Raw genomic sequence first — 284,000 nt, 5'->3', positions numbered from 1 at the left:
TGGCCTCCTCTTCCGATGTGCACCATCCTAGTGTCCGGTGTCCATGTGGAAGTCTGCACTCCAAGGTCACCAGGTCACATTCCTCCAGCTCTTTGGCATTCTGCCTCAGGGTTCAAGTAGTGTGGAAGTGTGTGTGTGTGTGCATGTGCATGTGTGTGTGTGTGTGTGTGTGTGTGTGTGTGTATGTGCATTAGTTGTTTGTCTTTCAAGCCACACACACACACACACACACAAACACACACACACACACAAACACACACACACACACATACACACACACAAACACACACACACACACAGATTGTATTTGAAATATAGAGCTTCACAAGGACATGTTTTACAGGAGTGTGATTAATGGGTCTGTCTCCACACAAACTTTCAACCGTCCTGGTTGGCTGAGAGGTGAGTGCTTTGAGAAACTGCTGTTTGCTCGGGGGTGGACACTGATCCCCTAGGATCAATTACAGATAGGCATATTTTAAGTCTATCTGGGTGATTTAGAATTTTCATACTTGCCATTTGAGCACCCCGATAGAAATAGAGTCAGTACAGCATTAACAGTGTGATTCAACACAGTTTTGCAAAAAACAAAAATATAGTGAGACAGATCGAACAGCAGTGAAGACTAAATCAGCATACTTTAAGAAAGTCTAGGACTGATGCTTTGTTAACCAGTTTTAGAGATGATTTGATAAGATAAGCTTCTCATAATTGAGCTGAATGGAACCTGTCAATTTGCATTCTAATCACTGTTTATAGATTGTTAGTACTGTAAAAACCCCAGTGTGGCAAATTACAGTGCGGTGCCATACCTGACGGAAGACCAGGTTGTAACTTTTATACATTAAGCATTTTGGGATGCTTAAGACTCAAAGTATGAATAGTGTTAAACGAAAGACTGTGTCTGATAACATCCAACATTTCCCAAAGTTTACAGCATAACTTTTTCTGTGTATTTTTTGAGCAGACGCGTCTTATCTTAATGTGGACAGTTGCTGTTGAAGCCGCCTGTGACGCAGACTGGCAGAACAGCCTGGTAGCATTACTAAAAGTAGGTTTAAGTTTTTAATTGAGGTTAGCTCTCCTCATTAGTCAGAGAAGGTCACATGCATCTTTCTCTACAGGCTCTGACAAAGCATCAGTACTTGATGCAGAGCTAGCCTGATTACCACAAGTTGAATTATGTAGATTTAAGACAACCAGTAGTGAAAATATGGTTTATTTTGTTTTGTAGTTAACTCTCGATTGGCATGCTTGGTGAGCTGTTGCATATTAAAAATTCTGTGTCTGCAGAAATGTTAAGTTCATTACTCAATGCTCAATGTTAAATATTTTCAGGCTGATTGAAAACATCTTGTGAATCTAATTAGATATCAGTGTATTATTTACAGGAGGACAATGAAAGCAAGGCCATATTCCAGAACTTCCTGGAGCTCTGTTCCCTGAAATTCCAAGAGTTCTGCCGGAAATCCAACATGAAGCAACAGACCGCCCCCCTGAAAGGGTCGCAGAGTGTGAATAAGTCCACAGAGCGAACATGGCCATGGCTGACAGACGGACTGAGTCAGCGCCACATTCCAGTGGAGTCAACCATCCACTTTACCCTCAGCACACGCACCCCTCCACACACATAAAAGCATACACACAAACCACACGGGCACGTGCATCACCTCTTTACACTTTTTTGCACACAATATACTTTACAGGTGTTGCAGCTTTATACCAATCACTTTTCCTGACAGATTTTTCCCCCCTTTGTATTAAACAAAAGTATATACACACATATATGTAGACACACACACACACGCACACACACACAAACACATTGTTTGCACTTCACAGTTTTCTTTACTTTCTTAATCTTATTGAAACCAATCCAAATGTAAATATGTAAAGTTTGAGAGTTCCTCGTTTCTTTGTTCTATTGTAGCGTCCTGGTCTGTCTCTCCTGGTCTGTCCACTCAGCTAGAAACACTTTATACTAACACCCTCCCACACTGCTCAAGTGAGAGGTTAATGGCAAGTGCAAAAGAGCTGCCACATGATGAAATCCGGTGCTGAATAGCTGTGTAGTTTACACTGTGCTTTCCCTCTGCCTCACATACTGAGAAATACCAACCAAACAAGAACAGGCAGGAGCGGCTCAAGCAGAGGCCGGAGACCCGGCTCACAGTTAATGCACCTTTAAGTACAGTATGTTCCATGTAGCTGAAAATGAATGCCTGCACACTGGGCTCCAAAACCTGAGTCATCTGCTCACAGACCTAATGACAACATGACCTGTTTGTCCGATGGTGGAATAGTTTCTGAAAATGGCTGCATCCACAACTCTCATGGTGGATTAAACAGTAGGTGCCCCACAAATTCTGTAATATTCTAAACCCAAAAATGCAACTTTTATCACCACTTCATGCGATAATTACCCAGCTGGACAGAGATGAGACAGTCTCCACAATTCTAACCTTTTCATTCTCTTCCTTCATTCATTACAAAACTGTTACTCTCATGTGAACATCTGAATGTCACTATGAATGTTGTGTGGCTGTGGAGTTACTGTAGGAGGGTCAGGCCAGCGCCCTGCATGGCAGCTGCTATCACTGGTGTGCAAATTAGTGACTGTGAAGCCACTGTAAAATGCTTTGGGTACATTAGAAAAGCAGGCAATTTCCAGGAGAGTGTTTGTCCCATCTGAATGCTTTTGACATTCGACATGGACACACAACATATCACATAAACTACTTCAGTCCTCTGCTAACTCAGACCCATCACTTTAGAGTTGACTGCAGTTGTGTCAAAAGATGTTTTTTTTTAATACAAGTAATTTAATCCACACTAGAGAGTCTTATTTATGTGGATAGGAAACACATGTTCTATAAATGATCTATACTGACCACATAGAGACCTCTTCTTTCAGCTATGTTAGCTACGTATGTAAGCGATGGGCATGCGAGCAAATGAAAGTGTAAAGTAATCCTTTAATCACAGAGCCATTGTTGAGTTGAAGCAGAAAAAGATCTGCAACAAACTACAAATTTAGAGGTTAATGTTGTCAAAAACAGTGTAGCACAGAAAAATGTACACAATACACAGTACTCGAGTAAAAGTGCAAATGTCCTAAAAAAAAACTAGTATTAAGCATTAAGCAGATTATCTGCATTTTTACTTACAAAAGTAAAAGTTCTCCAATAGAACAGGGATGGGTTTTAAACAATACAGATTATGTTAATTATGTCAAAACATGTAGAGTAATTAAAAAATAATATTTAAAATTCACTGTTAGTTAAGGTGGAGGTTTTTAAGGTTAAGCTTTTTAACCACTACATGTGCTGACAGGTGGTTAACCCATAATGATCAACATCAACATCAGCACAGGTCATCATATTTTTAGAAAAACATATTTATATATTAATATTATATATTAAAATTACCATGTGGTATTAATGTTGTGGGTGATTGGTGTATACATAGGTGTGAATAAAATGTAAATAAATGTTTAAAAATCCGTTAAATTACCTCAGGGTCTTGGGGTGGCTGGAACCTATCCCAGCTGTCAGGTTGATAAGCAGGGCACACCCAGGACAGGTTGCTAGTCTATCTCAAAGAGAGACACACAAAGACAGGAAACTCACATTCACACTTACTGGCAATTGAGTCACCAATTAACTTAACATGCATGTCTGTGGACCGTGTAAGGAAACTCACGCAACCACAGGGAGAACATGCAAACTCCACAAAGAAAGGCCGAAGCCAGCAAGGATTTGAACCAGGGATTTGCTAGTTGTGAAGCCGCAGTTCTAGTCACACCACCATGGTGCTGCCCCTCTATAAAATTCAAGGACATTTAAAACTAAAGTGCCTTAAATAACTATATAAGACACTGGTTTGCTGCTAAAGAAAACATAAGAGAATTTTGTATGCAAAGTAGATTTATTTGTACAGCACCTCAGATCAAATCATATTTCATTCATTAATGATAAAAATGCAAATCAGTATGTGTCATTGTCATTGTTCGCTCCCATTTTCTTTAGCCACTGTCATTGTGAACCAGAGCAGGGCTGTTCTGCCTTGCTATAAAGGTGTGTGATTAACTGTGTGAGTCAGATACAGGTGTTTTGCAATTTAAAAGAAGCCTATAACACCACCCCCTTCCCCAGGTTTTTTTTTTCTTCTTTAGGTTTATAGTTGTGAGACAGCCTGCATCTTCACACGCAAGCCTGCTGTCAGTCAGTAGGAGCTGCAGCACACAGGTTATCAGTCATCACACTGGACCGAGTCGAAGGGTCTGCAGCTGGGTTGCCTGTGTTTACAAGTTGACAAATTTAGATGAGGCCTGGATATATGACTTATGTCTCCCATAGGGGGAGGGAAGCTGATAACAGACCCAGGTAGAGTTTGCACCTAAGTTAATATTGATAAAAGCTGCACCGCCGTAACAGAAAGAGTCTGAAGTAAATCTGGATCTCTCAGGTGAAATGTGAAGACTCTGAGGAACTTAAGAACTTCAAAGAAGACATTAGTCCTAATTTATGAGTGTTTAGGTAGGAGTCTGGGGTCTTCAGTCCAATCCAGTGCCCTTCCCTGTATCACAGGGTTAGGTTGTCACTAGGTCTATTACCAGTGCATGATAATGGTGATGACTGGTATTGTCACTTGCCTTGAGTAATGCAATGTGGATTTTCCTGTAAGGTCACCAGAGTGACGCAAAACCTATGTCTCAAGAGAACAAACTGAGTCATCTATCCAAATAAAATACAAAATACAGGACTGTCAGATGTCTTGTGCCTTGTTTTTGAAATAGAGCTGTGCCAAACCCAGTGTACAATACATATTATGGACAGCAGTCATCTTCTCCAGATTAGAGATGTTCTGTTTTACAGAAAAAAACCCTTAGTATCTTAGTAGAAGCTCAGTTCTGTCAGCTTACTCCAAGAAGGTCCTTCAAACCCACCTGGGTTTGACATTTATGTATAATGTTGCATGATCAACCCTTGAGGGGTCTCTGCAGCAGAACGTGTTCTGCACATTGATTTGTCATGAGTTTTAACAACATAATATAAAGGTTTGCATTTTCAGAGAAAAGTCTTCTGTTACTGTGCCTCTGCTACACATTAGAAACAATGTGAACGACTTTGTCCTTCAATTTGAAGAAAAATAAATAAATATATGAGATTGTCTTATTATCAAAGAACAAGGTTAGGAGTCACACTACAAAAGCACCTGTCATCATGGACAGAAGGAGCAGTTGCATCACCTTTTAAATGTACATATCAACATGTAAGTATTGTAAGACAGATTTGTAAAAAGCAGCCAGTGGTTATATGGCAGTGGATTCAATGTGGTATTAGGTAAACGGAGTCTGGTGTGTTGCACTGAGGATGTGCTCCATGAGGAGAGGAGGATTGTTGTCTGTTTTTTCTCAGTAGTGGTAAATGAGCCTAAACTTACTCAAAGGGTCATGTAGAGGTTACTACTGAAAAGACTGGTTAAGATGAAGCACTTTTTTTTTTTCCATCTTATCCCGTTACGATGAAGCACATGTGTAGGTTTTATTGTTTTTGTACTGTATTGCTTGACCAGGAGAGTGGAAACATGTGGGGTTTATTGTCTTTAGTGCCTGAGGCAACAAACACAGACAGGTGAAGGAGAAAAATTTGATGCTATAACATAGATTGTGTGTTTCCTCTGTATTAAGTGGGGCAACAACAGAGTGGGTCAGTATTAATGCAGTGTCTTAGAAAAAGGGTTGTGTTGTGGTGGTGTGGTTGTTGTTCTACAACAAGCAGTTTTTTTCATCGCTAAAGCCCTAAAACCCCATTGTACACTGGCCAGAATAATTGTCAGAAACTTGTATAGAAAGTATTTGGTAGGTGAAGTAAATGCTAATGTTCCTCTGTATCTGTTTAATGTGTCATTCGCAACAGTTTGTTTTCCATATAAGCTTAATATTAAGTTGATGACATAGTATGCAACTTTTTTGCCACTCGTGAAGCCCAGGCATGGTAGTTCAACTCATGTTCATCGTGATCACAACTTGTGAAATAAAGAAATATATGTCTGTGTGTTGATTGAGGACAAGATTATTGTTTAGAAAATGGCCAAAATTGTTCTTTAAAATATCTCTTCTAGTTCTAGTGGTGAATATTATGTCAGGAAGCGGTCTTTCCTCATCTGGTCACTCATACTACAGAGGTTGTAGTCTTGCTTGACCTGGTCCTCCCAGACTCCTCTGACATTTTTAGCTAGAAGTGAACTGATATTTTAAAATAGCATTTTAATTGCATTCACATTCCTTTCATGTACTTTCTAAACAGGAAACATAAAATACAACTTGAAAATCTGTAAAGTCAACCTTTAATCACCACTTCATTAGTCTAATGTAATTAAAGCAGTTTATATCATCAGTTTGAAACACTAAACATACCACCTAAAACTTTTATAATACCATAATTGCCTATGCTTTTCTATCCTTCTATCTGTCTCTCATTTCTCCCTCCACCCACTCTGCAACTGCCCTTGGGCTAGCAGCACTAAAAATAATTGAAATAGTGATAAACTGTCAAGCAGCCTTAATGAGCAGCAGAGGTAATGCAGTTGTAAATCATCTGCAACTTGTCAGTGATGGCTGGAAAATCTGGGCCAGTGATGCAGTGATAACAGTCTGGTCTAGTAAATGATGTTCAGAGTAGGCTGATTGGTTTACTAATGGGTAACTAACCAGCAGCCAGTGTTTCAGTTTATGTTACAAAATGGTGTAGGGTTTTCTTTAGATCGACAGAAGAGCTAGCACAAATCTCAACTAATATTTACACACATATATTGTTTTGATGAAACAAATGAAACAAATTTCAATGTGTGCATTTTGGTTTTGACACAAAACAAATTCACATCTATTGATGAAATTTCAACACTTTCTTGTTCACATTCATTGTGTCACTCCAGTGATAATACTCGTTTAACCAACAACAAAAAGGCAAAACTGATTTAAAACAATGGAAATGTATTGAGGAAACACACAAGCTATGCCTCATTAATTTATTGTCTGTATGTTTCCGGTGTGAAGCCTGGAAAAAGACTATGACTGGAGAGAGAGTCAGTTTCCCTGAAATGAGTGGGCATGTGGCTACACAGGGCAGCTCCTAACCTGTACTGAGGAGGACAGACACCCAGAGGGTAAAACTATGGCATCTGGTATGTTTCTAAAAACAGGCAACCCCCTTTCTCCTCCTCCTCTTTTCTTCACAGCAGATGCTGATCTATGTCTGTCCTCAGACGGAAGCAGCTATTGAGTCAGAAGGAAAGACGCACCTTCTTTTAATAAACCCACATCAAATCATCCGATGACTGACAGCATCAGAGCGTGACTCACATATTGGACGGAAACAGAGTGAAAAGGTTCAACAATGATAGAGAGAAAACGAGAAATTAGAGGTCTAAAGAGAGGCAGAGTCACGCAGTCAAGACAGAGCCTCAGGCAGCAGACATCCCGAACTTTTATCCCCCTTCATTTCTCTCCTCATAAACAGCATTTCCCTCCTCCACTCGAGCTGAGTAAGACGGCCACAAGACCTCCTGTTACTGCCTCTTCTGTCTTTCTAACTGCTCCCCTTTCTCTCCCTGCTTGTCTGACAGTGTGAATCTCATCGTCTGTCCCATGTCAGCTCAGTACGCTCAGCCTCTTACATAATTTTGACCTGGTAAAATTCCACAGTTCTTGCTCGCTCCCTGCTCCTCTAATTTCCAAGAGTTTTTCCCTGTGGCGACAACAATTCTTACTGTTCAAATCTAGCCGCCCACTCATAGGATGTTTTTCCAGCTGCTCTCAGACAAGCTACCTCACTTCAAATGAGGCTTGCACTGAAAGATAGGATTTACCTTTGAGAGAGTCCATCATCTGGAAGCACAGTGTGTCATTGTTGTGGGTTGTCTCGCCTCCTGTTCTGGAGCGTCTCCTGAAGACACTTTTGTGGGTTGGTGAAACTTTGGCCACCACTGATCCGAAGGACATGAAACAGTACTTTTCTTCTTACGGAATTTTATTGTGCACAAAGTAGACATCAGATGTTTTATTTACTGTGGCATGAATACTCGCTTTTACTTAGTTAAACACATTTAACTGGTCGTGTAGTTGCTGTACATTTTTTTGTTTTTTGTGTAAAAATGATAATTTTGAAATACAATATAAGCTGCACTAGTAAACATTTACACATCATCATCTTTTGAGCTGAAGGTGATAAACAGTTGCTCGTTTACACATCCAGCAGCTAAAGAGTAGCCACAGCATACATTTTTGTTTTCTGCTGTATGAATTCTGTGCTGTGACACACTGTGTTCACTGACAGGGGTTTTCAGTGGGTCTGTTATTGATGCAGTGCCACCTCAGTGCCTGAAGATCACAGCCATTCAATTCTGGTATTTGGCTTTGTCCATTTCCTTACAGAGATTTCTCCAGGTTCTCTGAGTGTTCATTATAAAATAATCTCCAAATTCTTTGCAATTTTACTTCGAGAAACATTATTCTCATGGTGTTAAGAATGTTTCCTTTTTAGCATTAGTGTTGCTGGCAACAAAAAAATAAAATTAAGGAAATATTAAAACAACAAGATCAATATCCCCCTTACAGGAATATACATGTTATTCTGTCAAAGCTCTGTCACTTTTCCTGGTGTTCAAGCAAAGAAAAGGAAAGTCTGACGGTCACTTCTGGTGGTTGTTAACTCCAGCTTCTTTCACATATGAACACCAGACGTTACCCAGAGTACTGTTTAACACATTTAACGCACAGCGGGAGACTGTACCGAGTCAGAAGCATCGTCATGGGAGAAAAGTTTGACTTCATTGAGGGGTCAGTGCATGCAGAAGGCACAACATGATAGAAAACAATTAGGCTGTGTTTGTTTACAGCACAATTGAAGCCGTGCATCTGAAACAAGAAAAGATACCACAGCAGTCAACTGATAGAAATGTTGTCAACACGCTCATTCAATCACTTTAAATCCTCCTGACCATTCGTGACAGAGCAGCAGGCCTCACGCGTCTAACTTGTACATAATGCAGGCGCTGTACTGGAGACTAGATAATCTCTGGAGTGTCGCAGTCTGACATATGTGTTCTGACATATACCACCTCCGGATAAAATCTGGAGAATTACAGTATTCCAATGCATGTGTGAAAGAAGCTTCTGACTCTGAGTCTCCCCTGTGTGCTCAGACCCTAATGCATCACACAACATAACCATTACTCCTTTATTCTTCTGGTGGCAGAGAAGAGGTGAAGTTACCCTTTGAGAAGAAATATGACCAGGTGTTTGGAGCTGTCTCACTGGTCTCCACCAACATCGGAGGCTTTTATAATGAAAATAAAATTGTTACAGAGGTAACAGTAAACCACAACAGCAAAGTTGTGGTCCAGACAGCAAACAACGAGCTAAAACTTATAATAGGGTCACACCAAGCCATGGATAGCAGCAGATTAAGGTGATCTCTTTAGGCTTATTACTATATGTGAACACTAACAGTAACTGCAATAAGGATTAAAGATGTATATTAACATTTTTAGTTCAACTCTGTTCAAATTCCACTACATTTCCTTTGTAACATTTGATTTCTATACAAGCTTTATTTAAGAAAACATCACCAGTTCTAGGTAAAAACATGAGCAGGTGGGCAGACAGAGATCACAGATAACTTGTCTGATGAGTCATGCACGGAGGATGACAGAGGCTTATTAGTTAACATTGGGATGTAACATGACACCACCACATCAGCATGAGTACGTTCGTGTGTGCGCGTACACACACACACACACACACACACACACACACACACACAGAAACACACAGTCAAACATGACATACTTCTATCCATTTGAAATCCATCTGTCCAAAGAGTGAAACATTAATAGAATGACTTACACGCATCCTGGCTGATGCAATTCACCACTGGAGGTCAAAAAAAATGAAAGTGCAGAGACATCTTCCAAACTTTATCATAGTTTTTTCTAAGCTTTCAAATCTGAAAACTCCTATCTGATCCTTTGCATATTGTGATCATAACAATGTTGATTAGCAAATGAGCAAAAAACTCCTGTGCTGCACCCTTGTGCAGGTCTGCCCTCAGCTAGACAACACAAACTGTCATTCACTACAGTTCATTTGCCCATAATGTCACAGAGTTTACACAGCTGCAACAGCCTGGTTGTTTAAACACGAACGACTATGAAATTGGTTATTAACGTGATGACACATTTCAAGATCTTTAGTCAATCTCCCACTCAGTCCCTCCTCCCACCTCCAACTTTCTGCTCTTACACATCAATTAAATCATGAAATATTTCCTGTGCCTAAAAGCCAGTTGTGTGACAACAGTGTAAGTAAGCTTTCTGCCGAACCCTTTTCATTTCATAACACAGAACGAGCTGCCAGCGTAAGTTAAAACATTTCTCTCTTCCTTACTCAGAGCAAGTTCATAAAAGTCCCACTGCTCCAACCTCATTGGCAGCTGTGAGTCAGTGCAGAGCAGAGCTGACTGGCACAGATGAAGCCAATGGCTCTTGTCAGTGATTTGAAATGGTAAACTACTTTTCAGAATCAAACACCTTTTTTCCCCCTGACCCTGCAGGTTAAGTAAATCCGGAGTGCAAACATCATTGTTCCGGTCCTTGGACAGTATTAGTACAGTTCTAAGAATCGAGTTAATTTGTAGATACTGTTTGTTGAATTTCATCAACGTTTTCTCACTGCTAAGGAGAGGAATGGTGCACTCATGGAGAAAACCTTCACAGAAAAGTGTGATAACTTTAAGCATTGGCCAATTTTAGGTACAGGTTCCCAAAGCTGACTGACAGTAAGTCCACAAGTGCAAAACAACATGGCACAATAATACTGTATTACCATTATTTATGTATCGCTGCACATGTGTACAGTATGTATATGGAACTACAGGTTGCAACACACTTGTGAGCCACATACACAGCCTGAAGATGCTAAGAAGAACAAGTTTTACTGCTGGAAGGGGGGGTGGGGGGGTTGAATCCTTTATTTAACCCTTTAAGGTGAAGCCAAAACACCTTCAAAGTATGCAGGCTGTGATAACAGGCACAAACCTTTACACATAATATTTTAAACTGAGTCATGTTACACCACCACAGCTGGTTCAATCCTGACCAGCCGGAAATTACTATCGTACAACACGACGACGTCATTCCCACATATCGTCCTGCATCTCTGTCACAAAGCTGATCGGGACAGATGGTCTCATGTCTAGCAGCTCACTTTAGTATTCTGCTGCCTGCCTGGCTGGCTGTCTTCACTGCACAGAGAGGCTGGCTAATAATTTGTCAGCCCCTGTGGGGTAGGAGTCCAGCATGTCAACAACAGGCCTAGTGTTTCTCAGGCCAGCGATGGAGATTAGAGAGCGAGGCTGATCCGGCCATTCTGCAAGCAAGGGGGGTGGTGGTGGGAGAGAAGGAGAGTAAAATAGAGAAAGAGCGGGTGGTATTCCTGGGTCTCTCTCTGTGTTTTGCAACAGTCACGGCTAACTGGGACAGAAAGAAATGGCATTAGTGGCATATTGTGTTTGCCAGCCACAGCACATTAATACTAGCACAAAAGCACAAAAGCACCCTAATGTGCAAGAGTGTGTATTTCTTCACTCCAGAACATGTATGGTGTTCTATGGTGCAAAGAACGTCCTAGTTTTCTCAATCTGAGGGGCATTGTGCAACAGTGTTGCCCTCTCTGCAGGTCATAAGGCTAAACCACGGAAATCTACAAACACAGGGAAAATTGTTTCAGCCTTGCAGGACATAACATGCTTCTTCAAATTCTAAATGAACCAAAACACCGGCCCCAAGAAAATAATTTCAGCATTCAATCAGGTCGACTCCCCTCTGTTATCAGTTGTTCAAACAGCCCTTTGCAACACAATGTACCTGCTGCTCACACAGCTGCAAGAAGCTCCACCTTCACTTCATCAGTGGCAATAATATAAATGCTGTGGGTTTTCTCACCCCAGCCCGGCAGCTCCTCATAAATATTCCCTATCTGCATGTCCTAAAGTACCAGGTTTAAACAGCCTTACAAGCAGGGCAGAGTGTGTGTTATAGTTGAGGCTGATAAAATGCACACATCTGACATCTAGTGGCTGAGGATTGTAAACTTTTATTTTGTTTTGTTTTTTAGAGCAGTTCAGGAAATACTTACAACTCTGTTGTCTGCTCCCCTTACAAAATTTAAAAATGGCATCTGTTTGCAGTTTGTCCACAGAGCACTGTAAAAAAATTCTGCGTGGCTTTTTTTTTTGGTACAACATTGATCTAGGCGACACGGTGGAGGGGTGGTTGGCTATCCTGCCTCAAAGCTAGAAGATCATGGGTTTGAACCTAGTGGCCAGCTTGTGGCTTTTCTACAGAGCCTGTATATTCTCCCTGTTCCTGTGTGGGTTTCCTCTGGGTACTCCGGTCTCCTACCACAGCCCAGAGACATGCTTTTTAGGCTAATTGGTGACCCTAAACTGCCCGTAGGTGTGAATGTGAATAGTTGTCTGGGCCAAGGTTTTATTTGATGCAGCATCACACCAACTAATATTAGTTATTAGGCGTATAAATATAATAGGTACGATATATAATAGATATGATATGACATTGTTCAATGTTAACATCCATGTCAAATTTTGCATTACTTCCCAGCTTGATATAACAACAAATCCTAATTATATAATTAGTTAAATTGGTACCTGGACTCAGATAAGTGACAGAAAAATGATAAATGGATAGTTTCTGAAAATCAAGTCCAGCTGAGGCTATGTGTTTTCTATCTGCTTATTTCAGTCGTAGTGCATGTTATAGGTCTGACAGAAACAAGAAAGGGTCAAACATCTTCCTGTACACACAACCTATTTGTTAAACAGTTTAGTTTACAAGTTAATGACAGCCTACATTGATTTACTTAATTTCAACTACTTTATTGATTCCTTCTGGGAAACTCAGGAGAAAAAACTGCAATCAATTTAGTGATTCTGCAAAGGAAACGACAGTTTTGTTGAAGAAAAAACGTAGAGACAGCTTTAATGCTGCTGGAATAAACCTGTACCTGATTTAGCTGCACATGCTGTGCATGATACCATTTAGGGTAATAAATTTACAAGTCAGGGAAGAACACTCTGCCAATTCGTAATTGCACCCTGTCCCTTTCTCATGGTGCTGTTTTGTAACTGCCACAGATGAGATTCTTGATTGTCAGACAGTCAGTCAGTGCCTGAAAGCTGTGATGTTTAAGACAAAGCCAGTGCCAATGCACTCTGGCACGGTGCCATGTGGATGTCAGGACCGCACGGATGACATGTACTAATGCAATTTTACAGTAAGAACAACGAACGGTGCCCGTTTAATGGCGTCTCTGTCGTCAAACTGCGTCTGCGGGAAAAGCAAACAAGCAACAAAAAATAAGACTTTAGCGCGGCGCACCCACTGGCCGACGGCGACCACCTACCACACCAATGCCACGTGCCGGTCCGGCGTTTACACAATGTAACGTGACAGGTTCAAACGTTTGCCTGTCGATGTCATATGATGACTAACTTAATGTAAACTGTAAGCACAGTGCAGTCCACAACCTCTGCTGCAGTTTTATATACAGCCAAGTCATCTGTTTTTTCAGCCAAGGTTCAACAAAGGGCCTGCTGAAGCTGTTCAAAACATATAGGTATAAAAAGTATTTACATAGTTACATTTTGTCTTTGTTTTTTCTAACTAAGCAGTGACTGACATGAAATCATGACTATGCCGGTCCTGCGTTTACACAAAGTAACGTGACAGTTTCAAATAACCAAATAACCAAAGGATAAGTCTTCAATATGCAGATACATGGATTATTATTATATTTTTATTAATTAAGTAATATGCATATTGTTGCATATGCATCAGTTTAGTAATGGAGGTGGTAAAGTGAATCTAAATGTCAAAGTGGTGCAAGGAAAAACAATTCATTCTACAGATAAGATGACGTAAACTTATTAAACAGAAATTATATTTCCAACACAGACCCAAAGACCATGCACAGCCTATCTGCGTGGCATTTCTGAAAAGAACCATTAATCTGAGGTTTAACAAGTGTTGATAATTTTTCAGAGTGAAGAACACCTATAAACCACCTAAAAACATTAGAACTTTTTAGTACAGTGTTGAGCTCCCAGTGTATTATTACTGATAATTATTCTTTATGTGCTCCAAGCCTTTGAGAAATAATTGAATACCTGAAACAAACTAGAATCTGTATTTACATGTGAGTGAAATGACAGCTTTTTTGTAGCTGCAGTGCACAATGGGGCAAGTGAAATCATGCTCCAGAAAGCTGCTTCAACATAAACAAGATGTTAATCTGAACCCGCTGTCTGCACACAACAATCATACGAAAGCTCCAGTCAGAGACGTGTAAGTGACTAAATGTTTCAGCAAATAAAGAGATCCTGACCATTCACGGGGCAGATAGAATCATGAATGCTGGCCTGTGATCAAAGAATGGGATGCGGGTGTATGTAGGGCAGACTAAAGAAAAACACAGAATTTCATCACCAGCCTTCTTACGTCAATATGACTAACAAGATAGGCAACAAAATACCGCCTAAGTGTCAGCGAACAGACTCTTCCTGTAACTGATATGTCTCCTAATTGAGAAAAAAGCTTGTGTGCATAACAAAAATTGAAATAGCATTATAAAAAACAGCATTCACATGCTATTAGACAAACCTGCAGTGATGCGTTCCAAAGGTTTGTGGATGTCATGCAGCACATAAAGGGATCTTTGAATCGCAAAATTATGTGGAGAAATGTGGACACTCAACATTGTCTTACAGTATATGATGCAAAAATCACCCATAACTCAAATAAAAATGTGTATTCAAATGCATTTTAAATGCATTCAAATGCAGAAATGCATAAATGTCGGGGTAGCATTTACACATATGAGCCATCACTTCAAAACTAATGTGAGGAAAAGTAGGAATTATTAAAACTACTTATATTAAATTGTTTCTACTAGCAAAGCTATTTGTGTATTAAAAATCTGATGATAGCAAATGTCCCTGTGGTCACAAACCAAACCATGGTTCTATCAACCTTAAACTGCTGATGAATGACACTTGTCATTGAGTTGTAAGGTGTGCATGACAATTACTTTGCTCTTTGGCTTTGCTCTGTCCGGTTTAGCAACAAATTCTTAACCTATTAATCAAACAAGACACTTGTGTTTTATAAGAACAATTATAAGAATGCCAGGCTGGGCACTCCCTCCATTGACTCTGTTTGGGACTGTGTGAGTCAAAAAAAAATAAAAAATCTTGAGAACCAACACTCACAAAACTCTTCCTTAATCTATGACCACTTTCCCTTTCATTTCTGTTTTTACTTTCAACACTTTTTCTGTGTTACAACAAAGAAGTGATCACTAGAATTGAATTTCCTGTTGTTAGTCTTTCTCTCTCGCTCTCTCTGTAATATACTGAAAAATCTGCAATATACATGTGAACTTAATTAGCCTCATACTTATTCATCACATCTTGTTTGAGAAAAGGGATTTCACCAAAAGTGAAAAGTGACTTGAGAATTTTCACACAGGTGAAATAATCACCAATAACACATCACAATTTCCAGACAAAGGTCATCCTAACCTATTTTGTGTAAACAATTTTTAGGTAAACCTACATGATTGAGCAGTCAGGCTCATTCTTTCCGACAGTGAGCATCCTGGTTTCTTTTGAAAACGGATGGCCTGTCTGATGACAGTAAGTCTGTGAATGAAGAGGAAAATGAAGATGATGATGATATTATACTATTATATTATAATAACTTCAAGTCGTATATCACAGAAAGCTTGTGCAAAAGTAGCAAAAATCTGGAGCGTAAGAGAGGTCGTCCCAGTTCCACAATTACAAGGGAGTATGAAGAAAAGAGGGGAAAAGGCCCCACTACACCCATTCTGGTCCCAGATGTGTGTCTCGACACCACAGCCCACAGGGACATGCAGGGTACCATAATGTAAATGTACACCTAAAGCCAAATGTCAAAAATATGACGTCCACCTCTGTTTCACACCCACCAGCAACTGCTTCCTGAGGTTCCATACAGAATAATACAGAGACTGTGCTTTGCAAAAAAGAGAAACACCAATTCAGTCAGTACTCCCCACAGGAAGACACATTCAGAAACACAAACACACACTGCAGCTAATCTCTAACCCACCAATTTTTTGTGGCTGATGTTTGTTGAAACAAAACTTCTTCTTATGTATTTATTGCTTGTTTGTTCCTCATTCCACCCATTATATAATATAGAAAACCATTTAAAAAACTGTTAGTACCCTCATTCTATCTTGTTGCCAGGAGGCAACAAGGCAAAATCTGGTGGGGAGGTCACTAAAAAGACTGTGGTGTAACGTTCTGGTTTTACTCAAGTGACTTGACTTGACTTTGATCATGTGACACCAACTGGCTGTGTGAAAAACTTGTTTGCAAACAAGGTGGTTCAGCTGTTATCACTATAGCTTCACTCTAATTGATTTCCAGTTAGAGTTTATATATTACCCTGATTTCTGGTTTTGTCTGGGCACCCAAGTTTCCTTCCACAGTCTAAGGTTTTGCAAGTCAGAAACTCTTGCACCTTCCAGATGGAACTATGAAAGCTTTAGTCCAAGTTATTGTGTTTCTCTGCCTCCATTCAAGCCTTTCAGTCTGCTAGTTTATATGCAAACACAATTTTACACAGCTTTATGGAACAAAAACAGCTCATTGTATACTTTTTACAGTTCTGTGACAAACAGAAGCTTTTGAAAACAAACAAATTTGTATTTCAAAGATTATATGTCTACTGTAGGTTTAAACAAATATCTTGGGAGGAAAATATGTCAATTTGCTTGTATGAATGAACAACATTGCATGTAAATGAAAATTCAAAACCAACACTGAGGTGAATGCAAAACACGATAACAAAGAATACAAAACATGCAATACAACTTATTTTAATGTATTTAATATATATACTATACATTAGTAACATTACCTCTATTATAGTGTATATTATTATATTATATATTATAATATTTTAGTGTCTCTCATAACTCCACAATAGCAGCAGTAATTAGTTAGACTTGTTTAAAAATTCATCATCGGTTAGTCATAAGCAGCCCACGAAAGCGTCTTCAAAACGATACATACGAGCCTTCTTTGTGAAAACAACTCAGACAAAGAGGAATGTCCTGACAGATAGTTACACTAAAGAGGATCAAAGTACAAACCACAAACAAATGTCAGGAAAATTCTCCGGAAACATGAACACCACCTGCACAACACTCCCACAAACACACACTTAAGGTGCAAAATTTGTCTTCCTCCCTCACCTGTGATATCTTAAAATCACAATAACACGGAAACTTACAACAGATATTTCTTCTAATTCAGTTCAACTTTATTTATATAGCGCCAATTCACAACAAAGTCATCTAAGGGCACTTTACAGAAAATTTTCTTCTAGAATAATACAAACTACAAACCAGTCATACTTTTAAAAATTCATTTAAAATGACTCTAAATAATAAATTTAAAATTTTAGTTGTTTTCACAAAATTTAATTTTACTTTTCAAATATATAAATACTAATTTTTAAAAACTGCAAACAAGATGCAAACAAGATGTTTTCAACTTTACTGTAATCTCACTAAGTGTGTGTCTCTGTGTATGTGTGTGTGTGTGTGTGTGTGTGTGTGTGTGTGTCAGGGTGAGTTACAAACCTCTCTCAGTTGCCTAATATACTTAGGATAGCTTCCAAAGTATTCGTGATGCCAAAAATCATACCTGTAGCTGCATGCCTTCACATTTTAAGGTAAGCTTCAGTGTTTCCTTGTAGAGACAAACTCTGCACACTTGCATTGTTCTGACCAGAAAAAAAGAGGATAACAAAGTAAATTAAGGTATAAAAACAACATGTTTTTCAGTGGAGGGAGACTTTAATCCTTAATTTAATTTGAGTCACACATTTAAATGTATCTTATGTAATGTAAGGCTCAATTCACAGGATTTGCAGTTACACATTCTGGTGGTCAGGGAAGGGATGAGCCAATTGCACCACCTCACTTTAAGGGTTACAAGCAAGTTTGCATACACCAATATTTCATGATGCACTGACACATATGCATCTATTCCCATTACTGTAGCTTCAGTCTCCAGCTTATCTGCATCATGGCTGCACCTTTCCTCCCTCTGATTCTGTGGTTCACAATTAGACTGAGCTGCAGTGTCCACGGTGCCCCTGAGTGGTTCCAGAACATTTCTACCAGCCTCTTCAATTTGTCTGGGGACATTATGCTCGGCGGGCTCTTTCCACTTAACCAGCTCTCCAGCAACCTCAGCGAGTGGACTGACCCTGACAGTGTCACCTGTGAAAGGTACTGTATTACGAACAATAATTACCCTATTATCTGCAGTTCTGCACAAATGTACAGTATGTGCTTAATCTGACTGACAAGACTCCTGTGTATTTGGTTTTTTTTTCCTCCGGGCTCCCACAGTTTAAATCAATATGGACTGGGCCTTGCTATAGTCATGAAATATGCAGTGGATGAGATCAATGCAAACCAAACTCTGCTCCCTGGCATCAAGTTGGGTTATAAAATTTATGACACGTGCAAACAATCTGCCATCATTGTGAAGCCTACTCTCTCCTTCCTCACGGCAAAAGCTAATCAAGTGCTGTCTGTGGAGTGTAACTACACCAACTATGAGACCAGCATATCAGCTGTGATTGGTCCTCAGAGCTCAGAAATGGTGTCAGTCATTGGAAAACTATTTGGATTCTTTCTTATGCCACAGGTATGGGGGGTTTCTCCGTGGGTCGGCATGAATTCTTTTCTTGAGCTGATTTCATTTTTTACAAAAATGTTTTCAGTGAAGAAGCCAAACATTTTCATTTACACTGATCTATAAGCACTTAATTGCTAAGGTTAGAGGGCAAAGCAAGTTTTTTTGGAGAAAAGTATGATTTATGCATTCATAACTGGCAGATTTGAGATAATTATAGAGAAAACTACTTGCTTGTAATGAAAATTGTACCATGATTGAGTAATATTATGTAGTAAAGATGTACAATTTTAATTCACATGTTATATATCATCTTTCTCCCTCCAGATTAGCTACGGTGCAACGAGTGATAGGTTCAGTGACAACATTTCCTACCCCTCATTCTTCCGCACGGTGCCTAGTGACATACGGCAAGTGCAGGCCATGACAAATTTACTGAGTTCATTAAATTGGACCTGGGTGGCAGTGGTGGGCAGTGATGAGGAGTATGGACAACAGGGTGTGCAGCAGTTCTCCAAATATGCAGAAGCTAGCTCCATCTGTGTGGCCTATCAGGGGCTGATTCCAGTATACTCTGACCCTCTACCAACAGTTGCAACCATTATTAATAACATCCAACTAAACAATGTTGGTGTGGTAATACTCTTTTCAATTGTTGATCCAGCAGTTGTCTTTTTTAAAGAGGTTAGTGAAGAAGATAATTATCAAATACAGAACATTATAGACATATTTAAATTAGTTGTAGTTTACTACCAATCATCCAACTCATTGTTTTCCAGGTTATCAGGAGGAATGTAACAGGTGTGTGGATTGCCAGCACAAGTTGGGCCATACATAACCGATTGACTTCTCTCCCAAATATGCAAAGTGTTGGTACAATTATTGGATTCATTGACAAGACACAGCCACTGGATCTGCTCACTGCCTACACACAGGAGCTCTTTATCAAAATGAGTGAAGAGAGGAAAACAGTGCCTCCTCCAGCAGCAGTGTCTGAAAATCCCACCAATCCCTGTCCACAATGTTGGAACTTGTCACTTGCTAATATTAGTTTGGTAACAGATCCTGCTGTGCAGCACACAGCTTTCAGTGTGTATGCTGCCACCTACGCAGCAGCACAGGCACTGCATAACCTGCTGGGGTGCAATTCAACTGCCTGTATGTGGGGATCAGACACCAAAATCTACCCCTGGAAGGTAATTTTTATGGTCTACTAATATGGGCGATTGAAGACAATTAAAAATTAACATAAGTTTTAATAAACAAACTCAATGTTAGAAAAAATTAGGACACTTTAGGACACAGATAATACAAAGACAAATAATTTCAAATCACATCTTCTTTTGCAGTTGTTGGGGACTTTAAGGAATACTTCTGTAGACATAGTGGGTACACATTTAGTGTTTGACAGTAGTGGCAACCCAAACACAGGATATAATTTGATTCAATGGATCTGGAAAAACTCAGGCGTCAACTTCAGTATTGTTGGAAGCTATGATGACCAACTGTTTGTCAACATGTCTCTCTTCAAATGGCAAACTAAAAACAGAGAGGTAATTCAAAGAACAACATCAACTGTAAAATTAAAGTCTGCTTCAAAAGGTTAGTGATTAAATTCCAGCTTATAATACCTTAATAACTTTCGCAGGTTCCCCAGTCCACCTGTTCAGCAGAATGTGCAATAGGTCAGGTCCGCAGAGTCAAAGGCTTCCATTCCTGCTGTTTTGATTGTATCGACTGTTTGCCAGGCACTTACCAGGCAAATATAGGTAATGTGTTTGTCTAAATATAATTTAAATTCTATTTTTAAAAAAAGGTCAGTAATATGGAAAATACACTTTTTTGCTTTCCTGCCGAGATGCAGTTAATATAAAGCTAAAGCCAGCAGTGGATTAGCTTAGCTTAACATAAAGAATGAAAACAGGGGGAAACATCAGGCCTGGTGTTGTTCAAATGGAAAACAGACCTGCTCGTTATTTGACGTCATATGTTGTTTAATCCACAGAGAATTGATAAACAAACCCCACAATAAACCTCTTAACATTCCAACTTGACATTTACAGATTTATTTATAGATTAAACTAATAAAATATAATGTGTTACAAAGTAAACTGTAGGTCCAGATTCATAAACACTATGAGTGTGATTTTGACCAGTCCATATACAAGCTATACAACAATAAAAGGATAATTTCGCAAAATGCCAAAGTTCGATTTGATGATTTAATCTGATGTTGTGTCAAACCAGAGTTCATGCTGTGCTTTTGTATGTAGATGACATCCAATGTACAGCATGTTCTCCACGCCAATGGTCCCTGCTTCGCAGCATTAATTGCACTGACCCCACCTTTGACGTTTTTTCTTGGGACACACCTGAGGCTCACAGACTGATGCTGTTTGAGGTGCTGGTGCTGCTGTGCTATGGGTCAGTGGGAGCTGTGTTCCTAAAGCACTGGGGTACCCCATTGGTAGAGGCCGCAGGGGGAGGCCAGGGTATTATTGCTCTTCTCAGCCTAATCGGAGCCTGCCTCAGTCTACTGCTCTTCCTGGGGCAGCCTGGAGACATAGTGTGTCGTGTCCAGCTGCCCCTCATCTCCATTTTTCAAACAGTCACCCTCTCCATTATCAAATCCATCTCACTACAGGTGATTATTGCCACGTAATATACATTGCTATATTATAGGTCAAAATAAAGGCAGCACATTTTAATGAGGCTGAATATTCCTCTTTTCTTACAGATATTATACGTGACAGAGTTCACAGAGAAGGCTGCCTCTCACATGCATTTATTAAGAGGCCCTGGGAGATGGCTGGTTGTCCTAGTCTGCTGTGCTGTTCAGAGTGGTCTCTGTGGCTGGTTTGTTGTGGAGGGGCCGTCACTGTCTCAATATGTGCAGGACATGCAAATAGACTTTGTGAGGTCCTTTCTGACGTGTCCAGTGTTACCTTTGATGGGACTTGCCTTAATGCAAGGTTTCAACACTGCAATGGCTCTTGTGTCGTTCATGTGCACCTTCATGGCACCAAGGCCTCTTCATCAGTATAATCTTTCCAGAGACATCACCTTTTCCTCTTTGATTTACTGTGTGCTGTGGGTGACCTTTATTCCAATCTACATAAGCTTAAATGACAAGAACAGGGCCACCGTCTATATTTCTTTCGTCCTGATAAGCAACTTGGGATTAGTGGTTGCCTATTACTTTCCAAAATGCTACTCCCTGTTAAAGGAACCTGACTTAAATAAACCAGAGCACTTCTGTACCTTCCTTGAGGGTGTCCCACCAACTCCAGCTGAAGATGAGCCTCAGCCACAATCCCAGTCCGATCAATAAACACTGATGGAGAGTATATAGAGGCTACTACAAAGCAATTTCATTCATAAATGTTTCCATAAAATTAAAAATCACATGCTTTCTTTGTGAACAAAGGATGATTGTGTATTGTTTTAGTTGAGGCCTAAATGGTATAAAACATAAAGATCTGTCACAATTGGATATTTAGGTTTTTCTATATGACTGAATAAATACAGTATGTCTGACATACAACATAAGACACTTAAACTACTACAAAGTAGTACAATACAATTGTAATGTATATTTTTTCTATAATAAATACTTTCCAAAAGGCAGATACTTTTAATTGGTTTAGAATAAAAATTAAATATTGCATTGTTTTTCACAACAATTCTCTTGTTTGTGTTGTTAATGTTGTTCATTCAGTGGTTATAAGTAAAGATGCAATGAAATTTACAATCAAATTTATTTTGAATTATTTGGCCAATCCTTTTATCCATACTTAACTTACAATTCAGGCACACACACACACACAAATATTGAATAAACATTTAATTTCTGTCAACAATAATCTTGATCTCAGATTTGTGATCAAGATTCATACCAACTGGGAAATGTAATAGTTAGAAAATCGACTTGTCAGTGCGCTCTGGTGGACAAACTATGGCAACTAAAAAACATCAAAACTAGATTGGCAATTATGTACTGTATAATAAACTATAACCTAATGAATTTGCTTAATGGATTTATTAATATACAAGAACACTGAAAACCAAAGGTGTGTATTTGTATTTCCTTTCCAAAAGACCGTTGAGCATTGCTGCCCATCTACAATAACTTACAAAAAAGGGGGGAGATTGTTTAGTAGTGCTGCCAAGTGCTCTGACAATTTCTGAATAAAACCGTTATTGTTAGAAACATTGGTACAGGATGATGCCATCATTTTTTTAAAAGGTCGTATAAAAAATACATTTACCACTTACTTACTTTACCACTACTGTGTTTCTTTAGACATGAACATCACATGCTGTAGCCTACAGACTGAATGCACATCGGTAAACAATGTTCTTGAGGGGGCAATCTACTTCATCTTTTCCTACTTTAGAAGAAGCCAACTTCCCCTCAGCCAGAATCTGCGCCTAACCAGTGGGATCTTATATATTCCTCGTCCTGGGACAAAAAGCTACACCCCTTCTCTTCCATCGAAGAACCAGTGCACGTGACCGCTGCCTGAGAGACGAATTTCGGGGATTGTATTTCCGAAGCTTGACAACGGTTGCTAACAACTCATGCTGCTGGATTCCTGCGTCCGTGTCCTGAGAGGTGCCGCTGAGCGTTTCCTTTTAGAACTTTCGTAGGTGAGCAAAATTAATTTATCTTGAACAGATAGATTACACATAACAAAAAGCTTAAACGAGTTACCCCAAATATAGTAGGTTTATAGAGATAACCCTCCGTTTCTGCCAAAGTTAAATAAGTTAGGTGGCCAAGAAGGTCACTAAAAAATTTATTTGAAGATAATTCTAGCTTCTAATGGTGTGTAGGTAAGATCAGCACAAATCGAAAACTGCTTCCAGGGAAATGCTGCAGTATAATTTGGACTGATGTAGTTTTCTATTCAGCCTTTCATCTTGGTTTGATTAAACTTAGTGAATAATAACAATAAAATGTCCCCTTGTCATTCAGAAAAGCCCACTGTAACTATGCCTCGAGGAAGATCTGGCGTAAGCGCCCGCTCAGAGAGCAGTGAGATGGATATTGACGGAACAGGTAATGGTGCTTATTAACGTTATTAATAATTAAATGTTGGTGCACTGCCAGTTGCACTAATAATAATGTTCTAATCTGCATATGATGTTTTTAAGCAGAATCAGAGATAGCCAAACTGCAGAGACAGTTTAGGATCATAGAGGGACATCGGCAGGCGTACAGCATCCAGGCCCGGGAGCAGATCCGCAAGCAACAGTGAATAAGCTTTTTACCTGCATCACATTAAGAGCAGCGTGGGTTTGTGTTTTTATTAATCCAATCAGCTGATTCTGTGTTGTGCGTGCAGGCAGGACATTGACAAACTGTTGAAGGAGCAGGAAGAGCTGCATCGAAACCTTGGTGTATGTAAGAGCTCCCGCCAACAGCAGGCCAATGAGGACACTCAGAGCTTTCGTGCTTTGCTAGAGCAGAGAGACATGGTAGAAGAGGAGCTAAGGAAAGAGATGCAGTGTCAAAAGGAACTAGAGAAAGAGGTTATTTGACCTCTGCTCTGTTTTTATGATATCAAGTCATTTTTCTCGTCATATTCATTGATATTTTTTGGTTACACAAGCCACAGTTTATGTCATACATGTATCATGGACAGATTTCAAGCTTGGAGATGAAGCTGATAGAACTGAGAAAAGGGCAGGGTAATACTCATGAGGCACACAGATCTGAAATGCAGCTGACTCAGAAGACCATACGCACTTTGGAATACAAACTTGACAGAGTGAGTTTTGAAACTTCACAAAATGCACAGAAGCCATGTGTGGTTTCTGCATGTTGGTAAATGTTTGTAAACTGGATCCTTTCCAGGCCCTGACTCACTTTAATGAGGAACTGACCAAAAACAGCCACCTGAGAGAGGAGTTGCAGACTCTTCATATTGAGCGTGTCCGTTTTCAGCAACTACGCAGCAGGCTTGAAAAGGTCAGAGATCAAACAGTAGATGATACATGGATAGATTTCCAAAATCTGACCCTATACAAGATTTTGTTGTTTGTTTCTTGTTTGCATGTTTGTTTGTTTGTTTAGTTTCCTTGTTATTTCTTTTCTTTTGTTACGTAAAAAGCACATTGTGTGTTCCAGGAACTGCAGGAGATCCGAAAAAAGATTGGAGAAACCATCAGCCTTTCTACTGCTGCTTATGATGCAAGGTGAGATTTCACATGTACTAAAAACTATGTGATATGCACTGTATGATGTTGATGTTGAATAGTAGACTCATAAATCTTTCTATTTTAAGGGTGGAAGCTCAGTCAAAGATGACCTTGCTGAAGGAGAAGGCAGTCAAGGACCTTGCCCAGCACAATATTGAGATGAAGGAAATGGAAAGGCTGATTGCACATGAGTGTAACCTGAAAGATTTTATGATCACCAAGTGCAGTGAGAGGACTGGACAAGATGACGAGCAGGAGACTGAGCAAAGACGATGTATGACATAAGCATTTTGGACGTGTAAACTTCATCAGTAATAAAACTGCTGGTCCTGATAATGATGGTGGTGACTGGTGCTTGTTTGTTCCAGTGTCAGTGCTAAAGGAGCAGAAGAGGACGGACTCAGGGGAAGAATCACTGGAAGCTCTAGAGGAGGTGCTTGAGAGGATTCATACAATTACAGGGGAGGACAACCTGGACTTGCTTGTCACCAGGTTTACCGAGGGTGAGTCAGCATAACCTGAATCATCCTTTCTGACATCATACTCCATATTCAGATAAGGACAGTCCTCTTTACTACTACATTTATTGCACATCTGTTTCAGTGTGTTTTAGTTTTAAAAAGTTCTTATTAAGATATGTTTATACACATTATTGGGACATTTAGATGAGTGAAATGTATCTTAATGCTGTAATTCTGTTTCACTGTGTAGGTGAAGACCGAAACTTTGCACTCTTCAATTTTGTCAATGAGCAAAACAATGATGCGGAAGCACTAAGAGATCAAATCACCGAGGTGAGTGAGTTTTTCTATTGGACTGTGCCCATGGACACACTTTTTATTAATTTTATACTCTTTTAACTTACTCAAAGTCAGTGCTGCCTTTTGTTCACATAGTTCGAAAGCAAATAAATTAAATTAAGAACGTCAAAGTCCGAGTTGTAGAGTTCTTATATAATACCATTTGGTTCTATAAACCTGAATAAAACCTAGGAGGACAGAGGCAATCTTTGAGAAAGTAAAGGGAAGATGTGGTCTTTGTTGAGGATACACTTAAGTTTATTCATTCATGTCCATTATTTGTTTATTTATCTGATCATACTTAAACCTGCAGATCCAAGGGGAGATGGAGCAGTTTAAAATAAAAAGCTCGCAGCAGGAACAAGATCATCGCTTTATGCTGAAAGAGATTGATGACCAACAAAAAGAAACTAAATCCCAAGCTGAGGATTATGAAAACCTAGTCAACATCATAAGCAAAATCCTGGACAAGATTAAAACAGGTTTGGAAGCAAATATTTTATGTTGTAATCTAGAAAGTGTGGTGCTTTTGAACAAAGCCCTAAACCCAACATGCTCTAGTGGAGCTGCTCAGTCAGACTGGTTGCAATGGGCAGCTTCTAGGTGTGAGTGTGATCAGTGAACCTTCCTGAAATTGAGAGGAGGCAGCCGAGCGAATATAACCTGACAGTTCTGGCTTCCTGCCATCCCACAGGTGTGATGAGCATCTTCTCTAAAATGGAGTGTGACTCCTCCGTAATAGAAGATATGCTAGGCTCCTCTACTGGAATCACTGAGAACAACATCATGTCCTATCTGGGCTTGGTAGAACAGAAGACCAACGAGTTGCTCACTATACAAGCTTTCCTCACGTTCAAAGTAACCTGTCCACCTGGTTATATTCAACACATTCAAAACACAGTACTTTTTTTGCAGAACTGTTTTTGTAAACAATGGCCTTGTTACTCTCACAGCATCTGGAAAAGGACTACAGTCCAAAAGATTTGGCCAAATTCCTTTTGGGTCAAAATCCAGAACTGCTGCAGCAGCAGAATGTTAGTGTCCAACCTGCACTCAAAAGGTTAGTCTTTTGTGAAGTCTTGATGTTGATCGCCATGTGTTTATGACTTGTAAATCAGAAGACTATACATGCGTTACAACACTCAGAGGACGATTGTGTGTGTGTGTGTTTGTGTGTGTGTGTGTGTTTGTTGGTTGGACTTCTCAGTATGGACTACGATGAAGAGGAGTCTCCTCTCACTGATGAAGAAGAACGGCCACTTTCACATAAGGAACTTTTCAAAAAAATAAGAAAAGGGGTTAGTGCAAAAAACAAGTCATACATTTGAATGATTATTTATAATTTATGTCATGATAATTTTTTTCTTACTTTGCTTATCTGTTTTCTGCATATGATTTATAGAGTCTGCAGAAATAGAGTTCAGTCTGACAGGCCACATCCAAAGCATCTAAGTCTACTTAGCAGGTTGACAGCAGACGACACTGCCTTGAAGATGTGGTAGCGTGATACTCGGATCTGACCAGGTGTACTTCATGTACAAATAATAATAAACTGGGTTCTTACCTGCATGTGATGAGGACACCTTAATTGTTGACCATAATATAGAATAATGGAGATCATGTCCACTGACGGAACCAGCTTGACGGGCCAGCATGAAATGTTGCAGCTTGTACATGTAAATATTTATAGCTTAATTATGTGCATGTCAACTTTTATGATGAATAATTGCAATGGCCTGCTATGTTATATCTTGGTGTGATTTGTTTAGTTGGAAGTAATTAGGTTTGGACATATAAAGATGCCTTTTTAGACTCTGGTAACCAGCTGTCCTTTTGATGTGTGATTTGCCATCTGGCTTTGACTATACAATCTGGTCTTAATACAGCCCTCCCTCACTGGCAGTGTCTCATTACATGACACTTGCTGCTATGCTCAAACAAAAAGGTTGGGGGCAGCAAAACCTTTTGTAATTCTAATTGGCATGCAGAGACCTTGATTCACCGTTTCCAAAAAGGAGGTGAGGAGCTTGTAGCGAGTCACTGTACACACTTTGTTGGTGAACTAATAATGACTGTTTTAAGATTTTGGTAAATAGAACTCACATATTCCATCTGTTACTCTGTCATACAAGTATTTTCACCTTTTTAAAAAATCCTTTAAAGCTTTACATTAAACTGGTTAACTTTTATCATAATGCAGTCCTTAACATCAGTATGGCAGATTTCGATTTTCTTTTTACTGTATGTGTACCAGTAACATCAGGAGCATCTGTGTTTTGGTTTTTTTCTTCTAAATCTGTCAGTTTGGTTTACAGTTTGCAAGAATGAAAAACTTCACTTTGAACTTCAGGAGCTTCAAATGTCATCTTATCCAAGCATCCAGCGAGTCTGTGTTGGGGCAAAGATGACATTCACTGCTGCAAAGCAACTTCCTCTGGTACTATCAGAGAAAAACCGGAATGGGGAGCTTATTTTAAGAAATTTATTTTTATCAACAGATCACTGAAACAATTAACAAAGCATGTTACTATATTTAGGTTTAGAAGGTCACACAAATGCCATACTTCTTTTCTCCTGGGCTGTGCAAGAGAGGAGGTGATTTAACACAAGTATACCTGCCTAAACAAGAAAGACACATTTAGGTCATTGTCTTTTTTAATCTTATTGAATTTTTTATTTTTTTTCCACTGAGGTTTGACAGAAACAACTTCAAGTGAAGCTGCTACTTTGCAAACATTTATGACTGATTGACCAATGACTTGCTTTGTTCAAGATAATCCAGCTTGAATTCCCAACTGTGTGGCGTATGAAAACAGATTATCAGAGATGAAAGGGCACTGTGGAAAAGCAGAGGGTGGCTGTGGTGGGAGATGAGATGGAGGAGGCTGCTTTTTCTTTGAAATTCTACTCTCACTTAGCCCCCTCCACTCCCAACAAATTCTCTGTGCACACGGCTCTCTGCATTGCCATAGAAACCTCCCTTTTAATCACAACAGAAACCTCATTTCCTGCTCCTGACAAAGAGTCCTCATTGCCTGTAAGACCGCCTGCATTGGCCATTTCTAAACCCCACCTCTTTCTGCAGGCTGTACCTACCAGCAGAAGCAAAGTCGTATTTACTCCTCCTCTCCTTATAAGCACATTTCCCACCTTTCTCCTTCCTGTAGCCTAACCTAATCTACCTCTTTTATAAGGGTATTTTCACTGCAACTCATAATCTCTTATCATCCTAGTACTTATTTTACTTTTGTATACACTAAAGGCATGTTTATTCTGTATTTATTTCAATTATTATTTGAATGAAAAAGTATTAATCCAAACACTACATTGGAAACAACTACACACAGAACATACATCCACAGGTAGTAGTGTTTCTCCGCTCTCTTATCTAGCAACTCCCTGCTTGTCTGTGGCTTATTCAACTGTTCCTCGTCAAACTTTAGTACCTTATCAACTACAACAGTTCATGTCCTGTTATGCCAATCATAGTTTTTGCAACAGTTCCACCCTGTTTCTGAGTTCATTTTGTTTCAAGTATAGTTCTTTTCAACTTTCATGTTACTATGAGCAAAGTTATCAGCAAATTGCTCTCTACTTCCTGCCCCCGCTGTGCTTCTGCTTTTGGGAACAAATTGTGTTCAGATGCCTTATATCCCTTAACTCCAACAACACTGTTTTCAGGACCCAGAAAATACCTCTATCCTCTGTCTCCTGCCCTGTTCTCCCCTCCTTCTTGCTCTTGTTTGTTTATTCGGGAATTTTGCCAGGTATTTCCCCAGTCAGTGTGCCTGCACCCACAATGCTCCCTCCCCTTTTAGAACGTCCCACCCCCCCACGAATGTTGCTAAGCAACCACCCACCATAAGAGTTGGTGCATTTTCCAGCCAATCAAATGACTGAACAAGATTTTGAATAGTGTTGAAGAAGGAAGGAGAATATTACTTTTTTTTCAGTCTAATACTTCTTCATTTTGTGGTTTACATTTTGCAAATCATTGTGGCTATTTCACCTCACTGTGCCTTACCGCTTTAGAGAGGTGGGATTGTGATAATTCACACTGCTGGTTCCCCATGTACTAACAGTCCACCACTGGGTGGCAGCACCATCAGTTTCTCAGTTACGACACAGGCTGCAAGACAACTGCTGTTGCTAAGCAATTCTGACTCGCGTGTCTTACCTGTGAAACATTTGTGATTTTTACAGATGTCCCTGACACCATTTTGTCTATTTTCACCATTTTGAAATGCATTATTTTCCACATTAAAGGAAATGTAAATATTGGTTGCACCATAAAATGTTTTCACATTCAAACTGCTAATCTTCTAAAGCTAGAGGTTCCCTTTATTAGGATCAATGCAGAGACAAAGCCTGTGTGTTTCAGAATGAGAGACCCATTATGTTTGAGATCCAGGTTTGGGTTAAATATTAGCCTTGAACAGCTACAGTTGACTTCATCTCATCATGCAGGAGGCAGGAAATGTGCTCTTGAGTGATTAGGCCAGCAGCTCTTCCACTTTGCCAGCAGCGGTAGAGATCAGTGTAGACTCTGGATTGATATGTTGTTCAGCTTCTTGTCTACCAGATGTTACCACTGACTGTTGTAATGTTTCGGACGCCTTGCACTTGATCAAGTCCCCTTAAATTGTTTCATTATCACTGATTTGTTTTCTCTTTGTCGCTCTCCAGGTTCCTGTGTCCCTCCCCCCCTCAGTCTCCCTGTGTGCACGTCCCTCATCTCAGCTTTGGTTGCAGTGCAGATGGCTCTTTGTTGGTGCTTCACAATGGGTCTAAGGTCAGTGTGCCTCATGCCATCCAGACGCTCACAAACTTCTCAACTCCAGCTGTCTAGTGGCTTTATTTTTAGTTTATCTAAAATGATATTCTATCAAACGTTGTCACAGCTCATGTACATATGCTTTGACCCCTGAATCTTAACTGTGCCATTTGTAGGAAAGCTTTGCAGCATATCTCTGAAAAAACACACACACACCAGAATATCAGATCAGCCAAAGAAATAGAAATGCAAATCTACCATCTGCTCTGTGATCCCAAACCAATCCTTGTTTATCATTCAAGAGCTAATGTAACAGTTACAGTTTGCTTAACGCTTATTATATATTTAAGGCTTAAAAATATAATAGTATTACTTTCAAAAATGGTTAAAAAAGAGAAAAGATAAGCTCAAGTTACATGTTGACAAGTTCTTTTAACTGCTAATCTGCCTGTTACCCAAATAAAACAGGGATTATACACTCCATTATTCAAAATCTTCATTGAAAGGATCATAGTCCTGTGACAATATACATGAGTTACGTTTATAGATTAATAACTATAAGATACATAAGAAAATGTTGTGCTTTGTCTGGCCATTTCCTTTTGCATAGTAAAAGTCACTGGGAAAAAGAAGGCTGAGCAGCAGAGGGCCGTGTGGTTTAACACCGATATGCAGCAAGAAAGAGCAGGTAGAGTGAAAGGCGGGAAACTAGAAGGAGGAGGAGCATTTCTTGCACAGCAGTAGGAATTACTGGAAATTTCCACTTTTCTCTGGCAAGACAGTTGCAAGGGTGGAGCTAAGAGGTGAAATAAATAAGGTGGTAGAGCTGAAGTTGTTAAGGAGTGCAGAAGAAAAACATTAACTTATCTATCATATACATCCTATTTGTTAGGCATTAGGTTAATGAAACATAAATGCATTTTATCAAGTAATGTGTCCTTATTTTACTTTATTCTACCTGGTTGCTGACAGCTGAGTTTCAATGATCTGTGTGTTAATTGACTTGTGTCCCTTTATACATGGTAAAATATTCTTGTATTTTCATGTTACCATAAATCCTTTTGAAACAATACTCATTAGACAACCATATAGTAATCACAGTGATGGGTGTTTGTCAAGTCAATGTGTGTAAACAAGTGTTTAAAAATAATCAGGTTATTTAACTTATAAACCAAAGTGAACATATCAGTACAAGATATTAAAGAAATATGAAAGTAATTAATTTGACGTATAAGAAAAATCAGAAAAAATATCCCTGACAGTACACTGATGCAGCAATGGCAATTGGAATGAATTTACAGATAGACAGATGAATAGATGGACAGACAGATAAATGTATTATGCATGTATAGTGCTGTTACCAATACCGTGTATGATGTATTATCTCTCAGCAAGGAAGGGCAAAGTGCTCATATGTTGCCCTACCTCACACTGTAATCAGACACTGTCTAGGGCTGAAGACTGAAGCATGTTTGCTTTTTCCTGTTGCTGTGTTTCAATGATAACTAAGATATAAATTACAAATTCAGAGCATATTTGATCACATGCCAACATTGTTTGACCTTTTTTTGGATTACGTTAAGAGTATTAAGTGTTAAGATAAGTTCCTTATCTGTTCTGTTAGACCAGAAAATGTACAGAACACATACTGTACATAGCCATAATTTAAATACCTGCAAGACATTTGCACAAGATATGTCATCCATTTGTTCATCTGTCCATACATCTATTTATTTAGTCATTCTCTAGCTTCTTTACAGCATCAGGTTCACTGTGGCAACAGAGCCAGTAAAGGACCCTCAAGTGACCTTTTCCCTTGCAATTTCATTCAACACCTCCACCAAGCACAAATATGCCAGCTGGGAGTTTTTAATCCCTACTGCCCTAGGTCTTCTCTGGAGTCTGTGTTTAGTCTTTATATCACGTATATACAGAGTGATAGGCAACCACACCAGTTGCCTATCAAGTTTTTATCTACTTGCATTCACATTATAATCTCTGGTCACGACTTATAGAAGGTCAGATTAAAAATGAAGTTTATGGTTTAGCACCATGGTCCAGTAAACTATGTAGATTACTGCAGCTGCTGCATTTTACCATCACTCCTCTCTCAATCATTTCTTCCCTTATACATTAATAATTAGCTTAATTTATCTAAACATGTCGACATAGTGTAGTGTCTTATTGGGCATCTTGTTGGGATAACACACCTTTACATAGAGAGAATTCCTTGGTGAAGTTAATCCTCATCCCAGTCACTTCAGACCCTAAAGCAGTTGGCTCCTGCATTAGAAATGGAGCCAGAAACAACAGTTCATAACTATGTGTTAACAAAACATTATCTAGACTTTGGCTGCACCCTGCCTGTGGTTATCATCAATAGGGAAGGAGACAATGCACATCCTTTAATAACACCCACTTGCTTGAGTTAATGGCAAACACTGCTTTAAAATATAATGTACTGAGACACAGAGGGTTTGCAGCAAACAAAAACAGCAGCAGTGGCACTTTTCAAATCCTTAAAACACCTACAGTCTAATCCACGCAACACTGAAGAGACATGCCAACCACAACAAAATCCAGAGCCGCAAGGATTTCAGGATTGTTTGGCACTGTGTGACAGATAAGCCTTGGTTTACATCATGTGGATAGTTATAGTAGTCTAACTTGATTGTTGCTGCTCTTTGTAGTTTTGCTACTATAAAACATCTCAAAACTATTTAATATTTGTAAGAATTTGTTATTGTTTATTAAAAATAGATCTAAGAGGTTATTTTTTGCATGACTGTGATAGTTTACAGAAAAGTAATGTATATGCATCCCTCGCTGTGCATTTAACTTAAGAGCTACAGCTTGGAGTCAACTTTATATTGTCCCAGATCTCTGCAGGATTTGGCTGAGGACCAGAAAAGCAAGGCAGACCATGTAGGACGTTGCTGTTTAAAAGAAAAGAGCTCACTTTGCCCCCACCAATTGCTCTAATTATCAGGACCCTTCCCCCGTCTAATCCTGACCTTTACACTTTGATGGGTCCCACTTTGCTCACCCCCCCTGACATTCCACAAGTCAGGTCAGTCCCCTGTCCCAAAGAAGTTAAGGTGAAATTTTGTTGCTGTACCTGTATCACCAGACCTGTCACCTCAGAGAGAACATTCAAATAAATTATTCCTCAGGCAGTACTAAAGCTATATTTTATTAAATTTTAAACATGTGTCATTATGAATACAAAGAGTCTTTTATTTTATACAGTATTGCTTTCGTGGTCACACAAAAGTTTCCAGTTCCTGCTTGTGGAAAATGTGGCAAATATTCCGTTTGTTTGGAATATAACCATTTAGAAGGCTCACTACATAACTTGTATTTCTAACATATAAATTACATTTCTTTTTCAACTTTTTCTTGACTGCCCTACATCATGTAGAAATTCCATTCACTTATTTACCTGCAGAATATCTTTTTTTCTACTTTGTAACATACGGAAACATGGTGAGATGGGCAAGTTAAAATAAAAGACAGGAAATGATCTCATAAGCAGCCCCCCACCCCTCTCCTTTCTTTGATTGCTCCCATTTTCCAGTTACAGAAAAAGAGTGAGTAGTGCTTTATGTTGCTTTTTAGTCTATCCCACCATTTCTATCCTGGATTTAAAGGCTCTGCACAGAATTAGGCCATTACTCACTGTGGATGTATGCTTCAATGCCCTCAAGTCCCCACATGGTCTTCATTGACCAAATCAAAAAGGGGAATACTTGATGCAATACCAAGAGGACTTCTTGTCTGCATTTGCAGTAACATGTTGAAAGTGTTTTATTGTTGCTTGTATTATTTTTGAACTACAGTTTTCTCTCAATGTGTTTACCTGATCTTTATTTCATTGGTCCTAACAAATATAGTTGACAGATAATTTGGTATATAGTCAAGTGAAAACTGGAAACACATTTAGGAGAAGTAGAAAATAAATCCGTGTACTAGTAGCAGACTAGTACACTGATACACAGCCCTTTGATCTCTGCATAATTACGGTCTTCATAATTATGTTTCAGCAGAATGTGAGATGAATGACTAAAAAGGGCCCAGAGGCTTCTTCAAAATCAGTGGATTGAATTCTGGCATGTCGTGGAGAAGATAACTCTGGCAGAACGGGATTAGGTCCTAGGTAGCCCTAAAATTAGAGGATGAAGAAATAGTTGTGTCAAAATATTCTGCTTGTGTGTGATGGAATAAGTTAAGGATACAAATATTTGTCTACAAACATTTAAAATCCATTCCAAGGTAATGTTATCTGTGCAGGATGTGGAAATATCTGTTTGTATATTGGATATATAGAAATGGAAATTGAAATGTTGCTATAAGAGCCATCTGATACTGTTTTATGAAAATGAATGACAGCTGTGTGTGGGCGGAAACAATGACAGGTGTGGCAAATTAGGTTGGTAAAAACTTAAGGAATTCATTTGGTTTACACAATATAAGTTAGGCAGATTATACCTGAAAATAAAATATCTGACTTCTTTTTAACTGACAGTAAGGCACTGACCAGATGCAGGTTTAAATTACAGAGCTCAGGCACCACAAAGTCATGTGTTGCCACTTCCTTTGGTTTAACAGTTGGATGAGCGAATGCAGAGATGGCAAAGAAATTTCATCTCAAAGAACTTCAGAGGGAGGAGAAAAAACAAACTTGCCTGGGATATTAGTTAAGACAACAGCAATCAACACGATCTAATGTTTTTTTTTTTTTTTACTGTGACAACATATCTCAAGAAATATTTAAAATACGAATATTATTATTAGATTAACCTGTGGTTGTGCGCATATCAGTAGCATCTGTCATCAAATACACCCAACCGCATAATATTTTATAGCATTATACATATGTTTTTGCATATATGTGTTAGTGCTTATAGCAATGTTAATTCTATTATGTGGAATTGACAGTTGCCCATAGATAGGCTAGATATTTTGGTAGAGCCCCTTATTAGCTTGTGAAAAGTGAACTTATTCAGGAAATATTTAAGCGCGACCTTTGACAGTGACATAAAAATAATGTAAGGTGTAAGGTTTTCAGACAGTTCTGTAAAAATACATGCACAGACACACACTTCCTGTAATACACATCACACACTGTTACATATTCTCTGATTGACTTATAATTCACAAAGTGTGACTATTGTGTGATTCCTGACGCATGATGATTTACCGTTTATGCAATGGGAAATTTCAGTGATTCTCAGTAACAACTAAAATAAGTTAATAAATATTGCATTTTTAAAATGTATGTCTAGGTTTCAGGCTATGCAGATGGTTGTATTTTGCCCTATCAAAGAATTAGAAACACCCCAATGTAATGCATAATTGATTAACACGTGCATTGTTCGTGTCTAATAAGAAGTGGAAAGGATACTTAAGCGAGAACACATTTCGTTAGAAGTGTTAAATATAGAAGGAGGAGTGGTTTGCACATCGTCACATAATTAGTCCTTTTCGCTGTAATTTGATATCCGATGTCTGCAGAGAAAGAGCGCTAAGACAAAAGACATCGTCCGCGGGCATATGTTTGAAAACTTTTACGATCCCTCTATTTAAAAACGCATCCGTTTTTAGTTTAATCTGGCGTTTCGTGGTATTGAAATGATTCCAAGCTCACTCGCTTTGTATAATTGTTTGGTGAAATACATCAAACGCAAACTGATGTAGTAGAAAGAAAGAACTCTGCTATCATAGTGCAGCGCTTTAAAAACACTGACCAATCAACGACAAAATAGCCAGTAGGCGGGAGCTCTTGTCATGTTTGACAAGACATTTCTCTAATCGAATACTCCATCCGTCGGCATTGTCCAATCGTGTTGGGGATCGACCCGCCGTGGCCAACAGGAGTAGATTTTCAACGGGGTTGAGAGAAAAGCGGAGACAGGCAGACATCATTTCTCACTCGGCGTCTTTGGACTATCCACACGACGGCAACGAGCTAGCAAATAATCCCCCCTTTCTAAACATTCATATAAATATATAAATTAATTCACAAAAATAGCTATGGCCGACACAGCTGTTGACACGACCGCAACTGCAGAGGTTACAGCAAAGGTGCGTTTTATTCAAGGTTTTTTCCCGTTGGAATCGTCGTGTTAAAAGATTTTGGGAAGTTTTCCTAGTTGTGTTATTTTTGTTAACAATTGGTTAACAAACTATCTTAGGTTTAATAATAGTGAGTTGCTCGGCAGTTGTAGCAAAGGATACAGTAAATGCTACTTAGTGTAAGTTCAAACAGCAATCGTGAGCGTGCTTTTCATAAATGACTGTTGAATCGCTTCTCGACGGCCAGACGTCATTAACGTGATTTAAATTGCGAGTTTTCAATGTTGACTACTAAATGTAGTGTAATATGAAGCGTATGTGATGTGCTTACCTGGAAATGTCTGTTGAGCAGACAAAAGCGGTAGCAACGCTACGGCTGGTGAAGCGGAGCTGCTGCTGCCGCTGTGGGCGGGAAGCCACAGTAACGTTAACGTTACATTACGCGCGGACGGAAAGAAAACGCTGTTGTTGTTTGTTATTGATTTTATCGCCTACATTGACTCGTGAAACAATTATTCCCACTTTGGTACATATTTATGTGTAATTTTAACCATGCGTGGCACTTAGAACGAACTCTTTGCTGAGCGTCTCATTGATTAAGGGTCATGCTTTTATTTTGTAGGAGCTGAAAGAGAAGAAAGAAGTGGAGGAAGAGAAGACCGACAACGAGGACGCACCTGCCAATGGCACAGTGAGTTGGGAGAGGAGGACCAGCCTCATGGCCTTTTGTCTTAACACCCTTCATCATGCAGGTGTCGCTGCAGCCGCCTCCCCCTTCTGTTCAGCTTCTCCTCCACAGTGTGCTTTGTTTGGGTTCTGGCACAGATGTTAGCTAGCAAGCCTTTGGATGTCTCCATCGGTCTTTAGTCCGAGGCCTCTCGGAGCTTGTTAGCTAATCCTCTGGGGAGGTAACAAGAGCTCTAAACATATAACGTTAAGTGTTCCCAAAGGAGCCTGTAGATATTAAACTCAGAGGATACTTCAACTATGCTTTAAATTTTTTTGTGTCCACTTTTTAAAATGGTATTCATAATCCTACAAAAGTGGTCATTAATAAAAGCCCCGATATCTTTCTCTTTATTCAGAATGGTGCCGATCACATTGACAAAGTCGAAGAGGCTGCAGAGGAGGAACACAAAAATGGAGATGGTACATTCATATAGATCAGTACCTTTTTTGTTTATAGAAATACGTTTGACATTCATCTTTCACAGGTTTCTCAAATTGTTTCTCTTCATCTCAGAAATTTTTCCCTTGCATGGCCCTAACTGACATCTGGCAGTGACTCTTGTTGTAGCTGCACAAAAAGTAAAGGATGTATTTTATGAAGTGACAAACTGTTCCTACAGAGAATGAAGAGGACGCACCCCCTGCTGAAGAGACTGATGCACAGCCTGTGAAGCGTGCAGCTGAGGAGGAGGAAGAAGAGGTTTGTATACAGTTTAGTCACTTGATATGTGTTGACTAATCTGCTGAACTTTGAATTATTGCTAATGCACAATTTGTTTTTATTAGGAAAAAGTGGAGACAAAAAAGCAGAAGACAGAGGAAAATGGAGATTCAAAAGAGGCGGAAGTGGAGGCTTAAGTCTCTGCCCTGCTACTTGTTTGCAGCACTGTCTTACCAGCCTGGTCAACATCATGTCGTAGAGCTTGTGCTATCTGTATCTTTGAGAGATATTTCTTTGTTTGCTCCCATGTTATCACATTGCACTGGAGTCCTGAAACATAGTGGCCCTGCATCCTTTTTTATGAAATGTTATTTATTGGTCTTTAAAATGAGCTTTGTTTTCTACTTGTACAAATTGGGCCACACCATGAGATCAGTTTTTCATTTCTTAAGGTTTTTATATCAGTATGTCAGAAGCACAATCTCTATTATGACAGTGCTGACCAGATGATTTCTACATATCAGGCAGCTGCTCACCACCTCCAAGGCTCATGTCGACCTCTCAGATTCACTTAAAGGACCAAAGACAAGTTTTAAGCAGGGGCTAATGGACAGTTGTTAACATTAGTTGAGGCATAATTTTTTTGTGTGTGTGTTGAGCTGCTTGTTAATTCTTGGCTTGACTGACCTGTTAACGGGTGATGCAAATGATTAAAGGGACTATGTCTCCATGGTAAGATTGCTTGACCCTGTTGAATGCAGGATTTTGCAATGTTAATTAACCCCTCTTAAACCTTAAAGCTTTGGTCATTTGTTCTGTATGCATTCCACGCAAGTTTGTACCATTTATACTTTTTTTTTTTTTTTTCCCCCAAGTTTTAAATAAGTTTTATGTTATGGCTGCGTAGCCCAGTTTTGTGTCCAAGACTGCCTTTTTCAAAACCAGAATGACATTCGGTTACATCAGCCACTGCTTTGTATATTCTGATTAAGAAATAAATTGTCTTTTTACTTAAGGGTGTCTATATTTGTGTTTGTTACCTGTTTTTGGTTTATCATTGCTGTTTAAAGCTATGGCTTGAAAAGTGGATGATGTCACTTGACCCACATTTTCTTAACATGGAAAATGGCTGACTTAGATGCAGGAAGGAGCAGGAATAATCTCTCACTTGGTAATGGAAAAGGGTACATAGAATCAATGGATTGCAGTTGTGTCCTGGCTCCACCATGTGGTGTTTTTTTAAGGTTGCAGATCACTTTAGCTCAAGCTCAATGGTGTTGACAACAGTGGTAACTGGGAATTTAATCATAACACAGGAGTCCAAAATGGCAAAATTATCATTTTAGTTTTAACTTAATCCTGAATAAAAGTAACACTGCCATAATTAAACAATAGGTGGTAACACAGAATGTGTGGATTTTTGTTTTTTAAAGCAAACTGCAACAGCATGATGCACACAGTTACTGTTTCCTCTGAAACATTAGCATGGCAGTCCCGGAGGCTTTTAATAGTAGGCAATTCTCACCGGCACCATATCGATGCTAGTTAATGAAACCATTACAATGAAAGGCTTAAAACAAGTTACATATAAAGTTCAACTTATGTTAAAGCCCTGAAATCAGACTTTGTGCCTGTGCTGAGGCTGAACAGACAAACCATACTGTTTACCATGGTGAAATAGCAGTAAAACATAAATATATGTACCATTTTGCTGTTGAGGATATTTTTTAGGATGGTGTAAGAAAAGACTTGAAGTTTGATGATTCCTGTGAGGAACTTAACAAATGTAACAACACCATGGTGGACATGGTGGAGAAGAAGCCTACTACCTGAAGCATGCACCCTAATGATGACAACAACCAGTAACTGTTTGCTCTATACACCCCAAGTCTTTCCTCTCACTGTTGTCCACCTTCAGGGTTACCCATAGTTCACATGAGTCTTCTGTCTGTTTGCTGTTCTTCTGTTTTGTTCGGTTTCCCAATGAATGCTGATTCACACCCCAGTTTCAACTTCTCCTCTTCCTGATAATGACAAGAATCACTGTCATTATTACAATGGCATGGCCAGGAGTAGGGTGACAGCTGACAGGCCTGCCCATAGCTCAGTGAGGGCCCAGTTAGAATTTGCCACCAGTACACATTTCTCTGTGTTTTTGAAAGTTTGTGTATAAGTGTATTTGTGTCATCCTATTAGTCATGGCTCTGTGTCAAGTGAGTTTTTAATTGGCATTGTACTCATACCTGGGACTTGATTAAAAGTCCCCCAGCACCAAACTGTGAAATACAATGACTGAATAGTGTGAAAAGTGTTTGTGTTTGCTGTTAAAATGTGGACAATGTGAAGCCCTTATAGACTATGTATTGGATTAAGCACTGTTCAGCTTCACATGAATATCAAGTATGTGTTTGCTAAATTATGCTAAAAGTGCTCTTGAATTAATGAAGAGGCATTAAATAGTGAGTGTGAGCAGTCACTGGCAGCACATTCAATAAGTCACAAAAATCCTGCCTATGGTGTGATACTAATATGCTAACTCAGAGAAACAGGCAGGTAGACATTCCCTTGGCCGTATGACCAAAATAAAACATTAACACAAGGCTTTGGGAAAGTACATTGCAGCTCATGCAAGCATTAGGCAACTGATAAAAGGAAGAAAAAGAGGGGAAAGCTGTTGTTAGCCTGTACTGTAGAAAGTGATCAACATTACTATAATTAACAACAACAAGCAAGAAAAGATAAGTCAAGATTTTACAGCAAAGAATCAGACAGGAGAATAGCTTAGGCATCTATATAATCAAAGAGGGCACTCACAGTCTCACACACACAAATCTATTTCACCCACACTGCATTCAAACAGGTCACACATTCGTTTGCGAAGGTTAGGGAAAAAAAGGCATGGGCACACACACTGTATGGACACACCGATCATGTATACACATATTAGAGAAGTGGCCAATGTCTGTCTGTCTGTCTAGCTCTGAGAAGAGCAGTGCTGATTAGTGTAAAACCATACATGGCATTGTGCTGTACAGTGTGTGTCAGGATGTACAGCACGTTTGTCCTATCAGTGCTGTGAAGGTGAACGTACCCAGACACTAAATGACAGTGTGAGAGCATGTGTCATTGACAGTATGTGTATGTGTGTGAGGTAAAAGTGGCCTTTCTAAATGTGCACTAATAGTGGCTGGGTCTCACTATCGGGGGGCTCACCCTCAGGGGGGGGCAGATGGTACACCACGCAGAGAGAGGAGTACAGGCAGCCCACGAATGACATCAGGCTTGAAAAGTACATCACTCCCTGGGCCCCACCCACCAGTGAGGTCAAAGGTCCCATCGCCACGGACACTAGGATCTGAGCCAAGAAATACTGGCAGCTGAGCAGAGAGATGTCCACTCCCATCCCTCTTCTGGTCCCTTCCTCTGATGAGCCACAAAACTGAAGGACATACATGAATAGTTTAGTTGTAAAGTAAATCTGATGATGCACCAATAATTTATTTAATAGCAACTTTACGTAGATAAAATATTTAATTTTAATGTCTGTCTAAATGTGACACAATCATTTGCAGCAGTTTGGCTCATGAAGACAGGAAATAGGGCTCAGTCAGGTAAAGGTGTGCTTACCAGAACACATAAATCTCAAGACATAGTTGACTACTTAACTCCCATAAACTAGTGTCAGTTTTAAATGGTTTTGTGCAACACAACAAATGGCATATACAATGTTTGTTAGTAAGCTGTAGATGGGGTAGTTGGATATTGTTACCCTCGGAAGGCAGCTAGTTGTTTCAATCTCTATGTTAAGCTAAATTCACATACAACAGACAAATCAGTATTATCAATCTTCCTATATAACTATTGTCCAGGCTTAAATAAAAATAATAATAACACTAAGCAACTGATGACCTAATGCTAGTTGTAAACATGTATCTAAAGACTGACCTGAGGGCTCTGGTAGTATTCACACAGCAGAGAATAAGGCAGCGTGCATAGAGACGAGAAGAGCACTCCATAGGTGACACAAAGAGAAAGTACCACGTACAGGTTGGTGGACAATGTGGCAAGGCCCGTGCCCAAACCAAATGCCAAGTAGGCAAAGAAATATAGAGTGCGAAGAGAGAAACGCTCCTCCAATTTCTCCAATATGGCTGGAAGTTAAAGAACCCCAGAGAGAAACAGAAAGAACAAATGCAAAGCTGTAATCAGGACAAATTATTGCACAAATGTAACCAGGAAAGAAATTACACGTCAAAACTGCTCTAACAATAAGAATGTTGCATTTGCAATTGTAACTTACCTGAGTAGAAAGCAGCACTGAATGCATAGATGCACATGCCCCAGCAGCCCATAGTAACACCAGCATTATAGCGTTGGTAAGCCTCAGAGTCATGGGGTGCTTTAGGGTCTCCTTCAAAGACAACCTCCCCCATGAAGTCAGTGTAAAAGAGCAGCATGCCTTCAAAGGATAGCCAGCCTATACAGGACAGAGAAAGCCAATAAGGTGTAACTTAATTCAAATACACACAGTTAAAGGTGTTCCAGTGTTTTCTGTTAAACTAAATTCTGTTAAACTCTCACCTAAAAAATGATTAGTGCATAAACTCCGCAGAGAGGGAGGCATCCTGTAGATGGCTATACACAGCAGCTTCATTGACATTTGGGATTCTCCTGTCTCCATATTCTCACTCAGATCGCTCTCATAGCGTACCCCATTCAGTAAAATGTTTGCCACCTGTTGAAAAATGACAAAAAAATGACACAGTTTAAAATGCTGTGAAAGCAACTGACAAAAGAACTTTTGCCATTTTCAAAACAAACAACTGACCTGTTGGCTGAAGGTCACTGTTCTTCTCCGTCCATTCTCCAGCCCAACAATCTGAGTTGCCATGGGCTCCTCCATCAGTGCAAGACTCTGGGGTCGCTTTAGGATACCAGCCGTGGACCCCTGATGTGACCCTGCTGTAGGCTGAGCTCCAGTTGTGACCTGAGATGCTCCATGAGACTGTGCCTCTCCCTCACGCCCAGGGGCTTCTGCATCCTGAGCATCCCCAGATGGATGAGACGCCACATCGGGCTGGATATGTCCCACAGAAGGACTCCCTGCCCCCTGCATGGCCTCATCAGGAGGAGAACCCCCAGGAAGCAGGGGCAGGGTGGTGGAGTTGGGGGCCAGGGTCTGTGGTGCCTGCTGACCTGTGTAGCAGTCTATGAGCACACTGTCTATATAGGAGGTTCCTAAAGAGGAGGCAAACTCATTGATGCCTGTGAGAGAACTGTCCCTACTTATAAAACTGCCATATTTTGGAGTGAGGGGGCTCAAGGGGGATATGGGGCTAGAGAGGCCAACACAGAGACGCGCATTGGCACTGCAAGAATGGGCCAGGGGCTCTGCATTACACAGGCGAGGCTTGTAACTGTAAAGACCTTCCTCATCTTCCTCCTCCAGTTCCAAAGCTGATCCTGGGGGAACAGGAGGAGAGGGAGGTAGCAGGAGGCTGGGGCTCTTCAGGTGGTTTTTGCTTGAGTTTTTGTTTGGTTGGCTCTTTGGTAGGGGCCGCTCAGGGATACTCATCAGAGTCATGGCTGTAGCGATCACCAGAGTGATGCTCGTAAACAGGTATATGACCCTCAGCTGACCTCCCATTGACCATCCGAATTGTGTCTGGTCCCAGTTGATGCCACCTACAACGTAGCCAAATCCACCTCCTAGCCCTGTAGAGTAATGTAAAGAATAAAGATAACTATATAATAGAAATAGGAGCATTTATTTTTAAATTGATTTCCTAAAGATCAATTTCTGCTGATTTCCTCAAAATGATCTTAAGAATAAGTTAAAGCTGCATTTTTCTATAAAAATCAAACAGTATCATGTGTTTGTAACCCTGTCAAGTGTTCTTCTACCTGCCAATAACGCATGGATGTTCAACCCCCGATCTTGATCCTCTGGGCTGCATACATCCATCATGTAAGCATGGCTAGGATTGTCAGCTGAATCAGCACTGAAGTCCATCAGAACCACACCGCACACTGTCAGGACAATTCCCCACTTGTGATTCGATGCTGTGTCAGCCAGCACACCTCCGATGTCGCGCCCATTAAGCACCAGGGTTAGACCGACTAAAGCCCCTGTGAAGGAGAAAAGTAGAAAGAAAGAAAATAATACTTTCGATATTAGTTCAGACTATATTAAAAAAGCTCTCTGCTTCTAACTGAAAAATGTCTCCAGATGACATCACCTGGAGGAACCTTTAGTTCAGATTATGTCATCTTGATGCTCACACTATGAGGTTTGTAATCAGGGTCAACCTGCTTTTCCAGAGCTCCCCCAGATGACATCATCTGTACTCCTAATAGTGAAAGAGTTTTTCAGCCAGAATGAGAAATATTTTAATAGAGGGAAGTCAAAGGGAAGTTTAAAAGCAGTAATGTATATTTACACCCTATAGTAAGCGATAGAAAGCAGGTGAAAATTGGTGAAGTTGCCATTTAAAGAATTTTGTCAAGTACAAGAAAGTTTAAGAAAGTGACACCAATGATGTATCTCGACCTAGGCTTAGAGGCTACTGAAAACAAAGCTAGGTAAATGCCTCGCATGAGTGAGAAAAGATGTCATCAGATGGCATAATGAGAAGATAAGAATGGTTATATATTGGACATCTTATTATGGGCTAAGAGCCACAACACCTTATCTCTGCTGTTTCTTGCAAATTATGGAAGTGAAGGATAAAATTACAGGAGTACCAACTTAACATGTCCGTACCTATAGCCAAAGCAAAGATAAAAGGTCTCCTTCTCCCGAAACGAGATGTGCAACGGTCACTCCATGCTCCTAACAGTGGCTGAACAAGGAATCCTTCAAACGAACAACAGAGGTCAGAGTTATAAACAATACAAGCTATGACATGTCAAAATACATCAGTTGGCCATCCTCCTTTGCTGTTCACTTACCCAGTATGGGGCTAATAAACCATACTAAGCTGTAGAACTGATCAGGCAGACCCATCTGTAAAAGCACAGGAGTTACATAAGCTGTTTCCATGGCATAGCTGAATTCAATACCAAACAGGATGCAGCCATTGAAGAGCAGCTCTTGGAAAGTACGTCTGGGGGGAAGCTCACTGAGGTCCAGCTGGTCCAGGGGACAGGGAGTGTTGGGGGGTGGAGGTGGAGAAGGTCTTATCAGCTTCCTGCGCTTTGGCTGTCTTTGGAAGTTGTTGGCTCTGTGACTGAGATGCCGAGTGGTGGAGGTTGGAAAGCTGGCTGTTTTGGGTAGTGAACTCCTCCATATACCTTCCTGAGCTGTGGATAACCTCCCTCCTGGACTGGCCAAGAGGGGGTCACTTGGTGTGCCCATGCCCGGAGATGACATCTCGCTCATGCAAGCTTACACTGCAGCATAAAAAATGTGATAAACATTTTGAGATAAACCACATACATGGTGAAAAGTTTTAATGGACTGTTCACACTAGAGGTCATTCAAGATCACTCCGATGTGGCTTGGTGAAAATGTGAGTAACTCGAAGCTGCTAATGGATGTGTAGTGTTACCAAAAGGACACTGCAGTGATCAGCAGACAGCAAGTATGGCACAGTAATAATGGGCACGACGCACTGCTTCCAATGCGCACGTTAGGGTTGTGCGCAAGCCCATGTGCTCGGCGTAGCTAGAATGCGGCACCGCTCTGATGGAGCCTGTTTCCATTTAAATTTTTCATGGAGGAAGCTCAAATGGGAAACAATGGAGCCGTTGACGGCTATATTAATAGCAAAACAATTACAGGGATAATGCATCATTATCGCTCGAACACAAATAAAATATTTCAGCAGTGTAGATCCATTTATTTCCATGTAGATCGATTTTTTATAGGCAAACGAGTTTAGGTATTTTTTTCTGGACTTGAAATTTGTGTTTAAAGGTGACGACCACAAAATCGAGTTAACAGTGTTATAAGATGAAGAAGGCGTGCAAATTGAAACGTGATATTTACCTTGTCGGGCCGGCTCGTCATTTATTGCAGCATACTTTGGAGGTAAAAAGCGATCATTGTGGTGTATACATAACGTAGGATCAATTACAGGAGTCATTATTGTTTTTTTGTGTTTCCTTTGATGCAGTCATCCCCCCGCTCTCTCCTCTGTCCCTTCTCCTTCCCCCTCTTCCCTCCTTGGCACCCCCTTCTCCTTTTTCCTCGCGGTCTCTCCTGTGACGTCACGCCCCTCCCTGCAACATCAGCACCCACGGTCCCCGCTGTAAAGAGCACGTCCATCAACACCCGTCTTGTGAATCAGTTTTGTCAATCTGTTTCCTCCTCATTTCCCCAGTATAGACCTACACTGCAGTTTCCTTGTGAGTATACATAGTCCCTCTGTTTTTATCTGCAACCTGAAATCTGAAAATTTTTTGCCTGCTCATTTGCTTTCAAACTCTTGCTTTTGTGATGGTTCTTATGTATCAGCCTGTTCAGCTTCTGCCCCCTTTGCCTCTTCTCCCTTCCTGTTTTATTTGCTTGGGCTCTGAAGTAAGTTTGTGTTGTCTCTTTGCTTGGTGTTTCCAACATGTTTTGTCACATTTCAGATATTTATGGCTCAAAGATATTTCCCCTCTAATCCTCTCAGATGTTTTTTTTTTTTTTTTATCACAACTTTGTTTTTCTTATCCTCTTCCATCAATTATCTTCCAACCGACTTTACTGCCTCTTCACATTTCTACATTAATATATTAACAATATAGAAGACAGAAAATAGGTGGATCTATCTGGTAGTTATAATTTTCTGAAAAGGGAAAAAGATGGAGATTGTCACTAACTAATGGTGACTACTTAACACTAACCATGACTGGCATCCAGAAGGTAAGGAAGAACAAATCACATAAAATCTGTCCCAGACCTGATTTGACATTGCCACAGCAACATCTCCACTTCCTACATTAACTGAAAAAGGTGAGGTCCACTCCACTGTTTCTCACTAGGAACAGAGGCAATGGGCAATGTAATGGGCACTAGCAGAACACAGGTGGTCATAATGTTATACCTGATTGGTGTATATAGTAAAATACTCAGGCTAAATTAAATGGGGTCTTTAATTACATTGTCTGCTTTTTCTATAATATGCAAATAATGCTAATACAAATATTTACATTTACATTTACATTGAGTCAAAGCAGACGCTTTTATCCAAAGCGAATTACAAGTTTTAAAATGAAATACATATATTCTGGCTTTAATAGGCAATTGGAAAATAACGAGAATTCATAAAAAGCTAAACTAAGTGAAGGTAGAGAACAAAGTGCAATAAAGTCCATTACCTTTGAGCTCACCTCCTAAAGCTTATGCAATGTGGTTATGAAGGGCTGAATAGTTTCAAATACTCTGAAAAGGGATTTAAAAATCAATTTTAGAAGCGTAATGAAAGAAAAGAGTAAAGACTAAGACTAAGACTAATTTTGATTTTTAAGTAACATTACGCATAGGACATGCACGTGTTAAAAGTTGCTCTTACTGAGCCCCACCCCCACTACGTAAAGCGTGCGCTGTAATTGGCTGATTGTTCAGCTGCAGCGTAATCGGATTGGAGGAAGGTGTTCCCTGGGCGTATGCGGATCAGTTGTTTTGCAACTGTTGTGTATTGTTACTACACGGAGATATACGATGTACTGTATATATCTTTCATCCTTGTGAAGCTTGTTCCTGGTTGTGGTCCTGTTGTAAAAAAAAATGGCAACTATCGACCTTGCTCATGTGGGAAAGAACTTGGTGAAGAGCGCTGACACTGGGGAGGTAAGTTAGCTATTAACGTGCGACTGTTTGAGACACTGTTTTGTGTCTAATTCGTCGACCTAGTTTTAATTTGGTAATGTCTTTAACCACACGTGCCAACGTAAAATGTGTCAGTAAGCCGACACTGTAGAAAGGGATCACACACCAAAACTGTTATGTCACGTGTTTAATTTTAAAAAGCCCATTGTATTGTGTTTTATGTTAAATTGTAGCCTGAAAGGTATCAAAGTGCAGCTGTCACTGTATGCGCATACACAAATAGCTCGAAAATGTTTACTCTACTGTACATCATTACAGCGGTTTTACAGCAATTTTACAGCAATTACAGCAGTGCTGTTTTTTATGATCCCCGCTGAGACCTGCATGATGATGATGACTCCACTGTCACATATTGTATCAATAAACTGATGAGACAACATGTGAATCATGATACTACACTGTTTAGCTCTATGATGTATTATTTCATCGATACCAGATATAATTAGAACCTTCTACATGACTTAATTCCCATAAGTTGGCTGTGAATCACCTGTTTTGGTGTTTCACTATTAGTGTTTTCTGTAGAATTTCTCTAAAGATGAATCGGTTGAATGACAGTAAGCAACTATTTTGATAATTAAGTCATTTGAATTATTTTGTAAAGTAAAAATGCCTCAATGCTGTGTCAGTTTCTCAAATATGAATAATTTCTGGTTTCTGTAGCCTTCCATAATAGTATACTGAATATGTTTGGATTTTTTATTGTTTATCAGACAAAACAAAAGTTTTCATAATGCCACAGAAGAGGTCTGGAAAATTGGGAAGGATGTTAATGTTGATGTCATAATATTATGGCACTCTATTACCAAGTGAAAAAATACTTTATTAAGAAATCATTATATCTAGCACAAATTTTATCCTCTTTGTGTTTCAGAGTGTAGAGCTCCGGTCTCTCTGGCAAGACCAGCCTGTGGTCTTATTCTTCCTGCGTAGATTTGGCTGTCAGATTTGTCGGTGGATGGCATCAGAGATCAGCAAACTGGAGCCGGACCTGCAAGCCAGTGGCGTAGCACTAGTGGGTATTGGACCTGAGGATGTCGGGCTGAAGGAGTTCATGGAAGGAGGGTTTTTTAAAGGATGTAAGTTGCAGTTAGTATTCATAAAAATAATACATTTGTTCTTGTTTTGTGGTTTAGCCTTAGCAAGGACAAAAATATATCTAGCAATTATAAATAACATACAGTGAGCAAATGCCAACACACGGGTGAAAAGGCTTGATTGGCAAACTTGGTCCACTAAAACAATTTGCAAATTACAGGCCTAATTAGTTCCTTTATTCTGAAGATTCATACATGTTTGAATGTATTTTAAATATTAAAGAGAATTCTATTTTTTGTGTGGTACAGCTGCAAAATCAAAAACACTAGTTCAAAATTTAGCATACCTGTTTTGGGCTACTACTTCAGTTTTTTAAATGGAATCGCGGCAAATACTTTTAAACAGTGTTTGTCCCATTGTGATTTTGTTAAACTACAAGATTCTGTCAAATAACATGTTTTATGCATAGTCTTAACCAAAGAAAAAACATAAACAGAAAACACTAAAATAAGTGACAATAATTCAATTATGCATCTAAATTTAAACCACATACTATAAATGTTGTTATTAGAAAGTAAGATTTGGGACGAGCTACCTAACTCTGAACACTCAGCAGCCTCATTCAGTCCATGTGCATTCATACTTATTTTTACTCTAGTCTCATAAAACTGAAAACATTATCTTTTTTGCTTCAATGTCTTGTCTGTGACTTAGGTTGTTTGCTGTAAGTGACTTCGGGTAATGCATCAGCCAAATGATTAAATGTAAATGTTTTCCTTTTTCTAGTAACTATGAAATAAGTAAATCTATTTCAAAAATTGAAGGGCAGCATAGCAACATTTCCATTGTCCTTCTTGCACAACCAGACTCATGTCAAAGTGGTAGTGTCACAACCATTTACTAATACATGCTTTTTGAGCCCATCACTTTCATCAGTCACTTCTATTAGGAATGGAAATCAATCATTATCCATTATCTTTCTTTTTAGCCATTTATGTGGATGAACCAAAGAAATGCTACAAAGATTTGGGCTTTAAAAGGTGAGTCCAAAAAAAAATATATGTTTGTACATGTTATGGAGGAGCTTTTTGTTTCATGTGCATTACAGTTTTGTTTGACTGCTTAGCTTGGAGTTATTATTACTATTAATTATTCTGTCATTATTTTCTCATTTATTTGTTTGTTCTTTATAACATCCAAGATTTGTAAAAGATTTCCCAGAGCCTAAGGTGACATTACCAAATCTCCTCTTTTCTCCAGTAAACAGTTCAAAAACATATTTTCAAGTCTTTTACAAAAGACAACAAAACCCAAACACATTCACATACAGTATGAGAAGCTGAAACCAGAGAATGTGGATGGATGTATCTATTTTGTACTCAACAAATTGTTGAGTACAAAATTGTTGCAGATGTTTTTCAATTAATTGTTGCTGCAGCTCTAGTCTTAGCCACAGTGACTAATCAGTTGGTGGATCAGTAGAAAATAAATTGGCAGCTAAATGCAAAAGTCTACATTTTTCTTTTCAAATGTAATGATTTGAGGATTTTCTTTATCCATTGTAGAGTGAAGTTATTTCTGAGGCACTAATAATTTGAACTCTAAAGTGACCACTCATGCTAATTTCTCATCTCTCCTTTGCGATGATCAGTGATAAAGTACCTGTGTCTTTTCCACTCAGGTACACAGCCTTAAGTGTGGTTCCTGCAGCACTGGGGAAGAAAGTGCGAGATGTAGCTGCAAAGGTAGACATCTTCACTGTTCATAATATCTATCAGGAGCAAGGGCAAAGTTGTAGCACACATGTTAACACACTGACTCTATGGCTTGCTGTCTCTGCTGCTTTCAGGCCAGCGCTGAAGGAATAAAAGGAAACTTTTCAGGGGATTTGCTCCAGAGTGGAGGCATCCTAATTGTGGCCAAAGGTATCATTAATATAGCTATAGTGTATATGTTAATATACAGAGGCAATGGAAGTGCAAAACACGGTGGAATTGTAACCAGTAAAAGACCATTGACAAGTTATATAAATGACGGGAAATAAATAGTTGGTGATGGCAACAGTTTTGCAATCTCTCCTCTAGAGGGCAGTGTTACATCAACGAAGCAGTGCTTCATTGTAGTGTGGTTGGAGCTTTTCAAATCATGTCTAGTACCACTGAGGTCCACAGGGGTTGATGCTTTCCATAAAAATTGTATTTCTTGTATCAAGTATAAACTATTATAGTCTGCAAGTGATACTACTGGATTGGGCTGGCAGTGTTTGTTTGTGCATATAGGAATTTCTAGTGTGGTGTAGTAGCAATTACCCTGGTAATTGCTGTATTTCTGGGAGAAAAGAGAGAATTGCCACCACAAAACAGGGAATAAGGACAGCGAGGTCTTAAAAGCCACATCCTTAAGAAGAAAAATGTAAGGAGTACAGGTCAGTCACCAAAAGTGTGGTAGCTCCCAGTGTTAGTGTGCTGAAACACTCTTTTATTGTGTGGAATGACAGCTTGACCCTATCAAAAGGACTATGGTGGAGGAACAGGTCACTCTGTCCTTAGGACTCCTTAATTTGAAAAAAACTTTATTGGAGAGATTAGATTAATGTTGAAAGTTCACTAACAGTATTTTATTGTGACTGTTATAGTCAACAATCTTTTTACTTGATATAACATTCTGAATGTTTTTGGTTCTGAAAGGTGGAGAAAAAATCCTACTGCACTTCATCCAAGACTCACCTGGAGATCATGTACCTTTGGAAGACATTTCCAAAGCTGTGGGGGTATCAGCCAAAGTCAAGTCAGGACAGAAGCCAGTGGTAAGATGCAGATAATTTCAATGTTACACTTTTTATTTGCTTTCACTATTTTCTTTATTCCCTCTTTTGAACCTCATTTTTAATGGTTTTTATTGACACAGAAACAGAATTACCAAAGACTGTTTTAAGTCAGTAGTGACACATGCATCAGAGTAGCCCCTTCACAGACAATTACACACTCATTACTATATTTTCATGGTTTGCCAGTGTCATAGGCCCCCAAAATCCTTTTAAACTTGAGGGATGATCTTAGTCTTTCAGGAAACACTTACTATATAAACCCATAACACAGAAAACAAATGCTTTAGATTTGTATTTATTTTTAAATTTGTATTTGTTTCACCATATGTATTTACCATCTGACCATTGTTTTACCTGTTGTTTTTAAATGTGCTCTATAAATAGGCTTGGCTTGACATGTAGCCCCTGCAGTTCTCTACAGAATTAAATGTCAAGCATATAATATAGAAATTATTAGGTGTAATAATGTCACTTATCTTGTTATTATTACTGTTGTTATTACTATGAAAAGTCACAGTAAAGAGCAAAGCTTTAAATGTTTGCAATTTTTGCGAAGCTAGCTGTAGCATTCAGTCCACTGTGCTATGCCGAGCTATCTCTCCCCGTGCTCCTCTACCTGGTGTTATTCAGGTATATATAATATATAAGAAAAAGGAAAATAAGTACTTTTGCAAAACAGAGACCACATTAGCGGGGTTTGATTTAGTCAAGGAGAAATGTTTTTATGAACATGGAATTGGCTCAATATGTGATTTCATGACCATGACATCCAACACATGGTCTTCAATACTCTTGCCCCCTGGCTATTTTGTTCACCTCCCACAACACCCACCATTCCAGAAGTATTGTGAAATGTACGGTAGCCCTTCCCATGAGCTGTCTCACAACTAAGCAAAACCATTCCTGCATCTCAGGAACAGAACTTACCGTGTTCTCTCTGATCTAGCCTTAGTTGTTTAGAAGTGCAGTAAAAATGTCAGGTAGGCAAAAGGTTACAGTCCTATACTTTCATTTTTGTCTATATGCTTTTATTTGTTTGTATTTGTTGTTTTTAACGCTTTGTATCTCCTGTGTTTTCCTTTCTGCTAAAATAAAGATTATAATATCAATACAGTAATACATATCAGCATGTAGGATATGGAATTTAAATTGTGGTTACACAAATGTATTTTAACCATATTTTTGAAAATACAAGGCCCAGTTGTGTCGCCCAGGATGTTTTGAGTTTAAGTGGCAGTATGTAAGTTGTTGTGTAGCTGGTTTGCTTGAGTTTAAACACTGACATGGCTGGAGTTCATAAAAAAAATACATAATAATTCACAGTTGACAGGCCGTTTGCCGTGGTGGATTTTGGCTACATGCAAAAGGGACTGATTAATTTTGTACTGTATGATGTTGAATCAGTGGCGGTAGCTGTATCTCAGTTGGTAAGGCAGTCATCCACCAACCACAGGGTCAGGGACTGACCCACAGACCACAGGTCGACTATATGTCGAAGTGTCTCTGGGCAAGGCACTGAACCCCCAACAGCTCATTCCCAAGCCTGGTAGAAATTGGGGAGGGTTACGTCAGGAAGGGCATCCGGTGTAAAAACTGTGCCAAATGAACATCCGGACAATGATCCACTGTGGCGACCCTGAAGTCACCGGATAAGCCGAAAGGACAATGAAAAAAAAAAACAACAGAAAGTGGTGTATGTGTAAAAAAAGAATTGTTATATTTAAAATGATGTCACAACAACCTACTCCAAGTTCTATCTCTTATAAACTCTTATAAAACCCCTGTGACATGAATCAAAACGTACTAATTTGAAACTGAGGAATAAAAACTGTCACACCAAAGAGCACATATGCAAATCCATGATTACTATGGTTAATAGCTGTCAACCGTTTAAAGTCATGCAAGCAGTTACCATAAAATCTGGAAAAGTATTAAGGTGAAAAATAGTGTTAAATATATGTTATGGCTGTTGAACAGAGTTCATTTCTGCAGGATGTCTAAAACAACGATTAAGGTTAAACATCTTTATTGATGTGAAGCTTTGAGTAGAGGTTTCTAAACTCATTTTATCTGAGCGATATTTGTGTCCACTTGCAGTGCAAGCTGGAAAATGTTATTGATTCACAATATTGATTACAACCTCTATCAGCCTACTGCAGATACATTATGACCATTTAGTGAAACTATTCAGTATTCAGACCTCTTCAGTTTTTGCAAACTTTAACATGTATATTTAATTTGGTATTGATAAAAGATTTGTCCACCAATGAAAAACTAATAACCAACCTTGTATTAGGTTTTTGCAAATGTATTAAAATCAGATACTAAATTTTCCCATTGACAAAATGATTCTGACTGTTTGCTGCAGCTTTAAATTGTGATTAGGTACATCCTGTTTTTCTTGATGTGTCAAATCGATAGTTCACCTCTAGTTGTGTTAATTGTGTTAATTGGACATGGTCTGTAAAGACATTGCAAATTTTCCACTCTTCCACTCCACAATGCATGTCAGCAACAAACTAACAAACAAACAAAACTCTAAACAAAAGAAACTCACTGATGTTGATAGTAAAATTGTTTCAATGGAACCATTGGTACAGTAGCTCTGTACAGCTTGGTATTAGCAGGGTAATAGCATTGTAATATCTTTAAAATAACAAGGTAACATGCAAGATCGTGCTCTGGTATTGAATATCAGCACGGCTGTGTTGTGGCTACTCACATTCAGTACAACGGCATGACCTTGAGTGTGATATTGCTTTTATACCACAGTTCTACAAAAACTATTTATTAGTTGACAGTAATAAGCAACATCAGACATTGTTTGTTTATTTATTATCAGTTATTTAGCTCTGCCAACACAAATACATCCAAAACTGTACCTGACTTGACTGTTGCTAAGCAACATAAATTACGAGCAGATTCCTCTACACTAGCTTAACTACACGTCAAGCCATGGCCAGCTGTTAAGATTCATGTAAATTTATAAGTATGGTTCCATTTATGGTGCAACCAGAGGAAAAAAAGTGTCTGTTGACAGTCACTTTGGTGGTACACTGCTCCACCCTTTTCTGCATCATTTTATGTCCCGCAATGGATTATATAAAATCGCTCTGTATGTGTTTGTATAAAGTATCTCACCTTCTATGAACTCACTCGCTTCAAATCCAGCATCAGACAATTTCCCTGCCTCTTTGCACATCCGGGGCAACATTTGTGACAGCTGCTTTACTACACCAAATACAGCCTGAGAGCTTCTTTCATTCTCTTTGTCCTCTCCTGACGGCCATTGGTAATTTAACTCAAATGGTTTTTCTGAAAAAGTTTTCTTTTCTGTATCTTTTTTATGTAGTTTACTACAGTGTAGCAGTAAGCTAATGAGCAACAGGGGGGGGGGGGGGGGGGGGGGGGGGGGGGGGGTTGTAGGTATTAATAATTGTGTATATGGGTCTGAATACTTTCCAAAGTCACTATAGATAAAAGTCATTTCCCTGGATGATTAACATCAATGTTTTCACATAATAATCTGTATTACAGTGTTAGGGTTAGGGGTTCTTGTATGTGACATTAATGGTAATCGCTCTTTATATCAATATGTTGGACCTAACGGTAACATGGGACGTGATCTTGACTAACTATAATAAAATTTACACCTATGGACAGTAAATGTATCATTCCAACTTACAATCTATGTTTAACCTCTGTACTTTCTCCATAGTGCAATGATGATGTCTGTACACGATGATGACAGCAACTGTACACCACTGTCGCTGAAAAACAAAAATGGAAATTTGAAAAATGAAGTGTAATTTAATTGGTAAAGCAGTTTAAAACTACTAACAATAATTCTAATTGACTGTAATTCACTTGTGACAGTTATAAATTTATATTATCTACAGTGACATGGATTTGACCTTATAATTGTAATAAATACAATTTAATTTTTTTACACTTTTAAGTTATACTTTCATACTTGTCACCCTCAATAATAACAATTAATTATTATTTAATAAACCTGAGTGTAATAAAAGTTTAAACTCTGTTTGTATTCTGAGTTATTCTAAGTGTAAATATCAAGAAAATAACCAAGAAAATAACCCTGTAAGAGGCTGGCTTCTAATGATCCAAAGAAAATCAACAATTAACTCCTTTAAGTAACACGAGCTGAAGCTTTGGAGCAGCCTGACAATGCCCTGATACCGGAAATTATTGAAAATCTGCGTAGAGGCATTATGGACATAACTGTCATAGCAATTTTAGGGCTTAGGGCCTAGGGATTTTGGTGCTCAGGGTTTAATTTGTTTGGGTTTTCAATGCAGGATAAAAATTATTAGATACACCTACTTAGATCCTTAATTCACTTGTGCTGAAAACTTGAAATGTCTGTTATTTTGCAAAGGCTAAGTCTTCCTAACTTCTTGTTAGCCATCTTAATTGATTACAGTTAGGCAACTTAAAAAAGTTTGTTTGATAGACCTCACTGAATTGACCAACACACAGTACAGTGAGAAAGTCCAAAGGACTTAATGTAGATCTGCCAAAGATCGTGATATATTTACAGAAGTGAGAAATGTTTATTGATTCGTAGCCATTTCTAAACAATGGAACATTACAACATCACCAGTTCATATAATTGAACATAACTAGAAGTTATTGAGGTTTAGCCACTTTTTAGCGTTTGGAAAAAACCCAGACTCCATCACTCAGCTGAGAGGATATCGGTTCAGATGGTCATGAAAAACCCAGAAACCAATTTGGCACAGGGCTGCAATGATCTGGTTACTGCTGGTATAGCCGTGTTTACAAACTGCTTCGTACGTTTGTCACCATGGAGTGATGGATTACTGCCAACAAAGATACCTCTACTCCAAAATTAATAAATTAAAGCTCTTTTAGCTGACCACATAGACAAGGTACAAACCTTCTGAAGGAAGTATTTATGGTAAGATGAGTCAAAGAATGAGTATTTAGCCACAAGGACCAGAGGTATGTTTGGAGGAGTAAAGGTGAAACATTCAACTGCAGTACACTGTATCTCCTGATTGTTTTGCTTGCTGTTGCCCTGGTAAATTGCACAGAGAGGATGGAACAATGAAGGAGGAGGATTACCAAAGAATGTTTTACCAGAACCTCAAACTTCCAGCTAGACTATTGAAACTTGGACATACTTGAATGTTCCAACAAAGACCCCAAACACACAATGGAGCTCGTTGAGGAATGAAGCAATCTTTTGAAATCCTGTCCAGACCTCAGTCTCTTCGAAAATATGTGAACCATGCTTAAAACTCAGGTCTGTCCCACAAACCAAAACATTTATCTGAGCTCCACAAATTCTGCTTAGAAGAGTGGTCAAATATCCAGCCAGAGTTTTGCCAGATGCTTGTTGATGGCTACCAACAGGATCTGCGAAAGGTCAAACGTGCTAAGGGACAATCAACCAAATGTTAGGTGTGCTGCATATGTAGTTTTTAACCTGTATGTATAATGTTATTTTGAGCCTCTGCTGATTTAAGGAAACCACAAATAAATTAAAGGCTGCGCACCAAATGTAGGGCCTTTTAGTTTAATAAACGTGGTGTGGTGTACAATTATTATACCAAAAACATGTTCAAAGAAATAATTCAAAACCCAATATTGCCATTACAGTTATGTCTACGATAAGTGTAAACTTCTGTTCTGTACTGCAATTTATACTGAACTGAAATGTCAAAAACCATTAAAAACAAGCAAAGACAAGATATTCTAATCCACTTGATAATGTCTTATTACTAAATGATTTTGTTAGGTTTTTATGAAGCTATATGAAATGAAAATTACACATTTAAAAGGAAAAGCTTGAGGTTGTACCATTTGAGACAGTCACTTTAATGACAATAATTACAGATCAGAGTCACAAAAATAGCAGTGAGTCTAGATAATTACATAGCAGCAGGAACATTCATAAAACATTTTTAATGTCTGAATTCTTGCAAAGCAACAATGTTATTCCATAAATATTCATGTAGATAAATAAACTCTGATGGGCTATGACATTAAATGGTCATAAACAGCAAACATTTTATTTCAGTCATTTCAAAATTACACAATTTCACCATGTAAGAACTGTTAAGGTGAAGCTAAACCTAATGTATTGCATGCTTTATTTCTTGCTCGGTTTGAATTCTTTCTCTGTAAATAACGCATAATAGAACATCCATGGAAGTATCCACAATAACACATTTTATCATATAAACATTTTGTGTTCAATTAACAATTGTGAACTGTTGTAAAACAGATAAAATATATGGGTCTTAGCTGTTACGTGTTATAATTTAGCCCTTATTTATTTGAGCAAGATATAATTAATATGCCTCATCTAAAGAGTAGTTTGATATTTTTTGGAAAATTTGCTTCTTTGTTTTCTGGCTGAGAATAAGAAGAGAAGATACCATTTTCATGACAAAACCTGGAAGGAGTTTTAGCTTACAGCCACCGAGCCGACCATAACAAGGCTCATTTGCCTTCCGGCAATGTTAGAAAGTTTTACATCTTGTTTGTTCATTATTTCCCTGTGCTTAGGCCTCATTTATTCTTTAACTCATCAGTGAGCCGCACCACTACAGCTGGGTAGATGTTATTCTTGGTCATATTATGAAAATTTTGGGGCCTTTAAAAACAAATAAGTGGCAACAAGTACCAACTGCTTCGTACAGCCCACCTGATTTCTAACACACATTTGCAAAGAAGGACTTTACTACTGTTTCTTATCACCTCCGCCAACCAACCCTAACCACACATGACAAAATTGGGTGTCTGGTATGAATTGAGTGCTATCAGATGTTGCTGTAAGAACTGTTATCCAAGGGTATATGTTGCATGAGAAGCTTGTAGCTGATGCCATGTATGCAACTTGTTGCAGTGATGTGATGGACAGGTTTGTTTGATTTGTGTTTTTCAATGCTTTCCAACAACAATGGAGGGCAAATGCACAGAGGAATAACTTAAAACAGGTTGTGGATTCAAAGACAATACAGTGAATACATGCATTGTTGGTTTTATATGGGAACTGTGGAACTTTTTGTGATTGCCCATTTTTTGTGCTCATTTTGGGTCTTTCAGACAAGAAATATAAACAGTAACTTCAGAAGTTCTGGTCCGTTAGACCCATTCAGTAATCAATCTATGGCCAAGGTAACTGTAACTTTGTGTAGTTTCATGATTAATGGACGAATTTAATATTACATTTTTAGCATCAATATTCATACCAGCAAGAAAAGATGCAAATTTCCCAAATTGTTTGCTTCTAGGTGGGATTACACTATCACCACTTACATTCAGACTCCATTCAGTAAAACAGTCTTCGATCAACATGACCACCCCTCACCAGTATTTTCCAATATGTGAAGACTGAGAGTAAAAATGGAGAATATAGATCTTAAATATGTACATTCAGTTCAGCAGCCTCTGTTGAGACCTAACAGTCGTGTTCAGTTTACCAAGTCATCCTGAGTGTGGCCAACAACAAACAAAACCGTCCCTGTGTTGTTTCTCTTCAGCACAAAAGCTGCAGCTTCCTGCAGCCAGTACATCCATCCTATCATATGAGTTCCACTCTGCTTTGATTTGCCTGTCATTACTTGTTAATAAAGGTACAAAATAACAGTCCTGTCCTTCAACATCTCTTTAATGACAAGCCACATTCTTCAGTGTGTCTGCCTGTGGGCTCATGGTTCAGCTACAGCGGCCACCACGCTTCAACACACTGAACTTCATCCTTTCATCTTACAAGACGCTGATCAATGTGAGATCAGACGGCGAGCCACTTCTGCTGCCTGTCCATGTGTGAGTGTATCACAGGGGTTTTTCTACTGCCTTACCCATTAGCATGCAACTGGCCCAGAGGCTAAAATTGTGTTCAAATCTGTGTGGTGAAGGAAAGGCCAGTTCTTCTATAAATCACTCACATTTTGGAGAGTTAAATATTGACTTACACATTTAATACAAATAGACATAATCACTGTGAATGAGTGTAGGAATGTGTCATGTAAAAAACATGCTTTTTTAATCTAAAAAATATGTAAAAGGTGAAATGTGTGGAAGCAGAAAGAAAGGGGGTGAAAGCTTCAAACACAAAACTGTGATTAGCAACGTACAGTGTACATAACCTTCATTTAATGTAAAAATAATGTAATAATAATGCAATAAAGTGAAACACATTGTTTTTCATTATTATCACGTCGCTTTACCTTCAACAGCTTGTTTTTTCTCACTAGTTAAAAAGCGGTAAGCCGCCAATATTTTTCAAAACAAAATGTGAAATATGGTTTCTGACAGCAAATGACATCCATCGAGCATTGAGCGACATTCATTTGCAGATGCAATAAAGAAATGTAAAACTGCAAAAAGTGCTGAATGGCTTTGTAAATGTGAAATATTTATCCACTCTGTAAATGCTGAAAGCTGCAGCTCCTACAGAATGTAAATTTAAGGTAAAAGCTGCAAAGATTTAACAGTCTTAAAGTCTTTAGGTAATTTGTTTCATGTAACACTGAATGACCAAACTCTCAGAGTGTGACTAATTCTACCATAGCTTTAGTTCAGCAAAGCCCAGAGCTTTCATTTATTTCATTATTCATTATTCACGCTTCAGTCAAAGTTAGATTTGTTCACTATTGTTCATTCTGAAATGGCACAATGTCTCGAAAACTATACATCAGAGGAAAGACACCAGTGCAACTCCGTGCCAGATATTAATAGATCAATCACAAAGATCTGAAAAAGAGATTTTTTTAAGGATTATTTCAGCAAAAGCTGGGAAAGCATTCAAAGCCAGACATAAGCTTTAACCTCTTATATTTTATACGCCACCTTGTCATCTGTGTACCAACTAGACATATGTCACGGGACATAGCAAAAACAAACAGGTGACCTGCTTAATCAGAGGCAACACTTCAAACTTAAGTAGACACTCAAGCAAATTTCTTTTTTTATAGTATATGATACACATCAACTTTTAAAACTAGGGTATTTCAGGATGCCCTTCTTTTTATAAACATGTGCAGTATATGAAAATATCTGTGTCACAACCCAAATTGACTAGAATAGGTCTTAAGCAGAATCTCAATGTGGGTTTAAAAAGTGTGACTTGCTCTTTTGCTTTGAGTTGCCCATGTCAAGAAATAAATACCTCATAAGAAAAACTTTCTACCAGACTCGACATTTCAACTCTGGGTTCATTGGCGTGCCTTTTTGGCACTGAAAAGCTTCCGAGAATGCTTCAAAATTCTGGAGAGATCCGAGCACCCTGAAAAGAAAAGAAATAAAACATTAAGGGTGATGAAAATATGATATGCATAGAGGAGCACTGCTGCACTGCAAATGGAAATTCCCTGATTCCAGAGGTTGAATAAATTATGATTACAATAATAATGATGATGATGATGATTATTATTATTAATATACCAGGGTACTTTTGTCAGTCTTATATTTACAGTGTGGTGAATCAGCTGCATTCAGCTGTGTATCTGCTGATTTTGGATGAAGAGTCTTTTAGTCCACAAACACAGAATAGAGTCAATTTAAATTAGGGATTAACATGCAAAATGAGCGATTGTTTAGGGAAAGACAATAATAAATCTACATAAATTGATCTTTTTTTAGTCACTTTGTGGTCAGCACAAAACAAGCTGAACTTCTGAGCTAGTAATTGATTATTTACATGTGCAGTCATGTAGAAACATTACAATTCTTGGAGTTTTGTTTCCACTCAAATGATAAATATAAGGGAAATTTTGCCTCACGTTTTATCTCGGCTTTTAGTCTTCCCAGTTCATGGCTCCTTCAGCTGCTCAATTCTCCTTTATAGAACCATTTATTGCTGAGCAGGTATAGTGAACAACAGAAAACTGAAAGCTGCTGCTTGCTAGGCTAGAGTGAACTTTGAATTTGTTCTGGAACAGCTTCCTTAAGATGAAGTGACCCGCAAGTAATAATTTTCCTTGGATTTATCACTAATCCAGTGTTAGCCAGGAAAAACAAACAAAACAAATGATCTTTTCTTGCACTCAATAAGTCAAATCTTATTTTGAAACTAAAGCACCTACACTCCTAATTAAACCCAGCAGGTAAAAAGTGAATTATTCTCATTCATGTTAATCCAGACTAAGTCAATTTAAAATGTTTAAAAGTAAAAATGTATTTATATGAGGGCAAAAATAGATTCCAGACCATAAAGAACTTATCAAGAGAGCGGCAGTTTAGAAAGTAATGAAATCCATCAATCTACCCATTCGGATATTTAAATTGATGCTGAAGTATGTGTCTCGTTACCTGTATTCTAAGGGACTGTGCGAATCGGTCTTGATGGACTGGCTGGCATACTCAGGCCGATAAGCACCACACCACACCTGAAAAAAGGAATATAAGATGGGTTCTGTTAAACACATTTGTGAATGTTTATAAATGACTAATATATTACACATAGCTTCTGATTAGATTATATACTTTATGGGAAATAACTTTACTGATCTCTGATTTTGTATGTACAGTTTTGGTGCAGGTTTTTACTAATGAACAATCTCGCTTGTAAAGTTCACTGTCTCATTTTGGAGCATTTGTGACTCCTAAGCAGATCTGTTACGGGCATTGGACCCATTTTTTTATCACTGACAGTTTACTGCTTGTACTTTACATTTTCTGGCACCACAATGCTCTCTACTTTGGCAGCTGAGATGGCTTCAGTGTCTGACCCCCTGACCGTCTTCTTTTGTTCCAGTGTTTGCTTTTTAGCACCAAACATCCACTGAAAATGCCCCCCCCCCTTAAGCTTTGGCTCTCAACTCCAGTTTGGGAAATAGTCATTTATCTACTGTCTGCAAAAATGATATATTTAGAAAGGACAGAAGTTTCCTCATGATTTTTACTCACTTGGGCAAAGTTAAGAAAGAAAAGTTGCTTGTGATCCATATCTAGACCAGGAAGACACTGCTCTTCACCCTGTATTTCTACCCACTTCAGATATGCCTGTAATCACATGCACACAAACTTAAAAACAGATTTCAGATGTGCAGAAAGTTAGTTGTAAACATGTTGGAGTTAGTCATTATTGCATAAATAGTAACATGATGTTCTGCTTTTGTAGCTGATACCCAACCTTGTATGCTTGACGAACCCCTCCATTGTCTGCAATGTTTTCTCCCAAAGTGCTGATTCCACTGACCTATGATCACATGAAGTAAACGAGGAAAACACAGCAACATGAAAACACTCATTCCAGCGGTCACTTAATACATGGCTTCCAAAGTCAGGTGTTACAGCAGAGACAAAACATCTGTTTTCATAAATGCCACTGGGTGCTTACGTTTTGTCCACCTGCTAGCTTCCAGTTGAAGTTGCCATACTGTTGCACCATGCACTGCGACTGCTCTTTAAAATGCTCAGCAGAGTAATTACTCCACCAGTTTAGCATATTACCGTCCTTGTCAAAATTACGCCCTGTGTGAAAACATCATGGATTAGGTAAAGCACTGTTTGCCAAACTTATTGACATGTGTATATCTGAAATGTGGGGACATATCATAGTGAACTGTTCACAATAACATATTTTAAATAAAATGTTATGATAAAGTGACAGCAAACGATAAACTGCATTTATTAATTGGGTTTTCCCAACAATTCCATGACAACAACCGTTGTCATCAAATCCGTGAGTGATCTCATGTCCAATAACCATTCCTATTCCACCGAAATTAAGGGCTTGGTGCTGATGTTTACTGAAGAAAGGTGGCTGCAGGATTCCCGCAGGAAACACTGGACAAACAACAGAAGTGAAGAAACATGAAATGCAGGCAACAACAGTGAAGAGAGTTATAATGAAAAAACCTCTCTTATTTGTCACACATGCTCCTGGTGGCCCCACTGATTCTTGTAAAGCTCTTACCTATCTGGTTTCTGTTGGGTGAATAAAAAGCATTTACCACAGCTGCACCAATGATCCACCTGAGAAATGAATGATTAAGAAATTATTAATACTAATAATCAGAATTTTTAGTTTGAGCTGCATATTCGCATGCACCATATTTTACACAATTTACCCTTCATGAAATTGTAATGTTTTATGTTTTTTGAAAGCTACTTGTGTCTTTCTCTTTTAATGATAAGTGACAAAATCCAAAAGGACATTGTATGCATTTTAAGTCATTTTATCAAATAATTTTTGGTATGGTTTAGAGATTGGACATTTAACATTGGTCCATCAGACCCTGTGTTTTCAAACTATATGATTCTTGTCATGCATGTTAACTTTGTGGCTTTATACAGATTTATCAAAAGCTTACAAATCTGGATCAACTGGTTCTCTGAGCTTCTTCAGACTCTTATGTGCTTCAGACTTCAGGTTCTCGAGGATGTTCTCAAAGTAGTGTTCTTCACTAAAGTTGAGCTAAAAAGAGAAACAGAACAAGTCAGTAATGAGTGCATTTTCAGTTATTTACAATGACACCCCAAAATATTTTTACCTACATGAGCATATTCCTGGTCCAGTTTCTGGTTGCTTTCTTGTAAAATGTGATCTGGATAACCAATATGTTCCTTGATTGCCAGCGCCTAAAAGGGATGCACAAGAAAATCTAGCAGCAAGACAATATGCACCTTTGTATGTCCAGACACAGAAGGCATAAAGGTACAGTTTGCAGCTTGACTATGAACTGTACCTTTTCTCTCGCTTTCTCTTTTGAGGGAGTGTCCATCCAGCTTAACTCCTCCAATGTTTCCACATATGCTTTCTGGATCTTACTGATGAGGTCACTGACCTGTGGACATATGACACAAAGATTATCATCACAAAATTCAATCCACATTTTAAAAAGTACACAAACGTTTAATAAATCCTTTAAATACACATCATTGTAATAATATGCAGATATAAGAACCTTTAATAATGTGCAATATTGATCATGTTGTATAACTTCTTGATTTTCTGGTATGTTTTATTAAAATGTCACTAGTTGATGGCCACAGGAGGAATTATAATTGCTTACAAATACACTAGTAAACATTTAATCTGCTTACACCTCCATTATAGTGTGTATATGAAACGTTATAAAGTGAAGTGTTAATGGTATTTTTACATTTACATGATTTTAGAATCGCTGCCGTGTCATTGCTACAAACCAATCTTGTTTTCCTGAAGATAAATCAGTTATTCATTTAATAACATATAAAAGTAACACTCTACATCTCAAGGTAAATTTTTTGCACATACATTTGTAGACACAGTGCACACTTTAGTTTTAGTTTGTACACTATATGATGTAAACCTCTGTTTTGGTAGTAACCAATTTCCATGCTTTAAGGAAGTATTTTTTCTCGTTTTTTTTTTTTTTTTTGTCATGGCACTTAAAAACAAATAGACTCACCATTTGTTTACTTTCTCCCGCAAATGTCTCACGCACATACAAAGCACCAACTGCATTCTCCATGCTGCTTTGGATGTAGCGGACACACTCTCGCCACCAAGCATCTTCCACAGTGGTCCCATAGAGTGTCTGTCCGTACAAATGTACACACACACACACACACACACACAGGATAATGTCTTTGACCTTGGTTAGGTAAAAATGTGCTACCGAAGTATATCATGCTCTTCTCACCTTCCTGTAACGGGCTCTGGCATCTTTGAAACGGCGGCTCAGGCTATTAACTCGGTCAATGATGAGTTGCCAGGTGAGGTAGTTCTGCATAGTTCTGCAAATATAATTTGTTGTTGTAGTTGTTTTAGAGTGAATTTATTCTAAAATAATGTAATCTTCACAGACTCTTGGGCTGACCTGACACTGTGTCTAGAGAGAACATCATTCATCTTCTCAAGGTAAGGAGAGCTGTACACCACCACCTCTTCCTCTGGCTTAACTTCTATGGACACACTCAACAGTACACCTTGAATAAATCGTGTCCAGTTAAAACCCTGGAAAACAAAAGAGAGCACATATTTTATAATGGGCTTAGTTTTACTAATATTGGTAAATGTTTTATGGTTGAATAGGAGTTGCAGAATTTTGGGGGCCTGGTGGCTCACTGGTAGAGCATTGGGTTGGGATGCAGAAGGCAGTGGGGTCGGATAAAATCTTGTTGCGTGACAATTAAAAGGACAATATAAAATCTATTCTATGTAATTTTGGTGAAGTCTATTCTGTCTGTTTCATGAAAATAATGTGTTGATCATTTGTTTAATGCATTCCAATATTGTTTAGTTAATTTTTAAAAAACATCTCTCAATATCAGGTTTTCAATATTCTTTTTTTTTTTTTTTGATGTCGGGGAAGATTCTCTTTTTTATCTTGATAAACGCTAGAGTTCGATGAAAACCTAAGTGACTGCAAAAAAGATTCTACTCCTGAAGAAGTTTAATATCTTTCATATTATAAATATTTTGCCAGCTAGGTGAAACAAACCAGTAGATCTAATTGTAACATTTTGTCTTTAATTCACTATACTACAACTTCTACTTGTACCTTGAATTACCTTGTGCAAGATGTAAACAATAACATGCAAAGTATCATTATGTACAAAAATGAGGCCAAGGCTAAGAAGACTTTTCATTCTGTGGTGTTTCCTCTGCAGAGTCCATCATTTTCCTTAACACTTCTGTATGATAAGCACAACACTTAGTACAGTATATAATTTTCCCTTACAGTACATAGGCAATCCTTGCTAACAAATAATACATTTGGGGTTCCTGTGATAAAGGAATGGTTTGACAAATCATTATTTACTTTCTTGACATGAGTCTGATAGGAAGTGACAGTAAATGTAAATTTACATCAGCCAGTTAGCCTTGCTTGGCAGAAAGAATGGAAACAGAAACATATAGCCTGCTCCTCATTGCCTCTGTCTTTCAGTCAGAAAATAGTATGGCATGTGGCCCCATTTTTGTGTGGATTATACAAGAAATATTATTTTAAATTGTGAGCTCTGAAGTTTCTTTGGGAGAAATGTTGGAGAGAAGTTAAATAACGGATTTTGTTTAGTGTACATACATAAGAGTGGCATCAATTTTATCATCTCTGCATGATAACCAACAAGACTTTTTCTTAAGAAGGATGTACTATTACTTTAGTGAAAGAGTTTGTTTTCCATTTATGTAGGTATTCCTTAAAAACAAAACCATTTACTGTGTTTTTTTTGCTAAAGGGGGCCTGATGTGTCAGTGGTAGAGCATTGGGTTGGGATGCAGAAGGTGTGGCCCCGCCCAGCTGGTCCCAAGTCCGGGCTAAATGAGAGGGTTGCTGCAGGAAGGGCGATTTTATATTTATATTATTATAAAAACTCATGCCAAATCAATGTGCAGAACAAGTTCCGTTGTGGTGACTTTCACATAAATACTTTTGTTATTTCTAACGATCCCTGACTTACATAAAACGTCACTCACAGACACATTAATAGTATTTGTTTAATAATAGGAAATGTAGAATCACAAAATTAGAATGAAACTCACATTGAAGCTGAAAGTGTTCTGTAGTTCAGCCAGTGTCAGCTTGTTGTACAGAACTGTAACATCTTGGCGCTCCTCTGCTGGTGATGTGGCCTGTCCGGAAATAGGAAGGAAAACGTAGACTATATACAGGCGCTTGGTAGTACAGTTATTTGCTCATCTTTTATTGGCAAAGTGTCATAAGTCATGTCGAAACAGGCACAAAAAAATAGAAAAAGTTAAAAGATTGGCTGCTGGCCTAGATCCACACTAAGTGTACCCTGCTTCTCTTATTTACCAAAAGCAGATCAGAGGTTCTCATATTTTAGCTTGTCATGATACATTTTTCTTAGCCCTCATCCCCCATTTCCATTTCGTGTTGTGGCTGGTACTTACATTGGCGATGTCGGTCTCCAGCTCCAGCACTTGCATCATTTCTTCCCACACACGGTCGTCATCCTGAGTCAGGTTCCTGTCCTCTCGGGTTATCCCCGCAATAGAAACCATGAAATGTAGGTAGGCCTCTCGAACCTGTGGCATCACTTAAGCTGTACACATCAACTCACTCGTAAGCAGCCACATTTTATCTATTACAACTAGTCTATTCTACGATTTATGCATTTTTAGTGTAATATACGTTTTTGTTTTAGGTTTTCTGTGTTAAACCAAAACTATTGAGGGGAAAACAATCTTATTGTTGCAGCTCAAATAACAGACAAATAACATCTAGAAACAAAACAATAAAGGTTCTTGCTTAAAGACCTTTTTTTAATATACAGTTTTTAAAATGAGAATTGTTCTTTTTTATGTACTTTAGACCTTACCTTTTTATAATTTCCATCATTAAAGTAATAATCTCTTGATGGCATTCCAAGTCCCGGCTGGTCAATCTAACCAGAATACAAGAATAAAAATTATACAGGATTTTACATTTATAATCTATCCATCCATCCATTATAGGTAACTGCGTATCCTGTTTAGGATCACCGGGGGCTGGAGCCAATCCCAGCTGTCAGTGAGTGAGAGGTGGTGTACACCCTGGACAGTTAACATTGATAGGTGGTTTATAAAATTTACATATTTACATAATTAAACTATGTCTCTGGTAATATTCATTCATTATCGTCAATATCCCACATGAAAAAGCCAAAATGGACACTAAACTGATCCTACTGTCAAGTATTTTTTGCATAGCAAATGCTCCACATACTGCAGCTTGTTTATCTGTGCTACAGCCCCCTGCTGTTGTCGAAAAAACAATTACAAAAACATTAATGAACCGTGATGTTGCACTGTTTGTTCCTTCATTACACTGAACGTGGGCACTCTTGTTCACATTGTGTCATTCCCCACAAACAGTCCTAAACCTCACAAGCACACCAAACGTGTATTAATCTATGTCTCATAGTCCCAAACCAATACACAATTTTATTAGGAGGTGGACTAACACACTGTTGTGTTTGGTCTTTTTTTTTAGGGATTTGTTGAGAGTAATACAAATATAAAATAACCAAATGCCACTGATCTTACATAAATTATATGCCGTAGTGAGTCCCGGTCATCTGTCCACACGTACATGTCCAGCAGGACCTTCTTGTGGAAACGAGAAGTTAGCGTGGCCAGTGTGTCCTCAAGGCTCCATGATTCCTCTGCACAACAATAAAATATTTAAACAACCATTTAATGTACCAGGCTGCAAGGATCAGGCCCACTCTCTGCCTCTACTGCTTATATTCACTGGCTACTCTGTGCAAATCTGTGTGTGCAGATATGCGTGGTTAATTCTGTTTGAGCCACCATCCATGATTACATTTAATTACAGTGGCAAGAGCCAGGAGCTTGGGGAACAGCAGTGTAGACTATTTAAAGCATCCTTTACAGTCCTGATTGAGGAGCTGCTCCTCTGCCCACACATCACGCTCCTCAACACCACACCTGACTGCTCAGCTGAAGAGCTTCGGCTGGCCTCTTGATCCCGCCAACAAAGCTCACACTCAGCAATTCAAAGTAGAGTACAAATATAGCCGCACAGCCTCTGTGTGAGCACATGTATTTGAATAGGAACACAAGTGCTTGTTTGTTTTGTTGTGTTGCATGTGCATGTTTGCCATTGTGTGCAGCACAGATAATAATAATCAGAGTGTGGTTTAGAGGTATTTAACCTGCAGTGGTGTTCCAGTCATCTGATGCCACAGGCCAGTCTCCGATGCTTTCAATGAGCTTTAGAAGTGGCAGGGAGTCACGCTGTTCTATAAGGCCTGCAAGTAAAATACCACAAATTATGACAAGTAACAAAAACACTGCAGTCTCTACTATTCATGAACACACCTTATTAAGATTGCAACTTCAATTTTGACCTTGTTGTTTACAATTTTACCACAATAGTTTACTTTTATTCTCATTATTATTATTTTATTTTATTTTAAGAACAAATTCGATATGTTAATGTAGTTTAAATTGTCATGTATGAAGGGCAAAATGGTGGTGGAATGGTTAATGCTGCTGCCTCACAGCTAGAAGGTCCCAGGATCCATCGGGTGCTTCCTCCGGGTACTACAGTCCAAAGACATGCATGTTAGGTTAATTGGTGACTCTAAATTGACTATTGGTGTGAGTGTGAGGGATTTTATGTCTGTTTGAATGTCCCTGTGTTGGTCCTAAGATAGACTGTGCCTGCCTCTTGCCCAAGCTTGAATAGGCTCCAGCCCCCCCCTCATAATTCTGAACAGGATGCATGGTTAAAGATAACAAATTGAAAAATGTCATAAACCTAAAAAAATTGTACAAATGTTTTATTTGTGCCTTTATTGTGCAAGAACAGTCTCGTGGCCGAATCTTACCACGGTTTCTGGCAACCTAATCCTAATGTCGGGAGGATGCTTCGAATTAGAGTTAGTCAGAAAGTCTACCTTTCTTGAAACTTCATCTGGTAGCCAATTTATATGCATATGCATTTATATATAATTTATATATAATTTATATGACTTAAATCAAAAGTCACGAATTTAGTCAGTGAGCTAACAATTAACTGGTTAATCCATACATTTATTTCATTCCACTTTATGCCACTGTATGCAGGTTTGCTCACTTAATTCAAGTTGTTAGAATTACTAAGATTAGAAAGTACTACAGCATGGTACGGTATGGTATGGTGTTGTATGGTCCTTAAAATGGTATTTGAATTTTATGTTGTATTACGAAAATGTATATACATGTAATTTGCTAAACCCTGATGAATCCCTGGCTGCAAAGCATCATCTGAAATGATCAGTTTTTATCAATTTGTCTTATGTTTTCTTTGGAAGGTGAATGACAATTTTTAAAGTGTAAAGAGGTTCCTTACTCTCATTCATGCAGGAACTGTATAGGATTTTGGCCTTCTTGATAGCATCCCTGTCCTGTTTATTATCTGTCTCAAGAACACCTGCAGCAACAAAACATATGCAAACATTTCAGCTCTGAATCAAACCCACATGTGGCGCTGAATACTGCAGGCCACCGACCAATAAAGAGTAAACCCACAATCCTGACGTAGAACTGTGCCAGCTGACCTTTGAGGACAATCTCCAGCTTGTCCCTCAGAATGTCAAAGACACTGTGACGGGAGCTGGTCTCTGGGATCACATGGCGCTCCAGCCAGCCCCCACAAGCGTACTGATAGAAATTATCACAAGGCTTCACAGACTTATCCATGTTCTGCAAGAGTCGAGCCGCTGTAAGGTGTAACAATGAGGGACAGAAAGAGACAGAATGGTGAAGATCCATATAGAAAGAAAACTGTTGTTTTGCAAGGATGTGAATTACTTAGCAAAATAAACCAGTAGTGAAGGAATAGTTCCTCTCACCTGCAGTAACACAATCTGCAGTTGTGCACACATTTTTGAAGTTGGAACGAAACATCTGCCCTGAAAAAGTCAGTGTCAGGACCGTGAGAAAGCATGCAGACTCTTTTTTCACCAAAACTAAGAAAAGGATCCATGTTGTTGTGTGAAGTACAGTATACAGATTATTTGAAGTAGCCTCGATCTACAGTCTGTGTGTGACAGGCAATGACTATGTCAGCAGTGACCCTGTTCTTTCACTTTTGTGTGGCACTGCTGATCAGGCAGAAAAGGGAATTACAATATTACAGAGACTGTCAGAGGTAGAGGTTTACACATGCATGATCTCTTGTCCCACAGTCTATCATGTGTTCAGATTACAAGATGGATATACTCACCTTCATCTGTTGGGCTCCTTGACACACTGTTTGATTGTTCTGAATTCAATGGGAAAAAAATAATTTAAATGAAAGCAGACACAGTTTATTCAATAACATCTTTAAAAAAACTGCAAAAAAGAGCCTAGAATTTAGGTTAGTCCAGTGTTAGGCCAGTGTGTGTGTGTGTGTGTGTGTGTGTGTGTGTCTGTGTGTGTGTCTGTGTGTGTGTGTAGTGTACATATGGTATTAGAAGCTAAAATTTGGTCAGTAATATTAACTTTTAAATTATCTCTGAAAGTGTACACATTGACATATGTGCATTAGTATTCCATAAAGCAGATCATGGTCACTGCTGGAGACCACGGCAGACCCTTTATTACTGCTGCCATCTGTAATATCTTGACCTTTCCACAGCCAGCCTGACAGAGCCATTACCTTTCACAACCGACGTGTAGAGGACTACCAGCCCAGCCAGGGCACAGCTGACCAACAGCAGCAACACGGACAGACCAATTTCTGCAACAGTCCAACGACGCTTCCCAGGTTTACTTGATTTCTCCATGATATCCATTTGGCTTTCGGATTTGCCCATATTCCTCCTGACTGCCGGCTCTGTGAAAAAGGCACAAGTGTGGGATGGTCCAGGCAGAGAGCTACCAGTGTGTGTGTGTGTGTGTGTGTGTGTGTGTGTGTGTGTGTGTGTGTGTGGGCTGTGTAACGATCCATCGGTAAACTGTGCCAGCTGACCTGCAGTGAGTGAGCTTCAACTGCTAAACACCTACAACAACTTCACTGACAGGAGTTGTGAAACTGTTGTTCTCGTTGCACAAAGCACTATATTTACACTCTTTAAGTGAATATTAAATATTTCTGCCGACATTTTACTATTATTGATGTTTTAATTCTTTTAAAATTGGCTTTTGGTTTGTTGAAAGCCTCAACACAATCTAACAGTGGGCCACAGTTCCGCCCCCAGATTTACTTATTTAGTGTTAAATTTAATTTTAATGTCAGAGGATTTTAAAATGAATGGGGAGGTTTAGTGGGAGAGATCAAAAAAGCACAAACAAAGGCATCACTAAATGATTGAATGATTTAGAAATTGAACAAACAACTACACTCATAATCCTACTTAATTTCAAATACTGAAGGTAAAAGTAGTCAAAAGTCAAAAGTAAGAGTACTTGGCCCCTGCAGTGTATTATATTACCAGATTATAAATATTATGCACTAGTGAAGCATTTAAATGTTGTAGCTGGCAAAGGTGCAGCTACAGTAGTTTTAACATTACTCAAATTAATTTTTCAACCGAAGATAAAAAGGTTGTAAATGTCATACAACAAAAATAACATTTTTTAATATGTTTTTGCCTTTTCTAATTGTTTGACTACTTTTTTTCTCAAACTGTTATTTAAATTACACCACATGAGAAGTTTATAGTTTATAGTCCTTGTGTAATTTGGATGTGACAGTTATGTCAGACACAATTTGGCGTGTAAATAGTGTAAATATTTCCAACTACAATGTTATTTTCAATTACCACTGTAGTTTGAAATATTTAGCCCCCACCTTACCTCCGCCACACATGCGCACACAAACACACACAAGGTTGTTACCTATAAGCTTACATCAATAGAGCTAATTTCCATGCACAATAATTATGTATGGATGAACGCAATATTGCAAATGAGCATTTGTGCAGGGGACAAAACAACAATCACCCGTGGCTTTCAGCAGCATTGCTTCGCATCTATTCACTCTGCAGCACCTGTTTCTCCATAACCAGCCCCATTGCCCTATCATTAGGCCTGACAGGAGGACGGGCTGTAAATCAGAGGTTCACGCTGCTGGGTCCCATTAGCACTTCTTGATGAATACTCACAGGCACATATCTGGCACCACAGTGATGAAGAGAAGACAGGGGTTTGTTAGAGTTTCACTGCCATCCTCAGCATAAGACTGCACAGAAAGACACTCTGAGTCCTAGTTTACTGCATTAAAGACAGGCTTCAGGGAAAGGAAAACTGTGTGATAATGTGTCTACTGTGTCATTACAAATTATTTACAGCTTTAAATATCCTCAGACAGCTGTGCTGCCTTTATGTTCATTACTCGCTTTTCCACTGACAGGACACAGACAGAACTCACCTTCAGTGAACGTTACAAAAACAAGGAACCTTTATTTTTTACAGAAAGTTGAAAAAGCCTTCCGTCGGTCAAAGGTATTTTAATTTGAAACAAATTTTTATACAGTAAAACTACGATTAGATGCCGTAAACAAAGTAAACATTTATTTTAATAAATTAGATGGTCTGATATATTAACACGCTACTTGACCTGAGTAGAGTTTGCAGATTGTCCTGCAAAGATGCACCACCCAGGTGGCTTGGACAAGCTCTATGTAGGCTGAAAGACAAAACCCAGGAAAAACCATGTCCAGAAGGACTTGATGCTGCTTACTGCTTTAAGGACAGAGTAACAGTTTACCCTAATAGTATATTTGCAGTTTTATTTACTGCAAAGTAAATAAATAAAGACAGCACAGGAAGAAAATGCAGTGACAAGAAATGTGCATGTCTTCCTACCTCAGCACACAAAACAACATTCTCCACCTTTTTGCATCTGCACCACACAGAGCAGGTCCCTGCAGGTGACGTGACCACCCAGCTAGAGGTGTTTAGTAAATGTACAACCAAATCATTAACACTTTTTCTTTCTATTTTCTTTTCTATTTCTTGGTTAAAAGCCTTTTAGGCTTAAGGACTGAAATGATTGTGATATGGGGACTTTGCTCTACATGCAGGTGGCTGCTGATCTTTCACTCTTACAAATGCAAACATTTGTAAGAGTTAGTTTTATACTGAAGACAATTTACTATGTGTGTATGTGCAATAAAAAAGGGGGAAGCAAGAGAATAAACTACATAGGGAGTGACATTCACAAATCCTTGCACTGAACAAAGCATTTCCACTATTACCTACTTTGCATTGATCACTAAGTAAGTAATTTAGTGATTCAAATAATTTATAATAATTTAATCTATATAGCACAACAATTGTTGACCACAGTAGCTTTTAGTAGCTTTACAGGCATATGACAATATTAGATAAAATAAACTAAGAAAAAGCATATTAAGTCTATTAAAAGAAAATAGTCAGGTCTAAAGGTGAGTTTTAAAAGTTCCAGTGGAGGCGATGAACTAACCAACTGTTCCACAATTTAGGCCCAACAATGTAAACTGCTTTATCACCTCTTGATTGGTGCATAAAGGGGAGAAAATTAATTTGTCGGCAGATGTGAGTCAAAGATTAATGGGAACTCGCAAATTAGCAAGTGACTACTACAGTGTTCAGAACACTGTGTAGTGTTTTGTTCAGGCTTCACAGATCAGTAACCGCCTAAGCACAGCAGAGTTCTTTTATCATGATTGTTTCTGGGGCTTTCAATATGTCAGTCACCTCTGAGCTGGCATTTCCATTTTTTAAATTTAAATTAGTAAAGACTGCTGAAAATTGCAATATGGGTCTGACCAAGTGATCAGCATTAAAACAAAAATTAAGACTATAGAAAAGACAGTTACTGTCCCGTAAAGATCCATTCATAGGTATGATATTTCAAAACCACCATAAAGGAAAATCAAAGCCTTTACAAAGATCATTGTTAAAAATTTCAGATGTCCTCCTAAAGACTTTGATCCAGGAGGAAGCTTTTATTTTATTTAAAAGCATTTTTTTCAGCTTTTTCCTAACTCGACCAACAGATAATGAGAACACAGGTCTTATTGGTGTTGATTTTCAGTAATATCCACACGGAAAAGGAGGAACGAATGCAAATAGACATTTAAACATAAAGTGTAACAGTGCGAGTGAGATGATAAAATTGATGGCAAAGATGTGTTCATCCATGTGCTGAATCCAATTAGAGCGAGTGACCTCCAGTGACAATTTTCGGAATTTGTGTCCTCAGCATCTCAAGGGTGAATTTGAAACAAAGTGTTCACATGCCACCGACGTGATTTAATGAAACCGGTCAGAGGTTCAGTGTGTCAAAAATAAAAGCCTTTCTCTGAAAGTGAGAGGTCTCCTTGTTTTAAGCACATTAAGATTAGGAGTGCCTGCGTTCACTGACTGGCACTGTTCTTCTCTAAACTTAGTGTTCCGAGCAAAACAATGATTAACTCACGGCTCAGTCAGTGCCAACAAGCTGCACACTTTCTCCAGCGCAGCGTTATTCACTACTTACCATATGCAAAAAGGTCCTTATAAAGTATACTCTGTTTCAAAACTGTCTTTTGACTGCTGACAATCTGACACGAGTGACACCTTTAAGCTACAGTTCCAGGTGACTAACTTTAGCCGTGTTCACTCTAGCGCTCGACTGCAAACAGTAAAAGGGATCCAGAGGCTTACCTTTGTGTGTGGATGGTAGAAGTTCCTGAGCCGCTCCCCCACAGCACGCTAATATCTCAAACACCCCTGCTGAGAATTCACTCAGAGCTGGTGTGTAGAGAAATGAGTCTGTGCTGCGAGTGGAAAGAGACGTTATCCAGTTGAGTGTGCTGCTCAGGGAATGAGTGAGGCAGCAGAGAAAGAGGAAGAGCAAGAGACAGAGAGGGAGGGAGGGAGGGAGAGAGAGAGAGAGAGAGAGAGAGAGAGAGAAAGAGAGAGAGAAAGAAAGAGAGAAAGGAGGCAGATGATATTGTTACATGTACATTGTTGCATGACTTTCAGAAGATTGGTCCTGATTTTGTGTCTGTGTGAGTCTAAAGGGTCAACAGGGTTTTGGATGTTTTACAGTGAGAATAAATTTCTTTTCTGAGCAGTGTCCCTATCTGCTGAACGGAAAGTGCAGAAAAATCTGGAAGCTCGTGGAGACATAAAGATATTCTTTAAGTACTGTGCAGACAGACAATCCAGTACAGAGCTTCTACACAGTTTTTAGCTGATTTTAGGAACCTCAATGGTGTCAAAACACAGTTGTCTGTCTCATCCCTCTGGTGTCCAGGAAGACTCACCTTCTGGGAGATTTCAAAAGCCCATGGTGTGCCTGATCTGAGCCTTAGCTTAGTGTCAGATTTAAATGGCCTAGTGCCCAGGCTCATTATCAGCCTAATTAACCACACTAATTAGCTGATAATAAAGAGAAAATAGGGGCCACAGTGTGTTTGGCTAATGGTCATAGATGCCTGGTTTCTCTAGTGCAGCAGCTGTCTGGGGAAAGATCAGAGGACACAAATGTAGTAGAGAGTGATTTCAATCGCACCCAAAATAGAACATGTATTTAAGATGCACTAATACGTGACACATTCTCTGTATTGATCACAATCTTAAACAACAATCAGTGTCCTCTCTAAGTGCATGAGTTCAGTTGATGTATTTCAATGTGAGTTTTAAATCTTTAATTAAATGTTCAGTGTCACAAATTCACAGTCTAGGAACAAAGGGCATATTGGCCTAAAAAGCATAATCACTACATGGTGCTCAACAAAAGGTCACAGAATAAATTTCTATTTTAATATTTCGTGGAAGCTTTCGCAATATAGCCTATAATAAAATTTAGTATATCTCATATTCCTCACTCACATAATTTAGATTTTTGTTAACTCTCAGGTTAGGCATATTGATCACTGTCTTCAGTTACTGCTCATAGTCTAGGAATAATGTTACTCCTGCAGGGAATGATATCTCAGTACTTATTCAAAGAAATTGGAAAGGCAAAAAATGACTTGTAATCAGAACGAAATTTTGTCCCTGTGAGTTATGAAGTCATCCACAAACAGTGGTAGTATAGGACAGTTGCAAAGAGCCATGAAATTAAATGAAAATGTATATTCTACCAAATATCATGAAAAACAGTTGCTTTATCTCACTCTCTATTTGCAAAAGAACATCTGTCCTAATTAATGCACTTTTACTTATTTGAGCTTTCATTCAAAGTAAATGAGCATCAATGCTTTTAAAGGGTTGGTTGCTTAGGTTGAGTCTTTCTTTCATTCCTTTTTTTTCTGTTCTTAATTATGCCTTGCTGGTAACAGTTTTTCTTACATTTGCAGGAGTCACCACCTTTTGCTTTCTGCCAGCTGTGTCTGCACTTTCAGCTTTTGTCGTGCAGCATTGCCAACTATTTTGCTGCTTGCTCCATTTTGTCATGATCATTACCCAACCTAGCAGTTTTTATCTTCCTTCATTTTCCAGTCTGGATACAGCATGTTGTATGCATGAGTTGAGTCCAGAATATGTCCAATTATGTTTAAGTAAGGAACCTCATATGAAATTATTTAACTTTTATTTACTATCAGCCAGTGTATGTTTTTTCTCACACAGGCCATGAGCAAATACTGAACTATCTCATTAGTGGCTCGGAAAAACAAGCTTGAAAGCTTTTTAATTATGCTATTGTTGATGAATGTTACTGTACGTATTAGATGAAGGCTGCTTTACTTGGCTAAAAGCCTCTGGCAGAAAATAAAGTGAGTACTTGGAAACTCTGAGAGTGAAAAATAGGGAGAATGTTGTTGGAGGATGACAGTCACCATATTTTGGCAAAAATCATCTCATATCTAAAAGTGATATTGATTTACACGTTGTGTAATGTGTACCAGAGGGTATTGTTCTTTTCTTTTCTTTCACCATGCAACCTCGATAAGAAAACAGCATGTTCTAAATTGAAAACTGTTGATTAATTTATCAATTTAGCTTTAATGTTTACTGTTTTTAGTTTTGCCTTAAATGACTAGTCTAGTCTAAACTAGTCTTAAACACTGCTTTACGTTCTCCTGCTTCTGTTAATTATGTCCTGTGTTAAACCGTGCTGGATTACACCAGGAGCCAGCACAAGATCAACCAACCCAGAATTTAACGTTTTTTAATTGCAATGCCTAAAACTATGCATTTTTAGCAACATGCTTATTTATTTTGGCTGTAGGGTGATATAATACTATATTTGTCTTTGCTTACAAACACAAACAATATTTTAGTCCTGGTTATGTAATGATTTATGAGAATGTTTTGCTGACGGTGGCAAAGACGGAATGAAATGGTGGTATTGATTCTTGTTAGACACAGGTGGCTGCTGAGGCAGTGTGTCTGCCTGACACCACGCTGTTAGTCGTCCTTGTGCTATGTCTGTCAGCTTCGTGGCATCCAGCAAGATTCATTGTCTTCCCTCGGCCTGAAACAAAGGCTGTGATTAACTGGTATGTTCCTCCTCTGTTGATTTGCTGCATGTGTTTAATAGGCCTCATAGAAGACACATAGACCATTAAGCACTGCAGTGCCATAAAAGCTCCAAAATGAGGTCCCACTGCTGACTAACTTACAGGAACTAAACCCTGCTCTGTTTCTCCATTCCATGAGGCTATATATGGGTGACTGGAACATTACTACTCAGGTCACTATAGGCATTTTCACAGGTATCTTCACTTATTGTTTCTCAGGCAAAACACAACCGTGGTCAAGTATAATTACAAGAACGTTTTCGTTATAATTACATGAAGTTTTTGAATATTATCTGTAGAGCTCGAGCAACAATAAAAATAAATTAAATTAAGTCTTTTTGCTGAAATTATTTTGTCAAACAGACACAAAACTGCACAGAATTGATCTGAATGTAATAGCAAAAAAGAAAAATCATATTCCCAGAATTTTATTTTTTCTGGTTTGGAAAAGAAAAAACTTTCTTGAAATAAAAACCTGAAAAACTGTTAGCATGGTTTTAGTCTATAGGGCATTACTTGTAAAACTTCATTACTTGTAAAAAGTCAGGCTGAAGAAGCTGCTTGGATAAGTAGCAAAACTTTTTTAACCAAGAACAAAGAAGTCCAGTTGACAGGATTCAATCTTTGGATAACCAAGCCTGAATGGCTGTGAATCCTCACCGACATATGTGTAATATATTTTTTACTAATTGCCATTGTATATACAAAATTTATGCTGACCTCTTAAAATGTTGTGCACTGTTACACATTGAACCAGCAGCAGTTAAATTAAGCTCCACGTGCTGCTTCACCACTTATGCTTCTGCAATAACATTGAAATGATACACTACAATATGTAATAAAGTGCACTGCTCTGAGTACACGTAGGTGAAGATTCTCAGTCATGCAGGCTTGGTTATACGAAAATGGAATCATGTCAATTGGATTTCTTTCTTCTTTGCACTGAATACACTGATTCTTCATTTGATCATGTAAAAGTTTGTTCTATGTACAAGTAACAAGGTTTGATGTTTGAAACAGAATTACTCCCACTGAAAAATACTGATTTGATTGCTTCTAAGTCTATTTTTATCTTATTAAATCATCAAATCGACGTGACATAATTAGTCTCTTTGGTCAGTGAAAGGCAAACAAGTTCTTCTGGGTGAGGTTTTTTTACTCTCCAGCTCTACCTCAGGTTGTAGCAGACAGCTCTGTGGCAGGTCTAATCCTCCTTATCTAAATGGCATCCACCTCTATCACAGCAGCAATGGGGACAATCGACCTTTCTTTATCAGCAGTATGCAGTTTGTTCACTAATCCAGCTGCCCCCTCTTCTGTCAGAGCCCCGCATCAGACTCTCCGATATTACCTCATCTCGCTGTGCTTTGTCACTGTCTCAACTAACTAGCATTTATTTTATAAATGCCTGGTTCCGGGAAAATATAATAAGTTGGTGGGAAACATTGCTGCACTTAAAAAGGACAAAGGGTCCATGTTTTCAACAGACCACCACACTCGCACACACAGAGCCCACAGAGTAGACGCATACCTTGGCTCTGAGTGATTTTCCTTTACCTTCTTCTATTCCCACTGTGACAATGGCCACTCTGCCAGAGAGGAGTCAAGAGAGACCTTTCATTTCAGATAGAAAAGCAGAGATAGCTGCAAGCAGCGGACCATGTGGTAATACTAAGTTTTCTTTTCAAAACATCACAAAGTGTGGTTTGTATAACCACAAACGCTAGTTTCCCAGGAAAATTGCTCAACTACAGATTAGTGTATAAGTAATGTTTTGACAAGCATACCTTTCAAAGGCAAGTAAAACTTTATTTTTATTGCAAATGTCCAGTGAAACCTAAAAACCCGGTTGACTTCCAGTAAAACAATAGCTCAACAATTCCACTTGTTTTTCAAAATTTGATTTGATACAAATCCCTTAACATTTACCAACCACAGATCATGTCATGTCGTCTTGTGTTCATGTCCGCGTGTAATTTAGTTTAATCTCCCAGTTATTTAGATCCATATTTCTGTGAGTGTATTTTCCAATATTGAAACAGTTTGTGAATTGACTGTATCAGATCACTGTATCAGATCAAATCAGACTAGGAAATACACAGAGAGAAATCACCAATAATAATTTTGTGGTCCACAAGAATCTCACATGTCTTTCTGAAATATGCACATATATCCTTTACACTCAAAAATATGTTCCACAGATTGTAATTTCTCTTCATTGATCTTTCTGCAGAATAAACTGCTTAAAGGAGAACATTTTTCTGTTCTCATGTGAAATCAGTTTCATATATTTACAGCTCTCATAGGCCAGGTTTTGAGAAAATAGTTCAGTATGTAACTTACCAAAGTGAGATGTGAACACTCCCAGTGCGCATAAACTGGGAATAAACTTGTTAGTGATGTGTCCAACAGTTGAAACAAAAGCGCATTCTGGGCAAAAGAGAGAGTGAGTAGACATGAGTTCAAGAATTGTAACCAGAGTTTAACCCTAACCCCTTCACCCTAATCCTGGAAAACATATCAAAAGTAAATATTGTTAAAAGTAAATATTTTTATGTAACTTAAAACATGTCTGTCGATGTAAGTCTACGCAACTGGTTTATACAAGATCCTCCAGATTAGGTTCTAACTGTTAAAAAGCTCTCTAACATGCATTTTTCCTTTGTGTATATGTTGGTTAGGTTTGTTTGATATCGTAAACCCATTTGTAACATTTTGCTAATTGATTGGAAGGAAAAGTTGTGTGTATTTTCAAATCATTGTACTACCTTTCTCATGCACACACCTTGGTTTCCTTAAGATTATGATATAAAAGACATTTTGATCTGTCATATTTTGTAACCTGTCAGAAATGTAAGTAATTCTTCTTTTTCCTCTGTTTTTGTTGTTGATGTGTCCGTTATCTGTGCCTAATGAATGATGAAGCGTTCTGGCGGCAGGCAGTAATTACTTGGAGCCCACCAGTGGGGTTGTAATTAGAGAGACAGGGAGCAGTATATGCCTTCATGACTGGCACCGTTTAATGATAATGGGGTGTAACTCTACACTACTGTGGTCAACTAATCATACTGGACTGGCCTGGACAGCTCTCAATGCAAACGAGCCGTGACTGGAATACTGAACAGCATCTCGCCCACACAGTTCCACACCATTCACTCTACGGGTGATCAGGCATATGATTATGGTTGTGACCCTGCAACAATGACATTACTGCCACCACGCATGGACAAGTTTAATGTTCATAAACATCAAGCTACAGCTGCCACTTTTACAAGCAAAGGTTGTCTTTCAAGACTGATACAGCGAGATGAAATCAACTCAGTGGTCCCCTCTGTCAAAATATCTTTAACAAACATCAGTGTATCTGATTAGTTCAATTTATTCTCAAGTTAAGACCTCATACATTCATGTTACTACTGGTTTTATAATTTTGCCCTACTCCTCTTCCAACTGTCTGTTCTGAACTTTATTCCTTCTTCCTACCTAATATGGTTTGGGGAGTATTTTGTCTTCGTTCTCTCTGGAGCTGTAGTGCTGTTTAGGCTCAACTAGGCTTTGAAGGCTTGTGTACTGTGCATCTTCAGCACATCTCGTTCTTTGTTGTGTTTACTAGAGTTTTAGTGTGATGTACATAAAATCTGTTTGCTTTACGTATCAGTCAGACTTAGTTGGGTTCAGTTTTGAGTCAGTGATTTGCGAATAGGAATGAATTTTTACTGATAGTAATATCAGTACATATTCACAGTTTTTAGCAGTGATATTGTTTAGCAGCATATTGCATTAATTTTTTTTAAACAACCCTAGTTTACTGTGCAGATTCACATTCTAATAAAAAATGCAATCAACATATACAATACAGTGCATAGTTATAGAATTAATGAAAAAGACTAACAATATATATATTGAATGTACATTTGAGCAACATTTGAATGCTGTTTGGGTTGGGATGCACAAGGCTGTGGGCTCGAATCCCACCCCACCAGACATGGCCACCCCAGTTTTTGTTGTGGCCTGGTACCTCAATAGGTAGAGAGTAGCAGGATCGGATGCAGAAGTCAGTGAGATCAAATCCCAGCCTAACCACCAGGTGTGTTAGACTCCCTGAGTGAGACACTCGGCACTAGCTCCCCAGTTAAGTTCCTTTTTTCCCCAAAAAACTTGATTAAAAGAACAAATCATTCATCACTTTAGTCTCTGTCTGAATATTTTGTAGCTTCCTCAGGCACTCAGCCCCGAGCTCATTTATTCCCATTCGCATATTCACATTTATTCCCCACAGTGTCTTTAAAAATGTGACATAAATGAGTAGCTCAGTTTTCAAAAGGCTAATGAATCTCCTAAAGCGGCTTGTTTCTTTGAAAACACTGTGGCCCAGAAGTAAAAACTTTTATTCCAATTCAAGAAGGGTTTTTATCTTTTCACTGAAGCAATAAGATAAGACTAATGTACACCTTTGCTCAAATCTTGCATTTATTAAAACTGACGGTGCTGTCATAAAAAAAGCACAAAATCCAAAACATGTTGCATGTACAGAATAGAGCAACACAGTAGATTTTTATGTAGGACAAGATAGACAAGATTACAGATAGATTTGGAAAACCTTTTCTTTCAATTTACACAGCATTAGGGTTCAGGATCTTCCTGCCTCTTGAACTTTGTTACGAATAAATCTGCATCAACTGTCGCTGACTCTGCCCAGCGTCTCTGATGAGTAAACAGCGCCCTCTGTTGCCCATTTTCTTTAGCTGAAATCAAATGTGTGTCTTTCGCTTTAAGAAAACCCCTTGGACAATTGCAAGGCATGACGGGTAGAACTTTCTCAGCCAATCAGATCATTGTTTCTAACGCGTTGTTATGGAGCCGTCGGAGTCGCTGTTTGTTTCACTATAAGCTTGATTTGAAGTTGAAATGTCTTTCAAAATGTCCTCTATAGAGCGACAGGACGTTTTACGGGAGCGTTGCAAGGATTTAATGAACGAGTTGAGGCAGCAGAGAGAGAACCTGGAGTGGCTGAGTGGGTTCGGTGAGAGCCGCAAGAGGGAGAGAGAGGACGAGGCAGAAGACAGACGACAGTCCGCAGACGTTGTGACCCTCACCGACGGAGACCGCGGTCCTGCCAGGGCTGCCCTCGCCAAACCTACCGTCAAATTTGCGGGTAAAGAAATTCTAGGAGCTGAAGACACAAGCCTGGAGATGTGAGCTGAATGATTTAGCTAGCGTTAACGTTACCAAACAAACAATGTGTTTGTACAAGGAGCCACCATTTACAGATTTTAAATATCTGCGCCAAACGGTGTGGGTAGAAATATGTTTTGACCTAACAGTTAACCCGCACACACCACATCATACCGAACACTCTATTTTTAGTTTTCACGTGTGCAAGAGGTTAATAAAGAAGTTCTAAATGATGAAATGTGTTTTTTTTCTCTCCATTAGATACACTTGAGAGACAAACAAGTGTCAGGCGGAGTAGTTCCACATCATCATTTGCTTTCAAAAACAGCACAGGAAATAATCAATATGCAAACACTGACAGACACCCTCGAGTTGAAGACAGACAGAAGGACACAAGGACACTTAGCACAAAGTCCTGTTTAAAAAAACATGTCAACGAACAGGTAGGCAAAGGAAACATGATCTACTCCTCTCTGTAAATATTAATGAAATGTTATACAGTAAAAGTTAACAGGTTGACTACAAGGAATAAATTATCCTAAATTAGCAACAGTCTCCACATTGTAGTTCAGTCTCAGCCATATTTTTGTTTTCAGTTGCCCATTCCCTTACAGTATTGTGTGTATTTAACCTATTACAAAGAAAAATTGTGTAATTCATTTTAGACACTTCCTCCAAAAACTTATATTACATGGCACTTTGTTTTACCAGGGACAGATGAAACTACAAGCCAAACACTGCATATTGTGCTACGTGTGGATCATGTGTAACTTATACTGTTTAAAGGCACATTTGCTAACGATGGTTGAAATGGAAAAAGCAGTTTGCTAATTTTAACATTTGTTTGATTATGTAGACAAAGGTGGCGAGTGGAGTCACAGTTCAGTCTGATGAATGTGAAGAGATACCTGCCTCAGATAGGAATCATTTGCAACCTTTACTTGGATATGACTGGATAGCAGGTATGCGTTATAGAGAATGTGAAGTTGACATAACCCTGAGTTAACTAAATGCTGGCAACATCTTGTAAATATCCCTTTTGCCTTTCTGTTGGTGAGTTTGAGGTCAGTTTTGGCCAGTGCAGCAGCCGTAGTACATCAGGATAAGAGTGCGACCTTGCTTTTTTAAATATTACTGGACTGTGGCGTTTTACCGGATTATGAAAGTTTTAGATTTTTCCAAATACTGTCTCCTGATATTGCAATTTAATTTATCCTGGTTGGGCCCCTTTTGTTCCTCTCAATCTCTTTCCAGGTATATTATCTAGGTCTAGATATATTTTCTATAAAATTTAAACAACTTAGTCCACGGAACACAGGGTCAGTGGTTCAATCCCCGGCCCTGTATATATGTCTATATATGCCTATTCCCCTCCCCTGCTGTGTAGTGCCGGTCCAAGCCCAGTAGAAATTGGAGAGGGTTGCGTCAGGAAGGGCATGCGGTGTAAAAACGGTGCCAAATCAACATGCGGACAATGATCCACTGTGGTGACCCTGAACTCACGGGATAAGCCGAATGGACAAAAAAGAAAAAACCTCAACGCATGCAGAAAACCCATTAACCACTATGGCTGTCACATATAGACAGCATACATCACAAGGTGGCGCTCGTGTCCCCCAACAGTTAAGTTGGTGTGATGTACAGTAACTTCGCATTCTTAACTGGACTGTCTGCCTGTTTTTTATACACAGAATCATCAAATGGAACACTATCAATTGATATGTGTTTTTTCTCCTCAAAGGAATCCTGGATGCTAAGAACTCCTTGACAGAGCGGTCCGATAAGTTCTTCAATGACCTTTGCATGTTTCGAGCACTAAACAAAGACAAGTGTATTCACAGCCCGCAACCCGAGTGAGTGCTTCTCGCTTGACTGCACCTGTGACTGATTATCTGAATCAACTTTACCTGTGATTGATGATGGCTTAATTTTATTATTATTTACTGGCCTTTGTCTATAGATTTTTTGAGGAAAACCTCATAGGGTCGGCACTTATAACAGAAGAGAGCAACCCAGGGGCCAACGAGGACACTCATCAATGTAAAGGGGTCATTTATTCAAACACTACTACTCTCATTTTTCTTTTTATAATAGCTGAAGTAACATTTGTGTTTGTGTGATCAATTTTTGTCTAGGTATATTCTCTTACAGGATTAACAGCAGACTGTTCCCGGTCCCGCTTCAGGCTCAGGGGTGCTGTCCCGTGTGCCAAAAGGACAAATCTTCCCACCCTCACACTATTGCTGATCCTGCCATCATTCGGTAATGATAACATGCATGTTCACTACATTTTCTTATGAATAACAAGCTATGTTTATGTACAGTATTGGAAGCAGCTGAAATTATATGATAGTTATAGGGTCAATGTGTTTTGTTTTTGAAAATTACTATGAGCCAATATTAGATTAGATTAAATGAAATAAGTGATTCAGTAGAGAAATCTCCTCTATTGCCTGAAATTTGCCTCTTGGACGGTCAATTTCATTTAACTGTTTGCTCATAAGAGGTTGTTGTCAAATCGAAAGTTGTTATTACAATCAAGTTTGTATTCTACAGTTTTCAGTTTAAAACAAACTTTTTTCTTATTACTAAGGGTCAGCATCCCTTGCTCCACCCTTATGCCACCTTACAAGTACAAAGCTCATCGGCGATGTAGCTTTGACCCTTCTGATAGTTTGGGCTTACCATCGGTAAGTAAGCGTTCAATTGATGAAGCCCACTGCTGTCGCTTGTAGCTTGTTCATTTTATTGGATCTTTTTGCTCCTTTGCAGCACTGTCTTTCAGGCTGGTTAAACACTGGACAGATCGCCCTGCCCCCATCCAGCACTCTTGATCTGCACAGCAGTCTGAATGTGAAAAGCTGCACATGGTCACAGAACAAGGAAGCAGAGGTGAGACACTGCTGACCTACTTCTGTATTTTAAACTATACAGTCTTGAAAAATTGACTGCAGTGTAATGTTACATTCTTCATATGATGGTTATATTATTTTTCAGGATCTCTTGGTGTCCAGCAATCAGATATCCAACCCCTTCTCAGATGTGTCACGTTTGCCTCGTCACAACTTCCAACACTTTTCTCAGAAAAGAAGACTGGGAAGCACATCTGACCCTGTGTGCTGACAAATCAATGTGTGTATTATCAAGTGATCACTGTGGTTCTTGTGAGCTCTTTGATGATGCCCAAGATGATTTCCCTTTTTATGTTTGTGGGTCCTTTTTTTTTGTCTTTTTATGTTTTGATTTTTAATTTACATGTTGTATGTACATATTCTTGTATCAAGGAAACAAGAGGTGGTTGTTATTGGGAACATTGTTTTGTGTAATGAGAAAAAAATGCCACATGTTTGGTGTTATTTAATTACATGTTTTATATATTCATACATTTTCTGAATTAAAGAATGCTAATTTAATAAAATGTGGGTATTTTACACAACATAGAAGCATATTACTTTTTTTTTTTTTTTCACCATTCAAGTTTGCATATATTTAGACTCCCCATGTGACTGTCAGTCTCGTGGACATGAAGCAAGAAATCATGTCATTACGCCACAGTGGAAAGAGAAGGCATTTAACACTTATGGACTGTTATAAAGGTTACATGACAAAGGTTAAGTTATTTTCTTGGGAACTGTAAGGAAGCCATTTAGAATCATATCTGCTGCTCACACACCAGTTAGTATTTCCCTTTCCAGCTGTTTGCTTTGACTGGCTCCCAATTTCAGGCATAGTTCTGTTTTCAACTTCCTTTCACACTATCTTACTGGTTGATTGTGACATTACAGAAGCAAACAAAGGAGCCAATGTACTGTACAGAAGTTGCAGTTCGCAGGAAACCACAACCTCCCATACTTGATGTCAAGTACTGTAAAAATCCCACCTATGACAGCTATTTTTTCCACTTGTTACATGTTAATGTATTTGAAGAAGTTAGATAGAAAAATTAATCATGGTATGTTCATTTAAATCAATAGAATTCTCTTACTTTTTTGTCACGTTCAACTGGCGTATTTTCTGAATTATTCTTGTGTGCCGAAACTGCAGTACTTTGATGTTAGTGTACACAAATAGCTCGTTCAAAGGAAAAGATGAAATGTGCATTGTTATCTGCAGGCAGATCGCTGATAGCTCGTGGCCACAGAGTAAAGTAAAACATCACATATGGTTTTTCATGATTTATTCATTTTCATGAGACAATTGTTATGACTCAATGTTACTTTTGTGCAACTTTCTGACACATCCTGTAATGGAACACTGAAGACTCACCCTTGATCAGAAAACAATATTTTTTTGAACATTTTTAAATAAATGGTATTTAGTTTATGAATAAGATCAACCTTTTTTTAAATCTCAACCAACTGTATAAAAATTGCAATGTATGATTTTCTTTACACACATTTTTTCTGTATAGGCATACTATTGTTTCCATGGAAGCAAATATTCATATTATATGATTACACAAGGCATTGGCACCCTTATGTAAAATGTCTGCACTGAATTACCATGAAACAAGGATGTAACTAAAAATAAAAATTGGATGAAACATTACAAAACAACCCATCGAATGAGTTTCATTTCCACCGGACATCCTTTATACTGTAGCAGCAAATCCATATTAACACTTAAGAACATTAAGTCACCTCAGCATAATATAATAATGAGATTTTAATAATACAGACAAATAGAATGGACAGCGAGGCTGCTACTGCTATACTTCACTACCAGGGAAGGATGTGGGAGGGGAAACTTTATTGTGAAATGTCAGTGTCTCACACAGGAACAAAAAGTAAAGTGAAGCATGGGGGCATTGAACTGGGCAAGACATCAGCGCACACAGTGTCTAACTTATGAAAAGACCACTATAAAGTGGGCTTTGTACAGTAACATTATTAGTAACATTTTAGCTGTGTGTCCACATGGTCGAAGTTCAAAGATGGAGATTTTGTAGACCTTTGGACATGACTTGCTTACTGACACTTTGGCAGCATAAGTTACAAAAATTCACTGAGAGTTTAAGCTGGGTGTCTGGTTGAATGGTGGTAACTTGTTTTAACAAGTGGGGAACAAAACAACCTTTAGTATTGTAAATAGGAGGAGCACTAATTAGGCCTCTTAAAACAGTCAATTAGGCTGACACCCTGATTTTAATCCGTGACAAAGGGAAGCAAGTAAAATCTTCTTATGTTGATGCTCCACGCCCAGCTGGGCTCTGTGTTTACTTCATTTGGACAAGACTGCGTATAAACAAGAGGAGATAATAAGTGAGCAATAAGAAATTCCACTTCTTGTTACTATTTGTGGAAACTTCTTCTTTTTTTTAACACAAAGTGTTAAAAGCAATTTATACAAAGAACTAACAAAAGAAGATGCAACACATGGGTTAAATTTTTCTATAGTCTCAACACTATTTAGTTAACATATAAATTACATATAAATATATATATATATATATATATATATATATATATATATATATATATATATATATATATATATATATATATATATATATATGAATTATATATTGAAATATGGATTATAATTATAATCACATGCAATTTTTACCTTTTTATTTCCAATAGTGGCACCCATTTATTAGCCTTGCAATAAATTTTTTTTTTTTATATTCTGTTTTTGGACCATTCACTTAAACCCCTTACTACACACTGGTGATCCCCATTTAATTAATGATGTGTGTCCTTTTAAACAGTGTGAATACTTATGCACTCATTTCTTTGATTTCCATTTTGTTCATTGTGAAGTTGTTTTTTACAGTGGATTTTCTATTGAGCTTTTTTAAATACATTCTGTCATTTAGGCGAAAACCATTTAGGCGCACTAGTACAGTTTATTTAAGGCACAGATCAATTAAAGCTAGGTTTTTTTTAGAATACATTTCAGCTGTCTATTATGTGGAGTTGTGCATCAGTTATTTTACCTCATCTAAAACTTCTGTAACCTCATTATGGTTATTCACATCAGCTCAATGAATGTGGGTTAAAGCCTGCCTGCTTGTTTCCTTCCTCACTCGACTCAGTTCAAGGAAATTGCTCCTGTTTGTACAGACCGCTGGCCCGCCTTTCTAAAATGAACAGCACAGTGCACACGCTGGTTTTTCACTTGCTTTAAAGAACAAAATGAAGGACACACTTGTACTGCTTGTTTTGCTGATTTCCAAGGTCACACAGGTAAGCTTTGTGTCTGTCTGTAAGTATGTTGTACATGTTTACAGTGTTTATCAGAGTCTGTGGACTGGTTGTTGATTTCTTGAGTTTATGTTTACTTGTACTACAGTATTAATTTATTAAACATGTTAAACAGTGTTTGTGTCATGACTATGAGATGTAAATCCATCTATCTTTTAAAAATGTCCCTGTAAAGTCCCAAAACCAACAAAGGAACATTTCTTAAAACGTCTTAACTGAATCAGTATCGGTGTTGTCTTAAGTGTGACAATGGTCGATTACATAGGAGATTAAACACATAGTTGTATTGTGGTGAACCTGTATGAATATTTGGTTTCGGTTGCTAGGCATCCGATGCAGTTACAGACCAAACATCTCATTCTTAAGACAGCCAGATCTGACATTATGCGGCAGCTCTTTCTGCTGCCTGTGACTTTCACTATTACTGTGCATTTCTGTAAAAGATGATGAGGTAGTTTAGGCATGCAGCCAGGAGAAAAGGGAAAAAACAGAATGTTTTCCTCGGTAAACTGTCAGCAAATAATAATACAAGGCTTCCCAGTAGTTTATCTTTATAATCACTCACTGTGCTAATGGTGGTCACATTACAAGAGAAGTTTGTGTTTTGAACCAAGGTCTTCTAGGTTGCCGCCTCCGTTTCCTGTAATACGAGAAAAACTTTGCTGCTGTCAGCATAATTCTTACTTTTGCGTGTCATAGGAGTGTACTGTGGTGAAACACAGGTGTGTGAACAGCTACTGTGTTAAGACTCAATTTAGCAAACAAATACTGTTTATTGTACAATATACAGTATAAATATATATTATTATATTTATAATATAAATATATTATATTTAAATGTACATGTGTTATACCTGACTAGCAACGCTCAAGGCCCAGACATTTTGGACAGCCCCACAGAAAACAGAGGTACTATAGAGGTGTAATACACCTCCTACAAATTCAGAACAGTGGCTGCTTGTTCTGCAGCTCAGCCCAGGAGCATTACCATAAGGGAAAAAGTGGGCGCACATGTAGGTAGTAAGGTACTACTCTAATCTCCTATTTAACATGGTGAAAAACTTAAGCAGTCAGAGGTCAACTTATCGTTTCTTCTATTTGCTGATGACTAAATTCTTGATTTTAAAATTATGGTCTAGTAGACACCTGGGTTGCAAATATTTTCCATTTCAGTAATGTAAACTTCTTTGCATTTACCTTGAAGAGCAAGGGCCTCTGGAGTCTTAGTGGAGGTCTGCATGTGTGTCAGTGGACTGTGTGAAAAGACGTTTTTGTTCGTTACTGCCCATATCAGATCAGTGTTGTGTTGTGTTTCACTCTCCTCTAGGTGTGCCTACAGCCATATAAGGCAGACTCACAGGGAAATTGTCACAACAATACCACAGAGTACCTGTTAGAGGATTCCAACCTTTGCTGCAAGAAATGCCAACCTGGTAAGCGCCCTTTTGTAAAAACAGGAAGAGCTGAAAGTTTTACAGGCTTGTCCAGTTAGGCATGTGCAGTGGCTTTATGAAGCACTCAAACCTTTTGCATATTAACTATAAGTTAGTTTTCAATTAATAGAAGTGTCATTCTCCCCCTTAGTCTACATTCAAAAACAGAAGTAACAAAGTTAAAACATATTTTTAGAATTTATGTTGAATTTTAAAGTCTGTTATCTTTGACCATTAGTTAAATGCTTTGTAGAATCCCTGTGACAGCAATTAGACTATAGCTTTAAGCTTTAAGCCCAAAAAAGACACCTTGATTTAGGCAGTAGGTCCCATTCTTACAGAGAGATCTTTATCAGATTAGATGGGAAATGTCTGTGAACCACCATCTTCAGGTCTCTCTACAGATGTTCTATAGGGTTTTAATTTGACTCTGACTTTGGTTGGACCACTTAAGGGCAGTAAGAGCCACCCCATTTGCATGTCATTGTCATGCTGAAGAGTAAACCATCGCCCCGGTTTTAGGTCAAACACAATGTATTTGTCTGCATTAGTCTTTACTCCCTCCCTGTCCCTGCACTGCTAAAAAGCCATCAACCATGATACTGCCACCACCATGCTACACTGTAGGAAGGGTGTTAGAAGGTGATGAGCACTGCCTGGTTATCAAAAGGATATGTAGTCATGCTCGGTATGAACCCTAATGGTTTAGATTTGCCTTATTAGAACAGAATTTTCTAAGCCTCAAGCTTTGGATTTTGTAGGTTTTATACCTATGTCCTGATCCACATCTCACCATAATCACCACGTCCTTGGACTTTATGAGATGTTGTTGAGCTGATATGTAATGCAAACTGTGACACCACAACTGAGTGCCTTTCTTACCTACCTTAAATAGATTTATTTTGCCACTGATGTGCTCCTGTTCAAAGCACTGGGCCAAATTAAAGCAAACATGATCATAATATGTGCTACAGCAAAGGGTCTCAATGAGAGATTTCCATTTTTTTTTTCCTAATTTGCTCATTTCTAGAAACATTGTTTTCACTTTTTAATGAGTTCATGTGTATAAACTAGTGGATAAAAAAGGATTTATCAATTTATAATTAAATCTGCACCAGTAGTGCAATAAGTGGTCTGAATACTTTCTCAAGCGACTGTCAATACGGTGCTAAAGAAAAAAACTACTGCTAAAATGAATAAAACATAGAAGTGACATTTAATGACCGCAGTTATTAAAACATTGGTGAATGTATGGGCGTGGAGGTGTGAAAGAAGATAAACAACTTTTACATTTTACAGGTAGTATTTCCTTCTTAAAGAAGACAAGAAATGTGAAGCAACTTAATAGTGGAAACTATTGACATGTAAAAAAAAAGTACAGCTAGAGTCATCAATCAGCGGCTTATTCCCTACAATATTAATATCTGTCTACAAGCAGATATTAAAAAAATCAGAAATGCCTAAACTGATTTCAGGAAGTTTACACAAACTGTTGATTATACATGGCCTAATTTGTCCATTAAAGACAACGAAAAGTTTGTTTTAACTGCGAAAAAGCCATTCATAGTGTCTTATCACTTTAGTCTAACTACTCTGCAAATTCTGCTTGTGAATGAGACAGATCATTTACAGACATTTTTCAAAACTGATTTACCACATTTTAAACAGAGAGATTTATAACTCGAAATTCATAGTGCTTTCAAAGACAGCTGAAATAGCTGAAATATTCTGTCTTTTATTTATTTATTTATATTTTAATGCACTTTGTTAACAAGATTTCTGGTAAAGGGTTCTGGACATAAAAGTTATTCATCCCCATTGGAACTTGTCACCTTTTATACCCCTTTTATTTATCTGTGTACTGTGGTGACTGCTATATTGACTGTATTGCTGCTATGGGTGTTTTTTGACACAACTTTATCATTGTGTTGCTCTGAGCCATTTTAACCGTTTCTCTAGTATTTTATCTTTGTGCTGGAGGACTTGTGTGCCTTAAATAACAGGTTTATTTTAGATTGATTTGTCTTTCTTTATGATTCCTGCACATCCAGTAGGTTCGTTGGGTCACCATACCATTACTCCAATCTGTGTGGTATAGTACTATATTAATTACGTGGCTGCTGTTGGTGCCTTCTGACATATGACACATGATTTTAGTCACCCTACCATTGTTGTTGTGAGTCACCTAACCCATCTCTCTATGGGGACATGTGTGTCTTTTTCTTACATACATATGGAAACAGAAATAATCTGGATTGTATCTTATTACTTTTTGGGCTTTGCTCTTCTCATTATTGCTTGTTTATTTACACACGTTTATTTTTTATTTATTATAGCACTGAATCATGGTAGATTTAATTTGGGTTATCATGTCAGAGTGAAAATTAGAAAATTTGTCACTGCAAAGTATATCAAAAGAATTTAAATGTAATACTGAAAATTTGTGATTGCATAAACCTCACCTCCTTTAAAGTGAAGAGTAAATGGGTTTAAAGCATTTTAGTATAAAAACACCTGTATCTGGAAGGTCCAAAAAGCTGTACACTTGAATTGGGGTGTGGACAGCAGTAGCGCAGGCTTAGAAGTTTAAGCTCCTGAAGGAACACATTCATATTGCCAAATTTCTCTAAAGCACATTAGTGTAGACATGAGATTAGTGTGTTTGTATTAGGGCTGTTCTTCAAAGCCCCTCCCAGTCTTCCTGTTAAGATTCGGGCTATAAAAATACGAAAAACTGCTGATGTGCTCAAGCAATAACTTCATCTCCTCTGACTGATAGCCTCACCTCTCTCACTCTTAGGAGACTTCATTGTTTTATATCCATCCACCCATTATCTTATCCTGTATAGGGGAGCCTATCCCAGCTATGATTGGGAAAGAGGTGGGACACACCCCGGACAGGCTGCCAGGCTATCTCAGGGCCAACAAAGAGAGACATACACAGACAGACAACAATTCACACTCACATTTACTCTAAAAGGGCAATTTAGAGTCACCAATTTAAATAACATACGTGTCTTTGGTCTGTGGGAGGAAACCGATGTATGCGTCAAAAATCCACACAAGCACAAGTAGAACATGCAAACACCCCAGAGAAAAACTACAGCCCCCAGGTGGTGTCAATGCTAACCACACCACTACTGTGCTGCCCTGGTTTTACATTTATATTTCTCTGCTATCACTTACTGTACTCACTGAAAGTGAATCAATGGTTAGCATGTGATGTTTATCTGAAACCCTTTTAACTATGTGTGTGTATTTTTATAGTCACGTACTGTGTGAAATCAATTCACACTTTGAATCACTTTATTAAATTAATACTGAAAAAACATCACATGAATCAAAACATTGACACACTGAATTGGCAAATACGTACCATTTTACTTTGGGCTGTGTACGTCTTTCAAATTAAACACAAGGGCTCCATTTTAAACCTTGAGGTAGAAAATTAAGTTAATCCAGGAAAGCCACATGATACTATGATGTACAATAAATATATATGTGGAATACAGTAAAATGCATCTATGTTATTACAGGACAGCGAATATTACATGAGTGCAATGAAAATAATGACACCGTATGCGAAGAATGTGAACCAGGGCTGTACATGGAGAACTGGAACTACGCTTCAGCATGTTTCTCCTGTAGAAAATGCTCATCAAGTTAGTATCTTTATTATAACATCTGTCCCTGTTTGAAATATTGCTGGTTTTATTATATGTTTTTCGATGTTATGTTTTGTTTTTCAACACAGCTAAAGGTCTGCAGTATGCGCAGATTTGCTCTGCTACTGTTAGGAGCAAGTGTATTTGCCAGCCTGGGATGTACTGCGATATCGGATTTGAAAACCCGTACTGCCAAAGCTGTAAAAAGTACAAACTATGCAAACCTGGTTATGGAGTGCAGGTGGAAGGTGCACCATCAGCCTTTTTTTATTAACTGACTGTTTTTTACCATACATATAAGTATTGCATATTATATTTAGAAATGTGTCTGAATTTGAAACAATCAATGTCATTTTCTTTTTTAAGGGAAACTAAACTCAAACGTGAAGTGTGAGCCATGCCCCAGTGGAACATTCTCTGACACAGAGTCCTACATGGACCGCTGCCAGATGCACACAAAGTGAGTAAAGAAGTGTCTCTATACACCTGTTAGAAATTTAAATTTTTGACTCCAATCATTCTTTGTTTCTCCACAGGTGTAGCGGAAGGACTGTTCGAGAAGGCAACACCACATCTGACACAGTGTGTGAACCTAGTGCTTTTATATCCAGCACACAGACTCAAACCCCAACAAAAGAACTCCGAACTGACAATGAGTCAATGAAAACAAGTTCAGTGATAGAAATGTATCCGACAGCTGAAAGGGGGCTTACAGAGTCCAGCACATCTGTGATAGAAACAGAGCCCACATCTGCACCTAACAACAGTAACCAAATTGTTTTTTTTAGCACTTTCATGAGAAAAGCAAAGTTTCAGAAGTGTTTTAACATTTCTCTCTTTTTTGTCTCTCCTGTGTTCTATCTGTGTTTACATCTCTCTTAGATGCAATCATTGCTGGAGTCACTGTTGGAATAATTTTGCTGTTGTGTATTGTCTTTCTGCTGTTCTTTTATAAATCAATATTTAAGAAAGGTAACTGTATCCTGTAAAATAACTTAAATAATCATGATCTTGTTTTGTGAAAAAACTATGACTGTATTAACATTATATTTATCTTCAGCATAAAATACAGAACGATAACAATCAATATTTCTCAACATCTTTATCTGAAATTTTTTTCATTGCCTTTTCACTACCAAACTATTTATTCTTGTATGTTTACACTGCCATTTTTCAGATGCAGTAGAACTTTATCCTAAAGTAGATGCTAATGGAAACTGTGAGAGAGGAGATGAAGTAAGTCTTCCTTGGCTTTTTCTTGAATGGCCTTGTTATACAGTATGTACTACTTTACAACCAAATGTAATTGAATATAATAGGTATTTTCTTAGTTTACCAAAATGTTCAGTTCAGTTGTCCTCAATTTGTAGGGACATTGTTAGAACTGAAATTGGTGTCACAGTCCACTATTTTGAGTGTTTATATTTTTGTCCTTCCTATTTTGATGCACACATACACACTAACTTCAATATATAATACAACACCACAACTAACATAGGTAATAAACATGTCATTTTATAAACACCTTTCTGAAAGGCATTGACTTAGACCTAATGGCAGAAGATTTGTGTTAGGCAGGTGTACGCCATAAAGTTTTGATGCAGTGTTGATTTGAAAATAAAATAGACAATTAAACTTTACATTTCTTTCTACTGCAGATTAATCAGGGTTACTTTGGAGAAACTCAGCTGACTTCACTCACAGTCTCCTCGACAGAACAACAGTGTATGCTGGAGAAGGGGGAGTCCAACAGGACAGACCACAGTCTGGGCAGTAACAATTTTGAAACTATAACCAGAACTGAAGGCTGTAGCGGCCATGAGTCTATTGGGCCTTTGCTATCCCATATAGATCAAAGTACTTTATCCTCTGCACTGTCGGAGCCCATGGCCTTAATTTCAAACACAGAGCCTGTCGCACCTCAGCCCAGCATCCACCCACAGTCCTCTTCTCAGCCTACCAGCCCGCAGATCATTAGCCCTGTGACCACTAGTCCACACGTCAACGTCAACATCACATTTCACATAGGAAACGGATCTTGTGGGGCACAGCCTGCCATTCCCACAGACTTGAGACACCCAGACTATCAGATCCCCCTTGGGGAGGAAGATGAGTCCTTTAGCATCCCGCAGCAGGAAGATGGAAAACAATCACTAATGTCAGTGCAGGAGAGTACAGGTTACAGTGTATGAAGAGTCACCTGCATAAAGGACTTATATTTTTTTTCTGTTATGATGTACAGTATTGTCAACAATCGCCTTGGCGTTTTTTTGTTCAAATATGCATTGTTTAACAGTTCTGATATTTCCATGTCAAAAACTTCTACTCTCACTATGTGTGTATATATGTATATACAAAATACTTTGAATAAACATGCAAATATTGTTATTATGTTAGTGGTGCAAATTAAACAGAGATACAAATTCTGACTTGTCATACCATCAAAAAGTACATAACAAGCATTAAAATCCAAATTTAGAAGAGTGTCACATATTTAATTGCAGCCACTTATGCCATACTGCTTCTATGACTTTATTTTTTCTTGAAACATGAAATATACAATTATTGAATATGGTAGCCAGAGGTGCGAAGAGTATTTACAGTTGCACATTATATATGTGTTAAATAACAATCTAACTTAAACTTCAGATCGATTATAGCAGTATTGTAAAAGTAAAAGTGTTAATGATAGAAATATCAGTGTTAAATGCTCAAGTTTTATTATAATAGGATTGCAATTGCCTAATTTAAGCAGCATTGTAATTGCTGTAGTTGATCACGGTGGCGCAAATATTAGTTGCTTTAGGTATAGTTTTGGATTGTTTTATTTATAAGAAATGCAGGGTATATTTAAGTAAAACATGTACTACTTCTAACTAATATTATTGTGTATGGCATATGGGAAAATGTATTTAAGATCAATGAAAAACTAAATTTAAGATGTTGTAACATCTTCTTAGGTCTCTAAGAACTAGTTTTCAAAAACTGCAGATAACCTTTGAGTTTAAAGTGTAGTCTCACCTTTTAGATTTATTTCAAAACAATGCACACACATACCCACCTCATCAGTGGCATTATTTCTCTTCACACTGGCTACAAAGTGATTGTACTATAAGTAAACAAAATCCACAATGCTCATTCCTTCCAGAATTTATAAAACTGAGCTGAAACTATTGAGCATAACACTAATTAAGACACTTGAATTTTTTAATTTGCAATGTTTTTTCAGTTCCATTGTCTCTTCCTTTGCTCAACCACAGGGCCAGTAACACAGCACTACACATAAATAACTCTTGATTAAACAAATATAGACTACTGAATGCTTACATTAAATCCTTTTTAATTTTACAATTATTTTTTACAAGAGCAAGGACAGTAAATGGACCACACAGGATACATTAATTGCTTTAGGAAGGGATTCCATTGTTTACGGACGGGAGAAACATTTATCGCCACCAAAAACGATATCAGTGCATAGCCACGTGAAAAAAATAAGTTTTTACAACAGACAAACAAACTATTAATTTATCCTAACATAGTTATCCCGTGATTGAGTTCTTAATCCTCCACCGCCTCCTCGCTGAGGACTGAAGAGTTTTCTGAAGGCGCTTCTGACATCTACTGGCGAACACCGGATACTACAGGGGCTAACACCATCTTTCCTATAAAACGTTTTAATTAAACAGTGACAGTCCATTTCAGGGGTCCTTAATATATGTATTTTTAAATCAAACAATTTTTTTTTGGCTTAGTTTAAGTTCGTGTTATTCGGTGGGTTTGTATCTTGAAATCCAGGTAGCGTTGCTAACCGGGGACGACTGAACCACTTGATTGTTACAGAGGGGGGGTAGTATTCTATTTTAGGCCTCACATTCACTCACAATTTCACTTATAAATGGCTCATTTCAAAATACACAAATTTTCTTAATTTTGCAACGCATTTACCTACAAGCACTGGCTACCTTGTAAACATTACGTTTCATAACCCCATATCGCTCAGCGTTAGTTGGTTCAGCCTGTTGCCGCTGTATGTTGCTCTCCTTCCTGAACGAGAGTTGAACTGGAGTCGCTGATGTCGGTGTGCAAGGGAAGGTGAGTCAAGGCTTTTTCTTCTATTTCTATTAATTTCTTCGCGTATGAATTGTCATGGTAAGATAACATAACCGCTCATAAGTCATTTCCGATTTCACCGTTTTAATATGTAGCTTGTTAAATAAGTGTTTGCACCTTTTTTTGCGCCTCTTTCTGTTCTCTTTCCGTGGTGGTTGATGGTGTCGTGGTCCTATTCGGTTGTGTTTACAGATCCAGCTATCAAGCAAGGTGGATCCAGGTAATTAAATAGTATCCGTGTAAAGTTACAGCACAGATATCAGCTTCACATTTTACGGGTAGCGGATTAGAAATTAAAATCTCAGTCCCGGTAGCTGAAATCCTCTTCAGCTGGGAATTTAAAAGGAATCATCCTAACACCGGGAAAGGAGGAAGACGGCAGCGGAGATATTAAGGCTGCAGGTGTTTCCCGGTTTGCCTTTGGTTAGTACGGACAGCTGTTGAAATTTAAAAAAAAAAAAAAAAAAAAAAAAAGAATTGACGAGAGGGGAATAGGATGAAGTAATGTGAAAAGGTATGCTGGTGTTTTTTTTTTTTATTCCTCCCAGGTAAGGAGGAAGCTACAGTAACAATGTGAAAATAAGCTGTATTGTTTTACACTTTTAGCCAAAAAATATAATATTGAAATTTGCTTTAACGTTATCGTTAAATTATTAAAGTTTTAAGAGCCCCATAGAAACCACAAAGATTTCCAATATAGTATTATGCATCAAAACCAGCAATGATCCACAACTGCAATCTCTGGATATTTAGCTTTTTTGGTTTCAATTGCTTCAAACTATTAATTTGTATTAAAGTTGTGTGTGAATATTTTGTCAGATTAAACAGTGACTAAAACTGTTAAAACTTTCAGCCTAGGTTTAGCCGCTGTTAGTGGTGTGAAGTGACCAACAGCTATAACAGCACACTAATTTGCATTAATAGACATTACAGCATAAGGTGCAATTTATTCTTTGTTTTAGTCTTTGTATGGGAGTTGTTGACTGGAACACAAATATATTAATATACTGGCCTTATTTTTTAAATAGACTCTTATTAAAGTCCATTTTGTTAATTTGTAACCAAAAGAATCTGCTCCTGTTAATGATTTCTCTGTTATAAATGTATTAGATCATGCACTAGGTGCCACAATTTTCTAATAGAAAATTAGTAAGATCTTATTGTTGTCATCATATTTCAACAGAAACGATAACACTGCAATCCCAAGATTCCTGGAGATCTGTCAGTAAACTCCCACATGGCAGTAAACCACTCAAGTACAGACTGAACCAAGTAAACTTTGTGCAAAAACCTTGCCCTCTTAGATGCCGCTCAGTCTTCGTCTTTGCAAATGGCTTGCTGTTTGAAGGACGAGCTTCTCTGTTCCATCTGCCTCAGCATCTACCAGGACCCCGTCAGCTTTGGTTGTGAGCACTACTTCTGCAGAAAGTGTATTACTGAGCACTGGAGCAGACAAGAGCCTCACGGAACGCGGGACTGTCCTGAGTGCCGGAGGACCTTCACAGATCCTCTCCTCTCGCCAAGTCTGAAGCTGTCCAACATTGTGGAGCGCTACTCAGCCTTCCCACTGGACGCCATCCTTAACGCTCAAAGGAGCCCTTATCCCTGCAAGGACCATGAAAAGGTCAAACTCTTCTGCCTCACTGACAAAAGTCTGGTGTGTTTCTTCTGCGACGAGCCAGCCCTACACCAGCAGCACCAAGTGACCACTATTGACGAGGCCTACGAAGAGATACAGGTCAGTTATGTCACACTGCATATGTGCTAAGTCATTACACAGGTGGGAGGCTGATATTTTCTTCCCCTATCAGCACTCCGCACCACATTCACGCATTGCATTTATTCATTGAATGGGATCTATCCAGACAGTTCAACCTCAGTCCTTTTCTGCCAAAGCACATCTCCATTGAAGCAGTCTGGGGAATATGTGCTTTGCTCGTCAGTGCAGTACAGTAGGTGCTGAGCAGTGAGACATATTGTAATTTTCCCACTCTGATCCTCACAACGCCTGGCTCAAAATCAGATTAAACGTCACCTTTACAAGTGTTTTATTTCCTCACATAAATACACATCAAACCTGCTTTTTTGCCTTTAATAGTTATTATAAAATTAAACATTCAAATTTTGAAACTATGAGAAACAACACAATAACTTACACAGGACGTTGATAGTAGAGCTGTATCCAAGTTTATTGCTGTTTTTAGAAGATTAATTAGAAAAATGCAACACCCGTAGGTCAAGCCTGGCAGGAGACCACCGTTGCATGTTAACTTCTTGTAGCTCATCCCCAGTTTCCCTTTATTTGTGTGCTTTCAATTTGCCTTCCAATTCAATTTGTTTCAGAGAAGAGACTTTGATTCAGTAAAGAATGAAATTAAAATGCACCAATGTTTGAAATGGTTTATTTCATGGCAGAAACAGATAACTATAAAATTGACTGAAAATATGCACTTCCTTACAAAGCTTATGATAATGTCTCATGTGTTTACACTGAGTCATATTTTCCACATTAACAGAAGGTTTATTTCTGGATAATTCCACTCCCACATAGCAAAAATCAATAACTGCCAAACAAATGTAATTCTATTCCTTCTTTTTTTGTGTCTGGAATGTGTGTAGAAACACATTCCAGTCTAACATTATGTAGTCTGTCTCATGTCTCAAAGCTATAATAAACAAGATTTGATACCTTTATTGATGCCTTCTACTTACCACTGACTTTTACGCCTCTGTCCTAAATACACTATTACAGTTCTGTCCTAAATACCGCACACTATGTGCCCTCATCATGGACAATGTACATATCTATTTGTTTACAAGATGAAACTGTTATTAAACTAGCAAAGAACATGCCAGAAGACAAAGAATGATTTTGACTGGCATTGCAAATAATAATTTTCATATTACAATATAATATTATAATATAGGATTTTATGCAATTTTGTTTATTTTCCCATAGATGACAATCACAATCAGCAAATTGATCGTGATGCTGTGATGTAATTTCTGTAAAAATTATGTTCAGTGTAATGTGCGTCCTAATGAAAACTCTATATCTTAAAGTTAATATGCATGCTCACACAGTTTTCTTCCCATGTGCCGATCAAAGTTTCCGAAAAAGGCATTGATTGTTAACATTTGCTCATGCCATTTTGATGGATTTATACTCCTCCATTGCAGCTTCGACAAACACTTGGTCGATGCTAGATGACACACTATCATAATCTGTGGTTAATTGATTGAAGTTTATTGTTGTTTTATTTTTATTCTTTAGTATCTGCATTTTTTAAATCCTCCAGACCCAGTATAGGTTTAAGTGTTTCACATCTTCCCAGAGTCTTTACTCATTGCCCAAAGTGTCAGTGTGGTGGCCTCAGCCTTTGACTATTCATTAGGCTGACCTCTTAAGGTCTCCTGAAAGTGTATCTTCCACTACAGCAAGCTCATCCTGCCCTTGCCACTCTGAATCAGTGAGCAGGTTTAGTATATGCAGACTGCTACTGAATTATAAACTCTATTTGATGGAGAAATATTGGGACAAATGGATCAATATAAGTCATTTATGGCATTAATTTGTGAATGACAATATGCAGTGCCAGCATTTACTCTTATTACAAACACTGACATCTAACCAGGGGCTCAGTCAAACATTAAGAAAAAAATTCTATGAGAATTAAAGATACTTTAATTTTGACTATAAAAACAATTTAAGTCATAGTTAAATCTGTATTAATGCTTCTGGATTCAAACAGAATTCACAGTAACTAGATTGGGCACAGATCTTAAAATTACTTCTGGTGTCTCATTGTTCAGCACTTAAATAGATCTTGTGTTAAGCTCATTTAAGTTTTTTCAAAAACAACAAAACACTATAATCAGGGATTTCTAAGATGACTAAAGAACAAGGGCATCAACTTCGTTATCCAGAAACAGAAAAAAATTGTTAAAAGAAAAATGGCGACAAAAATTGTGTTTCTTATATTTCTGACCACCAGCCACTATTACAGTTTTTACATCTATTGATATATGAAGTTTGTATGGCACGTGTTTGTTGGTGTGATAGGACAAAATAAACCCACTTTTGTTTTTTGAAAACAATGTGGACAATAATTAATCATTGTGTTCTATTAAGGTGTTTGTGGGTAGAGAATAAATAATTTAAACATGGAATATAAAATACAATTAATTCACAGCACTGTGAACATCAATACTGTCCTCCTTAATTTCCAATCAGGCTCTGTGCGGGAAGCTTGAGAAAGGTCAAAGCTGGGTAATCTTGGAGCAGAAGTAATTAGGCTCTGTACGAGATGTTTCTCTCTTCTTGGACACCAGCTTGTCCCTCTACTCTGAGCTCTTTTCAAGGCGACGATCTGGCATTTTGTATTCTGGCAAGAGCTTTGGAGTCTTCCCAGATCTACAATGCTGAAAGAGCGTATGAGTACACAGAGGCCCCTTTGGAGACAACCATGTCCCATGATGAGCTTGGCATGCTCGTCTTTTTAGATCTACAAGTGAAGAGGTTTGTTACGTAACATCTCACCAGACAAACACAAGCACGGGAAAGAGTCGGCAGATGGTTTTATAGCTATCACTTGTGTTTGAGATTATAAAGTATTTTAATTTTAATAGGAATGTGTCTTCTGTAACTGAATTCTTTGAATTTATTTGTTGTAGGGTAAAGATTATGTAAGTAAAACTCATTGATGTTAGTCATCTTACGTGTTTTCCTTATTATTTTGTTTTTCTTTCCAGTGAGCTGAGAGGAGCTGAGTTTCAGAAACAAATGTGTGAGCACTGTGCCTGCAGGCACAAACTTCACTTCTTGCATGAGGCTCGACTATGCTTAACTAAAGTGCCATAACAACATGCGAGGATGTGTTAAAGTGCAGCAACAATCAGCTCCACTGTTAGGACTGTGCCAGAGGGGCACATGTGCCAGCTTAGTAGCCTCATTTAAAATGAGCTTTAGAGTTTTTAGATGAGGGGGAAAGTATATGGTCGGTCAAGAGCCAAAGCTTGGTCTCTTTGTGTTGAATCATTTGACACTTTGGCAAGTGTGATTTGCTAGTGACTCGAGCTGTTTCTGGTGCTTTCTCTACTGATTGCTGTCTCCCATCGTTTTGTTGTTGCAAGCCCAGTTTTTCATTAGTGCGTTTCCTGATAAGGGGTACATCATTTTGTCACGTAAACCAAAAATTCCATGATTCAATTCAAATGTAAAAATTTCTTAAAATGAGCCACCGCACTGAATGTCAGATAAATTAAGGTCTAATCTGTTGTGCTGTATGGTGGCCAAATTGTCAGAATTCCTTTGGTTGAATGTGAACTATACATACATACATAATTTCACAACGTGTATGCCATCAAACTTAAGATGTATAACACATTTTAAAGCCTCAGATTTGATAATTTTACACAACCGAGATTCCCACAAGGTTTAGATATGCTGCAAACTTCTATTGTGTCATTTCACCACAGCCTCGTCAGTAAACACTGACGGGGGCAGCCTTTGGTTACTCTGTTGCAGGCTGTAATCTCCTTAGCCTGGCATGTCACTCCACTGACCTCAGGTCCTGAGTCTTGTTGCTGTGCTGATAGCTTTACCTCATGCTGATTTGCACCCTTTTCCATTGTAAACACACCTGTAGCCAAATCTGTAATGTCCCAAAACATCAGCACCTGACCTTTGAAAAGTGATGTGCACACATCTGGCAAACGTTCACCTGACACGTAATTGCTTGCTTGCGATTATTTCTCAAAATAAAGGGCATTAAGGTAGGATCACGGAGTATTTCTCTGCTCTGCCATTTTACTCCATGGAGCAGAAATTTCACAGTGAACTAATGCTTTCTGATTAGGAGGGGTTTTGTTCCACCAATCGTATTCAACAGCATTAAATACCAGACATAATGTAATGTGCAAGAGCATAAAATACTCTAAATGCAAATTATCTCAAACTTCTTGACTACTTAAACATTAAAGCTACAATCAGCACTAGAATCTCCAGCTTAATAATGCATATAATCTCATCATTTTTAATTATTGGTTTAATTGTGTTGGGGACTTCCTCAGTCAGGTTATAACCAAGAAGCCACACATTTTCATCTACCGAGCCAGTTCGGTCACCCTGGAAACTATGTGCTTTATGTTGTGGGAAATAATGTTTTTATTTTATGGAACATGGATAATGGTAACGAGTTTACACTTTCCTCATCTGTCATGCCACTCTTGTACCTCCAGTGCCATTTTTAATTAAGGTTGGCTGGTTTTCTGTACACCTTGGTGAAACTATGTACTTATATCACCTATGTGGCTTCATGTAGCAGTCAGCAGCCAGTGTGCCTTAATTTTGATTATTTAGGCGGTGAGTGGGCTGTGTGCAGCCACAGTAGTACAGGGCTACTTAGACTCTTCCTGCTGTCTGCTTGCCATAGGGACATCTCTACGCTCTACTTCACAGCAGTGTAAGATAAGACAAAAAAGGGTGTGATACCGAAGACCCTGGTTATCCATGCATATTTGGGCATCGAACTGTAGATCATGTGGTTATGTGTTACAAGAGAATAGTAGCAGGAAGCAGCCCAGTGATACTAGTTTGGGTTGAGCTGAAGACCACACAACTGTACAGTTACCCAAATCCTATAGTGTAGAATCATCCATGCAGACCTGCCACTCAGTATCTAGATGCAGCAGCATTCCTAGTTATGACTTCATCATTCAAGTACAAACAGGGACTTAATCATGAAAAAGTATAAGGATATTTCTCATTTGCCTCCCTACAATGCCATTTGAAGGATTCCTCCAGTGGTTTTAAGGCAGAGCTGTCTTTCACTCTCTGACTGTCAGAGCCCAACCGAGAGCTCTCTGTCAGCCCGCCATCACCACGCATGGCTGTGCTGCTGCAGTAATGAGTCAGGCAATTTCAAGGGCACCCACGGCTGCCATCTCCCCTGTGGCCTGCCTCAGTCTGCTCTCCTTTCCTGTAGCAAATCTATCTCTCTTTTTTTCCTGCGTCCGTATTTCTGAGGTATGTGCTTTATTAAATGCCTTGTTTAGTAACCAGCTCTTTTAAGGAATTTACTTCTTAGTCCTTCACCCTTCTGATTTCCCACCACTAATAAATGTGTTTGTCAACCTTGGGTGGTCAGTCAGTGTGGTGTGGCAGAGAGGCAACATTCATGTGGAAATGCCATGGGGAAAGAGTCATGTTCCGTTAGAGATGTACGGGCATGTAATCCTCATCCAGCGAGAGATTGTAGCTTGAACTGCACATTGCTGGAACCACTGATGATGCTTGAGGTAGGATACAGCCAGACTGCATGTTAACTTAAACCCGTGTGATTGGTAAGTGACCAGATACACAGCTACATTGACTGGAGAAAGCATGTAGCATCTATCACACAGAACATTTTGTTTTGTTTAGATGATTACTTTGGCTCAGTTGAATGAGTCAGATGTCTGTACAGCTGTGCATTAGAAATGTTAATGCAGGCCTTCTGCACAAATGAGTCGGATTTTCAATTTGCCATATGTTTTCAAGCACGTAAAAATGGCTTATAGATGTTTATAGAAACGTCTAAAGCCCACAGAGTGTAAGGTAAAAAGAGACCAGTACCCAGTTACCCACAAGTATCATAAATCTAATATAATTGTAAAACTCATCTTATAAACCCTCATAAGCTTGCCACATGTTTACCAAAAGCATTTGAGTCACTATTAAAAGTCATGATAGATCAAATAGCTTCTGTCTCACTGATTCATAAAAAGCCAAGATCATCTTATGGAGTTCTTGAGCCTGTAGGGTGAAACATGACATTCACTTAAGATTTATTATATTCCTTTATAAATCCTATCACGACAACTGATGTTCTCTGTTTAAAAAGGTAACACAAAAGCAGGTGATTTGCTCAATTGATTGGCCACATTCTGTCATTCTTTTCTGCAACGCTGTAAATGACACGTCAAAAATTTCCGATTTGAAAAGATGTGTTCTGCAGAAGTGTATTTCAGTTTCTGTAGGTATGCAAATCTTCCACTCACAACTGTGTGTTGATGATTCATTATAATCAAATGCATTGTACCACTTGTATGACATCAGTTGTTAGACATTTCCCAGCAAGTTAAACCTGCAGTTCTCAAGAATATACGTGCCATTTAACTGGTCTGGCATGCCTGAGAGGGGAAGGATCACTGGAGAGGACAGATTTACTGGTCATCTCAGTGAATGAAAGGGGAAGTGCTGTCGTTAAAGTTTTGCAGCTTAAATTGACGCTTAATCCTGAGCCCTGTCCTCGCTAACATGAGGCAGATTAGCAGGGAGAGGAGCATGCTCCCCAGTGATACTACTATAAACATCCCATTACATAAAATGACCAGGCAGTGGTGGGTGACTACAGAGCTGTCAATATTCAGTTTAGACTGCCTTTTACTTTGTTTTGTGTCTGTTTTGATATTTGTGTGGATGTGAACTGCTGTACAGCTGCTGCAACTATGAGACTGAGTCCCGTGCTGCTTAATTAACTGGGGAATTAAGACAGATTACAGACCATTGTTCTCAGGGGGTCTGTTCACTGCTGGACTGGGCCATAATCTCTTGTAATTCTCTGTCTGTGATTTATTGTAGATGATTTAATTAGACACACGGCTGATAGGAGTCCTCATTTACAGCTTCCAAACAAACACACCCAGCTCTGGACCCATTCCTCACCAGTTGCTGGGAGGCAGCGAGATATGAAGCCAGGAGATATTGCTATGTTAAAGATCTATTTTGTTTAAATTAGAGAGCCTAAGATGCAGTTTGGTTTATCTACACACCAGTTTAGATACAGAAGGACAGGAAGTGGATAATATTTAGCCAGATGCTGGGAAAACAGGCTCAGTTTTATTTCATCTGTGGGATTAAAGAAATTGTGTCATTCTTTCTACAGCATTTGTTTAAATATCAGAGTTGTAATTTAAAACACCGGTAAATAATATTGCTGATTGGAAAACACCAGATGAAATTCAATAAAAAGGAAAATCTGTAGCAAGGTTAGAACTACAGCTTTATAATTTTAGTTTAGCATGACTGCCTGGTTTGGTCTGTCTAATAATTAATATCCCCATTAGCAATTTTGAACACCATACCTTTTAAATTGCTTGTTACTAGTTGTGGAGCATGTTTGTTTCCCCAATGCAGTTTGCATGCATCTAGGGTCATGCTAACCAGTGGGGAGCAACCAAACGTCATCCCCCTCAGTCTGCACATTAACAGAAGTTTTTTGCTCTAACAGCTGTTTACAGTTTAGGCATTTAGCAGATGCTGTTATCCACTGTGAATCACAACAACCGCAGCTGTAAAACAGGTGAGCATTCTTCAAGTACTAAAACTGTAAACTGTCAGATAGTTTACAGGGCTGTGGTTATAGCCGGAATGAATGAGGACAATGTAAATAAAGACTTCTGTTCATAACAACTAATATCTGCATTCTATGCTATTAGAATCTTATTTCACCTTTCTAAACATATCTCCATGGTGGCTTTAATAATATGTGGTTTAATAATTAATAATACGTTGTTGTTAAAAGGATATTAAGAGCAGAACTTTGCTTTGCCCTCAGCTCACTGTATATTTTCATTCAGGTACTGTCATGAGGCAAAGGCATCACATCATAGTTATTTGCACCAGATTCCTGCGCGACAATCAAAGAATTGCAGCTTGCCTGATTAACAAGTACCTTTCATATTCTGGTATCAAATCACAATTTTTTTGAGCTTGTTCTGCTGTCTGACAGCAGAAGCGGAAAAAATAGTGTACAGTAGGTGATCACTGAGAACAGTATGAGACTGAAGAGAGCTCATCAAGCAAAATACCTTGGCTGTTTCTGTTTTATTAATGCCAAAATGTAAGCCCAGGGTTTTTTTTTGTTTTGTTTTGTTTTTTTGATTTTCAAAGCATAGACAGAAATTTCACTGTTTACTACTATCTGTTTAAAAATGTACTGACCGTTTTCGGCATTTTATTAGAGTCGGTGGAAAACCATGCAAAATTACATTGTATGTGAAAAAGGCACTAGATCTGTGTAATTTCATGAGTTTGTTTCGCTATACTGTGATTGTAACTGAAGTGTAATAATGAATAATTTACTTTGTTTTGCTTGCATAGTGTGTGAACTGTACTATAAGCCTTGACTTCAATATAATTAGGACTACAGAAGACGTAGTGTGTTCTTGAGAACGGATGTTAATCATACGTTTTGAAGGCCTGATAATGCACAGCTGTGTGGGTTGAAATTGGTCAACACTGAACAAACAAGACATGAAGTCATAAACAGATTTTTTTTTTTTTTCTCGCTCCATGCTAAAGCTGTTCCTGAAATTTGTTTTCTTACTATATTGTTCCAAGCGACTATATGTAGATTATTGGAAATTGTCAGGGGATTTAATGACATGCTCATTGTAGGTTATGCTTAAAATGCAAAGAACCGCACTCCCAGTGTCTGCAGAAAGTCTAGTATTTTACACTTTGACTTGACAAAGTGAGTGAAAGAGAAGCAGATGCACACTTTATTTGGTCAAACAGAGCTGCTGGCAAGCTGTAGCAATCAAGTCTGCACAGTGCATATACACATCGCTAAAAGACGAAGTTCAGGCAAACAAAACTGTTTGTTATTCCTTCCGTGTAGCACTGGCTGGCATGCAACCACATCACGTTTTATCACAAGGTGATTTTTGCGCATAACACATATGACATGGTTTTATATTGACAACATGCTGACTATTAGAGGGTTGACTAATCCTAAGAAGCTTTTTTTTAAATGACGATACAAGCTTGTATTTGGTTGTGGCGAAAATCTGCTGGCAGCCAGACATGCACAAATCATTTTCAGGATGTGTTTACCCAGTGTGTCCAAACAGTGAAGGCACTCTGCAAGGGGAAAGAGATTATAACACAGGATATTTAGTTCTTTAGAACAACATTGTTATTCGTGCATTGTAAAAGTAGAATTCATGGTGGAGCTTGTGTATTGGATTGCCTAAGATTGTACAGGTGTACCTAATAAAGTGCCCTGTATGAATGAATGAATGAATAAATAAATATTCGGGTGACATTTCAGAATGCACCTAAAATATAACCATATAATATACTTGCTGCTTAACCCTTTTACTAATGATCCCTCTTTGGAAGTAACTACATCTTACTGATTCATGGCATGTGCTGGTGGTTTGCCTTTGGAATTTATGTAATCTTACAGGCCTAAAAAGAATTACTTTTTATATGGAAATTTTTTTTTCTTATATCATTTGCCTGTTGAGATGATGTATAGCCCACTCCAAGATTAGCATCTTGCTTGTGACAGGGTTGATGGATAGCTCTTTAGAGAGATGTTGAAACTGGTTGCTGCAGTGAGGATATTCTAAAATTGCATTTAAGGCCTCTAAGCATTTAAACTGCCTGTCTGAATTTCCAATTTCAGCCGTGAAAATTGTGTATAGTCGTGTAGGAGCTAGTTCCGCTCAGCGGTCAGTAGAAAACGTGCAGTAGCAGCCGCGGGACTGAAGGTAAAGTACTGGGTAGCTTCTGGCAAGCTGGTGATTTTTATTTTTATTTTTTTACATGTAGCAGGACTGTTCTTATCGTTTGACACAGATTTCAACTCTAGTGCCAACAACAAACCCCCTGTTCCTCTTAAATGGCTTGTCCAGCACTGTGTAGATTATCAACATTGACGTTTCAGAGACCCTCTGACATCCACTTGTTATGGTGTCCTGATACTACGGCCCACTTTGTACTCACTACTCCCTCAGCAGAGTCTGTAAACCAAATTTAAACATCATGAATCTTTCATTTTAAAAGATACAAATATTAAAACTAACTTTAGGTGTTGTTGTGCTTATTTCTTTCTTTTTGTTTTTTTTTTTGTTCTTAGCTATCTGTGCTTAGAGCATTACATTTGCATACTCTGTGTCCTTCCTCAGTCCAGGAAGTGGAGCAGCAGCCTCTGAACATTCATCATTTACATGACTTGCCCTATATTCAGGGGGCTGAAGGAGGCTGCAAGCATCAGCGCTTCTCTGCTCATCTCCACTGGTTTAACAAATGTTTCCTGTCATTTCTGATATGTTGTCCAGTCCCAGGATCAGCATGATAATTTGCTGCTTTTTTTTTGGTCAGTATTATTATTGACAATATTTGCTGTTACTGAGTACTAAACATTTTTTGCTGGACAACAAATCCTCATCGCAGCAAATCCCACAAGTAAGAATATTCTCACACGTGGCGGCGACCAGTGTTATAAATGGACCACCTTTCACTAAAAAGAACAAAAAGAAAAAAAAGATGAACAAACCACAGATGTAGGATGAGAACACAGATGGAGAAGCGCAGGAAAACATGGACTGTAGAGTTGGCAGGGGAATATGAACATAATATAACTGTAAAACAAAGCAAACTTAAAATAACGTAGTTACTATAAATGTAACCCTCGTTGCCAGTGCCAACAAACTAATTTAAAATAAAATTGAGAAACATGATAACTGTTGGTAACCTTTGGCCTTGTTCCTTGCACGCAGATTCTTCCTGGTTCTCTGAATCTTTTGATGACATTATAGACTGTAGATGGTGGGATCTTCAAAGTCATCGCAATTTTATGTTTAGTAACATTTTTCTGAATTTGTTCCACAATTTTTTTTGGAACAGATTGGTGAACCTCTGCCCCCTTTACATTCGAGAGGCTCTTCCTCTCTGAAATGCTCCTTTTATTCCCAGTCATGTTACTGACCTGTTGCCAGTAACCTAATTAGTTTTCACATGCTCTTCAATTTGTTTTTGATTTGCGGAAATTCCTTTTCCAGCCTTTTGTTGCCCCTCTTCCAACGGTTTTGAGATGTGTTGCTGCTTCAAATTCAAAATGAGCTAAAATTTTCCATGAAATGGTAAAATGTCTCAGTTTCAACATCTGATATATTGTTTATGTTCTATTGGGGAAAAAAATATGAGTTGATGAGATTTGCAAATTGTTGTATTCTGTTTTTATTTACATTTTCACACCTTCCTATCTTTTTTGGAATTGGGGTTGTAGACTAACATATTATCGGGCCTAGTATTAAGGAAGTTTCATAAATACAAGTATACAAGGGGAAGTTCGGCAACATCCCTATTATGATTGGGGCTGTATTAGTGTTTACTTTCTTTGTTACTTTATGAAAAAATATTTGACAACTTTCCTGAGGACAAGTTTATTTTTGTTTGTTTGTTACTGAAGAAAAATGTCACATTTGAACAAGGGAGAGTTGAGCATGAAATAATAATTAATTTCTTTAAAAGTTTCACTAGACATTGGCATTAAATACGCCTGACTGGACTTTACAGGAATACGGACAGGCCAGATAGAACTAGTCCTGTGTTATAGATTTAAACACATACAGTCCGTTCTAGTCTCATACCTCCTCTCTCTCAGTGGGACAGATGTTGGAGGTGAATACAGTAGTGTATGTCCTCCAGCCATCTGAGCCAGTCCTGCACAGGCAGTTGGCCTCTGCATGGTCTGCTGGCATGGTCTGCTGGCAGATCTCAGGCTGCAGGGACAAACTGCAGGGTCCCTCTAGAGAGGCTTCAGACTCTGCTGATGCTGGACAAACAAGGCTTTAGGATGTAAGCTGTACTTGAGCTCAACTTGATGCACCAGCATCTGTAGCCTGAAACAGCATTTTTGTTTCTCTGCTTTTGCTCTCACAAGATCCTTGTTGCCACCCGAAAGGGTGACAGTCATCACATAAGACAGACAAGTGAAAGCGTTTTAGGATTTTCCTCAAATCCTTCTCATTGTGGATGATCTGGACATCATACATAAAGGAGCATCAAGAAAATGAGTGTGCTTTACAAATGTTGTAATGCTCTGCATTTTGACTGATTGGCACTTCTTCTACCGAAAGAGCCATGTGTCAGGACATAAATATCTAAACCTCTGCGCCTCACAACACAAAGCTCACATCACAGCAATTTGCTGTTTTTTTGGCGAGGTCTGCTGTTAGCTCTTTCCTTGCAGCCTGTGTCAGTGTCTCTGGGCTGCACTGTTGTTGGCATTGAGTGCTGTGAAAAGGTCCTCGTGCTGTAAAGACAGGACTTTGCACAGGCTAGTTGCTTGTCACCATGTTTCAACAAGACAACCTGCTGATGAGATGGCACGCACCATTAGGTGTATTTGTGTCTTTTTATTAATAAAAAGTTTTTTTAATCCATTCTATAATGACATGCGGAGAGATGTTACAATTTTAATCTTGTAGTTTCATTATTTATCCTCAAAACAGGAATCACAGAACGTCCATGTTGTCGAGCATGAATACATTTTTAAAAATGCATTAACTTCATTTGGTCTTGACTAGGTAAAAAAGAACAGTACATTGGTGCCTTTTGAGCACACTTTCACACTTAGGACTCATTACAAACTTTAACAAACTGCTAGCTTTAGGCAATAGCTTAACTAGCAAAGTTCACATGCCACTGACACCTAAAGTCCCTTAATCTTAACCTGATTGAAATCTTTCTTTATGTTACTCTATTGAACATTTTACAATAGAGTTTTGAATTTGGTAAATTAAATATCATGGATTGACAGCAAATCATGCAGTGCTTTATTGAAACTGATGTGTTTTATCTTCTCTGCAACAAAGTAATCTAATCAAGAGCATTATTAGTCAAACTGGATAATTACTGGTAGCTACATGTTACTCAGGTGTTTCATTGAAGAAATAATATATCAGAAAAAATCACTGAAGCCCATGATGACTAAATAAATATTGCAATTTTTATGATGAATCGTGCACAAATTCTTTACAAAATAATGCCCAGTCCAGTAAGATTGACAGCTTTGACATCAGTCTAAACAAAAACTCACATGTTGACCCTTTGATTCTATAAGCATTGGCTCCGTATGGGCCACATACTTCACACCTGGTCCTAAATTACAGCAAACCCATTAATCTAACTGGCTGACTGGAATATGTCCTCTGCTGTGTTACTGGCTGGCATCCTGTTTACCCGCCCTGTCTCCTACCTGACAGAATTACTCCCTCTGTGCCATGAAGGTTATGCCAAACTGTCCTTGGGAAAATCATTTATAGTACATTCATTTATTGTTGTCTCTGCTGGGGTTTGCATTCTCTGCCTAAAGATAAAAAGATAGAGATTCCAGCAAAGTTATAAGTCTGTGTAGCATATTGGCGCTGCGTTCAGTTCATCTTCCAGGAAGAAGATGAGTTGCAAGTTTTTGCTGTTTTTTTTTTTTTTTTTTAAATTGAAATTACTGGAAGCTACTCCTGTCAGTGTGAAAGTAAATTTTCCATCCTGTAGGCCTTTTGTTATTCATGCAGTAGCACTGCTGCACGTTGAGTTTCCCTCTTCATCGGCACTGGCAGTTTAAAGCCAATAACTCTCTTTAAATCCTGATGAGCTGCTGAATATAATCAAGCTTGCAGCTGTATGGAAAGCCTGAGGAATTATAAGCACCAGTTTTGATAACACATACATTGGTTGCTCATTATTTTGTTCATTTGTTTACTGTATGTATCTAGCTGACAGGAGAGGAACAAAGAAGAAAAGAATTGCAGCAAGATGAAATGAGTTTTAGATTTATGTCACCAGCCATGACCCCCATTTCCTGCAAATTGAAGTCCTGGGGAAATGTCATGTCAGACTTGTCTTGGCCAGATGCGATGGACAGGAAAGAGATGCCTCCACACACAACACAAAAACACACACACAAACAGACTTCCCTGTCAGAATCTCTACACACAATATCATTCATTTACCTGCAGTTTTTGTTTTTGTTCTCTCATTCACTAATAGTTTGCTCACCATTATGCACACTTAATCTATAGATGCCTGCAAATTACTTCCAGATCCATTTCCTTGTCCAAAAATACTAAGGGATACTGCATATGGTGTTTTACTACTAGAAATTTCATCACAGAAAATCTCTATTTGTAGGATACGCAAAGGGTTGGTTCTGCTTCCAGGAGGATTAAAGAGGATTATGTAATTGCACGTTATGGAGTAGGTTTAGGGGCTTAAATTGTATGAAGACGATTTCAACAAGGTTGATTTTTTGCTGTTTCTAAAATGCAGCTTTGCCTTCTTAAATTCAGCTTAAGTACGCATATTTTTCTGTGCATTAAATTTTAGAGACAGGCTCGTTTCATTAACAGAAACATGGGGGAAATGCACTCCAAGGCAAGGTGAAACTAAAATTTTGGTCATTTAAAAAACATTCTGCAGACAATTTAAGGCTCTCAGAGATTTTTAAGATCATGCAGATCCAATCATCTTTTGGCATGACAACAGCAACTGTGAAAATTGTCCTTCTCTAACCTGTCAGTGTGCAGCAGAAGAGTGGAGGAGCATGTTTTCTCTGCCAGTCTGTCAGTGTTGGTCAATCTTAATGTGTGTGGGAACAGCCTTTGACCTGCTGCAGACAAGCGTGTAGCAATGAGGCGAAGAGCCTGCTGAGCCTGCCGCACTCCTGTCATTAACATGGAGAGTCACACTCCCTCTCTGCACCAAGCATTGTTTTCCTCTGTTTCTGTCCTTGTAAAGAAACATGCTTCATCTTCAACTGCCCTTTCTTTCAAATTTTGCAGCTAAAAATAGAGGTCAAGGATAATTACAAATCAATGTGGCTTATTTTTTCCTCCCCCCTTGGACTTTAACCTTTTTTTCCTTGTAGATTTGAAGGTTAAATCATTACTCTCAGTTGAGCTCTGTTCTGCCTTTCATTTAAGCATGGTAGCTGAGTGCTGCTTGTTTTATTAGCCGCACTAAGCTAACTGTTCAGGGGACGTGACACTTTTTGGATCCCAGTGGAAGTGATGACTTTGAAATAAATGAGGCTTGTGTCAGGTTGTTTCCTCTTTCCCCTGGAATTACAGCAAATTAAATCATTTTCACTGCCACTCATATGCTGCCATTTGTATTTGTGAGGTGTTTATCCAGTGCACAGTTTCTGCCTAATTTGTAGCTGTGTTATGTATAATTGTGCTTAATTTAGGCTACTTTGGTTGTTTACATGTTTGGAAACTGACAAAAGTGGATATTATTTAAATGTGGCTATAAATGGCAGTACCGTTTTTGTTATACTCAGTACTAATGAGCAGATATCTACAGATTAAGATGTGTGTGTATAAACCTTGATGAACACATCAATACTCGGAATTTAATGAGCTATCTAGAGCAGACTATGGATAGCAACCACAATGCTAACCAAAAGAAGGCTTTGTGGATTTAGATGAACATATATAAAAATCCTGTATAAATATCTTCACAACCATTAAATGGTGAATTTCACACCTGGGACCAATAAAGTGTACTGTACAGTAATCAAGTAAATGTTTATAGTAACTTTATAGCACCGTGTATCTTGAAAATCTTTTGAAAATTAAATCTTTTCATTACTTTTGTTTATGATGAAATATTTGCAAGACTACTTCCATCAGCCATATTTGTTTGGTGCTACTTAGTAAATTCTTAACATGCTACATGCTAACCATTATACCTGTTTTTAAATAAAAACTTATTATTAGCATCATTATTCTGTGCATGTTATCAGTGGCTCAGTTAGTATAGTGGCCGATGATAAGGTCGGAGGTTCACGGCTGGCACTCCCTGACCACATGTTTAAGTGTTTGTTGGTGAGACACTGAACCCTGAACCGTCCATCCCCAGCCGTACAGTGCCGGTCCTAAGCCTGGTAAAATTAGGAAGGGTTGCGTCAAGAAGGGCATCCAGCAGAAAAAACGTGTTCCAAATCGTCTGTGACACTGAACTTACGTGATACAATTCTGAGCATGTTATGTGATTATTTAGCTCAAACCAACATTGTACCTAAACATAGTCACACACACACTGCGTGTTTGGCTGTAGATTGTAAACCTTGTTTATCTTTTTTATACCTCATTTTATTTTGAGTCAACATGAGTACCATCAACAGAGGCAGGAGTTTTGATTATGAAAACATCAGCTAAGCATTGATTAATAAAGCATGAACTTAAGCAAGTCCATCTGCTGAGGCACTTCTCTCCTAAAACCAAAATTTGAGTGCACTGGGGTTGGCACATGGGACCTGCATTAAAAACTGCACCATTCATGACAGCAGCCGTCCCTGTCAGCTCCCACAGAGCCTGCCCCATACCTTGGGGAGATTTGCAGGTGGCTGAGCAGTGCAGGTTCTGCCAGCATGTGCCTGACAAGAGATGAGACCCAGTTTTCTCTGACATCTTCTCCAGAGATTGTGTTTTATCTCTCTCTTAATTCGGTTTCCTCCTGCCTTGCTTTTGTTATAGCTGAGGCGTAAATCTTTGTGGCCTTTGCCCAAGCACGTAGAGCTGTTGTTAAATTTAAATTATTGTAAATTTTTTGTATTATTAATGTAGACTAAATAACCAAATCATTTTTAGACTAAATAATTTTTTGAGGCATTTAGTTTGCAAAACTAACGGTGTTTAAATGGAACAGAGAGCCATGAAATCATTCAGCTGTTGTTCTAGCGTTGTCATTCAATTCCGGTCATTAGTTTAGTTTCTGACCTGCTGTTTGTTGTTTTGTGCTGCAGAGAGAGATGAAGGAGCAGCTGGCAACACTGCAGGACAGTGAGAAGGGACACACTGAAGCTCTGCAGCTCCTGCAGAGACAACTTACTGAAACCAAGGTACTATAACATTCGTAACACACAAAAAATGGTCCGGCAGCTAACATTGTCCCCCGTATGTAACTAAACATAATTTTGTTTATTGATGGTTTATAAATAATACATAAATTAGTGAAAATATTAATCGTCATCTCAAAGGGTAAGAGGATGTCATGCCTTTTTCTGCCAGTAATGCAAAAAATCTATACCTGAATGAAATAAAACAAAAACACTTACATAAGAGAAGTCTGAACATGTTTGGCGTTTAACCTGGTAAATGGTAAATAGTCGCTTACAATGTTGATTCCCATTCACACACACACACACGCACCGATGGCGGAGGCTGCCATGCAAGGTGCTCACCTGACCATCCGGGAGCAACTTGGGGTTCAGTGTCTTGCCCAAGGACACTCCAACATGTAGCCAGGAGCAGGGATCGAACCACTGACCATGGTAGACTGCCTTACCAACTGAGCTACAGCCGCCACATGGTTAATGTATGAAAGCTGATTTAATGCAGCAATTCAGTTCAAATTGTCACTCAGGCCTAAACCTGAAGAAACTGATCTAACTGCGAAATAATTGCAGAAAATTAATCTGCAACTATTTTGATTATCAATGCTTTTAGTCATTTTCTATGAACAAAAATGCCAATTATTTCAATTATTTTCTAGCTTCTTAACAATGAACATATGAGCCTTTTTTTCTTTAATGGAAAGTGATCAGAATGTATGTAGAATGGCAGCAACAATTCTTTTAGTATTTGCACTTAATATATAATTAAATAATTCCTGTTTTATTAAATATTCAGTCAATAAAAAGTCAGGAAATAGTTGCCCAAATTAAGGTCTTCCTATTTTTCTGAGGTGGTTAAAAACAATTAACCAAAATATATGTATAAGAAATGATTATAATTTCCATTTTGATTTAACAAGTACTTCTACTCAAACAAACACCTTTGTAGATCTGTCATGACAGATGACAGTGTGTAGACATTTACAGAAGCTGTGTTTGTTTTTATCAGAATGGTGGTATTTTTGTAGTAAAAGAAGTTCATACTACACAACGTCTCAGTGAGCAGGAAATAAAGGACACTTTTTCACTGATTATCCATCTTTCTTCCTAACACTTGATGGTTAAATTGTGACATGTAAATTGGTGTATTGAGTGAATGATTAATCTTGACACCTTGTTTTAATCAGCGAACCATGAACGTCTAGTGAACATGTCAGTCCCTCAGTCCCTCACACACACACCTCTCTCCTGTAGTGACATTTCAGAGCTGTTTACCAGGTAAGGCTCTCTGGCAGAGACAGTGTTACAGCTGTCAGCATTTATTTGCCATTCAGGGAGCACATTTCTCTATCTCCTGTTTCCCTAACTGCTGTCCGATGTCACTGCGTCACTCATCTTCCTGTCCGAGCACTGCACTGCAGGACTCTGTGCTGCCAGAGATAGTCAGCTCCTGTCCATTTGAGCCTGTCCGTGGACTTTCTTGGAGTACTAAATGCAGGACTTTTGGCTGTCTCCACTCCTCATTGGAAATGAGCTGTTCTCATTAGATTTACATCCATTTTTACAGTGTGCTCTGTATGGACAAAAGCCACACTGGGACCACAGTGATCTATGATGTGTTAGATAGCTGATAATTAAATGTCTGAAAAAAAAATTATTCTACATCTCCTCTAGACTAGACTAGATTAACTGATGATGATGATCTGATTATTAAAAGTTATTTTGCAGGGCTGGTAACTGATCCTGGGAGAAATTTATTTTCTAATGATTGTCTATATAAAAATGTGCGTGCTAGGCCAAGTGTTCATCATATAATGAACTTGGATTCTGTAGCCAACAAAATTGACAAATTCCTGAAGGTTTAGTGCCTACATTACCCACAATACACTGACAGGAAGGAAGATGGGTGTATTATGCTAATAGCACCTAGACTCAAGTACAGGTGCAGAGTGGGCTTTCAAGGTTTAGTAACATAATTTGTTTCAAACTCTTGTATAAGTTGGAGCCAGAGTTTCCTCTGACCACAAAATTAGTTCTTCTTCTACTCAGATTGAGTAGGAAGCATTACAACAAACTGGCCTTCATTTTAACTGCGTGTGCCGTCCTTGCACTCAGTTTGAGTCCTTGGCTTTGTATGTGTGTGCCACATCTGAAGGAGAGACTTTGTGTCCTATTCACATGCCCACCAGGGATTCGCTTGATAATCACATGCTTCCCAGAGAGGTAGCTAGTGTCTTGTCTCCAAGGGCTGCAGACTCTCAATGCCATCACAGCCTGCTGGGTCCAAGCAGCAGACTCGTTACTGGGACTAATAGCTGAGCTGCTGCAGTCCTCCTCCTCCATACCATCAACTCTTAACTAGCCAGGACAGCTGTATTCAGCCCACCCTAATGTCATAGCTCTCATGCTTTCAGAGAAATAGTCATCTTAACAGGTTCCTGCAGGCAGAGGGAGAATACCTTCCCCTACTCTTTGAGAGGAGAGGATAAACAAGCATACAGTTTGAAGTAGATTGATTGCATTTTTAGTCAAGTATAATTAAACCTTAGATCAAAGTTTTTGAATCCAGCTCCTGCTAAAAAGATCAGAAGAGTGGATGCAATTTCCATCACAGGAAAAGGGGTTCATTCATCGAAGTTTCATCTCTCATTCTTGTCTAGATCAGTTTCTAATTTTCTTGTGCTCAGCTGCTCTTTGATCGGGAGATATTTGGAAGTTTTTTTTAGTAAAGTTGTAACGTAAAAGACAAGTACTGTATGAAGCCCAGGCTTTGCTTTCCTCAGAGGCATCAAACTGAAAGGCTCCTGCTCCTCTGTTTGCGATTTTTACAGGGCTTTCACGTCACACCCCTTTGTTCTGTCACTCTGACACTCAGATTGCTAACACTCAGATGAGTCATTCCCTTTGATGTCCAGCTTGCCATTTTTCCTCTTCAGCTACAAATCAGTTCTTCAGCTCCTAGTCTGCTGTCCCCTGCAAACTGCTCAGCTCCATCTGTTCAGCTTTTCTGCCCAACCATCAGTCGCTCGTCTTCACCCACAGGATAATCTTTGTAACCTCCTCCCGATCATCTTTTTACTATCTATAACAGCTTAAAAGCTACTTTATTTTTTTAACAAAGGTTGTACTCTCACAGTTCTCACAGCGTCTGTTTAAATCGATAAATGCACAAGCTGAATCAATGGATAAATGTTAATTAGACACAATTTAGAGCACTTTGTGAGCCATTGAATTACTGACCCTTGTCTAATTAAGAGTCAGGCTATTGTGACTGAAACACTCAACAAACCCACCTAACTACAGCACAAAGTCATGTTCACAGTCCTGTAATGACAGTTATAAATATCATAATTATTCCAGATGAGGTTGAGTGTTTTTTTTTTTTTTTTTTTTTTTTTTTAAATAATCTTTTGTCACTCTTTCAGTCGTCAGCCAAGAGTCTGCGTGCAACTATCGGCGATGCCTTTGAACGTCTTCACCGTTTTCTGCGTGAGCGTCAGAAGAGCATGCTGGAAGAGCTAGAGATGGAGACAGCCCGCAAGCTCGCAGACATTGAGCACAAGATCCAGCGCTACAGTCAGCAGTTGCGTGACGTCAAGGATGGCATCCAGATCCTACAAGAACGCCTCAACGAGACGGGACGACACGATTTCCTGGAGGGAGTAGCTGTTACATCTGACAGGTGCTTTGCTTGCGCTGAGTTTGCAAAAGCTGTAACAGCAGGAACACTGCAGTCCAAAAGGAAAACAAATGTGGTTGTAGCAATAGGGACTTTGGTTTATCAACTTTAGTTGTGTATTAACGGTTGAATTAACCTAGCTCGTACTGAAGACAAGGTTGATAAAAGGCTGGAGAAAGAAAAAAAAATTTGAGCAAAAGTGTCAGCTTATCCCTGAGCAGATTGAGTATTAGGCCAAAAATAAACCAGCTGCAGTGTTTAATCTGGGAGGGGTATTTGTTTGTGATTTTAATTAATTAGTTTAATATCCTGGAGCAGCATAATGAGGTTGGGTATAGTACCAGCAGGACAGACATATTCAAACATCATAATGACTTTAATTTAATAACAGTATTTATTTGAGACTTTGGAAAGAATATATTGTCTGGGATCAAATATTCTGTTGAGATTTCGTGGCCAAGTTTATTCATAGGTACTGTGAAGATAGACAGTTGTTACTAATAAGTACACAGTAAGTTTGCTGTACTTACCCTGTATGTTGTGGGTTGTAATCTAAAGCGGTACCGAATAACCACTGAACATTTCACTCAGCTACAACAGAAAGAGCAGATGCCTCAGTCCACGGTCACTGAATAGATTTATGTGTTAAAAAAATCATGTGCCTCATAGTTGAGGCTTTTTAATCAAATTAAAAGCCTATGAGAGATTTTCGACTTGATAGCCATCACTTTGCTTTACAGTACCTAAAGGTAAGATACAGAGGACAATGTGTCTTTAAGACATATTATTTATAGTACCAGACATAGGCGGAGAAGTGACAGCACACCCTCAGCCTACTGTACGAGCTGTATTTGAACAACAAATAAAATGTGTTTTATAGTCAAATGAAGCTAAGAAACTTAACAGGCATTAGAAACTTTCAGACTGTCAATGTTGAGTAAATTTTTTTTCTTTGACATTGACAATTCTGTTAAATACCACTATAATTTAAAGCATTGATTCAGTATTAGCGATGGAGCATATTTGGAGACATGGTGTCGGTCTATTCTGAAGACACCCATTGAGTCAATCAGTGACATTCAGTAGCACTGGAGCTCTTGCCCGTCCATAGCATACACTACATTTTTTGTTTTGTTTTGGGTTTTTTCCTTTTTTTCTTTTCCCATTTTAGGCAATAAACCATAAGTTGACTGATGTTACAGGATGTATATGTTCACTTTTTCTACATGCTGTACTGTTATGGTCAGGCTGTCGGTGTGATAAGCAACCCACTCATTGTCTTGCCTCATCTCTGGTTTACTGTACATGTAGGAGTGCACTGAGGGATTCATGTGGAGGTTCATATTGAGTCACATGAACCTACCCCTCCCTCTGCACCCCCCTCCCCAAATATATATTTATATCTGTTGCTGGAGCTTTATGATGCAGTTTGTCAGCGGGTGTTTAATGTCAATAATAACACATTTCAAAGGCACAAACCAGATTAATTACGGGAAGAATCGACATTGTGGGTTGAACAAGAGGCAGCATTATTTGGAAAAGGTAGCAAATTGGATTTAGACTGTTATTGATCTGTTTTTCTGTTGCAGGATTAAAGGGAAGATACATGAGACCAATCTGACGTATGAAGATTTCCCGACATCCAAGTACATGGGGCCCTTGCAGTATACAATATGGAAGTCGCTCTTCCAGGATATTTCACCGGGTATGTGAATTTCACTAGATTACATAACTCAGGCATTTGGGTTTATAAGTATACACTGTGGAATCTAAATTGTAATGCAAGTGTTACATTTTGGGAAATTTCCACATCTACTTTTTTGCACAAGAGGTAGGAGAGAACATTGATGCCACTCTCACACCAGTGGTTTCAGTAAAATGTAAGGTTACAGCCAGAAAACGTGCCTGAAAAGCTCACAAATATGTTATGTCTTGTTTGTCTAATCTGTACAAGAGGACAATGTCAAAATGACCCCTAGTGTTTTTGCTTGTGTTTGGGTACTGCAGGGTTTTTCAGTGTTTGCTCTAAGCTATCTCATGACACAGTGTGGTATCTATCTTCCCAAGTAATCATATTTTTCTAACTATTCTCTTAAAGGTTGTTTGATTATGTAATTTTCCCTCAGAAGCTGAAAGCTCAAGAGTTGACTTTGCAAACTTCATCCTGCCCTACGTTAATATTGCTTTCGAGCTTCTTGCCATCCTCGAATGAGAAAAGGTGGCTGGGCCTGTAGGGTGGTGATTTGATATTGCAGAGAGGAGCTCTACTCCCTCTGCCCTACAGCCATCACTCACTCACAGGAGATTATTTTAAATAATGTGTTGAGGAATTTTTTTACTCCCTCAATCAATTCTCCCATTTCAGTCAGCTGCTGACTGAGGGGGAGGCCAGGCAGTTTTTTGGCCTCCCTTGACTGGCTGCCACATGAAACAATTGGTTACCATCCATCACCAGTGGTTGCCAGAGACGTAACAAAGACATTCCTCCCATCATCCTTCATCCATTGCTCTCACTGATGGCTTAGCAAAATTAAGTATCTAACACTTCTTTTTTTTTTTTTTTACTCTGTCTCATGTTCAGCAGATAAAATGGTTTCTACACTGATTTCTATGCTTGCATGTTTCTCTGTATGACACAAAGAGACAATAAGGTTATGAACTTTTAATGACTTGATGGTAACAATTGCTGGAGATGTCATTGACTGAAGGCATTGTCCTGCCCGCTGGCTGACCGCCAGAGATTTCACCTCCATTTATTCCAGATGTCATAAATGCAGAGGAACTCAAAAGATACCTTTCCCACTCTTTCCTGTGTCTGTTCTATGTTAAAGAGGGAGGAGAACAAGCAGCTATTGTTCAGCCTAATATGGGTCTCTCATAACTGAAACTGTGCAGACTCTTATAACCACATAACTGCACCAAAGAAACAGCTCCTCCCAGTCTGGACCTTGTGGAGAAAGCTGCTCCTCCCTTCACTGTATTTACTGCTTCATCGTATTGTTTGCACTCTTTGCATGGTCTGATGTTGCTCGTATTAAGCTACTGTATCAGAGCGCTTTTTTAATGTATACAAATCATGCTCAGTCGTCTATTACCATGGGGCATGAATTTAATCTCCTCCTCAAACTCTGCCAGTAGTCATATACTTGTAAACACTGTCGTGTTTCCACCAAGGTGTTAGTTTTCAAGAGTCAGAGTCATTTCACTTCCATGTAGCGGTATTTTGACACTTAGATATTTTTTGTATAATTGTCCAGGTTATATCTGGTGTCTGTCTCTCAGATTTCTGTCTCTGCTATTATTCCTTGGTGCCGGATGAAGTTGTTTGTCAAACAAAAAAAAAAAAAGAAAACTAGAAAAGATGCTCGCTCAACTATAGTTTTGGTGGAGGTGGTTGCTGAGCCCTCAAAATTAAGCAAAAGGCAGGACTAGGACAGCATTTAAATTGCTTATTTCATGCACTGGGTGGATGTTGTTGACAGTTTCCATATTTCCATTAAAATCACACCACAGTGAGGTCTGTGGATCATCCAGAGTTACATGGACATCGTGTGACCTGGACACAAACACCTCCACAGAATACCTATAAAAGTCTTGAGCAGCAATTAAGTGCTTCATGTGCTGCCTCCATTTGGTCTGTCAGCTGTACAGCTCCTGAGGAGCTGCAAAGACTGCAGCCTTTACTTAACAATAATAGTTTTAGATGGTGTCTATGAGGAGACAGAAAACTGCATAATTTTATTTAATGACTCATTGATAATGTTTTAATCTGTAGGAAGTGAAATATTCAGTGAAACCAGAAACTGGGGCCTTAATAAGTCATTACAGATGCTAATAATAACAACATTATAACAATTCACAACATATAAACAGTTGAATGATTTAAACTGCTTACTATGGAGACTGTTATGTTACTATGGAGACCACACATAATAGGGAATAAAATCATAATTAAAACTTTAAAAGATGAAAGGTTTTGCTGTGAGGCCCATAACACAGTGTACATAGTTAGATTTGATATGTTTTTTGAGCATTAAATATCAAATATGGCGAGGCGGCTGTAGCACAGTTGGTAAGGCAGTCGTCCACGGACCACAGGGTCAGTGGCTCGATCCCCGGTTCCGTCTATATGTCGAAGTGTCTCTGGGTAAGACACATACCCCAACAGCCCAATCTCATCCCCAGCTGTGCAGTGCCAGTCCAATGGCCCAGTAGTAATTGGTGAGGGTTGCGAAGGGTTGGCTGTGAAGTGGCTGAGCAGCCTGGGTGTATTTGCCTCCCGCCTCAACAAAAAAGTGTTCACAAAGCATTTGCAATGATAAAGAGAAATGAGGCACTGAATGTGACACTACAGCCTTTGTGTTTCTCTTTGGCCAAGCTGAGTCATAACATATCGATGTGTTTGTTCTGTTTTTTTCTACTTACTTATCTCTGTATCCTGTCTCTCCATAGTGTTATGTGTAAAACTAAAGGCTCTTTTTAACACTGTCTTCTCCATCGTCTCCCTTTTCTTGTCCTGCCCAGTGCCAGCAGCATTGACCCTTGACCCCATCACAGCCCACCAAAGACTGATCCTCTCTGACGACTGTACCATTGTTGCCTACGGGAATCTCCATCCGCAGCCGCTGCAGGACTCCCCACGCCGCTTTGACGTGGAGGTGTCTGTTCTAGGCGCAGAGGGCTTTATGTCAGGTGTCCATTACTGGGAGGTGATGGTGTCGGAGAAGACCCAGTGGATGATCGGAGTGGCCAATGAGACAGTGAGTCGCAAGGGCAGCATCCAGATCCAACCCAGTCGTGGTTTCTACTGCATTGTTATGCATGACGGGAACCAGTACAGTGCCTGTACGGAGCCCTGGACCCGTCTCAATGTCAAGAGCAAGCTGGAGAAGGTGGGGGTGTACCTGGACTACCCAAAAGGCCTGCTCATCTTCTACAATGCAGATGACATGTCCTGGCTCTACACCTACCGAGAGAAATTCCCCACCAAAGTCTTCCCCTACTTCAGCCCTGGCCAGAGCCACGCTAACGGCAAGAACGTGCAGCCACTGCGAATCAACACTGTACGGCTTTAAGAGCCTCACATCATATATGCTCCCTGTTGTCCTGAAAGATGAATTTGTCGTAGGTGAATTCACAGGATTTGATTTAGGTTTTAAAATATATTAAAGAAATCCGTCTAAAATGTTTAATAGAGTGTTTGAAATGTTTTTTTTTCTTTAATTTCTGTGAATTGTGCTTGATGTTGCTCTTAAAACTTGCGCTAATATTTTTTGTGACTTGAATTGACCATACAATAACGGCCTGCACTTGGGCCTCATTCTCCTTCTTTAATTAAAAAGATGACACTAAATGGACACAGGCAGACCCCTGGGCTCCAGCAATGGAGGAAAAATAAAGTAATTCCTGGTCTTAAAGTGTTTCTCGCAGGCCGACCTTGCAGAGTCCCAGGGGACACTTCTCTCCTTATCAAACTGCAGGCTCATCATACTTAATGTTCTGTCTGTGTCCTGTCAAATGGACACTAAAGATGGTCACTTGTCTTTTCTGTGCTGTACATTTGGCTTAACTTTGTTTGTGGAATGTGATTGACAGCACTCTTTTCCTTTTTTGGCTTTTGTTTGGCCATTTTCCATCAGTTCACTGTGAACTTTTTACTTCTGTCTGAGACTGTGGTGTTGTTTCCCCCTGCAGCACCCATCCACATGTCTGCTAATATGCTGCTTTCGATGGAGTAAGAACTTGGATTTTTGTATATATCATTGTGATGCTGGCTCGTGTTTCTTTTCCAAAACAACATGTAGGCCATCTTTCAGCATAAGCTGTGTGTGATTCTTTTGTCACCCTCGGTAAGAAAATTTCTGCTTGCAGGTGTTTGCGGCCTTTGTCTTAGATTCCAAAATACGTCGCTTTACGTTCTTTAAGTAAATGACGAAATGAAGCAGAGACCTCAGAGATCAATTTCTCAGATCTGAAAAGTGAAAGATGACGTATTATAACGGAGACAAACTGTTCTGTGTATTTTAAATCATATCATTTATAGTATTAAGTCCGTCCGTATGTTTGAGTAGTGCTAATTATCAAGGATAATGGAGACATGTGGTTGGACTGCAGCACAACTTTGTGACATGGTACTACTTGCATTCCCACATTTCCTGTCTTGTTATATTATGAATGATAAACTCACTGATAATTCCTCTCAGACGCAATCATGTTTACTTTTTTTTACCCCACGTGCCTCAAGTGCTCTTGGTTATCATTAGTTGAGCACAAGTCCTGCAGATCCTGCTCTAAGAGGCTCTTGTCCTTCAGCAAAGTCCAGCATACTGAGAGATGTGTGTGTTTAAGAGTAGGCATGTGCAACTGTAACATCAAATCCTGATTTAGTTGTGCTTGATAAAGCCATCTGGCCCTCTGAGCATACCCATACCGTGGCCAAAAGTGTTAATTACAAAACACTTTGGGATCAGCAAGAGCTTCACAGAGCAGTCTTTGAGAAATTGGCAAAGGGAAAAAAAAAAAATATATAAACCCAAATTGCTTCATCCTTCTTTTGCCACTGTACATTTCTGCAGTAGTGTATGTGTTCTCTGTGTTGTCCATTTAAAAGAAAACTGGGGCAGTGCCCTTGTACTTGTAGGATGTGATTTAAGTATGTGCAGTATCATCCAAACTAGGGTCAAATTGTGAACATCTGCAAATTTTTCTTGGTGATTGTTTTAACTTGCACAGCTCTGCAGGAGCCTGTGAGTTGCTCAGGCTTTATCTGAAAAACAGTGCGGAGTAAAACCTGGAATGGCTCATTTTTAGCTAAAGTTACCCAAACAACCCTGTTACACTACGAGATTTATCTAATAATGTGTGTGGGCAATTAGTAACAGGTTGTTTAGACAATCAGGACAGTATTTGGTTATTTAATTTTATATATTTCTTTTGTTTTTAAACCGTCCCTAGAAACAGATCCCAACCAGCTGGTGTTTTTTGCAGGTCAAAACAGATTTGACCCCAGTTTGCAGTGTTGCAGATCTTTTGTGTGGTCAGCTTCATTAAAACTTTGTGTGTGGATATATTCATAAGAAGGAGCTTATGACGAGGTGGTGTTGGGTTGCTGGTGGTGTTAAGAATGCTAATGGTTAGAATGGTCCTGATGATTATAACTAAAACACATTTATTGAATATAATGATGATTGTGTCTTTTGATGATGGCCATTGTGCTATCTCATTGTATCAATACACTCTGTTGTGCTTAAGCTGCTGGAGGTTTGTGGGAAAATGTTTTAATGTACAATAAATGACTGTGAGAATCAGACAGTCTTCCTAACTTTGTATCGTGTGTGCGTCTGTGTGTGGGTGCATTCCTAGTTTAGAGCTCCAAGGAGTCACAAGCTGATAAATAATTTAAAAAAAAAAAAAACTGATTTGAAACATAAACTTTGATTTGTTTCTTAGCTATTTTCTTGTAAAACACTCGATGACCTTAGTTGATCTTGTTTATAATTCATTCGGAAAATCCTAATGTCTCTGTTGCAACTGTAACACATCAACAACACAGGACATTGCAATTTCAAAACATCTGACATCTGGCATCACAACACTGCCCTGAAACCTCATGAATTAATTAAAAAAAAGTTTTTGGCTCCTCAGGCCTATAAACCTGAGAACCTACAGATGTGCTTGCAGCTCTGCAAGGCTGTACTAGTTAAATGCTCATAACAATGGCAATGGATGAAAATGGCAACATGTTGTCAGATGCAATGTTTACCATGTTTTTTTTAGGTTTGCTGATGGCACTGTCATTTGTTTCAAGACGATCAACCAAAGAACTGGAAAAATGAGTTGTTTGACCTCCAGGTGGCGTTACATGTAAAGTCCAGAGGTCAGCAGAAATGGTCCTCTGGTGGTGACCATAAATGTGTGTATAAAACGTCAAGCTGATTCATCCAACAGTGTTTCTGATGTATCAGTCTGGACCAAAGTGCCACCTATACAAGCATGGCTAAAAATATCCTCAGAAGATACAATTCAGTGATAATAGTTTATGCAGTATATTGGCATGGATTATCTTCCTTCATTTAATAGGTTACATGTCAACATCTAATTTGGATGTGCTTTAATACTGTGATTGCTTTTATGGTTTAGCTTGTAATTGGAGATGGAACACGATCCATCTCATCACATTGAGAACCATAATTGCAACATAGTTGAAACCAAAACTCTGATATTTAAACACATCTGAGAGGCAAACAAATCGTGTAGGAAGGCGTTGCCTCTGCTTGTCAGTACCTGCTTTGGTTCATGCCAAACATTTTAGTTGAGATGTGCCAAACTCTCCACTCCGCTCAGCTATCCAGCAGGGAAGTGGGAGGTTATGCACTGTCTTTTATTACTGTTCCTTATTTTTGGCATGGGCCTCATGAGGCCCAGGCATGTGACATGGGGACTAAGATGTCTGCTGGAGTTCAGTGTTCCCTCTCTGCAGGTGAGCTGCTGCCTTCTGTGTGTCCTCCATATTTGCCATCTGTGACACATCTGAATGACTGTTTGTTAAAGTGCAGAGGAGAAGTTATCATACACAGAGTCAGAAGCCCAGAAAGTTGTGTTTTGTGTTTGTGTGTATGTGTATCTTTGTACCCTGATTTATCATTTCACACTCTAAAGCAATTGAGTCTTGTTGCATCATGATTACAAAGTGTGAGTAACAAACTGTGCACATCCGTTTATTCACAGCAGACCCTCAGGACAAGTGGCTTCATATCCTCAGCTTTGATTCAGGCCACTTTTCTCATCTCCCTCCTGTGATAGAGACATTTTTATCTGAGAAGAAGGTGCCCATCCTGTAATAGACATTTTTACCTGAGGGGAAAGTGTCCATTAAAAAGTCACTGAGCTCTCCCTTGAGAGCCCCGTGTCTGATGCCAGTCTGATGTGGCCCTCCCGAGGTGAAAGTGTAAGGTTTTTAATCTTGTAAGTGATGGGAAAAGCAGAAAGGAAGGCTCACTTTTGTGTTCACTTACTGTTTCTCCCCCCTTGCAGTTAAGTGCATGAGCTGCTGATGAATTGCTTGTGGCATGAACAGCTCTATCATCCCAATTACTGTGCGTGTTTCTGAGATTACTCTATGTATGTTAAGTTATCTGACTTCAGCAAAATGATAAGTAATAATGACAATTGTCTCCCTGCTGAAACGGATTTTGAATAATCCATCAGATATGGGACCGAAAATTGATCTCCAAACTGTCTAATAAATACTTGAATAAAAGTAAAAGTGATAGACATCCCCGTATACTCAAGGATTTGCATAAATGATATATTTTGAACTGTTGGACTCTCAGGAAATTCGGAATAAAATAAAAATTATCATTAGTCCCAGAAGGTGTTTTTTTTATGATGTTTAATGCATACTTGTCGTTACTTGTATACTTTTAAAAGCATAACCTTTAGAATAATAACATAAAATGACCTTATATATCAGTTCACAGTTGTTTTAATCTGTTGGCTTTTTGTTTTGAGCACAAGCTGAAACATTAAAGATCGTCTTAAATGCCTCTGGAAATCACATCTACTGCGATTTACAATAAACTTTATTTACAATTTTATATAGTTTACAATAAATTGAAAATGTTATTCATCCCACCTAAGTAGGACAGAGAAGTCAAACTCATGTTGTAGGTGAATTAGATTAATTATCAGAACGAAATGCTTTCATTTGTGAGTGTGTTGTTACAGCATTAAAATGTAAAGCCATTAAGAAGAAAATCATCTCAGCTCCATTTCTTGCTATTCATAGAGTTCCTCCACTGAATAGCAACAATTTCATGTCTGAGGAAACCTACAGCAAATTAGACATTTCCTCTTAATGTCGTCATGCCCCACATTAAAATAAATCCCTTTATAGTCACACACAAAAACCACAGCACTCATTAAACTTCTTTCTGTTCACACACTCTTCAGCAGAACATGTCAACTTACAGATATGAAGCAATAGTTTGCTTCTGGATGCATCAGACCCTTAAAATAGAGACAGTGTGTGCTGCAGTTTAAGTAATAATCTGCACAGGTTCTGCCTCTTGGAGAGAAGAGGTGTGCAGGCCTCTGGCTTCATTCAAGGTAAAAAGGTCTTCTTTTGTTTTCTAAATCCCCTTCATCCCTCTCCAGTTACATCCTAAAGCTCATTTATCAAAAATTGTAGGAGCCTTAAGGTCTTTGTGTCAGGCTCCCTGGGCTGTTGTTGTCGTTATACTGTAGTGCCCTCTAGTGGTTGACATTTGTCCCTGCTTGTCAGTCCAGGCTTGATCAGGGCAAAGTGGTGTTTTGTTTGTTTTCACTTTGTCCTGTTCAACTTAACCTAAACTCAAATAATCAGCACATTTACTTTGCTGCAAACAAAAATATCCTCATCAATACAGTACTTGAGTACAACAGACGTTCTTGTACTTTAGTATTTACTTAGTATTTGCAATATATATTATTTTTAATCTATTACATTTCAAAGGGAAATTATTTTACCTTTTAGGTTACTGTGTGTAACAGCTTTAGTAAGTGGTTATTTTTCACATACACATCCCTAATACAAAATATTAACTAAAAAATTATGAATCAATACAGAAATTCATTATCCATTAAGCCACCTTGCAGTAAACAAAGTAGTTTATTTGGCTCCACTCTAACCACTTAAACCAGCTAATAATAGATCAGTTATTATAATCCAAGAACATAATATGTATAATTCTAAAATCCTTTATTGTGCAAAATGAGTGCTTTGGGTTTTGCTACTTTAACTATATCTTACTGCTAATACTTTGGACTTGTACTTAAGGCCTGAGGATTATTTATAAGACCTGTCAAACAAATCTAAACTTGTACGTTCACATTTTTACCAACATGTAGGTATTAGTGTTAAATATTTCAACTTTTGGTTTAGTTTTTTTGACACATAGACTTTTATCAGTAAGTCAGTCAGATTATTGTCCAGAAATAATCATCGATTTCTCAGTGGATTGTACTTGGAGCATGAATTCCAATTTAGCTTAATAATTTGTAGTTGAGCTCTTTGTTAGGCAAGTACTTGGAAATTTACTTCCGTACTGTGTTTGTTTAGCTACTTCTTCCCAAACATGAAGCTACTTCCAGCATCCAGTTCGCTTAGCCTGGAGATGCTGTACAAAAGTAACTTAACAAATCTAAACCAGCACCTGCAAAGCTCACTAGGTGTCAAAACATCAGCTCCAAACTGTTGTTGAAAAAATATGTTGAATAATGGAGGTTTAAATGTCTATTAGAGCAGTATTCAGATGGTCTTGGTCCTCGGTTTACTTTTTGTAGTTGTTCTAGGTGGAGTCAGTTATTAGAGATGATTTCTCTGTGTCATAAGTTTTTATTTGTTTTAGAGGTGAACAGTCTTTTTAATTGACCTCATAAGCCTCTGTCACAAACCAAAGACTGAAACAACACAGACATTGTGTTTTATTAACACATCCTGTTTTTTGTGTAAAGATCTTTTCTCAAAAGTAATGATAAATATAATTAGGAAGAAAAATGCTACATTTTTACACTGTGAATGCAGTACTTGATGTTGTTGGGTAATTAATTACTTTCCACCTCTGATCAGCACAGTCCTTTATTACCAGCTAATTCAGGAACACACATACAACACTAAAAAAGAAGGAAAACAAAAATCTCTGGTTCACGCTTATGTCACTCGGTTTAAATATTGCTTTATGGAGCTTTCTGATACAGCATCAACACACATCATTACTTTCAAAACACAATTTGCCTCTGGATTAGTCGTATTTAAATTGCAGGGGCTCATCCTCTAACCCACTGTGCAACGACAAATAGCTGCAGATCTTACGAACAGTAAAAGAAAGCCTTCCAGCCATCTGTTTCATTCAGCTTTGGTGTCTCTCTACTGAGCACGCCTCAACCTGCCTCCTCAGCACCTTTCAGCAATTTCCACATATTATTCCTCACATGTGAATAGATGCTCAGAAATGCTTATTTACACTCCATTCAAACCAGTGTTGACAGGCAGACGTGCTGTCTGCACACATGCAATATTAATCCAGTGATCCTGTTGCAAATAGCCTCCAATCAGTGTCCATGTTTGCGTCTCAGCAGTCTGCAGGTTTTACACAAGTGTTTCATTGCGAAAGGCTGATATGTGTATTGTGTTTGATGCAGATGAAACTAAAGATTTGAGACATAACTCCATCAGTGTCTCTATAGTCCTGACCAGTAGAATATTCACGCTGAGGTTCAGAGGCAGCACAACGATCGAGAGCACACCCACAAACCCTATTATTACATTCACCCCCACACAGGGAAAACCCCACAGTCGCCAGCTGCACTGGCTCCTGGGCTGTGAGTCCACATGTTCCCTCATGATAAATATCAGAGGTGTACCTGTCTTTATCCTTTCGTGCTCCAGTCCTCCCCTCTCTGCCGACAAACACCCGGGGGAGGCAAGGACAAAGTCACCATGGTGATGTGCCGACATCTGCACGCTGTTCCAGAAATATGCTGTGTGAACATTGCAGCTGCTGTCTGTTTTCTCTGGGTCAACAGACTGTGCTGGCTCAGTCACAGACATCACAGGCCTGGATGCAGGATACAGCACTGGAAGTAGTTCTTTCCAGCAACTTCCACAATTATTGTTAACTTTACGTTTCTCTATGTGTGTCGTCTCCACCTGTGCAGGAACCCGGGGTCGTTGGTGCAAGCTTGTGGCCAGGAGGAGCAGGAGAAGAAGGAGAAAGGCCATGCTCCAGTAGGAATCCGCAGCACCAGGCATGAGGCTGAGCAGGCTGGGCAAACATCTGAGGAGGGAGTTGGTTGTGTGCAAACAGACAACCGACCACACTTCCTCCAGCTTCCATCTCCAGCTGACACTCAGAGCCACAGTGACCCACACTGACAGGCAGCACAGGTAACCGACAACATGACACAACCTCTTGTCCTTGTCTGGATTGTTGCTCTCTTCCTGTGTCTCCACAGGCACCTTCCCAGTGCAACAACTTGGTTCATCAGAGTCCACTGTTTGACTCACTGTCCTGTGAGTGACGTCAGAGAGAGGCCACAGCAGTCTGGACACAGTCTCCACAGCAATCAGAGGTGTGGTCAGGAGCAACACTGCACCGTACGTGTGGCTTAGAAAGAGCAGGAAGCGCAGGGCAATGACATCACCTAGTGTGGTCAGTTCGGTCAACCAGGACTCAAAGATGCAAAGGAAACTCAGAAACACTGTGGGATAAACAAAACCATTTGTCAGGTGACTCTGGTTAGTTTGGTTTGAAGCAGCAGTTCCTATTCAGGGGCATATGTTTATTTTGTGATCTTGTATACAAAAAGTAACATTTATTGCATAACCAGTACTCACTTTTACGCTTAGATAACAGTATACATACACATACTCAAGTATGAATGCAGAACCTAGCTCATCTGACCAGGCTGGCATACATAAGTTAAAAGAAACAAGAACGTTGGAAACCAGCGGACCAGAGCACTGAGTTGACCTGAGTGTGACCTGATACTCACCTGTGACCAGGAAGTCAGTGAAGATCAGGAGGCAGCAGCAGCAGAAGCTGACAGAGCTGTGGGAGGCAGCCAGCGAGGGCAGAAAGAGAAAACTGCAGGCCAGTTTACATATACACAAAACCGCTGCTCCTTGCAAAACACCGCCCATGGCTATGACAGAAACAACATATACACACGGGTCATGAAAAACTGAGATGAGTATTGAAAAACTGGTTTTCTCTTTGCCTCAGGATGAAACAGATCTGGAATGACAGACTCTCTGCAGACTGTAAAACTTCTATTTATTATAAATAAAGCTATTATTATTGTTATTATTATTATTATTATTATATTATTATTATTATTATTATTATTATTATTATTATTATTATTATTATTATTATTATTATTATTATAACAACGGTAGACATTTCTGTAGCTTTTCTAACAAGTGTTTTACATGACGACGACACCACTCTCAGTGAATTCTTCTGCCCTGGAGATCAATAATTTGTTGTGTACATTAGTAGTGAACCCTGGACTAGACTGATTACAGTTGAAACAAACTGATCAAAATACACATTTGTATTTATTTTAATATAATGATATTAAACAGCGGTGAATAGTGCTGCGAAACTTGTCAGCAATGTAACCACATATGCACATTACACCTACTGTACAGACTCTGTTGCTGTGACCTGACCATAAATGCTGACCGTAATACTGTACAAGAAGACTGGCTCAAACTGTGAAAAATATTCCTCTTTATGACGAGGTCACAGAAGACAATTCAAACACACATATGCCAGGAAAATGTGAACCTCAATTAGAAAACAACCACAAAGTCCTTTAGTTCCTACCTGTGCTCAGAGCAGCATGTCAGTGTGAGCTTCAAATGTTTTATCCGCTCTCTTCACCTCCCCCTTTGCTCCACCCTCTTGAAGGATAATGACCCCCGCCTCCCCCTCCTCCTGGGCTCCCTCCACCTGGCCTGTGTGGAGGTGAGAGAACGTGTCTGTGTCACAGGGTGTGCCACGGTGTGTGTCTGCAGGCAAGAAAACCAGTCTAGCAACTAACAGTGATAAATGAAAAGTGAGTATTACAGAGAGAGAGAGGAAGCGTGTGTGTCTGTGTGTGTGAGGTGTGCGTGTGTGAGGTGTGGGGGCCACACTTGAACAGCATATTAGAAAGAGCATATTTCATCTTCTGCAAGAATGTGCAAACATTTCTGTGCTACACTTGGTTAAACGACTGCATGTTATTTTAAAGGTTGCAGAAACAACACACATGCAGGATGTCTGACAAAGCAGGATGAGACTGTAGATCAAACAGCTGTGACAAAGATGATATCGCTGCTTGCTGGTGATACATGTGAATTTCAGTCAATATTAAAATGTTGTGTCTTATCATGCATGAAACTATAATGATGATTGCCTTCATTTTGCCATCAATAGACAGTGTAGAGAGTTTGACAGAAGTAAGTGGAATTGCATTATTTATCTATGAGGCTCTCCTTGGAAAACAGCCTCAATGGTTTTTCTCAACCATAGGTCTTAATATATGTGAGGACACATATTGACACAATGCATTCCCTCGCCCTTTGCACTTACCATCACAGCTGACTGCCTCAGTGTTACACTTACATTAACTCAACCAGATACATAATAGATCCTCAAATTTCTATTTCTCTGACTATTTTAGGGGCTTAGTCATAGATGGCTTAAAATTGAGACTAAAAGTTCATTCTTGATATGTGTAATATGAACTTTTAAAAATAAAAAGACGTTCTAAAAAGTATCAAATAACGATTTAACTGTTCTGCAGATGTTTTTTTAAAGCAGTCAGAAAGCACTTGAGACCAGTTATCACTACTTCAAAAACAGAAGCCTCATACACACTGGTTATACTGTATTTTCTATTGATAGAGAGAAAAGGTTCATGATCCACAAGTTCTTATAAAGTTTGATTCACTTTTGCAGCATTCAGTTTTCCACTGATTTGTCTCTGATTTGTCTCTTTCATCTTTTTTCCTGCCTTATCAATTCTTGGTGCGCATGTAGCCTCACGAGAAACTTACAACATTTGAATGCTTTTTGTATCCTCGGCCTGACTCATGTCAAACAAGAGATCAGGTCACGGAGTTTTGCATTTGCTATGGAAACGGACACGTTGATTTAAATGTCTGTCAGCAAGATACCAATCATCTGTGCGAGTTTTTATCAATATACATACGGATTTCACTTAAATTTTAGTTTTAAAAAAAGCAACTTACGATGTTTGCTGCTAAACTTGAACTAAAATTAAAACTTTGGTATTATGTCAAATCTAGATGATAAATGATAGAAAGTATGAAATTGAAGGATGAATGATGAGACCTTTAACTGCAGACTTCATTTATAATTTGATTTACTTTTTAAAAAAAAATAACTACAAACACCCGTCAAGGCATGTTTCACAGCGTGCAACCCTCAAACTTTATGACCTATGAAACATTACTAAATTATTTTTTGCACCCATTATCAGTCACTGCCAGTGACTAAACAGGGACACAAACCCCCACCTGTCAAACGACCATAAAGTAGAATAAACATCTCTAATATCATAATTAAGAACCCAATAAACAAATCTGCCACATTTGAGTAAAACGACTGGATTGAATAATACAAAATACATGCAAATTAGAATGCGTTTTATTTTATGCAGCGTATGTGGAGTTCATTCTATTTTTGTGACGTTTTCTTTTCACAAGTGAAGGGACAGAACTCGATAGTCTCCTTTACTCTCAGCTGAAGAAGCAGCGTGTTCTCTGGCTGAGCCTCTCAGCTGTGGCAGCAGTGCCATCTCCTGCTGAGCTCAGCACAGAGCATCTTAGCAGCTTGTCACGCTGCTGCTGAGAGGATTACGCGTCATATTTTCTGTACATGATCGCTGTGGCCTGGGCCAAACGGCTTTTATACATAGCTTGAATTACAAGACACCTGTAGCTTAGTGCAACAAATTAATCCACTCATGCACTAGCGCTTGGCATTTGTCTCCGTGGGGTCAAAGAAGTCACGACACTATTGTCGGTGATGATACACCAAAGGAAAGAAAAGAGCCTCACACATGCATACAGGCAAACCATGTTAACTATGACTCTCCCACGTGTACGCACACTTTGATCCGCCACCGCAGCGCAGAGTCTGCAAGAGAACAGCCAGCTTTCAAATTAGAAACCAGAAAATGGGTTAAAATCAGTTTCAGCTCGGTTTGTTTTCGCATTGAACAGCTCCTCGCCTGCAGCACCCAGAAGTGAACAGCAGGCGAACCGGAAGGCTTGAAGTCTGACTGAGAGCAAGCAGAAAGAAGACAAATCCTTTAAAAAATAAGTCTTCTGTCGCTGGTTCAGGTATGTTTGGCCGCTCGATGCGATTTCTTTGCCTCTGTTTGCTCTTTTCCTTCGTGCACACGTTGCTTCGCCACCCTTTCTATTAAAGTCATGCAAACTTACAATTAAAAAAAAGGCGATTTGCGGCGCAGATTTGATTTAGACGTTTGTTTCTTATTCTTTTTTTTTCTTTTTTTTTTGTGCCGTGCAAATAAAAGCTTTCATCACGCGTCACAGGGACGTGATAATTTATGGCTCAGCGGCTGCAGAGCTTTCAGCGAAGGCATGATGATTGTTGTAGGAAGTGCCAGGCTTTTTTTCCCTCCTCAAGCCGGGCTATTCAAACCTGCAAATCAAAGTAAACAATCATTCGTACGCTTAATGCAAATATGCCACATCCAGACGCGTCGCCAAAAGGGCTTAAATGCATCTGGAGAATTATCTGCTTAAATTGTTCGCATCTGCAGAATATGGCGTCCAGTGCTTATAAAAATAAGACAGGGCTGCCATTTTTGTTTTCCTTTTGTCTGAAATTTTTAATAAACTGTCTGAGAATGTGGGAGAGGCGGCGGACAGAGCGAGGCGCTGCGGATCGTTTCTGTGGAGGAGATGTTCGGACCCAAAGCTGCTCAGGCCGAGATTTCAAAGCTATGCGCCTATTTCGTTTGGCTTTTAACACGGCGTTAATTCATCGTAGGAGGCACAAAAAGGGGAAAAGTTAACACTAACTTTAGTGTTTCTGTCCAGAGGTGATGCTACATTACCAACGTGTTTTTTATTTGATGTGTTGGCATTGAAATGTAGATTGTGTGTGTGTGTGTGAGTGGATGGGCTGCCTGCACACCACTGTCATAAAACTATTACTGACATCTAACAGACCAGGGAGAAATTCATTCGTGTACATAATAAAAATTTGAAGAATTAAAAGCATGCCACCACTTTCTTATACTTTTTATGAGGGTTTGAAAATCGTCAATTCATTATTAGGAAATGTAACTTGGCAACAACCACTCAGTTGATTGAATTATGATACTTATATCCTATAAGTCATTTTAAAGTAAAAGTGCTAACTCCTGCCTCTCGCATGCAAGAATCTGCTATGTGTCTCTATCAACTGCTGGTCACATAAACTAACCCATCTAAAGGTTTTTCCCTTTGGCCTGGAAAATTATAATAAGCACTTTATGGAAAAAAATGTAAGTAATGAATAATAAGAGTAAACAAGAGCACTGTGTCAATCCACTTACATCAGGACGTACAGTGTAGGACATTTCCCAAACTGCCAGTAATGATTCCAATTGTAACAATGACATGGGGGCACAAATATTTAAACTTTATTGAAATATATTTTAAATCTGGGAAGCTTGTGACAGAGAAAATGAATACAATGATGTTAGACCTGATCATAGGTTGCACAAGTTAGGGTGCTGATTGCAAGAACACCATAGGAGAACACAGACAATCAACCCTGACTATGGTTGTACACCAGAACTGCAATTCATCTACATTCATTAACATTACCTCTCTGCTATAAAATATTTTCTCAGTAAAGTGTCATTTCATAAAGTGACAGGAAGATGTGCAGCAGCAGCACCAGCAGCCAAACATCTGAGTTTGCTGCCCCGAGGCCAAAAACCTCCAGGAAGTGAAACTGATCCCCTCTGGCATCATTAGAGAAATATTTAGTGGGGTTACTGTACTCTCGTAGCTCTGGATGTATCAATTTTGTTTGTCTTGGCTCGAGGATGTGGACTGTGTTATGCCTCTGCTAAGCCAAACAGACTCAGGAATGGTTGAGTGTGCCAATGAATGCAATGCAAAATGTTTAAAAAGTGTTCAAGAGAGAAGCTATGGAAAGAACATGTACAGCAAGCTGCTTCTTGTGCGGTGAAAAGCCGCTGGGTTTAAAATTGTGCTTAAAGGAAATATGTCATTCTCTTACGTTGCAGTTACAGATTTAGTTTCACAAATAGTTATGGTTTCTCTGCAGCATCTTCATTTAAGATGTTTTTCATCATATTTAAGTGGATTTACTGACCTCGCATCCTCTGAGCCTTGCTTCGTCATTCAGGTCTTGCTGTATAACATGTGCACCGTTTGTCCTGATACCCCTCAGACTTTTATTGTAGCAGCTGGGGGCCCATGTGTCACACAGAGAGCAGATTAGGATCTGAGCCTTCACTTTCAACACGCGTGTTTTCTCTGATCATCATGTAAAGAAAAAGCAGCCAGACACTGTACTCGCTCAAGTGTCTTTTTTCAGTCACCACAGAAACGTCCTCTGTGCCGTCTCTGACACTGGCCCTAAGAAAGTGTGAGGACACCAAGTGTCCTCTTACACTTGTAGTCAAAGGCGGAGAACTACCATAGAATTGCCTAAAAAAAAATAAGAAAAGAAAAAAAAACATATCACAAGACTGTGACAAGTTTTCTCAAATGATCTCAAACAGTCATCTGCTGCTCCATGGAGAGCTACTGCCACATGCTTGTAACCACTGTTTTCTACACTAACAATAGAGCCACACATACACTTACAGGAAATTATTTTTACAATTTTTTTTTTTACAACAGTGGTTTCCAACTGGGGATAAAACCCGAAGGGGCTGCAAGAATTAAAAATTGCTGGGAAAAGAAAACACTTTCAAAGAAAAAGTGAGAAGAAAATGAAGGCTCCATGCACCTGTGTGACCATTAATGATGCATAAGGAGTAAACATTGGAGTGAGAAGCCCAAAATGTCCTGTTCTCACCATATAAGATGGCAGTTTTTTTTTTAACCGATGAGCAGATGGAAGGGCTGAGTCATGCCCTCATTTTGTTAATGACCCTTGTGTCTTAATTTCAGGATGGCTGAACCTCGCTTTAACAATCCCTATTTCTGGCCTCCACCACCTGCGATGTCTGGACAGGTGAGTGATTCTGATTGTAAATTCTCTGTTTAAAGGTTTATTGTGCTTTCTAACTTTTAATCAAAGCAATCTTTGTACAGATAGTTGGATGTTTTTGGAAACATGCTAACTGGGACTCTATTAATCTAGCTAGACTTTGTTCTAAGATGTCAAAATCCATCCAGCAGCAGCTTTATAGCTCACTAACATGTCAGGTGTCACATCTATTAGGAGTTGATGTGCCAGACTTTGTCCAGGAGCAGTAGGAAAACTGCCAGTATTCAGACTCCTTCACTTATACTGCATTGTGAATTCTCTAGAAAAGCTATTTTTTCTATCAGTCAGTTCTACAAGCAATAGGTTATCACCCCAGTCTCAGTGTATTTGGTAGCTGGTGGCCTCCCTGACCGAGGTCCTTCTTTCCTAATTAGTCTGTGTGTGGGAGAATTTGTTATACACCCAGTGTATAATAATGTGAACACTTCTTGGAAAAGCTATACACACACACATACACACACACACACACACACACGCACATGCAATTGCAATCAGAAATATTCCAGCCCCCCAAAGATTTTAAGAATTTCTCAAGGGTTTTTCAAAGAGAAAGATTAGTTAAGGTTTGGATGATTTTACAGAATCTGGACATAAAATGCATGATGTAATATTTTTATGTAACAGTAAAGTATGTATCATAATTAAATATTATTTATTATATATATTGGACATAATAAATACTTATTTAGGAAGCTGATTTAATAATTGTAAATTACTTAGGAAGAAGTGGTGAGATTAAATAAGTTAAAGCTTCTTCTTACTCCTTTTCAAATGTGTTGAAAACTGATTTTGCTTCTGATGTTTGTCTTATTTTCTTTCATCCTTTTTTGGACTAACAGCATGTATTATAATTTTTTTTCTTTTGCTTTACATATTCGAAATAAATTTTAATTCATTTCATTTCAAGAATGGGCAAAGATTCCAATCGAGAGGTGTAAGAAGCTTGTCAGCACTTACTGAAAATGTTGGTTAGAATTTATAAAAGTTAAAGGAGGCTCCACAAAGTACTGAAGCTGAGGGTTGAATAATAATACACGTGGACATGTGTTAAAAGAGTTACATTTTCCATTTGAACGTCAAAGTTAAGCCAACTTCTACTAACCAGCTTCTACTCAAAATACATCATATATAAATATTTTTTGTCAATGTCATCCACATCAGTATAGTGTCTTTTTATGTGAGGGGTTTGAATATTTCTGATTCCAACTGTTTTTTAGTTTTTTTTTTTTAAATAATTAACTATTTTAACGATTTAGTATAACCCTAAAATAAGTGAAATAATAATCCACTTTCTCTGGTGTGTAGAAATCTTTCAAGTAAGGTAATACGCCTGATTCTTCCACTTTTTGTGGTTTCTAAAAATCCTCTAAATAGGATAAATGTAATAAAGAAAAATCTGATTCCAGTTCATGACCACGCTAAAGTCAAATGTAATACCAGGTCACAGAAAGTTATGTGGTTCATTTACAGAAGTCATAATCGAAAAAGCACTGGTGTAATTGTTCTGAACTTTGCTCAGAGACATTTAATGAAGTTTTTGATACAGTGTCAAGTATCAGCCATTAGAGGGAACCATCGGGTCATAAACTGACACTGACTGAACTGATGATGGTTGTTCTCTTGTCAAACACTTTCTGGCGTTCAGCTGGATAACTTAGTCTTGATCAATAAAATCAAGGAGCAGCTAATGGCGGAGAAGATCAGACCACCACATCTTCCCACTGCCTCAGCCCCTTCCCACCAGCCTTCACTGGCATCTCCCGTTCAGACGGAAAATGGGCAGTGTGGGGTGTCCAAAGCCCAGCAGATGCAAGTTCTCCACTGCCCGTCTCAGCCTGATATTGCCTTGCACGCCCGACCTGCTTCCAGCTCAGTCACAGGTACTTGACACCCAACAGTCCAGTTGACTTCACATTTACATGATGTGCCTGAATGTTGGCTTGAGTTTTAGATCAATCAGAAAGCTTTTTCTACATCTAAGTAAAATTAACATCCTACTGTGTCAGCATTTGAAAAAAATAAAAACTTGTTGATGACGATATCGATATTATTCACACAAACAAAAACAATGTATATACTGTGTATTTTTTGAGAATATAGATTTTTTGGCATCTTTACCAGGTCGTATTCTTGGGGATGTAAACTTGAATCTGGATGATAAGGCAGCTTTAAAAGCGCGAGGACTATGGGAGGACTGGCATCTACGTCAACTTATGGATCACCCTTCCAGGACAAACCATGTCTCAGGTACGCAACAGCTTTCAGCGGGACACTTTTTGTTGTTGTCTACATGCTGTGGGTGTCATTAGAACTGGAGAATTTGTTATACACCCAGTGTATAATAATGTGAATACTTCTTGGAAAAGCTCTGTTTTTAAAACCACTTGGCACAATGGAACCTCTGGTGCAATCCCATCTGGTGTTATTTTGCAAAGGCACACAAACTAAAAAGATCAGCAACAGTCACAGATTATAAAAAACTTTATTGTTATATGACCAACGTGTTTCGGCCTGTAGCCTTCATCACAGTCTGTTAAAAGCACAGAGTAAAAGGACAGTTAGGTAGAATTGGACGTGATAAATTAATACATCTAAATAACACTTCTGTCTGATTATCAGACATAAGTACAATATATGCACATGGAAACCCACTACTTGAAGTACTTATATATAAAAGTGTTTAATATAATATTCTTTTCTATAAGAATTTACAGTATTCTAAATGGTCAACTAAAAATGCACAATAAATTGCATTTAAATGCATGATTCTGACATTTTTCACATCAGAATATGTCTTTACTGAACTGCAAATACAGCATTATGCCCTTTATAATTTAAAGTATCCCCTTCATTTTGTTACTTTTTTCTGCTCTAACTAACAAGAAGCATTAGACTGTGTGATGTACTATTGCATTCTCATCCTCCTTTGCACCCATCAGGTGTGGCACTGGCATCCAGAACAGGCAACCTTAACACCTCAGAGGTCACCACTCCCACCACACTCACCTCAAGCAGCCACAGTCGCTTGGGCGGAGCTCCCACCACTCACCTCATCTCAGGGTTAGCAGCCAGCCATGGGATGGAGCCTGGGAAAAGCAACGGTGGTCTTGTGGGCCTCCTCGGGCCACCACCAAACGATGGCCGGGCCCATAAGAAGATCAAAGCTGAGAATGGGTCTTCCCTGTTTGTGGTGCCCTATCCGATTCTGGCTTCAGGCAATGAACAATCCTGTGTCACCATAACTGCCAAAGCAGGAAAAACCTACAGGTAAGAAATACATTTTAATATATATGCAGCTGGTCCCACTTGGCACTTAGAGAACAAATAAACAAACCATAAGCTCCCAGCTAATTTAATTATATTAGACAAAGTTATATTTTAACCCACGGACAAACAAATACATAACTCAGGTAAATCTACTCTATGATTGACAGTCAGTCTACCATCAGTGATGGCCAATCAGGACAGAGCTGGACTCACTGCCTGAGATGCCACTGATACGTACACTGATACATATATATAAATAATATGGTACATGAACAGATTATTGAAACATAAGTAAATACCAACTAGAAAATGGGCAAACATTTACCCACAACAGATCTAAAGAGATGTGATCAGTATATCATTAAATTGTATTAAAAAGTAACGTCAGTTTGCTCTTGCCACAGTGGCCTCTCCAGCTCCATCTATTTGATTCTTAGAAAGCAAAATTCAGCTACAATCTGATTGGTTGTACCGGATAGACTACAATTAATTCAGGTTAGTGTTAGTACATAAGCATGCTTGTTCCACTTTATGGTGCCTGTTTGATATTGCTTTTTAAAGATCTGTGCTAGGTCAAGAGTATTGATTGGAAAATGGAAAAAAAAAGAGGTTGGTTCACCTGAATGCAGAATGATCCCTCCCCGTTCTCTCTGTCCCTCTAATAACACATAAAAACTAAACTAAAGTCAACTGTAAATAGTGCAGACCTTAAATGTTAACTTAGGATCAGTAAAGGGAAGAAAATAGACACAGCCAAACATTGTTCCCAACCCTGTGTACAGACATGCAAACACAAACACTGGATAAAATTAGCCAGTTGCATGAAAAGGTTGTCAGTTTGAATGGTGTAAGAGACTGAAAATGGAGTGTGGCTGTTTTTGCTCAGCTCCTCTTCCCAGTACTTAGTCACCTGAAGAGCAGTGGGTGTGTCCCAGTCAGTCACAATCATAGTCAAGAGTATCACATTACGAGGGAGGGGGGGGGGGAGGTTAGGAAGCAGGTTCAGCAAACTGTCTTCAGCATGTGACTTTTTCAATGTTTAGTTTTTGTAAATTTTACCTGAAACGCTGTTAAAACAAGTTAAGTTTTCTGCAGCATTTATTAAAAAAGAAAAACATTTTGTTTACACTTTATTTTGCAACATACCATGTGAACTATGATATGAAGATCCATCAGTCCAACCAATTACAACATGAGAAATGACATTTTACAGATGAGTGAATCAAGTTTCTAAACCTTCACACGTGATTACAGCCAGCTGATGTCTGGTGAATGTTTCAGTGCAGGATAACTGACTTACAACCTGACAGTAAGTTGTCTTATTATCCACAGAGTGACAGCGTTAGAAAGACAGAGCTGAGAGGATAACACGCTGTGTAATGTATTTAAATGTGAGGAGTGGCTGATGTGTTACGCTGATAAAAAGAGTGATGACTGTAAAAACAGGTCTTCAAAAATTTATGTGCTCGAGTATGAACTTTATGAATGAGGACATAAACGAGAAATTAAATTTGGACCCGAAAGCAGGAAGAGACAGACGGAAATTCAGATTTTGTAGAAGAACCTGGCAGCGACCAGGTTAGTGTTACTAAGTTACTGCAGCAACTGAATAAAAATTTAACTGATCCCTGTTTCTTAAACTGAGATTTTCCCCCAACTCAGGGTGAACAAACTCAAAGGTTGCACTAAAACTGCTTCCTGAAATACCAGGTTGGACTCATAATTTAGAGACAGCCTAGAAAACAAATTCTATTTACTTTTATTGGTAATGATTACAAAAAACCATGGTCAGGGAGAAAATCAAGGGTTATTACAGGGGATTAGCAGCTGGTGTTCCAGGGAATGCTTGGCCATGATCAGTAGGATCCAGAGATGTTATTGGAGGGAAAGGCAACCGTGTGTGTGATTGAGTGACAAATCATATGCAATAAAAGCAATAAAATGAAAACAGTCAATAAACCAGTACTATAAATTGGTTTCCTTTACTGCTGTACCAGAACGGAGAAACACTGAGAACACTGCTGTCCCCAAATATCTCCCAATCATCTGAAGTCCAGAAATAAACAATAAACACTCATTACAGTTCTTTCAAAAGTAATGGAAGAGCAAGGCAAAATTAGGAAAATACATTTTGTATTTCGTAAAATGTGCTTCTTTGTATTCACATCACTCAAAGTTTAGTATAGTTTACATAAAATGTTTGATTTGCAAATCCCTTTGCAATTACTGCATCCAACATGCAATGACATCACCATATTATGATATTCTGCTTTTGATATCCAGATCTAGGCTTTACTAAAGCCTCCTTCAGTTGTTAGTTTTGATGAGATACAGATAACTGACTTACAACCTGACATTAAGTTGTCTTATTATTCACAGAGTGACAGCGTTAGAAAGACAGAGCTGAGAGGAAAACACGCTGTGTAATGTATTTAAATGTGAGGAGTGGCTGATGTCTTACGCTGATAAAAAGAGTGATGACTGTAAAAACAGGTCTTCAAAAATCGATGAGCTAAAGTATGAACTTTACGAATGAGGACATAAACTAGAAATTAAATTTGGACCCGAAAGCAGGAAGAGACAGACAGAAATTCAGATTTTGTTGAAGAACCGGGCAGCGACCAGGTTGGTGTTACTGAGTAAGTTCCTTTAGCAGGTAAAATGCATGTTCAGCTGGGTTTTGCTCTCTAATTAACAGAAACTTCCACCTTTTTCCTCTGAAGTCGTTTGACTGGGCAGTGGATTTTAAATCATTCTTCTGCTGCATGATGAAGCCGAACAAAATGTTTCTTGAAGCCTCTGAATTCATTCTGATGCAACCATCATGAATTGGTTAGGTTCATAAATATGTTATTTATTTATTTAGCCATTTGGCCTCTGTACACCACAACAAGCAATTTGAAATGAAACATACAAGATGTGAGCAAAGTCAAGACTTTCAGCTTTCATACAAGGAGCTTGACAAATGTGTAGCATTAACCTTTCAGGAATTACAACCATTTTCATACGCAGAAATAACGGAACAACCTACCATAATTATTGCCTTCAATACATGAAAATGAGAATGACTGCCAGAGTTGTGGAACACAATGAACATGACTTAATACTTTGCCAGGCCTGTACTGCCGCTGCCTCCAGCTGCTGCATGTTTGTTGGATTTTCCACCCTCAGTCTTGTCTTCAGTAAGTGAAGAGCTGCTCTACTGACTCGTGCCAAATAGACTGGTCTGGACCCAAATGCAGAGCATACATCTGTGCAGAATTCAGGTCAGGCAGGTTAGCAGGTATGCAGGTAAAAGTTCAAAAAGGTGTATTAAGAAAAACAAAGAAACCAAAGATAGATATGCTGCTTTTGTAAATAATGAAAAGGTTATTAGTCACATAATCATTTTCTTAACAGGACATTTGAGTTAGGTCAGGAAACTAATAGCAGAGTTCTCTAATAACGGTAAATATGTAGATGTTAACAATCCCACTCTGGTAAGTGTTTTCACAGGTAAACAGTTAAGTTTACAGCGTAGTTCTCTATATAACATGGATAACCTGAGGCAACAAGGAAATCTTTTGACAATTCGGAAGAATGACAAAAGTTACCACATTATTAAAAGGTGATTTATAAACATGGTCCTGTTGAGATCACTGCGTGGATGAGAGTGAGAGCATAATAAATAGTGAAAGGACTTATCAACAAAAATGGACTCCAGGTCAGGAGGGAAAACCAAGCAAAGTTAATGCAGGTAGGAGAAGGTGTGTATGTTTTTGTGTGTTGGGCCTTTATCAGGTGGGTAGGAATAGCTGAATGTGAGAGCTAGGAGGGAGTGGGTGTGTCAGAGTGTTTTAGTGATGAATGAGCTGTAGATGTGTGCAAACAGGACTGGGGACAAGGAGAGACAAAGGACCAAAATGAAAACAGTGAAGAATATCCCATTCTTTTGCCTTGATAAACTCCTGGATAGCTTTTGCTGTGTGTTTTGGGGTCATTATGCATCTGCAATATGAATATCAGTTTTGCAGCTTTTGGCTGAATCTGAGCAGAACGTATAGCCCTGCACACATCAGAAGTCATCCTGCAACTTTTATCAGCAGTCAGGTGTCAATAAACACCATTTTCCCGGTTCCATAGGTGGCCATACATGCCCATGCCATAACACTGCCTCCACCATGTCTGACAGATGAACTGAACAGACCTTTAAGTGTTTTTCCTGGCAAAGTCTAATCTGGCCTTCCCATGCTAGTTACTTCCTTCTTTTTAATAATGTTCCAAGCTATTAAGTTGCCCACCTCCAACATTTTTGCTATCTCTCTGTTTTATTTTCCCTTTGTTAGTTGTTTTTTCTTTTTTTTTTTTTTTTTTGCCTTCACTTGCATAGACACCTCTTTGAACATCATGTTCAGCGTTCCAGGCAACTGCCACCAGATGCAAATGTGACATTCAAAACCATTTGTGGGCTTTTTGTCTGTTTATCGAGTAGTATCTTATATAAAACTGCTCAGCCTGTTAGGAAGCAGCCATGCAAGTTTAAGCTACTGCATGACATGCTTCACAGTTAAGCTTCTATGATTTGGTTATTAGCAGATCTTTTCTTCCTGTGCATTTGTGCATGTTCTTATGTTTTTGGTTGTTCCATCTCGTTTGAGGCTCATCTCTGTACTTTTTTGCAAATTCAAAGCTTCCTTTCTGATGTTTGCTGCTAATGAGGGGTTTGCATTATGTTCTATGACCTGTATATGTTTGCTCATGAAGTTTTAAATCATCCTTGACAGCTACTGTATTCATTGTTTGAACAATAGTCACATGTTCCACTACATTTGCTCACATATGATTTGTATGATCTGATGCAAAAGGTGCTATATTTTAAATTTTTTGTATTTATCTAATGTATCTATTGATCCTAAACCTAAATTTAATCTGAAAGTGAACAGTTATGCAAAGAAGCAAATTCAATCTGATAACATCTTAGTGTTAGGAGAGTCAAACAATGGAAAGGGATTTGTGCCCAGTGTTCACTGTACGGGCAGAATATGTTCTCTGTATCTTTCTCATGCGTGTCTTTAATCTTTCTCATTATTTTCTTGACACAGGTGTAAAGTTTGTCCGCTGACTTTCTTCTCTAAGTCAGACATGCAGATTCACTCCAAAACACACACAGAAGCTAAGGCTCACAAGTGTCCTCACTGCACAAAGTCCTTTGCAAACGCATCCTACCTGGCCCAGCACCTGCGTATACACCTGGGTGTCAAGCCTTACCGCTGCTCCTACTGTGAAAAATGTTTTCGCCAGCTCTCGCACCTGCAGCAACACACCAGGTCTGACCTTTGAAAGAATTTTACTGTGATTCTTAGTTTTATGATTTTATTGCTTTCATATTAATTCATTAATTGATTAGCAATTCATTTATTTAATAGTTTTATATTGTTTTGTTATTGTGCCATAATCCACAGCTTAGTTCTATTTTTGTCATGATTATCTAATTCCATTCTTACAGCAAAGGCTCTGGTTATGCAATACACTTTTCATACAGTCACTTCCCTTTAGCAGAATCAGCAGGTCGAGCTTTCTCCACTGTGACAACACAACAAATCCCCGTTGAGCAAGACCTTGGCAACAGTGGAGAGGAAAAACTCCCGTTAATGGAAGAAACCTCTAGCAGAACCAGGCTCAGGGTGGGCGGCTATGCTGAGGGAGAGGAGGAAAGAAGCTCAGTTTTATTAAAGAGGAAGTTTTTAAGCCTAGACTTTAAAGTAGGGAAGGTATCTGCTTCCCGAATCTGAACTGGCAGCTGATTCCACAGAAGAGGAACTTGATAGTTAGGCCTCTTTCAGCATCTTCATTTGTATTTCTTCTTTTGAATATTCTTTCATGTTCTTTTTATCTCTTTCTTTCTTGTTTGCTCGCTCTCTTCCTCTATTTCTTCCCCTCAACCAATCGGTGTTTTAGACCTACTGTATTTCAAAGTAGCTACCTAATGTTTATCAATGTTCATGACTCAGAATCCACACAGGCGACCGCCCATATAAATGTGCCCATCCAGGATGTGAAAAAGCTTTTACTCAGCTGTCAAATCTGCAGGTAGACTATAATCACTTTCTCATTCAGTGCTCACCTGTTTAAGACAGTTAGTGACTTGCAGCATCTTTTATAATACTTGTAAAGATGACTCACTTTGTGAATGTGTGGTTGTTCTTGCTCAAGTCCCACCAGAGGCAGCACAACAAAGACAAGCCCTTTAAGTGTTCCAACTGTTATCGTGCCTATTCTGACTCCGCCTCGCTGCAGATCCACCTGTCTGCTCACGCCATCAAAAACACCAAGGCGTACTGCTGCAGCATGTGTGGCAGGGCATACACCTCAGTGAGTTGCAAATCTCAGTTGAATGAAATTCAGAAATCTGAATTTACTGCAGTAGTGAGTGTAACAGTGTTTTCTCTTTTTTTCCCCCCCAGGAAACTTATCTTATGAAGCACATGGTTAAACACACAGTGGCACAACATTTAGTGTCTCATCACTCTTCTCACCCTAGGACAGAGTCACCCACCCTCCCTATACGGATATCCCTCATCTGAGCTTCTCACCCATCTCCTTCCAGTGATATCGGCACTTCTCTGAGAAACTTTGAATCCTATACTGTTCCAGATTGTACTTATGTGAAGTACAATCATGAGTATGAGTATTTTCTCCTTTTCCTTCTTGCTGACCACATAGTATTATCGAGGACATCCAAAGATAATTTCTCAGCACTTTCAGGCCTGGAAATGACTGGCCTAAAATTTCATTTTCTGTGTGACTTCACAGAAGAAAAAAGTATTGCTCCAGGCAGCTACATGGAAAATTGCTTAGTACTTTGTCTTTTTTATGAAGTCTTTCTTTACTTAAGTGGTCTTTGCAAAAATATATATAGATAGTTTGAAATAGTCTTCCATTATCCAGTAAGACAGAAAAGATGAATGCTTCTATAATGTGTATTCATGTCCTGCCACTCCTTATTTTAGTGTTCCATCAATGTTCCATCAATCACGTGGCCAGAATACACACACGAATAATTGGTAACACTGGTAGTCTGGTAATGGTCACCTTGTTGCCTACATTACTCTGAACAGAATGTGTGATTCATATTTAAATGGAGGAAGTTTTTTTATAGATATTTTACAAAATGTGCTTGAGGGATACATAAATATGCAGTTTTTCAAATTACCAAGTTTTAAAAAGTGCTAAATTATAAGCAGATACAGAGTATCGAAGAAAATTGACAATAAAAAAAACTGAACTGAAATCCATTTGATGTAATGAATGTGAGCACTTCTGCCTTTGAGGAAGTGCAAAAGAGATGAATCAAATGTGTTTTTTGTACAATTTGAGCAAAGTCCCTTAAATATTTACCAATAAGCTTTCATCTTGCCAAATCACTACAATATTTAGGATTATTGTCTAAATATTGTATTGATGCACAGTATTTATGTCCATTTTGTATTTATTTTGGTGTGCAAAAATAACTCCAGTGGCAATACAAAAATGTTACACCCCATTTTGCTGCTGCCCCACAGACTGATGTGTTACTTCCTGGAGAACACTAATAAAGAAGTCTCCCTTTGGAGCTCTACCTATAATGTACATTGACCACAGCCTTTGAGTTAGTGAGTTTTCATTCCTCAATTGTTTTATGAATGTTATACCATTTTATTAACTTTTTAGCCTTAACTCTGTTATTAATTCTAGAATCCCCTTTATTTTATCACTTCACATTGCCTTTTATGTTATAGCATGATATATAGTGTAAATAAATTATATTAACTGTCAACCTGTTTTATAATAAATAAATCTATAATTAAAATAATGGGGATTTTTTTTTTCAGGATGCAAGTCAAAGCTTGCAAGGTATTAATTATGCCTCCAAAACAAACAAAAAAAATGTGTCACAAGATAAAATCATCTGAGTGAGCTGTACAACGAAACACAGTTTTAAAAAATGAATTAAATGTCACAAACTATTATTGTGACTCAGGTGTTAAGTTTCTGTTATCACTCCAGGTAAAAGTGCATAGTTACACAAGAAGATGTGTTGGTAGTTAAGGGTGATTCAGAGCTTGGCTGTTTTGTTTCTCAGCTTCTCAGCTATTGACCTCTGACCCAGATGAGGATAATGTTTCAGTGGGAGAACAATCCAATTTTTAGGGCTACGGTTAGAGGTTTAGAATTATGCTAGGGTTAGTGTAGCCATTGTGTAAATTAAGGTCTGGGAATAAAAACATGGGTCAGTTTAAACAGAAATGAGAAGGCAGAAAGTATCAGGCACCACAGATACTGCTAGTGTCCACCTGCTCAGCTCCAAAACAAAGCATCAAACACGTGAGTTTAAATCAGACAAAAGAGTTTCACTTAATACAGTTATTCAGTTGCTATGCATGTTGGGACAAGCCTCAGCAGAAATTGAAGTTGGTTTGGAGTTTTGTTTATGAAAAAGTTAAATGTCTGCATTAACTTGACTAAATCTGATCCAAACCTTCCTATTGTTCACACCGATCTCCTCTCTCAAAATCATACACAGATATGAATAATCCAGATATGTTCTATATCACATTGTTAATGCAGTTAAACAATGTGCATGTAAAGATATTAACTTACAGATTATATTATAGGCATGAGAGTACCTCCTCTCCAAGATGGCAGCATTACAAGTAGGCCTATCTAACAAGACAAACATCAAACATACAATACAGTTTAATACACACAAAAAATGAGTAGTGTCAGTAGTTAACAATGTTACAAGGGACCTGACATCAGTCTCTGGAACCAATTGGCTTAATTCTTTTAAATTCTCTGGAGCAGAGATAATGAGCCTTGCAGGAACAGACTAGTAACCATAACGACTGGGTGCTAGATGAGGAGAGTAATAATACAAGAAGCAATTAACCTAATATAACCTAATAATCTAATCTACATAAATTAACCTAATATATTAATCCAATAATGCCTCGGGCATAAATAAATTACTTAATCCCACTCCTTCCTTCTTCATAAATTACTTTTCCGCACGGAAGTAGGAGACTTGCCCGGAAGACGCCAAACAATCTGTGGACACAATTAATTGGTGAGGTGGTACAATGTAGTTAAAAGCTGCAGGTCCTGTTGTAGGAAAGATTATACAGTATGAGTCAGGCTGAAGAAAAGGACACCATATATGCTTTACTAGTAAGCTGAGCCCTCAGAGGAGCCACTCCCTTTCCATCGAGACTATTTAACCTGGATGCGCTAAGGCGGCACTTCAATCACATAACTTCTGTAAAGTCTGTTTTATCTAAACATTTAGATGTTAGATTTATTTCCCTGTGCATATTTTGGACGAGTTGTGGATGTTTAAGCGTGGCAGTGACACTAAGGTGGGTTATTCACACTTTTCTTTTTAAATCTAATTTCAACATTTTACAAGCTGTGCGTAATTTGCTGTAAGGCTTGTTGTAAAAATGTGTTCATTTACATTTCTGGGGAGGTCTCGGCTGTGTCTTTAAACGACTGTACATTTGCAAAAACAATTTGTCTTCTTTTGTGTCTCATATTACCAGGTTTAAATTGTAGACTTTTTCATAATGGATAAGCAGGGTTTTCGTCTCAGTAAATGCCAAATGCTTCCGCCAACAGAACATTTCACCCCCCTGGGCTTTATGTCAGATAGCGGGTTTTGTAAATGTGTTTACCCTTAAGGTAAATGTCTGTTTTTAAGTTTTATAAACATGTGTCAAACCTCTAATCTGCCCGCTGGCAGTTTTTAACTGTTATTTCCTTTTTTAAAGCGCAGCTCGCAGCGCACTGATGTTCAGACGCAGATCATCTGAATTTGTATTAACCGCATCAAAGATTAAATTTATTACATCTAAACATTTATTAAATGTTGAGCAAACATTGCAATTGTATTGAAATGTTTGCACTCTAACCTCGGTGCCTTTTCAATCACCTGTACATTGATGGTGAGTCAGACATTACAGTCAAAGGTGTATAAACCTGGGCAGATAAGGAGGAAATTGTTGGCCATTGTGAAACTACAGTAAAATTATGAATGTGCATATTATAAAAGTGGGGAAAAATATTTTTAGATTAAACTGAACATTTTACATGAACAACAAGATTTAAGGAACCTTACAGATAGTTTCATTTGTTGCATTATAAGTGATTATCTTTTCAAAGTACTTTGACTTTTATTTTTGTCAATTTGGTTATTTCAGGGAACATCGTTTATTAATTATGTTTTATCTTATGTAATCATTTAATCTGCAGCCATAGGATTTTAGCCGCTGTCAAGTTATATCTTAATAGTTTGGTCTTTGGATAAAGAACTACTCCATATAGAAGTCTACTAAATAATGACTGAATGAGGCTGATCATCTTTACCTTTCACTACTGTTGTGGCGTAAGGTAAAGATGATGAAGATGTTTTTTTTTCTCGTTACTTTTCTTATGGCAGGAAATGATTAGATTAATAAACTACAGCGATGACAATAATGAAATAAGCAAATCTATCAATGATTACATGAAGGCAAATCCAGAAATTATGGCCAAGTATTTTACTCAGATTTCATGGCTCTATGACGTTAATAAATACAATAACTGTAGTTGGGCCCCGTGTAATCTCTGTGTGAACATGAGAATAATTAACTCTCCAGGTGACTTGGCCATGATGGCCGATGTTGGCGATTAACCCTCGACAAAAAACCCTTTTCAGTGTTCAAATTACATACACATATTACAAGGGAGCCAGGCTGGCTTCATGTGTTTTATGCCCCTACAATACGTGATTACTCTTCATAGATTTGGTGTGAGATCAGCTGGAGCCCTCTGTCTCCTCCTGGAGCGGTGTCTCGCAGTCCAGTGATGGTTGGTGTTTTACTGTAAAAGATGTGTCGCCTACAAAAATGAACTCGTCTGTTCTAAACATGCAAGAGGCGTCAGTGCAGTGCTGAGACCTGAGAGAAACTGAGAAATTCTAACATTGTAAAAGTAGAATTCATGGCAGTGCTGCTGTATTGGATTGCATTAGATTGTGCAGGTGTACCTAATAAAGTGATCAGTTATTGTATTTTGGTCTTGCACACTGATTGTTTTGTGTTTTTAATATAGAATGTACCTACCCACGCACCTTAAGGGCGTGTTAGACCTGCTTCCTGAAATGCGCCGCCCCCAGACACAGAGACGACTCAGCCAATGTAACCGTGGTTACATTTAAATGCATCTAAAATATATGCTGTCGTTCAGAGGCATTTGTTGTGGGCCGTTCTCGTCAGTTACTTTACATACTGCTGGGTAGTTTGTGAATTTCACATCAGCTATTACCATTTATCACAAATAATCTATTTATCAATGGCCTACATTATTCTCTATTATTGTTGTGGTGAATATGAAAAGAAACTAACAGCCAGAGTTGCCAAATAAATGCAATGGAATTAAATGATATTGGCCTTATTTGAATGTTGGGAAGTCAAAGTAACGGAAATACTCGAGTAAAGTTGAAATTGTGTACTTCTTTTTTTTTTAAACTGTACTTATATACTAGGTAAATGGTGACTTTGCATCCTTGTGAAGACATATTAATAAGGGCTGTTATAAGAATGTTCGTCATCTTAAATTTAAAGTGCATAATTGCTATTTACATCAAGTGTACATTGTCTTACAATATTTCGCTCCATTAAACGTAGAAGTGATTGAAATAATGTTTAGTGTTTATAAAATGCAAGTGGTCATTGGATACCCTACACCTTATTGTTATACTGTGCTGCTTACATTTCTTTTTCATCCATTTTTGGATCACTAAACCTTGAAGCCATTTTTTCATATACACTTTTCAACAAATCCTTTTTACACAACAAGCCTGTTGTGTAATGTGCTGCCTAATTTAATGGGCTTCATTTTGTCCTCTAATAGTAAACAATTTTGTGTAAAGTGGAAGCGCAACCTGTTTACAATGGTGTAGATTTGAACTGGTATCTGCCTTTGGAAAAATAGAAAAAAACTGATGTGACACACTTCTTTTCTTAGCTCGTGTAACAAACTTTTTTTTTTTTTCTTATTTCAGAGTTGCCATTTTATGTGTGAGTCTACAGCTGTCATCATATTCTTTAGCAGGAGGTTTCCCTATCTACTGTTGCATGCCTGCATTATTCAGCAATGGGGTAATCTTGCATCAAAAACAATCGTGCCACTTAGAGCTTTGCATATCTCGCGCCCTCTTTATTATTGTACTGTCTTGTCTATTTTCCTGCAGGTTCCAACAAAGGACAAAAAATATTTTCAGATGTGTCCTTTTTTTCCCTATTGCACTGTGTGCCATCTACTTCGCATCTCCCTCCCTAAGGTGAGAGCTAAACCTTTTTTTTTTTTAATTGAAATTTAGAAGTCTCCTCTTACACTGCTTGAGACAAAAAACAACTGCTAATTTTGAGGCTGTAGTGTAGGTGCTGCTGGGTTTTATTGCAGTCTCTACATCTAAGTGTCCATTTGTATCAACAACACAATAAACATGCCTCTGTACCAGTTCATAAAGGTGGCATTGATTGCAGTAAAGTTGTATTACTTCAGCTAGAAAAGCGTAAAATTGTAAAAGCATTATTAAGCCTTGTAACAAACTTTTGGTTCTACTGTTTTCACAGCATGTTTTTGTTATCAGACTTTTCATAGGTTTAATACCTATGGACAAATGCCATTTGGAAAGTGGAGAGATGCTGGCTCTGGACGACTTTGTGGACGCTAGTCTCGACCTATTGTAAGACCATTTTCCTTTAAAAATGAGGCTGATGATTCTGTATATTCTTATTGTCAACCAATGGGGGGGAGGGGAGAGAGAGAGAGAGAGAGAGAGAGAGAGAGAGAGAGAGAGAGAGAGAGATCCAAAAACTACTTTAGCTTATTAATTTGTACTAAAGGGCTCTTTTACTGTGCAAAGTAATAAACAAATAATTCAAAAATGAATCCTCCATCTCCATAAGTTGTTCTCATTACATACTCTTAGTATCTGTTTTTGTTTTTAAGGTTGAATTATGAGGTATGAAAAACAAGCTCAGTTTCAGAACCTTTTAGACGTCTTAAAGATGTTGACACAAAATGTATTTAATGAACACAAACCAAATTCGACAAAATCCAGCCTGTTTTACGGCTTTGTTTTCAAAATTTCTAAATTTACATTAAACCACAGAGCATAGTGATTGAAATTTGCTACATCTACTTGAAAACTTTAATTCGTGTGTATGTGTTGTAGGGCTTTGTTTCTGGTTTATTGTTACTTGACCACAGTGACTCAAAAAGAGTGTATCTCTTTATTTTAAAGAGGGGGAGACAAACTCTTGATGGGGAAATAAGTTGATGCAGCGACGTTTAACTAGTGTTTTGGTTTTATTGGTGCATTCAGGGTGTGAACTGTTATGCTCAGACGTGTTAGTGAAGCGCAAACAAATAAATGTGCCTAATTACAAAAATGGCAGTCCCACAAAACAACTTTTTAAAACAACATAAAAACAGTGCCAATTAAGAAGTAACCGGGATCTCTTTAATGTAATATTAAAAAAACAGCATGACTGATATGAATTTTTTCAAATGTTATCGGTTACAGGTCCAGACATGATGTGCAAACTTGCACAACTTGGAATGCTCCAATAATCTGGGAAGGGATGTTTGACAAGGACTTGTACGACCGGACACACAAGCAGAAAGGATCTTCTGTTGCTCTAACTGTGTTTGCTGTGGGCAGGTTTGTTTTCATCAGTAACATGACAGTTTCATAACATGACAGATAAGGTGCTGTCATTCCTGACATGTTAAATTCTGGTCTGCCAAAGATGATTTGATTGAATGCATTTATTGTATGTACACTCACTGGCCACTTCATTGGATACACCAGGTCATACATACATTTATTTTCTTCATTCCTTTTTGAACAGAATGGCCAAAACAGCATAACCACCTCTTAATATAATGCACCACAGTACTACTCTACCACTCACTATGACCTCAATAATGAACACATGTATGTAAAACGATAACCTTTCTGCCAGTATTCACTTCAAATTTTAAGCTTGTAAGAGTAGAATCTACGGCAGAGCTTCATTAAATTGTACAGGTGTAGCTAATGAAGTAACTAGTCCCTGTATTCAGGGCAACTATAAGAATATAACCGTAAAGACTAAAACTTGTCTCCATGTAAATCGTAGATACATGGATGCTTACCTTAAGACCTTTCTGAACTCATCAGAGCATCACTTCATGTTGGGTTTGCCCGTGACATATTACGTGTTCACGGACTTGCCTGATAAGGTGCCAAAGATCAAGCTGGGTCCTGATCGAAGCCTAAAGGTGATCAAAGTGGAAAGACACTCCAGGTGGCAGGACATCTCCATGATGCGAATGAAGACGTTATCAGATGTCATAGAGACAGAAATTCGTCACCGCTGCACGCATGTATTCTGCTTTGATGTGGATCAAGTGTTTACTGGGAGATTTGGCCCAGAGGCTCTGGGGAATTTGGTGGCGCTGCTCCATGCCTACTACTACCACTTTCCAAAGATACTTTTCACCTATGACCAAAACCCAAAGTCCAAAGCGTACATGGAACCTGGGAATGGGGATTTCTACTACCATGCTGCTGTCTTTGGAGGCTCATGTGAAAGAGTAAAAGCTCTGACTGAAGCCTGCTACCAAGGCATCATGGAGGATAAGCAAAATAATGTGGAGGCTCTGTGGCATGATGAGAGTCATCTAAACAAGTATCTGTGGCTTCATAAACCAAGCAGGGTGCTGTCCCCAGAGTACTGCTGGGACAACAGCATCAGCTACAGGAAAGACATACAAGTCAGCCGGCTACTATGGGCACCAAAATATTATAATGAACTACGAAGATCCTAGTTTGTTTGGTTTGTTTTGTTTTTGCAGTTTTACATTGTAAAAAAATGGCTAAAATTTCACATGCCCATTTTAGGGATGACATGCTCTCTGGCTTGTAATTTTCATATTTGTAAGAATGTTTACCCAACAGATGACAAATTTTGAATGTCTTTTGAGATATTCAACTGCACAACTTTACTGGTTTATCAGTTTATTGAATTATCCTCTTTCCCAATTCCCCCCCTTCGACAAATGCTATCTATTCACTGTGAAGTTTAAGTTTTTCTGTTTTCATTTATTGATGCTGAATACTATGTAAAATAAGTTAATCTGATTTGCATTTAGGGTTGCAAGCTGTAAGCAAGGCAATAATGGTCAGTAGCTTTTTGAGTCTCAAATCCAGTGTTTGAGATAGTGTGCGGATGCCATTTTCTTCAAAAACATTGCAGCAGCTGGCAGTATCCTTTTCATTGCCACTTAAAATTACTTACTTAAACTAAAGAATGGAAAAAGATTAACACTGTATATGTAAGACACTGAAATTTAAGTAAACTGACGAACTCATTGACAAGTTATTTTTTTATAAAGATTTACCTCTTAGTGGGATCTGGAGTTTGTGAATTGTGTTCGCCAAATTACAGGAAAATTTGTTGTCTAGGTTTTAAAGCCTTAAAATATGTATCCGGTAAAGATTATAGACGTGAAATCCTTTCTATTATGAACAAAAATATTCCAACAATATATAACACACATAAATCAGTTAATAAAAACACAGAACGTGCGGGCGAATCACATTACAGACCAGGCATACACAGAGCTTTTTAAAGAGACCTGTGGGTGAAATGACAAGCAGTAGATTAAGAAATTACAAAAGTAGAACCTTGTTTAGGTGTCTTGTTAATTTTCACAATTATGTTTTTGAAATCAATTTAACTTAATTTAAATAGTTACAATTCACAACAGGATTGTTCTCAACATTTCACTTTAATTTTGTGAACTGTGAAGTAGCATACTTTGGGAAGTGGGCTAAAAGGTATCTCATCTTTAATAATGATAACATTACGTTACAGTAGTGAGGTTTTTACATAGATGTGAAGGTTGTGTGAGAACACCTCCTCTGGTAATGCTGGAGCACCTCACCAACACAAAACAATCAAAACTGAACTTTTAATGAAAATACATTGTTTTGGGACGAACAGAACATTTTTATTTTTTAATATAATTTACAAATAAAGATATTTTTGTACAGTAAAGTCTGTTACAGACAGAACACTTTAGGAACATGTACTTTATGAGCTGCTAAGGGGCAGCCAGAGAGGCTGAGGTCTCTAGGTGGCTCTGAGCAGAGGTCACGTTCAAGTAACCAACCTCTGCTGTTTGAGTAACAAAGAAGAGCAAGTGAAGTCGTGTCTGTGAGGACTATATACTTTCTTCAGTTCCTAATTAAAAAAAACAAACAAACAAAAAAAAAAACAAAACAGCTTACTATACAGTATAACTTTGTTAAAACACACACTCTAGAGCTGGCACTGGGAATGCTACCTCTCGCTCCTATAGTCCACCATCACTATGTGCCTTATATCAGCCACAATTATCCCATTAACTGAGAAATGCATGGTAAAATGCCTTTATCACTATCAACACTAAATGTTTTGATAGGGACAAACTGTAGTGATTTATCACACAACACACCTTTTCTCCACTTGTTCCAACCTGCTTTCACACGTTTCATCACCTCTCTATCACACTGTGTTGTTCTGAGCCGTTGACTCCAAGTACTTAAAGTCCTGCACCTTCTTCACCTCTGCTCCCTGTAACCTCACCGTTCCACCTGGGTCCCTCTCATTCACGCACATGTATTCTGTCTTAGTGCGGCTAACCTTCATTCCTCTGTTTTCCAGAGCAGACCTCCACCTCTCTAGATTTTCCTTCCCCTGCTCCCTGCTCACCACGGTCTTACAGTTGTCATATATGTCCTGCACCACTCTAGACGTCCTCATACAATACCACAGCTCCTATCTCATTACTGTCATACGCTCATTACCCTGTCATACTGAGTCCTCTCAGTGTCCCACTTCTTCTTAGCTATACACTCATCGACTTTCCTCTTTCCTGATGATACACCAAAGACCCTCCTACCCTTCTCCCTGATCACATTAGCTGTAGTTGTCTACTTATCTGGAAACACCACCCTCTAGGCCAACAATACCGTTGGGGGCCGTTGTTAACCTGAGTAGCAACTGATCTGGTATGAAATTCAGATTCGGTATGGAAGCCATGATTTGCATATTTGATTCAGCATGTGTTTTACGTCAGATGCCCTTCCTGACACAACCCACTGCATATATCCAGACAGACTTGGGACTGTGCTCCCTTGTGGTTGCATTTTATACTCACTCAGTATCCCCCTCATATATATCACCCTCACACATATTACTTAGCTGTCCTGATTATTTTATTCTGTATTAATGTATCATGTTATTTATGTTTTTTATTTTTATGTCTTATATTGTCCTACATGACTTTTTGAACACTGTCAATTCTAGATCCTGCACTCGAACAAAGAAGCTCTTAGATGACTCCCTTTATTGCTGTGTTCCTCCTCATTTAACTGTTGTAACAGCTTCCTCTTCTCAACAAGTAGTTTCTCATTTTCCAGACCAATACTTGCAACGAGATCTTTCTCCTAGAAACGAAAATATAAATAATTAGATCAAGATTCCACCAAAGCACATCCAATATTAAACCAACACTAATGTCTTGACATTTGTCTGTATGAAACAAACAAAACTGCAAACTTAACTTCGATAAGGAATGGGAGCACAGGGACAATTCTCGCTCAAGACTTTTTATCTTGTCATCACGCCACGTGGTTTCATTATTAAATTTCAGTTTTGATCGGCAAAGTTTGGCCTTGTGTTTTTCCTTCATCTCATGGTTTTTACTGTAAGCAGATGGATAAAAATAAAACAATTCATAAAATTATTCCTGGATATAAAATTCAGATATTATAATGGAAAGAAGCTACACTTTCCAAATTGAAAATTATGGGCCTGTTACCTCCGCTCTTTGTCAAGACATTTAAGGGTTTCACAGATTTCCTTCTTCAGTGTCTCACACTCATCTTGGGTGGAAAACAGAGTCCTGACTGCTTCTTGACATTCAGGACACTCCTGCATTTCAAAATGCAAACATGAGCTTTGAGATTCTGTTTCGAATGGTTAAAATTTTCACAATTTTTATTATGCAACTCTATTATGCAACTACGACTGGGTCAGTAACACATTTCTGGTGGTATGATGATAAATGTTTTTCCTCGGATGAAAATACTCCTTAATGCAACAGTTGCGACGTTTAAGTTTAATGAAAATTAGTTTAAATAAACTTAGTTTAACTTTCTTCTAAGCTTGGTTGACATGAACATGCACAGTCTGTAGTTGGTGCCAAACCTAATGCAGCTCTTGCAGGACTGACTCTGGCTGTTTCACCTCACCTTGGCTATAATGACAAATTGAGAGAAGTTTGTTTGAAATCTTTGCAAATGTATTAATAAAAAAATAAATAAAAAAAAATCACATATACATAAGTATTCACTGCTTTTGCCATGACACTTAAAATTGAGCTCTGGTGCATCCTGTTTCCACTGATGATCCTCGAGATGTTTCTACAACTTGATTGGAGTTCACCTGTGGGAAATTCAGTTGATTGGAAATGATTTGGAAAAGCATACACCTGTCTATACAAGGTCCCACAGTTAACTGTGCATGTCACAGCACAAACCGAGCCATGAAGTCCAAGGAATTGTCTGCAGACCTCTGAGACAGGGTTGTATCGTGGAACAAATCTGTGGAAGGATACAGGAAATTTTGCTGCAGAAGAACAGAAACAACTCTTTTTCTATACTTCTCCTGATAAGGAAGACAATCCGAAAAGAGACGCTCCTGGCAGGAAGCTGTAAAATCATCAAAACAGACTCTCTATATAAGATTGGGTCAAAAGAGAGATAGCTAGTCAGACTTCTGCCATGACACTCTCTGTTGTTGTTAGGGAAGAGAACTCTGACCCGGAGCTCCGTACATTTTGCATTTTTACCTTGTATTAATTAGATTATAGTATTAATTTTGTTATCATAGAATGAAGCATCTTAAAAGACAGTCGTAGTCCTCTCCTGATTTTGACCACGCTACAATTTGGTGACCCCAAAGTTTTCCCTGAAGGAGGAACAAAGCCTGATCTGATAACTTCCCTAGCTGGCCAGCAATACAAAAGGTAAGCAGGCACCTTTTTAACAAAAGTCTGCAACATTGAATAAACTAAATAAAAGGGAAGGAATTGGTTTATGCTTTGGAAAAATGGGACATTTTTACACAGAAAAGTGTCTAACTGTATGGAAACCTTACGGTGTCAACAAAAACAGTAAAAGACACAGAGTATCATTTTCTAAGGGCTGTTGCACGGGTGAATTCCATACAAATCGCCTGGCCTTTTGAACACAAAAAGAAGACAAAGAAGAGGAGCTGGAGATCACACAGAGGATAGGTGATACACATACACACACACACACACACACACACACACACACACGCTCACACATCCACATACACGCACCCACACACAGACATAGTAGGTGAGCATGGACGAGGAGTGCGCTAAAGAATGTGAGGAAGGCGGAGAGTATTTTTCGCTGGACGCACAGTGGACTGAGACAGTCAAGCAAATTATTAGTGGAATAGAGTGGGATAAAATTAAAAGTAAAAGAAAGCAATTAGATAATTATTATGCAGAATGGAAAAAATTAAAAGGGAAAACAGGCAAAGAAATAGAGAATTTAGGAAAACATATGGTAGCCTGGGAGGGGGAAATAAAAAAAAGACAAAAGTGAATATGAAGCCACAGAATGTAAGGGGCGGCTTGAGAAAAAGAAAAGATAGACGCATTAGAGACCCTGCGTCAACACAGACACCAGATGGCTGCAATGGCCTCTCTGGTGAGTAGGAGAGTTCAGGAGAAGAAAGAGAAAGGAGGGGCGAAAACAGGACTCTACCCAGTCCTATCTTCCGACCCTCCCCCATATCAGAAAGGGGGAGTTAGTATACAAACCCCATTAATGAAGGTTAAAGGGGGGATTGCTGGACATGGAGCCGGCACAGGGAGCAATAACACTGGAGGAGAATGCAGTATTGAGTAGTCAGCTTGAAGAAAAGAGTAGGGCAGTGCAGAGTCTTAGTAAATTGTTGTTGGAATGTGTTGGAGAAGAAACTAAAAAAGAGGCAGTCAGACAAAGGGAAGTACAGGCTCCAGTGCAGACTTTAGATGATTGCAACAAGGCAAGGAAGAAACAGCAAGCTGATGGAGGGAGTGTTAAGGTTGGTAGTGTTGAACAGATGTTTAATAAAAGGAGTCAGAGAAATGGTTATGAGGCAGAAGAGGAAGAAAAAGTTAGTGTTAATAGCGTTAGGAGTAGTGATAGCGAAGGAGAAGAGGTAGGTCTGGAAGATAGAAACCCTAAGAGGTTACAATTTTTGGGGAAATGATCACACATGGAACAAGCCCACCACATAGCACACCAAAAACATATGGGGGATATTATTTGAGATCTAAAACTGCTAAAGAAAAAGGGACACACATGCAAGCACCATTACTGCGTAGTTCAACCGGACAGATTATCTATAAACCGTGGTCTATGACAGACATGAATATGATGGTGGAAAAGATGCCTCCGCTGACCGATGGAGGAGCTAAATGGCTCTCTTTATGGGCCCAGCTAACTAATGGATTGACTGTAACGATGGGAGATTGGAGAGCTTTGGTGGGAAGACAAACTAATAGGTTTGATATGCAACAATTAGAAGCTCATGCACATGTGAAAGATGTTCCAGATGATAGAATATGTGCACCATATGCCACAGATATAGGGTTAGCTATGAGACAGAAATATCCGAGTTCTAAAGCACCCGTAATTACTAAATTTATTCCAAACCCAGGCGAATTCAGCATTTCTGGCCAGGGCACAGGGAGAGTGGCTGGATCACACAGGTATGCACCTGCATGTAGACCAAGTGCAAGAGACCATGTTTAGAGGAGCAGTGTTAGCAGGTGTACCCAAAACTGTAAAAGATGCTATGGAAGCCAATCCGGACATTGCAGGATGCAACACTGAGACATGGGAGCGCCACCTCCTCCATCACCTACAACGTTATGTGGATGAAGAAGAGCAAGCAAGTAAGGAAAAAGCAGATTTAGAGGTCTAACTTTTCAAATTACAGCTTTGGGAGGCTAGAAAGAAAATTAATGAAGAAAAGAAGGGTAAAAACACATGGTTCAGCAGGGAGCAGAAGCCCCGATTGAACCTAAATACCCCGACTTATACCCCACTCCTGAGTGGGGTCCCCATCCAATGTACAGTGGTTACGGTCATGCAGGGTATGACCCAGGACCACATAGAGGTGGGTTTTAATATTATGGTGGTAATCGGGGACGTGGGGCTCGCATGGGAAACAGAGGTGGAAGCTGGGGAGGGAATTGGGCCTGCTGTGGCCAACTTGGACATTTCCACAGAGATTGTCCTGTAAATCCATATCCTGGTCGACCGCTACAATGCCAGGGCCCTCCCATCCGCGGCAGAGGAGCACCTCATGGTCGAGGAACACACATGGCTCCCAACTCAGCCGTAGCTCCTTGTGGACAGTTCCCGGTGGGAACCTACGAGGAAGAACATGAGCTCTGAAGGTGCCCACAGGAACCCAGCCACATCGGAACGGCAGAACCCATGTTGGCAATGAAGGTGGACGGACAGAATCTGCCTTTTCTGGTCGACACAGGAGCCACATACTCCACACTTTGTGGCGATCTCTCTCCATCTCAACTCTCGACTAAAACAGTGACTGTTATGGGTTTTTCTGGGGTACCAACACAGCTGCCACTCACTAAGCCATGTCAAGTTAAAGTAGCGGGACAAATGCTGAAACATTCATTTCTGGTGTCCCCACAAACGCCAGTCAATATCTTGGGCAGGGACCTTTTGCTTCAAATGGGAGTGATGATCTTATGTGATGAAAAGGGCATTGCGCTCCGCTTTCCAAATGGACAACAGCACAGTTGCTCTGAAAATGCCCTCTTCAGTGGCACCCAGTGTTTGTTAGGGGCCATAGATGAGTCAGCAGAACAGCAAGACACATCTGACATATATTGGGGACTGATTCAACCTGAAAACCAAGCGGTCAGGCCAAGTGTGGGCCTATACTCCCTGTACCTGCAGTGGAAACCTTGGCTGAACATGCTGGCATCCTATGTTCCCCCACCTGACCCATTGCATTGCATATTTTGTAAAAACACCTGCGACTGACACTGCACTCCTGACACATCAAATCATCTCAAGATACCATGGTCGCCTTAGAACAGACCATGAACAGGCAACAGTCTTATTAGACTCATTACCTATGCAGCTGTGGTCCACGTCAGCAACTGACGTGGGGTTCTGCCCTGCTATACCACCAATTAGATGTCAACTGAAAACATACAATCCTATTTGGCAACCTCAGTACCCACACAAGCCAGCCGCTCGTGAGGGAATTAAATCAACCACAGAAGGTCTTATTGAAAGTGGTGTTTTAGAGCCTTCTAATTTTACATGGAACACACCCACCTTACCAGTAGAAAAACAAAACACAGGTAAATATCGGATGGCACATGATCTTAGGCGCATTAATAACATTACAGCGACACCCACACTCCCAGTGCCAAACCCTTTCACAGCTTTAGCAGCTGTTACTCCTGATCATCAGTGGTTTACATGTATTGACTTAGCTAACGCATTTTTCTGTTTGCCATTGGCCCAGGAGTGCAGGGACTGGTTTTCGTTCACGTATGAAGGTCAGCAACTGGGATATACTAGACTGCCACAGGGCTTTGCATTGTCTCCTGGATTGTTCAATCATGCATTGAAAATGTTGTTGAAGAACTGTCCTTTACCTGATGGAGCGGTTCTTGTACAATATGTTGATGATCTATTATTAGCAGCCACTACAGCAGATGTCTGTCTTACAGCCACCAAAGCTATCCTTCTCCAGCTTTTTCCGGCCGGATTTAAAGTCAGCCGCTCGAAATTGCAGTGCTGCTGAAAGGAGGTCATCTTTTTGGGAAGAATAGTAACCTCAATAGGCTCAGTTGTCTCTCCCACACATCGCACCGCCATTTTACACCACGCAAAGCCAGTGACAGTAAAAGATATGTTGTCATTTTTAGGTCTTACAGGTTTCAGTCGTCACGTCACTGATTACGTAGGATTGACATGCCCGTTGAGAGACTTAGCGCTCGAGTGCGGAGTTAGAAACCATTCAGCTTCATTAACATGGACTGAAACTGCAGAAAAAGCCTTTATTGACATCAAAACAGCCTTTTCCTCAGCTGCAGATTTAGCAGTCCCAGATCACAAACTGCCATTTCACTTAGATGTTTCTGTAACAGCACACACAGCCAAATGGTGTGCTGTTTCAGAAAAAAAGGGGCGCAAGAAAAGTACTTTTGTACTGCAGCATCCCTTTAGACAATATGGAGAGTAGACAACCAGGATGCACACGACACATAGCAGGAGTAGCAAAACTGATCCAGAAAATGACACATTGTGATGGGACATCAATTGATAGTGTTAACAACACATAGCATCATGGCATTTATAAATTCAGCGGCGTTCACGGCCGCACATGTGTGAAGACAGAGTGCAGATAGAGACAAAAGCTAGAGTGGATCTCCAAACAGAAATGCTAAAAGGCGAAGCAGAGATGCTGTTTACAGATGGATGTTGTTTCAGGCATAGCACAGAAGGATTAAAAGCAGGTTATGGAGTGGTCAGAAGGACTAAAGAAGGTCAGTATGAAGTTGTCAGTGCAGGGCTTGTCACAAAACAGCCATCAGCACAGACAGCTGAATTGGTAGCAATGATAGAAGCTTTGAAATGGGTAAAAGGAAAACGGGTTACCATTTACTCAGACTCAGCTTTTGTGGTAGGAGCAGCATTGGTGGAGCTACCACAGTGGCTAAGAGCAGGGTTTTTGACAGCAGGAGGAAAGCTTATAAGACACCAGGAACAGATGAGAGAACTGGCAGAGGCCATTTTGCTCCCAGCAGAGGTGGCCATTGTGAAATGTAGAGGACATGCAGGAGATCAAGGAGCAGTGGCGCAGGGAAATAACAGAGCAGATGAGGTAGCTAAACAAGCAGCAGGTTACAAGGATGGTGATAATCGTATGATGGTGTCACAGGAGGTAATTGATTTACTACCCGAATTCACAAAAGAAGTGATTGTGAAAGAACAGGAAAGAGTAGATCCTCAGGAGAAGTCATTGTGGAAGCAGAGAGGTGCAACACAGACAGAGGGATGGTGGAGGAGTGCAGATGGTATTGTGGTATTACCACAAGGAGAGTTGAGAAGAGCGGTGTTCAAGGAAGCACATGGATTAGGGCATATAGGAGTCAAACAGATGATGAGACAGATGGGTGGTTGGTGGCACCCATTTCTTGAAGACCTGATAAAACACCATGTGAAGAGTTGTGTTGGGTGTAATGAATTTAATCAAAAATCTACTGTAAAAGTAACAGCTGGAGTCTTCTCCATTAGAACATTTCCGGGGGAAGAAATTATTATTGACTTCACTGACATGATTGATAGAGTTGGAGGAAAGAGGTATCTTTTAGTGGCAGTGGACGCCTACAGAGGATGGCCAGAAGCCAGGCCTACAGGGAAAGAAGATGCTAAAGCGGTAATAAAGTGTTTGATAAATGATTACATTCCCAGACACGGGTTCCCCAAAGTTATCAGATCTGATAATGGTACACATTTCAAAAATAAGGATCTGGCTCAGGTAGAACAAGCACTAGGCCTCACACATCGTTATGGCACAGTGTATCACCCACAATCACAGGGAAAGTAAAAAGGATGAACCAAAATCTGAAAAACAAAATCAGTAAAATTTGTAGACAGACAAACATGACCTGGGTGGAGGCGCTGCCAATGGCGCTAATGACCATCAGAGGAGCAGTAAATAGAACCACAGAATTTACACCACATGAGTTGTTAACAGGAAGGCAGATGCCAGGGCCAGGGTCTCAATTGAGTCCAATAAGTGAAACAGTTGTTAGAATGCCTTATAAACCGTACTTTGAACAACTAAAATTGTTGGTATCTAGTTTCTCAAAACAGATTGCAGACAAACACCAGCAGCAGGGTACGGCTGACCCACGCACCGTGAAGTACGTGAGACTCAAGGTCATCAGAAGGAAGTGGTCAGAGCCAGGTTGGACAGGACCATTCGAAGTGGTGGAGAGAACATCGCATGCAGTGAGGCTCAAGGGCAAAGGAGACATTTGGTTTCACTGGAGTATGACAACGCCTGCTGAAAAGCCTCAGAGAAGTATTGAGTGAATTCAAAAAGACATTGTCTCTTTGGAAACAAAAGATATTCAGTGTTTAACAGTTATTTCGAAGGTTACCATGTCTTGAACATAAATTTGTGTATAAGACAAAGTGAATTAACCAACAGTGTCACAATGTTTTTCAGGGAGCCTTGGTCTAATCACGGTGGAAATGGTCCAAAATGGTGATCTCCTGGTACAGGAGATCAAAAGGGGGAATTGTGGGAAATATCATTTGAATATGCCTTATATTTTTGTTTTACCTATATAATGATGTAGTTTTATGTGTAACATGTGTTATTATAGCATAGAGAAGGGTATAGAGGTAACATGATTAGAATATTGTATGAATGATAATAAAACCAAGCATAGTGGATGGGGAGTATGAAAGATAAGGTGAGGAATGCATGGGAGTTGTCTTGCAGGTGGCTACCAGGGAGCTACGGAAGAACAGAAACAACTCTTCTTCTATACTTCTCCTGATAAGGAAGACAACCCGGAAAGAGACACTCCTGGCAGGAAGCTGTAAAATCATCAAAACAGACTTTTATATAAGATTGGGTCAAGGGAGAGATAGCTAGTCAGACTTCTGCCCTGACACTCTCTGTTGTTGTTAGGGAAGAGAACTCTGACCCGGAGCTCTGTACATTTTGCATTTGTACCTTGTATTAATTACATTATAGTATTAATTTTGTTATCATAGAATAAAGCATCTTAAAAGACAGTCGTAGTCCTCTCCTGATTTTGACCACGCTACAAAGGGAAGAACATTCCAGAAAAACAACCATCTCTGCAGCACTCCACCAATTAGGCCTGTATGCTATAGTGGCCAGACGGCGGGCACTGCGAGAGTAGTCAAGACCGAGGGGAAAATGAATGCAGCAATGTACAAAGACATCCTTAATGAAAACCTGTTTCAAACCTGTTCCCTAATTAAACAGCCAAGATAACAAAGGAATGGCTATAGGACAACTCTGTGAATGTCATTTAGTGGCCATGACAGAGCCAAGACTTGAACCCAATTGAACATCTGAAAATGTCTCTGCACTGATGTTCCCCATCCAACCTGATGGAGCTTAAGAGCTACTGCAAAGAAGAATGGGGGAAACTGCCCAAACATAGCTTTGCCAAGCTGGTAGCATCATACTCAAAAATACTTGGGGCTGTAATTGGTGCTAAAGGTGCTTCAACAAAGTATTAAGCAACGGCTCTGAATACTTTAGTACATGGGATTTATTTTTAATAAACTGCAAAGATTTCAAACAAACTTCTTTCTCATTGTCATTATGAGGTATTGTCTGTAGAATTTTGAGGAAATTAATTTACTCCATTTTGGAATAGGGCTGTAACATAACAAAATGTGAAAAAGGTTAATTGTGAATACTTTCTGGATGCAGTACAATCTGAGTAATATTACATAGATCAGTGTAGTTACCAGATGTCTGTCAGAGCACATAGGCAAAATTCTTAATGCATTTTATAAATGTGATGGAAAATCAAGTATTATTAAATGATGATTACACTTAATCCTTTGCATTTTACCTAGTTATAATAGCAACTTGTACTCAGTGTACATTTGAAGAATGTTTAAAAGATTGTATGTTGTTCAAACTTTGTCTCATATATATGTTTTGTCTTGAAGTGTATGCAGAACTGCTCCAAGGTCAGTTATTGTCTAACAGCAGACCATCCCACACTGGCTCTGACCCAAAGTTACTCCATTCTAACAGGTGCTTATCAAAGTACTGAAAAGGGAAAAGGTTTCCATAAAAGGAGAAAAGGGCTGGCAGCAGTAGCCTGAGGGTGGAGAATGTTCTGCCCAACAACAGAAAGTTATAAAACTAATGTTTAATGTATGAAGTTTAGAACTCCACAGGATGGAGAACTGAAACTCTGTCGATGTACTTGTAAACTCTTCCAAGATAATAAAACCCTAAAAGACATCTTGGATGTTGAAGCTTCTTTACTAATTATACTTGAGGTGTCTAAGACCAAATATGGTAATTTTTGCCATGAAACTAAATTAGCCACAGGGTGAGTGGTTCGATCCCCGGCCCTGGCTATATGTCAGGAAGGGTTCCGTCAGGAAGGGCATCCGGCGTAAAAACTGTGCCAAGTCAACATGCGGACGGTGATCCGCTGTGGCGACCCTGAACTCACGGGATAAGCCGAAAGGACAAAAAAAATAAATAAAAAATTAGCCACATTACATTTACAATTGCAATAATTCAGCAAATGCTTTTATCCAAAGCAGACAAGCAGACGTAGCAGACAATAGGGACAACTACGGGGTTCAGTGTCTTGCCCAGCAACACTTAAGCACGTTGCCAGGAGTACGAAGATGTATCTGACATTCGGTTGTTTTTATGATAAACTGCAATATTTTGTAATCTATTCCTATTTTTATGCACTCACTTTTTCTTCCTTTTCTGAAAAGCATCTTGTTTCAGTAGAAAGTTTCTCCTTGAACATTCTGCAGTTGGTGTTGCTCTGTGCTAGCTCTGCTGCCTTGGTCAACGAGAAACAAGAACATACAATTTTCAACAAGTAGATGTGGTTACTATTAAGGGTATGAATGAGATGTTGATTTCTGTCTACTGTATATCATTCTGTACAGGCATATCAAAAAATAAATAAATATGCAAATAAGAGTTTAGCTATCAGTAGTTTCAATTTAGCCAGTTGACTGACCTGACCATGCACAGCCTGGAGCTGCTGTAGTTCTGAATTTAGTTGTTCCACCTCTTCCTGCAGACAAACAACCTGAGAAGAAAATAAAAACACATATAATCAAATGAGAAAGAGTTCACGTTTATGAGACCTCACAAGATTTTTAAGACAAAGATGTTCCAGTCCTTTAATATTGCAACCCAAGTATCTATCCATCCATTATCTTAACTGCTTATCTTAATTGTGGGGGTGCTGGAGCTGATCCCAGCTTTCACTGGAGGAACAGCAGGGTACACCCTGGACAGGCCACCAGTCTGTATGTCTTGTCAGAGAGAAATAACCATTTATACTAAAATTCACACCCATAGGCAATTTAGTGTCACATACAAAGACAGGTATAAAAAAAAAGTGATATCTTTCTTTTTGAGTTTTTAAGATCAGCATACGCTTCTAAATGGCCAAGCGAACACATCTAATAAATTGATTCTGTTTTCACAGTTAATGAGTCTATGAGGCAACCCAGTAAACTGAACAGCAGCTTTGCCAAATAATCAGTCTCCACTGAAAAGGAATTTGCAGTTCATCTGTCCATTGCTTTGTTAATATAGACTGTGAAATAGATTATTACATTGTATGGCCTCACTATATATACACTGGTGGGTAGGAAGACTGCCCGTAAACTAATAGAACAGCGTAACAGTGCCCTCTGCTGACAGAACAGTCGACTGCTGGTCAATAACGCTCACATGCCAGTAAGGAGTGAGCGCTAACCACAGCGCGACGGAAAGAAGTTTGTTTGAACACCAATTTTGATTTTCCAGCTCGCACGTGGACTGTAGAAGCTTTTTCTTGATTTTGGTTATGCATAAGAAAATCTGTAACTTTTATTCATTTGAGTGTTGTTAGACATGTTTTCATTGTTGATTTGTTAAAATGTGATCTATGCTGATCACAATTGTAGTTGATCTTCTAGTTCACTTGTAGTGTTGCTTACTATGTGTAGCTCAGCCTAGTTCACGGTGCATAGTGTGTTAAGATGTCTGGTGGTTAGAATTTTAAAAAGGAGCCATGTATTGGCCATAAATGGGCTCGTGCACAGTGGAGAGAGGATATTGGTGCATCACTCTGCTGTGTTATGTTTGAAATGTGCTGCAGCACCACCTCCGGATGACAGTAGGAACTATATATAGTAGCAAAAGGAGCGTGTGACTTTTGTTATGCAAATGGTATAATATCAAATTATATATAGCTTTATAAGAATGTTTTCAGTCACTTACATTTGTAACGTGGACTTTAGTTTGAACTAACCATTTTCTTGTAATGTTTTGTTTTTATTCAGTATCCACACACCTAACAATGCTTACCTGTCAAATCTACCTGTGGCGGTAAAATAAAACGGTGCATCTCCTTGCTAAGTGGCCATCCTCTTGTCTCTAATCAAACAACTGCAGACCCACAGCCAGCTTTTACACTATTGTTTACTCATACAATTTATAATTTATAATGACTTACTGACTCATGACTTACTGACCATAAGTTCAAACTCTTTAGTTCAAAAAACAAAAAGCAAAGTTCTTGAATGTGGTGTTATCCCATCATAATCATCATAACTTACCATCTGCTGCAGAGATTTCTTCTCAGAATCAAGGGTGCGCACCCTGCTCCTCAAGGCTCTGATCTCAAGATCCAGACGATCGTTCAGCTCTTTGGCCTTTCGCAGTTCCACCATTTCTTTTAAAATAAAAGCAGACAATTCACTCATTAAATTACAAATAATGCATGTGGAGGGATTTTCTTGTTGTTGTGCACTCTTGTATGTGAAATATTGACCAATTTGAATTCATATGTTTATGTAAATACAAACTGATACTGATAATACCAAGATATATAATTTACATACAGTTTTGAACAATATTGATAGTTCTTTTATTCTTTAAGGGTACGTTCTAATAATCACATATAAACTATGTACAGTGAAACAGTTTTTTACTCTGTAGAGCAGTAGTAGTTGTAGTTGATTTCAAGTCTCATCCTAACACTATAGTTTAAGTTGCAAATTTTTGCTTAAAAGAACAAACTTAAAGTTAGCAAACAGGATAAATGTGTATACAGTACAAATCAGATTAACATTAGCACCACATATTATAAATTGTTTAAAAACTGTTTAAATAACACACACACACACACACACACTTCTCACCATACTTCTTCAGTTTTTCTACTTCTTGTCCTAGCTGCTCCACCTCCTGTTGTGCTGCCTGCAGCTCAGGCTCTAAAAACAAAAATACAAATCTGCCTGTCAGTGGGACTTTTATATGTTTCAGTAGTTAAAAGAAGTTTTAGTGTGTGAAAAGCACATGCGTTTGTTTGTAAACTACAACACTCTTTCAGGATTTGCTCAAGTATTTGTGATGTTTTTTGCGCTAGTCAGCAGTTTGAATTATCGATAAATCTGAAAGGAAACAAGGAAATATTGCAACAGTGACGACATCAGGCTACTGTATTATCACCACTAGAAATCTTTTAAGGACGACACAGTCTGTTTATCCAGTAGCTGCTTAAAATCTCTCACCATATGTTCTTTGGGTCAAGTGAGCAGACTCCAGCTCATCAGTTAAACGACGGATCTCGCTGTGGGCCATGGCCAGCCGGCGGGAGCCCTCCTCTAGGTCCCTCTCTAGACGAGAACGCTCCCTCTCCACAATGCTGGATTGGCCAGTCAAACATCTGACCTCAACCTTAAGAGAGAGAGGCAGACAACTCACCAAATGAACAGGTTACAATGACTGCTATACACTGAAGTAAACCACTGACTACAAACAAGTAAGTTCAGAAATACATGCAAGAGCAGCCATACATGCATTGCACTGGATTAAGATGCATCAGTGGTGCAGTATCTTGAATTTCTTCTGCCAAGCAAGGTGCTCTAAGTTGGGCTGGTTACAGAACTCATTAACACTGGAACAAACCAGGCTGCAGTTAATGTGGAATAGACAACATGCAAAAGAAGCTCACATTCTTATGTGCATCTCAGAATGCACAAGATAAAGTCAGTGTCATCTAAGTGCAGTGCTTCCTATCTGTTAGCATTTAATGGGAAGCAGGTGTATTGCTGTAGTTACCATATATGAACATACTGGAATATGTTTGCTTTGTGAAACTTTGTGAAGTCCGAAGAGTCTCTTCCATGGGCTCTGGCTGTGACGTGGTGCCCCTTTGTGGGCAGACTATGCAGTAATAATTAGATCACAGAATTACAATATTGACCTGACCTAAATCACTTTAACACAGAGAGAACTGCTCTTCTAACTACAACAAAAAACCTCTGGAACATATAAGAATAGGCAGTTTATTATAGTTTGAAATAGTCAATACAATAATTAACCCAACTAAATCTCTAAAACTTAATGGAAATTTTTTTTGTATATGGACAATTTGGAGAGCTTAATGTATTATGATATCAAAGTATCAAAGTTAAAATGTACCTCCTTTTAAATTGAACTTGAACTTTTCCAGTCTCTCTTAACTATTAATTATCCCATCAATTCATGTGCTTAATCTAACCTGCTGAGTATAAATGTTTGGCATTTCTGTCCCTGTCCCCAGTGGGCTGTTTGTGTTTCTGTCAGCAGTCAGCTTGTCAGGAGTTTCAATTATCTCAAGTAAGGAGGCCCTCTCCACAAGGAGGTATGCCACCTGCTCACTGGGGCTGCTTGGAATCAGTTCTGTGAGACCCTGCTGGTACAGCATTTTAGCCACTTCACTGGTCTGGGCATCTATTACAACAAAGATACAAAGAAGAGTGTGATGAAGAATTTGTAATAGTTTATTTTGTGTTAAAAATGTTTGGCGATTTCGTTTCAAGTTTGCATCTACTTTAAGTAAAATAAAGCCCACTAAAGGCTGTACTGTATTTTGATTTACCAATCTTAGCTGTCCTGTTGGCCAGTTGCTAATGAAATCTAAAATAACTGCTAACAAATAAGTAAATATAACTAAGTTTTGAATTATTATTATCCATCCATGGTCTTAGCGTTTTAGAGTCACCATTTAACCTATCAGGCATGTCTTTGGCTGTGGGAAGAAACAGAGTACTCTGAGGAAACCCACACACAGGGAAAACATGCAAACAACAAACTGAAAGGCCACAACATGCTGTTAGCCAACAGCAACTATTCCACCATCGTGCTCACGGACTGTTGGTATTATTATTAATATTTCTATTATGAAAGAGAAAGCCAAAAGTATTTCTACATTATTTGCTCTAAATCTTTAGAAATATGTTAATCTATGGGCAAATAGCAAAAAACAAAACATTGATATAGTGCTACTCTATACTGCTGAAGCCTGTGGATAATTCTTATTTCCGTGTGGCTTAACATCTCCAACCTTGAATGGACAGTAGGCCCTGGAGCCGGTCTTTGAGTAGATCATTTTCATCTTGTATCTTCTGAGCTAAAACATCTTTTTGATCTGTAAAAACACGAATCTGCTCCAAGGACTTGCGTACCTTACAAACGTAGACAAAAAGCCAATATCTTAGTCAGTAATGACACGGCCCTTTACTTCTTCTTGCTCTCATAGACAATTACTGTAAGACTGGTTAATTCAACAATGATAACTTACCTCTGCCATCTCAGCTAAGTGTTGTGACCGCTGGATGTCAAGATCTCTTGTCACACAGATTAAACGGCTTCTTGTGGCCTGGTGGGCACGCCACAGCACACACAGCTGGGCCTCCTTTGGGGAGTCTTGAGCAAGTCCCTCCTCGCTAAACCATGCAGACATCTGTTCGAGCTCCTCCTAAAAACACGAGTGACCTTTGGAAATGGTCACTGAGAACCACCTTATTTCATGCTTACAAAGGCATTACTCACTACCCCTTCTTGCATTTTCGAAGCAGAAATTCAACTCACTATATCAAGGTCAAGATTTTCCTGGATTTAAAAATTGCTTTCATGCTACATCTGACAGTGATTTTTTTGGGAATGTACCACACCTACTCTGAACTCAACTTGTAAGTTGTTTGCATATTTTGGAGAACATTTTACATGGACGCAGCTCGCACGGCCAGCGTTGTCCCTCTGATGGACTTCCTCTGTGGTGGTGTTAAACAAAACACACTATCGGCTGATTACATGCTCACAATGCTGAAACACCGCATTTGCATTTGATTTAGCCAAACAAACAAGAAAACAGCACAAAAAAACTGTAAAAAGCGACAGATGATAAGCTAATGAGTTCATTTCTGTTACATCTGCTCGTGGAGCTGCTGGAACAGATTCAAACTAGCTTTAAAAAAAACCCAACGAAGTTTGACGTTTTCAGTACCTGCAATTTATCCATTTGTGTTGCGTTAAGAAACGACTTTCGACCACGAATTACGTTACGCTCAGTTTCTAGCCTTCACTTTGCCGTTTTTTTCCGAAAAAGTCCGAAGGAGCGCTATTCTTGCTTTGTCGATGCTGTTTAGCGGTCAGAACGTAGCGTACGTAACGATGTGTGTACGTCGGTTTTTTTTTTTTCTTTTTCCAAGCAGCAGTGATAAACACAATCTCTTATTCCGACACCAGGGATTTAATAAACAGCTACCGGAAACCTACAAAACCAGGAAAAGACAGTTGCTAAAGAATTTATCACTTTCTGTAGCTCGGGCGAACAACGGGTCTTGCGCACTTTGATCGCGGGCTCTCCGTGGGTCCCTGAAGTAGTCTTGTGACACTTTTAACAGAATGGATAGTTTAAAGTCAGTGGTAATCGTCTGTAAAAAATTAGTGAAGAATCTGTTAATTTCTTCCTTGCTAGAGTTAATCCATGGGGCATCTTTGTTGTTGGAGGGAGCAGTGACAGTGACCCAGAAGACAATCATTTGACAATTCTAATTATATATGTGTATTTTACTTACAATTTAATGTATTGACGTTATACTTCTATACACATATCCAATATTGACATGAGACAGGTAACACGCTGTTTAACATTCATAAAATAATTATAATATATTGCAAAACCCTCACAGTGGCAATTTCCTTCAATCCAAACTTCACTTTTGGTCCCTCGGGTACATTTCCCTAGTAATACTTAGACGCATAAACTTGATTCATTTTTAGTGCTAGACCTTTAATTGTTCTAAAGTAGATTGTCTTGCAACTTTTACTTAGGTATGTATTAATGCACTAAAAGCCATATGCTGCTCCTGCAGCTGTCAGTAACTTGGTTACAATGTGTTCCTCTACAATAACATAAATAAACATTTGTATGGTGTGCAAATATGCTTTGTGAGTATTCATTTTTTTTAAATGTTGGTATTATTAATTTCTGCCACTGGGTTTATTATCTTATTGGTGAAACAAAGACGAATGTCATCCACTCAAGGAACATCAATCTTTATTATTTTCCTTTTTTTGTTTGTGTCTAATTGATATACTTCTTTGAAATCTGTCTTTGGTCTAGTGTGGTCTTTGATTTCCTGCACTTTTACAACAAAAAGTTGGCACATCCAGCACTATTATACAACAGTCACATGTCCACTTTATGATTTTATTTAGTATTTTCTTCAGTAGAGTCTAAGTAATTCATTTAGGCTTGCACAAATATATCATATTTTGGTCCACATTTCAGTGCAGATTGGTTGCAGTATAGCATTTGAGAAAGCGTTCTGAGCTTATGCAGAGGAATGTTATTTTGGTGCTGAGATGGGCCAGATGAGTGATTTGAGGGGGAGGGCAGGGAAACTTTAGAGGAAATGGGTGTTGAGAACTCCTCCTGTGTCGAACTTCATATTCCTCTTCTGTGCCCTTCTCTCTAAAATTTGGAGCTAATACATTTGTGAGATTCTCAGAGCAAAGAAGGACGATATCAGGAACAGAGAAACAGGATCACTTAAAAGTTCAGACTCCAGGGCATTGAAAGTAACAGGTAAAAGATTCATCATACATGTCTTTTGTATTATTATTTATTATATATTTATTAACTTTAACTGAAAAAAATCATCCTAATAAGATGTAGGTCAGATTCAAGATTCGGTTCTTCTGGAGTGATTACAATTTATATGGTTATTACCTTCCTTCTTTCTGTAGCCGGTATTTCAGTGTGTCACATTAACCAGTAAGTAACGAAACACACAAAACACAAAAAATAAAATATTTTTTCTATTAGTTTTTTTACTCTTGTTGAACCTTAGTTTGGTGACAGATTATCATCCCATATACAGATATATAGTTTGCATCCTCATTCATAAAAATAGTTTTCAGAATATACTTGTTTCCAAAGATCACAGGGTGGTGATGTTTTGATGTATTCCTCAGAGATTGGACCAGATCTGGCGATACACTGGAGCCCCCACTGCCCCACACTCCTTTGTCCAACATGCCAGTGGCCAGATAAATGAGCAGAGATTGTTGTGCAGATGTTTAGAGACATGATTAAAGTGCTCAGAGTTTCCTCATGAGGCAGACAGTGTTGCCTATTTCAAACCAATGCCTTTAGAAATCTGCTGGTTATTTTACATGACATGGAGGAAGGGGATGGTTCTTAGCAGTGTCAATTTGTTTATCTTCAGCTACAAAGCTTTTTGCTCCTATATGAAAACAAAAATATTAGCCAAAACTAATTTTATAGTCCATTAAAGAGTTGTTTGTTTGAAGGATACACACACACATCCCTCATCTCCAGGCAGCCATGGTTCTTCTCCTCATATCCCTAACTGTGCTACATCTGGTTACTTTGGCCGTGCTCCTCATTTCCACTCTGGAGAAGGTGAGACTGATGTAAATCAGTGTGGTAGCTCATTTAGTCCCTCTTTTAACCATTTTTTCACTGCTTATCGTTCTTTCTTGCAGTCCTGGTGGATATGGGCTGATTCAGAAATCACAGACCTCTGGTACAATTGCTTCCATGATAATGCCACAAACTCCCAGTTGTGTGCTGCAACCAATGACAATGGTAAATTTGGATTGTTTGTTAGTTGTTGTATTTCCTGTGTTTCAGGTTTGAATGTTTTGAATTCAATATGTTGAATTTTTTTCTTGTGAGTTAGTGTCTTACATTTATTCTCTGACCCGTTCTCCCAGAGTGGCTGCAGTCCGTTCAGGGCCTCATGATCCTCTCTGTAGTATTCTCCTCGACTTCATTCCTAGTCTTTATAGGCCAGCTTTTCACCATGTCTAAAGGAGGACTCTTCTACTTTACAGGCCTCTGCCAGGCCTTTGCAGGTGTCTTGAAAACTCCTACTTTAGTCCACATAAAACTGTTTAAATAAAAACCAGATGGCATTTTATGTTCTTATCCTTTCAAGGGCTTTTAAAGATCTAGTCATTTTATGTAACAAAATAAGGCAAAGGCCTTAATGCTGATAAACACACATGAAAATGATGATTTGTTTTAGGATAAGACTGGTATAACCAACTCAGTTTTACTTATGTAGCACCATTTATGAAGTGCTTCACACCAGCTTTAATCCATCAATATAATAAAATCTAATCAACTTAAATCAATATTGTGTAATGTCAAGATGACAGTGTCATGTGAAATAAATGTATAAATAAAAATGAATAAAAATGTCAACATGGATTTTATAAATGAAAACCTATATAATAATTTGAGTGTTGCTCTTGCAGGTCTCACTGACTTTGCAGCCTGCCTGATCTTCTCCTTCCACATAAAGGAGATCTTAAATGACTCCAAAGATTTGAGCAAAGGACGCTTTGGTTACTGTTTCATCCTGGCATGGCTGTGTGTCCCTCTCCTTCTGGTCAGCGGATTCCTTTATGTCCACCTGCGAAAGAAGCACTGAGCCAACAAACAGAGGCAATCATGTAGAAATAAGGCAACTGAGAATGAAATGTCTCTTTAAATGAAAGAGTTCTGTTTGTTTTCTGACTCGACATCCACCTTGCTGTAAGACACTATCTGAAACTAAACTCAGATAACACTCTCTTATCCTGTAAACTCACAGTAACATGTCACATGAAGGATTCTGACATCAAAGTATTAAGTAATGAATGCATCAGATGTTGAGTTTAATATATGATTGTGAACATGGTTGGAAAATATGAGCACAAATGACATGTTTTTGTATTTTTTACATATCTGTGTTTTACTTATCTCAATGATTTTAATTTTACAACTACAGTCACAAAAAAATTAATGATACTGTTTGCAATTTTCTGGTTTCTGTATAATTGATCATGAAATGTTATCTGATTGTCACAAATATCAACCAAAACAATATTTCTAAGTGACCGCTTATATAGCGCTTTTATCCAAAGCACTTTACTATGTTTCTTCAGACACACACACACACACACACACACACACACACACACACACACACACACACAAGCTCACACACTGATGATAATGGCTGCCATGCAAGGTGCTCACCTCGCCCACCAGAACCAACTTGGGCTTCAGTGTCTTGCCCAATGACACACATACCCAGGAATCGAACCTCTGACCCTGTTGCTGACTGCCTCACCAACTGAGCTCCAGCCGCCCTAAGCTGATAAAAAACAAACAGTCATGTTCTGTTATATCTTCATTGAAAACACCCATTAATCATACAATGGTGGAAAAACTAACAGCAACAGAGTTTTAATAACTGGTTGAACCACTGATTGAGCAGCAATAACCTGAAGAAAGTGCTTCCTGGGGCTGTGGATTAGAGCTCCACAATGTTCAGAAGGCATTTTGGACGATTCTTCTTTGCAGAAGCGCTTCATATCAGCCAAATTCTTAGGACAACTGGTGTAAATGGCTCTTTCAGAGCTTTTCTATAGGATGTGGGGCTCAACCGGGCCACAGCAAAAGGTGGATTTTGTTTCTCTGAAGCCATTCTGTAATAGAGTTACTTTGATGTTTAGGGTCAATGTTGTGCTGCATCATCCAGCTTCTTCTGAGCTTCAGCTTGCAGACAGCCACCTGACATTATCCTGTAGGATACCTTGATAAACATACAGTAGGAATTAATGTTTCCCTTCACAATGGCAGGAGGTCCAGGTGAGAAGGAAGCAAAGCCGGCCCAAATTTTTGGGCTGTCTCAACCTTACACCACTTTTGAGATCAAGTTTTCATGTTGGTAGGAAGTTATGCTTTTAGTCAATCTTTATTTCATATATCCGGACGAGATTTTCCCAGTAGTGTCGTGGAGTGTCGAGATGGTCTTTGGCAAATGTCAGGCTGTATTTACCATAACGTTTATGTTTAATGGGTGTGCTCAATAAAGACATAAAGGATCATAACTGTTTGTGTTTTATTAGCCCAGAAATATTGTGTATGATATTTGTGACCTTGGTGATGATCAGACCACATTTCTTGACCCATTTATGCAGAAACCAGGAAATATCAAACAGTAGTTTTCTTGTGACTGTATTCACCAAATGGCAAACACGTCAGCTTTACCAATGAGTGTTCCCGTGTTTGAAAGGCTGAATCTGTTTTTTTCTGTATTAAGTGCTTTATGTGTAACATAATGAAGAAGTAATCCTCTGCTATAACCCAGTGGTGGTGAAAAGGTGTGCCATCCTTGGATTGTAGTATCCAGTGTGTACTCTAAAGTATGCTCACGATTTCTACAGAACAGAAGAGGAACATGATAACTGATAACAAACCACTTCTGTGGTAACAGAATTTGAAAACAACCTTTCCAAATATATTTACAAATAACCAAAAAAGAAACTGATAGAACTGAACCTGACACCTTCAGATGGGAAGACAGATATATTACAAACCTACCTGTCAGGCTGGACCAGTATAAAACTGAAACTAAGCTAAACAGCAACCTCCTAAATAAATTATATAAGGCAATTTTATTCTTCACACACCTTGCACAGCTCTAAGAAGTATATGTATTATGTATAGACAAAGACAGGTGGAGTAGGGAGTAGTAGTCACTATGTGTGTGAGAATACAATCTCATCATAGAACAATGTCAGTGACAAGGAGTGGAAGTGTTGAGGGAAGATGACAAGCAGCCACAGAGCTTAAGAGAAACACTCGAGGCTGAGAGAGGACACATACTGTCACGGGAGCGAGTTTCACAGTGTTTTAACACAGTGGATTTTTAAGTTTTTTTTTTAGGCTGTTCAAACTGATGCTTTTAAAGCTTGAAGACACTGAGCTTTTCAACAACAAAGCTGAAGAACGTGATATGTGCACTGTATTGAACTCTTTAACCCTATCAAGGCCTTTTCTTACTAAGAAGCAAAGTGAAACTTGTCAAGATTTCTTGCCAACAAGGAAATAGTGGATTGTTTTGCCAAAGGGATGAATGAATTGAGTTGACTTTAAGGGTTGTCCAACTCAGCCGAAGCTAGCAGCACGTAGTGAAGGGTTAAAAGGAGTGCGCTGGCATTCAGAGGAGGAAGAGATGAAGGTCAAACTTACGTATTGATGTTAGGCTGCTGTCATGTCGAACTCCCAGGAGCAGAGCCTTAACGAGGATTTAGTGTTCCTACCAGTGGTCTATACTTCACCAGGATTCCTCCACTGTGAGAAGGAGCGCCAAGGGATTGAGACACTTTTAAGTGCAGGACCAGAGTCCTTCTACACCTCCATTGCCTTAGAGCACTCTGACAGCTTCATTTCTCCTGAGGAGGTCAACCAGATAGCAGGCTGGGCTCAGGACTATCATTTTAACCATCTACAGGGGCAGAGGGAGGAGAATGGAATGGAAGGGAGCTCAGAGATTATGGACTTTTGTTCAACCTATTTTCCTTGCCACACAGACCCACCAACCCCAAGCCTGGAGCTGGGCTGGCCTGAAAAAAGGACCTGCGTTCCGACTGGAAGCATTGCAGTCCACACCAGTCCTCCTGCAGCGGGAGAACCTTCTGTCAGAGAGATCATCAGATGGCATTTACAAACGGCCAGCCAAGTATGCATATATGATATGGATTCACTTCCATGTATTCAATTCATATGTACAGCTATGTATATATAATGATAGAACACATAAAACAGAGAAGTTATGTATTTGGCATTTCTTACACTAAATAACTATATATATATATATATATATATATATATATATATATATATATATATATATATATATATATATATATATATAGTAACTATAAATGTTGTGTTCCTAGTACATAAACTAAACTGCAATGCCTCAAGTTAAACTTCAGAAGTCATTCCTCAAGAGGGAAAATTAATACTGTATTTAAAATTTTATTTTTTGTCCATATGTCTGTTTCTGACTAAGTGACATTTTGTATACTGCACAGGTAATTGCTTTGGTTACTGACAGATTGACAGATCGTTCAATAATTGCTGATTTACACAAGACTGCCTCCCGAGGTGTCCCTATCTACATTATCCTGAACCAAAGGTCCACTGAGGAGAATTTCACACTCAGCCGGCTCATGCATCCAGTGAGTCACCTCCTGCAAATCAGCATGTTTGATGGAGCCATAATTAAAAGTATCATGAAAAGCGTTACTGCATACATTTTTCTGAGAGGTGTCCTTCCTCTGGGCACACTTATGTTAGGAATGTAACACCTGTACCTTTAGCGATACAGCAGAACTAGTTGAACAGCATTAAGTGTTGTCTGTGTTTGTGTATTTCATGTGGGGAAAATGTGCCTGTCGTTGAAAACAAAGTGAAAAAAAATTTGCATTTTACAGTGATCAACGCAGACTCAAGCTGCTACCAGATGCAGCCATCATAACTAAAGTTTTAACTTTCCCTGTGAAATACCTCAGCATGTACAAGATATATTAGCTACAATATTTAATGTGCCAAAACTTCTTGATAATTGGATGTGTTTTTGGTAAATGTGGAACACAACCACACAGCCTATATGGATATACAGTATCTTTTTTAATCTTCAAACTTTTCATCTAACTCCATCAGCATGTAATCATTTGAACATTTCTAATAGTTGTGTTATTATTAAAAACATACTAAACTGACTTTCCTATCAGCCCCAGCTGTACTGTCCTTAGAACCTATTAGCATGTTAGCGTACTCAACAGGCTCAACACTGGTAAACTTGTTAAACCACAACTTTTATTGTAATTCAGTCTTGACTTATTTAAGCTTTTGATCTGGCAGAACATCCGAGTCCGTGTTCTTCAAGGGAGAACCTTTTGTTCGAGGAGGGGAAGAATGGTGGTTGGGGAAATGAAAAACAAGTTCCTACTGGTGGATTTAGAGACAGTTATTCATGGCAGCTACAGGTGGGCAGCCCTGTTATTTCAACTAATTTTGTGTCTCACTTGAAAGTGATGTTACCAGCTGCCTTTGTACCCTGCAGCCTCACGTGGACAGATGCCCACCTGCACCGGCAGCTGATCACTGTATTACGTGGCCCAGTTGTTGACTCATTCGACAGAGAGTTCCGAATGCTTTTTGCTGCTTCGTTTCCTGTACCAGAGAAATGGAGGGCTACAGGCACCTCTCAAGAAATGATTCATCAGATTGAATCCATCTCAGATCCTTGGCTCAAAAACAAACTTTATTTGGAGTCTAAGGTTAACAAACCTCCATCCCCACCCGTTGATTCCTTCCTGGACTGGGAGGAGATGGGAGTTTTCCAGAGACACAGCAGCTTCCATCCTCTCAGTCAACATGAGGTTGTGGCCAATGAAATGCTTCTGCAGAACAACACGCTGTTTGATGAAAACACACTTATTATGGATAATTTTACTTACAATGGAAACCAATTTCTGGATATGAAAAGGTACATGTATCCTCTTGAAGTGAAGATGGAGTGTGTAACGTTTTGGAATATTTTCGTAGTAAAATTGGCTCCTGTGAGCCAGACTCAGTCAGTGATCATTGAACTTTTTGAGCACTGCTCAACATCACTATTCATTCGTAGCATGTTTAAAAAACATATTATTAAAAAAATTCATATTATAGCTTTAAGATGCTTAATATTTTATTTTAGACACATTAAATCCATTGAAACATCTCACATGTTTTTTAATTTTACCTAAAATGTCGCTGCTGTATGCTGCAATTTTTTTAAATAAGTAAGTTTTTGTTTTAAATGTATAATTAACCTCTTTTGACATTTAAACCAAAATGGTGAAATATTTAATCTATTGTTTTATTTTCAGTTTTTTGTTATTCTTTGAGCAATTTAAAATGTCCCTCTCGTTTTATTGTTTTTGCTGATTTGCTTGTGTATTTGAAAGGGAATGTGAAAACAGGTCCTCTGTGACAAGTGCACTAGATGACTCAACGTTCAAGTGAGTCCTGTTACAGCTAATTTCGACATTGGTTATAAATAATGTCATCTCCATGTTTTTTTTATTTTTATAAATTTTGATTATTTTCTTAGCAGCACTCTGCCCTTGCAATCAAACTCATTTATTGGATCATTTATTACTGAAACATCATATGTCAAAGTTATTTATTTCTATCTCTGCAGAGTGGAAGCCAGACAACTCTCCTCAGAGAGGAACAACAATTTAGATGACAGAACAACAATGAGACTTCATGGCAAGACAAAAGAGCCAACTCAGAGAAAACGGTCCTCAAAGAGAGAACCCATTTTGGAGGAGATCAACATAGATGAAACTAGTTCCCCAGTGGACAAAGCACCTTCAAAAGTAAGCAACTGACATTGTCAAAATATTTAACCCTGGAACAAAGCTACTGAGGAAGTTGAGATGATTTTCCCTCTTCACAGAGACCTATAATCCTGAGGGTGCCACAGTATGAGAACCTCAGTCCTTTGAGTGACATTATGAGGAAGGTTAATACTCAGCTGAGCCCTTCAGGTCTGTTCAACAGAGGATCAAAGGCTGCTCTGTCACAAATGAGTCAGTCCATGATGGAACTGAGTGTAGTCAATGCAGATACAAATCCTGGAGTCCCGGAACCAAGATTTAAGGCCACTGTAAGTTTGTCATAGTTCTCTGTGTTTATGAGGGAATGGGGAAAATGAAATGTCATGCAGATGGTTTTGGCTTTAATTGTCGAGGGTTTGACGGTCAACCTCTGCAAATGTTATGGAAAAAAAAACATTTATCAAAGCATATAACCCAGTTAAATGATACTACAATATTGACCGTTGCCCAACCCTAACAAGTGTTGTCAGTGTGTAAATATAACTATAAAAGGCTTAATATTGTTATATAGAGGCAGATATACATAGTATTTAAAAAGAAAATATGATTGTGAAAAACAAAGGAAACATGTTGCCAGTTAAATTTTGACTGATCGTTGTTTGGCTTATTTTATAGCCACACTACCTCAAAGGACAAAATACAGTCATCATTACTTTTCCTTCAGCATATCTGCACTTGCTAATTCAGTGTTAACAAAAGTGATTTCTAGGGCACAGGTTTACTTGAAATGAAGCAGGGTTTATTTCTGGCCCATAATCACAGACTGTGGCCTTTACAACAAGAGTTGGAAGTAGTTCAACCAAAAGGAAATTATCATTCTTTGTCAGACTGGTTAATGTTAAGCGATTTGAGATTGTGGAGGCCATGCAAATATTACCTATGGCAACAAATTAAATAACCCAGGTCGTCTGAATGGTCAAATGAAGTATAATTACTTGAAAATCATATAGCATTTGATTAATGTCAATTTCTTTTTCCTTGGCAGCCTTTTCGCCCAGGTCATATGACTCCTGCTTATGCCCTGATGAAAAATAGGAACGACGACATGAAATCAGTGTTGCACAGACCTCCAAAGACCTCTCTGATTAAAGAGGGTTTGACTCCCCCACATAACTGGAGGAAGCCACTGAAAGAGCGTGAAGTAAAGAAGTGAGAAGTGAGGATGAAAACTTCGGAGTAAAATCTTCTGTCACTGAGGACAGGCAGCTGCCAGCATTGGATAGTTGTGGCCTTTGCAGTGTTAACTAATACAGAATAGACTAAAAACAGACTGTGACTCTGATGAACATATTTTTGTTAATATGCAGGATGTATGCCAGTTTTATATAATAATGTGATATCTCATTGATTTTTTAAATATATTTGACAGTATTTTACATATAGTAACTTTATTTCAGATTATATTTACAGAAATAAAATAGATTGTTCATGTTGATTCAGTAAATAGTATCAGTTTCAGTTGTTGGTTACAAAGTCTGTTGCATGTGTGAAAAAAGGTATTATGTAACTAGACAAATAAATAAAAGGAAAAACCTATGACTGAAAATTGTATTGACTATTATTGTCTATTCTTTATGTAGTAAGAATAGACATTATCATTCCTGTGGTTGTATGTTTGGGAATACGTTAGAAAAATATAATAAGTGCTGAGATTCTTATAGCGCATGTTCTACTAGGAAGTAAAAGTTTTAAAGTACTAACGGGCCAAAGACACAGAGGTTATGTTAAGTTATTAGTGCATTTACACTTTACTTATACATTTTGCAGATAAAGAAACAAGTGTAAGTTGACGGAATCTCTGGCAGATAGACTGGTCAGAATGTTGTAAAATGTCCAAGAAAAAGCAAAAAATAAACAAATAAATAAATAAATAAAACACACTGAAAACAGGGGAAAAACAGAGGAGATTTATAGAAATCATTAGAAAATAAGAAGTCTAATTAATAATGAACTTAGTTAAAAATGCATCTTCCTCAAAGTCCTAGAAGCAAGTTACACAGAAGTTTGATTTTAACCTTTGCACCTAATTTATGCATTGCCTACTCCGGCTCAGCAGGTGGTGGTGCAGCTTTCGTGTCATTTTGTTAACCGCCGCGAAATCGAAAGAAGAAGAAGAAGAAGAAGAAGAAGAAGAAGAAGAAATCGCGGAAGCACATGGCATTTACAATCAGTGTGGAAATTTGCTAATCTACAATATAGTTTTTTTCATGCTGAAAAGTGTTGTTTGTTTCACATTGTAAATTTCCATTCATTTAATTTTGCGTGTAGCAGCCAAGTTTATTAATTTCCATCATGGTTCGAGCAAAAAGGTGAGTTCAGCTAAAGTTAGCTGTTTCAATGCGATTGTTTTAACCTAACGTTAACTTCTCTGCTGTTTAATTGTGTTCATTAGCACGTGTTAGAGCAATATGTATGTATTTAGCTCTCACCCAGGACCCATATGTTTCCCACTGGGGCCCAGAGGATCCTTCAGATGTGCATTTCTGTGAAAGACATAAACGTTATGAAATGTCTTTCATCTAGGAAAAATAACGTTGGAGTTAAATGATATAATCATCATATAAGTGTTAAGCGCTGCAGAGCAGAAATGTAAAAAGATCTGACCCCTTTGCTTTGCTGCTCAGAGGAAAATCGGTGCAAAGGCCAAAAAAGACACAACATTATGATGAAGATGATCCTGAAGCCTACAAGGAAATGCCTGTCCCAGACAAGGTAATAGGACTGCTGTTTCAGGGTATCTACAAGCTATAAAATATCTTCTTTTTTTTCTTTCTTTTTTTTACAGTGGTTTTAATCATTTTCTTCTTTTACACAAATGATGAGATGAAATTAATGAATGAAATGACGAACTTGTTGTAGTAATTTTAATGATGCATCTCATTATGATGTCAACCATATTTTGTAAAAGGGAGCTGTTAAATCATCATAAATTAAGTGTTAAAAAAAACATTCACCTTTTTATAATACATGTGCCCACTATCAGTTTCTCAGTTATTTATCTAAACATCTAGTTATGTGATATGATGGTTTGTTTGTTTTTTCTTTTAAATTAAATACATTTCTGATTTGCCAGAAGCTAAAGTTCTAAGTTGAAATCATAGCTTTGGATTCTAAGTTGCAATATAAGGTTGTTCATTGATTGATTTGTTGTGGGCCTTGCAGAAAACAAGAGAATTACAGTTGTGCTCCAAGTTTACATAGCCATGTGTACCATTCTTTAAAGAAAACATGAGTGATCAGGCAAAATACATTTATTTTAAATGGGATTTAAATTAAACTATGTGGCATATCAAAATAGCACCACTATTAAACAAAACATAACTTTAGAGAAAATACTGAGATTGTCCCTGTTTAAAATTTTGCATACCTTTAATTTTTAATACTGTGTGTTGCTCCTTTTAGCATCATTAACACCTTGTAATCTTTTTTGATAGTTGTAGATGAGGCACTTTATTTTCTAAGATGGTAAAGTTTCCATTCTTCTTGGCAAAAAGCCTTCAGGTCCTTTGGATTCTTGGGCCGTTTTGCATGAACTGCACGTTTGTGATCTCCCCAAAGTGGCTCAATTGTATTGAGGTCAAGAGAATGTGATGGCCAGCACCTTCACTTTTTTCTTTTGTAGCCAATACTGGATCAACTTGGTCTTTTGTTTTGGATCATTTTCATGTTGGAAATGTCCAAGTGCGTCCCATGTGCAGTTTCTGGGCTGATGATTGCAGACTGTCTTCCAGTATTTTCTGATAACATGCTGTATTCATTACCATCAATTTTGACTTACTTCCTTTGGATACTGTAGCTTACACACCCCCAAAATATTAAAGATCCACCTCCATGCTTCACAGTAGGGATGTACTTTTCATCATAAGCCTTTTTAACTCCTCTTCAAATATAACATTTATGGTTGTAACTATAAAGTTAAATTTTGGTCTCATCACTCCAAATGACATTTTCCCAGAAGGTTTAAGGCTTGTCCAGGTACCGTTTGCCATATTGTAAGTGTGCTGTTATGTAACATGGGCACAATAATTGCTGTCTTCTAGCAAGTCGACAGTGCAGCCCATTTTTCTTCATTTGCCTCTTTATTGTGCTTCTTGAAACAACCACACCACTTTTCTGTAGAGAAGCCTGTATGCCAGCTGAAGTTATTTATGGGTTTTTCTTTGCATCCTAAACAATTTTCCTGACAGTTGTAACTAAAATTTGTGTTAGTCTGCTTGAACGTGGCTTGGAGTCAACCGAACCTCTCATTTTTCAATTCTTGTACATAGTAGTTTGAACACTACTGACTGGCATTTCCAATTTTTTTTAAATCCTTTTTCCTGTTTAACCACCTTCTCTCACAGGTCCTTTTGACAGTTCAGTTGCTTTCCACATGGCTCAGAATTCAGCAAAGTCAGAGACTTGCTGACATTTTATACCTAGACCATAATTACAAGCAAACAATATTTCACAAATTTTACCAGGGTCTTTAAACTTATGAGCACAACTGTACCTTTGGTCGTACTTATTGAACTTGCCTGAATTAATTGCTTTGGTTGTTGCAAACAGAAAATTTAATTTAGAAATAACAGTATATACAGGGGCACCAAAAAACAAAAAGCGTGACTTTGTATTTGTAAAGTGAAATATTATAATATGTATCCATAGATCGACTCGGCTTTTCTCTCTCTATACCTGCCTTTCAGAAATCATTGCAGTACACAAAGGACAAAATTGACGAGTTTCACGATGAGAAGATTGCAGTAAGTGTTAAGTCATTAGTGGTTTTGTGGTGTTTGTTCTGTTTTAGATGTTCCCTCACTTTTCTTTTTCGGCGTAGAAACTTCTTGCCCGTGGCATTCAAATGGAGAGTGATTCAGAGGAAATAGATGATGAGGTAATGGACTTTTTAATTTGTCTATTTGTTTGGATTTACCCTCAGAATATGAATTTAGCCCAGGAGCAACTTCAAACACATCTGAATTTCACAGGAAGAAGTAATGGCCCTGGATGATTCTGAGTCAGAGCATGAGGAAGAAGATGATAATCATGATGAAGAGGGGACAGATATGGAAAGTGATCTAGAGGAGAAAAACGAGGAAGGTAAACATTAAAAACATCAGTCTGTGTTCAGTTTGGGTCTCACAAAACATTATTGTTTTAACTGTAATTTATGATGTTTTTCCTAGACCTTCCTAATGAACTGGCATGGGGCACCAAGAAGAAGATGTACTACGAGTCTGATTATGTAACCACCAGTAAGCATCTTTTCTAGCCACAATTATTATTTAGGGAAGTTACGTTTGTTGTATGTATGGCTAGTCTTTACTTGTGCAACATTTTTGCTACGTGATAATTGTGTTATGACAGAAGGGAAATCACAAGAGGAGTTGGAGGCAGAAGAACAAGAGGAAGAAGCAGAGGCTAAAACAATCCAAAAACGTTTAGCTGAAAATCTGAGTGAGGAGGATTACGACTTAAACTTTTTTCAGGTATTGTTTCAATTTTTCTTCTAAACCTGTAGTCAAGTCCACAAATCTTTTCTTGTTGATGTTTTTCAGTGTCTTTATAAATACAGGAATTTGCTGTCGAGGAGAAGGATGAAAAGAAGACTGCAGAAAATCAAGAGAGGATTGTAAAAGACCTGAAGCAGATGTCACAGAAGGAAAAAATGAAAATTTTAAAGAAGGAATCACCCGAGCTGCTTGAACTTACTCAGGACTTCAAAGCAAAGGTAAAACACACACAGAGACACACAATTCACTTGTATGTAAAACATCAGATTTTATGGGCCTTAGGTTTTATTCATAGTTAAAACAGACCAACGTTAAACAGATGTGAATTATTTCTGTTTCTGCATGCATGTGTGCAGCTTTCTGAACTGAAGAATGAGCTGCATCCTCTTGTACAGATGGTCAAGGATGGAAAGATCCCACCAGGCAAAGTGAGTACATTTAGCTTAATTTGTAGCTGTGAATAATTCAGCAGACATAAAATTTAGAAGATTTAAGAAGTACATAGCTCTTTGTCGTTATTAGGCCAATAATTGCTCTGCAATTAATACACATAACCAGTATTTAAATCACACGATTAAGACAAAAGGCTGCAGTGGGGTGAAGTTAAATGCATGGACAGTTCTACCATGTTGCCTTTGGTTTTGTTTTTTATAATACAAAAAAAAAAAAAAATTTTATATATATATATATATATATATTTTTTTTTTTTATTTTTTTTCTCTTCAGTTACCTAAAGCTACTATATACAACTTTTGGGAATCAATGTATAGCATGAGCAGTCAATATATTTGCTGTAAGGTCCTTCAGGTATTAGTTGTTAAGAAACTACATTAATTATGAAGATATGAAACACAAGATTATTGACCTTTTTCTTATAAGCAGGGTGAGTCTTATTCAGGAACATTTTGAAGTGAATATCATGCTGCTTCTGCTACTGTTGTTCAGAGTCTGGGTCACATTAGAGTTTGACAGTAGCTCTCTGTTACATTTACACTGGCAAAAAATCGCCTACACAGTTTTTATTATTTTTGTGGGTTTTATTCAGTCACAGGGTTGTAAATGAATCACAAAACAAAAAGTGAATAACACTGTATTTTAGGTATTTTTTGAGCACAGAATAATGTCTCAAATGAAACTTGCATTATAGACTTTAGTTTCATCAAAAATGCTGCGCATTATAGCATTACCTGCCCGACAAATCTGTGCCACTTTACTGACCAGTATTTCCAAAAAGTTAAGTGCAGATGCTCTTAAATTAATGCATCTCCCTCCCAGGTGTTCTTAACAACTTTAAAACAAGTTCATGTCTTGTCAATAGTATCAGTTTATATTTGGCCCTTCCTGAATAGGGAGAGTGACCGGTCATTTTCAGTGTAATTTCGAACTAAAAATGGCTAAATATGTGATTCTTTGTCTTGAGAAAAGAAGGTTATTCTCAACAAGACATAACCAAGAAACGGAAGATTTGTTTAAAAGGTCTAGTCACTAGTCACAAAAGACACAGGGCCAAAATCAGATGCTGTACTGCTGTTGAATTGGCTGCATTTTTGAATAAAACAAGAGAGAAATCAGTGTGAAAAAGATGACAGATGCCTGCCTAAAACCATTCTTGAAGCATGGAGGTGGAAATGTGATGATCAATCCCCAGATCTGAACCCCATATGGTAGAAAATGGACCTGGTAGAATTAGGCAACATTCCCCAACCAGGACCTTTGGGAAGTGCTGCAGAAGCCATGGTAGGAAATCACATCTGAATATCTGCAAAAACTGATCAGTAGAATGAAAGATGTGACACAATTGAATGAAACAGTTATTGCTGCAAAAGGAAGTTTTGTTAATGCAAGTAATGCTTAACATAGAAATTTCATTTGACTATTATTTTATCCAAAAATATGCTTAAAAATAATTGTTTTTTGATCCATTTACAACTATTTGAATAAAATTACCAAAAGATAGTAAAAACAGAGAACGTTGTAAACCTTTTTTATGCCACTGTATATATGTTTGGAATCCCATTTTTACAGCCAACAGTACATGGTGCAGATTCATCAACCATGATCATGATTAGGCTTTAAAATAACAATCATCACACCAATAATTTTTCTGTATTAGATTGTCACTGCTAATACTAGAATTATAAATGATCAGTTGTAGCATTTGTGATTCTATCTTTGGTCTTCTTCTTTTTCAAAGGGTGCTGACTACCTGAAGACAAAGCAGCAACTTTATCTTAAGTAAGTTGTAATGTAATTGTATGTACATGATCATGCCACTGTCTTTGTACTGAATAGAGACTAATGTTTGTTTCCTCACACAGTTACTGTACAAACATCAGTTTCTACTTGATACTGAAAGCAAAACGAATCCCAGCACATAATCATCCTGTGATTGAAAGACTGCTCACCTATAGAAATGTAAGTTAAGTTCAAATTGTTGTATTTGAAATCTTTTAACCAGCAGTCCAGAAAATTGTATATGCACCATTTTGATTGGACAGCATATGTCACACTTTTTGGCATTGGTTAATACTTGAGATAACCCGTCACACTAACATTATCATAGGACATATAGTATCGTAAAATATCCTCTTAATGACCATATCTACAATTCTCTATTCTACTGACTTTTAAAACATCTGCCTACAGCTCATCAATGAACTAGGAGCAGTGGATGCTCGGCTCGTTCCAGAGTTTCGCAGTTTACTTGCTGGTGATGAGAAAAACAAGGCTGTCAGAAAGCCAGCGGAGGGTCAGAAGAGCAGAGTTGCCAGTAAAAAGGAAAAAGTGAGAGGGTTTTTCAGAGAACCTGCATTTACAGACCCGAACAACATCCTCGATTTAATTTGTTGCAAATGTCTAACTTGGATTATGAAAACTAATGAGTGCATGCTGTTTGAAGGCTTCTGGAGAAACTATGGCAAAAGTTAAAGAGGATTCAGACTCTGAGCTGGACGAAGAGGCGGCTTTGCGTTTCTACAGAGACATGGAGGAGCGGTTGAAATTAAAAAGAAAGGGCAATAACTCCGAAGCTGAACAGTAAGTATAATTATTGTCTTTAAATTGGGATAAAACCAACATGGGTCTGATAAATTGTAAATGGGTTGCAGGTTGAAGGAGACTGAAAATGAGGAGGAAGAGCTGGATCCAGATGCCAAGAGAGGAATTACTTACCAGGTACTAATCTTGATTGGAGAAAGTGCTCCATATTCACTAATAACAGAGCACCATCAGATAGATCAAGATAGACATTTGTCAGGAATAAAATAAGAATCCTTGACCATGAAGAGAACAATGTACTGCAAGCCGCATTTTATACTAGTTTCACATTCCAGAACTGATCATTTTAAATGTATAACATTTAAACAGGCTTACATTTAGTCTTGTAACAGCACAGGCTTTCTCTATATGCGCATGTTGCCACATTTGGGAAGGCAAATTTCAAGAGTAAAATGTACACTTGACTATTTGTGACATGAGGGCACCACCTGTTGGATGGTCTCAGGAACGTGATATGATAAAACAAATGCCTCTATCACCACACCCATCTACTTGCTTGACTCATTCTTCATTATACTCTTAAGGAATTACATTTCATTTTAATATATGGTGCCCCTTATACAGTAATGTGTTTCATACCACTTGTCTACACTTACTGTAATTATGTTAACTCACCAATTTCACAGATGGCTAAGAACAAGGGTCTGACACCAAAGAGGAAGAAAATTGACCGTAATCCCAGAGTCAAGCACAGAGAGAAATTCAGACGAGCCAAAATCCGCAGGAAGGGCCAGGTTTGTATTTTAAATGTCATTTATTTATTTTTAGTACAATTAAGTTAGGAAAAAGCCTTTTAGAAGATGTATGTATGCTTAGTTTGACTCAAGCATTTAAGAAATGTGCATAATGAGACTGAGACTGTTTTTATTCACCAGGTGCGTGAGGTTCGACGGGAGGAGACCAGATACAGTGGAGAGTTATCTGGTATTCGTGCAGGGATCAAGAAGAGTATCAAACTTAAGTAACCAAGAGAATACAAAATATGCTGCCAAGTGTATTCTTTGAAATGGAAAAACAAAACACCAATGGAGTATACATATAATTGTTTATTATTTGATGACTTGTAGTAAATAATCACATTCAACTGTCAGTCATTGTTGTAGACCAGACATAAACAAGTCTGTCTTGAATTTCTTCACAATGTGAATAAAGATTTTAACTGTCAAACTGAGCATTGTCTGTGTACTGAAACAGCTTTTCAACTCTAGAGACCTACATTACATTAGTCATTTTGCAAATTCTTTTATCCATAGAAACTTACAAGTGAGAACACACATGGGGGGGGCAACATAGGATTCAGTGTCCAGCAAAAATACATGGCCAGGAGAAACTACACCTGCGCTTCGTGGATGATTGCAATTCCCCAATTTTTTGAACAGGTAAAGGGAGGAAATTAGGATAATACTAATAATATACAAAAAAGAAAAAACAGTAACTTGTCAATAGAACAGGCAAGTAATAATTAGACCAAACTCCTAATTGGATAAAAGCCCATATACAACTAAAACAAGCATCACTGACTAAAGTGCAGACAAAATTACTTACTGAGTTATAAACTTGTTGTGTGCCGATGTGAGGGTGCTCACTATCCTCTCTTCTATTTCTATGTCATTTCTCAAATCCTCCTCTGTGAGGGTAACTTCAGCTTGAGTCTCAGGGGTCACCACCACCACGTAACCCCGTCTAGACTCCAGAACGTTGGCTACGACCACCTGGTGCCTGTAGGTTTCCAGAGCCCGTCGAGCCTTTTCTAGCAGAATTGTTGCATCTGTCTCCAGCTTAAAAGATACAACAAATGCCTGAGGTGCCCAGTCCTTCACCAATGGGGACAGTATCTTAGGCACCATGTTCAAGCTGAGCTGAAAGAAGATCCATGTAATTAATAACTAAATGTCTACAGCTGCACACAGTGTTTTTGTGCTGGGGGGGTAGGGATTTAGAGCATATCCCAAGTGTCACTGGATGAAAGGAAAAATCACCAGTGTAACTTAGGGCCAACACAGAGAGAAATACAAAGGCAGACCATTCACTCTCACATTCACACCTACAGGCAATTTAAACTAACAAGAATGTCATTGGACTATGGGAGGAAACCTATGCATGTGTGGGGAGAACATGCAAATTCCACACAAGCCTCATCTGGCAGGTAGTCGAACCTGCCAAAAGCATAAGTGTAGGATAAAATTTGGAACGTGAAAAAGGCACTAAATCAAAAGTTAAGGGATACCCAAAGTCAAAGTCAAAAAAATCTATCTACTAATAGTGAGATATTTAATTAAACTGTGCCAATAGAAGAAATGTTAGGGGATCATCAGAGTAAGTGGAATTATTGGCTGGGGACACAAAATGTCTGTGCAAAATATGGCAGTACCTCCTGTAGTGGACATGTCTGCACCAAAGTGGTACACTGGCCCACAGGCTAGTATCTTTTTGTTGTGCAGCTGACTAAAATAAATAAATAAATATGTTGCACATATAGCAGTATTTGCTGGAATGATTAGTTCACTCACTTGCAGAGGTCCATCAGAAGACTGGATTTTGTGTTCAGGCATCTCAGATGATGGTATATAAAAATCAGACACAGCAGCAGCCAAGTAAAACATAGCCTTGGATCCTAAGTGCAAAATAAACATTTGAGGGCAAGATATGAACACATAGTTTGATAAAAGCCATAGCTTTAACCTGTAAGATTTAGTTAATCTGTACCTAGTGTGCTGAGTGCCTGTGCAGCTGTTTTGAGCAGATGCAGATACTCTGACAAAGTGTTGAACTCAATGGGCAGAAGAAGCTCGCTGTCTTTTACTTCCTGGTATCGCTTCAGCACCTTGGTAATGTTCGGAAGCACCTGCTGGTTAACCACTACATCACCAGTGCTCCCAGTGAACTGCAGGGCATCCAGCATGTTTATGGTTGAGAATGTACGAGTGTAAGGGTACAGAGAGCGATGCCTGTGTAAGAAGATGATGGCATAGCCGGCATCTAAGAAATACTCTGCTGAAGAGGCTCCTCGTCTGCCACTGCTGAAGTTATCGAGAAAGCGAACAGTGCGGGACTCCAGAGGTACTTTGGTACCTCCTGATGTGATGAGAACCACCCTGCGACCTGCTGCTGCATGACCAATGGCAAAAGCAGACATTTTCTCTCCAACCTCATTGATATGGGAGGGAATAGCAAATTCTTCAGCTAACTTCCCATCAATTGAAGATAGTCTAGGTTTAGCCATTACCTGATGGGAGAAAGGAAGATAAAACATTGGTAAAGAAGATGAAATTTAGTTGTATAGTGATGGAAAATATTAGTCAGAATGTCAGAACTGTGTTTAAAGGGGAACTTTTGCCTATCAACATCATCCTCTGTGGGTATGAAGGGAGACTATAGTCTAAGAAAGAAAGAACTTTCTTAATACTATAGTCTAAAAAATCTGAATCCCAGAGGTGTTTATTACCTTTTGAAATGGTTTATACTCATTACTCTGCAAATTCTAATGTTCAACCAAGGACATAACAACTCCTTTATGATGGGTGACACAGAGTGAATGACTACAGATTTGAAGGTGCAGATAAATCAGATCAAAAGGCATAATACTGAGAGGTCAATGTCAAGGTTCCTCACGGGATTATTAATAAAATACTAAATACTAATATGCTTGAATTAGAAGCATACAAGAAGTGCTGTGTATGACTTCAAGAAACCAAGCTGAGATATCAGGAAATCAATGAGGTGAACAATAAACCGAAATACACCACTCAGCCCCAAAATACTCCACTGTGAAAAGGCTTTAAGATACATGGACAAGATAAGTACACTTCAAAATCACAGTTACTTAAAATTACAATATTGCCTGGGTCTAATGCTAATCCTTACAAGTGCATGTCCTTAACAGCTGATCCTCGACCGTCACTTTTAGCGTAATAAAGCTTCATTTGTTGGAACTGATGTGCCCAGCAACAAAACACGAAGCGGACACTTTCTGAATGTATCCGCAAAAGCGTCGGCTCTCTTACAACGTAACACAACACAATGACAACATGGTTACTTTCGCTGTAATAATCCGCGAAACAGAAAGGGACACTTTTATTATAATAACACGCAGTATGAAAGTGTGAAATGCCCTACTTCATATTCTGGTGTTCTTCTTAGCTGGCAGCTTTTTAAGTACTTCAGCCCTTCCCGAAACCACTGAGCTGCATTCGTTGGTGTTTATCACTGTAGGAGAAGCCCGTCAGCGCCTCTCGTGGTCGTAAACGATCCTGCCACCGACACACTCTTGGAACCAGCAGTGCGTCATTGACTTTCTCACTTTCATATGAAGTGTCACATTTTGTGAAACATTAGCATCACCAGACGGAGTCACAGACGACACGGGGAATTTCACTGAAAAGGGATCTTTTGAACTGGACTGTCCCGCTGAATCAGCAAGTGACAAAAGCGACGCCTTCGAAAAGGTGGATGCTGATCTTCTGTCACGGTTCTGTCTTTATTTCTGTCACATACTTGTAAAAAGTTGGAATGACATTTATAGCTCGTCGGCTAAATCTGGGTGTGCACTTGGATGTGTAATTATTGGTGAGTTATTCTTTTGACACATTCTACTCTATGAAAAAAAGTTTATTTTGATCTCCCATGTAGCTAGAGATTATTAGCTAATATACTGAACAGATTTTTGAAATATTAGGACTTTGTGTTGTTTAATCTGGCTGGCGTGAATTCATTGATCATCATCTTTTGATTCGAATAAACAAATATTACCATAGGAAAACAAAACAGGCACTGTGGATCTTATTTTATAATCATTTTAATGGATATGCATCACTGAATTTGGAAAACCTGTACAGATGTCTGTGGAAAACGAGCTTTGCATATGATTTTGCAAACCGTTTTTACCCTAAAGAGTTTAATTTAAGTAGCGCTACTGTTGTTTTTATGAAAACAATCATGTATAAAATATGTTTCAATCTAAACGACTCACCGTAAAAACAAGGACAAGGCAACAATATAATACCGCAAAAGTTGTGATTTTAAATGATTGCTCATTTGGGTACCTATCCAGGATCAGTTACCCTCATCAACCCACAGGAGGAGCTGTGGTACTGTTGCATAGATTACCATAATACTTTTTTTTCTGTGATACGTTTGATTGACCTGATCAGTTTTCGCACATTTGTACTATATGTGTTACAAACAGCGGAAATAAAAAAACAAACAAACATTCAACTAAGATGCCACCAGTGAATATTAAAATTCGGTTCAGGTTTAAAAACGCCAGTATACCTGGATTCCTGTGTACTATCAGTTCATGAATTAAGCAAGTTTACTCGCTGAAAAGATTAAATGTAAAGTATACCCCATCAAAATATGCGAGAACTGTATAGGCTTACATTTCTCCCTTAAGACCCACAGTTTTACACAATGCTGCCCATTTTCTGATTGCCTATGTTATAGGCCTACGCTCTGAACATTTAGCTTTTTGAAAGGAGGGAAAAGCCTACCCTACAGTTAGTACTAAAATAACGAAGAAACTTTTTAGCAATATCATTTTTTTAAACGTATGCATTAGAATTCATAAAACAATAAACCAGCTTTAGTAATTTTTTGTATGTCATTCAAATAATAATGTATAGCTATAACTCAAATATGACACATAAAGACCACCAGTTTTATTACAAATGTTAAGGTCAACATGAACTTGCTGAGTTACTCAGTATCAGGGCTATAGATACCACTGAGGACATTTAGGTTATGCCATTGGTCATTTTTATCCTGTGAATTTAGAGCTCTGTGAACCTTATACAACAGAGAGGTCATATTGTGAGGGCTCTAGGTGTAACACAACCATTTTTTTAAAGATTCACTTCTTAAAAATGTGTCTATTTGTTTATTAACGAATCAGTGAATGACTGCATTATTTTGCCAATAGATTTTTGAAAAGCATTTAAAAAGTTTTAAGGAACATTTAATTCAGAATTAGAACTTGTGAAATGTGGTTATAGTGACCCAATCAATTTATGAATCACAAAAATAATTAACAGATAAGTTAGATAGGCTAATGAAAATAATAACTAGTTGAAGTTGTAAACATGAACAAGGGAAGAGGAAAGAAAAGGGGAAAACCCAGTTTATGAACAAGTAATACAAATTTAATAATATAAAAATTGTAGGCATTTGTTCTCGAGTACTTTTGCTTTCAGTATATAGTGGTCTATGTATCTTTTTATGATTATTTTTTATTTGACCCTATTAACACTTTGGATGCAAGAGATAGTAGCATTGCAACTTTTACTTAAAGGATCTGAATACTAAATGTATCAATGCAAGTACTAAAAAATGTGGCTTATCTGATAGTGGTGCCCACTATTAGCACTCTATTGTTTTTTCCCCAAGATGTCTTGCATTAGAAAGCATTTCAAACGGAGTGCTTTCATAATAACTTTTATATATTGATCAGGGGATTGATAAATTAATCTGCGGGTGCACCCACTGCTGTTTCCATTGCGGGCTTGTACCTTTGACCGCACTAGTTTCTGTGGCGGCAGGGATGGTAGGAGGGAAAAAAAAACTCCATGTGCGTCGTCATATGTGAAAGTAGTTCCGGGCACTTAACCCAAATGGGGGAGAGTCCCGGATGTTGGCTCGGCCACCGAGAGAAAGGCGAACAGGAGAAGGCGGAGAGAAGCTGAGGAGGGACGCCACGGCACCGCGGGTACACCGGCGAAGCTACAGCGGCTGTTTGCACAGGACGATAACGTCAAGAGAACAGGACACTCCTGGGGGGCTCTCGCTAGCCGAGGAAGAGGAGGTGGAAGGAAGGGGAGGGGGCAGTTACTCTGAAACTACCGTGAGGATTACAGTGAGACACCGTCACAGCAGCTTTCATCCAGAGTAAGTGAGCTACACGGGCATGGAAGTTAAACTAAGGCCCACGAAATGGACGACTTTAACGGGGAAGTGAGCTGCACTGAAGTTCTGGGGATTGAGCCCGGTGAACAGGCCCTGACACTAGGCTTTCCGCTCACCGTGGCGGGGACACCTTTTTCTCAGAGAGCCAGTTGGTGTTTTCCTGTGGTCAGCGTTAGTACACCCCGGTCGTGTTGCTCTAACTCTCCAAGTTGACAGCTCTTGCGTTAGCATGCTATCACTGCCGTGCAACCGGTGACAACTGACAGGGCAACTTTGACAGCTAGCTAGCCAGTTTTAGTAACCAGCTAACTTTAGCTGAGCACATAGGTGATTTCTCTTGGGCAAGCATTAGCCGTGTATGTGTTTTTCTCGCATTAGGTAGATATAATAACCTACCCAGCCCTCCAACAGCCATCGTTAGCTAGCTGTTTGGTATGTAAGACGCTGTGTCCAGCAAGAAGTGTGTGTGTGTGTGTGTGTGTGTGTGTGTGTGTGTGTGTGTGTGTGTGTGTGTGTGTGTAAGTGAGCCTAGTGTGAGTTAGCTTTCCTGCGTGCTCCGATGCTATTTGACTCACAGCTGTTGCAGTGTGTTTTCTCGTCTGTCAATCGTCCATTTTTCAGACAGCTAGTAAATTCCTTCGGAAAACAAAATAGACTTCGTATGTTCAACAGCATGACCTATGCAACAGGGCGCAGGCTTATCACGTGGCTTCACATTCAACAAGTGCAAAGCATGTTTCATGTGAATTTTTCTCCTCTTGTCTGCCCTGAGATGGCAACAGACAGTTTCGCAGTTGAACATTTGGTCCTGTCGCTGAAGGTTCTCTGTCATCCAGGTGAGGTTATCCGGAAGTTGAGTCATGCCGCCTGGACATCCTCTTTTATTTTTAAATGCTTCACCTTTATCAAAGTAGCTTTATTCGGTCTGAAAAATGTTGGTCAGGGAACCCCAAATTTATCCTCCAGGCTGAGTTCGATTATCACCTGACCTTAATTGACTCGTTAGGTGGAGAGTTTAGTCTTGTTTTTCTTTTTCTCTTAAGGTTTGCTCCTTTTGTTTTGATTTTTTTCCAGTCGTTGTGAGATCGCACAGGACAGACAGTGATTAGTAAATGCTACAGCTTTAAACAGCTGTGGCATTTGCGTGCAGCTTCATAAAAAAAGTGTAATTCAATTATCCTAGCGGCCCCTTTTAGACGATGGATGACTGGAGTCTTAATTTTCCCACTGTTAATTTTTTATTTAAGTTTTAGATAATTTGCTGATCACCATACACTTAAGTTTATTTTGCCAAAAGTCAGCATAAAATAGTTGGATTTATGACTAAACAAAACATTATAAATTCCCCCCAGCTCTGCCAGACCTTATGCTTCAACTAACAAAATGCCCATAGCGTTAGTCAGCACCCACAATCAAAGGTCAGACCTGGTTTGCTTCTTAATCACCCATCCTTTAAATAGCAGGCCCACAGCGAGCTGTCTGGATCGCTGCTATCTGTGCACGAAGCTGTAGAAGACACATGTTTTTTAAGTTTAAATTTTACTCCATCCAGGTAAGCAGGGCCTGAGTAGTTTCACAGTAGTTTAGCCCAGTGTATAAAAATAAGCATGATAATTTGCCACTCGGTTTACTCTGTGAGTTATGGAGCTGTTGGGTCTCAAATGGTAGTACATAGGTTTCATGTTCAGTTTAAGTGACAGCTTATTTTGGTGATGTAAGACTGTCCTCTCTAGTATTTTTAGTAACTCCTGTATTAGAACTACTTTGATTCGAAATTTAGCATTTTTAGAAAGAGTGTTGCTTTTTCATACAATAGGTTTTGTCAGTTAAAACAACTATGTGAACTGCAGCAGTGGAATAATTATCATAGATAACGGAAGTGGCATTTTGCTGCTGTTTGCTGGCTGATTGTAAATGAATAGGCCTAGTGTTCTCTTTACATATTGCATGGAGAAATATGAATCACAAACACACACAAAATTAATTTCTTGGAGAATTACTGTAGCATCTGTCAAAAGCTGTCAGTTCATATACAATGTGTTTATAAGTAAATATGTGTTGCAGACTCAAAGTTAAGCTTCCTTTATGCATGTTTTAAGGATAATAATAAAAGCAGACAGTCTTAGCCGTATGATAGAACTGTTTGCTTTTGTAACTTCAGGATTTTGAGGAAAGGGCTCTCTTGGGCTCTCTCTCTTCTTGTGAAGACTCGAGAAGACATTACATATGTTTATTCTCACAGTAACCATTTTTAAGTGTAAACCTCCTTAATAGTAGTTTTGGCATGCAGTGATCTTTGAAAAATCTGTTGGCTAATGATTTAAAAATACGACACCTACTTATCCAAGGTCTTCCGGTGTTCTGTGTGTGTTTGAGTCACTGGTAGCAGACTTTATCATCAATAAAAAATGTCTTTCTGCATAAGAAAAGGAATATAGAACAAATATGTGTAAGTAAATATTGCCATTTCATCATTCTGTAAAGAAAAAAGTTCATTTTGGCAGTTATAATATACAATTTAATATATTAAATATGAAATATTATAAGATATGGCCTTAATTTAGATAGATGTCAAGAGTCAACAAGCTACTATAGTAGAGTGTACTGGCTTGTACATTTTGAATACCACCACCTCATTTGGATTTCAGTATGTGGCCCTGTGCCTAGCCCCGTCTCTCTGAGAGACTTTTTTTTTTAATTTCTTCCCTTGTTGAAGTGATTATTCAAATGGCTGTCCGTGAGATGCGGTTATCAGACTGCCGGTGGTAGTTGAACCTGTAGCAACAGGAATGCCCATCACAGCCGTCCCTCACCACCAATGTGTGTTTGGACAGCACCCAACAGGTACCCTCTGTAGTAACCCCTATTAGACCCTTGCATCTTCCCCCTCAGGCTGAAAAGCTATTGTGTTATGCGATTGGCAGATGCAATTTATTCATGAACAGTGCTGATATATTTTTTGGCATGGTGTATTGGTGATGCTGTTGGCCAAAGGTCTCACTTTAGTATTTTTTACATTGACTTATTTTTGGTCTTACTTTATTGTGAATCCAGAGTGAACTCGTTTGAATTCATCTTTGCTATGGAATGTGAAGTTATTTTTGTTTGGAGTTTCTTTCGTTACCCTTCATTGCCCATGTCTTGCCTTTCAATTGGGTTTTTTTTATGTTTCTTATTTTTCTTCACATTGCATTTGAAAAAAATGCAATATAAAAAAACAGGACCTGTCCTTTCTTTTCAACAGTTGTTTACTAAGCATGAATGTAAGAATGCTCTGGCCAAATGACTGGACAGGTTTGTTTGAAATGTATCACCGTATTCTCCTTATATCAAGTGTAATGCCTTCCTCTCATAGAAGCTGTGTTTGTGAGAAGTGACTGGCTCAGTCTTCATTAGTGACGCTGTACATCACTAGAATGCAGATGAGCTATGAAGCCATTCATCCACTAGAAATGCCTCCCCGATTCCAATTTGAATCTTGTTTGCAGTCACATTGTGTGAGCCCACTTCTCTATGTTAAAGAAGTCTCTTTATGTGAGAGATCAGAGGGGGATAATTGCACTTAAGTGAACCTCATTTAGTGCTGGCCAGAGCAATTACTGTAACTGCAGTTCTAGGCATTTTTGGAGGCCTGGAGCAGCTGTCATTGAGTCTCTGTAGCTGAGATATCAAATAGTGAATAGAATGACATTGGCATGGCATCATGGGAATGGCAGATCCTCGGAAGGATTTTAATTAGTTTTTGCAGGTTTCTGCTTAGCTCTTTTTTTCAACCGAAGAAAATTGTAATTAAAAATGACAATTAGAAATGCATTATTTTAGTAATGATTTGAAAATAAATTATTCTCAAGGTGCACTAAGGTGAAAAAAAGCTAGCACTGTTTCTTCAGGCAAAACCCCCCTGGGCTTGAGGGAGATGTTTTATCATTAATGTTATTCAGGAGCCAAATTTTGAGTTTTGCTCAGCTGGGTGCTTTAATCTATTTTTGCTGTAAATTAATGAATTTTTAAAGAGCCCCTCGCTGGAAATGAGTGGATGTGGGAATGCAGCACTGGTTCAGTTTTCAAAAGCGCCTCTACTCCACCATCAACCCCACCCCTTCACCACCCACCCTTCTCATGGGATGGAGAGAGTGAATTTACTGAAGCACTACACTTTCATTTTTTATTCATCCAGCAATACACTGCCTCGTTCTCTCCATCCCACCTCTTCTCAACTATTGAGTTGAATCTGTCAGTGAACTAGTGCTATATGCTCAATTCATGCCCTGGGTTGGAGTTGGACGTGGACCTGAATCAGTGAGGGAAGCAAGTGATGTTTAATTCAACTGGTTCGTTGCGCAATATTATTGGCGCATTTGTTCAAATACATGTTTTATCTGAAAGTGTTTAGCCACTTATTTTCCCAGGTTTACTAATCAGGGCCCCTCTCTCTACAGGATGAGTTCTTGCTGGGTACGTTTAGAGGGTGTAGGAGAAAGGGGTGGTGTGGCTGTTGGTGGCTTGTGTAGTGCATGGTAGTGTCTGACTCATTCCAGCCTTGTGGCAGCAAAAATACTAATAACTTTTGTGGTAACTGTTGTATAAATGCTCAGTTTGATGTTATCTTGTTAGTGTTAGGTTAAAGACAAGAAACTTGATGTGGTGCATTCACAGACATGTTTAAATAAAAATAGATTATGTTTTAGGTGGTTGTAATGCACTACATGTGCAAATGAAATGCACATGCCTACAAATGAACATGAAAGAGGAGATGGTGTGGTGCTTAATGGGATGTATGTAGTAGCTGTGTCTTCTGAGATTTTACTTGCACGTACTAATGAATAGCCAGGTCATAAATGAACAGGACTGACTTGACTTTTCAATGCCTTGAAGAATTTAATAATTTATTATATTGTATGATCTGTCCTTGCATTTTGGAAGATCTTCAAGTGTATTTCTCATAAGATTTTTTTTTGTTCTTTACTCAGTAGAAGCAATTGATATGCTTCTATGATTCTCAATCTTAAAAGATTTTTGAGCTGTGTGCAGGGTGAACCTTTGCTAAATTGGAACAGTTTAAGTAATAAGAACAGGGCTTCTATGGCTCAAGTGGAAGATACAAAAATCACTTTATGGTAAAATGGCTAAATACTTGGTGGCAGTTTCAATATACAGGAGCGAAAACTGGCTAAACAGCACTGCTTTGCCTCCATACCAGAAGCCACAGAGCTGTCATATATGACAGATCATACAAATGTGGGCAACTCCAAAATCTCTTCAAGAAGAGACAATTTAATAATAGGATATTCCCAGATGTTACCGTCAGCTTCCTTCTGTAGATTGCATGCATGACATTGCAATTTAAAGATGATACCATGGCAATGAAAAATGTTTTTTCTACCATAAACCAGACTTGTTTGAAGAGGATAGTCTTACTGCTCTGTGAGGCAGAGATTGGTGCATACATGCAAGCATAGGAAAATGGTTCTTTTTTTGAAATAGTTGGTAACATTTGGGGGGGGTCTGTGCTGCAGCAGTGTTAATATCTGTAAGATAAGTGTTCAGTGGATGTCGCAATTGTGTCAGCCCTCATAGGTTTTATTGGCTTATTGCTGTGTGTTCTGTGTTCACTGTGCAGCAGTATAGTACCAGGGAAGCTTTTCTCATGTTGGAATGTCAGTCTGAAGAGTCTGAGTTTAATTAAGTCCGCAGTCCTAGCCTTGGTTGTATTATTAGATGGCCATGTTTTGAGGATGTGGTTTGCTGCCATATCACTAAAGTTCATCCTTTGCTGACAATAAAACTGATGTGGAACTGATCATTTGTCATCAAGTCACAAGACAGGCATTTTTCATCAGCCTTGCATTGGCTGATCAGAGCTAGTTTTGTGTAGCTTGTCTCGTTGTTTTGTAATTTCAGACTGTTAAATGTGGGCTGGTCCAGAAATAGCTTAATGTACTTTAGAACTTTGAGACTGTGTGTGTCGTGGTGTGTGAGGCTCATGATCTGTAGGAGCATATGCCAAAATTTGCAGATGTGGTCTTTGTGGGGAAGGAGCTGTGATGGATCTGTTGGACCTGATGATTTAACACATTTTTTTTCTTCATATCCCTTGCCTATGCCTCATTATCCTCTGCACACTCAGCAGAATTGCACATCAAAACCCTGCTCTGTTGTTGTAATTTCTTTCTTTTTCCTGTATGAAACCTGATGGATTTAGCCTTAGATGTAGCACTTGGATTCTCCATCCATGATTCAGAAAACCCCTAACAGATGCCAAGGATCCTCTCGGTGGACTTGGAGGAAATGTTGATCTGTGTGCACCAGGAAACCCACACAAGTGATGACTCGCTCTTGCCCCATCATTTCCACCCCATCCCTCTTATTTGGTCTCACACACAGCCTGACTCTTGATTATTACTTCATTTTATGAAATTGCTTTATTCTTTATCTATCGCTGCGCCATGCTCTCCTGTGCTCTTCACTTAGAAAACAACATGTCTGTAGAGAATTCAGAAGAATGCATCTTGTTACTAAGATGAGTCATACTTCCTCTGGCCTGCATGCCTCTCCCTTAGGGTGGATGAATGAGAGGGCGGAGAGGTTAGCTGGAGGAGGGGCTTAATGGTTGAGGCAAAGTTGTCAATGCCAGTTGCCTAATGTAATTAAAGTATCAGTGTCTTCGTCACAGGGCGTGAGACGTGCACATAAGCAACCACCAAATGTGGTTGTCCCTAGGTGGCTGTGTAAATGACAACTTTGACAAGGCTTAGTCACCACCTGAACAAAGTAGCTGTTTGGGAATATCAGGCATAGCTCTGACCCCAGATGTCAACCACTCTGCCAAGGTGTTGTGGCCCTGGGAGGAAATCCCGGCACCTTGGCTCTAGAGAGGAACGAGACTGCACCTGCAATCTCAGGAATCTGTCTGCCTTATTAATATTTACATGGTAGGATGAAAACACTGTAAAGGAGACAACATGCATTTACTATTCCCCTTCCAGAGGGAGACCACATTATTATTTTGTGTGTAAATTTATGATGCAGTTAAATATGTTACGCTCTAGTTTTTTGGTTTTAATTTCATAAATTTCTGCATCCAATTTTGCTGAATATCGCTTTGTACTATAAAATGCACAGTTATAAAAAAAAAACTTGATTATATTTATGATACTGTTGAAATTGTATCCGTATATCATTAGCCTCTCTCAGCTCAAACTCTTTCTATCCCATACCTTCTTTTTTTGGTCACCTGCCAAAGTCTATGACTCACAGGAGACTGAGTGACCTACTTTTTAAGTCCTCTAGGAGTGCCAGAAGATCTTTTTTATTTACAAGACAATACACTGGGTAAATGTAAGTCAATTAAAATGTACTTAATGCACTCTTATTTTTTTTTTTTTTGAATTTAAGCGCCTAAAGGCTGTGTCAGCATGGCAGCCACCTCAGAGGATTCCCTTCATTATCTCAAAGAAACAAGATATGTAGTAAACAGTTGAGCCTTTGATATCTCATAAGAACCAAACTGAGTTTAAGACCACATTGGCTCTCATCACGCCAGATTAATAATATAACTCATTTAAGTGCTTTCATAATCCTGCAATATCTGTGTGCTTTCATATTGCACATTTTCAGTTTATCCAGATAGTCAGAGATTATGGTCCTACATGTAGAAAAAACATTTACTGTATCTACATGAATCAGTGAAAGCCGCCTCAAGGCCTAGTCAGTTTGTTTTAGTAATGACAGAGTTTTGGCTGTACTTGTTGAAGTAAAGTTTGAACAATTGCTCCTAAATATTATTTGGATTAGGACAAGAGGTAAAAGCTTGGGTACAGAAACTGTTTCCCCAATGCCTGGTTTACAGTTTACCTACTTCCATAAAAGAAAGCAAGGGTTGGATCAAAGGGTATAGGAACCGTGAGATAGTTGGATGGGTTAAGCTGGTTTGTGATTTAGATACGTTGCTGGAAGGAATTTCCAGTTTAATCACTAATTGCCCCCCCACCCCTATTTTGTTTTTGTTTTTTTTTTGAGTTGGGTTGTCTCTCATTGAAGCAGAAACATGCTGTGTAGTTGAATGCAGTGTCTTGGCTGCTCTTTTCCCTTCTACAAGGCTTGGCTGCTTTGACATGTCAGTTTTGTTTTAGTTTGCCGTATTCGTCTTGACACGATTGGCCCCTCTTGAGCCGACCTCCTGGAAACCCCCCGGCATGCCCGCTCCAGGGTGTGTGTTCAGTCATTTATTCAGCTTCCTCTAAAAGACTGCCATGCCTTTACTTCCCTTCTAGTTTCCCTCCTCTTATTAAGATGCAGAAGGCAGAGTAGCATTTGGTCTGAAAAGCTGGTTGGTGCTAGGGGGGTTACTGGTATATACAGTGGGGGGTTAAGAAGGGCCTGCGAGCATGGGGGGTTTAATGACTTAATGTGCACTGTACAGGCCCAGCCACATTACAGTTAGGTTCTGCAGGCATTGCACACTGCTCTTATTTCTGTCTTTTTGTTTGAGTCCAATGAAAGAAAGTCGAAATGCTGCTCTGACAAAAGTGACTGTAATTTGAGAAAAATGAATTATCAAGTCTTTGGTTAATGCTATTTACTTAATTGGGTTTATGCCTGATAATCCCTATGTAGTGATTCAAAATGACTTCCTTTTTGAAACCTCAATCTAGTGTGTTCTGCTTTTGAATTTTGTCATTTTTGCTTCATTTCTAAGAGGTCCCAGTGGTAAACCACTTTGACCACTCTGTTATTTTGATTTCCTTTCTGTTTTATCAGACAATTTTTATTTAAGTGAAAGCCTCTTGGTTCCTTTTATAAAGCCAAAGCAAAAAAATTTTCCAATTCAGTAGCACACCCACATATTACCTATATACTATAGACTTTGCACAGACTTGTACATACATGCTTTGTTGTGTGATTTTTTTTATTAATCAGAATATTTTTTTGAACTACCTCTTTTATTAATCAAGATTTCTACCTGTAAATGCTATGCACATTATTTAACACAGAAGCAAATATATGCTTTTAAGTTATTTATTAGAATTTGGTAAAAACATAAATATGACACTTGTCACTTTTGTAGCTCAAGATTTGTCTGTTGTCTACTCAAGGCTTTGTATTAAAAGGACAGTATTCTATCTATCTTTGGCTTTTGGCTGTATGTACATATTATAAATAGTGTTCAACTAGAGCTGTGCCAAGCCATATCTAATGTCATGATAATTGCTGATTACAGATTAATACAGATTTTATGTAGAGAATAAAATGTTTTGTCTATTTTTCTCCCATATAACGAAATTTTAGCACTAACAATTAGGCAACTTTGACAATTTGTTTTTGGTGTGCAACACAACAAAAACAGGCAAAAATAGAGTTTAATCAAAAAGTGGTTACTCATTTCATTCAACAAACTGGTTCTTTTTTCTAGTAGTTTGTTGAATTTGATTAACTCGGCAAAGTTTGTAGTTAAATGATTTTTCTGATGGCTGCTTACTTATGTTTTCTAAAATGTAAAGTTTATTTGAATTTGAGAAGTTGTATGTTTGGTTGTAGGCTTGGTTGTTGTGGTGATGGTAGGATCTTAAGACGTCAATACCACGACAACCACCTTCGTCACCACCTTTTGATTTGAGACAGCGCAACCTCTGCCAAAAAAAAAAAAAAAAAAGCTTTCATGGTGAAACACTGAATAATCATTTCTGACAGTGAGTACGTTTTGTCATTTGTCTGCGCAACAGATTGTGGTTTCACAGTTGTCTTACAGCGCAGTAGAATAATCTGTGCTACTGTATGCTTCCTAAGGAGCTCCTGAACTTTGTAGGATGTTCTGCTGGAAAACGTCTTTGGGCAGATTTTGCTAAAATTATTTTATTTTCATTTATTTAAATTTAAAGAACAACAGTGCAACTGCTTGATGTTGTGCCCCTAAAAGAACAACAGGGCAACTGCTTGATGTTGTGCCCCTAAATAACCCTCATTATTATGCTCAAACCTATTAAATTTTTAAAAATGCTATAATAGAGTAGTTATAAACAGTAGTAATGTGTATTCTGTAGAATTATATCTATTCACATCCTAATAATGCAACTTTCTGAGAATATGGATCTGAAAGTCTTAAAAATAATGTCTAGTTCTCATTTTTAATTTCTCTTTATTTTATGTATCTGCTTAGTAAGCCCTATACTTGTGAGTCAGACTGAGGTCTGAGTAGAATTTTCCTTGTTGATGTGATGCAATAAAGACGTTAGAAAAGTCTGTAGGAACAGAGTGTTTTTATTTTATTCCCAAAAGATTTAGACGGGATGTAAAGAAATTAAATTTTTATGTTTACCGCTATTTTACTTACGTGAGGTTCATGGTCAGTGGGGAACAACACAGGTCAGGAATTTGCACATTATAGGTCTGTGTACCCTTCTCTTTCATAGTGACTCATGTCGCATGGCACATGATGCACCACTTTCACTAAGTGAGTCACCCTGAACAAAAGCACCTCATTCGAAGGTGACCAAAAATAAAACATGGCTTTTTTTTTTTTTTTTAGTTTGTGGGTTTCTATATTTTTAGTAAAGTAACATGTGCTCATTGTTGAACATGAAGTGTGCATACTAATGTAATTTATTCCTATTTATCTCATCTGTGTATCTTGACTGGTTAAACTCTTTAGTTTTATTTTTCAGCCATTTGGCATTTTCCACTAAAACCTATTTGCCCCTCTGTGAAGGTGGATTTAATGTAGGACTGTTTTATTGCACAGACTTAAGCTGCTTTCACACATGAACTTCTCTAGACTTTACCCAGGCGAGCTGCAATGTGGGAACACAAATGTCTGGATTAGATGGCCACAATACCTGGACATTATCCTTTGAGTCCTCTAGTACAACGTCTGGGTAATATGAGTGAGGATCTGTGTCGATAGAGCACAGTGCTCTGTTTTGAATTGTCGGCAGTATTTACAACAGTCAGCCAAAAAATTAATACCACATGGTTGATTTTATATTATAGAAAAATATTAGATGATTTTTATGAAAATATTATGACCTTATACATGCAGCTGTATTATTATTGAGTAACAACCTGTTAGCACATACAATTGCTAGAATCAACTTTACCTTTGCCAACAGTTTTTGTTTTTGTTTTGTTTTTATTTATTTAGGCCAATATCTTGTTTGTATTCTTTTACCACCTCTGCACGCAGTGTATCGCATGCTGTGAACAGGGCTATGTAGTCATAGATAGCTCAGACTGGGGATGCTGAACCTTGTCTCAATGACATTAAGACCATCAGTGTTAATGTTTTGGCCCATCAGTGTAAAGTGAGCAAATGGGAATATTTCTGATGCTTATTAATTTTTGACTAGAAAACCTTTTACTGTGCTGTAAACAAAGCACTGTGTTTCCCACAGCATATATTTTATGTTGTGTCTCCTGCATGCTCTGATCATCTACCATCTTACAGAGAAAACAAAGTGAGTTTCTCGCCATGTGAGAATGTTTCTGGCTTACAATATCCTACTGTGTTGCATATGTGAAATGATAACTTGGTGCAAGCTCCAGATCTGATTATCTGGACTTTATTGAGAGTTTCTAAGTGAAAAAGGCTTTAGTTTTAACTATATGTACCTAATTCACTAAGCACTGAGGGAAAATGTATTCATTTATTGCTTGTCATTATTTTTAAACAAAGTTTCCTGTAAAACCCAAATAATTTGCTTTTCAACAAATTTTTTATTTTGATTAAGACAATTCATGCTGTGAAGAGGCGCACCGTTGTCTCTTTTTCTTCCTGTTCTGTCAGTCTGAACAGACACATACAAACAGAAAACAACAAGAAATTTCAGGAAGCAGCATCATCCATCACTGTCCAGTTAAAATCAATGAGTCATACTTCCAAAATAAGTCTAAGGTAGAGCAGAAATCAGATTACTCTTCTGCTGCATGCATATAAAGAAATACAGTAACCAGGTTCTCATGTACACTAGTTCATCAATTACTCAAACTGCTTTTTCTGAGCAATCTGGATAATAAGATGCATGCAAACACAGTCAGAAACTTGTATACTCATGCTTCTAAGATGGAGAAGGAGAGAAGCAGTATGCTTAAAGATTTTCAGTTTATTTGCTATACACATATATATTTAAACTGAATATTGTGTAGTGTAAATTTTGTGTGAGCGATTATTTGTGTTTATTTAATTATTTTTCCCTTTTTATGTGTGCACATGCATGGCCCCTTTAAGAAACCTGCATTTGTTTGCTGGCTGTGTCTGGGGCCCAAAGTGGAGCTCTTTCTGTCAGATGAGTGAAGCTCTGCAGAGGCAGCCACTGGGAGTTCTGTTTCATCTCGTCTCATACTGCTCTGGAGCAGACATGCAAATCCGCTGTAATGAGCGCAGCCTTTGTGGTGGTGGTAGTGGGGAGTGAGGATGGGGGGGATGAACTCCAGAATTTAAAGTGGAGCAAGAGAAGGTGTAGGAAAAAGGTGAGAAACTGAAAGCTGAGCCAGATAGGGGAGCATGGGATTTTAAGAGGTTTAGGAGAGGGTTATGTCAGGAGCAATGAAAGTGACTGGAAATTTTCCCTCTTAAATCAAACATTCATTAGCCTGCTGTGGCTGCTGTCTTGCCTTTGCTGTTAAAACACAGGGGTAAAGATGCAAATGGTTTCACGTTAATTAGCCTTATCTTTTACACCAGCATGACGTGGTGTCAAAAAAAAACTGTATCATTCAAGCAAATGTAATGAGGGTTTTGTATTGATTAAAAAACGTTTGGCATCCCAAATGTTTGTCGCTGTAATCCCCAGATCTCAAAGTGTCTGGCATTTTGCTGTCTATTAAAGAAATGTAGCATATTAACTTATAACTGCAGCAAAACTATGAATGACAATTTGAGTACATTGTATTAGAATCACACCACTTAGTTCAAAATGAAAACTTAACACTTAATGGCTAATAACTTTATTATTTAATCTTTAAAATCTGTAAACTGGAAACTATATCTAATGATTTATGATTGTTTACTAAAGTGTGCGTGTTGACTGACATGCAGCAGGTATATTTCTCCTGCCATCTAGGCTTCAGTCTATTGGTGTGTCATAAACTCCATTAGTCTGTTGTGAGCTATCCGATAGCTGTGCGATTGTGATTTTATTAATTCATCAACAATTTAATTACAATCAATGTTGGTACGTTTGGCCTTTGTCTCTATTGAATAATGTAAAGCACTCAAGACTTTTGACGGGGCCTCAGTGGCTCAGTTGGTAGGGTCCCAGCAAAATAAACAGCAAAGGGACCCATAGGGTCAGAGGTTTGCGCCCAGCTCTGCCGAACCACATGTCCAAGTGGCATCCAGTGTAAAAACTGTGCCAAATCAACATGTGGACAAATGATCCGCTGTGGTGACCCTGAACTCATAGGATAAGCCAAAAGGCCAAGCTCTGCAGAGTTATAAGAGGTCAACAGGTCACATAAGCTGAAACTTATAATAGGTCACTGGGTCTATAACTATTCAGGAGACACAATAATGGGGCTTTTTGCCTAAGATGTAAAAGTAAAGGGTTATAAATCTTTATCTGAAATAACCATGGAGAGTTGTTGCGTTGCAATGAATGCACTGTTGCACTGGCATGTTAGAAAGGAGAGCCATAGAGGTGGAAGAGAGAGTACTAGAAATGCTAGGCATCCAGTTCCAAAATTTAGGGAAGCTACACATTTGTGTTTCATAATTATTCCACAACACGATGGTCTGAACTGGGCTATTGACACATCATGGTCAATATAACTTTTAAGATCAGTAAAGTTCTTCAGGTTGTGGCCACAGGTATGGCCTTAACTCACCACTGAATCACAGGTTGACTATTGCTCCTCCTTGCTTGACATCCATGCTCAGTGATTAACTGAAATCATAGTATAGGTTATACTTAAAATGCTTCTTTTATGGAGGGTCATTGCAACTTTTGTAAGAGGAAAGAAGAGAGATTTGTATATTGGGGGGGGAAAAAAAAATCTTAAATCTTTTTTTTTTTTTTTATTATTATAAATAAATTTAAGATGCGAAATCCAAGTGATCTTTTACCGTTACCAATTTAGTCTTACTGAACTCACACCACCCTCAGACCATCTCTTATGGGACACATCAGTGATATTTGAAGTGCACCACTTTACCTATGAGATAAGAAGTGATTGCTTTGTACTGTGTTAAAATCTAGAGTTGCAACAGTAAGTTTTTTTTTTTTTTTTTTTTTTTTTTTTCTCTCATCCACTTTTTGGATTTTGTAAACAACTTTTCCTTATTTTGTTTTTTTAAAAATGGTATTAAAGTTTATCTTGATTATTTAGGTTTATTTTTTATACACACAGTTTAGTAGCTTGAGGTATTTCTAATGTTTGCGTTTACTCGATTAAACTTCAGTCTGTACAACCATCTACAAGAAAAGGTTTTGATATATAGATATTTAGATATATAATATAAGAAAATAATTGGCATTTAATGATATATTTAAAAGAATTTAATTTGGATTTTTGAATTATAGATAGTATCAGTAATCAGAACCTACATTAAATCATTTTAAGTAATATTTAAAAATTTGCAGCTTTGCATGTGAGATTTTGCTGGTCTTCCTTGTTTTAAGGTTGTGTTAACAGGTCAACACAACATCTGCTCGAGGCACTTTTTTTTTTTTACTTTTTTTGGGGGGGTGGGTGAAAAATGGCAAATACATGACAAAGAGGAGAGTCAACAAGCATGGAGCTAGGCACAGTTTGTACTTCATTAGAGGAGGAGAAAGTGGGAAAACATGGCACACCCAGAGTACACGCTAAACACTATACCAACTAAAATACCAGTTTTATTTTTAAATTGGTATTCAGAACATTTGTTTGGATCAAACTTAACACTATCACTTCATGAAAGCTTTACATAACTTACAGCTTCAGACCTATATAAGCTAATGTGTTTGTAGCAATTAGACAACCATCCTATTGTAGTTAACACGACTACCAATGGTAGACTGCAAGCAGAGCTGAAATTATTGCTTTTCTTTACGTTTATTATTAACGAGTGCTTTAATAATTATCTTATTGGCTGTTACCTCGCAGAGCGTCTTTCTTGCCCGTAACTGGAAAAGCACTGATATTATCTAGTCAAATTGATGAGTTAGTTCCTCACTTATACTTGCTAAAGAAGATGCTGCCCCATAAGTATTTTTCCATATTCGCTAATCTGGTTTGTTTCCTGAAAAATGTATATCTTGTGAAGTCAGAACATAAATACGCTGTAAGGTAATTTTCTCTGTTGTCTCAAAATTGTCCCAGATTCTGAGTCTTTGTGTCACAGGTGTCATTTTTACTGTCCTTGGGACAACTAGATAACTTATTTCAAACCCCGGCTTGGTGTGTCATAGCCCCCTAAGGTTGATTTATTTTATGTGCATTGAATTCACAGAGACTTTACTGTAGACTATATAAAAAGTCTACTACATTGTGAGCACTTGCATGTTGTTCTGTGTGTGTGTCGTGCTGCTGGCAGTGGGGTTTCTGTGCCAAAGTGTTGGCTTTCTTTGCCACTGTGGTGCGTTTATTGTGTTCTGCAAAAAATGTCGACTATAGCTGAACAGATGTTGTAGAACAGTTACTTTACTCAAATTAGTGTAAGCAGAAAAAGGGCACAAGTGACTCAGGCAGACTGAGTCGATCACAGTTATTGTGTTTTTTTTAAAGTAATGACATTTCTGGGGGTCTGCATAGGACCTGGAAAACCGATGTGAGACCAACGGCTTAGGTTCCGTGCACAAGTTCTACGTTTTATGCTATAGTAAAGTGAACACATTTGGCTTTGGACCAGTGATCACACGCGAAGATTCAACAGTATCTTTGGGCTCTAGAAATGTAATGAGGTTAGTCACTTTTAAACCAAATCATGAATAGAAGTGGTATAACATTGTCTTCAGCATGCTAAACAATTTGCCCTAATAAAGAGTGACATTAGATAAACGTATTTCGAGACTTTGAATTGTTGTAATGGACACATTTTATCTTAAATAATGTTTTTATCTTTGTTGCTTTACTGTACTATACAGCTACATGTATTGTGGGACCACATAATCCTAGTGACAAATCCATAATTTTCTGATAAGCCTTTGTTTAAAGGCACCAGGCATTTAGTAATAACACTATTTTTGTGTTACCTGCAAATCTTATCTTGTCAAGTGGAAGCTAACAGCTTTTGTCTAGGCCTAACTCACGTGTCTGCTGTTTATTATTCTAAATCCTCAGGTTTTGCGATGACCTATTGTAGCTCTTGTAAGGCAGTAATCCAACACTGATGAATCCATTTTTTGTCAGGAGGTATTTTGTCTCCAGAGCTTAAACCAACAATGACTGCTGTTACCTCCCCAGATCATCCACACCCAGATAAATAGCAACATTGTCTCCAGGAAACCAAATTAATTGAAATTGTCTGGAACAGAGTAGGGTAAAGCGAACAGGTATAGACACTGACAACTGTCCATTCCATGTGAAAACAAATTCCTGTCTGTCATACTACATCACTGTCTCAGTTTTTTTTTTTTTTTACTCCACTGCACTCTCCCTAATCATCAGTAGATGAAAACCAAGCTGCCCCCAAATTATCATGGAAGTTATCTGGAGGATGCCCAAGGAATTTATAAGCTTGTATAAACACAGACAATTCTGACGTAAGTGACGTAAGACAGCGCCTGTTAAATGGAACAGCTGATTAGAGAACTTTCATACTTTATTGTTCAATACTGCTTAGGCTGTTTCTGTAGTACATCTTTTCTGCATGTCTCTTCAAATATGTATTGTATTTTGAGAAAGCAGGAGATTGATCACTTTAGCTATAGTCCATTTTGGTTAGTGTCTCTTCTTATGTGGGCCATTGATGTGTGTGTGCCCTGCAAATGATGTATTTGACAGAGTGAGTCTGGAGGTCAAAATGCCGACACAAAGAGTGCTTCCTCTTTGACCACAAAGTCTTCGTAAGTCAGAAAATGGAGCACCAAGAAAACCTGAAGCTACTGACCTGTGACTTTTAATCCCACTAATATGTTTTGTGCTGTGCTGTTGTGCAACATCCAGTGCAGGCTGTATTATCATTCCGGGGAAAGGGCATGGATTTATGGCAGGTGGTGACCGCCCAATATGCCTGGAAAACTTTGATCATAGATTGCTTTTGTTTCCTGTGATGCTTTTGCATTTATTAGACTTACATAAGCATATGTTACTTACATATTCACTTATGTAGTTCCCAGTGTTTCATGTTAAACGTCATGTCTCAGTAAGAGTGGGAGAGTATCCACACTGCATGTGTTATCAGTGGGCTGTGTTATTATCTGCAGGTACAGTATGACTCCAGAAGCATTTTAAAGAGCCTGTACGGAGGCGCAGTAAACCAGTGAGATGGGACATGAGGAGTCAAAGAGCAGCGCATCAACAGCTTAATGATGTAGAGGCATCCAGCTCTGTCAGGCAGTAAACTCTTTAATATGCTGTTAATTATTTCTGAGAGATTGAATATTGATTAAAAGGCAAAATGGTTTTAATTATAACCCCAGCTCTAGTGCCATCCTAAATGAAGATGATTTAGGCTTTGCGTGAGAGGAAAAGCTATTTCAACTCTGTTTGAGTTTTGTTTTTACTTTGTACTTTCTGGGTTTGAAGTGAATGTTGGGTCTCAGTATAACTGGTGTTGCAGCTCCTTCTCTCAGCTGCACCTTCAGAGCTGCCAATACTGATCCACTGTCAAATTTGAAATTCATGACCTGTTTCCAGCTCTGCGTATCGCTCTCAGAACATGCATCACCCACCCAGGTAGTTCTTTTAAATTACGTCTGGGTAATTTTCAATGAGCATGTGTTGCACTTTAAAATGGGGCTTGAAGAGAGGGAAGACATGTGAAGACATTTAATTATGTGGACACCCAATATGTGAGTTCTGTGAGATTACAAACATGCAACTTGCACTGTTGGATTTTTATTTTTTAACTTCAGGGAATCTTGCTAAACTGTATTTATGCATTTGGGTATGAACTAATTATTATACTACATTGTTGACATTTACCAAACAATAGAGATATTTTAGGTCTTGCCACTCAGGGTTTTGGCAAGGGCACAACTGACAAGTATTTATATTTTTTAACATTCCACAGAATATTTTTATAAAATCATTGCTTGGTCTATAAAATGGCATAACTAAAAAGAACAACATTTAATACTACCTACTGTATGTCCACATCTACATGAACCTTTATGTCAAAAATATATATGTTTTTCTAGTTTATTGTGATATAAGATGAATAACTTTGTCAAAGTACTTTTGGATTAATTTCCGTCAGCTAATCAATAGGGTTCTAATTGGCAATTAATATGGCATGGCTCTCCTATCCATTCCCGAATTAAGGATGGTAACAAATTGAGAGTTTTCTTTAAATCTCCTTGACTCTGTCTTTACTAGAGGAATGTAGACTCATTACATTACGCTTTCAGTCGCTTCTCACAGCACACTTCCAAAAGTGCTACACAATTGCCTTCCTGGCAGTCGGATTCAAGCTCTCCTCATGTCAGTGGTTGCCTCAGAGACTGGCCCAGTATTTAACATCGACATCGAACTGGATCAAATAACTGCAGATGAGGATATGCCCTCAAGACTGCCACCAAAATGCTTGGCCTTAAGTGGTCTCTTTGTGATTCAGCAGCAGGATCTTGCTGGCCGTCTGGTTGGCATGGAGTCAACCTCCCAGGGGGAGTGTGTTAATATGGGCCTTCAGGGCATGGGACCTGGGTAATTAGGTTTGCATGGTCAGTGTCAGGGTACCTCCGCCACCTCCAAAACAAAGACCACCTCCCAGGCAAGCTTTTAGAAACAGGGAGACAAACTCCTTCTGATTACTCCTGTGAGTCACATCAAGGTCTTATTCAATTACAGGATTGTTGTATGTGTGGTTTTTGTTTTGACCTTCAGATTGCACTGTTAGCTGAGAAGATTGTGATCCTTTCATTGCTTGGACCTCTCTTTCCGTATTGCTGTTCATTGTATCTGTATACTCTATATACATCCGTCCCACCAAACCCACATTAATATGGAAAGTGGTTGACTGGTGAAAGCATCTCCAATGTCTTACACTGGTGGAGCTATTCATATTTCTCTTTTGATTTGGTAGTGTCTGCATTCAGGGGTCACAAACACGATTGCTCACTTTGTGGCCTCTCCAGACAGCCTGAAGTGCCTCAGTTGATCTTGAGCCAATTCCCAAATCTTACAATACTGTGATCCTCGGTCCCTCTGTTTTGCCTGCTTGCCTGTCTTTCTGTAGCAGCCTGATGCTTTTTCTCTTTACCACATACTAAGAAGGCCTCCTTTTGTTTGGCACTGACTAATAAGACAAAGGTGCCTCTCATGCCTTTTTAAGGTTCAGTGGGTTTAAAGGAACTCAAGGTTTAGCTTTGCTTTGTTGACAACTCTCTCTCCTCAGCATTTAACTGGCCCATAGCCACAGTTGTGCTCCAGATTGATTGGCAGAATAATTATGGACTTGATTTTTTTCAACCACAGGCGAAGTGGGATTGAGGGAGTAGGGGAGCAGAAAGATCATGTACACCATTTTTCTTTTTTGAAATTGCAGCATAGAGGTCTGCTTGCCGGAATCTTAAAAACAACTTTATCACAACATAGTCCATTAATAACACCGGCACATATATTGCACTGTAAAACGTAGACACACTTGCACATTTTGTTAGCAACATGAACGCCCAGATTGGCCACCAGCTCTGCTGTAGGCTGCAATAAACTGAATAATGTGCTCAGCGGCATGAATCGTGAGGTGATAATTGACACATCCTAAAAATGCAAGTAAGGGCCGGGTTATTAATGCTTTCTTACTGGGGGTGGTTTCAACGGAACTATTAAGCCTTTAATTGAGAGGGAAGACTGACATTAAGAGCTGTTGCCTTGGCATTACTGTTACCTACTTTTTGTTTTTTAATGAAGATTAGGTTTAGCATGATTACAAAACTCACGTGCAGTCACAATACTTTCCACGCTGCTATTTTAGGTTGAGAGAGCTCAAAAATAACTCCTTAAGTCTTTTGCCTCAAGGACTGGAAAAAGTGAGGAGTCTCCCTTTGACTGAAGGACAGGTGAGCAGTATTCTGCCCCTCCCTGTTTATCCTCTGTGCAATCACTATGAAAACAAGGGCTTCTCCCACGCTGGATATAAAGCCGTTGATATGGAAGGTATGACCCGGGTTTCGGTCGAGAGTGAAGATGCCAAAGACTTGTTACCAGGTTACATCACTGTTGTTGTTGTGAGTGTATGTGCCAAATCTTCAGGCACAACAGAGGGAGCATGCTTAGCGATTCTCCTCCCTTTTGCCAAGTTACTACTACACCCCTCTCTCTCTCACTCACTACCTCTTAGACAATCATTGGTTCAAATACTTACTATGGCCAATTGGAATTGTAGTGATACTGTTCAGTGTACCCTTCAGCTCTTCTACAGCTCTAAGGTAGCATACAGTACAACAGTTATCACTATGGTTGTGCATGTATCAGACACATGGTGTTGGAGGGGTTATCCATGGTGAATGCATAACTGCAGTAAAAGTGGATTAATTGCGGAAATTGCAGATAAGTGCAGGACAGCACTGGTCTGGTGTATATATAAACCAGGTTTTTGGTGTGCAAGTGGGTGTGAAAATGCAAACTGAATAGCCCACTTTTTTCTCAAAGAGTAAATGATGACCGTGGTGTACAGGTATTTGAAAGGAAGTAGTTCTGGGTAGGGAGCCAGGTATTCTGGCTAGAAATTGTAAATCTAGTTACAATTAAATGTTTCTATAATAGAAAACATTTTTGTCTGATATGTACACCTGACATGAAGACTCATAAATGCATGATGTATTAAAAAAGAATAAATAGCACTGGAACAAATCATGATATTGATATTGAAGTGTAAAACGAATAACAGCAATATATAATAAATATTTTTAACATTCACAGACACAGTTGAGGTGAGTGTCTGACTATAATAGGGTTAGTAAACACATTAATACATCACTTGTTACTTTAAATTTTCTTCAATATCTGGTTCTTGAAAGTGTACCCTAAACCAGAAAAATTTCATTGTGTACAAAGTCTTCTTGAACGGAGTGTAGGTTTGGCAAAAGTTGTGACCAATATGGCCATGATAATTTAGAAATAACCACATTGTATAATTTGGTACCATTAAACATGCATTAAAATCCACATTATTTGTTGAAAAGGGATTGTTTTGAGGTTGTATTTAGGTCTGTCTCAAACCGTAAAAAGCATTTCTTTTCAGGATGCATTTTATTAGTATTACATGATTACTGTAACACAAGTTAACATTGCACTTTCCTTCCCCCAGACAGGCAAGATTAGATCTGGTTGGGACAAGAGAAATACAGCACTTGTCCCACCCTCATAAATACCACTGTGGCGCCCTTGAGCAAGGTCCTTAACCGTAATTTTGCCAGGTTTTAATGTAGATGTTTCTGTAAACGGAGTTAGTCTCTCAGTGAAACTACCATGATTAAAATAAAGCTAAAGAAATACATCGTTACACTGAATATGAGTGGGAACTAGAGCTCATAGTAATGCAGAACAAGCACTAATGTCTGTTGTATAAAAAAGCATTTTGTGTTGTTTCACACCGTGACCTTTCCTTTTCACAAGTTTGAACCTTGTCAGACCTGTGTAAAATGTTGGTCATGAACAGGGTCGTAGACCTGTGTCTAATAGGCCATATTTATTCATTCATACCAACAACAATCATTGATTTCTGCCCCCAGTACCCCCTCCACACTGAAGGCAATGCAGTTAGTTACATTGCATTTATCTCTGCATTTTAAGTGTCTCTGTATTAAACATGCAGATGAATTAATAGTAGTGAAGTATTTCATTAGTCAAATAGCGAACAATTGACTTTAGTTAGGTTAAATAAGCTAACTTTATATTGTAAAAACGATAGATTAAAAACAAGAAGCATGCATGCTGTCTGGTTTGGTTAGGCTACTTATCCTTGACTAAAATTGCTACTAATCCTTTCCTGTGGGGTGTCTGCTCCCTGCAGAGAATGCACTGCTGCCTGATTTTTGATCATGTTTTCCTTTTGATTGGGAAGAGTTGGGCTGTAACTAAAATAGTTAAGCTAGTCTAATTCACATTTGTATTTTTGTTTTGCCTACGTCCCTTCATTGTGGCTCTTGTACTACTTGTACTTATCTTGCATCTTTAAACCTGTGGTTTGAAATTGTCTTTTGGTAATCACCATTTGTTGCTTGTAATATGATGTATCTTGTAGAATTAACATTATGAAGCATATTCAACATTAAAATGAACTAAGAAGACTTGTGATAAAAACATTATTGGGTATTATCAGGTTTGTGCAAGGTGTCATTCTATATTGTTAAATGCAAGAAAACATATTTGGAATTTACAACAATGCTCTGGAATAAGTTCATCTATATTAAAACGTGACATTTTTCATTATGTTGTGCAAGGCCTTGCAAACTAACGTATGATAGTTTTTTAAGTATTATTTCTGATACTGTTATTTCCGAACAGTATTTAGGCAAATAAACATAAAAAATCTTGGCTCGGTTAAAGCAAGTTTAGAGAAATGATATTTGCAGTACAAATAACACTTTTCATAATAACACGTTTGTTTTATTAGCCTACTACTTTGACAGATTAACTTTGACAGATCTGCTGCATAATTAGCAGCTCATTTGCATTTACTTCCCACTTTGCTAATGGCACTCGCTGTGTTACTTACTTGAACTCTTAAGAAACACCTATGTTTATTATACTGTGAAACCAGACACAATACTTTAGTCTGTAAAGAATACTTCATACTAGGATACCCTGGTTGGAGAACTGCTGAACAGTTGTCTACTACAATATGGGTATGGACAGACTCTACACATGCTCACTGCAAAACAGTATGGTTACTCTGGACAGAGTAAAGTGTGTGCCATAGCTAATTAAAAGGAATTAAATTATGTCCTATCCTTGACATATACAATATCCTTCTTCATACTGGTTTACTGTATATTAATTTGCTCATGGTCATTGTGAGTTTTGAATAGGTGTGGTTATCGTCTAAATTAATATTTTTGTCCAATACCACTATACAGATTCTAAAGTCAATATTGAAGCTTTTTTTTTTACTTATGTTTAGGTATTTGTCAGCCTATAGCCTGGAATCGCCCATTTATTAATGCCACAGAAAGCCAAGACCCTTGTTAACATTGTAGTACTCTTCAAAGTCTCTCTAATCACACTTTAAATGGCGTGCACGCACGATATGAATATGAATAAAAAGAGGTGCCAAATCTGAGTGTAAGGTGCTAGTCACTGGTTTGGGAAAGTAATATTTCACCTAATGGAGGGGTGTGTCTGCCTGATGTGTTTCAATAGTTATGACATCGGAGGTCTATGGCATCAACAAACGAGTAAATCCAGGCTGCAGCGTTCAGTGTTTGCTGTAGCATCTGTATAGTTGTTGTGATATTGAAAGAGTGATATAGAACTTGACTATATTTGGATTAGCACTTTAGAGGTATGAACCATGATCCCCAAACAAATTCCAAGAAAAGAAAGTGCTTAAAACAAGCACAAGTAAAAATTTAGTGACCCTAGCGTCCTGACAAGACCACATTTATAAAACATCTGTACTTTCTAAATTAAAACTAGGCTTCTTATTATCATTATTTACAGTTGGTTGAAAAAGTTTGCACCCTCTTACTTTGACATATTAAAAAAATAAATGAATTTTAATCGACACAATATTTAATGCACATTGAGCTAGTATTAACATTCCTTTTACCCGAAATTTAAGTTAATTTTTAAATTAATAAAGAGGATTTCTCTAATAACTATTTTATTATAACCTGGCTACAATGAATGGCAGTTAAGTGCCAATTGTAGCACTACCTAATTTGAAATATTTTAATTTTTTTTCTGTGCCATGCATTGTTACGGGTGATACGTTTTTGAAGTGCTTGGTAAGTACAGACATGAATTTTGCAACAGTGGAGATGGGAAACGGCGCTGATTTTTGACGCAGTTGCTGACTTGCAATGCAATATGTACTTGCTTAACATGATGGAGTTGACGTAATCCGCTATGTTAAGTAATTTCTGGTTGTTGCAGAGCATGTTACCTCATAGAGAATTCTTGAATAAAAGAGGGCCTGGCACATGTATAATAACCATGCTGTCAGTTTGATGAAGCCACTTCATTTAGCTGAGACACAAAAAAATCATGGATTTGCTGTCAGAGCTCTGTTGGCAGCAGAAATGTTGGTAAGAACTTGATAAATTAAGTTGTTTCAAAAAACTCTTTCAAAATCTAATTCAAACCTAAATCTGCCATTAATCCCGGAGGAAGGAAAAAAGTTTGAGTGTTGAATTGAAAGTATTTGACTATCTATTTCCTTTCTTTCCTAGAGCAAGGTCAAAGTGACTGACCGCATCTAGCGTTACAGTAATTACAGAGCCTAAGCACTAAAACCACTTTAATGTAGAGACTAATATTTTCTGCCTGATATTAGCATGGTTGTGCGGCTGATGTCCTCCCATACTGCTTCATCTTACCTGGCTTTTCTTCTCATCTTCCCCACCTTCTTGCTACTCCCCTGCCTTCCAGCAGACCTATTGGTAAACATATTGAGACAGGCCTCCTTGACAAGGCAGCAGGCTGGGGCTTGTCCCTTGTCTGACTGTCCCACAGCCTGGCAGGGTAATGATAACAGCAGGGGGGCCACCTTACTACTTGCAGTGTGGCGCTTTATCATTTTTGCCACAGTCTGAGGTTGTCTAATTAAGACACGAGTTGGCCCTGCAGTTATGGAGCAGCTGGATCATTAGTGTGAAGGGTCAAATGGCCTACATCTTTGTGTAGCAGGTGGAGTGCCTTTCATCAACCCTTGCTTCTGTTGGCTCACCTTGAGCAGCCACCAGAAGGCTTATGCCTGCTTCCTCCTGCTTACTGCCTGCATTCATATTGAGAATTTGGTGTGATGAGAGTTAACTTGTACGCACACACACCCACACTAAGCACCTACTGCAATCCAGTACAGCAGACACTTGTTCTGTTTAGACTGTAAGTTGCTGTTGGCAAGCAATGATAAGCTGTCACATAGAAATAAAATACAATGTGTCTCGTCATGCCAGTTAAATTCGTGGGAATATCACGGACTGCATTTATATACACTTACAGTATCCGAAGATTGAATCATGGGGACTTGCAGGATGAAGTCTGGGTAATTTCTGGGCTGTCTCACTCAGAGATTTGCATTCTCACATACACTGCTTCTTAGTAAAGTGTGGAGAAGATCCGGATTCCAACGTATGTGTGAAACCAACTTTCCTGGGGAGTTGAAACAGAGTTTACATGCACTTAGGATAGCTAGTTACTGGTAATTGTGTATACATCTTTACAGAAATCTACTTTATTTTTTATCTCAAACTTATTTTGGAGGCATGGCTCATAAATGTTAAATGTAATAGTGGCTTTCTGACTTTTTTGTTTTTGTTGTTTTCTTGTCTCTGTGAAATGGAGAGGCAACAGGGGCAGAGAGGAAAAGAAAGAGTTTGCACTATGTCTCCCACCTATCTTGATAAAAACTAAATCTGCGATGGAAAGCAACGTTTTAAGACTACAAGGCACTTTGTTGTTTATAGATTGGCATTCTCCAGAAGAAATATACCTGAGGAAATCAGCTTTCTCTGATGTCCTTCCCTTATTTTAGAGACCATCTTTTCCATTTACACGAGAGTTAAGAAATGCGCTTTCCTAAGAAAGCCGACTGTAATCCAGTTGGGTAAGTCCTTGTAAATGCACTGATGGTTTTGTTTCAAACACATTGTGTCTGAAACCATTGTTATTTTTTTTATTATTAGGTTGGTCAGACACAATCTTTTTCTAACCTTAACCTAGTGAGTGAGGGAAGTCTGAACAGAAAACAACAATGTTTAATAATGCTGTTCTGGATTGTATAACTTGGCTCGTAATATGAATGCTTTATGGGATTTTCTTTCTTTTTTTTTTTTAATTTTAAATATTTTAATATCAACATATTTGGAAGTTGTTATATTAGTAAACAAAAAATGCCTCATTATGCACATGATTCCATTGCAATTAAGACCAACTTCAGTTGAAATGCAGTTTTTATGAAAATAGGGTTGATGGCCAAAACTACAAAAAGCCTTTTGGATCAACGGTTACTTTAAAGTACAAAATGGATAACCCAGCAAAGAGTCGGACGTAGCCACAAATTTATTTGTTGAGATTTTACAGATTGGTTTATTGGACACACTGCTTTGACAAGTAGTAGTCGCTATAACAGACATTGCCTTTTTACGTAGTTGTTGTAGATCTAGATATGTAGCATGTAATTTTTTTTCTGGGGGCATAATACAGCATTAAAATCGGTTAAGTATTACTCTTTATAAGTGTTATGTTTTGTTTTTCATTTTATCCAGGAGGCAATGTAAGTGTAGGGATTCATATGTATACATATGGAATCATATGTATTCATATATTGCCAAAATGGGGCTTTGCTGTTTTTATTGGCTGGGATATTGATAGTGCTTCACAAAGTTCACAAATACTCAAAACTTTAGTAGTAGTTTTACTCATGTCTTTAGATTCAGTTGTTGATAAATGATCTACAAATCTATAACTGATAGAAAATAACAGTTTTGTGCTGCAGTTCCAAAGCATCTGGGGATCCATGCAAGTCGCATAACCAAAAACTAGGACTGAATGATATATGTACAGTATATTTTCTTCTTTTTAAAAGTAATATTGCAATTTCCTTTTTTACATTAAATTTTTCTATTTAATTTCCTGTTTTTCTGTGATATTGTATCATTTAAAAGTAAAAAGAATGTATGGTAGTTTTTGCAATTTATTCTATTTGTTCTGTTAAATGGTGATATCAAACAATTTTTCAGCCCTATTGAAAACTATGAATTGTATGGTTTTAACTAATGACTGTGTTTGCCGCCACTTGTTTAAACTAGTAAAGTAATTTTGCCACCCAAGGTAGGAGATGTCTTTGAATGGGTTGTTTGATGATCAATGGACTATTCAAGCATATTCTAATCATATTTTTAAAAAACAGTTTTTAGAGAAGCTGAAACCACAGATTGTTTTGTATTGTTGCTTGAAATTTTATTTTAAAAATGTATAATGCCTCAAAAGTTTGTGGCTTAATGAACTCCAAATTAATCAACTTATTGTTTCAGCTGTATTGTGGAGCTTTAATTTAAAGGTGCTGGGATGGACAAGTAGCATATAAAGTATCTCTCACATTCTGTAACAGATCAAGTATTTGAGGGAGGTGTTGATAACACTGTGTGATCATTTTTTCATTAGTGCTGCTATTGAATTGTACTACAATATGCAGAGGTGTTCCTGGCATTTACCCTAATGTCATTCATATAAATGGTGCGAAAAAAATAGAATAGAAACGCCTCTCAGTATTACACAATCTTTATTTAAGGATCTGTGAGATGGGTGGAACTTGATTTATATTGTGTATATGTGACAAATATTCAAATGTATAATATGTAGATACCCCTTTTGTTTAGCTGATTTTTAAAGAGGAAAATCGCTGTCATTAGCTGCTTGTGAATCACCTTTACTTCAGTTATGGGGTGGAGATGGCTTGTGTGTGTCTTCTGTGATGAGCAACTGTTCTCCACCATTAGGTTGAGTCACCTGTTGATGGTCAGTCTGCTCATCTATCAGTGTGCTCATCACTGCTGAGGGTGGAACAATTACTTCCAAGGCTTTCTTGTTTTCATCAAGATCTCCAACCTGTGAACAAACACATTGCAAGTGGTAATTATACAACAATAAAAACAAATTTTTCAAGTAAATTGGGGCTATATAATAGTTTTATCTAAAGCTCTTTCCAACATTACTTCTGATTCACTCAATCTCACACTCACATGCAAGGCGCTCACCTGACTGACCGGTAGTAGTATTTCCAGTGGGAATTGAGTATGAAAATGTTCACATTTATCTCCCACTGCCCCTTCGGCATAATCTGCTTTTTTTGTTTCCCATCATGCTCAGTATTTTCTGAAAATGCATATCGAAAAATAGGTTGTTAGATCATAGTTTGGTGAAAATATGACATATATTGATCATGTCAATTAAAAAAACAGGAGAGAATTATTCAAGTTTGAGGGGTTTTGTTTGGAAAACCTCTCAGACCTGAATAGTTCTCTCCTGTTTTTACTGCTTACATGAATTCAAGGTAACCACAATTATTGTTCTCCACCATCGACACTTTCACCTCGGAAATTTAATAAAATTAATCAAATAAATTAAATTGTAAATGCATTTTCCTTTTGAAAATTTTGGACTAAAAACTTCACACTTCCTTATGAAAACTATCTGTGATTAAAAGGGAGGATTTGAGAGCAGTGCTCCACTCCAGTAATTATCTCCCCCACCCGGGTTTCTTTTTTCCCTTCTCTGGAAATCTGTGAGGATGTATGTAAAATGTCTTAATCATCTGGCTGTTCCTGTCTATATTAACAATGAATTGGCTGCTGGGCAGCTAACCCCTGCTGTGAGGGATTGGTTGAAAGGGACAACTACAGACAGCCGTCAAAGCAGCTTGCCCAATTTAAGAATTTTTTTACTGTTCCTGTTGCTTCTCATATTGAGAGCTAAAACCCATACAATAATTACTTTTACATTTCTTGCAACTGGTTTGATTCACTGAGACTGATTTAAAACTAATTTCAGATCTCAGATGTTCCATGTGTAAGGTCTACTAATATTGAAGTATTTATTTAACACAGTTTAGAAATAATGTAATTTTGAAAAGATATATTTAGCAGCAGACGTTTTTTAAAAGATTCTGCGTTTGACCTCCTGAATGTATGTACTCCTGATGTGAAAGTCATGGTGAACTCTCAGGCTCACACACAGATGTGTGTACACACACATACACTTATGTCAGCATGCTTAGTCAAGAGAAAAATCCTACAACTTGGTAAGGATTTCTCATTCTCCCAGCTTTTCTGCCTTTCCCTCAGCCAGATTTCAGTATCATCCGGCTTAACCCCCCGCAAACACACACAGACACGCACGCACGCACGCACGCACCTGCCAGTGTTCACCCATGATTGTAACTTTACGCCGTTCTACTCTGCCCCTCTATTTTAAGATTCAGAGGGCAGTGTGCCATGAGTGACAGAGAGACAGGCTGTTGCAGGCTGCCCTCTGCACAGCAGAGCCGACATGCAACGGGTGGAGGACAGTTTGCAAAACGACACTGGTTGGCTTGTTTACGGCAAAGGCTCTGTTTGGGGGAGGAGGGGAAGGTGGCAGCAAGCTGGCAGACGGGGAAGGAAGGAGAGGGGGTTTACTACCCTCAAGAGAGTTGGAATTCCTTCTGAGCCATTCCCCCATTTGGCTGGCAGTTGTGAAAACAATTGCCTGGCATTTACAATCTTTGTGCAGATGGAGTCCCAGCTATGAGTCAGCTTTGAGAGCAGCAAGTGATTAAGAAAGTAGTGGGCTTGTGATCTCCTGCACAGCAAATATAAGCATTCTTTACAGAGACATTATGTTTTTGAAGTTGGGCAAACTGTTCAGAGCTGGTTTTTTACTTGCATTTCTTTTTGTTCACTACTGTATAGGTAATATTTATCTCTTTTTTTCTTTGCTTAGTTGTTGCATGTATTTGACTAATAAAGACATGTCTCTCTTCTGTTTCTACAGAATTGACTTATAGAAGATGGTATGCTGATGTCCTGAGCTGAGGGAGTCCTAACTTCATCCTCAACCAAATTTTGTCATTCCACACCTCAATAAGTCACCAAGCACCAACAGTATTTACCACCACCTCCGACTATTCCCCAATCCCCTCCTGCCCAGCCTGCTGTCACCATGACATCGGAGCTGGAGAGTAGCTTGACCTCCATGGATTGGCTTCCTCAGCTAACCATGCAGGCGGCCATCCGCAAGGCCGATGCCCAGAATACCCATGCGCCAGGCATGGGCAAAAAGAGTGGTCTACTAGATCCTAATACCACATTGGACCAGGAGGAGGTGCAGCAGCATAAGGACGGCAAGCCACCCTACAGCTACGCCAGTCTCATCACGTTTGCCATCAACAGCTCGCCAAAGAAGAAAATGACACTGAGCGAGATCTATCAGTGGATCTGTGATAACTTTCCCTACTACAGGGAGGCAGGCAGTGGCTGGAAGGTGAGGAATACATCTACGTCTGTTCATTTAATGTTAAAAGAAAACTTAAATTTACAATGAGCTATGACTATGATGATTCTGAACTGAATAATTAAACATAACATAGTCATCATCTTGTGCCGTTTGAAGTTGGAGTTGGCATTTTGGCTTTTGTCAATAAATTTGCTTTTGGAGATTCTTCTTACTGACCCTACATTTTAATGTAAGCTGTTGGCAGCATTTTTAAAAGGGTTGAAATTGATATTCTTTGATTTGAATTACTGTTTTGGAGTCACTGGGCATTTTAAACAAAGTGAGATGCTAATCACCGTTGTCACTCACGAGAAAGCATAAAGAGAAATTATGAGTGCGCCAAATCACACAAAGTGCCTTAGTACTTCGAATGAAAAATGGTGCAGCCCTGAGAGAACCATACGATGTGTAAAACCCTGGATTAATATTCAGAGAAGTGGCCCCTATCTGTGCGAACACAGACTAAATAGCCCATTCATGGGTGGTATTATTCATTGCAGATGCCTTGATAGGAGAAGGCCATTATGCAGAAGGAGAGAGCCAGTGCTGTGTCATCATCTCAAGGAGCCCATGATATACCGAGATGAAGCTATGCTGATTGCCTTTTAAAGGGCCCAGATGGAAATTGATATTAGAATGAGTTTTCCAATCAGTCGACGTTTATTGAAAATAGAATCTTAGGCACTGCTTTATTGCAGTCAGACAAGATGTATGAAGCCCATTTCCTAGGGCGACAAGATCTGGCATGTGTTCTGGCTGCATGAAGGGGTATGTTGCAGTGTGTGTGTGTGTGAGAGAGAGAGAAAGAGAGCGAGGCAGATGAGAAAGCATGTGTTATTATGAATGGATTGATTTTTAGCCTTTGTAACAATGCCTTTTGTAAGGAAATGAATTGTTTCATTTTGTAACCTTTTTTCCTCTTTTACCTTTATCATCCCCAATTTAGTTGTCAACAACACAACAGCATATGTGCTGTCAGTCTGCATGAATTCCTGCACAGGCATTTTTACTCAACACTCACATCAGCGCTGTATTTTGTATACCGCCTACCTTCTTTGACATTGAATTTAACAAAGCAGTTTTCTCCAGACACTGGTACAAGGTTGCAGTATTTTTTCTGTATTTTTGTTGTTGCATTTACTGTTCAGATTCAATTTCAGAACATGTAGCACCCATTGGCCAGCTTGTATCTATTTAGATACATTAAACTATTAATATTCCTCAGTATCCAGACAGTAGCGATGAGAATCATAATCACTTAGGTTGGTTGAGGCAGACTTGGTGAACTCTTACACATATTCACAGACTTTATTGCTGGGAGATATGAGGGTGTGACTGGCTAGCCCAACTAAAATAATATTAGACATTATACAGTGGGTGGCCTCAGTGGGCATCAAACCAGTGCTGCTGGCAGGTTGAAGCTTTGCTAAACCTACTGTGTTACAGTCTTTCTGTAGGTGCCGTAGACAACACTACGTGATATTAATTCACCAAAGCTTGGCTTATATGAATGGCTGTTCATGCAGTTTTGTATCTTCTGTTGTTAAATGTGGCTTTATTGTAAATCAAGGTGGTGATTTGAGGATTCTACTATTCTGGAAAAACACTTAAGCACATTATTATAGATTTGAAGACTAGGGACAATCATTGAAGATTGATTGGAAAATATACCATTTAAGGTGAAGCTTACATCTTTTAGTTCTCATTTATTTTTGGGGACAGTTCCTCGGATGAAGAAACAATTGATTAAAGACTGATTGATTGACTTTACGAGATTTAAATTTTTTTTTTTTTAATGCAGAGATGAAACCAGCAGATTTATTTAATGTTGAAATGGTAATGGTTTCTTTTCAGTGCCAAGTGAAATATAGAATTGACGTAACTGAAATGATGTCTTTGGTTTTACTATTAGTCATCACCGAAGGAGATTGACGCTCTTCAAGTACTTTCTAGTTTAGTAAAAGCTAGCATAGATCAACAGATTCTGGCCTAAATGTGGGCTGCAACTGTAGAAATACCCCTCACATTTAAAAGTGTGAAAAACCACATCACTCTAACCAGGATGCTGTACAGCACAGGAAACACTGAAAAAGCGGTTTGAAGATGTGCTCTTAGGCTAGAGCCTGCGTCAATTTGTTTCGGAGTTCTTGTTAATAGGGTATTTTCCCTGCCTTTTTTCTGAGAATTTAAACAACTAAAAGAAGAGAGAGTTTAAAACTATGCATAAGAGATAGTTGAATGAAATCCAATAGTGCTGTTTCCATGCCTGGGGTTTTGGAACAAGCTCTCATAGCCTTAGGTCTGTTCCTAATTTTTTTTGTGCATGGAGCATGCATGAATTTTCACAACCTGTTGCACAAATTATATTTTTTATCTAAGCCTGTCCAACCTGTCCAAAAGCCTGGGAAAAGCTTCCACCCCTTTCTTCGTTCTTTTTTTTTTTTTTTTTTTAATTGAAATTGTATAATTCTTGAATTTGCATGCAGCTTTAATGTTCTCCCTGTACTGCGACTATTCCTATGATATGAAGCCACCTATAGTATGATCGAGTTTGCATGTTTGTGTTTAATTGGATGGAAGCAAGCACTCTTGGGTGGGGTGAATGTAGGTCGGATGTAGTCATCCCTCCTGTGTTCCCCTGGAGATGTCAGTTTCATGAATTTGGGACTCAACGCACGCATGCGTCTGTTCTGTATGATAATGCAAGCTGTGCCAGTGAGATGAGACTGGGGATAATCCGGAGACCAGCAGCTCATTTAATCATCTCAATAGAACTCCATTAGCCTGCAATTTTAAGAAATATCAATAAGTACTGTCAATAAAACAGATAATTCATCAAGGTCAAAAAATGTGAACACAGCCTTCAAGAGTGCAGAATATGTGCTTGGCATCTTTGAGCAAGCAATTAGATGATGCTTTTCCTAACATCTACAGCTCTCCGAAGCACTTTTGAGTCATATTTTGCAGGTTGTCTAAGAAGTCTTGTCTGCGATTTAGCTTACATACTTGCTTCTGTGTCCTTCTGTTCCTTGCATGGCAAGCATAGCTTTTTTTAAGATCTGCCACATGCTAAAGTACATATCCATACTAGTAAAACATATTTTCAAGAAATTTATTTGGTTATGTCTTGCAGGACTTCTTCATATATGCAGTATGGCCACCTCGAGGTCAAGTGAACATGTTTTCTCCTTCAGGAACATGAAGCCGAAATTAAACTTGTAACACCATACAGGCTTTTAATTTCAAGAATCCAAATATTTCAAGTACAAATGTGATATATATATTTTTTAATTTAACTAATTTTATGACTTTAAAGATAAAATTTAATTAGGGTTTATATTAATAATAATTAAGTGAATAAAAATCAAAGCTCAATATAGTTCTCAAATCTGCTGTCAGCTTCTCAAATCTGATCTGTCTCCTCATGGATGCTTGCATGTCATGAATGGCAAATTGGTGTTCTCTCACTTTCGCTTCAACTGTTTGTGGGGCAATTGTTGCATAAATTATTTGCAGATGTGTGGCTTCAAAACTTTTGAAGGAGCTGACTACAGGGGTTGGTGGGTATTCCCCAAGACAACCTCTACCAGTGAATGGCAGGGTTGATGTGTCAATTGCAAAGTAATATTTGTTAATACTATTATTGAATAACTTATAATTTATTACAATACAATAATAATATAATAATGAGTATTATGTAATTGAAAGCTTTTTTAAATTAACTGAAAATGTGTCAAACCTATGTATGAGTAAAACTTAAAAGTGGAGTATGTGTTTCCAAATATTATATACTGCAAAAAATGCATTTGCGATTATTATATTACTAATCTATACTTCTCCTTCATACATTTATACATCAACTTATATTAATATTTAAACTAATTCAAAACTAAACTAATTCAAATTTAGAACAAGCTTTTCACTCTTAAATATTTTTGCAGTTATCCTGTATAATGGATAATTAAAGCAAACAGGCATCCTTATTTATCAGTATGGCTGTCCTAACTTCTCTGACTGTATGCAATGCTTCTCCTAGCTCTAATCAGGCTGACTGAAATTTTGAAACTCTGCTTTCCCCATCTCAGCAACAGGCAGTGGTGACAGCGAGTGCGATCTTTTCTTGTAAAATTTCAGTTAAAAAACTGGTCAGGAGCAGTGTTGAATAGAGAAACTCCTCATTCACGCTCAAACATTGACCTTCATGTTCAACTCAAACCTTGTTACTGCTCCTTGTAGGCTTACTTTAGGCAAAGTGTGTAAATTCCCCTCTGCATTTCTTCCAGGTGAAGAATGCCAAAGAAAATATGGTGCAATTCTCAACCATTTTAAAAATGCTTGAAATGTTTGCTCTTGAACTTTAACTGTTGAGAGGATTGTTGCTACTGGCATGATTTTATTTTTTTCTCTTCTACACCTGTGTACAGGAAAGGAAAATTAGCTACAAGAGAATGTAGTTGATACTGTTGACTGCCTAAAAACATTAAATCTAACACTGCATTTTCACAGAGGTCTATAGCTCTTACATGGTCTTGTTAACATGAAAATATAACTTTGGTCTACAAATCATCCAGTGTGCAGAGATTGGGTACAGAGCTGACTTCTGCAGGGGCCCTGGACCTTGCTTTGATCTCATTATAAAATGCAAATACACAGTACCCTAAACAGATCAAAGGTTCAACTTCCCATTGGATCTAAGGCTTAATAATAGCAGCCTCGAGCAGTTTTCTATTTTTTAAAAAGCGATTTGGGTAGCTACTGGTCCTCCAGGACATTATTTACTCTGGAGATAATGTTCCTGGTTCAGAGTAGTGACTAGCCACTAGCTCAGAAAATCCCTGCTACTGCTGCTTATTTAAATAATATCGGTCAGGTATGAGCATTTGCACTCCATGCCCCTATCTCTCACCTCAAGTTTAAGTTTGCAGGGCCTGAAATCTGAAAGTGTAAATTGCTTTGGTGCGAGGCACTCGGATACCTTCATCTGCTTGCTTAGGCTGTATCATTATTACACTGTAAAGAAAATATTTAAATGTTAAGCACTGATCTAAATTTTTACAGTATTAACATATTTAGAGTACTCCTAGAGTTCCTTTTGTAACCTGCGCACAACTCCAATTCCTAATTGAACAGAAATTCTAAAATGTGTCTTTTCTAGTTTAGATTATGAACCCTGGCGGAGATGAAGTCTGATGAGAGATGAGGTAATACAGCAGTATTTTTGGTACTTTTGTCTCATCCTGGATTCCTTGTTCATTGTGGAGACAGCAAAAGTGGCTGCATGCTGGCCCTGTGCTGACTTTGTCAGGTGGTGGGAGGGGTGGTGATTCACTCGACAGCCAGTTTGATCCTGCTGTGAGGTGGGTTCCCGTGTCAGGAAGCTCCAGCCTGGCCACCCACCCACCAGCCTCACCTTGTACCCGCCTACCGGCGCCCTACCGCTCACGCTTTGGCCCTTAGAGTGGGCGGGGAGAGCAGGCTGGCAGGCCTTGGCACAGATACATTTTGGCAGGAGCTGCTGTCCCCACACTCCACTGACTGAAGTGCTGACTGCAGTACAGAACATAAAAGGCCTAAAGCTTCTCTCTTCCTCTTGCGGCCTGCAGGCCTTTGTAGAGATGTTCGCTTCAATGTTACTTGAAACTGTGGCTATCTTATTGACAGTCATGACCTCACAGTTAATCTCCTAGATATATGCCTTCTGTTATCATTTAAGCAGTCATTAAACCTTAACAGGTCCTTCCCATCTGTTTTTTTTTGCTCAGTGAGATCTAATGCAGCAGGCAATTGTTAAAACTATCACTGTCGTTATCAACTGATCCAGTGAACTTCCTCTTCTGTGATAATGAGTGTTAAAGTCGATACCTGACTCACAGGCTGGGACACACCACTAGTTCCACAGCACTCTCTTATTTCTGAGATTCTTCTATAAATCAGATGGAAAGGGATGGGATGTTGATCCCTGCACACATTCTTAGTCAGCCTCAGGACTGTATAAAAAAATAAAATAAAAAAAATAAAACCTTGTCAGTTTGTATTGTTATGGCATGCTCATCAGTGGGTAATAATGGGGAAATATGAGAAGCCAAGCATGCCTGTTCTCTCATTGTAGTCGGGCCCGCTGGTAGGTAGTTTCACTCTCCTTCTCTTGGTAATTAAAACTTGGCCTCTTGAGTTGTCCCAGTTGGATATGGGTTTGGATATGACAGCTGTAGCCGTTACTAAAGTATTTTGCTTACATTAGATTAGATTACATTTGATCCAGACAACTCTTAAAAACTGGGAAAGGGTTGGCATCTGTATTTCTGTCTTTACCAGAACTTTAGTAGTTGAAGGCCATTTCAGAAGAATCCATAACTGGAAAAAACAATAGTTAGATCATAGTTTCTTCAGGATGGTAGATGAAGTGCTATAGGGAGATGCTAGGAAAATCTCCAGTCATCATTCAGCGGCTTAAAATATTTATATAAAAATAGGTCTTTGCTTTACCCGTTTTTTTGTTTTTGTTTGTTTATTTGTTTTTTAGCTTAGTTTCTGTTTTTCTCTTAGTCAGTTATCTTCCTCTGCAATTTCATCTTTACCTAATGTAGCCTATGGACTCTCTCAATCAGTGGGTCTGGCCATATGCCCACATAATTATGTATATTTAGGCTTTGTTTAAAATTTATATACCTTTTTGATTTGTATTTGCTACTTCATGGATTATTACTAGAATTAAGCTGTTTTATGTTTTAGTACTCTATTTCCAATACTTTATCGGTTGTTATCAAGTGTTTGCTAATCAAATTTCCTCATGTTCATAATATATAAATAATACCAATTAAACATAACATTTCATCTAGTTCCCAATTTTATCCCAACCTAACAAACTCGGAACATATGATTGGATTAGTTGAGTGATCGACTGGGGTAAAATTGCCTACTATTAAGAAGGCAAAAACATCGGGCTACAGTCGTTAAACTGGAATTGCACATGGTGCTTTTTAAAGTAGCCTTTTCTATGTGCACTGATTTTTGTCCAAATGTAGGAGTAGAAAAGTGTTATGCTGATGAATTCTGCACGATATAAATAGAGCATAGTCTTTGGACTCTGTTTTTAACACTGAATCTCCCCTGTTAAACTCATCTAAGCTGGGTTAGACTGGCTGCTACTTCTACTACCTCCACCTGTATATAAAATTTAACAACTGTTTTAAGTAAATATGTGTTGTTTTAGTTTTAACAAATATCTTTTAGTGGGATTGCGACGTTGGATTTTTAAAACATTTTTCTCCTAGTCTTTTAAAGATTTAATTAATAATATTCATAATTAAGGTAGCCTGCTCTCCCTAAAGACCAGTTGCTTCCTGTGAAGCTTCATGGTAATTTATCTGCCGGCACTGTACTGTGCATGCAACGTTTCCTTTTTGGAAATGAAAGGATAAGAGGCTCCAGGACTAATTAGCAGAGGTTGGAGTAGAATCCTTTTAAAAGTCTGCAGCAACCTGAGACTGGTGATATGGTCAAAGGTCTGCAGCCAGACAGAGGTAAGCCCCCCACTACATATCCACTTAGAGTGACTGGGAGCTCAGCAATGCTGTCTTACAAATACACTGTCAGTCATTCACAACTGAGAGGAATTTTAAAATGAGTTGACTTACCCTGATGTTTGCTATGTTGATGAAATGCATAGCAAGTAATTAACATGGAGATATGTGCAGCTAATCTAGTTCAATTTCATATTTGTTTTAATCCACACTCTGTCTCTTTTCTTGCAAATATTCAATCCCTGTCACCTCATGTGTCAGTCTCCCACAGCTGATGGCTTCACTCTGCTCTTTTTTTGATCCCTGCTTTTGAAGAATGAAAGACGAGTAGCCTTGTGTGTTAATGCAACTCTGCTCCTGCTGGTTGTGCCTGGATTTAAATGCTCTTTATTGATAAAGATGTCACTGTGTTACAGCATATGTGAACATTTTTTGGTTTTATTATTTCCCTGTTCTCTGCTTTATCAGTGAAGCAGGATGGTTGTCTTTTATCCAATAGAGATACTTGATCATCATGCTGGTGCATCCTTAGCGGGGTCAATGGTCTGAGAGAAGGGACAGTGACACAGCTGTGGCATCTGAGTGGAACCAGTGATGGATGACATGCCAGACTGGGCCACTCTGCCTTCCCAGGTGCCTGTATTGACAGGCAGAGCTCCTGCATCTCGCATTCAGCATCAGAAGGGCTAATCGCAGGCCATGCCAGCCAGAGATGTCACACAGGAATATCGCTCCTGTAATTGCTAATTTGTCAACGTCACATTCCCGTAGAGCAGACCTCTTCAAATAAATTGATAAAACTTGCTCACATGGAGACACATAGACAATAAGCTGAAATAAACTCAAATAAATTGCAAAAAAGAGGCAGTTTAGGAATTTTACATTTGGACTTTTGTGGATTCAATATAACAAAGATCCACAGTTAATAAAGGCTTTCAAGGTGATTAAGGTTTAAATAATAATATACCAACTGTCAAATGACTCGTTGTATGTAAAGGGTAATGTTTATGGTGATTAACTTACAGGTAATTCAAACCTGACCATGAAATTCTACTCAGCTCTATTAAGTGTTTTAGCAACTGTCCTTTCAGATCATTGTTTTAGTTTTTTGGCCTGAAACCTTTTTATATATATTTTTTCTCACCATTCATTAGCATTGTTTCCAGCAATAACAAGCAGAGGTTGTTAGTTCTTAAAGACCTACTGTACATTACCTAGCCCTTGACAAACAGCTGACAAATATAATGGTTTGCTGGTGGACATATTGGTGCATTTAGAAACTAGATGTTTTTCTAATGAGCTGGTAGAGGTAAAACAACCATGATTCTATATTAATATATTTGCCTGGGATAAAGAAATATGACTTCAAATAAGCATGAGTGTTGCTCCTTACTTGCTGGATGTGCAAATATGCAACTGCTTGCCTAGTTTACCATACAGTGTGTTTACATGCTCTATAGGTAAACAGGTTATGTTTAGCTTTCTTGAGAAGGCTGATTTCTTAACTGTCATGTAAACAGGAAAGCTGGTTTCCGAAATCGGGGTAGGGAATTAGGGGAAACCTAATTTCCCCAGGACGATTTCTGTTGGAGAGCTCAGATTTCTTTAACGTGTATACACCTTAACAAGTTTCTGATGTTTTCTTCGACTGCGCATGTGCGTAACAAAAGGCTGCAGACAGGAACACGCAGCTGAGTGAAAGGCTGAATGATCATTAACTGCTCAATGCCACCTTGATTTGAAAACCAAGTTTTCCTGAAGTCAGACAGAAAATATAACTACCCAAAAGTGACTCGTACAAGTCTAAATCACTAAGTCACTTTTCCCTGCTGATTTTTATTTTTAATTTTTTTTAGACAGTTCCTGCTGTGGTGTGTGTGTGTCTCCCCTTTGTTAGTCTTTTTCTCCCCCTGTGCTTTAACTTTGCAGGAGAACACACACAAGAATTATCAAAAAGGAGCGTTTTCAGTATATATCAGTATATAGTTAAAATCTGTGCACCAGGCTTCCAAAATATGTCTGTAGTTGAGGAGTAATCAGGTTACTCTTCTGTTGCATGTATATGCGTATTTCCATAAACCAGGTTTCTTGAGTGCATGTAACTGAACTGACGTAAAGGGTAACCTGGTTATAATAGTAATGTCCCCTTGTTTTTTTAATTAAATTCAGACTCAAAATAAAGCTTACCTAATGAGCTGTATAGGTCACTTTCCACTGCAAAAGTGTAAATTGCAGACAGTTTGCACTGTGTATCAAATGGTTCATCCATTGGGGTTTGTAAACGCCAATTTCAATTGCAGGAAAAAAGAATATTCAAGTTCCAAAACTGAATCTACCCAAACAATAAATAAACAGTCAAATATTTCGGTCCAACCCTAGTTTTTATTGCTTTAAAAAAGGTTAAAGAAATCACTTACTGCAGCTTTGCTTGCTGCAGAGCATTGTAGAAAAACAGAGTGAATGAGTTTGTCAACGGTCATTTGCTAAGAGTTTGAGAGATAACCGCAATGACAACTGTAAATGATAGGTTTATTATCCTTTTGCTGAAAGCTACCTTTGTTACTACAAACATGTCTCTTTTTTAGTAGTATGTAAATTGTTTTGTGTGTACGTGAGCTTATAGTGATTATAATCCAAGCCCTGGCTCTAAGCCCTTCAGCCTGTGCTCCACCAGCCACAGGGCTACAGCCTCTCCCCACCAGTTAATTGCATCTGAATTAGTCCATTAATGTGGCTGTGTAGAGGGATGAAGGGTTGCACAGAGGTGTCTAACCTCTTTTGACCACTGCAATGTATTATTAATGGGTCAGCAAGCCTGGCTGATTTGCATTAACTTGGCTAATGGACTGTAGGGTGAGTCTGTGATTCTCTTTTGGAGGGAAATCAAATCTACTACATACTACAGAAAGTTTTTTCATTTTGTTAGTGAGACCAGAGAAGACATTTGTTAATTATTTATTTGTTTCTTTATAAATGAGGCTTGGCTTCTTGTCTTTCTATTGTGGATGTATTTCCTGCCAGGTATCTGTGGGGAGTCCAAGGTTACACTGAGTCATCAGCCTGTGTTTGTCACAGACATATACAGTAATGTAGTTTGCTTATGAAAGGCTAAGTATCAGATTAGATATCAATGAAAATGAGGTGCTTTTGTTGCTATGCTTATGTTATAATCTTCAGACCAAGTGTAATTGAGAGCTGAGAATGACTGTATTCAATGTAAGTTGAGAAAACTGTAGAGGAAAATAAAGCCTTTTTATGTAGCTCACCTTTTTGCTACTAGACACCCACATATTTGACAGATATATACATATTGATCTTTTTAAAAAATAGACTCAAATACAAACCATGCACTGTTGTGATTGTGATGTCACTTTCCTAACACAATCTGTGTGGTGTTTGATTTTGAATGCTTCAAATTGGCTTTACGATGTGTTTTAAAATTAATGGAATGTTTTCTCTAATTTGACATTGGTACAAAAGTAATAGTGGTTTTAGTTACAGCCAGTGTTTGTTTCTCCACAGTCAGCATTCAAAAAGATATGTCTATTTGAAGGCAGAAGGTTAAGGAGTTCATGTGACTGTTTTATTTATTTTCATTCTGATGGTAACATGCATATTGAGCAGTAGCATAAGTTCTATAATGTTTGCATAGACATGCAGGGAAAATAAAAGGTCAGAACATCTCAGTTTTTCCTCTGCACAATATAATGTTTTCAGTAGGACTTCTGTTTTGCATTTTATTTTCCAAACATTTTACATTGTTGGTATTTAGATTTTGCACCTTGCCACTTAAGTAAACAAATTAAATAATATATAATACACAGAAAAGGCTTCCTGTACTGTTTCATAATTTGCCTACGTCTTAAATGGACAATTGGCACTGCACTATCACCGTTAGTAGTTGCAGTCAGTTCTTCATTGTTAGTGGGCACTATAGTCAGCAGGCTGCTGTGAGCCATTGTCAGAGGATAGCATCAGAGGCTCCTCTTTTGGCTGATAATTAAGTGGCGTACTGACAAACGGCTTTCATCAGATCCCTCATGTGGAACTGAGAGCATGCGAAGGCTTTCAGGAAGGATAAACTGGAGGACGTCACTTTGCCTCCAATCTTTCATGGCCTTGTGCTGCCTCATCAGTGGAGGAAAAAGGGAGAGAAAAAGTACCCTGTGTAGCATAGGACAAATATGTGAGCCTGCGACGCTCTGAGACCCAGACTCAATTTAGAGCACTGTGCCAATATTGTCTGTTTGTAATGTACTGGTTTGCCAGTTTGTCTTGAGTGACCAAGCATTCAGGATGTGCTACATCTGTTTTTCCCATTTGTGAATCTGTCAATTATTTTTGTTTCCCCAAGGCAGACATACGTTGTGATGACTTTAGGCACTAAGAGCATTACAGTAGATAGACTGACAGTGTGTGAGCCTGAGTGCTCTGTTGTGTAGATGACATAAAATGTCCTGTCACTACAGTTTCCCTGCAGCCAGTCGTCCCCCAATAAAATCATAAGTATAGGCTCGATACTGGTTGTAGGTTTCGTTCTCACTCCCGTTGTCTCGCTTTCTTACTCCATGGATTTTATAAGATGTTTAAACATTTTTGTTGTGAGTTTACAGATTTACTAAAAACAACTGTATTGTTGCCTAGCTGGTGTCTGTATGCTCAGCCAAAAATGGGTCATTAGCTAATGTGTAATTCAGGTTATATGTGGTATCTTTACTCTTAATAATCATATGTGACTTAATAAGTACGTAAATGGCTACAAAGCTGTTAATATAATATAGTTTTAATAGAAAAACACCATTCTAAGATTTATATTAATGGACAATAGCTGTTAATCCCAAGTATCAGCACTGAAAAGATTTTTAGATGCAGATATTGTGAAGTCTTTAAAGTTAAAGCAAAATACTGATAAGTATTTGTTGATGGGGGAGCCCATCTGAAATTTAGGGTTTCTCTATTATCCCTAGTTTTGGCCCATGATTTGAAATTTTATTGCAATTTTTGTTCAGTGTGACTGATATGATTTTGCACACATTTTAATATATGTAATCTTATTTCTTATAGAATTTTAATAATTTATTGTTTCAGTTTAAAACTGTAAACCTGTAGAATTCAAAGTATTATTTATTTATCTCCGGACCTTGTAAAAAGTATTGCAGGGTCTAGTTAACTCTCCCACACTAGGCTGAATTGTAATTACCTCCATCTGATTTAGGATTTTTTTATTTTCTTGATTAATCTTTTCATGTCATGTTCCTGCATAATCTACTGTGTTGCAATGACTAGTTTACTGACAAATAGAGGTATCTTTCACTCACTTCTGCCAGTTTCCAACAATGTCCTTGTCCATCATCTTTTCTCCTCAGTTCATCTTAATTTATTATCCATTACAGCCCCGTGGAAGGTCAGAGTTGTTATTCCACTTCCACAACAGTGTGGCAGCCCCAGAGGTTGTACAAAAGGCTTTGACTGTGTAGGAGGTTAGCTTTGAGTGAGATAAGGAGACAGTCGCTCACAAATACTGGTAAAAGACAAAGATGGATATCTGTAAAGTACTATGAACAAATAGGCCTCATGTGAGTGCCTCAGGGTTTGGTTGTAGTATGACCTGCCATTCATTGGGGCAGTAAGTGATTTTTATTTTTTTTTCCTTCCCCCTTACAGCTTTTCAAATCTGCTGTGGCCACCTCCCAGTTTGTGCGGGCAATACTCCAATTTCAAATGTAGAATTCAAGCTCGAGCTGTAACCTCAAATGCACCCATAAAATAATGCAGGAGTTTGTTTCTTCTTTCCTTGAATTTCTCCAGGTCCATTCCAAGGTTGCCCTTACAGCAACAAAGCAGGTACAGGAGGGAATGTGGGTGTGTGTGCCTGAGAGAGATTGAGTTCAGAACATTTATTTTGGAGCTTTTAGTCTCTAACCCTACTGCTTCTGTTGAAAAGGGAGCATCCTTGATGCAGCATTCATAAACTTCTTAAATGCCACTAGAGAACTATGGGGGTTTTGTGTTGGCTCAGCCTATTGTCGGAGCTCTATAGGTTGCAGTATCCTTGGAATACCCTCTGCAAAATTACTTGGTAGTTGCATTGCTTTGCTTACTTTGTGTTGTGGAGATCTCCACACAACCAAGAAAGGCAGGTAAATGGTCTGCACTTATATAGTGCTTTTCTACATATTGGTACTCAAAGTCTTTTACACTGCTTCTCATTCACGCTTTTGCACTCACAATCAAACACACCGATGGGGGAGCTGCTATACAGCTGGCCAGCACTCACCAGGAGCAACTAAGTAAGCTCAGTGTCTACTTTTACTATATGTTTGCAGACTGTTTTGGTTAATGTGTGTCTAACAGTGGTTAATATGTAGACAGCTTGGTTCAATATGGCTCACTGAATTTATCAGACATACTCAAATGTTGCTCTAGACATCTGTTGGCTTATCCTTGTCAAGAATAAATGACTTCTTTCACATCAAGGTTTCTTTCTTCCAGGGTAGAGCTGGCCTCTGGAAAGAGTGCACCTGTGGAACCTGATTCAAACAACTAACCTCATTTCTCTACTCAGCTGCCTTCCCTGCAGTTGCATCAAGCTTTGACAGGCTTCTATTCTTTTTTTTTTGTCCTTTTCTTTGTTTTTATTTTCATTAATTGCTCTCACTTGCTCTTTAAAAATACTCAACAATTAAGTCCAAGCATCTCACTGTGCAACTGCTCTGAAAGTTGTTTTATTTTTTTTTATTTTTTTGCTGTCACTGTTCTCACTTCTCTTGATAGCATGCTCTTTTTGAGTCTACACATGTAATCGCTTATCAAGCTAATTTCTGTCTTGCATGTATCGCCCTCATTATATGAGCCTGCCAGTGAAAAATGGGTTTAATTTAGCCAAATGCTCACCGTTAAGGGGGAGAGGGAGAGAAAAATACAATTTCCCCATAGTGTCATCTCCTTCTGCAGAAGTAGCTGTTGAGTTTTAATTACTATAATACCTCAATATGCTACAACAGATGACCTGGGTCTAGATGGTAAAATTTAGCAACCATTTTGATTTGCTGGCTTGCCTGTTTTCTTTTGTCTTGGCATTGTGGACATAGACAGAGCTCCCTGAACAGGCAGTAACAGGTCATTATATTTATGACGACTTTCACCTTGGCATGTGTTTTTCTGCAGCAGGCTAGCAAACAGCATGTTTTATTAAAACTACATACAAGAGAGTAAAGATCAGAGACTAAGGGGTTTGAAATCTAGCATGCCAACACATTACTACTAGAAGCCAAGGGAGGCAGATCAAATGCCTTTGAAGATGGTTGAAAAAAAAAATATATCAAGTTGAAAATCATTATAGTTGACTTCATTGGTATTTTCAAGTCTCCATAGCTTTGCTATATGTAAAAGAGCTCTGTGGTGTGTTGAGTGGTATGCTTTGGCAGAATTCTTGAGTCTGACACTGTATTGTCAGACTCAAAAATGCCTGTTATAAGGGCTTAATGTAATTATTTTCATCATTTAAATTGAGGTAAAACTGCTGTACTCTGTTTGAGCTTTTTAAAGCATGAATGTCTAGTGATTTGTGTGCTTCACAAGAGAAGAGACTTGTTCCGATGGGTCAGTTTCTTTCATAGCTAACGTGACTAAATCATCTGATGGTTGCACCTAGCTGAACTTAAACATTTCTGTGTGTGTGTGTGTGTGTGTGTGTGTGTGTGTGTGTGTCTCTCCTATGTGTCCAAACGTGTTCTTTTGTTGGTTTTTTTATTTTTTATTTATTTTATTTTTTTTAAATAATAGTGCTGAGCAAATGTGGCATCCCACATGCCTTCCCACACCCACTACAAATAGACAGTGAAGGTGCTACATTCCATGGCCTTGGTGCAGATCCCTGAGGCAGAGGAGTATGTTCTGTGTTGGTGGGCATGTCATAGGGTCCATATGAAATAACAAAGGCCTAAAAATACAGTAGTCTGTGTGTTTGTGCGTGTGTGTTTTAGTATGTACTTTAGTATTTTAGTATGTTACTATATTTCTACTGATTAACTTCCTGTTATCTTTATATTGGGTTTGTGTGCATTCAGTTCTTCTCTCCTTACTATTGCTGATACTTTTTTCTTTCTTTCTTTCCTCATTGGTGTTCATAAATATATGTAGTCAGTGAAAATGTCAATTGGAGAGAGATTCTTAAGTCTAAATTATTAAGTTTAATTTTGCTAAAATTTCTTACAACAGAAAAAATCTTTTTAGTTTATTTTTCCATTTAAGCCCATGGATTAATTGGTCAAGCTTTTTAAAATAGCATACACTATGGCTTTTTTTTTTTTTTTTCAAAGAAACATTTAACGATCTAACATAACAATTGAATAAATAAGAAGAAAACAAACAAAACATCGTTTTGACATTTCTTGTGTAAAAAAAAAAAAAAAAAAAAATTGCCAATCAATTTTATGTTTGCTGACAGATTGCTTCATGCCTATTGTTGTGATGACAATAGGCTAAAGCTAATTTTGCCCCCTTATTGTTTTGGTCAATTGTACAGTTTCAAAACGATCTACGTTCAGATATATTAGGTTTAGCAGGAAAAGCAGGTTTTACATATTCTGATTCAATTCAGTTTACAATATTTGCTTGGTATGTTTTTTAGTAGGAAAATATTTAAATATATTATCCCCAAGTCACTTGCATTGTGTGATGCTGTCCTTGTTGTCAAAGATGACATTTTAAAAAAGAATCTTAATTTAAGAAAACATATATTACTAAGGGTATTAAAATGCAGTACACTTGCAGGAAAAGCTTTATCATAACGCGCTTGACTTCCTGCCAGAAAAAAGAAAATTCACGCAGTCATTGCAGTGGTGTTTTCTGTGACATCGGCCTGTTGTTCAAGCCATAGTTTAAGGTCTCCATGTTGTAAACTGCACAAATCCATTAGGGCATATGGTATAGCTAGCTAGCTAGCCTTTCTGTTGGTCTTTATTTGTGGCTTATTGTTCTTGTTACACCCACACATTTACTCAGCCACTTAGCCCATTCCTTCCCAAGAGATCCTATTTCAGTATTTTGGAACATATTGGCAGCATCTATCTCAGTAGTGGCTTAAGTCTTTTATCTCTCCATCATTTAGACTTGTTGACAGATCAATTAGAGGTTAAGGTCTTATCCTCCAAGTGATGGTTCTTGCAAGAATATTTGCTTTGGCTTTTCTAAATTGTCATTCTCTCAGCTATATGGAGATTCCATATTAGATGTGGAAGCAGGGGCTGGTATAATCCACATGGCTGTTTTTTATTCACTAAAAGCCCTGTGGTACATTATATCTTCTGTTTCATTGTTAATGTGAAAAGACATGTTGATTCCTTTCAGAATGGGATAAACTTAAAAGAGGAGGGGTACTGTGAATGAGTACCCTATGTCACCTAAACTAACCTCGCCTTACACTAAGCTTGAAACTGTATCTTCTTGCTGTTCCTCTCAGTCCTGCTCTTTATCAAAACAATATTTGGCTGTATGAGAAGCTCTTGTTGTTGAGGTCATTGTGATGTTTATTCACTGCCACCATCACCTTTTTCCCACACACTGCAATGCTAGAGAGAATACTTTCGTTTGAAGGCAGCAAATCCAGCAGCATTTAGGTTACCAACCATTTGGAGTTTATCCTAAACACTTTAAAAGCACCTCTAGGTCATGTCTGACTCTCACTTCGTCTCAGAAATGCTTCAAGGACTAAACAACTGTATTAATATCTCTTGTTTCTTGTGTTAGAGTTGCTTAAGTGCACTTCTGTGCACTTCTTTCTTATCTTTAACTTCATCTAAAGGCATAACGTTTTAGGTAGATGGTGTGAATGTGGGAAGGCCTGATTTATTTACATCAGACCACAGCGTGACAGTTCCTCTCCCTCGGTTGCTGGTGTTTGTCCCTGTGTCATAACTAGTATGTGCGCATACGTGTGTCTGTCCCATCATGCCGAGTTTGCTCCCTTGGGTCCTTGACCGTGTGCACAGGGCGCATCCTCCTACACAGCTGTGAGAAGCAGGGATCTGACATAGCCTGTCCCTTTAGCTCACTCTGAACATTTGACACGCCAAGCGCAGAGGTCAGCCTGACCTACTTTCCCCTGGCGGCCCTTCTGCCGAGCTGCAGCACTCCTCAGCAGGAGGGGCAGTGAGGGCGGAGCTGCTTACGCCTCCACTGCTGTCCTGGTGTGTTAAATCACCACCATTTGTTAAAAGACGTGTGTGTGTGTGTGTGTGTGTGTGTGTGTGTGTGTGTGTGTGTGTGTGTGTGTGTAGGAGGCATGCCACACAGACACACAAACAGGCTTGTGCTAAGGATGGATATAAAGGGCTCTGTGGGGGTTGCAGGTAGATGCTGGGCAGCACTTGGGCAGGACCCCTGCAGTGAGCTCTGTCTGACTCACTTTGTGTACCTCTGTTCACACCCTCTGACCTCCTCCACCTACCTCACTACTTTCTGCCCTAGAAATCCACTTATACCTGTAATCTATTTCTTTTTTTAACTTATAACTTTTCTTAAAGTATATATTTTTTACTGAAGATTTGTACTGCAGATTTGGATATTAAATCTTAGTATAGGCTGTAAGTATGTGCGGACATATTGTTTATATACACTGCTTTCATTGGCCTTAATTTCTCATCAAAATAATAGCTTGTTCTCTGATGAAATGCAGCAGCTTTCTCTTCCACCATCAAGCCAATCCAGTATTGTTAGTATAGGACTTCTCAAATACGATGACAATTCAAGTTCAGCATTTAAGCTGAAATATGCACATTTTTTTCTTTTTCTCTCTATTGTTGTAATATTTTAACATTCCCCTCATTCACGGGTTCATCTATTCACTTCTAAATGACCCACAGCCTGGAAGTTGCACACAGCAAATGTGGTCAAAATCAGTAGAAAGACTGAGATGGGCACAGAGCTTGTCAGAAGGAAAAGATAGCAAGTAGGCAGAGATCATAAAAAAACTTCTAAGTCATGCAGGCTTTGGCTGCTTGACTGTATCAATGATTTAGGCTCAGCAGAAGGACAATAATGGAAAGAGCCACCTCTATTTGTGCAAGTTCATCTTGTTCTGCCTGCCTTGCAATGGTACACACACTCAGACACAGGCAGGCTGTCAAGGGGAAATGGTTTTAAGTACTTAAGTGTGCAGATTGCATCACACACCCTCCCATTCGGACACTCCCCTGTTGGACATGTTTTAAAGTGGCATCGGCTGGCTAAATGGGACCCTCACATCTGTTTTGTCCCCATCCACTATTCATGATCACATTCTGTGTTCACATTGTTTTATTTATTTGAAATAATGTTGAGGTAGGGGAAAGAGCAGGTTAAAAGGACAAGTATCTCATAAGGGTTCTGTCATCGTAGCCTGAGCTCCTATTTGACTAAGAATTGGTGGGATCTTCTATCATGTTCATCTGTAATTACCATTGCCATAAGTCATTAAAACCTGTATTCCTAGGGGCCGCTGTGATTCTGGCTATCTCTCAGTGTTGAGATCCATATGTCATGTCTACATGACTTTTCAGATCTGATACACACATTTCGTTTTTTAAAGTGAGACCTGTTCTTTGCAATACAAGACAGAGTGCTTTTTTTATCTAGTTCTGAGGATCGTGTAGTAGTGTGACCAAAATTTATTGAGGTTTGAAACCTTACCATGAATGTATTCTGGTGTAAAACAGAATGCAGTGCTGGTTATTGATTTGTATTCCTGAGATATTTCTTGAAGTAAGATTACAGCTAAATCTGTTGATAAATCAATTTACTAGTTGACAGAAAATGACTAGGAAACAATTCTGAAAAGTATTCTCTACAGTGTTTTCAAGCAAACATGGTCCATATTCTGTGGCTCCTATCTGAATTTCTTTCTTTTTTTTTTTTTTTTAATGTAATTTTAAATGTTTGGGCTGGTCAAATAAAACAAGACATTTGAAGGCGTTACCAGGACTCTCTCTTTGACACTTTTTTATATTCAGAAATATGCTCACAAACACATAATGAAGAGATGTTCGATCAAAGCTTCTTGTGACCTCGACTCATTGACCACCCTGGCAGCTGTGCAGAGATTGTATTCTTCTAAAAGTTTTTGAGTGAAGCTCAACCTTCCTAACGAGTCAGACAATTTCAGTAACTTCTGTTTGGTTAGTATATTTTGGCACTTTCTCATTTGTTGTAATTCTATATTAATAACTACCTAATGTGCTGTGCAGAGCAGGGACAAGGAGGGCAGACTGGAGCACAGTATATTGATTTTCACTCTGGTGCTAGCACTTACTTAATTTGCTGATTACAGCTTCAATAAAATAATCAAAACTTAATTGACAGATTAATTCATTAATGGTGGAAAGGTTGGCTGTAGAACATTTTCTTAATTATGAGTATATTCTTTTATCTTTTGTAAGAAATTCTAAGCAGTTTTGAGTAACTTTTCATTTGATTGAGAAGGAGGAAAACCAGCTAGTATTATGTACTCCATAACTTGTAAGAGTCTGTGTTTCTTACTACCCTGTCTATTGTATTCTTTCCTATTGTCTTTGCCTTTATTCCGGTTCCTTAGCTCAGGTATTTGATACTCCACCCAAAATCCATTGTGTTAAACACTTGGCCCTGAGGTCTCAAAAAGCAGCTTTTAAAGTTTGGTATATTCGCTGCTTTACAAAGATGAGCTTCAATATGGGTCAGTTATATTGTTGGCAAGACAAAAAGTGTCAAAATACCCTGCAGGATAATCTGCTGTCCATTCTAATGCTGAATATGTTGTAAAATAAGCCTATATACATTTCTTTCAGTAGAGGTTTCCTGCTTCAGGTATGATATTTAGACACAGAGGAAAACAAAACCTAACCTTACCTTGGTTACCTTGACTCAAATATGTTGAGCTTACAGAGGATGGCAGAAAAGTGGGAATGATCCATCCAAGCAATTAAACATTCATTAGAAAATGTTGAGATGTCCCCAAATATTGTCACCCTTGTAAATAAATAACTTAAAGCATGACCATTGCTAAGCTACCTCCCTTAAAGCCTACAGGTGTACATATTAGATATTCAAATAATACATTTAACAGAAAATATTCCTTTAGCACAAGAATATGAATATTTTAAGTATGGCACCAGTTTCCGCCTCTATATGTTTACTGTGGGAGTGTTAAACTTCCTGTGGATTGCATTGGCATTTCAGAGTGATTTAATGATTAAGATTGACAGCGTTACAACAAGGCTGTCATTATCATCTGCCTTGTGGTATAATTGTCCATGGTGTTGAACAAGCAGCTCCCATCTTTTGCATCTCTCTCTCTCTCTCTCTCTCTCTCTCTCTCTCTCTCTCTCTCTCTCCTCTCTCTCTCTCTCTCTCTCTCTCTCTCTCTCTCTCTCTCTCTCTCTCTCTCTCTCTCTCTCTCTCTCTCTCTCTCTCTCTCTCTCTCTCTCTCTCTCTCCTCTTCTCTCTCTCTCTCTCCTTCTCTCTCTCTCCTCTCTCTCTCTCTCTCTCTCTCTCTCTCTCTCTCTTCTCTCTCCCTCTCTCTCTCTCCACTGCCCTCCTCTTCTCTCCTGCAGGCTCATCAGAAAATGCTAAAGCTCTCTTAGTCTCTCTCTCTTATCACTGACCTCTCATTCCCACTCATTAAAATGGAAGCTTGTGCTCTAAGTGATGTGCATCTATTGGCTCTTCTAAGCCATTGGCTGGCCTGCCTCCAGCTGGTTTTGAGGGCCTTGCTGTGGCTGGTTAATCCAGGCCTGGAGCAAAGCTTTCTGCCCTTGTGCTACTTCAGCCCACCTCGCCTCCCAATCAGGCAGCTGGATGAACCTCCCTCTTTACCACTGTGAAGTAGCTTGCAACACTGTAATGAGTTAACTTTCAAAATGATCTACATAATTTATTTCCTGCCCCCTCAGGAGCCCGGCTGAAGCATTAATTACTATCAGACACTGGTATCAGCAACCATCCCAGTGTGGGATTCCTTCTGGCTCCTATTTTTGGCATCTATGGAATTTGAAATGTTGTGTAACCAGAATGCAGTTTGTTGGACACTGATGAAAGATACTGCTTAATTGGTGGCTTTGTGCACACATAGGGCTTCTGTACTGTATATGTGTGTAGAGTGAAATTTGGACACAGTTGAAGGCCAGACCTCCACTGAAACAAGCTGACCTCGATGACAGGTGCTTTGACTAAACCTAAATGATATACGCCAATAATTTGTGTGCCTTTATTGCTGATAGCAGTGGGGTAGTACAGACTTGTTTGTTCTTTTTGGTGCTTTCACTCACCTTACCACCTTGCTCTCTCTCTTTTTCCCCACAGAACTCAATACGGCACAATCTGTCATTGAATAAGTGTTTTCTCAAAGTGCCTCGCTCCAAAGATGATCCAGGAAAGGTATGACTTTTTAAAATACGTTTGATCAGGAACATAGAATAATGCATATAAATGAAAGCAAAATACAAACAGAAGAATAATTCTGTTTTGAGTAAAAATCTGCTGCTAGCAGAATTCATAATAAATATTTTTTTTGTTGTGTATCATGCTATATCTGTTAGAAGAATGTTACCTTTGAATGACTGCCAGTACTCTGGCAGTCTGGAAATATATGGCATGCTTGTAATCTAGTATGAACCTCTTACTCCCACAGAATTGCTTTTCAGATGCAAGTCGACTAGGTTTTTTGGACTAGCTTATACAACAGATTTGGGTGAGGTGGGGGGGCACAGACTGGTAGTGATGGGGCTGTAACAGGGTGGAACCCTGGCCATTTCCAGAATATAACATTCCTAAAGTATTTCCCCATGTTGATGAGCCTACTGAGGGGAAAACTATCAGACCTCATTTGGTTTCTCATCAGCTTTCTCTCTTTAATTTTTCCTCTCCACAAAAAATGTATGGCCCAACATGTTAATTTTACATTGAATCGCTGTGGGACCACCTACAGTTGTTTTCAGCCCATTGTCTTTGAAATCTCTAGATCCCCTTATCCAATAGAAGAAGCAGCCTATGGGGCTGTATTCAAGATGATTTTTTTGCATAGATAACCATACCATAAGTAACATAAACCAGATTTCATCCCGGCACTGTCATAGCATGGGCTACATATGCTTGGAGAACCACACAAATATTTTCAAACATGCACATCCACACCGACACATGCATGAAGAGCTATGCCTAACTGTGTAGAAGATGGGGACTGAATGCTAATTTTATGTTTTGCTGTAATCCTCTGATATTGACACTCCTGGGAGCTGCTCCACTAAATACAAAATAATCTATTGCTGTATGGATCCCATTCCAAATGCATGGCCAACATGCTTGCATCCTTAATGTTTGATTTGGAATTTTCCTCACTCCCTTCCCCCCCGAAGACAACTTCAAAGAAGCGCTAGCCACTCTTGATATGTTGCATCAATATTGTAATGTGGCAAGAATATGAGAACTGCTGGTTGGATGAGATAGGAGAGTCATGTTGCTCTCTGTCTCTCTAAGATGGTTTAAGAGATGACAGTATTGTACATACACACACCCTGTCTGCATTAGTATGACTATAGAAAAAAAAAAAAAAAAAAAAATATATATATATATATATATATATATATATATATATATATTATATTATATTATATTATATATATATATATATATATATATATATATATATATATATATATATATATATATATATATATATATATATAAAGTGCAAGCTGGGAAGGTACTGCTACTGTTAATAATCTTTATTTTAATTGGTTTATTTTCGGCATGAAGTTGCCAGGAGACCCAGCAGTACTTTTTGTACTTTGTCTTTTTTTTTTTTTATTTACACACAAAAGCGGAACTAGATGAAATAATTTGTGTTGATTTATTAAAATGAACTGCGTCATTTACTGGAAAAGAACGGATAGAGTGTGTCTGTTATCAGGATCTGTTTAAAAAAATCTTTACAATGGCTTTTGTATTGTGACCGCAGTGAAGATTGTAGCTTTGCTACAGTGACTCCACGGACACACTTTGCTAGGAATTGCTACAGTATAATGCAGTAAATTTGTGAATAATTTAATGACTCTGTGTATTTCACTTTCCGTGCCAACTCTCTAGGGGTGGATCTAGGGAAATGCAGAAACTCTTGTCCCATGAGGGTTACAACCGTCAAACCCCCCTCCAATTAAAAGAAACACCACCCAGCCTAGCTTTGTCTCTGAGACTCCATGTTTTGAAACATCTGTATCTGCACCCCTGCATTAAAACCCAGCATCTTGTAATCCCATATAGAGACAATTTGTATCAACCTTTACTTATTGTAGCTCAAATCCACAACACAGGAATTTTAGGTTTCTGCTGCATTTCTTTAGCCTACATCAAATTAAGGTGTTTCTTTATTTTTGATTGATTGGGCTGTGAATTATTCCTTCCCCAACATTTTGTGCATAATACATAAAAATTTTACATCAGTAGGCCAACATTAAAACAACCGGCAGGTGAAGTGAGTAAGAAGTCAACAGTCAGATCCTAAAGACAAACATCATTAAGAGGAAGGATATGATGTTCTTGACAACATTGTCAGTGCATCCCCAAAACAACAGGTCATGCGAGGTGTTACCAAACATCGTCGACTACAATAAGTGGTTAAAGGAAGGACAAGAGTCATGGGCTCCCAAGGCTTACTGATGCACTTGAGGAGTGTAGCCTGTCTGGTCCAATCCCACAAAACATACACTGTAGCACAACTGCTGAAAAATTGAATGGTGGCCTTGATCTGCAGTTATCGCAACACACAGTGCATCACAGCGTATGGGGCTTTAGACCCACAGACTAGTCGGCGTGCCCACAATAGTTTTAATGTTGTGGCTGATTAGTGCATAACTTAATAATTTAACACCCTGACAAATATAGGGCAAACCTGGTGTTTCTTTTTAATATTGTAGCAGTTGTGTATGTGAGCTGTGAACATAATAGGTGTGCTAGCTTTAACAAGACCAGGCCAATGTGAATACAGTGGTATTGGACAGATACTTGAGATTCAACTTGTTCTGTAGTCTCACCTGTTGTTCAGAGAATTTAGTTTGGAAATATCAAATATTCTCTCTGCTAAGGATGTAATTTTAAAGGTCGCGATCTCACTTTCTCTTGACAATTGAGATTTTATCCGGGGTCATATGAAATATTAAAAATAAATTTATAACTTGCAGGTCTTTAGAGTAAAAATCTAATTTTTAACAGCTGTAAGCTCCAATTCTTTCGGCTTCGAGGAGGAACACCATTGAAAAATAAATTAAATTGGGCAGAATGCAAAGATAAATAATGCAGCCTGGTTGTGGAATTGCTAGCTGCCGCCCCAGAGCCTGCCCCAACTGTTCACTTCATGATTAGCCTTGGTTAGACCTCAAAAAAAGCAACACTGCAGTGCTAGTGCTGCCTAAATTTCTAGGCTGAGACTTTGGAGCCTTCATCCTTGCCAACTGCTCTCTGTCTCAGCACCTGAGGCTGAGGAAGTACAGCTTCAGGAAAGGCTTAGCATTTCACCACCAGCAGCGGCCCTCACCAGCCTTTCATTGAGGAGCAGCCACAGAGGAGGCAAAGCCAAGTCTTTCTTACTAACAAAGCCCACCCACATTCTGCCAAACTCACAGCTATCAACTCATATAAAGACCTTGGCTGATGGAAGAGGCTTTAACAAAATAGATGAAGCTTCCCAGTCTTCACTACTATTACACTAAACCAGCTAAAAAGCAGTTCCAAAGAGAGACCTGATGCTTCTGTCTTGTCTTGCAAGACAGTCAGTCCACAAATCTCTGGGGTTTCATGTGAGAAGCAAATCTGCTGTTTTCATAAGCTCACAGGTCTTTGTTCTGTCTGCAGGGCTCTTACTGGGCCATTGACAACAACCCAAAGGAGGATGCCTTGCCTACACGGCCAAAGAAAAGGCCGCGATCTGGAGAGCGGGTGAGTCTGATAATAGAAACTCTGCAGATTCCCAACAAAAGACTTCCTCCCAACAATTTAGACGTTTTCTAAAACTACTGTCTAGATTTCTACCTGGTTTAGTATTTATCTATGCCTCTGACTCTCTGCTTCTGCCTCATTTTAGTTTTCTTTTGCCCTCCTTTCTCTCCCACTTTCTCCCACTGTTTCTCTACCACATGCAAACACTCAGACTCGGTTGGAGTTCATATCCAGACTTTATGTAACTTCCTCTCCATGCTGCTTCACTAGCCTGTCATGAAGTGGGGTTTTTATTAATAAACTATGCCCCAGGCAGCTATTACATACATTACATTCTGCACTTACTTTTTTTAACAAACATCAATTAATGCCCAGCTTTGCACCCCAGTTATTTCAAGTGGGAGCTGTGTCTTTAATTATGGATGAGTTTTGTCCGGCCTCACGTACAGCTGTACAGGTTTTAGTGAGCTGCTCAGATTGACCTGGCCCTGGGGCATCCAGACTCAGTGGGCTTTTGTCTCCTCCTTCCCCGCAATGTAACTGACCAGAGGCTATAAGGAATGGTAAATTCTATTAAGCTAGCAAGGCAGACTCATGTGCGCATCCTAGCATGCCATTGTTTTTAATTCTCACACACACATGAGAGCCAACATAAAAACCCTATAGCTTTTAAACACACTCACATTTATACCTCAACCTGCTTGTCCTCAATGTGTGAGATTTTATACACAACAGATGAAGAGGTACAGGGAAAGAGCACTGTCTTTCAATATGCAGCTCTGCCAACTGTTTTATCTAAAGGTTTCTTGATGCCGTTCTGTTCGTTCGAGCATGACACAAAGAACATACCAAGTGGAGAGTGTGTTTTCTGTAGTACACGTGCACCATGCTCACCCTTCCCCCTCTAGACACTGTCTGCCTACAAGGCATTATATTAACAGTCTCAGACATTGAAATTGAGAGTTTGTAAAATCTCATTTGTGTTTTTCATGAATTAAAAATTGTATTGTTGGCAGCCAATCCTCTTACAGTAAGCAGTTTGGGAGACAGGCATGGCAGAGTTATCTCGCAGAGCAGTAAGCCTATACAGCAAGACAAGGGCATGTACGTGTGTGTCAGTATATATGTGTGTGAGCTGAGGGTGGGGATGGGGTCTGTCTCCGAAAACACGGTTCAAATGTGACCTAAATAACGCTGTTTCTTTGTCATATAGCAATAGTTCTGGGTTTTATTTGTATCTTGCATATAGATGTGTATCTGATCTAAGCAGAAGATTTGTCACAAGTATAACACAAGCTTTCCATGCAACCTGCAGTGGGATTTTGTGTGTTTGATAATTGGATAATGTTGAATTTTTTTTGTCTGCCTCCACACCCTGCCCCCAACCCCCACAGGCTTCTACGCCGTACAGCCTGGAGTCTGATTCTTTGGGGATGGAGTGTATGATCTCTGGAAGTGCCTCTCCAACGCTGGCAATCAACACTGTGACTAACAAGGTACTACAGCCACCCTTTCAGCGTCCAGCTCCAACACACACCTGGCTACATGGCTGCACCCTGAACCCACCCACTTCTCCAACCACCTACAGCACTATTCCGTACAGAGAGAGGAGCACTCTAGTGGAGGGGAGATATGCATGGCTCGCACGCGCGCGCACACACACACACTTTGTCTAGAGTTGGACGGTCATTGACATGCACATTTCCTGAACCTTAACTAAAGCTAAATCTTAACCCTTATACTGTCCTTTGAAGAAAAGAGACTGACGAAAATGTCCTCATAGCCATGGTACTATACTAAAATTTCCACATAACCATAGAAACACACACAAACACTCACATGCCTAAAGCTTCTCTGCAATGCAACCCATACCAAAATACACAACTCTCTGCACTGCAGCACTTTTTTCCTCTACAACATCAGGCAGTAGGCTCTTGTTATCTTCTAAACGTAAATATGATGCTCATTGGAACTTTTCAATCTGATAGACCTTACGCAGTCCCGTGCCCAAGCACTTGCAAAAGCGCACACTGTATTCACACCTGTATTGGAGGTTGACATCGAGAGTTGTCTTTCTCATTCAGTGACATTTTACGCTGTCCACAGTACAGGTGACCACCCCTGCTGCTGGCTCCCTCAGCTCTCTGTAGTTTTTTTTTTTTTTAATAAGCGGAAAAACACTTGTGCATCACAGAGCAAAGCTACAGGGACTGCTAGCTGTTAGCTGTGAGTGTGCAGCTCACTCTGAAATTTAAATAGGCTTTTTAACCTTAAGCTCTCATCCTCTGGGCCCAGTGGGGGCAGCTCTCAGGAGTACTTTTAAAAAGCCTGCAAGAGTCGCTTATTCATTTGCTGCAAGCATTAAAAAAACGGTTTAATGTGAACAGGAGTGTTCATAGGAGAGAGGAGTACATGTGTTTTTGTGTGTTTGGGAGACAGAGGCACTAAAGACTGATGGAGCATATGTGTGTGGTGTAACTTGTGTGTACATGTATGTAGAGTATGTTATAAGTTGTTTCTGCTTGTTTTGACAAGGGTGTCAGCGACAATTAACCAGGACCCATTTCTATGGAAATCATAAAGTTTTTCATGATTATGTAGTAGATGGAATCAGTACCCTCAAATGGAGAAAGATGGTCCTTATTTCTGTTGATTGCTATAAGCACCAGCGGTATATGATAAGCTCCTAATGTAAAGAGCTGATGATTGAGTGTGAACTCCTGCCATCAAATAACCTAACTAAGACCAACTAGCAGGAAATAAACAGTATCTATCACCACTACTGTGTCATTCAATGAGTTAATGAAATGTAGTTTCTACAATGTAGTTTTGGTTTGGCTATTTTTTTGTCACTTAATTGCAACAAAAAGTGTTGCTGTGATAAAGTGAAATAGCAACAGATCTAGGGCTCTAACTCCTTGGAGAGATCTTGTTTCTCACTGTCTTACACTGTAAACACATGAAAGGCCACGCCTCTTTCGATGCAGTGTGCCAAGCCACAGGAATTTCACTCTCTTGGTTTTTCTCTCTCCCTTTCTATTCCAGACTCTCTCACTCATTCCCGCCTTCTTAGATAGGCCAATGGGAAACACTGGCAAGGGGACTAGTGAACAAGCAAGAATCTCTTTTCTCTTTCTCCCTTCTGTTCCTCACATTCCTCACAACATTGCTCTCCTCTCTCTTTTCCTTGTGGCTCTCTCAGATAGATCCTGATTTTTCTTCTTCAACCCCCTCCAAAGGTTTTTGAGACAGGTCCTAAACATTGTTATGAATGTAATGAAACTTTGGCCTGAAAGTGCGATGATAAAGGGAAAGAGGGGCTTGTTGGAAGTGTGTTTACTGATGAATAGTGCAGGATTGTCTGCCCCCCCCCCCCCCCACCTTTTTTTTTCTTATTTTTTTTTTTTCTGTCTCATACTATTTTCTTCTGTATTCCTCCGTCATTGAATCTGTTCAATCCTGCATGCAGGGATTGTGCTGAACACTGTTTGGCATTGTAAGAGACACCTGGGCCAGTCTTACTTTGATTTCATAATCCATGCTCCAGATTAGGCCCTCATGTAAAAGACACCTCTGGCTTTTTATTTAATTTATTGCTAAGAATAGAACTCTGACTCGTTTGCCTTCTAGCTAACACCACACACAATATTTACTGTGCAGCCACTCCTGCCTGTATGAGCATGTTTGCCTCTGTGTCTGTTGTCCTACCTTTGTGCACATCTGTAGCTGTAGAAATGGGAGTGTTTGTCAATTTTGTGCTTGATTTTACATATGTGTGTGAAATGCAACTGGGTGTTCGTCTGTGACGGTGCATGCTTGAGTGGGTGTCCTCATTCAGGGGACTCTTGGGTCTGTGATTTTTTTTTTTTTTTTTTAAATCATCACACTTTATGCATGAGTAGAATAAAAATAGATTATAGGGAGAAAATGATGGCAAATCGAGTTTTATGACTTCATTAAACACAATGTTTATATTTTTGTGTCACGCTGTTTTTTATTAGCATTGTATGGCTGATTCTCTAGATATGCTTAAGCCTTCACTCTTGGCTGCTCATTGAGTTCCCCTTTACACTAATGAACACGAGAGACAAGCTCACACTGAGTGGAGGAAGGCTAGAGTTGCCTAATGAGCGTCTTTTACTATCCTTTATCATCACCTTCTTTAGCCTCACCCCTCTTCTTTGCCTTAATTTAGCATTTGTGCTCTGTGTTTTTCTTATTTATTTTGTTATTTAATCACATTATTTGTAACTCCTTCAATCTCTATATCAGTGCTGGCTGACCTCCTGCACAGGCAGAATGACCAATCAGATGCACTCACTTTGCATGTGTGCATCCTGGATCCCAGCCACAATGCTAGTCAGCTGGCCAATCAGTCAGAGCAGAGAACACAGTCAGGGCGCTCTGGGTTTCCTTGCCTCCTTGTGGCCCATGTGGTAACTTGCTGCAGCTCAATAGAAAGATGACACTTCAGTCTGCTGCTGCTGAAAGGCATGGCGCTGTGCAAGGCCAGGCCAATCTGCCTGCCTGAAGGCTGCTACCACTGCTGTTTCATTGTGCAGAGCACAGAGCCTGCTCTGTTCCTCTCACAGTGATGAGCAGAAACCACCAGGCATGGACAGACACACACACAACAGTTTTAGAATGCCAGATACTTTCCCACTGCAACGCTTTCAGTGAATTTCTTCCATTTCTCACAATACAAAACTCCGCACAAGGGCTATTCTCTGTGGGTATCATTATATTAATTATCTGTATCATTCCTCTTAATGTTGTCCAAATTGTCTGATGGGACACTTTATTTGGGAAGGGTGGGAGGGCTAAACCTTGTTAGACAATAATTAAGATTGTCGTCCAGAAGTGCTACAGCTAGTTTCACAGCTATATTGAAAGGTCACTGTCTCGGGTGCACTGAAATGCTTTGTTAGCTGTCCCAAACGGATTTGAGCTTGGTGAGCAGATGTGGCTGACATCGCCAGTAGTGTGACCTTTAGTGATGGGAATGTCTCAGCTGTCTTCAGTCCCTTTTATACATTCAGCTGGATCCCCTTTGAATGTGGTGGGTGTTTGACTGTGGTGTGGGAGGCACCACACACACACAGAAACACACACACACACACACACACTAAAGTAAAGACTCCACTCTCCACTTTTGTGACATGTCATCGCATGCAGCACACTCACATGCTTGGGCCTTTCCTTTCTAAATTACATTACTCAACTCTATACCAAGATACATTTTTAGACCAATTTTCTCAAAGGAATGATGACTTGATGTACCATCAGCGGGATTATGATATTGGCAAAAGAAATTTGCTTGGATATCTGTCTGTCAATAAGGAACAAAGCTAACATTCATATATATATATATGTCTCAGGTGGCGTTGTACAACACAGACCAGGAAGGGAGCGATAGTCCAAGAAGCAGCCTTAACAACAGCCTCTCTGACCAGAGTCTAGCCTCTGTCAATCTCAACAGTGTGGGCAGTGTGCACAGCTATACACCGGTAAGACCAAGGACTGCTGTTCACATGGAAAATACTGTATGTTATTTGTATGTACTGTACATGTTATATGAAAATCCTGTTGTGAGCTTAGTTTTGGAGTTTTTTACATATCCAAAATTTGTGATTTTTGTCTGCATTGTACCCTTGGAAATCAGACATGCATAAACCAAGAAAAGTCGACCAATCTTAAAGTGCTCCAAAGGCCGACAGATTGTAGGGGACACCTAAACAACAGAAATGTGCAGCATGATGAGCCAGCAATTAAAAGGCATACCTTATGTCAAAAAAAATCTTTTACAGCACACACTCTCTTAACACATATTACTCTGTGGTAATTATGTCAGTCAGAGCTGATAGCGAGCCCACTCAGATTTAGGGGATCTGGATTGGGTATTAGACATAGTGAAACACAGATCTGCAACAAGAGAACAGGCCCTATCTAACCCAATTAGAACCTGTATGACTTGGACCTGCACTGTGTCTTGGTAAGGCTGAACTGTAGTATTCTGCATTATGCACTAGTACAAAGATAAAACAACAAAGATGCCAGTGCAGCATCTTTATTGGCAAATACTGTGCATCTTATTCCCTAAAGGCCAGATAGTGTTGGATGGTGTTATTTCCAGTTACTGTATAGGTTACAGTATCTTATTTGGATATTTATAACCGTATATTTATATACATCTGTTGTAACTGATGTTGTTTGAACATTAAGCTCTAAGGCCAAATGATAAATTATCCTTTTATCCACATTTTTCAAGCAGTGGGGGAGCCACAGTCACTAAATGAATGAAAATGAAACACTGCCAGACTTTGAAACTGTACTCTATCCCATATTTCATCTGATCAGAAAGCCCCATGGGGCTTTCTTCAGAGGAGCCAGTGGTAGATGGCAATAGGCAGAGGTTGAGGGTGGACATGCACTAGAGTACAACATCAAGAAGGGGGTTAAGGGAAACAGAGAAAAAATGTGCGCACTCCTGGAAGCTAGACAAAGAGAAGTGCTTCCTCTGATGTCCTCCCACCAGAGATGCCCCCTCTTTGGTGTGGTCCTCCCGCATCCTAGAGTGCTCCATGCTCGAGGCGCTGGCCATCGATCGGCTCAGCCTGATGGATGTGCTCTCTTTCTCAGAGCCAAAGCAGCAGCTCAGAGTAAACACTCTGGCTTTATTATCACCTCTTCACTTTTACCCAAGCCAGACTGTAAGGCATGCACTTCAGCAGCCTGCCCACATCTTGGAAGAGAAAGATGTTATGATCAAAAATTAGACCTGACCTCTCTTGTAACGCTAGCCCACAATGGACAGGGGGCAGATCCTGCTTTGTGAAATAGCGATGGTGTGTATCGCTGCCCTTCACTGTGATGAATCTCGTAGACAGACTCATTGCTGGAGGGAACACTGCTTACTGTCTCTCACCTAGGGGCAGTGCGTAACATTGACTGCCCACACAAATACATGGATAAAATGGCTGCTTATTTGTTCAAGGTATTGCTATTGATTTTGTTTTAAATAAATTTTGCTTGGCCACCTGAGTATTGGCTTTGTGTCCATTTGAGTTGCACTCTTAATGTTGTGTCAGCCAAGGCGATAGGCACTGACCTAAATTGTAGCCGTTTGTGGTATTGTTCTTCACGTCTTGTCTGACTGGCACCACACTATCACAGCAGTTCCTCAGAGAAATCGAACCATCCTCTTGGCTTGTGGTGTATTTTTACATAAACTTTGAATTAAATATTCTAGTGGGTTTCTGGTCTTGTTTCTCCATAACCGAAGCATAACAGGTATTGTTTTGAAAAGTATGTATATTATTGATTTGTGTGTTTAATCATTATAGCGCACTCCTCTCAACATCAGTAGTTCCACTAGTTTGTGGTGCAGATGCTGCAGTGCTATACCAAGTCTTTACATATAAGACTTTACAAATTAAGTATTAAACTTATTTTTTGCTCTAAACATTGTCGTCTTTTGCAAATGTTTCTTTCTCTCTTTGTTTCCCACAGGTCACAAGTCACCCAGAGCCTGTGTCCCAGTCTGTGAGCCTCCAGCAGCCCCCACAGTCCCAGTACAGCATGCCAGACAGAGACAAGCAGCTCCTGTTCTCTGAATTTGAAGATCTCAGTGCCTCCTTTCGCAGCCTTTACAAGTCTGTTTTTGAGCAGTCCTTCAGCCAACAAGGTGAGTGGACTCACAGCAACATCAAGTAAGAAACCTAATGGAGCCCAAGCTTCACTTATCAAAAACAGGATGATTCTCAGAATGATTTTCCTAATGTGAGTTTCTTCTTAACAGCTGGGGCTGAAAAGTGTCTTTAGCGATTAATTAGCTTTACAGAGAATTGAGCAGGTATTCAACAGGCTTACGATAGTGCAAATGTATATTAGAGGCTTTTATGGTCTTTTGCCAGAGCTTCATTTCATATTCAAAAGCAGTCTGAGAGTTCATGTCTTAAATATTTCATTAAAGGATGTAAAGAGATGTTGCTGCATTTATTATGGTTAATTTGAAGTTAATACATCCTTCTTGCTTATAGTTTTCAAATACCATGAACGTTTTCTCCCTCTAGTCGTGTTCGAAATGTTTTCTCTTGCCTCTGTTTCATCAGGGCAATGGAAGAGTTTACAGGCAGCCCAAGTCCTGTGTAAATCTGTTGGATATCAGGTTCATTTGTCATAAAGATGATTTTCTATGATATAATACATAGTGGTGGATAGAGCCCAGCTTTCATAAAGCCTGTTATTTCCTGTAGAGCAAAATGCATTTTTCCTTGTAATCTGATTGACCGATTACAAAGAGTACTTGACAAGCGGGTTATAAGTAAAGTAGACTGAGCTTTCTGTGTATAACCTACTTTCACAAATCAAATGGATTTCATGCTAATGTTTTCAAAGAGTTTCTCTGCTTTAATCTATCATCTGTGTTTCATTAGTTGAAAGTTGTTACCTTTTTTATGTGCATAAAAGTGAAATCTCTTACTTAGGCAAGCTATAGCAATTAAAAAAGCGTAAATAATCGAGCTAGAGGATTTCACACTCTGCCGCTGTAGACAGTGAGCTAATTCACTGGCTTTGATAATAGGTAATGAGCTCACATTATTATTCTGGTGCCGCATTAATTGCTTTCAGTATTTCCCTGGTTGGACAATGGGCTTTCTGTGCAGATAAGAGATGCACCTTTGTCACCCCTGCAGTGAGTGTTGTGTGCCGATTGTGGAGGTGCAGGGCGAGAGTCAGCTCTAAAAGCACTCCAGTGAAATAGGTTTACTGTGCCAAAGCTGTGAAGGACAGGGCCTCTTAAGACCACTCCCTGCCACTCAGATGATTGCAGTTGGACGTGCAGATGTTCATGCTCCAGTCATGTCCGTGTTGTGTGGCAGCACAATGAATTTGTCAAAGACAATCCAAAGCTTTGCACTTGGAGTAGAGAGGTGACAGCAGCTCAGGCCTCTGAACCTCAGAGACACAACGAATGCTGAGTCATTCTCTGATGCAACAAAATGGCAGCTGGTTTATCTAAAGTATAGAAATCCTTAAAGACGGGAGGCCCACAACCCTTTATTGGAAAATCTTAAGATATGTTACTTCAAATGGTTGACTTTATATGTGAAACCCTCTTTGTGTATGTGTCGAAGTGCAACATATTAATTAATTTATTTTATTTTATTATTATTTTTTTTTTATCTTAAGTAACTCTCAGATTCTTGTGTTTTTTTTTTTTTGTTTGTTGTTTTTTTTTGTGACTCAAGGATTTGACTCCACAAATCAGGGCAGTTTGTACACGGACAACAAAAAATTAAGCACTTTTTTTATGGTGCATACATTATTTAAAGGACTTTCCAGTAAAACACCTATCTACTGCTCCAGCTGCTCTATTGCAAGTATTTGATGATTTCCACATTTTATGTTACTATATTTGAGAGTTTGGCTAGACAACAGTTTAGGGGCTCGTTTTAAAACAACATAATTTTTTTTTCTTTTAGCCCTCAATATCAATCAGTTATCAAAATTTCCTTTTGGCCTACAAATTTATGTAATTTCACCATTCTTAATGCTTTATTATGGCTGTTTTTTTTCCCAGGTCTTATGGGCATACCATCAGATTCCTCCCAGCAGACTCACACTTCCTGCTCCTACTCCCCCAGCGGTACCATTAGTACTCAGAACAGCCTGTCTAACAACCAACCCAACAACCATCCCAATAGCCACTCTGCCAGCAGTGGCCAGGTGCCCCTGTCACATCCTGCTCAAGCTCACCCCGGTCACGTCTCCCCACACGCACAGCACCTCCCACAGCATGGCCACAACCAACACAACCAACATGCCCAACATAGTCAGCACCAACAGCACTCCCAGCATGCTGCACACTCCCAGCACGGGCAGCACCCTCCCCAGCATCCATCCCATGGCCAGCACCCACAGCAGCACACGCCACACCCCTCCCAACACACGCAGCACAGTCAACACCCTTCTCAACACGGACAACAACATCAGAGCCTCTCTCACCAGCCCCATCCTACCCAGCAACAGATGGCCTGCAACACAGGTAAGACGGTCTGTCTGTCATTGTCTTCCTAATAAGTCCATATCGCTGTGTTTGTTTTTTCTTCATCCTGTTCATCATACAGTACCACATGAAATGCAGTTTATAGCTGACTTAGATGTTTGTATCAGACCTCATTCTTTGGTTTCAAACATTGAGACATTTTTTTAGGTACTAAACAGTAGATCATCTTCTGATTTATTTTCTGTGAGAACAAAGCAATTTTGCATTCAGTGGCTTTAGCAGCCTTTACAGGGGTGATTGGCTCCTCCTAGTGGCCACAGCACGATACTGAACAGATCAAAAGGTAGATAAACTGTTTTTATTTGGTGTTCCCTTCTCATTCATTTGTTTCCACAAAATTGACTCAGCAGCTGTAAAAGTGTGACTACAATGATAATGCATCATGTGTCCTTATTACCAAGCCCACAGTCCGCAAATTATGTGATTAGGACTAAATCTTTATTTGTCCCAGGAGTGAAATTATTTTCGCATCTCCTATCTTCTAATGTTACAGAGTGTGTGTGTGCGTGTGCGCGCGTGCCCGTGTGTCTGTCTGTCTGTGTGTGTGTGCGCATGTGTGTGTGTTACAGGTTTACTGTCTGACTGGTACCCAAATCTGGATGCACTGAAAGAAAGCTGTCGTATTGCTAGCAGCTATAACTGGGCTGAAGTCGACCTTTCACCTTTCCAAGGTGCGGTTTAGATGCTGTAAATAGGTCTTACTACATTTACAGATAATTAAACAAACTGTGGTGGAATATATTTCATTTTTATTTTTGAGATAGTGATATTTGATCTTACAGATTTCTGTGTTTAAATTTAAGTCCCTATGTATATAATCGTAAGCAATAATTTTTTAAAGCCAGAAACTGATGGTACACCACCGCCCTAGCTTTTGATTGAGTGCTGAAGTGTTGACACTGTAGAGTTGATTAGAAGTTTAATTAAACTGAGCTCTTCAATTAAATAACACTGCCTTCAAGTTTAATTACCAAAACACTAAGCTCAGCAGGTCAGTTTATCCAATTACAGTCTAGGATTGCAAGGTACGATGTTTTTTAAATATCACCCACTGAAGGTTACTGACATAATGAAAAAATATTGCAACTAAAGTTTTTGCTTCATCTTTGTAAATTAGGCTCTCATTTGACAAATTTATATTCTTTGGACAGTTTCATACATTTCATTATCACAAAAGCATGTTAATGCAGGCATCTGCTGTTAATAACTCAGGTTGTTGTATGTTTAATTGCATGTTTTATGTTCCTAAGGTTTAAGAGAGAGTATGAGACAAGCAGAATTGAACAACTGGTCCCTGGAACCTACCCAGATTGCAGACCTCTGCTCATCCATAAACCAATTTTTTGCCCGCACTGGTGTAATCCAGCCACAAGGGGCAGTGCAGCCTCCTGTTTGTCATGGCTCCATGCACCCCAACAAACCCAGCCAGCACCTCAATGCAGGTTTGTGGGCCTCTAGTCAGTCCTACCACTCCTACTGTATTATGGTTTCTTCAGTGTAGAATTTGTGTAAATGATTTGGTTTTGGTTTTGTAATCAGGAGCCAGTCAGATCTGCTGTCCTTGTTTTTAAAGTGCTTTTTAAATGATCAGTTGAAAAGCTATACCTCAAAATGTATTCTTATTTATACTGTTACATACTGTTACTGTTACACAAGCTATAGATTTTACCTAAAAAGTGGTTTTCACCAGAAATTGTCTGTGGGTTTTTTATTTTCTAACTGAACTGTTAGTCCCTAAACTAAACATCTGTTAAAAAAATAATACACAGGGCTACCATCTAACTGATTTGTCTCAGTTACAGATTGAAGCATGCTGACCTGATTGTCTCCACCTAAAGTGAAAATGTCTCCTTAAAACTCCTAGTTTTTAGCTTTATTTGTCAACCAGATGGGACCACTTCAACCGAAAATATTATTATTTTTTGAATATTTTTTTGAGTCCTTGAGAGATAAAATAATCTAGAAAATCACATGGAGAAAAATTGATATTGGATGAAAATCTGGAAAAAAAAACTATTAATAAAAAATTACAATTGCAGTTTTTCTTCTCTCCAAACCTCATGGATAATTGGAGAGTAGGGGGAAAAAGTACTTTACTATATTTCACAAAGTTTATGACATCCCACCTGTGTTTTGTAAGTGAATTTTGAAGACTTCTGCAGATTTATGTAGCAGGGTCGTCCCGTTGAAAACAAACATTGGTCTCATGCATAATCTGACTTGCATCAAAACAGCTTTTGTTTAATTTAGGTTTAAATAAAGGTTTCTCTTGCCTCACTTCAGGAAATCTCTACATGGACTCGAGACAGACCATGCCCATGATGGGTCCTCCGGGATATCCCCACATGCCCCCCATGAGCAGCGCAGGACCCACTATAACAGGTAACAAACACATGTACTGTATTAGGAAAAACATAATTATCATGTTTATTTAAACAAAATACTTTTATACTTGTTGACAATGCTTGGCGGGTCTGACTTTTCCATTTGTCCTTGTATTCTTCAGGACACCATGCACAGATGAACCAGCAGCACATGATACCTACAAGAAACTTCCAGATGCATCGCATGCCAGCCGACGACATACAGGATGATTTTGATTGGGACTCCATTGTCTAGCTCTTAGGCCTCCTTGTTCGCAAACAAAAGGGAGTGAGGAGAGGAGGTGGAAACCAGAGGAACCCAGGCTGAGCTGAAAGGCAGCAGGAGGAGAAAGAAATAGAAGAGGAGGAGGAGGAGGAGGGCCCTGTGGGTGGGATGCAGAAGAACATTTGACAAGCTTTGGAGAAAGACAGACTTCAGAGTCCTGACATTTTTACAAAAGCAAAACATGTTACTTTGAAGACAATCATATTTAGTCGGACATCTTAAAGTGATTGCTTAAATACTTGTCTAGAGACAAGTAGAACACATTCACATCCAAACCACATGCTCCTAAGCTCCTCAGCCAGCCCTCTTCCCGTCCCTAGCCAGCAGCCTTCCAAAGTCTGAACCCCTCTCCCCCCCGACCCTCTGCTCCGTAACTGTTATGTGATTTGAGCGACGTGTTCAGCTTGTAATTCTTCTCGTGTTGACATTGGCCTCAGCTGCCTCTTGGATAATCTCTCTTTAAAAAAGAAAAAAATGTTTTATTTTTATTTTTAACAAACACAGGCCGTCTCTGTGAGTAATGTGATGGTGCTCGTTGGTCACTTCTGGGAGATAATGGGCCCCACTGTGGCTGAATTGGTGGAAAAGTTAGGTTTACATAATGAGATTTTGAACAGGGTGTTAAATGTTTAAGGCTTGATATTAAACAAAGCAAGGGAGAGACAGAGAGAGATCAAAAATAATATTGTATTTGTTTTTATAGGCAACCAATGTGACCAGGCTCACTGCAACAGACTAATTATGGGAGGATGCTTTTTCTTATTTCTCTGTCTCATGCACTTCAAGATGAGTGAACGTGGTGAGTGTGAGTGGACGGTGATAGCAAGAAAGTAAGATGATTTGATATTTTTGAATTCATTCAACCCAAATTAAACCAAGTTTTGTTAAACTTTTCTGTTAAGAGGGAGGAGCATAAATTTTAGGGTAACTTTAATTTGTAAAATGAGTCGCATCCATAGTCACACCTACTGTACATCAAAGGGCATATTTGATGTTATACTCAGTGTTTATTGTCCCTTTGGACATTTGGAGATATTTTTCTTTTTTTTTAACTGCCCAAAGTTTCATTGCGATTGTTAGACAACTAAGATTTTGTACAAGGTTTGTACAAGACTTTATACAACAAAATGAGAAATGTGACTCATTTTACAGTACATACTGTGTGTATTTGTTTGTTAAACATTCTGTGTGTGCATGTGTCTGTGTGTGTGTGTGTATGTGTGTGTGTGTGTGTGTTTTGGTTTTATTCTACTTTTAGGGCTATGGTTGATTGCTGCAATCATCTCTATGCTATCTATGAGCACAAAAGCAGATGCACACAGTGGTTAAAGACTAGATTTGAGATTTTGTTTTTTCGTGAGAAGGGTTTCAAGCACAGAACAGGAAGATCGGCAGTTCTAGAAATCTGTCCTCTGTGTCCTAGAACAAGTGGCTCCTGATTCAGACAGGTGCTGAACTTAAGAGACACTATGTTAAAACAAAGCCCTTTGCACACTTTCACTTTTTGTTGATCTTAACTGTTTAAAGATGCAAAGCATCTCCTGAAAGAAAGCTAATTACTCACATTCTTACTCAGTTATTTGTTTTTTTATTTAATAATACAGCCAGCGGTAAACTGTCCGACTATTGGCAATCATAAGGGTTGCTTCTCCTTGCTGCAATATTGCTGAAATCTATATGGTGCTTTGCATCTATGACACTGTGTGTCGTTTAAAGAAATAGTTTTGAGAAATAACCTTATTTTTTTGAAAAATAACCTTTAATGCTTTCTTGCCACGAGTTAGCTGAAAGATTGGTACTGCTCTCACGTCTGCACAGTAAAAAAATAAATAAATAAAAAAAAGCTTAGCATTTAGAGAGTGAAATTATTAGCAGAGTAGAGAAGTAATGGCATAGGTCTCTCCAAAACAAAATCCAGCTGACTGATTAATACAGTGCATCTTAATTGTTTGCCTGGGCGCGACTGTGGCTCAAGAGGTAGAGCAGTCATCCACCAATCTCAGGATTGTTCGTTTGATTCCTGGCTCCTCCTGTCACGTGTTGAAGTGTCCTTGAGCAAGACACTGAACACTAAATTAGTCGCTCCCAGTGAGTGCTGGCCAGCTGCATGGCAGCTCCCTCATCAGTGTGTGAGTGTAAATGGGTGAATTAGATACAGTCTAAGCTGTTTTGGGTACCAATAAGGTTGAAAAGCGCTATATTCGTGCAGACCATTTACCCTGTCTGTGCTTAAACATAGGTGTAGCTATAGTCACTTTCTCGAGATGTAATCTGTGTTTATGCTAAGCTAACAGACTCCTGGCTGAAGCTGGTTTACTGACTCTACAGTGTCATAACGCAAAAGAAAGCAAATGTCATTATTTTTCAAAGTTTTAACTGTTCTTTCAAGACAATTTGGCTACTAGGGGCTCCAGTAGGAACAGTAGTTTCAACTTCATATTTGAATGACAATCGTGAATTTTTTTATGATATTGCATAATGTCTTTGTTATTGTGAGATAAGGCACTTTCAGATCTCACATGATTGTTTTATTAGATATTATAGAACCACACTTTTGAACATACAGGTTATTTGAAACTAGAATCAACCCAGTTTTGTACTATCTTCTTTTGAATTGTTTAGATGAAGTCATGTTCTCTTCTTTTAACTGATGATACTGCCTTTTATTTTTATATTTTCAGTTAATGGTTCTGTTTTGCCTGCCATTCATACCTCTCCACTCCTCCTTCTTTTTTGCTTTGTTTTGTGCATATTTGTGTATCCAATGTCCACTGTATGTGGAAGATGACTCATATGTGGATCTTAACTAGGAGTTTTTAAGTTTTGTTGAACTGCCAGGATTTCATAATTAGTGCTCAGACTTGATTCTAAGTCAGGTGAGTGACCCAAATAATGACTCTGTTAGGTGAGTGTGGGCCAAAGGACTGCAGCTGAAGACAGCATTGAAAAAGAGCGTCTGTGTATATTCATTAGGGCTATATGGACATGAAATAGTGAACGTCCTGTGAGTCCTTGGTTGGTGTGAAGGTGAAGTGTGTTTCATATGTTCCAGGTGAAGACTGTGAACACACAAGCTGCCATTAGAACACATCAGTCCACAACAAAAGATGTAAGCAACCCAGTGTGGCCAAAAGGGAAAAGGGTGAAGACAATGACTGGATCACTATCACAATTTTACTGTGTGCGAGTGCGTGCGTGTTTGTGCACGCGTGCTTGTGTGAGTCCTTCAAAAGTCATTTTTTAATTTTTAATAACCGCTGGACATGTACCTGCCAGAGAGATTATTACTAGGGGGAAAAAAAAGATGAAAAGATTTTAAAAAGCCTTGTTACAATATGGGAGAGAACTGCCAACAAATACTGCTGATTGGGGCCTATTTTATTCAGTGCTGGTGTGTTGTGCTTGTACATATGTCTTTTCAATCATCCATTTTTTTCCTCTTGGGGGTGGGGTATCAAGATAGGGGGTGGGGCTTATTCACAAAAGAGAGGAGGGAAAAGAATAGAGTATTTTGTTATTGTCCAATCAGAGGGTGACAGTATGTATATATCTATATTGTATATATGTGATGAAAATGCGTTGGCTTTTTGTGTGACACTACCTTTTACCTGTACTATGGTTCTACATTCAGTGTTTCAGTGTTGATAAATATATATTTTTTTTGTGTTTTATTTTTCTGTTTGGATTTTGTCTTTGTCATTTCTTGTATTTTTTTCTCCTATTTGTCCCTTTTTGTTTATTGCACGGTTTATTCTTTTTGTTGTCCAATGAGGTGACAAGCTACTCTTTGTATTCGTTTAGTGCTGTAAAATAACTCAAGTGTTATTAGAATTGTCAATACCACCGCCCACCCCACCCCCTTCCTCAATATGCATGAATGGCACTTAAAGAAATAAAATATGGTAACTTCACTGTGGAATAATGTGCTGCTTGAGCTTTTTTTCTGAAAAAGCCTTAAGTCTCACCAAGGTGCTAATTGTTAAACTACAAAAAACAGGACTTCAGAGAAGTTCCAAAAAATATTTAAGACTCATGAACAGGTCTGGTGCATCAAATCATTAAATATGCAGCGTGAGTCGAGCTTCAAACGTGCTAACTCCTATAGTATATGTTCTGAAATGCGGTGACTCCATAGCTTTTTAAATACTTGTCTTTAAAAATCGATTTGACTTAACAGTAGTACATTTCAATTTAAACAGACAACATTTTACTAGCTTTCAGAATCTGAGCAATTTATTGTTGTACTGTTCATATACCACAGACCAATCCCATACAATGGAAAATATTCACCATAGCTAATTTCCAGTCAGCTTATACATCGTATACGTTCATGCTATAACAAGGTTCCACATGTGTAGTTTTGCAAGCATGCATTAAAAAACAACTTTTACAGCTTTCACAAAGTGATTTATTTTAAATGAGTGTGAATTGTTTGTTTAGAAATGCCCTTTAAAAATACTGTATGTCTTTGTATTTATAAATTTTTACTTACACACTACTTGTTGTGTGTCATCTCAATATTACAATGCTGACCATGGACATTAGCAGACAGGTAGAGAAAATATGCCATAAAAAAGAAAAAAAATATTTCAAACTGACATTTTGTCCACAATATAAGAAGGCTGGTGTGCACACTATCGCAAAAAAACAAAAAAAAATGCATGCGATCATATCAGTGTAAGTATCTGTTTTACCCAGCCAGCAAGCACCCTCTCGGTATTTCCATATGGGTTACACTTCCCATCATGTCCATGCTGATACCTTGTACATGTCCTTAACCCCTGTAGGATCCTCAGGCAGAGCAGGGGCACCCATGTAAATGCAGGATTCGTGTTACTGGAAGGTGTGTGACTCCTAATGCAAGGACATAATGTGGCCCTCCTCTGTTTCTGCTGCTGAAGCTGATCCTGAATGTTCAACTTTGTTCAGCAAAACCCTTATGTAAGCAGCGCATTTCATTTTAACTATGTTGATATGGTTACGCTGAGCTCTCATCAGCTGTATTTAATAGAAATTCGTAATATGGTTTTAGATTTAGATCATAAACAATTATCTGAAAGCTGCTTTATACTACTAAGGAGATTTGTCTCTGTGGGCTATTTATGAGCAATTAACAAATTTCATTGACAACCGTATCAACCTTGTATTTACATGCGTATAGCTATTCAGATTCTTAATTATGTAATCTCATAATCAGAAGTGAGTCAACAGAATCTTACAGGTATTTTCCTTTAAAAAAGGTTGAGTAGGGAAACTGACCTGAGTCACTCATATAAATCCTGAATAGAAGATTTATGAAACATTTATTTCTACTATTTATTTTGGCATTTTGTGCTTTTACAACTAACATATGTTTAGCAAAAACATAATTAGCACTAAATGTAATGAATTAGATGAATTAGTTTTCAACAAACAAAAAACAAGTAGAAGAACAAGAGTAGAATTATTAACTCAAAATGTTCCTAACCTGTGTTATATTGTGGATATTCAATTCACATTCAGACACAGAATGGTAAATTTGTAAAATCCATTATAAGGATGCACCACAACATGGCTAAAATAAGATATTCAGTGTTACTGGTGTAACAGAAGACGAGGCAACACAAAACATGGTATGGTCACAGCTGCAATCCAATCCAACTGGCTGGAGAAGGTCACATTACAGACTAAATCATAAACATTTTCTAGTTAAAAATATAGGTGACATGAATCTTTTTAAACATAACATAACATAAGTTCCGAACAGCGTACTGAGTCTTCTTTTGAGTCTATCCCTGCCACAGACACATTCTTTAGGTCAGCTGACTGATAGCTATCATCTGCTTTACTTTTAAACTCAATAATTTTGGGGGGGGGGCACTTTGTAATAACTTGTTTAGTTAACTGCTGCTTAAACAAACAGGACGTCAGGCTTTTCCCTTACGATATTCCATCTCGAGGCTGATCTATAAACCTGGTGTTTGTGTAGAAGTCACCATTTGTGTTGTATCAGTTAGCAGAGGCGCGTACACACAGAGCTCATCCAAATAACAAACTTCCTTTTCGGTATTTGGAGTTTAGCATTTTTCCCATCGCTGATTGTTTAGATTTAGGCCTGCTGAACAATCTTGAACCATCCCATCTCCATGACAGTATAATTAGTAGCCTAAACATAACAAAATAGTGAAGCACATGTCTTTTATGTAGAGAGGCTTGTTCCTAATGATGTATGATGGCTGTAGGTATTTCCCTTTAAAACTAAATGGATTGTTCAACAGGCCTAAACCTAAACATTTAGCAATGCAAAACATACTAAACTCTAGATACATAAAGGTGGATTGTTATTTGGGTGACATCTCTGTGTGTGACCCTTCAACAACTGATACTATACAAATAGGGATTTTCAAGCAAACAGCAGGATAATGTTGATGAACGGGTGGAATAGGGGGAAAAAATCTGCCGTTCAGACGTTGTCCTGTGTGTTGAAGCATCAGATTTCTTGCTTCTTTGTACGGAGCTACCTCCCGGGCTCCATACAAGTAATGATTCCAATTAATCTGAAAATCACTATGTTTCTCCAGGGCTATTATACTTCATCTTTACTAAATAAAATTGCCAAGAATTTCCCACACAGGGTTTAAGTCATCGTTTTAGGCTACTCCAGATTCAAAAGTAAAAACCAATCTTGATTAGACATTATGCAAACATTGTAACTTGGAGATTCTGAAACTGATGATGAACATTGGTTTTACTCAAAAAGATGTCTCAATATGTTCTGACAGTTTTGGGATTTACAGAAACACTCTGTCCACTGGTTTTTCAGAAGTGTTATAAATATAAAACATCTTACCTGAAACAATTTTTGGCTACAGGTAGTGAGCAGTGTTGTGTTCAATCCTGTTTGTCCTGTTTCTGTTACAGAAAAGACTATCAGAGATAAAGAATTTCAGGACTCCAGTGCATGTGTGAAAGGGGCTTGAGAGACTACCCTTTATATTTATGATGAAATGTGAGTGAGAATATGCAGAACATTCGAATGAAGAAGAAGGCACAGTTGTTTCTTTTGTCCTTGAAGGAAATGCTAAAGAAGTTGCTGCTATTAATGAAAAACCTGAGAAGGAATGTGTGGTTCCCTTTCCTCCACAGCCTGAAGATCAAGTGGAACATGCTGCAGAAGAAGAAGCACCACAAGAGCCTGGACCAGAAGATCCAGCTGTCATTGTTCTGACAGATCTGACTGATTCTTCTGAAGGGCAGCCAGAGCTGGAAGAACAAGTTATAGAAGCATTAATCCACAACAACTGGCAGAGGCTCCAGAGTCATACGTACAAGCCACTTTTACTGTTGTTCCTGCAGACTATGGGACAAACGAGGAAGCCCAAGAGGAAACACCAACACATGAATCAGCCCCAGAAGAACCTGTGCTTGTTGTTCTAAAACAGACTATTGAGGAGCTAGACCCAGAAGACTTAATCCACATAATTCCCCTGGAGGATTTAGTGGACAACACAGAAGAAGAAGAGGTCCAATCAGATATTCTTCCACAGGAAGCATTCCAGGAAGAGGAAGAAAAACCAGGTGACAGTGATCAAGATATACTTGTCATATCTATCACTGAGGCCACATCTGATACTACAGGACGGGATTCAGTCCCAGTAGCTGCAAAAGAGATATTAACTGAAACCTCAGTTAAGCCTGTCGTACCTCCTGTACCAGCTGGCACTGATGCAGAGCAAAACATTATTTCTGTTTCTGCAAAAGGTGTCACTGTAAACAGCAATAAAACACTAATCAATGACTCTGAAAGAAATCTGATTCTAAATTATTTTACTTCATATTAAACTATGATGTAAATTTACAATTTAAATTTTGGCTTCACTCATAAGCCTTCTAGCCTGAAAAAAACTTTTCTCTGTACTAGATTCAAACATTCCAGGAGATGATTATGAGTTATAATGAAATAAGAATATATAAATAGTTGGAAATAAACTCCTGGGGCACATAGTGTACAGCGTTAGAACATTTTCATGTCTGAACCAGACCAGAGTGAGAAAAGTTGCCAGTTACAAGTGTTGATTTCACTAATGACAGTCTTGGTTTCCAGCACTGGTGAACAGAGGGGCCGTGCTTGAAGCAGCATTCTTCACACTGGTGTCTTTTATCATTATTGAAATTGTTGTGGTCATTTGTATCCATGAAAAGGCAACGATTACATGTGAGTAAATCTGTGCTGTCAAGTCAAATTAGTTTAAATCCATAACAATTATAAAAAGTACAATTATATCATTACGTTCTTGTCATAAGACCTTAAAGCTTGTTTTCAAATTAATTATTTATCTATTGCATTGAATATTTATCATTTATCACAAGAGACTATCTTTGGGGATTATTTATAATATATATAGATAAAGAAAGTTCAGCACAAAACAAAACAATTGACATTATTATCTATAGTATGTCGGTCTTGGTGATTTCAGCTAAATGCAAATGTCAATATAGTCATGTGCTAGCATTCTTTAGCAAACTGATGTTTTTCTGTTTTCTGTTTGTCTTTGCACATTCGCCATCTTTACTTAGCTAGTTAGCATCTGCTAATCAGCAAGACTGATGGGAAACAAACAAAAAAAAATCCCTGTTTAATCACCCAGACAGTTCAATGGAGCAGAAAATTATTCATGTATGATCCAAAATAAGCTTTAGAAAACACATAGCATCACCGCATTAGATCTTTGCCAAAGAAAACTTTACTCTCCTCACTCTTATCTCTTTATACCAACATTTGAAGCCAGAATGCAACACTAAGAGTGGAAGAGGTAAAAAAAGTAAAGTAAAATCCCTGAATTTAAGTACTATGGAAGTATTGATGCAATGTATTAATGTACTAAGTCATTTGGGTGGACGTGTGAGTGATTTATGTTCTATAGTGTGACCATTGGTTTTGAAATGTTTTTGTGTAAAAATATAAGTGTCAGATAAATGCAGTGTTGTTACAAGTGCTGTACAGTATATAAATTATTTTTGACTATTTGAAATACACTAGTAGAATAGAAGAACCTCTAAACTCTACTCAGCATTTTTTTCCACCTCAGATTTCTAGCAGTGTATATTGACTGACCGCACACTGTGGAATCGCTATAATAACCAGAAATGTAGTAACTTGTGAACATGGCAACATATTAGTTTAAAGTGTCATGTCAGAATAGCAAAGCAATGGTTTGTGATAAATGTGAGCGAGAGAGCAACTCTATTACAGAGGTAGTCAGACTGTATAAAATATGCATTTACAGTACATATTTTGGATTTGTTTTTATTTGTGTGTATGATGGTGTTTTTATTTTAAAATGTATGTATGCACTTTGATGTATGCACTTTTGCTGTCAGCAATTATCTTATACCTGTAATCACAAAATGTAGACTTCCATCTGTGGCTCATACAGTACCCTCATAAAGTCCCACACATGCATTACAACGCACAGACCTCCTATATGCTGCTTCAGAGTCAGTATCGCTTTTCCTGGCCTGTCATGTAGCATGAGACGGTTCTCTTATTAATCACACTGTGGCATGCTGCAGCACCAGCTAAACAGCGTGTCCATGGTTCATCCTGCACACTGTAAATATTTTTAGGTAAGGGGACGTGGTGTTCCACATTAATGTTTTACACTCTGTTCCGGATTTAAACCGCAACCAAGTGAAATAAAGATTTGCCATTGAAATTGTTTTCCACATTTAATTGCACTTCTTTAAAAGAGCTTGTATGAAGTAAATGCTTTTTTGCAAGACCTGAGAGTAACATTTTCTGGAGAATATTTGTATTCAAATATTAATATTTCTATTATTTTATTGTCAGAAATGATCAGAGGTCTTGATCTTTTAACATGTACAACATTATAAAACAATCATATCACAAAGTAATTAAAACAATAATGATTATAATCTAAAATATCTGTTAGTAAAACTTTAATTAAGAAGTAGGTATATATCTTTCAATACTTACTTCTTGTCATTGTATTGTATTAATGTATATAAACAGGACATTGCAAGATAGAAATCCTAAACTAGGTTTAAGGTAATTTAAAAAACTGTGTCTCCACTGAATAGTTTGTCCACAAAGGTGCAAATTGTAAAGGTCTTCTTTCTTTTTTCAAGGTTTACTTTCTTTTGGTAAATGAAAATATCCCTGTTGTTAATGATTAAATAGGAATCTCGCTTGAAAACAATAAACATTAATAGATATCTTCATGTGGGATACAAAGAGTTACGGCTGTCATAAACAGCAACTGGCAGCATGACGGACATGAGAAGGTCATCGGGGTGGAGTAGGGGAAGAATTGGATATTGTCTGAGCAGTCGGTGTTAAAGCTTGTAAAAGCAGGGATCGAACATCTGGTTGTGCTCAGTGCTCAAGATGCTTTGATGCTTTGAGCACTGAGATCAAGGAAGCCGGTGAGGTGAGGAGGGGATTTGTACTTTTGGACATTTAAATTTTTAATCATTTAAGATTTGATGCTTTTATCCAAAGCAGTTATGAACACACACAGACACACAGCTTGAGGTGCAGTGTCTTGCCTGAGTAAACTTTGACACATGGCATCAAGCCTTAGGAAGTTGGAACACAGGCCCTTTCGTTACCAGAAGGGACAGTGTTACATTAACTCCTGTACAGTTTCATGTAAGAAATCACTATTAAATTGACACAAAAACACATTGTTGTGTGGTTCCTCCTGTGCACTGTGCATATGGGGAGTCAGGTTCTGTGTCAGAAACACAAATCATGCCACTTCTAACGCCACCTGTTTGTGGTAGCACAGCAGCCTCTAGTGGCCACACACACCACCTATAGACAATGACAACATTGTATGACAACATATATGTGGTTATTGCCCAAAGCTTTTCACATCTTTACATGTGCAAACTGCAGGGCAAAAGACACATGTGAGTCTGCAGAAGATATCACGTGTTTAAGACTAACCTATGTAAAATTAATTTGATTTGACCTGTATGGAGGTTTCAAACGTTAAAATTATTTAAAAAAACCTAAACATTATGACAATATTTTATACCATAAACTATGGAATTCTGGTAAATTCATGCTATTTATTTAATGGCAGTTATACAGTATCCCTTTAACAGCTATTGGTCAAACCAGACTGTTGTGAGCATTCTACAGGACAGTTTAGGTGCATTCGAGGATTTTATATGTTTTTTTTTTGTGTGTTTTTTTTGCATTAATTTGTTGTATTGTATGTTGATTTATCAGGCCTTTAATTTGTCAAAAGCATTTCTGTCTGGTTGTGGAAAAAGGTATTTTCCACTTTATGAAGGAGGGAAGATGTTCAATTCTACAGTATTTAAGAAGAGAAATGTGATCTTGTTTATTGCACACTCATTTTTTGCTTATCTCTGGTATCCAAAAAGATTGAAGATCACCGTTAAATTGATAATATTAGCAACAAGTCCTACCGTAACGCCCTCATGAGAACCAAAGCATATGGCCTAATTATAACATAAGGTTTTGATAGGAAAGATCATCTGTGATTTTTCAAAAGCCAATTAACCTTAAAAGTTCAAAATCTTGAGGCAGCAGTTGTCTGATTCTGATCATTTTCCTTTGTATTGAAATGACTTAACTAACTTACTTAAAATGATATCACAAAGCCCCACTGTAACAGTTAATGTACCTGTCAGAGTAGGAAATGATTGATGGGACGGGAAAAAGGGGGAAACATGATAAAGAAGCGACAGCTCGTTTAAACATTAAAAAAGATTTTTACGTTTTTACCACCAAATACCACCTTTCTGCCTGCATTTGCCTGCTTTTGAGAGTTTCTCTTAGCTGATTTGCGTGCACAGATGGCACCAGCCTACAGGCCCATTGTGCTCAGAAGAATCTAAGCAAGGTACTTAATTGGCATGGTTTCATGTTAGGCTGCAGTTTGGACATGAGGACTTAAGCCAGTGCCTGCAGGAGAGGAGACCAGAAGCCTTGCCGTCTACAAAACCCTCCTTGCTCGCAGGCTGACTTGAACATTGCTGTGGCCGTGTGTGTTTGTGTGTGTGTGCATGAGTCTGACAGACTGCCTCTCCCAACTACACGATCCGAGTTACTGAAGAGGCTTTCGGCTCAAGCCTCCATCCGCCATTTTCAGCAGATTGAAAGCTGGTAGAGCACAAAAATCACAAGTCCCCGGTCAAATAAAGCAGGTAAGTGCGCGTGTGACTAGCCTAAAGCCCAAAACCCTACGATAGGCAACGTTGGGAGAGAAAAAAAAGCTCCAAGCACCTTACTCCGGCCAGCATCGGGAAGAATAAGAAGAGAGGACGGTTTGACAAGAAGGGTAACAATAAACTGCATCCTTCAGATGCTGTACGCTTTACATATACGTCTTTTTATTCGTCTTTGTCAACTTTTGTGATGAGCAGAGGCAAAACGCTTTAAAATCCGCTTTACGCACACGCACACAAACACACCCACATGTAAATGTCCTGCTCCGTTTGTTGCTTGAACTTCATCTAGAAGGGATTTAAAAATGTCTGATCACTACTCCAGCACCAGCGAATTGTTACAAAAAAAATCCAAGTGAACCTAAATGAGCTGGCCAATAAAAAATTCCATGCAGCGTATCCTTTGTTTTAAGAGGCTGTTGCATTGCCTGAGCTGCAGCACCACTAACCAAGACAATAAGGGTTGAGCCATGTCATGTATCTCCTTGATCTGCTTTTGAGGCTGTACTAACATGGGATCGTCAAGTCTTTCGGTTCAGAATCTCTTCAAATGAACCATGCAGTATATATGTATATGTTGTAATGAATTCAGTTGTGCTTTCTGAGCTCAGCAACACCAGGCATGGGTCAGCGGATCATTGTGCTCCTTAACAATCGGCTCTTCTGCCAGCTGGGACAAAAGCAAGTTACTAAACAATA

The 284,000-nt window shown here is 38.6% G+C and overlaps 18 protein-coding genes and 1 long non-coding RNA gene across 52 annotated transcripts; 13 read left to right on the top strand and 6 right to left on the bottom strand.

Annotated features, from left to right (window-relative positions):
• The first annotated feature begins 18,212 nt into the window (after window positions 1-18,212).
• On the top strand, window positions 18,213-22,590 carry tas1r3 (taste receptor, type 1, member 3). Its single transcript, XM_067506173.1, has 8 exons — window positions 18,213-18,430; window positions 18,554-18,854; window positions 19,170-19,526; window positions 19,622-20,038; window positions 20,192-20,395; window positions 20,491-20,611; window positions 21,116-21,486; window positions 21,580-22,590. Exons 1-8 carry the CDS (start codon window positions 18,225-18,227, stop codon window positions 22,171-22,173), a joined length of 2,571 nt encoding a protein of 856 aa, XP_067362274.1. The 5' UTR covers window positions 18,213-18,224; the 3' UTR covers window positions 22,174-22,590.
• A 164-nt stretch (window positions 22,591-22,754) lies between these two features.
• odad1 (outer dynein arm docking complex subunit 1) lies at window positions 22,755-28,035 on the top strand. Of its 2 annotated transcripts, none has more exons than XM_067503558.1 (15): window positions 22,755-23,492; window positions 23,821-23,904; window positions 24,000-24,099; window positions 24,191-24,377; window positions 24,491-24,616; window positions 24,703-24,816; window positions 24,976-25,043; window positions 25,133-25,320; window positions 25,415-25,549; window positions 25,758-25,840; window positions 26,160-26,328; window positions 26,541-26,704; window positions 26,800-26,906; window positions 27,054-27,144; window positions 27,249-28,035. In XM_067503558.1, exons 2-15 carry the CDS (start codon window positions 23,838-23,840, stop codon window positions 27,261-27,263), a joined length of 1,614 nt encoding a protein of 537 aa, XP_067359659.1. In that variant the 5' UTR covers window positions 22,755-23,492; window positions 23,821-23,837; the 3' UTR covers window positions 27,264-28,035. The 2 variants fall into 2 exon arrangements, with proteins under 2 accessions (XP_067359659.1, XP_067359660.1); XM_067503559.1 differs by having other exon boundaries at window positions 22,756-23,492; window positions 24,003-24,099.
• A 2,404-nt stretch (window positions 28,036-30,439) lies between these two features.
• Window positions 30,440-37,106, bottom strand: LOC137127111 (uncharacterized). The gene is made up of 3 exons (XR_010914378.1): window positions 37,027-37,106; window positions 32,831-32,903; window positions 30,440-30,816 (listed from the first exon to the last, which is right to left on the bottom strand). It is a non-coding gene; the product is annotated as an uncharacterized lncRNA (long non-coding RNA).
• si:ch211-222l21.1 (prothymosin alpha) lies at window positions 36,460-39,100 on the top strand. The gene is made up of 5 exons (XM_067503567.1): window positions 36,460-36,704; window positions 37,318-37,386; window positions 37,781-37,844; window positions 38,045-38,124; window positions 38,211-39,100. The coding sequence occupies exons 1-5, from the start codon at window positions 36,654-36,656 to the stop codon at window positions 38,280-38,282; spliced, it is 336 nt and encodes a 111-aa protein (XP_067359668.1). The 5' UTR covers window positions 36,460-36,653; the 3' UTR covers window positions 38,283-39,100.
• Window positions 39,101-39,360: 260 nt separating this feature from the next.
• Window positions 39,361-46,238, bottom strand: slc45a1 (solute carrier family 45 member 1). Of its 2 annotated transcripts, XM_067503557.1 has the most exons (10): window positions 46,076-46,238; window positions 45,037-45,477; window positions 44,849-44,941; window positions 43,990-44,214; window positions 42,914-43,800; window positions 42,667-42,820; window positions 42,386-42,562; window positions 42,031-42,236; window positions 41,299-41,524; window positions 39,361-40,109 (listed from the first exon to the last, which is right to left on the bottom strand). In XM_067503557.1, exons 2-10 carry the CDS (start codon window positions 45,464-45,466, stop codon window positions 40,081-40,083), a joined length of 2,427 nt encoding a protein of 808 aa, XP_067359658.1. In that variant the 5' UTR covers window positions 45,467-45,477; window positions 46,076-46,238; the 3' UTR covers window positions 39,361-40,080. The 2 variants fall into 2 exon arrangements, with proteins under 2 accessions (XP_067359658.1, XP_067359657.1); XM_067503556.1 differs by having other exon boundaries at window positions 39,361-41,524.
• Window positions 46,239-47,657: 1,419 nt separating this feature from the next.
• prxl2b (peroxiredoxin like 2B) lies at window positions 47,658-65,613 on the top strand. Of its 6 annotated transcripts, none has more exons than XM_067503562.1 (7): window positions 47,664-47,863; window positions 48,777-48,981; window positions 49,929-49,980; window positions 50,622-50,685; window positions 50,790-50,865; window positions 51,628-51,746; window positions 65,559-65,613. In XM_067503562.1, the coding sequence occupies exons 1-7, from the start codon at window positions 47,801-47,803 to the stop codon at window positions 65,574-65,576; spliced, it is 597 nt and encodes a 198-aa protein (XP_067359663.1). In that variant the 5' UTR covers window positions 47,664-47,800; the 3' UTR covers window positions 65,577-65,613. The 6 variants fall into 6 exon arrangements, with proteins under 6 accessions (XP_067359666.1, XP_067359667.1, XP_067359665.1 ...); XM_067503561.1 differs by lacking the exon at window positions 65,559-65,613 and adding an exon at window positions 52,152-53,464; XM_067503560.1 differs by lacking the exon at window positions 65,559-65,613 and adding an exon at window positions 55,486-55,809 and having other exon boundaries at window positions 47,666-47,863.
• Window positions 57,559-76,007, bottom strand: mmel1 (membrane metallo-endopeptidase-like 1). 4 transcript variants are annotated; one of them, XM_067503553.1, is made up of 27 exons: window positions 75,826-76,007; window positions 73,138-73,308; window positions 72,957-72,985; window positions 71,852-72,028; window positions 71,435-71,473; window positions 71,061-71,120; window positions 70,767-70,928; window positions 70,559-70,639; window positions 69,727-69,768; window positions 69,378-69,473; window positions 68,746-68,864; window positions 68,040-68,105; window positions 67,612-67,746; window positions 67,240-67,329; window positions 65,573-65,709; window positions 65,396-65,489; window positions 65,162-65,290; window positions 64,457-64,555; window positions 64,266-64,349; window positions 64,082-64,185; window positions 63,685-63,743; window positions 63,435-63,554; window positions 63,106-63,239; window positions 62,899-62,964; window positions 62,673-62,768; window positions 62,076-62,152; window positions 57,559-61,050 (listed from the first exon to the last, which is right to left on the bottom strand). In XM_067503553.1, exons 2-27 carry the CDS (start codon window positions 73,164-73,166, stop codon window positions 60,951-60,953), a joined length of 2,424 nt encoding a protein of 807 aa, XP_067359654.1. In that variant the 5' UTR covers window positions 73,167-73,308; window positions 75,826-76,007; the 3' UTR covers window positions 57,559-60,950. The 4 variants fall into 4 exon arrangements, with proteins under 4 accessions (XP_067359654.1, XP_067359653.1, XP_067359655.1 ...); XM_067503552.1 differs by lacking the exon at window positions 72,957-72,985; XM_067503554.1 differs by lacking the exons at window positions 69,727-69,768; window positions 72,957-72,985 and having other exon boundaries at window positions 57,560-61,050.
• A 7,455-nt stretch (window positions 76,008-83,462) lies between these two features.
• Window positions 83,463-88,286, top strand: miip (migration and invasion inhibitory protein). Its single transcript, XM_067505138.1, has 9 exons — window positions 83,463-83,787; window positions 84,069-84,250; window positions 84,664-84,769; window positions 85,549-85,660; window positions 85,768-85,847; window positions 85,943-86,069; window positions 86,401-86,497; window positions 86,580-86,699; window positions 86,805-88,286. Exons 1-9 carry the CDS (start codon window positions 83,541-83,543, stop codon window positions 86,928-86,930), a joined length of 1,197 nt encoding a protein of 398 aa, XP_067361239.1. The 5' UTR covers window positions 83,463-83,540; the 3' UTR covers window positions 86,931-88,286.
• Window positions 88,287-89,847: 1,561 nt separating this feature from the next.
• tnfrsf1b (tumor necrosis factor receptor superfamily, member 1B) lies at window positions 89,848-97,536 on the top strand. Of its 2 annotated transcripts, XM_067505136.1 has the most exons (9): window positions 89,848-89,995; window positions 91,341-91,446; window positions 94,983-95,108; window positions 95,201-95,359; window positions 95,478-95,571; window positions 95,648-95,877; window positions 95,994-96,083; window positions 96,289-96,347; window positions 96,770-97,536. In XM_067505136.1, the coding sequence occupies exons 1-9, from the start codon at window positions 89,945-89,947 to the stop codon at window positions 97,301-97,303; spliced, it is 1,449 nt and encodes a 482-aa protein (XP_067361237.1). In that variant the 5' UTR covers window positions 89,848-89,944; the 3' UTR covers window positions 97,304-97,536. The 2 variants fall into 2 exon arrangements, with proteins under 2 accessions (XP_067361237.1, XP_067361238.1); XM_067505137.1 differs by lacking the exon at window positions 95,994-96,083.
• Window positions 97,537-99,096: 1,560 nt separating this feature from the next.
• trim62.1 (tripartite motif containing 62, tandem duplicate 1) lies at window positions 99,097-128,881 on the top strand. 3 transcript variants are annotated; one of them, XM_067505100.1, is made up of 7 exons: window positions 99,188-99,203; window positions 99,414-99,441; window positions 100,405-100,959; window positions 117,806-117,901; window positions 121,321-121,577; window positions 123,164-123,279; window positions 126,099-128,881. In XM_067505100.1, the coding sequence occupies exons 3-7, from the start codon at window positions 100,552-100,554 to the stop codon at window positions 126,647-126,649; spliced, it is 1,428 nt and encodes a 475-aa protein (XP_067361201.1). In that variant the 5' UTR covers window positions 99,188-99,203; window positions 99,414-99,441; window positions 100,405-100,551; the 3' UTR covers window positions 126,650-128,881. The 3 variants fall into 3 exon arrangements, with proteins under 3 accessions (XP_067361200.1, XP_067361202.1, XP_067361201.1); XM_067505099.1 differs by lacking the exon at window positions 99,414-99,441 and having other exon boundaries at window positions 99,097-99,203; XM_067505101.1 differs by lacking the exons at window positions 99,414-99,441; window positions 117,806-117,901 and having other exon boundaries at window positions 99,097-99,203.
• Window positions 128,882-131,166: 2,285 nt separating this feature from the next.
• Window positions 131,167-136,130, bottom strand: LOC137127647 (uncharacterized). The gene is made up of 3 exons (XM_067504918.1): window positions 135,947-136,130; window positions 135,108-135,257; window positions 131,167-134,813 (listed from the first exon to the last, which is right to left on the bottom strand). The coding sequence occupies exons 2-3, from the start codon at window positions 135,253-135,255 to the stop codon at window positions 133,702-133,704; spliced, it is 1,260 nt and encodes a 419-aa protein (XP_067361019.1). The 5' UTR covers window positions 135,256-135,257; window positions 135,947-136,130; the 3' UTR covers window positions 131,167-133,701.
• A 1,823-nt stretch (window positions 136,131-137,953) lies between these two features.
• znf362a (zinc finger protein 362a) lies at window positions 137,954-152,482 on the top strand. 2 transcript variants are annotated; one of them, XM_067504916.1, is made up of 9 exons: window positions 137,954-138,474; window positions 141,298-141,361; window positions 143,043-143,277; window positions 143,519-143,644; window positions 144,337-144,664; window positions 149,746-149,970; window positions 150,655-150,733; window positions 150,857-151,015; window positions 151,108-152,482. In XM_067504916.1, exons 2-9 carry the CDS (start codon window positions 141,299-141,301, stop codon window positions 151,225-151,227), a joined length of 1,335 nt encoding a protein of 444 aa, XP_067361017.1. In that variant the 5' UTR covers window positions 137,954-138,474; window position 141,298; the 3' UTR covers window positions 151,228-152,482. The 2 variants fall into 2 exon arrangements, with proteins under 2 accessions (XP_067361017.1, XP_067361018.1); XM_067504917.1 differs by having other exon boundaries at window positions 137,955-138,474; window positions 143,076-143,277.
• Window positions 152,483-153,818: 1,336 nt separating this feature from the next.
• LOC137127611 (alpha-1,3-galactosyltransferase 2-like) lies at window positions 153,819-160,120 on the top strand. Of its 2 annotated transcripts, none has more exons than XM_067504820.1 (6): window positions 153,819-154,038; window positions 156,723-156,819; window positions 156,912-157,001; window positions 157,297-157,409; window positions 158,253-158,390; window positions 158,851-160,120. In XM_067504820.1, exons 2-6 carry the CDS (start codon window positions 156,796-156,798, stop codon window positions 159,539-159,541), a joined length of 1,056 nt encoding a protein of 351 aa, XP_067360921.1. In that variant the 5' UTR covers window positions 153,819-154,038; window positions 156,723-156,795; the 3' UTR covers window positions 159,542-160,120. The 2 variants fall into 2 exon arrangements, with proteins under 2 accessions (XP_067360921.1, XP_067360922.1); XM_067504821.1 differs by having other exon boundaries at window positions 153,821-154,038; window positions 157,314-157,409.
• A 1,936-nt stretch (window positions 160,121-162,056) lies between these two features.
• On the bottom strand, window positions 162,057-178,353 carry si:dkey-264d12.5 (coiled-coil domain-containing protein 30). Of its 9 annotated transcripts, none has more exons than XM_067504819.1 (13): window positions 177,932-178,318; window positions 177,227-177,403; window positions 176,990-177,110; window positions 176,165-176,376; window positions 175,738-175,827; window positions 175,173-175,338; window positions 174,801-174,872; window positions 174,216-174,331; window positions 172,622-172,693; window positions 172,346-172,438; window positions 162,581-162,693; window positions 162,325-162,464; window positions 162,057-162,208 (listed from the first exon to the last, which is right to left on the bottom strand). In XM_067504819.1, exons 1-13 carry the CDS (start codon window positions 177,944-177,946, stop codon window positions 162,063-162,065), a joined length of 1,533 nt encoding a protein of 510 aa, XP_067360920.1. In that variant the 5' UTR covers window positions 177,947-178,318; the 3' UTR covers window positions 162,057-162,062. The 9 variants fall into 9 exon arrangements, 7 of the variants coding, with proteins under 7 accessions (XP_067360920.1, XP_067360916.1, XP_067360914.1 ...); XR_010914445.1 differs by lacking the exon at window positions 162,057-162,208 and adding an exon at window positions 162,970-172,080 and having other exon boundaries at window positions 162,443-162,464; window positions 175,723-175,827; window positions 177,932-178,353; XR_010914446.1 differs by lacking the exon at window positions 162,057-162,208 and adding an exon at window positions 162,970-163,018 and having other exon boundaries at window positions 162,443-162,464; window positions 175,723-175,827; window positions 177,932-178,352.
• Window positions 178,354-179,351: 998 nt separating this feature from the next.
• On the top strand, window positions 179,352-182,761 carry emp3a (epithelial membrane protein 3a (MAM blood group)). 4 transcript variants are annotated; one of them, XM_067505858.1, is made up of 6 exons: window positions 179,352-179,518; window positions 179,680-179,707; window positions 180,275-180,358; window positions 180,442-180,544; window positions 180,673-180,813; window positions 181,219-182,761. In XM_067505858.1, the coding sequence occupies exons 3-6, from the start codon at window positions 180,281-180,283 to the stop codon at window positions 181,392-181,394; spliced, it is 498 nt and encodes a 165-aa protein (XP_067361959.1). In that variant the 5' UTR covers window positions 179,352-179,518; window positions 179,680-179,707; window positions 180,275-180,280; the 3' UTR covers window positions 181,395-182,761. The 4 variants fall into 4 exon arrangements, with proteins under 4 accessions (XP_067361959.1, XP_067361958.1, XP_067361957.1 ...); XM_067505856.1 differs by having other exon boundaries at window positions 179,353-179,518; window positions 180,247-180,358; window positions 181,219-182,757; XM_067505857.1 differs by lacking the exon at window positions 179,680-179,707 and having other exon boundaries at window positions 181,219-182,760.
• A 671-nt stretch (window positions 182,762-183,432) lies between these two features.
• On the top strand, window positions 183,433-188,719 carry fam83e (family with sequence similarity 83 member E). 3 transcript variants are annotated; one of them, XM_067505852.1, is made up of 8 exons: window positions 183,483-184,475; window positions 184,834-184,980; window positions 185,666-185,790; window positions 185,868-186,293; window positions 186,754-186,807; window positions 186,990-187,170; window positions 187,251-187,460; window positions 188,177-188,719. In XM_067505852.1, the coding sequence occupies exons 1-8, from the start codon at window positions 184,008-184,010 to the stop codon at window positions 188,342-188,344; spliced, it is 1,779 nt and encodes a 592-aa protein (XP_067361953.1). In that variant the 5' UTR covers window positions 183,483-184,007; the 3' UTR covers window positions 188,345-188,719. The 3 variants fall into 3 exon arrangements, with proteins under 3 accessions (XP_067361955.1, XP_067361954.1, XP_067361953.1); XM_067505854.1 differs by lacking the exon at window positions 187,251-187,460 and having other exon boundaries at window positions 183,433-184,475; XM_067505853.1 differs by lacking the exon at window positions 186,754-186,807 and having other exon boundaries at window positions 183,479-184,475.
• Window positions 188,720-189,299: 580 nt separating this feature from the next.
• utp3 (UTP3 small subunit processome component) lies at window positions 189,300-196,910 on the top strand. The gene is made up of 16 exons (XM_067503664.1): window positions 189,300-189,500; window positions 189,816-189,903; window positions 191,877-191,933; window positions 192,011-192,067; window positions 192,162-192,273; window positions 192,360-192,428; window positions 192,541-192,662; window positions 192,749-192,904; window positions 193,043-193,114; window positions 194,881-194,921; window positions 195,005-195,101; window positions 195,333-195,470; window positions 195,586-195,722; window positions 195,794-195,860; window positions 196,370-196,477; window positions 196,619-196,910. Exons 1-16 carry the CDS (start codon window positions 189,484-189,486, stop codon window positions 196,706-196,708), a joined length of 1,428 nt encoding a protein of 475 aa, XP_067359765.1. The 5' UTR covers window positions 189,300-189,483; the 3' UTR covers window positions 196,709-196,910.
• Window positions 196,772-199,960, bottom strand: ppcs (phosphopantothenoylcysteine synthetase). Of its 2 annotated transcripts, none has more exons than XM_067503665.1 (4): window positions 199,860-199,960; window positions 198,450-198,969; window positions 198,254-198,357; window positions 196,772-197,602 (listed from the first exon to the last, which is right to left on the bottom strand). In XM_067503665.1, exons 2-4 carry the CDS (start codon window positions 198,964-198,966, stop codon window positions 197,285-197,287), a joined length of 939 nt encoding a protein of 312 aa, XP_067359766.1. In that variant the 5' UTR covers window positions 198,967-198,969; window positions 199,860-199,960; the 3' UTR covers window positions 196,772-197,284. The 2 variants fall into 2 exon arrangements, with proteins under 2 accessions (XP_067359766.1, XP_067359767.1); XM_067503666.1 differs by lacking the exon at window positions 199,860-199,960 and adding an exon at window positions 199,608-199,822.
• Window positions 199,961-200,116: 156 nt separating this feature from the next.
• foxj3 (forkhead box J3) lies at window positions 200,117-275,015 on the top strand. 5 transcript variants are annotated; one of them, XM_067503659.1, is made up of 12 exons: window positions 200,117-200,309; window positions 232,413-232,901; window positions 254,753-254,827; window positions 258,296-258,379; window positions 259,774-259,875; window positions 263,758-263,886; window positions 265,889-266,063; window positions 267,963-268,427; window positions 269,018-269,119; window positions 269,699-269,890; window positions 270,732-270,830; window positions 270,955-275,015. In XM_067503659.1, the coding sequence occupies exons 2-12, from the start codon at window positions 232,581-232,583 to the stop codon at window positions 271,065-271,067; spliced, it is 1,857 nt and encodes a 618-aa protein (XP_067359760.1). In that variant the 5' UTR covers window positions 200,117-200,309; window positions 232,413-232,580; the 3' UTR covers window positions 271,068-275,015. The 5 variants fall into 5 exon arrangements, with proteins under 5 accessions (XP_067359760.1, XP_067359763.1, XP_067359762.1 ...); XM_067503658.1 differs by lacking the exon at window positions 200,117-200,309 and adding an exon at window positions 202,373-202,622; XM_067503660.1 differs by lacking the exon at window positions 200,117-200,309 and adding an exon at window positions 230,377-230,513.
• Window positions 275,016-284,000: the final 8,985 nt, after the last annotated feature.

This window comes from Channa argus, chromosome 5 (genome assembly GCF_033026475.1).
Source record: "Channa argus isolate prfri chromosome 5, Channa argus male v1.0, whole genome shotgun sequence".
NCBI classification, from domain to species: domain Eukaryota; kingdom Metazoa; phylum Chordata; class Actinopteri; order Anabantiformes; family Channidae; genus Channa; species Channa argus.
The sequence above is the reverse complement of the archived record's forward strand: the minus strand, read 5'-3'. Positions and strand labels throughout refer to the sequence as shown.

What these genes read in the sequence shown, in the direction of transcription:
- emp3a (XM_067505858.1), top strand. Translation starts at nt 180,281, where the DNA reads ATGGTTCTTCTCCTCATATCCCTAACTGTGCTACATCTGGTTACTTTG. An exon ending in TGCTGCAACCAATGACAATG is followed by an intron (nt 180,545 to 180,672) that starts GTAAATTTGGAT and finishes CCGTTCTCCCAG; the next exon opens with AGTGGCTGCAGTCCGTTCAG. An exon ending in CCTCTGCCAGGCCTTTGCAG is followed by an intron (nt 180,814 to 181,218) that starts GTGTCTTGAAAA and finishes TTGCTCTTGCAG; the next exon opens with GTCTCACTGACTTTGCAGCC.
- prxl2b (XM_067503560.1), top strand. Translation starts at nt 47,801, where the DNA reads ATGGCAACTATCGACCTTGCTCATGTGGGAAAGAACTTGGTGAAGAGC. An exon ending in TGCGAGATGTAGCTGCAAAG is followed by an intron (nt 50,686 to 50,789) that starts GTAGACATCTTC and finishes TGCTGCTTTCAG; the next exon opens with GCCAGCGCTGAAGGAATAAA. An exon ending in CATCCTAATTGTGGCCAAAG is followed by an intron (nt 50,866 to 51,627) that starts GTATCATTAATA and finishes TGGTTCTGAAAG; the next exon opens with GTGGAGAAAAAATCCTACTG.
- si:dkey-264d12.5 (XM_067504813.1), bottom strand. An exon ending in AGAAATCTCTGCAGCAGATG is followed by an intron (nt 172,694 to 174,215) that starts GTAAGTTATGAT and finishes TTTTCTTCTCAG; the next exon opens with GTTGTTTGTCTGCAGGAAGA. An exon ending in TTTCAGAAAAGGAAGAAAAA is followed by an intron (nt 162,694 to 172,345) that starts GTGAGTGCATAA and finishes TTTGAAATGCAG; the next exon opens with GAGTGTCCTGAATGTCAAGA.
- LOC137127647 (XM_067504918.1), bottom strand. Translation starts at nt 135,255, where the DNA reads ATGGGCGGTGTTTTGCAAGGAGCAGCGGTTTTGTGTATATGTAAACTG. An exon ending in CACTGACTTCCTGGTCACAG is followed by an intron (nt 134,814 to 135,107) that starts GTGAGTATCAGG and finishes TTTATCCCACAG; the next exon opens with TGTTTCTGAGTTTCCTTTGC.
- LOC137127611 (XM_067504820.1), top strand. Translation starts at nt 156,796, where the DNA reads ATGCCTGCATTATTCAGCAATGGG. An exon ending in GACGCTAGTCTCGACCTATT is followed by an intron (nt 157,410 to 158,252) that starts GTAAGACCATTT and finishes TATCGGTTACAG; the next exon opens with GTCCAGACATGATGTGCAAA. An exon ending in ACTGTGTTTGCTGTGGGCAG is followed by an intron (nt 158,391 to 158,850) that starts GTTTGTTTTCAT and finishes TGTAAATCGTAG; the next exon opens with ATACATGGATGCTTACCTTA.
- mmel1 (XM_067503552.1), bottom strand. Translation starts at nt 73,219, where the DNA reads ATGATAGGGCAATGGGGCTGGTTATGGAGAAACAGGTGCTGCAGAGTG. An exon ending in TGCAGATTGTGTTACTGCAG is followed by an intron (nt 70,929 to 71,060) that starts GTGAGAGGAACT and finishes TACACCTTACAG; the next exon opens with CGGCTCGACTCTTGCAGAAC. An exon ending in TGACTGGAACACCACTGCAG is followed by an intron (nt 68,865 to 69,377) that starts GTTAAATACCTC and finishes ATTGTTGTGCAG; the next exon opens with AGGAATCATGGAGCCTTGAG.
- si:ch211-222l21.1 (XM_067503567.1), top strand. Translation starts at nt 36,654, where the DNA reads ATGGCCGACACAGCTGTTGACACGACCGCAACTGCAGAGGTTACAGCA. An exon ending in ACGCACCTGCCAATGGCACA is followed by an intron (nt 37,387 to 37,780) that starts GTGAGTTGGGAG and finishes CTCTTTATTCAG; the next exon opens with AATGGTGCCGATCACATTGA. An exon ending in GGAACACAAAAATGGAGATG is followed by an intron (nt 37,845 to 38,044) that starts GTACATTCATAT and finishes CTGTTCCTACAG; the next exon opens with AGAATGAAGAGGACGCACCC.
- miip (XM_067505138.1), top strand. Translation starts at nt 83,541, where the DNA reads ATGTCTTTCAAAATGTCCTCTATAGAGCGACAGGACGTTTTACGGGAG. An exon ending in TGGATATGACTGGATAGCAG is followed by an intron (nt 84,770 to 85,548) that starts GTATGCGTTATA and finishes TTCTCCTCAAAG; the next exon opens with GAATCCTGGATGCTAAGAAC. An exon ending in CACAGAACAAGGAAGCAGAG is followed by an intron (nt 86,700 to 86,804) that starts GTGAGACACTGC and finishes ATTATTTTTCAG; the next exon opens with GATCTCTTGGTGTCCAGCAA.
- trim62.1 (XM_067505099.1), top strand. Translation starts at nt 100,552, where the DNA reads ATGGCTTGCTGTTTGAAGGACGAGCTTCTCTGTTCCATCTGCCTCAGC. An exon ending in GTAGCTGTTACATCTGACAG is followed by an intron (nt 121,578 to 123,163) that starts GTGCTTTGCTTG and finishes TTTCTGTTGCAG; the next exon opens with GATTAAAGGGAAGATACATG. An exon ending in CTTCCAGGATATTTCACCGG is followed by an intron (nt 123,280 to 126,098) that starts GTATGTGAATTT and finishes TGTCCTGCCCAG; the next exon opens with TGCCAGCAGCATTGACCCTT.
- tas1r3 (XM_067506173.1), top strand. Translation starts at nt 18,225, where the DNA reads ATGGCTGCACCTTTCCTCCCTCTGATTCTGTGGTTCACAATTAGACTG. An exon ending in CCAAAATCTACCCCTGGAAG is followed by an intron (nt 20,039 to 20,191) that starts GTAATTTTTATG and finishes CTTCTTTTGCAG; the next exon opens with TTGTTGGGGACTTTAAGGAA. An exon ending in GGCAAACTAAAAACAGAGAG is followed by an intron (nt 20,396 to 20,490) that starts GTAATTCAAAGA and finishes TAACTTTCGCAG; the next exon opens with GTTCCCCAGTCCACCTGTTC.
- znf362a (XM_067504916.1), top strand. Translation starts at nt 141,299, where the DNA reads ATGGCTGAACCTCGCTTTAACAATCCCTATTTCTGGCCTCCACCACCT. An exon ending in TGCTTCCAGCTCAGTCACAG is followed by an intron (nt 143,278 to 143,518) that starts GTACTTGACACC and finishes CATCTTTACCAG; the next exon opens with GTCGTATTCTTGGGGATGTA. An exon ending in CACCTGCAGCAACACACCAG is followed by an intron (nt 149,971 to 150,654) that starts GTCTGACCTTTG and finishes TTCATGACTCAG; the next exon opens with AATCCACACAGGCGACCGCC.
- utp3 (XM_067503664.1), top strand. An exon ending in GTCTGATTATGTAACCACCA is followed by an intron (nt 192,429 to 192,540) that starts GTAAGCATCTTT and finishes GTGTTATGACAG; the next exon opens with AAGGGAAATCACAAGAGGAG. An exon ending in GAAAGATCCCACCAGGCAAA is followed by an intron (nt 193,115 to 194,880) that starts GTGAGTACATTT and finishes TCTTTTTCAAAG; the next exon opens with GGTGCTGACTACCTGAAGAC.
- odad1 (XM_067503558.1), top strand. Translation starts at nt 23,838, where the DNA reads ATGCCTCGAGGAAGATCTGGCGTAAGCGCCCGCTCAGAGAGCAGTGAG. An exon ending in CCTGGACAAGATTAAAACAG is followed by an intron (nt 26,329 to 26,540) that starts GTTTGGAAGCAA and finishes GCCATCCCACAG; the next exon opens with GTGTGATGAGCATCTTCTCT. An exon ending in GTCCAACCTGCACTCAAAAG is followed by an intron (nt 26,907 to 27,053) that starts GTTAGTCTTTTG and finishes TGGACTTCTCAG; the next exon opens with TATGGACTACGATGAAGAGG.
- foxj3 (XM_067503659.1), top strand. Translation starts at nt 232,581, where the DNA reads ATGACATCGGAGCTGGAGAGTAGCTTGACCTCCATGGATTGGCTTCCT. An exon ending in AGGCAGGCAGTGGCTGGAAG is followed by an intron (nt 232,902 to 254,752) that starts GTGAGGAATACA and finishes TTTTCCCCACAG; the next exon opens with AACTCAATACGGCACAATCT. An exon ending in GCAGTCCTTCAGCCAACAAG is followed by an intron (nt 266,064 to 267,962) that starts GTGAGTGGACTC and finishes TTTTTTTCCCAG; the next exon opens with GTCTTATGGGCATACCATCA.
- fam83e (XM_067505852.1), top strand. Translation starts at nt 184,008, where the DNA reads ATGTCGAACTCCCAGGAGCAGAGCCTTAACGAGGATTTAGTGTTCCTA. An exon ending in CTAGATGACTCAACGTTCAA is followed by an intron (nt 186,808 to 186,989) that starts GTGAGTCCTGTT and finishes CTATCTCTGCAG; the next exon opens with AGTGGAAGCCAGACAACTCT. An exon ending in TGGACAAAGCACCTTCAAAA is followed by an intron (nt 187,171 to 187,250) that starts GTAAGCAACTGA and finishes CCCTCTTCACAG; the next exon opens with AGACCTATAATCCTGAGGGT.
- ppcs (XM_067503665.1), bottom strand. Translation starts at nt 198,966, where the DNA reads ATGGCTAAACCTAGACTATCTTCAATTGATGGGAAGTTAGCTGAAGAA. An exon ending in ACAGGCACTCAGCACACTAG is followed by an intron (nt 198,358 to 198,449) that starts GTACAGATTAAC and finishes TTTTGCACTTAG; the next exon opens with GATCCAAGGCTATGTTTTAC. An exon ending in CTTCTGATGGACCTCTGCAA is followed by an intron (nt 197,603 to 198,253) that starts GTGAGTGAACTA and finishes ATCTTCTTTCAG; the next exon opens with CTCAGCTTGAACATGGTGCC.
- slc45a1 (XM_067503556.1), bottom strand. Translation starts at nt 45,466, where the DNA reads ATGAGCGAGATGTCATCTCCGGGCATGGGCACACCAAGTGACCCCCTC. An exon ending in GTTTATTAGCCCCATACTGG is followed by an intron (nt 44,942 to 45,036) that starts GTAAGTGAACAG and finishes GTTCGTTTGAAG; the next exon opens with GATTCCTTGTTCAGCCACTG. An exon ending in TATCTTTGCTTTGGCTATAG is followed by an intron (nt 44,215 to 44,848) that starts GTACGGACATGT and finishes TCTCCTTCACAG; the next exon opens with GGGCTTTAGTCGGTCTAACC.
- tnfrsf1b (XM_067505136.1), top strand. Translation starts at nt 89,945, where the DNA reads ATGAAGGACACACTTGTACTGCTTGTTTTGCTGATTTCCAAGGTCACA. An exon ending in TGATTTCCAAGGTCACACAG is followed by an intron (nt 89,996 to 91,340) that starts GTAAGCTTTGTG and finishes ACTCTCCTCTAG; the next exon opens with GTGTGCCTACAGCCATATAA. An exon ending in CGCTGCCAGATGCACACAAA is followed by an intron (nt 95,572 to 95,647) that starts GTGAGTAAAGAA and finishes GTTTCTCCACAG; the next exon opens with GTGTAGCGGAAGGACTGTTC.